Source organism: Mobula hypostoma, chromosome 4 (genome assembly GCF_963921235.1).
Source record: "Mobula hypostoma chromosome 4, sMobHyp1.1, whole genome shotgun sequence".
NCBI classification, from domain to species: Eukaryota; Metazoa; Chordata; class Chondrichthyes; order Myliobatiformes; family Myliobatidae; genus Mobula; species Mobula hypostoma.
The window spans coordinates 10937357-11190372 of record NC_086100.1 but is presented as its reverse complement, the minus strand read 5'-3'; the positions used below and the strand labels follow the sequence as shown (position 1 = coordinate 11190372).

The window sequence follows — 253016 nt, the reverse complement described above, 5'->3', positions numbered from 1 at the left end:
GGCCTAGAGCCATCAAATGCTCTTCGTAGGACAAACTATTCAATCCTGGAATCATTTTCGTGAATCTCCTTTGAACATTCTTCAGTTTTAGCACATCCTTTTTAGATAAGGGGCCCAAGCCTGTTCACAATTCTCCATGTGAGGCCTCACCAGTGCCTAATTAAGGTTCAACATTACATCCTTGCTTTTATATTCTAGTCCTTTTGAAATGAATGCCAACATTGCATTTACTTTTCCCAACACAGACTCAACCTGCAAATTAATCTTTAGGGAATACTGCAAAAGGACTCCAAAGTCCTTTTGCACCTCAGTTTTTTTTTTGTATTTTCTCTCCATTTGGAAAATAGTTAGCACTTTTATTTCTTCTACAAAGTGCATGACCATACACTTCCCAACACTCTATTCCATCTCTTTGTCCGTTCTCCGAATCTGTCTAAGTCCTTCTGTAGCCTCTCTACTTCCTCAAACCTACCTGCCCCTCTGCCTATCTTCATAGATTTGTCAGGCAAGATTTTCCCTTGAGGAAGCCATGCTGACTGTGGTCTATTTATTTTATCATGTGCCTCCAAGTACCCTGAGACCTCCATCCTTAATCAACTCCAACATCTTCCCAACCACTGAGGTCAGACTAACTGGCCTATAGTTTCCTTTCTTCTAGCTCTCTCCCTTCTTGATGAGTGGAGTAACATTTGCAATTTTTCAGTCCTCCAGAACCATTCCAGAATCCAGTGATTCTTGAAAGATCATTACTAATGCCTCCATGATCTCTTCAGCCACCTCTTTCAGAACTCTGGGGTGAACCCCATTTAGTGTAGGTGACTTCTCTACCTTCAGACCTTTCTGTTTCCCAAGGAACTTCTCTCTAGTTATTGTATCTTCACACACTTCATGCCCCCTGACACCTGGAACTTCCATCACACTGCTAGTGTCTTCTGCAATGAAGTCAGATGCAAAATACTTATTCAATTCATTCGCCATTTTGTTGTCCCCCCATTAATACCTCTCCAGCATCTTTTTCCAGCAATTCGCTATCCACTCTTGCCTCTTTTTCACATTTTATGTATCCAAAGAAGTGTTTGGTATCCTCCTTAATATTATTGGCTAGTTTACTTCTGTATTCCATCTCTACCTTCTTTGTGACTTCTGTTGGTTTTTAGAAGTTTCCCAATCCTCTAAATTCCCACTAATTTTTTGCTCTATTATATGCCCTCTCTTTGGCTTTTATGTTGGTTTTGACTTCTCTTGTTAGCCATGATTATGTCATCTTTCAGGCTGTTGAACAAAAGGGGATAACTGCACTCATTTAAGGATTCTTTTATTTTGTGCTCATTATTTATTGCGATTTATTTATATATGTACTTGCATAGTTTGTCATCCATTGATCCTGTTTACAGTCACTGTTCTATAGATTTGCTAAATATGCCCATGGAGGTCCCAATGATCCTGAAATCTGAAACCCTGCCCCCTACACCAGTTCCTCAGCCACGTGTTCATCCGCCAGAGCATCCTATTCTTACCCTCACTGGCATGTAGCACAGGTAGCAATCCTGAGATTACCACCCTCGAGGTTCTGCTTTCTAACTTCCTACTAAGCTCTCTATACTCACTCTCCAGGACCTCCTCACTCTTTCTTCCTACATCATTGGCACCGAAGTGTACCATGACATGTATGGGAAACAGGGAGCAAATAAGGTGCTTGAGGAGTATAAAAAGTGCAAAAAAAATACTGAAGAAAGAGATCAGGAGGGCTAAAAGAAGACATAAGGTTGCTTTGGCAGTCAAGGTGAAGGATAATCCAAAGAGCTTCTACAGGTATATTAGGAGCAGAAGGATAGTAAGGGATAAAATTGGTCCTCGTGAAGATCAGAGTGGTCGGCTATGTATGGAACCAAAAGAAATGGGGGAGATCTTAAGTGTTTTTTTTTGCGTCTGTATTTACTAAGGAAATTGGCATGGAGTCAGTGGAAATAAGGCAAACAAGTAGTGAGGTCATGGAACCTATACAGATTGAAGAGGAGGAGGTGCTTGCTATCTAGGGACAAATCAGAGTAGATAAATCCCCAGGACCTGACAGGGTATTCCCTCGGACCTTGAAGGAGACTAGTGTGGAAATTGCAGGGACCCTGGCAGATATATCTAAAATGTCGGTATCTACGGGTGAAGTGCCGGAGGATTGGAGAGTGGCTCAGGTTGTTCCATTGTTTAAAAAAGGCTCTAAAAGTAATCCGGGAAATTACAGGCCAGTAAGTTTGACATCAGTAGTAGGTAAGTTATTGGAGGGAGTACTAAGAGACAGAATCTACAAGTATTTGGATAGACAGGGACTTATTAGGGAGAGTCAACATGGCTTTGTGCGTGGTAGGTCATGTTTGATCAATCTATTAGAGTTTTTCAAGGAGGTTACCGGGAAAGTGGATGAAGGGAAGGCAGTGGATGTTGTCTACATGGACTTCAGTAAGGCTTTTGACAAGGTCCTGCATGGGAGGTTAGTTAGGAATATTCAGTCGCTAGGTATACATGGAGAGGTGGCAAATTGGATTAGACATTGGCTCAATGGAAGAAGCCGAAGAGTGGTAGTAGAGAATTGCTTCTCTGAGTGGAGGCCTGTGACTAGTGGTGTGCCACAGGGATCAGTGCTGGGTCCATTGTTATTTGTCAACTATAGCAATGATCTGGATGATAATGTGGTAAGTTGGATCAGCAAACTTGCTGATGATACAAAGATTGGAGGTGTAGTGGACAGTGAGGAAGGTTTTCAAAGCTTGCAGAGGGATTTGGGCCAGCTGGAAAAATGGTTTGAAAAATGGTAGATGAAGTTTAATACAGACAAGTGTGAGGTATTGCACTTTGGAAGGACAAACCAATGTAGAACATACAAGGTAAATGGTAAGGCACTGAGGAGCGCAGTAAAACAGAGGGATCTGGGAATACAGATACAAAATTCCTTAAAAGTGGTGTCACAGGTAGATAGGATCGTAAAGAGAGCTTTTGGTACATTGGCCTTTATAAATCAAAGTATAGAGTATCAGAGTTGGAATGTTATGAAGTTGTATAAGGCATTGGTGAGGCCGAATTTGGAGTATTGTGTTCAGTTTTAGTCACCAAGTTACAGGAAGGATATTATTAAGGTGGAAAGAGTGCAGAGAAGGTTTACAAGGATGTTGCCTGGACTTGAGAAAGTGAGTTACAGAGAAAGGTTGAATAGGTTAGGACTTTATTCCCTGGAGCATAGAAGAATTAGGGGAGATTTGATAGAGGTATATAAAATTATGATGGGTATAGATAGAGTGAATGTAAGCAGGCTTTTTCCACTGAGGCAAGGGGAGAAAAAAACCAGAGGACATGGATTAAGGGTGAAGGGGGAAAAGTTTAAAGGGAACATTAGTGGGGGCTCCTTCACACAGAGAGTGGTGGGAGTGTGGGATGAGCTGCCAGATGAAGTGGTAAATACGGGCTCACTTAATATTTAAGAAAATCTTGGACAGGTACATGGATGAGAGGTGCATGGAAGCCCAGGTGCAGGTCAGTGGGAATAGGCAGAAAAATGATTTGGCACAGCCAAGAAGGCCTGTTTCTGTGCTGTAATGTTCTATGGTTCTATGGTTCTATAAAAGGAATCTGAGGGTTGGATGTGGTGACATGCATGAGCTTTGATAATAAATTTTACTTTGAACTTTGAAATTTTTATTTTCCCTTGAGGTTACTACTAGAAGTTGGCAGTTATTACTCACACGTGAGCATCATTTGAAAACTGGCAGGGACCTAGAGCATAGAAATGTCGTGGTGAAATCTGCAGACCAGTACTTCCTGTAGTGATTACTGGATATGGAATTGGCAACTGCAGTTAAATTTTATCTTCGCCATTCCACTGGTCCCACAGAGATTAAAGCAGAATGGAGATTAGAATTTGCTGTTGTCTTGTCTAATCAGTAAGTCACTAAACTGCCAATGGGCATAAATTCCTACCTTCATATTATAAAGTTGTATTTTGCTGATAAACAATCTCTCAAAAACTCATTGCCAAAGACATCTCAAATTCTTGTACAGTACATAACAGGTACTCTTATAGAAGTACAGGTAACCAACTCACAATATGAAAGAATTGCTCAGAACCTGGGGTACTTCAGACTTCAGCAATTGTACACTTAGTGGTCACTTTATTAGGTACACCTGTACACCTGTACACCTACACTAATCACATGGCAGCAACTCAATACATAAAAGCATGCAGACATGGTCAAGAAGTTCAGTTGTTGTTCAGACCAAACATCAGAATGGGGAAGAAATGTGATCGAAGTAACTTTGACTATGGAATGATTGTTGGTGCCAGATGAAGTGGTTTGAGTATCTCAGAAACTGCAGATCTCCTTGGATTTTCATGCACAACAGTCTCTAAAAAGTTTATAGCAAATGGTGCGAAAAAACAAAAAAAAATCCAGCGAACAGTAAGTCTGTGGGTGAAAAAGCCTTGAGTTTTCAACAAATGAGAGAGGTCAGAGAAGAATGGCCAGACTGGTTCACACTGACAGGAAAGTGACAGTAATCCAAAACCCATGCATTACAACAGTGGTGTAATAACATCTGTGAACGCATAACACACTGAAACTTGCAAGTGACACTCACAACAAGCTGGAGCAACTCAGCAGGTCGGGCAGCATCCGTGGAAGCGATGAGTCTACGTTTCGGGCCGGAACCCTTCGTCAGGACTGATTGAACAGGTTCCGGCCCGAAACGTCGACTCATCATTTCCACGGATGCTGCCTGACCTGCTGAGTTCCTCCAGCGTGTTGTGAGTATTGCTTTGACCCCAGCATCTGCAGATTATTTTGTGTTTACGAAACTTGCAAGTGTATGGGCTACAACAGCAGAAAGTAATGAACATACAGGAGTTACCTAATAAAATTACCACTGAGTGTATTTTATGATTGGCAAGATAGATATGTATATGGAGCTATTGCAGGGGACAGGGGTTCAGATTTCTGGATCATTGGGATCTCTTCTGGGGTGAGGTATGACTTGTACAAAAGGGACGGTTTGCACCTGAACCCAAGGGGGACAAAATCGAAAAGGGTGATGAATGCAGGACTGAAGGTGTTACATCTGAATTTTCACAGTGTACGAAATAAGGTAGATGAACTTGAAGTACAGTTACAGATTGGCATGTGTGATGTTGTGGGCATCACCGAATCACATCTGCAAGAAGATTATAGCAGGGAACTTAACGTCCAAGGATAAACATTGTATTGAAAGGACAGGCAGATAGGCAGAGGGGTTGGGGTGGCTGTGTTGGTAAAAAATGAAATCAAATCATTACAAAGAAGTGACGTAGAATTGGAAGGTGCAGAACCATTATGGGTCAAGCTAAGATACAACAAAGGTAAAAAGATTCTGATGGGAGCTATATATAGACCTCCAAACAGTAGTAAAGATGTGGTTTACAAATTACAATGGGATATAAAAAATGCATGTCAAAGGGGCAATGTTACGATAGTCATGTGGAATTTCAATATGCAGGTAGATAATCAGGTTGGTGCTGGCTCCCAAGTGGGGGAATTTGTAGAAGCCTACGAGATGGCTTTTTAGAGCAGCTCATGTCTGAGCCCACTAGGGGATCAGATATTCTGGATTGGGTGTTATACAATTAGAGAGCTTAAGGTAAAGGAACCCTTCGGGACCAGTGATCATAATATGGTTGAATTCACCCTGCAATTTGAGAAGGAGAAGCTAAAGTCAGGTGTATCAGTATTACATGGAGTAAAGGGAATTACAGAGATGTGACAGAGGAGCAGGCCAAAATTGATTGCAAGGGAACCTAGCAGGGATGACAGCAGAGCAGCAATGACTGGGGTGTCTGGGAGTAATTAGAAAGGTGCAGGGTAGATACATCCCAAAGAAAAGGTATTCTAAGGGAATGATGATGCAACTGTGACTAATAAAAGAAGTCAAAGCTATGATAAAAGCCAAAGTGAGGGAATATAATAGAGCAAATATTAGCAGTATCACAGTGGTGGGGCATTGGGAGCAAGGGTGGACCCAAGTGCAAGACTCATCTTGTGAGGTTAATTAAATTGAGTTTATTGTTTGATACCAGGAGAGCAAAGCAGAAGCAGGAATAGCGAACCGGAGAAGGACTCAGGACTACGGCTAGGCTGGGACTAGAGGTCTGGGCTTGGACTCGGAATCGGATCCCAGAACTAGAGGAGACATGAAGAGGCTACGGTATGGACTCTGAGCCAGAGACTTGGCAAGGACCCAGTACCTGGGTCTTGCCTCAGGCTCGGACCCCAGAACCAGGCATGGACATGACATGGGCTAGGGAGAGGAGGAACATGGGAACACAGAGCCTCGGTCTCGGGAGAGCAGGTACATGGAACCATGGACACATACACAGAACACAATGCCAGGATCCCTCCTTGGGTACAGGACATAGGGCCGGGACTCACACACAGAACAGAGCCGGGACCCCTCCTTGGGTACAGGACATAGGGCTGGGACTCATGACCCCCCCTGCGGGGCAACGGCGAGACGGCCTGACTTACCCCACGGAGGTGAGGACAAGACTAGACAAGACATAACCCCCCGCGGGGCAATGGCAAGACGGCCAGACTTACCCCATGGAGGCGAGGACAAGACAAGACCAACACGAGTGAACACCAGACAGTACCTATCTAGCTCCGGCGATAGAACTAGACCAAAGTGCAGGCGAGGGCTGCAGATGAGGGCTAGAGGCGAGAGGGGCAGAGAAGAGATTCAGATGGGGGGTATGACAGGAATCATGGACCGCCAGGGCCGGGACTTTACTTGGATGCCCCCGGAGCCGGGACTTGACTCGGTACTTGGACGCCCCCGGAGCCAGGACTTGACTTGGAGTCTCCGGGTAGTGGCGAGCTCTCAACTCGGCCTGGGAACAGTAGACAGCGGTTCTTGATTCCCTCCGGCAGGTTAACCAATGGACCCACCTCGGTGAGGAAACTTTGCAGGCTCGCTTTGCCGAGGTAACTTGACAGGGTTGCTCCGGTAAGGAAAGGCGAATTACCGGCACTCGCTTCGGGCGGAGACAAGGCTTGCTCCGGCCAGGTGACATTGGCACGCAGTACCTCTGGTGACTTTGCAGACGCTCTCGTGCCGAACGGCTGAAAGCCGGAGACTATAAACTACCGTTTCAGCCGAGAGTAAATTGCCTCTAAACACCAAGGCCGAGGGACACGGGAAAACAGGGAACCAAAGGGAAACAGGGAGTCCACGGTCCGGATCGTAACATAAACAAAGTAAATTTAAAGAGACCCCGATCCGGACCATGACAAGCAGGGAGTTAGAGGATTGGGGAGCTTTTAAAAACCAACAGAAGGCAACTAAAAAAGTCATAAAGAGAGAAAAGTTGAATACGAAGGTAAGCTAGCCAATAATATTAAAGAGAATACCAAAAGTTGCTTCGGGCATATAAAGTGTAAAAGAGAGATGAGAGTAGATGTTGGATTGCTAGAAAATGATGCTGGAGAGGTTATAATGGGGGACAAGGAAATGACGGACAAACTGAATAAGTATTTTACATTAGTCCTCACTAGCTGTATGTCAGCAGTTCGAGAGTGTCGGGGCAGAAGTGAATTGGTGGATAAGTCACTTGGACTAAATGGTGTACACCTCAGGGTTCTGAATGGGGTGGCTGAAGAGATTGGGATGGCAAACTATCAATGAATTCTGGCATGATTCCAGAGGAATGGAAAATTTCAAATGACATTCCACTCATCAAGAAGGCAGAGAGGCAGATTGAAGGAAATTATAGGCCAGTTAGTCTGACCTCAGTGGTTGGGAAGATGTTGGAGTCGATTGTTAAGGATGTGGATTCAGGGTACTTGGAGGTATATGTTAAAATAGGCCGAGGTCAGCATGGTTTCCTAAAGGGAAAATCTCGCCTGACAAGTCTGTTGGAATTCTTTATAGAAATGATAAGCAAAATAGACAAAGGAGAATCAGTGGATGTTGTGTACTTGGATTTTCAGAAGGCACTTGGCAAGATGCCATACATAAGGCCGCTAAAAAAATTAAGAGCCCATAGTATTACAGGAATGGTACCAACGTGGATAGAGCATTAGCTGACTGGCAGGAAGCAAAGACTGGAAATAAAGGGAGCCTTTTCTGGTTGGCGCAATAGACTGGCGTCCTATCCGGTGGGGGGGGGGGAGGTGAGGGAGTCTTGTACTCTTAGTTGCTTCACGCCACGGAAACCGGCATAAGCACTGGCCTGATGAGCTCGGGACCAGCGGTGTTCCACAGGAGTCTGCGCTGGGACCTCTTCTTTCTATATTATATGTCAATTATTTGGATGAATGAATTGATGGTCAAATTGCAGACAATACAAAGATAGGTGGAGGGGCAGGTAGTTTTGAGGAAGCAGAGAGGCTACAGAAGGTCTTAGTCAGATTAGGAGAATGAGCAAAGAAGTGGCAGATGGAATACAGTGTTGGGGTGGCGGTGTATGGCCATGCACTTTGCAAAAGAAAGAAAAGCATGGACTATTTTCTAAATGGAGCAAAATCTGAGTTGTATTGAAAGGACAGGCAGGTAGGCAAAGGGGTTGGGGTGGCTGTGTTCGGAAGAAATGAAATCACTTCATTACAAAGAAGTGATGTAAGATGGGAAGGGCAGAACCGTTATGGGTTGGACTAAGAAATGTAAAAAGACCCTGATGGGAGCTATATCTGAGTTGCAAGGTGATTTGGAACTCTTCGTACAGGATTCCCTAAATGTTAATTTGCAGGTTGTGTTGGTAGTGAGGAAGACAAATGCAATGTTATCATTCATTTCAAGAGGATTAGCATATCAACGCAAGGATGTAATGTTAAATCTTTATAAGGTGCCGATTATATCTAATTTGGAGTATTATCAGTAATTTTGTGTCCCTTAGAAAAGATGAGTTGACATTGGAGAGAACATAGGAGCATAGAAAACCGGCACAATACAGGCCCTTCGGCCCACAAAGCTGTGCCGAACATGTCCTTACCTCAGAACTACCTAGGCTTACCCATAACCCTCTATTTTTCCAAGCTGCATGTATCCATCCAGGAGTCTCTTAAAAGACTCTATCATTTCTGCCTCCTCCACCGCCGCTGGCAGCCCATTCCACACACTCACCACTCTCTGCGTAAAAAACTTACTCCTGACATCTCCTCTGTACCTACTTCCAAGCACCTTAAAACTATGCCCTCTCGTGCTAGCCATTTCAACCATGGGGAAAAGCCTCTGACTATCCACATGATCGATGCCTCTCATCATCTTGTACACCGCTATCAGGTCACCTCTCATCCTCCGTTGCACCAAGGAGAAAAGGCCGAGTTCACTCAACCTATTCTCGTAAGGCGTGCTCCCCAATCCAGGCAACATCCTTGTAGATCTCCTCTGTACCCTTTCTATGGTTTCCACGTCCTTCCTATAGTGAGGTGACCAGAACTGAGCACAGTACTCCAAGTAGGGTCTGACCAGGGTCCTATATAGCTGCAACATTATCACTGTCAGATTTCTGAACAGTGCATGAACATTATCTCATTATTTCTTTTTCTAAGCACTATTTATTTTACAATTTATAGTCATTTTTGACTTTGTACTGTACTGCTACAGCAAAAGAATAAATTTTACATCATATTTGTTAGAGATAATAATCCTGGTCCTTATTCTTAAAGACAAATAGAACTTGCAGAACAAGTATTTGAAAATAATTCCATAACCATCCATTTATTTTGTTTTTTTTAAATTTTTACATGGCATGGAACTGGCCCTTCCAGCCTAACGAGCAACCACCTATTTACCCTTAGCCTAGTCAGAGGACAATTTACAATGACCAGTTAACCTATGAACCAATACATCTTTGGAATGTGGGAGGAAACTGGAGTACCTGTAACAAACACACACAGTCACAGGGAGAACGTACAAATCCTTACAGACAGCACCAGAACTGAACTCTGAACTCTGACACCTCAAGCTGTATTAGCGTCATGTTAACTGCAATGCTACAGTTGTGCCAGCAATTTTGTTAGCTACTGGAGACAGAAGAAGGAAACCAAAAGTACAATTAATTCAAAATCATTTTAGATTTATTTCGATGTACAATCTCCCAGCTAGGCTTTCATTAGCTGGATGATATTTTGATGATCAGCCAGACATTCTTCTGTCAATTGATTGCAATTTAATTGAGGATTAGTGTCTTACTCATTGTTTGATTCAGTAACACATACCTTAAATCAGAAAAACATCGATGCATAACTCAGCAAGAACGTGAGGTATTTACTTCACAGCAGGCAAGTATGTAATAGTTTAAAGGATGACTTATCTCAGACTCTTGCTAACTTCCATTCCAACAAGGCGTCCTGCCAGCCCCAGTTAAAATCCTAATAGAGATGCAATAATTTCATTGCTCATGTTTTTGAATGCAGTTCTTTAATGGAAAAAGAATGGAGGAGATTGGAAACAAAAGGTTCAGACATGAAACAGGCACCAACTGCAGGGCAAGGAGCTCTTTGTGGGAGTGATGCTTTCAAAATTCACTTAATTTGCCATTCTCCATCCCCCAATCCCTATCCTGACTTCGCACAGGCATTTCACAATAGGAGTTAATCTGGAAGTTGCTGCCTGTTGCAGTCTGTCTGCTAACCCAGATCTCTGAAGGCAAAAATAATCTATTTTGTGTTGTAACATCAAGTTACTTCAGTAAGATTCAATGCTTAGCTTTGCAAAGAGTAAAAAACGTCACTGATTCAAATGAATGTTTTAAAACTTGTTTTTGGGGAACAATGAAAATTAATCTTAGCATATTATATGTTGATTTATATGAACTTTGATAGTAACTTTACATTGAATTTTAAACTTTGTAAGGACTGACAGCAGAATCTGAAGCAGAATCAGGTTCATTATCACTGACATATGTTGTGAAATATGTTGCTTTATGACAGCAGTATAGTGCAATGACTAAAATTATTTTAATTTACAATAAGAAATACATTTAAAAACTGAAATAGTACAAACATAGCCAAGTAGTGCAGTAGTGCTCATGGGTTCAAGGACTGCTCAGAAGTCTGATGGTAGAGAATGTCAAGTGTTGGTCTTCCTCGCTGGTGGTAGCAATGAGAAGAAGGCGTGTGCTGGATGGCAAGTGTCCTTAATGATGCATGCCGCCTTCTGGAAGTAGTATTGCCTTTTATAGAAGTCCTCGATCGTGGGGAGGTTAGTGTCCACGACGGAACTAGCTGAATCTACAACCCTCACCAGCTTTTTCTAATTCTGTGGATTGGCGCCTCCATACCAGATGGTGATGCAGTCAATCAGAATGCTTTCCACAGTACATCTGTAGAAATTTGCTGGAATCTTTGGTGATGTACTAAATCTCCTCAAATTCCTAATGAAGTGTAGTCACTGGTGCCTTCCTCATGATTGCATCAATATCTTGGATCCAGGATAGATCCAATGAGATGTTAATGCCCAGGAACTTGAAGTTGCTCATCCTTTCCACTGCTGATCCCTCCATAAGGAATGGTGCGTGTTTTCTCAGTTTTCCCTTCCTGAATTCCACAATCAGTTCCTTAGTCTTATGGATATTCGGTGTAAGGTTGTTGTTACAACACCATTCAACCAGCTGATCTATCTCATTCCTGTACAGCCCTCGTTACCATCGGATAAAAATTGAGATGATATTTTAGCTGGTTAAATATTAACTAATATTTTAATTAATAGTTCATTGCCACTCATAAATAGTTACTTTAGTTAATGGTTAATTGCCAAAAAATGCCTTCTCCAACTGTTTGACATTCATTTAGCCCACACACAATAAAAGTTATTTGACCAACCTTTGTATACACACGGTAAAATTATCTTATCAATCTTTATATACAAAGATTTTTGACAGGTACACCAAGGTTTATGTGATGCTGCATTTAACATCACTGGATAATTTAATATTAACTACCCAACATGATTTAAGAATACTCAATATCCAAATGTTTTTAAAATACATAAATTTGAAAGAACAAGCTAACTCCCTCTAAATTAGGGTGTATGAACTATAGTGCCTTACTTAATTCAGAAGTTCTTTTGCAAATATCTAATTAGCTAATCATGTGGCAGCAACTCAATCCAGACATGACCAAGAGGTTCAGTTGTTGTTCAGACCAAACATCAGAATGGGAAGAAATGTGAGCTAAGTGACTTTTGTCACGTACCCCGTGACGGGTTAAAGAACCAGCAGAAATGGAAAACACTTTGAAGTCCAGTATTGCTATTAACTAAAGGTATTTATTAGTAACTACGCAATACAGTAATATAAATGCAGTATATCAAACAGGTTAGCAATGACTACATATAAATATGTGTGGAAATATGTGAAAACCAAGCTTCTTCATGCCTAGGGGTAAATAGATAGTCTTACGATGATGAGTAAATTTCAGTTCAGTTCGTGGTATTTAGTTGAGCAGTGATGGAGAGAGAGAGAGGAAGAGACTTGAGTCTTCAGGTGAGCTGACGCCGTCAATCTTCCCGTTGTCCTCCGAAATCCTCAAAATTTTTCAGAAGTCACCGACTGTGACCATAGCAAAGGGGAATGTTCTTCTATGGTGGAACTATCAACCCAGGTGAGGGTTGGACACACAAAGAACTCCCCACCCATCACACCCTTTTCACACTGCCAGAGCCGCTGATCGATCCTCCAAAACCCATCTTTTCTGTGCACAACAAAACTCATTCAGTGTCCAAAACCATGTGTCCGTCAATCTATCAGCTGACCTTCCATTTATCTCACCGTGCTGAACACCAGCTGTCCATCAAGTAGCTCCTCCCTTCTCTCTCTGTAAGAACACAGAAGCTGCCAGTGTCCTTGCAAAGTGTAAACATGCTGCAGAGAAACCATAACACCATCTCCAAGCAGTCTTTGCCTCTCTCTCTCTCTTTTTAACAAGGTGTCTGTGTTCCACAACTCTCTCTCTCTCTTTTCAAAAGCACAGTTCATAGGGGTACTTCAGGACCCCGTCACACTTTGAGTGTGGAGTAATTGTTGGTGACAGACTGAGAGGTTTGAGTATCTCAGAAGCTGCTGATATCCTAGGATTTCCATGCACAACAGTCTCTAGAATTTACAAAGAATTGTGCATAATAAACAAAAAAAAAATCCAGTGTTAATGAGTGAGATCAGAGGAGAATGGCCAGACTGGTTCAAGCTGACATGAAGGCCATATTTCAACACTGGTGTGCAGAACAGCATGCCTGAATGCCGAAACTTGAACTGGATGGCCTGCAATAGCATAAGAGCATACTAGATTCCATTCCTGTACTTAATAAAGTGGCCACTCTGTGTATAGTATATGTAGCATGACCCATTCATTGATTAGAGTTTAAAACACTACAGGCACAAAAAGATGTCCGGACATAGGAGGGGGTGCATAGGAGGCTCACGAGAATTATTCTGGGAACGAAAGGGTTAACATATGAGGATCATTTGATGGATCTGGGCTTGTGCTTGCTGGAGTTTAGAAGAATAAGGGGGGATCTCATTGAAACCTATTTAATATTGAAAGACCGAGACAAAGGACGTCCCTTAAGAACCGAGATGAGAATGATTTTTTTTAACCAGAGAGTAGTGAAGCTGTGGAATTCATTGCTGCAGATCTCTGTGCAGGCCAAGTCATTAGGTATAGTTAAAGTGGAGGTTGATAGATTCTTGATTATTAGGGGTGTCGAAGATTACAGAGAGAAGGGAGGGGAATTGGATTTAATTGATAGTGTCATGGCTGCAGAAAAGGAGGATGTCATGGAGGAACTGTCTACAGAGTCTCTGTGGGTGGAGGTTAGATACAGGAAGGGGTCAATAACTCTACTGGGTGTTTTTTATAGATCACCCAATAGTAATGGACATCGAGGAGACAGATCCTGGAAAGGTGTAATAATAAGAGAGTTGTCGTGGTGGGAGATTTCAATTTCACAAATATTGATAGGCATCTCCCTAGAGCAAGGGGTTTAGATGGGGTGGCAGGACACCTTGTTGGAATGGGGTGGGTCGCCTGGGCAAGGGTGTATGACGTTGAAAGACCCGAAACACCCGACGACCCCAGGTTACATCGCTGATGATGTGTCCCAGCACATCCGCAGGGTGTATCTCAGAATTATGTAAGCTGGCTGAGCCAGTGACTCCCAGGAACAGGCTGGGGCACCACCAAGAACAGATTGGCGATGACTGGAGAGATGGTTGACAGCTCGGAAAGACGGCAAGCGGGGCAGGGAGGGGTAGCAGCCCAACCTGTATCTTCTGTGAAGAAGAACCCAAGAAAGATACAGATAAACCCAATGAAAGACACCCCCAGGGGAGCCCGGGGGGGGGGGGGAGAATGAGCAGCCCAGAAGCATGGCCTAAAGATCCATCAGGCTAGAATGAAGTGCTTGGAGCAGGAGAATGCTGCGTAGCACACAGGATTTACACCTGGTAAGACGCAGGAGGAGCCCGGCCTGGAGTCACCCCACAGAGCCCAGAACCTCCAAGCGCCAGAAGCTTCTGTGCCAAGCAACATAGTTCAACAGCGCCGGATCAAGTGGCCCCCAGCCAGCAACAAGAAAGAGTGGCTCCGGTTCGATGGCGATGTAGCAAGGATCATCCAGTTGACAGCCAACGGAGATGTTGACAGACGGCTTCAGACAATGGCCACCATCATTGTCAGCTTTGCCACAGAGAGGTTTGGAATGGAGGAGGGAAAGACCACCAGATCCCAGTACATGATGAACTACAGGGTAGCCCAGATCCACCAACTGCACCAAGAGTTCCGGTCCCTGGCATGGCAGTTCAGGGTAGCAACGGAGGAGGAGAAACCTCCCCCGGTTGAGCTCCGGAACATCTGCAGGAAGAAGCTAATGACCCTGCGCAGAGCAGAATAGCACAGGAGGCGAGGGAGAGAAAGAGCCAGGAAGCACACTGCCTTCATAGCCAACCCGTTTGATTTTACGAAACAGCTCCTAGGGCAGAAACGTAGCGGCAACCATGTGTGCTCTAAAGAAGAGGTAGACCATTTCCTTCATAACATCCTGAGCGACCCTGCAAGGGAGCAAGAGCTGGGCCTCCACAGAGCCCTTACAAACCAACCACTCCCCATAGTGGAGTTCGATGTGAGGGTGCCCAGCTGGAAGGAAGTCCAGGAGCCAGAGCCAGTTCTGCGCCAGGACCCAGCAGAGTACCCTACAAGGTGTACAAGCACTGCCCGGAGCTCCTTAAGATTCTTTGGAAGATCCTGCGTGTGATCTGGCGCAAGGGGACAGTGGCAGACCAGTGGATGTACGCAACAGGGGTCTGAATCCCCAAGGAGGAAAATTCATCGAACCTGGAGCAGTTCAGATCCATCTCGCTGCTTAGTGTGGAAGGGAAAATCTTCTTTAGTGTCTTGTCCCGCTGGATGACAGACTTTCTCCTCAAAAATGTTTACATCGACACTTCAGTGCAGAAGGGTGGAATTCAGGGAGCGCCTGGGTGCCTGGGACACAGTGGAGTAGTCACCCAGCTGATCAGGGAGGCGCACATGGGGAAGGGAGTCCTGGTCGTGCTTCGGCTAGATCCTACCAATGCGTATGGGTCAATACCCCACAAACTGGTGGAGTTTATACTGGACCAACACCATGTTCTCAGAAAGATCAAGGACCTCCTCATGAACTACGACAGGAACTTCAGATTGAGAGACACTTCTGGAACTATGACATCAGACTGGCATAGGCTGGAGAAGGGGGTTATAACTGGGTGCACAATCTCCGTTATTCTCTTTGCCCTTTGCCATGAATATGATGGTCAAGGCAGCTGAGGCAGAGTGTAGAGGCTCACTGACCAAGTCTGGTGTTCGGCAGCCCCCGATCAGAGCCTTTATGGATGACCTCACTGTCACAACAACATCAGTTCCTGGATCGCTCCCTATGCGACTCCTTGTCCATTCGTCCCCCCCATCCCTCCCCACTGATCTCCCTCCTGGCACTTATCCTTGTAAGCAGAACAAATGCTACACATGCCCTTACACCATAGAAAGGATGCAGAGGAGATTTACAAGGATGTTGCCTGGATGTTGCATGCCTTATGAGAATAGTTTGAGTGAACCCAGCCTATTCTCCTTAGAGCTATGGAGGATGAGAAGTCACTTGATAGAGGTGTACAAAATGATGAGCGGCATTGATCGTGTGGATAGTCAGAGGCTTTATCCCAGGGCTGAAATGGCTAGCACGAGAGGGCACAGTTTTAAGGTGCTTAGAAGTAGGTACAGAGGAGATGTCAGGGGTACGTTTTTACGCAGATAGTGGTGAGCGCGTGGAATAGGCTGCCGGTGATGGTGGTGGAAGTGGATACAATAGGGTCTCTTAAGAGACTCCTGGATGGATACATGATCGTAAGATCTTACATCTACGGACTCCAGAGCCTGCCGGCCCCGACGCTAGCAGGCATGAACTTTCAATTGCGGCCCCTGCCATTGATCTCGGCGGCTCCAACACCTCAGGACATATTCAAAACCCGGACTCCAGCAACGACCATGGACACATTCGAAGTGATTACGCAACCACCAACTGCAACTCCAGCCTTGAACACCAGGCCGGGTCTTTATGTGCTGCTGTTGTGACTCCCGTCTCCCCTTCCCCCACCACCACTCCGCAGCCCCGTCTTCCTCAGATCCCACTGTCAGCTCCTGGGCCCTCAGAGGCTCCATCTTCCTCTCACCCCAACCCTCCCCTCTCCATTGACACCCACAGCCTCCCCCCTCCCCCCTCTGATCCCAGCTGTCATCCGTGCCGGGTCTTTACCATCCCCTCCGACCTTCAACTGTCGGAGGCAGAACGCTCTGTTCTCAGTAAGTGCTTCACGTTTGTCCCCCTTCGCCCACACCTCAGCGAGTTCCGTGTTCGCCACGATGCGGAACTTTTCTTCCGCCGTCTCCGTCTCCGAGCCTACTTCTTCGGCAAGGACTCTTCCACCCCCACCGATGACCCCTTCTCCCATCTTCAACCGTCCTCTTCTTCATGGACACCCCGCTCTGGTCTTCTGCCTGCTCTGGATCTCTTTATTGCCAACTGCCGACGGGACATCAACCGTCTCGACTTCACCGCACCTTGTCCCCATTCCAACCTCACTCCTTCGGAACGCTCTGCTCTCCACTCCCTCCGCACTAATCCTAACATTATTATTAAACCCGCCGATAAGGGGGGTGCTGTTGTAGTCTGGCGTACTGACCTCTACCTTGCCGAGGCACAGCGACAACTCGCGGATACCTCCTCTTATTTACCCCTCGATCGTGACCCCACTAAGGAGCACCAGGCCATTGTCTCCCACACTATCAACGACTTTATCCGCTCAGGGGATCTCCCATCCACTGCTACCAACCTTATAGTTCCCACACCCCGCACTTCCCGTTTCTACCTCCTACCCAAGATCCACAAACCTGCTTGTCCTGGCCGACCTATTGTCTCAGCTTGCTTCTGCCCCACCGAACTCGTTTCTGCATACCTCGACACTGTTTTATCACCCCTTGTTCAATCCCTTCCGACCTATGTTCGTGACACTGCTCACGCTCTTAAACTTTTCGATGATTTTAAGTTCCCTGGCCCCCACCGCTTTATTTTCACCATGGATGTCCAGTCCTTATATACTTCCATCTCCCATCAGGAAGGTCTCAAAGCTCTACGCTTCTTTTTGGATTCCAGACCTAATCAGTTCCCCTCTACCACCACTCTGCTCCGTCTAGCGGAATTAGTCCTTACTCTTAATAATTTCTCCTTTTGCTCCTCCCACTTCCTCCAAACTAAAGGTGTAGCTATGGGCACCCGTATGGGTCCTAGCTATGCCTGCCTTTTTGTTGGATTTGTGGAACAATCTATGTTCCGTGCCTATTCTGGTATCTGTCCCCCACTTTTCCTTCGCTACACCGACGACTGCATTGGCGCTGCTTCCTGCACGCATGCAGAACTCGTTGACTTTATTAACTTTGCCTCCAACTTTCACCCTGCCCTCAAGTTTACATGGTCCATTTCCGACACCTCCCTCCCCTTTCTAGATCTTTCTGTCTCTGTCTCTGGAGACAGCTTATCCACTGATGTCTACTATAAGCCTACTGACTCTCACAGCTATCTGGACTATTCCTCTTCTCACCCTGTCTCTTGCAAAAATGCCATCCCCTTCTCGCAATTCCTCCGTCTCCGCCGCATCTGCTCTCAGGATGAGGCTTTTCATTCTAGGACGAGGGAGATGTCTTCATTTTTTAAAGAAAGGGGCTTCCCTTCCTCCAGTATCAACTCTGCTCTTAAACGCATCTCCCCCATTTCACGTACATCTGCTCTCACTCCATCCACCCACCACCCCACTAGGAATAGGGTTCCCCTGGTCCTCACCCACCACCCCACCAGCCTCCGGGTCCAACATATTATTCTCCGTAACTTCCGCCACCTCCAACGGGATCCCACCACTAAGCACATCTTTCCCTCCCCCCCTCTCTCTGCATTCCGCAGGGATCGCTCCCTACACAACTCCCTTGTCCATTCGTCCCCCCCATCCCTCCCCACTGATCTCCCTTCTGGCACTTATCCGTGTAAGCGGAACAAGTGCTACACATGCCCTTACACTTCCTCCCTCACCACCATTCAGGGCCCCAAACAGTCCTTCCAGGTGAGGCATCACTTCACCTGTGAGTCGACTGGGGTGAGATACTGCGTCCGGTGCTCCCGATGTGGCCTTTTATATATTGGTGAGACCCGACGCAGACTGGGAGACCGCTTTGCTGAACATCTACGCTCTGTCCGCCAGAGAAAGCAGGATCTCCCAGTGGCCACACATTTTAATTCCACATCCCATTCCCATTCTGACATGTCTATCCACGGCCTCCTCTACTGTAAAGATGAAGCCACACTCAGGTTGGAGGAACAACACCTTATATTCCGTCTGGGTAGCCTCCAACCTGATGGCATGAATATTGACTTCTCTAACTTCCGCTAGGCCCCACCTCCCCCTCGTACCCCATCTGTTACTCATTTTTATGCACACATTCTTTCTCTCACTCTCCTTTTTCTCCCTCTGTAACTCTGAATATACCTCTTGCCCATCCTCTGGGTCACCCCCACCCCCGTCTTTCTTCCCGGACCTCCTGTCCCATGATCCTCTCGTATCCCCTTTTGCCAATCACCTGTCCAGCTCTTGGCTCTATCCCTCCCCCTCCTGTCTTCTCCTATCATTTTGCATCTCCCCCTCCCCCTCCAGCTTTCAAATCCCTTACTCACTCTTCCTTCAGTTAGTCCTGACGAAGGGTCTCGGCCTGAAACGTCGACTGCGCCTCTTCCTATAGATGCTGCTTGGCCTGCTGCGTTCACCAGCAACTTTGATGTGTGTTGCTTCTAAATTAAGTACATGTTTGGCACAGCATTGTGGCCCGAAGGGCCTGGATTGTGCTGTAGTTTTTCAATCTTTCTATGTAACTCCTTTCCTCCCACAGATGGCGCTTGATCCCCTGAGTTCCTCCAGCAGATAGTTACCCCAGATTCCAGCATCTGTGATCAATCGTGTCTCCATTTTGCTACATTTCAGAAATAGATGTAAAAGTTCATTTGTTGAACAGTTCCTGAATAATATGTTGTTGAAAGAGATTGTCTACTTGTTATCATACTCTTCATTTTTGAGAATGTTCTGAACAAAATTCCCTGTCACATTCCTTGTCGTCACAGTGATTACCTTCAAAACATGTTGCTTCTCCGCTTTCAGTTAATCCTTTTTGAAATGACAAGGTTTACGGAGGATGCATATTGTTTTAAAGATTTTCATTTACACTGTAATTTCCACTATGTCAGCGAGTTCTATGACACTTTACAGCCAATTAATTGATTTAAAAGTTATGTCACAATGGGGTGGCGTGGGAGCATAGCGGTTAGCGCAACACTTTTACAACAGCAGCTGGATGATTGTGGGATTACTGTCAGGAAGTAGTTCCTACGTTCTCCACGTGATCATGTGGGTTTCCTCTGGGTGCTCCAGTTTCCTGCCATATTCCAAAGATGTTCTGTACTGCAGGGGTTAGTAAGTTGTGTACATGCTACATCAGCATTGGAAGTATGGCAACACTTGGGGTCTGCCCAGCACATCTTGAGCTGTGTTAGTTGTTGACACAAATGACACATTTCACTGTATGTTTCGATGTTCATGTGACAATTAGAACTAATCTCTTTAACTTTGCATTTCATTCATCCACAACCAATGTTCTTCCTTCCCCATGATTTTAAATATGTTGGTAAATGAAACTCACTTCATCATATGTTGTTTCAATGATCAAAAACTATAAAATGCTTTCATTTGATTTCATTTAAAACAAACATTTTATAGTACAAAGAGAGCAGATGATTATATTCTTTCTAAAGAATGCAACGGCAAATTTCTCTGATAATTTTGCAAGCATTCATTTCCAGCATGGAGCATTACCACAATGCACGTCAGGTTGTAAGCACCACAAGGATCAAGAATTTGTTTTCATGGAGAACTGTACATACAAGAGAGATTATGCTTATGTTACAACAAAAGGTTCTTGGAGTCAGCTAGTTCAGGCAGAAAGACATAAACTCAAATTACCTACTAAAAACTACAAAGCTTTGTTTATTAGGGCACTACAGCAAGCAGGAGAACACTTATCTAGGCGTGCAAGAGCCCCTTTCACTGCAGCAATCAGCAGTGTGTCGCTGAGGCCTCGAAGAACTACCCCCAAGCTCTCTAAATGCTCTATTTTTATCTCTATTCATTCCACTGTTATGAAGACCAATACATAGCACCAGCTCAACCCACCAGATTCAGAACTAATCGTCATTTGTCACCCCTCTTCATGAGTTCCATCCCAGGTTCAACTTTCATGTTCCCTTGGTTGTTTCCATAGTCTTTCATTCTCACACAAAGCTACAGTGGTGAGACATTCAAAAAGCACAAAGATGTGGAGGATAATAGGTTCTTGATTAGTAAGGGCATCAAAGGATACATGGAGAAGGCAGAAGGGAGGAATAATGGGTCGGCCATGATGATATGGCAGAGCAAACTCAATGGGCCAAATGGCCTAATTCTGCACCTTTGTCTTATGGTCTAACAATGTAAGGTATGCAGGACAGAATGAGAAATGGAATTAGATAAACCACTGACATTACTCTTGTGCCAACAGATTATGGAATTTTAATCATTTTCTGGAACGTACTGTGAGCAGATTCCTTTCTCAAAGGCTTGTGATTAGGGAGCTTTTTTAACCCTCAACCTGATGTGTTCAGTCATAATCTGCACCACACTATCATTTCAAAAGAACAGTTTTTACTTTTATTTGATATAATAATTATTTGTATTAATAATCAAAGTATTTACAGTATAATGTGCATATTACAAAATTCATTAGTTTTACAAATGTTTAAAACTGGTTTCTACAGTGAAACTATAGGAAGTGCCATCTTGATATTTTCTCCATAATGTTTACTGTTCACCTTAAAATGTGTTCCTTATTACTTCTCCTCTACATTGTACCCTGCTTCTGAGATCAGGAACTCAGGTCTTGTAGGAATGCAGTAAAAATATTTTTATTTAATCTACACAGAAAAAAAGTAAAAAACCCAAAGCCCCCTGCCCCCTTCCCACGCACAAGCAACAGCAAGCCGGATCAACCCTCCCCCCACTTCGTAGTGGGTAGAAAGCATCAGCATTCCCACCACCCACCATGCAAGCAACAGCAAAGCCCCCAAAGAGAAATCATGGTCTGCAGAACATCAAAAACTAACTGTTCATTCCAACATTTTCAATATCCCACAGGCACTCTCTCTCTCACTAACAAGGGAGAGACAGATATCATTCCGACCAGAGCTAGAATTAATTATAAGATCATAAGACCATAATACATATAGTCTGCTCCACCATTATCAAGGCCAATCTCTTGTCTTCTTCCCATAATACTTGACAAGATCCTCCATGATGGGCTGGTCCAGAAGATTAAAGTTTGAGATTCATGCTGAGTTGGTAAGCCTGATCCTGCATTGGCTTGGTCATCGCAGGCAGAAAGTGGTGGTTGAGGGGTGATTTTTTGACTGGGGGTCTGTAACCAGTGCTGTTCCACAAGGGTCATGATTTGAATGAAAAATGTAGGTGGTCAGATGACACAAGAATTGGTGAAGCAAGGAAGGTTATCAAAGGAAAAGGAGAAGAAACACTCCTTAGGTACCAAATAAAGTAGCCATGGAGCGAATGTATAAATTCTTCTTGGGCTTCCAGCCGGGTACAAATATCAATTTTAACCAACATTTCAATGACAAACTCTGCCATCTACATCAGGAGTGATGCCTGGGCACATCTAGTCCAGTGGTATTTATACCCCAGTTGTCAGTCCATCCTGATGGGTTAGTTCTTATCCAATCAGGTTTCCGCTGTCCCACCTTGTTTACAATCGAATTCCAGCTCTTGCTTAGAGCGAGACCTTCATCTTTGATAAAATTGTTTTTCCCTAGTTTTATTTCAATGGCTTTCTTTACCAAGCAGTCCCAAAAGCCATTGGCGCGGCAGAGTAGTTTTGTGCAGCCTAAGTTAGTCCTATATCCGTTGCAAATTTCAGACATTTTCAGATATTTGATGAGAAATCCTTGTGCTCCATTTATAGCATGAAGGACAATGAGGTCTCGGTCTGTAATTAAATGCTGTTTGGCTCCACTGTTTCAAAATGTTACTGGATTGAGTTCTGAGAGTATTCTTCCTACCAAAGCTTTGGCATGTTTATTTGAGCTGGCCAATTGGCTCTGACTTAATAACATTACTGCTGGACTTGGACTCAATTTACATTATCTAATTGGGAAAACTGAACAAGCAAGAGGAGTTGAGAACAAGTATGCAGACATCTCCAATTATACACTTGTCCTTTTGTGAAACAGCAACTGGAATATTGTGCAGGTCTAGCCACTCTCCTTATGGAAGGAGATACACTCAGTGGCCACTTTATTAGTGTTACATACCTCAAGGAGATCTGTGATTTTTTTGTGAGAATGATGTAATGGTCTTTTGGAGGTCACCTGATGTAATTTCCTCGCCGATGTGAGGTCACATGATGACATGTGCACCACAGGTATATAAGGGAAGACCCCAGATGACGCAGTTAGTTTTTAGTTTTTAGATTTCCAGGTAGAACGTACTGTGTCTCCGTTTCTGTTGCGTATTTGTTTTTATGACGCAGTTTCATTTTTTTAAATGGTTGTTACATTCTTTTGCAAGGAATAACATTGCTGGACTGAAACTTTTGCTAGATGTGTTGATGTACCTTATTCTAGCAGTAGTACGGGAGAGTGAAGACTTTATCGAAGTACAGGACCCGAAGGATTAAGAGGTGTCGGTATCATTTGGCAGTTTAACAAAGGATCGACCTTATTGAGTCTTCGTTGAAGTAGTAGCGACCTGCATCAAAGATAACTCTTGTCAAAAGAGCAAAGGGTTCATGCAAAGGTTTGCTCTCTCTAGAATTTAAGGTCAGTTGTTTTAAACTGTTTATTTACTGCATCGTGAATCCTTTGGACAGAACCAGCAGGAAAGTTGCCTCTATGAAGAAACCTTCTCCAGAGAAGCCTCTCCCAATTGAACATATAAATCTGCTGGACTTTCGAATTTACCATTTTAAGAACTATATCTGACTTTAGCGCTTTAAGAACTGTTTTCACATTTAACACTTTAATAATCAGTGCCGAGTGATGATTTGTTGAATGGCTGCATAACAGTTGACTTCTGGTTAAAGTTCTCGTTTGTTTTTTTTATCGTTTATCTGAGTTTAATAAATGTTTGGTTGTTTTTATATAACCTGTCTCGATTGATATTCATTGTTGCTGGTTATGTAACAATTAGATACACCTGTACACCTGCTCATTAATGCAAATATTTTATCAGCCAATCATGTGGCAGCAACACTATGCATGGAAGCATGCTGACATGGTCAAGAAGCTCAGTTGTTGTTCAGACCAAACATCAGAATGGGGAAGAAATGTAATCTAAGTGACTTTGACCAGGGAATGATTATTGACACCAGATGGGGTGGTTTGAGTATCTTGGAAACTGCTTACCTCCTGGGATTTTTGTGCACAACAGTGTCTGGAGTTTACAGAGTGAAGAACAAAAAAAAATCCAGTGCTGGCAATTCTGTGGGTGAAAACACCTTGTTATTGCGAGGTCAGAAGAGAATGGTAGACTGATTCAAGCTGACAGGAAGGCGACAACACACGTTCCAACCGTGGTGTGCCGAAGAGCATTTCTGAACGCATAACTCGTCAAACTTTGAAGTGGATGGGCTACAGAAGCAGAAGACCATGACTTAGTGGCCACTTTATTAGGCAAGGAGGTACCTAATAAAGTGGCCACTGACTGTACATGGCATTGTGTGAAGCAACATTGAGAATATTGTGCGGGTCTGGTCACCCTCCGTAAGCAGGGATATAAAGGGAATGAGGTTGCACCAGACTAATACCAGGGATGGCACATTTGCCATATTGATCTAGAAGAGTACAGCACAGAAACAGACCTTTCCGTCTACTATGTCCATGATGCCAATCTAACTAAGGCATCTGCCTGAACATGGTTTAGACCATAAGACATAGGAGCAGAATTATGCCATTCATCCTATTGAATCATGGCTGATTTACTGCATTATCTTTTGCAACCCCATTCTCTTACCTTCTCCCCATAACCTTTGACACCCTGACTAATCAAGACTTCTGCATATTCAACACACAGAAAATGCTGGAGGAACTCAGCACCTATGGAAAATAGCACAGTCGACGTTTAGGACTGAGAACCTTAAGCAGGGCTGGAGGAGAAGAAGATGAGGAGTAGATTTAAAAGGAGGGAGAGGGGAGGGAGAAACACGTGGTGATAGGTGAAACTGAGAGGAGGAGGGGTGAAGTAAAGAGCTGGGGAGTTGATTGGTGAAAGAGATACAGGGCTGGAGAAGGGGGAATATAATAGGGGAGGACAGAAGACCATGGAAAAAAGAAAAGGTGGGAGGAGTACCAGAGGGAGGAGATAGGCAGGCAAGGAGGTAAGGTAAGAAAAGTAAAGGGGATAGGGGATGGTGAAGGTGGAGGGGAGGGCATTACCAGAGGTTCGAGAAATCAATGTTCATGCTTTCAGGTTGGAGGCTACCCAGATGGAATATAAGGTGTTGTTCCTCCAACCTGACTGTGGCCTCATTGTAACAGTAGAGGAAGCCATGAATTGACACATTGGAGTTGGAATGGGAAAGGAAATTAAAGTGGGTTGGCCACTGGGAGATCCTGCTTCTTCTGGCGGACAAAGCGTAGGTGCTTGGTGTAGTGGTCTCCCAATCTATGCTGGGTGTCACCGATATACAGGAAGTCACACCGGACACAGTATATGACCCCAACAGACTCACAGGTGAAGTGTCGCCTCGCCTGAAGGGACTGTTTGGGGCCCTGAATGGTAGTGAGGGAGGAGGTGTAGGGGCAGGTGTAGCACTTGTTCCACTTGCAAGGTAAATGCCAGGAGGGAGATGAGTGGGGAGGGATGAATGGACAAGAGAGTTGCGTAGGGAGCAATCTCTGTGGAAAGCAGAAAGTAGGGGGGAGGGAAAGATGTCCTTGGTGGTGGGATCCAGTTGGAGATGGCATAAGTTACGGAGAATTATGTGATGGATGCAGAGGCTGGTGGGTGGTAGATGAGGACAAGAGGAACCCTATCCCTGATAGGGTGGCGGGAGGAGGGGGTGAGGCGAGATGTGCGGGAAATGGGTGAGATGCAGTTGAGGGCAGTGTTGATGGTGGAGGAAGGGAAGCCCCTTTCTTTGAAAAAGGAGGACATCTTCTTTATTCTGGAACGAAAAGCCTCACCCTGAGAGCAGATGTGGCAGAGACTGAGGAATTGAGAGAAGGGGATGATGCTTTTACAAGTAACAGTGTGGGAAGAGTTATATTTCAGGTAGGTCTGAGAGTCCGCAGGTTTATAACAGACATCATTATATGAGCTGCCTCCAGCGATAAAGATAGAGAGATTGAGAAAGGGGAGGGAGCTGTTGGAAATGGACTGGGTAAATTTGGGGACAGGGTGGAAGTTGGAGGCAAAGTTGATGAAGTCAATGAGCTCTGCATGGGTGCAGGAAGCAGCACCAATGCAGTCGTTGATGTAGAGTAGGAAAAGTGGGTGAACGTGTAGCTGACAAAAAGGCAGGCATAGCTGGGACCTATGCGAATGCCCGTGGCTACACTTTTTGTTTGAAGGAAGTGGGAAGAGCCAAAGGAGAAATTATGAAGAGGCTGGACAAGTTACACTAGACAGAAGAGAGTGATGGTGGAGGGGAACTGGTTGAGTCTGGTGTCTAGAAAAAAACAGAAAGTTTTGAGGTCTTCCTCATGAGGGTTGGCGGTGTACAGGGTCTGAACATCCATAGTGAAAATAAGATGATGAGGCAAGGCAACTTGAAATCATTGAAAAGACCCAGAGGGTGTGAAGTGTCACAGATGTAGGTAGGAAGAGACTGAATTAGGGGGGATAAAATAGAATCGAGGTATATAGATGGGACAGGAACAAGCTGAAACAATGGGTGCAGGTAGCCTCCAACCTGGTGGCATGCACATCGATTTCTCGAACTTGCAGTAATGCCCCCCCCACCACTTCACCATTTCCTATCCCCCTATCCCTCTCCAATCTGATCTCCTTGCCTGCCCATCCTCTGGTACTCCTCCCCCCCTTTTCTTTCTTCCATGTCCTCTCCTATTAGATCCCCCTTCTCCAGTCCTGTATCTCTGTCACTAATCAACTTCCCAGCTCCTTACTTCACCTCCCCACCTCCCGGTTTCACCTATCACCTTGTGTTTTCCCTCCCCTCCCCCCACCTTTTAAATCTACTCATCTTTTTTCCTCCAGTCCTGCTGAAGGCACTCGGTCCAAAACTTCGACTGTACTCTTTTCCTTAGATGCTGCATGGCCTGCTGAGTTCTTCCAGCATTTTGTGTGAGTTGCTTGGATTTCCAGCATCTGCAGATTTTCTCTTGTTTGTGTTAAAATCTATCAACATCCATTTTAAAAATACTCAGTGACTTGGCCTCCACAGCCATAACTAATTTCACAGATTCACCACTCTCTGGCTGAACAAATCCATCCTCATCTCTGTTTTAAAGGGATGTCCTTCTGATCTGAGGCTGTGCCCTATGGTCAGAGACACTAACTATAGGAAACATCCTCACAACATTTACTCAATCTAGGCCTTTTAATATTCAATAGGTTTTAATGAAATCTCCACCCTCATTCTTCTCTAGAGGGCTTGTATCCCTCTGTTACCTGCCTGTTCAAGTGCCTGTCTAAATCCCTCTTAATCACTACTACCGTGCGTGCTTCTGTCACTGTCCATGATAGCACATTCTAGCACCGAGCAGTCTCTGTATGGAGGTGTAGTGAAGCCTCGGGACCCACATCACCAGGTTCAAGAACAGTTATTACACCTCAACCATCAGGCTCCTGAACCAGAGGGGATAACTTCATTCACCCCATCACTGAACTGTTACCATTACGTAATGACTCACTTTCAAGAACTCTTCATTTCATGTTCTCAAAATTCATTGCTCATTTATCATTGCTTTGTTTTCTTTCATCTTTTTGTATTTGCAGTTTGTTGTCTTTTGCACATTTGTTTTCTGTGTTTTGTGCAGCCCTTCATTGATTCTATTGTGTTTCTTTGTACTTACTGTGAATGCACGTGAGAAAATGAATCTCAGGGTTGTACTGTAAATGGTGACATATATGTCCCTTGATATAAATTCATTTTGAAGTTTTGAACTTGGACATGCACCTATTTTCAAGTTCAGTAGACTGAGAGGTGCTTGCACTGAAATATACAATATTCCTACAGAGTTTGACATGGTGGGTTTGGAGTTAATGCTTTCTCTGGCTCTGATATGTACAATAAGGGGTCACTGTCTCAAAATGAGGGAATGGAATGAATGAAGAAGAAATTTCTTCACCCAGTCGACTGCAAATCTTCGGAGTTGTCTACCTAAGGGGGGTGGGCGGGGGTGGAGACTCAGTTGTCAAATACAATAATGAACACTAAGTAAATCCAGGGATCTAAGGCTTGTATTGAAAAATGGCATGGGGACAAAGGAATTGCACTGAATTGGAGCAATCATGAGCAGCCTATATCTTCCTCTATTTTTATCTTTTAATGAGCCACTAATATGGGGTGGCGGGGTGGAGATGCATCTTTAAAAAGGAGGTGTAAAGTGCTCCTTCCTTCTGCTAGCCTGCAGGTCACTCTTAGGCAAAGTGCTTAGCCCCCCAGCCAGGGTCATGTGAAGCCTGGGGAGCAGCTGGTGCCTATCACGTCCTGGTTATGTGACCACTGACACCAGGCAGACAATCTCTGCAGAGTATTGATAACGGCTGTGGTCACTTGTCTTGTAAAGACGCTGTCCAGAAGAAGGCAATGGCAAACCACTTCTGAACAAAAATTTGTCAAGAACAATCATGGTCACTAAAGGCAGTTGGAAGACCATGATCACCCATGTCATAGAACACGGCACGTAATATGATGATAAATACATTTCAATTTATCTTTTGAAAGTATTGTCTAAAAATGGAGGTTTAGAGGAAGTTTTGGAGCTTAAGAATAAACACAGCTAAGGACATGGGAATCAGTGGTGTAACATAAAGTAGGAAGCTGGAAATTGTAGAGGACCAGAGTGATTGCTGAGATTCAGAGTCCTATGACTGTGGAGAATTTGAGGGTGGATATCATGGAGAGATTTGAATGCGATAGCAAATCAGATATTCGTGGGCTGTACCCAAACCAAAGGGGATTTTTGTTTTAGACTGGGTGAGTGAGTGAGCATCTCCGCTCTTGAATTGTAGTTTAAATTTCTTATGCTTTCTTTGTATTTTTATATAATTACTTATGTATATACAATTGTTCAGTCTGTTTCCTTGTGGTTACAGATCCTTTGCATCTTTCTGGAAGCTTCTTGGGTATCTTTTTTAGATGTGTAGTGGAGAGTACATTGACTGGCTGAATCACAGCCTGGTATGGAAACACCAATGTCTTTAAATGGAAAATCCTACAAAAATTACAAGGTCCCACACGGGAGACTGATCAAGAAGGTTCAGTTGCTTGGCATTCAGGATGAAGTAATAAATTTGATGAGACATTGGCTTTGCAGGAGAAGCCAGAGAGTGGTAGTATAGGGTTGCCTTTCTGACCGGAGGACTGTGACTAGTGGTGTGCCGCATGGATCAATGCTAAGTCCATTGTGGTTTGTCATCTATATCAATGCTCTGGATGATAATGCGGTTAACTGGATCAGCAAATTTGCAGATGACACCATGATTGGGGGTGTAGTGGACAGTGAGGAAGGCCATCATGGCTTGCAGAGGGATCTGCATCAGCTGGAAAAATGGGCAGAAAAATAGTGGATGGAACTTAATGCAGACAAGTGTGATGTTTTGCATTTCAGTAGGATCAACCAGGGTAGATTTTACACAATGAATGGTAGGGCACTGAGGAGTGTTGTAGAACAAAGGGATCTGGAATACAGGTATATAATTAATTGGAAATGGCATCACAGGTAGATAGGGTCGTAAAGAAAGCTTGGCATTCATAGATCAATGTATTGAGTACAGAAGGTGGGATGTTATGTTGAAGTTGTATGAGACATTGGTGAGGCCTAATTTTGGAGTATTGTGTGCAGTTTTGGTCATCTAACTACGGAAAAGATGTATACAAGGTTGAAAGAGTGGAGAGAAAATTCACAAGGATGTTGCTGGGTCTGGAGGACCTGACTTATAAGGAAAGATTGAATAGGTTAGGAATGTATTCTTTAGAACATAGAAGATTGAGAGGAGATTTGATAGTGGTATACAAATTATGAGTGGTACAGATAGGGTAAACACAAGCAGGGATTTTCCACTGAGGTTGGGTGGAACTACCACCAGAGGTCATGGCTTAAGGGTGAAAGATGAGATGTTTAAGGGGAACTTGAGGGAAAACTTCTTCACTCAGAGCGAAGTGAGGGTGTGGAATGAGGTGCCAGCACAAGTGGTCCATGTGAGTTCCATTTTAATGCTTAAGGGAAGCTTGGATTGGTACATGGATAATAGGGATGTGAAGCACTATAGTTCCGCTGCAGGTCATTGGGAGTAGGCTGTTTAAATGGTTTTGACATGGAGTAGATAGGCCAAAAGGCCTGCTTCTGTGCTGTACTTCTCTACGACTCTAAGTAGAGCATATGGCCCAGTCCATCAATGTTTAGGAGGGTAAAGCTCTCCTAAACATCGAGCATATCTACATATATTTACACAGTTTATTGTCTCCTGCACTCTGGTTGAACACACTATTTGGGCAGTCTTTCATTGATTCTGTTATTGTTATTTTTCTGTAGATTTATTGAGTATGCCCACAAGAAAATGAATCTCAGGGTTGTATATGGTGACATATATGTACATTGATAATAATATTTACTTTGAACTTTGAACATTTTGGTTGATTCAAAGAGCAGAATTTGAATGGAATTTATTGCAGCTAAGAAATTAGTCTAAGAAAATTAGACCATGTTGCATCAATCCCTTTTCCACCTTCACCTTCTTTTGCTGCTAGGCTCCGCTTTTGCTACTCTCCCTTCCTAACCCCTTTGTTCTTAGTATTTAATAAATTATCATAAGCAATAATTTTATGCCACATTCTTAATTTCTGAAGAACCTCAAAAGCATCCAACAGTTCTGTATGACAAATAGCATGGTACTTAAGTGCCAATCACAAGTTCCCAGAGTGGGGAAATTGCCAAGATCGTGTATCCCTTCAGTGGTACAGCAAGTAGAACTGCATCCTCAGCACCAATGGCTATCTGATCCTGGGAGCTATCACTGTGAGTCCACACATTCTCCCCGTGGCTATGTGGGCTTCCGTTGGGGACTTTCCATACAATAGTCCTACCTTTGATTCAAAATGAATTGAAACGTGAGGCACAGAATCAGATTAAATGTGAAGTGAATAGACATATCTAAGGGGGGAAAACTGTACATTAGCCTTACTGTTGCAAAGCTGCGGAAATGCGGTCTGTCTCCTACACTGAAATTTTGAATTCTCTCAAAAGATGCCATATTTATTATACCGCATGAGTATTAAATCTTTGTGGATCATTTGCAGCATTAAATAAATTGAGCACTATTATATCCAATAAGTATGCTGTCGAGTTTACTGTCACATGCACAAGCTCACATATGTATAGGTGCAATGTGAAACTTACTTGCAGCAGCATCTCAGCACTTGTCTTCTTACTTGTTACATACACCTGTTAGGGTGCATTCTCCAGATACCTTTGTAGGTAACTGTAGCATTCAGCCAAGAGCAGATGTCATCAGGTGGTTCCCAACCTTCACAGAGTGTTTTGACCCTTAACCACGACACTCTCCAGTTGGTGGGCCGGCAGTGGTGGCCAAATCACTGCCCATCTGCTCCTGGCTTCCAGCTCCCCTCCTCTCGCCTACTCCAAATCCAACAAGAGGCTCGTTCCCCCACCATACGAGCTGCTTGCTTTTTTGCTCCTTTTGTCCAGGCCCAGATCTGACAACAACCGCCATGCTGATTTGGCTGGGAAACCTCTGCAGCCGATCTCCACAGGGAACAACCATGCCTGCCATCCCTTGTCTTTACACTCCTGCACTAAGGGCTGGTACTTCAAGGCCTTTTTCTCGTGGGCCTCTTTCCATCCCTCCTCCCACGGCCCAGTTAGCTCAACCAGAATTATTTTCCCGTCTTCAGTTGACCACAGTACAATGTCTGGGCGTAGGGTTTTGTGCACCGCATCTGGGAACTGCAACCTCCTTCCCACATCAACCCTCATCTCCCAGGACCTGGCCGTTAGCAGCAGATTGGGCTTTGGTTGTTTGGTTACGAAAGGCCTGGCTCCCTCTTTGATGAAGGTGATGGCCTTCCTCAAATCTGTGTCAGCCATCCTCCTCTTGCATCTCTCCCGCTCTTGTGTGTCAGCAAGAGCCAGAAGCACCTTATCATGGCGCCACCTATACCGTCCTTGAGTTAGAGCTGTTTTACACCCGGACAGTATATGAGCCAGTGTCCCCTTTTGACCACAGACTCACAGTTCGGGTCGTCTCTCATCCCCCATGTGTACAGATGTAATGGTGAAGGAAGGGTGTCATACACGGATCGCTAGAGGAAGGAAATACGGAAGGGCTCCAGTCTCCATAATTCTGCCCATGAGATCCTGCACTTAGGCAGATCCCATTTTGTCCAGGCACCCTGGTTCCACTACCTTTGCCATCCACTTGTCTTCCTCACGGATCCGTACTTCTGCCTCTATCATATCTCACCTGTTCCTCATGCTTGCGTTTCCCACTGCTGGAAGTGAACTGAGCTGAAGCCTTGTCACCCGACGCAGGGGTTGTCGATGATATCTCGCATCTTCAGAGAATGCACCGCCTGCTCCACAGCTGCGTTGTCTGCCCACCTGCGTCACATATAGTACATCGCACCAGGAATATTATTGGTGGACAGATAATCTTACTGTAAATATGTTTTACAGGCTTCAGCCCAGTTCTTCCAGATTAAGATGGCACTAATGAAGATGGGCGATAGCTTACTGGCACTGCATAGAGCAAGAAATACAACTAAATACTTTATTAATAACACTTTATCTGTTATGGTAAACTATCAAACAAGCAAAGAAGAGGCAAGTGAAGGCAAGGTTGAGACATGTGGGAACGATGCAGTCAGAGTGAGGTTGAGGTATGTACAAGATGGAGTGAAGGAGTTTCAAAGCCTGTCCACCTCAACCAAGAGTGAGGTTTAATTGACATAAGCGCCGGGCCAATTTGGAAAGGTAGGGTATGGGCCGGAATGTGGCGGTGGGGTCCAGGCCCAGAGAGTATCAATACAGCAGGACCCAGGTCCTAGTGTTGGGGACAACTCAGTGTTTGCACAATTTAAAGTAGGCCAGGTGGACTGGAAAGACGAGGTGTCGTGACCAGAGGTGAGGGTTGGGCAGGTTCCGCACGCTGTTCCACAACATTTATTCCACTCTCCGCGGCTGCTATGGGCTCCACGTCTGCAAGCTTCAGGACGATTTTCCCCGCTGTGTGATGAACTGAGGCTGAGGCTATAGGCCTGCTCCAGCTGTCCCAGGCTTCAGGTCAATGGACTCCGATGACTTCCGGTCAAGATGCCACAAGCAAACAACGATTCCTTGGGCGACATCTTTCAGATAGCAAATCTTTCCAATTATTTCACTCTTTCCATGCCTTAGGCTGATTCTTTTTGTCTTGTTTGTGTTATGGAAACTGTTGGAGGCTATGTTTGAATCTCAGTCGAAGGATCCAGATCTGTGCTGTGTCCAGGGAGCTACCTCATGGAGATCAGAGATGTGTGGGGAGGGGGCCGAAAAGGTCCGAGAACACAAGTTGACTTGTGGAAAAGAGCAAGAGATGAGGCGCGGGGGTCATGAATGACTCCATCTTGAAGTGGCAAGGAAAATCAAGGCATTGAGGTGAATGTGAAGGGTGTCAGCGATGGCTCAGCGCAAGACGGCCAGCAGCCAGATTGGCACGTTCAGCTCCGGATTGACGCTCAGACCCAGTTTGGTACATCTAGCCCCAGATCGGCAGTATTTGGACCCAGGTTGGCAGTCACTCTTTAAGCAAGGACTGAGTTCATGCAGCTGCTCTCCACATATGCAGCAAAAAGAAGATTCCCATATTTTGAGATTTATAATAATGATAATAATAGTAAGTATTTTATTGATCCTGAGTGGGAAATAATTATTAAGTGATTACTGGATTCTACTTTATATTGGTTTCCTTCAGGTTTTCATTGTTTTATTGTGGACGGTTGCAGGTGGGTGATCCATTAATTTTTTGTGTGTGGGGGGGGGGTTGGTGGTCCTCCCTGTGAGTGAGGGGGTCAGGGATTATTATGTGTAGGTCACTGATGGTTATTGTGGCTGTTTTTTTGCTGCGAGTGAGCAGGAGATTTTGGAGTCTGTGAGTTTTGTTTCTTTCTCATGCCAGTTGTGGGTGGGGGGGGGTGGAGTTGATGTCTTTTCTTTCATCAACTCCCATGGTCTCTGTGAATTTAATGGCTATCTGGAGAAGACAAATATCAAAGTTGTATTATACATGCATACTTTGACAATAAAATGAACCTTTGAACTTCAACACAATGGTGGTGTCTGAAAAGAGGATGCTGTCCAAGTTGCATGCCATCTTGGACAATGTCTCCCATCCACTACATAATGTACTGGTTGGGCACAGGAGTACATTCAGCCAGAGACTCATTCCACCGAGATACAACACTGAGCGTCATAGGAAGCCATTCCTGCCTGTGGCCATCAAACTTTACAACTCTTCCCTGGGAGGGTCAGACACCCTGAGCCAATAGGCTGGTCCTGGACTTATTTCATAACACACTGGCATAATTTACATATTACTATTTAACTATTTATGGTTCTATTACTATTTATTATTTATGGTGCAACTGTAACAAAAACCAATTTCCCCCGGGATCAATAAAGTAAGACTATGACTAAATCTGCAGATGCTGGAATTTCAAGCAACAGACATCAAAGTTGCTGGTGAATGCAGCAGGCCAGGCAGCATCTCTAGGAAGAGGTACAGTCAACGTTTTGGTCCGGAACCCTTTGTCAGGACTGTAGGGGGAAGGGGCAGAGGCCCTATAAAGAAGGTGGGGGGAGGGTGGGAAGGAGAAGGCTGGTAGGTTCCAGGTGAAAAACCAGTAAGGGGAAAGATAATGGGGTGGGGGAGGGGAAGCAGGGAGGTGATAGGCAGGAAAGGTGAAGAAGGAATAGGGGAAAACACAATGGGTAGTAGAAGGAGGCGGAACCATAAGGGAGGTAGTAACACACATCAAAGTTGCTGGCGAACGCAGCAGGCCAGGCAGCATCTCAGGGAAGAGGTACAGTCGACGTTTCAGGCCGAGACCCTTCGTCAGGATGAACAGAAAGAAGAGCTAGTAAGAGATTTGAAAGTGGGAGGGGGAGGGGGAGATCTGAAATGATAGGAGAAGACAGGAGGGGGAGGGATGGAGCCAAGAGCTGGACAGGTGATTGGCAAAAGGGATACGAGAGGATCATGGGACAAGAGGCCTAGGGAGAAAGAAAAGGGGGAGGGGGAAAACCCCAGAGGATGGGCAAGGGGTATAGTCAGAGGGACAGAGGGAGAAAAAGAATATGTGTATATAAATAAATAATGGATGGGGTATGAGGGGGAGGTGGGGCATTAGTGGAAGCAGGCAGCTGGGGGAGAGGGCAGAGTGAAATTGGGATAGAGGAAGGGAGGGGCAGGGAATTACCGGAAGTTGGAGAATTCGATGTTCATACCAAGGGGCTGGAGACTACCCAGATGGTATTTGAGGTGTTGCTCCTCCAACCTGAGTTCAGCCTCATCATGGCAGTAGAGGAGGCCATGTATGGACATATCTGAATGGGAATGTGAAGCAGAGTTGAAGTGGGTGGCAACCGGGAGATCCTGTCTGTTGTGGCGGACGGAGCAGAGGTGCTCGACAAAGCGGTCCCCCAATCTGCGTCGGGTTTCACTGATGTAGAGGAGGCCGCACTGGGAGCACCAGATGCAATAGATGACCCCAACAGACTCACAAGTGAAGTGTTGCCTCACCTGGAAGGACTCTTTGGGCAAACACGAGGAAATCTGCAGATGCTGGAATTTCAAGCAACACACATAAAAGTTCCTGGTGAACGCAGCAGGCCAGGCAGCATCTCTAGGAAGAGGTACAGTCGATGTTTCCGGCCACCCCCACCGATGACCCCTTCTCCCGTCTTCAACCCTCCTCCTCTTCATGGACACCCCGCTCTGGTCTTCTGCCTGCTCTGGATCTCTTCATTGCTAACTGCCGACGGGACATCAACCATCTCGACTTCACCGTACCTTGTTCCCATTTCAACCTCACTCCTTCCGAACGCTCTGCTCTCCACTCCCTCCGCACTAATCCTAACCTTACTATAAAACCCGCCGATAAGGGGGGTGCTGTTGTAGTTTGGCATACTGACCTCTACCTTGCCGAGGCACAGCGACAACTCGCGGATACCTCCTCTTATTTACCCCTCGATCGTGACTCCACTAAGGAGCACCAGGCCATTGTCTCCCACACCATCACCGACTTTATCCGCTCAGGGGATCTCCCATCCACTGCTACCAACCTTATAGTTCCCACACCCCGCACTTCCCATTTCTACCTCCTACCCAAGATCCACAAACCTGCCTGTCCTGCTAGACGTATTCTCTCAGCTTGTTCCTGTCCCACCAAACTCATTTCTGCATACCTCGACACTGTTTTATCCCCCCTTGTTCAATCCCTTCCTATCTATGTTCATGACACTTCTCACGCTCTGAAACTTTTCGATGATTTTAAGTTCCCTGGCCCCCACCGCTTTATTTACACCATGGATGTCCAGTCCCTATATACTTCCATCCCCCATCAGGAAGGTCTCTCTCTCCTTTTTCTCCCTCTGTCCCCCTCACTATACCCCTTGCCCATCCTCTGGTTCCCCCCTCCCCCTTTCCTTCTCCCTGGGCCTCCTGTCCCATGATTCTCTCATATCCCTTTTGCCAATCACCTGTCAGCTCTTGGCTCCATCTCTCCTCCTCCTGTCTTCTCCTATCATTTCTGATCTCTCCCTCTCCCTCCCACTTTCAAATCTCTTACTAGCTCTTCTTTCAGTTAGTCCTGACGAAGGGTCTTGGCCCGAAACGTCGACTGTACCTCTTCCTAGAGATGCTGCCTGGCCTGCTGCATTCACCAGCAACTTTTATGTATGTTCTTTGAACTTCAATTCTGATTTCTGTGCTTGCTTTTATTCTTTGCACGAATCTTTCTTTTCCTCTCTATGCACATTGGGTGTTGGTCTTTTTTAATGGGTTCTTTCGGGTTTCTTGTTTTGTGGCTGCCTGTAAGCAGATGAATCTCAAGGTTGTATAATTTATACGTACTTTGATAACACTGGACAACAATTTTTTTCAAAAGTGTTGCTTCCTCAGAATTTTTTTTTGTTTATGATAGACTGCTTAAAGATGAACACATATATAATTTCAGACTACTTGTATCACGTACAAATTTGGAGAAACAACAAATTAACTTTTATTGAATATAATGTGTTTGATTGCATAATGGTGCTGTGACGGACATGGACTGTGCCTTTAAAAGAGAGAGAGAGAATCTGACTACAGTACTGCTGCCTGCTTCTGGGTTGCTATGGTGAGAGACAGGTGGAGTTATGTGATGGACAGTTCAATGTTTACAGTTGCTTCGCAGCGTGTTTATTTAAGCAAGGTCAGATGACTCTCACAGACACAGAGTGGAACACCGGCTAAGGTGACCGGTCAACGAAAGGAAGCCAGTGACAGAAGAGTCACTGGCTGGAACGTTCCAGTGCCCACAAGGGTGAGGCTCGATCAGGAGAATTGATCAGTGGCTATCACGGTGTGTGGAAGGGCTGACCCTGTGGAGGCTACCGGTGTGTCTACCCTTGCCTGAATGGTAGTTTTCTCTCAAAGACAGTCCCCTTTGTGATAAGCTACATTTAGCTAACTTGAGAGTGGATTCGGAGTCCGTTCTCCTATTGTGGATTTCACCTCGGCTTACAAACACATCTCTCTCCCCCACCAACTCCGTGCATTGAACTGAACTTCCTTACATTACCATTGTAAGACTTTAAATCTTGCCACCCAAGCTTGAACGAGTTTGGGAATTACATTTACATATTATATATACACACACACATAACACTGCTAACTTTGGATTTACCTGGTTTAAGTTACTATATTAAGTAGTTACTAATAAATAGTGGCTTTAACAGAAAACCAGACTCCAGGTATGTTCTATTGCTGCTGGTTCATTTAAACTGTTGCATGTACGTAACGGTACTGATGCTTTGCAATAGTTCAACTAAGTTAAAAATATTTTGTTAATGATTTTCATTTGTATTCAGTGTCTGAGGCTTCTCGCTTAAGTGCCCAACAATAATTCGCCAGCATTGATGGATTCCAGTTGCCCTGGTATCTTTTCTCCATGACTGCAATGCTCTGGTGAAACCTTTCACCGTGCTCGTCACTAACAGCACCAAGGTTTGCAGGGAAGTCTAAATTGGAATACAGAAAATGAATCTTTAGTGACATGTTGCATTTCATGGTTTTATATGCTTGAAACATGCTTTCAAACAGCTGCATGTAGTTTGGTGAACTGTAGATGCTGAGAAAAATTTCAACAACTTCCTTGAATGCCTTCCATGTGATTTTCTCTGGTCCCACTAGAAATTCTTCAAATTGCCTGTCATTGATGACTTGGTTGATTTGTGGACCAACAAAAATGCATTCCTTAATCTTGGCATCAGTCATTCTAGGAAGCATCTGTCTCAAATATCAAAATCCTTCATAGAAATTTTTGTGCCTGGTGATAGCAAATTCCATCCTTACAGTCCTGAATTCAATAATTATTACTAAAACCTGTCCTGTCATGCAGCAGCCGTGCAGCCTAAGCATGCCTGGACAAGATAGGAAACTTTCCAGCTTACATAGTAGGCAACATTTTAATTGACTTGAATTATGAATTGAAATAATAAACATAAGTTTATTTTAAAAATAGTGCGTGATAGGGAAATTTCATGGTGATTTTCATGATCAGTAGCCCAAAATTCATCAGATACACCTAGAGGTATTCAGGAAGCAAAATCTTTGTTGTCCAGTGTAATAAATATACTTTGATATCACTTGACCTATCACTACCAAACAATTGGCTCAACAAATTCAATGATACCCATGCATGGTAATCCAGTATAAAGTGATACAGTCAATGCATTCAATGATGTTAATGGACAAACACACTGTTAAAAATCACATGCCATGTATATGCGATCAGAATTTACAGAACACGTTTGACCAAGTGAATCGTTTCATACAGAACACAGAACTGTACAGCACAGTACAAACCCTTCAGCCCACGATGTTTTGCCAATCTTTACAAAGTTCAAAGTAAATTTATTGTCAAAAGTATCTATATGTCACCATATACCATTCTTGCATTCACAGTAAATACAGAGAAACACAACAGAATCAACAGAACCTACTCCAAGATCAATCAAATCCTTTATATCCACATAGTCCTCCGTTTTGTTTCATCCATATGTCTTCGTCTCTTAAATACCCCTAATGTATCTGCCTCCACCCACCTTGGCAGTGTATTCCACTCATTCACCACTCTCCGTGTAAAAAACCTACCTGTGACATCTCCCTCCTATACTTTCCTCTAATCACGTTAAAATTATGCCCTCTCATATTAGCCATTTTCTGGAAGATAGAAGAAACGCTGGGGAGAGAGATTCACCTTTGATCGTGACTGCCTACAGTGAATAATAGGCTGCATATTGTATATCGTTCCACCGAGGTCAACGGGATCAACTATCGGCCAATGAGTACAAGGAGTGGCGCGTACGAAGATGTATTATTCCTACACAATGTACAATCAGTTATTTTGGAATACTTCTATTATCAGCAGTACAACAGAACAAAGGACAAAAAAGAAAGTATCCAAGATAGCACTTGCATTTCTAATAAAATGTAACTCTGGTTAACTCTGGACCTCAACAATAATGAAGTGCTTTGAGCAGCTAGTTGTGGGTCACATTACATCCCACCCTTCTGCTGCACTGCACCCTTTGCAGTTTGTTTATCACTCAAATTGGTCCCCTGATTATGCTATAGCCTCTGCACTCCATCTGCCCTGTCCCACCTGGAAAATGGATCCTTATATGCTAGGTTGCTGGTGGGTAAATTGCCCTCCTTGAGTATCAGCACCTTTCTCTGTAATTGGATCCCGGACTTCTTGACAGAAAGGCCACAGTCAGTACGTATTGGCAGAAACTCCATCTATAACCCCATCGTGCTGAGCGTGCTGAGCAAATGCTTGACTGCACGGCCAGATCCAGGTCAAACCGAATCGTCGGGTTCGCTGATGACACAACAGTGACGAGTCAGGGTACAGAGAGTAGGCAGATTGGCAGAATGGTGCAAGTGCAACAACTTGAGTCTCAACATGAACAAGACCAGAGAGAGGATATTAGATTTTAAGGTGAAGGCTGACCACTCCTCACTGCACATACATGGCACCTCTGCTGAGAAACTCAGGAGCACCAAGTTTCTGGTAGTGCACAAAACAGACAATATCACCCAGTCCCTTTTTGGACAAGAAAGCACAGCAGTGTTATCACGTCCTGAAGAGAATGAGGTGAGTGAGGCTCCCTTCCTCCATAGAAACCAATTTTTACAGGAGCACCAACGAGTATGCCCTGACGAGCTACATCAGCATCAGGTACAAGAATTGCAAGGTATCTGACTGCAAGTCCCTGGAAAGGATTGTAAGGACTGCTGAGAGGATCATCATTAAAGATATTTATCAGGAACGTTGCATACACAGGGCAATTAACCTTGTCGATGATCCCTCCCATTTGGTGCAACAATCTCTTTGATTCCCTGCCATCAGGCAGGAGGTACTGTAGCATTAAGACAAGAACTGTTAACATGGGAAACAGCTTCTTCCCCCAGTCTGTAAGACTACTGAACGCCCTGCCACCAACCTGGTTTCATCACGTATGAAGTGCCAGTAATACGATACTGTTTACTTTTTAACTTGCAGCATATATGCATTATTATTTGTTCATTTATTTGTGGCAATTATGTGTTATTATGTGGCAATTAAATATAACTTTATGTGTTATGTGTCTAAGTTATATGTACTGTGTTGTGCACCTTGCACAAAAGGAATATTGTCTCATTTAGTGTATGTGTACAGTTGAATGACAATAAACTTGAAATTTAATTAGAATTTTTCACTGTTCACTTTAATTTGATCTACTGCTGGTGTGGGTCACTACAAACCTTGGAGGTTGTGTTGCTGAAATGATTTAGCAAATTCTGTGCTCTAGGCTTGGATTATGTTTAGTCTACTTGTCTAGATAAACCACTCAAAGCAGCCATTTGTGAAGCACAAACATAAAGAAAATACATTCAATATTCTTGCAAGAGGAATTTTGGACATTAGTATTCATAATTAAAGCAGTTTCCTCAAGGAGCGTTAACAGAAGTACAGAAACTATTGGTATGTGAAGATATATTGCTGTTTTCTATATGTCAAGGTTTTAAGTATAAACAGTATGAAGAACATAGAACAGTACAGCACAGTACAGGCCCTTCTGCCCACAATGTTGTGATGACCCTATAACCTACTCTGATATCAATCTACCCCTTCCCTCTCACATATTCCTCCATTCTCCTTCATCCATGCACTTATCAAAAAGTCTCTTGGAGGTCCGTAATATATCTGCCTCTATCATTACCCCGGCAGCACATTCCACACACCTAACACTCTTTGTGTAAAAGCCTACCTCTGACATACCCCCATACTTTACTTCAATCACCTTAATGTTATGTTCCCTCGTACTAGCCTTTTCTGTCCTGGGAAAAAAAGTTTCCAGTTGTTCACTCGATCCATGCCTATCATCTTGTACACTTCCTTTTTTTTTGTATTTTCTATTCTCTGAAATTCTGTGAGAGATGGTGAAGGGCAACCAGAGACATTCAATAATGAAAAAAGGAGCATTACCCTAAGATACATCAATGGTTGAGCCTTTATTTTTGAATGGATAGGAGACTCTATTTGCATGCAGTAAGTTATCTTCTTGCTGTTGTAATGCCAGATACGTTGGTTCAGTGCAGGGTTCATTGTCTGTTTTTTGTTGTCTTCATTCAGCCTGTTGAGAACAAGATAATTTCATACTTTAGCAATGCAGTGGAATTACTAAATTGTAAAATTCAAGCTAGCAGGCAAGGCTGGTGGATGAGAAGCTCCACATTTAGCACATTCCTTTCTTGCTTTTGGACGTGGTGGCATTGGAGAGAATCCAGAGGAGGTTCACATGCGAACGATCCCAGGAATGAAAGGGTTAACACATAAGGAGCATTTGATGACTTTAGGCCTGGACTCCCTGGAGTTTAGAAGAATGAAGGGAGATCTCATTGAAATCTATCAAACATTGAAAGTCCGAGAAAGAGCAGATGTGGAGGGGATGTTTCTAAAAGTGGGGGAGTATAGGACCAGAGGGCACAGTCTCAGAATACAAGGACGCCCCTTTAGAACAGAGATTAGGAAGAATTTCTTTAGCCAGAAGGTGATAAATCTGTGGAATTCACTGCCACAGATGGCTGTGGAGGCCAGGTTAAAGCAGAGGTTGATAGGTTCTTGATTAATTATGGCATCAAAGTTTACAGGGAAAAGGCAGGAGAATGGGGTTGAAAGGGATAATAAATCAGCCATGATGGAAAGGCAAAGCAGACTCACTTGGTTGAAGGGCATAATTATGCTCCTGTATCTTACGGTCTTATTTCTTTGCAACCAGCTGCAACTTTGAATTTTTATTCAAGATGTTCCCCTCTAGTTTAACATTAGATATCACCCTGAAGTCAGAATGTGCTCATCTAACAGAAAACTCCAGCTCAATTAACTTAAAACATCCAGCTGCATAGTCCCTCAATTGTGGAAAGATTAGTCTGTCAAAATCAAAAGTCAAAGTAAATATATTATCAAAGTACATATATGTTACCATATACTACCCTGAGATTCATTTTCTTGCAGGTACTTAGAGGAAATTAAAGAAATACAATGGAATTTATGTAAAACTATGCATAAACAAAGACGAACAAACAGCCAATGTGCATAAGAAGACAAACTGGACAAATAAATAATACAGAGAACATGAGTTACAGAAAGTGAGTTTCAAGAAAAAATGGTTTCTGTCCCAGCTGCCTGATGGAGGTAGTGAGAAGAGAGCATGGCCTGGAGGGTGGTGGTCCTTGAAGGCAGACGTCGCTCTCTTGTCGCAGCGCTCCTTGTAGGTGTAAGGGGTTGTGGCTTAGACTACAAATCAGTGGCTACCAAAGAGCAAAATACGAGTGAACGACATGAAACAGTAGTAGCTTTGGTACTATGAGTGCACCGGAATGTAAGAATCTCTTGTAGAGAGTAATACCCAGTACATCAGGGCCATGTCCCTTTCTAAATGAAGTGCTGACTCAGCCACTATCATCCGGCCATGATATAGATTGTTTGTATATATCAAATTATTACACAGTGCATTGAGCTACAATGCAGAATAGTGTGGAAGGTACTGAAAGAGTGCAGGTAGCAATAAAAGTGCGAAATTGTAATGAGGAAGATTGTGATGAGGTCAAGAGTCTATCGTATCATACGAGGTTTGTTCAAAAGTCCAATAACATTGAAATAGACGCTGCCCTTGAGCGTTACATGTGTTTCAGGCTTTTGTTTCATCTGCTTGTTGGGAGAGGACAGAAAATAGAGAGAGTGGGGTCTTTGATTATGATGGCCATTTTACTCTGGCTACAAAAAATATAGAGTCCATTGAACTACAGGCTGCTTCCTGTGATGTGCTGGGCTGTGTCCACAACTCTGCAGTTTCTTGCAGTCAGGTGCAGAGCAGTTGCCACACCAATCTATTATGCATCCAGACAGAATGCTTTCTATTGTGAATTGACAGAAGTTGGTAAGAGACAACAGGGGCACGGTTGAATTTCTTTACATTCTGAGGAAGTAGAGGTGTTGCTGAGTATTCTTGGCCATAACATCAACATGCTTGGACCAGGACAGGCTATCTTTTGATGATGGGCAGACCCAAGAACTTGAATCTCTCCACCCTCTCAAGTACAACATTATTGATGTAAAACAGTGACACGTTCACCTTCTTTCTGAAGTCAAAGGCCTTTTATTTTGCTGACATTGACGGAAAGGTTGTTGTTATTATGACACAGTGTTATGACGCTCTCTATCTCCTTCCTGTACTCCAACTCATCGGTACTTGAGATGCAACCCACTGCAGTGATATCATCCGCAGATTTGTAGATGGTGTTATTCGGAATTTGGCCACACAGTCAATATTATACAGGGAGTAGAGTACTTGTGCATATGACAATGAACTCGACTTTGACTTATAATAATTAGACTTTTTTAAAAACTACTTAAGAGTATTGAAAACAATAAAAGCATTCTGTGCCAACATTCATCTTTCTTCATCTGGGCTGCATCACTGCGGGCCTTCAAATGATTGCCGAATGGGAGAAGATCTTTAGATATAGCACTCAAGTCTTTGATGATAAGCAAGAACAAAGCACAGACAGCAGATTAAAATAGCTTTCTAAACTTCAAATAATCACCCACTGTGTTAAAAATTGACAACTAATCACACAAACACATTTTGCATTCCAAGCATGGTTAAGTGAGAATTCAGATGCATGTTCAGTAAAATGGTTGCTCAACAAACACATCAAAAAAGAGGTTTCTTACAAATGTACACCAGCCTGTGAAATGTATCAAATATAATATGCAAGATGAGGACTGGCAAATGGTTTTCAATCCAGATAAATGTAAGGTATTGCTTTTTGAGAGATGCAGTGAATGGTAGGGCCCTGGGGTGTGTTGTGGACAAAGGAGGGCAAGTACATCGTTCGCTGAAGGGGTGTCATAGGTAGATAGGGTGGTAAATCAAACACACTTGAGATTCTGCAGATGCTGGAAATCTTGAGCAACACACACAAAATGCTGGAGGAACTAAGGCAGCATTTGGCATGTTGGCCTTTATCAGTCAGAACATTGAGCATTGGAGTTGGGAAGTTATGTTGCAATGTTATAAGACATTGGTGAGGCCTAATTTGGAGTATTGTATACAGTAGTTTTGGTCACCATTATAGGAAAGGTGTTATTAAACTCAAAAGAGTGCAGAAAAGATTTACCAAGATGTTGCCATTTTTGGGGGCTTGAGTTACAGGGAGAGATTGCACAGCCTAGGACTTTACTCTCTAGAACATGGGGGATTTGAGGACGGATTCTTATGGAGGTATATAAAATCATGAAGGGTCTAGTCAGGGTGAAAGCACAGGCTCTTTCCCAGGGAGGGTGTTAAAAACAGGAGGACATACTGTACATTTAAAATCAGAAGTGAGAGATTTTAAAGGGACATCAGGGACGGGTTCTGCATGCAAAGACTGATTCATATATGGAATAGGTTGCCAGAAATTGTGGTTGAGGTGGGCACATTAGCAACATTTAAAAGACATCTACTGTACATAATACATGGATAGGAGAGCTTTAGAGGGCTATGGGCCAAATTCAGGCAAACTGTGCAAAACAGTTGGCATGGACGAGTCGGGCCGAAGGGCCTGTTTGCCTGTTGCATGACTCTCATATACAATCCACCTAGAGAGAGAGTGGCGGACTAAAGCACTGAGGCCTGAGAGAAGAAAACAAACGAGTTCAGCCCCACCTCTCCGTGCCAGTCCAGATCCTCACCTGAACCCGCCAAATTTGCCTCATCTCCCTCTCTTCTTGCTACTATTATCGGTTGGGAGGTTCAGCAGGTTCAGGAACAGTTACTGGGTTCCTGGACTGGTGTGGATGGCTTCACTCACCTCAGACCTGAACTGACTCCGTAGCCTGTGAACTCACCTTGGGGGACTGTTGCTCATGTTCTCAGTATTACTTGTTTTTTTTTAACTACTTGCACAATTTGTCCTCTTTTGCACACTGGTTGTTTGTCAGTCTTTATTGTGTGTGGTTTGTTATGGATTCTATTCTATTTCTTTATTTTCCTGTGGGTGCCTACAAGGAAATGGATCTCAGTGTTGTATATGGCAAACATACACTCAGTAGCCACTTTGTTAGGTACCTCCTGTACTGAACAGAGGCCACCGAGAATACGTTCATGGTCTTCTGCTGCTGTAGCCTTTGCACCTCAGAGTTCGACGTATTGTGCATTCAGAGATGCTCTTCTGCACACCACTGTTCTAACATGTGGTTATTTGGGTTATTGTCACCTTCCCGTCAGCTTGAACCAGTCTATCCATTCTCCTCTGCCGTCTTTCATTAACGAGGTATTTTCACCCACAGAACTGGTGCTTACTGGAAGATTTTTGTTTTTCGCACCGTTCTCTAAAAACTCTAGAAACTGTCGTGCATGAAAATCCCAGGAAATCAGAAGTTTCTGAGATACTCAAACCATTTTGTCTGCTTAAACAATTATCTCACGGTCAAGGTCACTTAGATCACGTCTTCCCCATTCTGATGTTTGGTCTGAACAACGACTGTACCTCTTAACCATGTTTGCATCCTTTTACGCATGAAGTTGCTGCCACACTTGGCTGATTAGGTATTTGTACTAATGAGCAGGTGTACAGGTGTAGCTAATAAAGAAGCCACTGACTGTACTTTAATAATAAATTTACTTTGAACTTTGATATTAGAAGATACAGGAGCACATAGGGATGTTGCTCGAGTACTGGTGCTCAAACTGCACCCATTCAGCTGGGGAAATACAATCCGGTTAATTGAATAATCTGGGATTTAAAAGTGAACATCATTAACAGCTATCATATTCACATCTAAATTGCCTTCAGGGACGGAAAGGCTCGTCTTTACTCAGAGCCACAGTTATGAGGCAAAATGGCTCAGCAAAACACCCAATCCAAGGGCAAGTAAATGAGGGAGATAATGCTGGATTTGCCCACCATGCCCACATCCTCTGATGGAAAAAGAAACCACCACGATGTGAGGAAATAGCTACAAGCATTATTCTTCCATTTAGAGAGACAGCCCAACAATCCCGCACCACCTATTTGCATCCATGTGACCAATCTTTGGAATGTGGGAGAAAACCAGAGCACCCAGAGGAAACCTATCTGGTCACAGGGAGAAAGTAAACTTCTTATAGACAATGGCAGGAAATGAACCCAGGTTGCTGGTGCTGCAATAGTGTTATTCTTGACCATTATACTACTCTGAATTTATATTGACTGATTGCATGGATTACTGAGGTGAGTAAACTTGTATTAGCAACATGACAATTTTTCTTAAAATATCCGAATGAAATAACATCCAGTGTGGGGAATGAATGACAGAAAGTGGTTAAATTTACAATGAAATGATCTTTCCAATTGGTAATATTAATTTATTTGGACCAATTATTTGGAAAACCCTGCTGTTATGTTTTGTAACTTCAAACCACAAAACTAATTCAAGGGAAACATGCAGCCAGGAATAACCTGTGTACTCTATTTTTGTTTTTACTTTAAGCGAGGTGTGCATGTATGATACGGTGGCATGTTGACTTATGCCATTCACATATTTTGTACGTATAGCCATAGTGAATTATTTCAACAACTAAGAATGATTAATCAAACTACCTATTTACAATATTGCTCAAATATCTCCGATAAATTAAATACACAACACTTGCTGTCCATAAAGAAGGAAAAAGGCTTGCTGGTGACTGTAGCCTTCCAAAATTCTGATTGGTTTGAAATCCGTGTCAAACCTCCTCCTCCAATCAATTTCTGCTAAAAAAAAATTCTGATAGCAGCTGCAAATGACTATAAACCCCATGTTCAAACTTTTTCGACAGTTCTGTCCCATTTGTTGTATCCTGCAGACGTACAGCTCTCCAAGCCTTTGCTTTTCCACCAAATTCCAGAGGAGTCTTATTATTAATTTGATCAACACGAGCTTCTATAGTGAATTCCTGTGTAATGGGGAATGGGAGGCCTTCACTTGAATACTCACCAACATACAGTGCATATAAAAAGTATTCATCCCCCCCCCAACCCCCTGGAAATTTTCATGTTTTATTGTTTTACACAATTGAATCACAGTAGATTTAATTTGGCTTTCTTTGACACTGATCAACTGAAAAAGACTCTTTGATGTCAAAGTGAAAACAGATCTCTACAGTTATTTAAGTTAATTACAAATATAAAACACAAAATAATTGATTGCATAAGTATTCACCCCCTTTAATATGACACACCAAATCATCACTGGTGCAGCCAATTGGTTTTAGAAGTCACATAATTAGTTAACAGGATGTCTGTTTTCGGAGACCTTTGTGCTGTCGAGGTGTTTCTGTTGATTGTAGTAGAGATACACCTGTATCTGGAAGGTCCAACTTCTGGCAAGTCAGTATCCTGGCAAAAACTACACCATGAAGACAAAAGAACTCTCCAAGCAACTCAGCAAAAAAGTTACTGAAAAGCACAAATCAGGAGACAGATACAAGAAAATTTCCAAGTCATTGAATATCGCTCGGAATAAAGTCAATCACTAAGAAATGGAAAGAATATGACACAGCTGTAAATCTGTGTGGAGCAGGCTGTCCTCAAAAACTGAGTGACTGTGCAAGAAGGGGACTAGTGAGGGAGGCCACCAAGAGACCTATGACAACACTGGAGGCTTCAATGGCTGAGATGGAAGAGTGGCAAAGAGAAAGCCACTGTTGAAAAAAATTCACATGAAATCTCAGCTAGAGTTTTTCAGAAGGCACGTGGAGACTCTGAAGTCAGTTGCAAGTATGTTCTCTGGTCTAATGAAACCAAAATTGAGCTTTTCGTCCATCAGACTAAATGCTATGTTTGGCGTAACACCACACATCATCAAAAACACACCATCCCTACTATGAAGCCTGGTGGTGGCTGCATCATGCTGTGGGGATGCTTCACTGCAGCAGGCCCTGGAAGGCTTGTGAAGGTAGAGGGTAAAACAAATGCAACAAAATACAGCGAAATCCTAGAATCTACAAGAGAAATGCGATTTGGGAGAAGATTTGTTTTCCAGCAAGATAATGACCCCAAAAAGCCAAAGCTACACAGGGATGGCTTAAAAACATTGAAGTTAATGCCCTGGACTAGCCAAGTTAGAGTTCAGACCTAACTTGTGGTTAGTGCCACACTACTACAGCTTGGAGTATTCCAAAGTTCAAATCTGGCGATATTCTGTAAGGAGTCTCTGTACATTCTCCCTGTTGAATGCATGGGTTTTCTCTGGGTGCTCCAGTTTCCTAAAAATGTCATGGTTTTTCATGTAAACATCTAAACAGTTTGTAACCCTGCCTCTGCCACTTGCTCAGGTAGTGCGTCCTAGATCTCAATGATCTCCGGGTGAAAAGGTCTTCCCTCAGATTCCTCCTTCTAACTCAAGTCCTCTGGTTTTCCCTTCTGCTGAGCTTGAGATGTTTACTCTTCAGCATTGGATGCTTACGGGAGAGTTGACAGAGGCATATTAAGATTGTGAGAGGCACAGATCGGTTGACAGCTCGTAGTTTTCTCCAAGGGTTAAGATGTCTAATACCAGAAGGCATGGATTTAAGGTGAGAGGGGGACAATTTCAAAGATGATGTGCAGGGCAGGGCAGGTGATGGATGCTTGGAATGCACTGCCAAGAGTGGTAGAGGGTAGCTGATATGATGGGGGCATTCTAGAGGCTCTTAGAAAGGAACATAAATGTGTTAGAAATAAAAGCATTGAGACATTGTGTTGGCAGAAGTGAATAGTTCAGTTGTGCATTTGATTGACAGCAGTGTCAGATCAGTTAGCATGATTGCACACTTGATCGGCAGCACTGTATCGAAGTGGTTAGCACAATTCTGCTTTTGATGGCAGCACAGTATTGGAGCGGTTCGCGCAGTTGCTTTGCAGCACCAACAATCATCGATCGGGCTTTAGTCACCGCAACTGTCTGTAAGGAGTCTAAGCATTCTCCCAGTGACTGTATGGGTTTCCTCCTACATTACAAAAACATACAGTTAGGGTTAGGTTTAGTGAGTTGTGTGTATTCTATGTTGGCGCCAGAAGCATGACAACATTTGCGAGCTACCCCCAGCACAACCCACAGATTGTGTTGGTCGTTGATGCAAAATGACGCATTTCACTGCATGTACATTCACTGTTCTAAAAGGAATCAGAATTATTTTCCTTTTGGAATTCTCAATTCTAACGACATTTTCTAAGTGAAGCTCAAATGACCTTCCTTCCATTTTATTAAAGATGAGCTTTATCTGTCACTTCAAAACATACAGTGAAATGCATCATTTGCTTCAAATCAGTGAGGATCGTGCTCGGCAGCCTACAATTAGCTATGATTTATTTGCCTCAGGGTTTTCCTAGTTTGTGATTAAACTGGAAAGAGTGCAAAAATGATTTGCAAGAATATTGCCCAGATTCAAAGGACTGATAGAAACATAGAAAACCTACAGCACAATACAAGCCCTTTGGTCCACAAAGCTGTGCCGAACATGTCCTTACCTTAGAACAACCCATAGTTCTCTATTTTTCGAAGCTCCATGTACCCATCCAGGGGTCTCTTAAAAGACCCTAATGTTTCTGCCTCCATCACCGCTGCCAGCAGCCCATTCCACGCACTCACCACTCTCTGCGTAAAAAATTTACACATGACATCTCCTCTGTACCTACTTCCAAGCACCTTAAAACTATGCCTTCTTGTGCTAGCCATTTCAGGGGGAAAAAGCCTCTGACGATCCACACGATCAATGCCTATCGTTATCTTGTACACCTCCATCAGGTCACCTCTCATCCTTCGTCGCTCCAAGGAGAAAAGGCCGAGTTCACTCAACCTATTCTCATAAGGCATGCTCCCCAATTCAGGCAACATCCTCGTAAATCTCCTCTGCACCCTTTCTATAGTTTTCACGTCCTTCCTGTAGTGAGGTGACCAGAATTGAGCACATAACTCCAAGTGGGGTCAGACCAGGGTACTATATAGCTGCAACATTACCTCTCGGCTCTTAAACTCAATCCCACGATTGATGAAGGCCTTCTTAACCAGAGAGTCACCCTGTGTAGCAGCTTTGAGTGTCCGATAGACTTGGACCCCAAGATCCCTTTGATTCTCCACACTGCCAACAGTCTTACCATTAATACTATATTCTACCGTCATATTTGACCTACCAAAATGAACCACCTCACTCTTATCTTGGTTGAACTCCATCTGCCACTTCTCAGCCCAGTTTTGTATCCTATTAATGTCCCACTGTATCCTCTGACAGCCCTCTACATTATCCACATAGTGTCATCAGCAAATTTACTAACCCATCCCTCCACTTCCTCATCCAGGTCATTTATAAAAATCACAAAGAATAGGGGTCCCAGAACAGATCCTTGAGGCACACCACCGGTCACTAGCCTCCATGCAGAATATGACCTGTCTACAACCACTCTTTGCCTTCTGTGGGCAAGCCAGTTCTGGATCCACAAAGCAATGTCCCCTTGGATCCCATGCCTCCTTATTTTCTCAATAAGCCTTGCATGGGGTACCTTATCAAATGCCTTGCTAAAATCCATTATACACTACATCTATGGCTCTACCTTCATCAATGTGTTTAGTCACATCCTCAAAAAATTCAGTCAGGTTCGTAAGGCACGGCCTTTGACAAAGCCATGCTGACTATTCCTAATCATATTATGACTCTCCACATGTTCATAAATCCTGGCTCTCAGGATCTTCTCCATCAACTTACCAACCACTGAAACAAGTCTCACTGGTCTATAATTTCCAGGGCTACCGCTACTCCCTTTCTTGAATAGAGGACAACATCCGCAACCTTCCAGTCCTCCGGAACCTCTCCCGTCCTCATTGATGATGCAAAGATCATGATATAAAAGGAGAGGTTTAAAAAGTTGGGTCTTTATCTCAGAGACATATATAAAATCATAAAGGGGGTAGAGATCGCTGCACTTTTCCGGTGGGATAGAAGCTGATACACCTTCATCTGTAGCAGACAGCGCGAGACAAGCTGGATTGCTTTCATCTGTGGTTGAGTGGTGTGAGATGAAGAACTGCTGTGTGCCTGGCCTTGCAGAAATGTGGCTCTAGGTCAACACTCCATGCACAGTCAATATTCAGGACCTGCCACTATGGAACTTGTGCTAATATTATTTTGTGACTGCATGTGCTATTGTAATTATATGTACTGTGTCTGACTGTATATACTGTGTTTTGTACCTTGACTCCAGAGGAACATTGCTTCATTTAGTCCGTAAGATATAACAGCAGAATTAGACTATTTGGCCTATCAAGTCTGCTCTGCCATTCAATCATGACTGATCCTTTTTTCCCCTCCACAACCCCATTCCCCAGCCTTCTCCCCCATAACCTGTGATGTCATGTCCAACCGAGAACCTATCAATCTCTGCCTTAAATACACCGGATGACCTGGCCTCCACAGCTGTCTGTGGTAACAAATTCCACAAATTCACCATCCTCTGGCTAAGGAAATTTCTTTTTTAAATGGATGGCCCTCTATCCCGATGATGTGTCCTCTTGTCCTAGACTGCCCCACCATGGGAAACATCCTTTCTGTCTAGGCCATTCAATATTTGAAAGGCTTCAATGAGATCACTCATCATCCTTCTAAGTTCCAGTGAGTGTAGACACAGAGCCATCAAATGTTCTCATATTGATAAATTTTTAATGGATTCTCAGATTCCTGTAAATAGTGGTTAAGGTTGAGTCTGTGTATTCTGGTTTGAGAATGGCTTCAGTGTTTGAGCGGCTGCTTTTTTTGAGTGAAGATAAGGATTAAAAGCTCACACAGACCCACAAGAGGATGTCTCCTGATTTTTTACACCTTTTGGTTTCGACAAAGGGTGGAGATAAGGCAGGACCTTCCTTACATTCTTTTCTTAATTTTGGTAGAGTCTCTTATCTAAATTATTAAGTTCTGCTCTATTTGAGTAGCCGGAATGTCTATTGATTCTTTTGTATTGAGTTGTTAAAGGATCAATCTGTCCTGCTAACATGTAAATGCTGAGTGTCCAGACAAGGACATGCAGGATGTGAGAATTAATTATACTCTGTTCTCTGTTTACCTCTGCCGGATGTGATTAAGTATTCTTTGTCAAGTACGTTTACCTCTGTTTTAGGTGATTAAGTGGCCTTTTGTCTCGGACTATCACTGTTGCTAGGCTTTCGTGACAAAGATAGTATAAAAAATTCTGTACCTCTGTGCTTAGACAGAGAGACTTCCGTGGCTGACTCTCTCAGTGCAGATGGAAGGTTCTCTCTCATAGCTTGCTACTTGTAAAGTTGGAAAAGAATCAACTGTGGTACTTGTTTCATTACATCGGGTTGATAACTGTTGACAATATGATAACCCTTTCATTCCTGGAATCATTCTTGTGAACTGCCTAAGGACATGAAGATGAAGAGCCCAAAACTGTTCACAATACTCAAGGTGAGGCCTCACCAGTGCCTTAAAAAGCCTCAGCATCACATCCCTGCTCTTGCATTCAAGCCCTCTTGAAATGAATGCTAAAATTGCATTTGTCTTCCTCACCCATTGACTCAACCTGCAAGTTAATCTTTAAGGTGTTCTGCATAAGGACTCCCAAGTTCCTTTGCATCTCAGATTTTTGGATTTTCTTCCCGTTTAGAAAATAGCCTGCACATTTATTTCTACTACCAAAGTACATGGCCATGCATTTTCCAACATTGTATTTCATCGCCACTTTCTTGCCCATTCTCCTCATCTGTCCAAGTCCTTCTTCAGCCTACCTGTTTCTTCAACACTACCTGCCCCCCCACCAATCTTTGCAACAAAGCCATCTAGTCCAGCGTTTAAATCATTGATATACAGCATAAAAATAAGCGTTCTCAACACCGACCCCTGTGGAACACCACTAATTACTGGCAGCCAACCAGATAAGGATCCTTTTATTCCCACTCACTGCCTCCTACCAATCAGCCAATGCTTTAACCATGTTAGTAACTTTCTTGTAATACCTGGGGTTCTTAACTTGGTAAGCAGCCTCATGTGTGGCACCTTGTCAAAGGCTTTTTGAAAGTCCAAATATACAACATCTACTGTATCCCCTTTATTTATCCTACCAGTAATCTCCTCAAAGAATTACAACAACTTCGTCAGGCAAGATTTTCCCTGAAGGAAACCATGCTGACTTTGTCCTATCTTGTCCTGTGTCACCAAGTATTCCATAACCTCATCCTTAACAATTGACTCCAACATCTTCCCAACCACTGTGGTCAAGCTAACTGGTCTACAATTTCCTTTCTGCTGCCTTCCTCCTTTTTTAAAGAGTGGAGTGACATGTGCAATTTTCCATTCCTCTGGCACCATGCCAAACTCCCAAGATTTTTGAAAGATCTTTGTTAACGCTTCCACAATCTCTAATGCTACCCCTTTTAGAACCCTAGGGTGCAGTTCATCTGATCTGGGTGACTTATGTACCTTTCAACTTTCTGAGCACCTTCTCCCTTGTAATAGTAACTGCACCCACTTCTCTTCCTTCACACACTGCAACATCTGGCACACTGTTAATCTCTTCCGCAGTGAAGACTGATGCAAGGTACTCATTTAGTTCATCTGCCATCTCCTTGTCCTCCATTAATTATTATTTCTCCAGCCTCATTTTCTGGCAGTCCTATATCTACTCTCATCTCACTTTTATTTTTTACATACTTGAAAAAAAAATTAGCTGTATATATGTGCATAGTTGAATGACGATAAACTTGAACTTGATGTGGTATGTAACGAATACATAAATTCTCTTTACCTGCTCTGCTTTAGTTTTATCAAAGGCCAGCTGCTGTTTCTTTCTCACTTCCTCTTGCGTCAGAGTACCCCCTAAAACAATAAATTCCACTTGTAGGTATTTGCTGAGGGTAAACTGAGAGTAGTGTCTCACATCAAAGCACTGACTAATTTCAAAATCCATTTAAAGTTGTTTTAAAAAATTATGAAAAGTATCATATATACTCAGTGGCTATGAAGTGGCTGCTGATTATATGCTCATAGCCTACCTTTGCTGTAACTCATCCACTTCACTGTTGACGTGTTGTGCGTTCAGATGTGTTTTTCTGCACACTTTTGTAGTAATGCGTGGTTATTTGAGTGGCTGTCAACTTTCTGTCAGCTTGAACCAGTCTGGCCCTTCTCCTCTGACCTCTCTCATTAATGCATTTTCGTGCACAGAACTACAGTTCTGATTTGTCTGAAAATCCCAGAAGATGAGCAGCCTGAGATACTCAAACCCATCCCGTCTGGCAGCAACAATTGTTTCACAATCAAAATCACTTAGACTACATTTCTTCCCCATTCTGATGTTTGATCTGAACAACAACTGAACCTCTTGACCATGTCTGCATGCTTTTATGCAATGAGTTGCTGCCACATGATTGGCTGATTAGATATTTGCATGAACAAGCAGGTGTACAGACGGACAAAATAAAGTACTCTCTGAGTGTAAATTTTTCTTTTCCTCAGCATGAGATGTCGAACACCATAAGACATGTCTTTAAGCTTAGATGGGTGAAATATAAAGGTGATGTGAAGGGCAAATAATGTTTTTTACACAGAAAATGTGTAAAGAGATGTCTGGAATGGGATATTGAGTGGTAGTCATGGAAGCAGGTAGTTTTGAGGAGTTTAAGAGGCTTTTAGATAAACATATGAAGGGAATGGAGGGATATGGATATGGATGACACAGGAAGAGGACATTTAGTATAAATTGGCATCAAGAGTGGCACAACATTGTGCGCCAATGGCCTGTCCAATGCTATCATTTTCTTTGCTATTATCAGAAAATATAGGGTAATTTCAACAAATTTTACGACATCTGCCAGTGATATTAAACCTGATTCTGATATCACATGTCCTGATTTAGGTAAAAACTCATCCTAAAATGTCGATTGTTTGTTCATTCATTTCCACGGATGCTACCTGACCTGCTGAGGACCTCCAGTATTTTGTGTGTGTGTGTTGTTTTGCAGAATCTCTTTTCATGTTTGTTCTCTGCTCAAATACTCATGGACATTACTTCAGTTATTTGAATAAATTGCACACATCCTTATGCTTTGTTCCAGCCCACTATTAAACCCAGTGCATTTCATTATGAGTATGGTGCTGACACTACTGGATTTCTGAACCAATGGATTTTTATACTCAGGGATGTAAAGTCATAGTCCCTCTATGAAAGAATGTGAATTTTTGAAAGCTGCAAATTATAAATCAAGGTTTTGTGTTTGTGTTCAGGGAAGCAGTCCATGTTGTAAAATGACAAATTATTTATTTCACTAATGTTTGTATCCTATCTGTTTGGTTCTTGGTGTCCCAAGCAACAAAAGTGATGTTTAACTGCTACAATGAAGTCACACAAGGACCAACGCCATCAAAGGTGGTGGAACAGCTTTCCAACAATCACCATCATCAACCTGTGCCATGTCGTATGACGTAGGCAATCATGGTCCCAGCATCATGATTGTTCTTGCCTTGTTCTGGGCAGTGTCTTTACAAGACGGATGACCCCAACCATTATCAATTACTCTTCAGAGATAGTCGGCCTGCCGTCAATGATCACGTAATCAGGACCTGTGATATACATCAGCTGCTCATACGACCATCTTCCTCCTGCTCCCATGGCTTCTCGTGACCCTGATTGGGGGCGGGGGTAAGAAGGTGTTACACCTTGTCCAAGGGTGACCTGCAGGCTAGCAGATGGAGGACCAGTTTTCACGCTCTTTGGTGGAGACACATCTCCACGCTGCCACCCACTTTCCAACAATACGACACCCAAAGGATTGTATTTTCTCCCTCTCCCTTTCTCTCCCCTTATCCATTCCCTACTCTGGCTCCCCGCTCACCCCTTCTCTTCTCCCCACCTGCCCATGACCTGGTGACCCCCTTACTTCCTTTTCCCCCATGGTCCACTCTTCTATCGGATTCCTTCTTCTTCACTCCTTTACCTTTCCACCTATCACCCCCAACTTCTCACTTCACCCCCCTCCCCCACCCACCCATCTTCCACCTGACCTGATCTCACCAGTCACCGTGTACAGCTTCTCCTCCCCTCCCAACCCCTGTTTATTCCGAATTCCTCCCACTTCCTTTCCAGTCCTGATGAAGGGTCTTAGCCCAAAATATCTACCCTTTGTACCACTTCATAGATGCTGCCTGACCTGATGAGTCCCCCCATTACTTCAATGCTCATCTTGTGCAGGGTGTTAAATTAGCCTTGAAGAAATATTATCTTACTCACCAACACTGCTTGGAATGATAGAAACTTGACTGATATTTCGATGTTTCAGCTTTTCCAAGGCAGCCAACTCTGCAGCTGCTTCTAGGTTGAAGCCACATTAATCACATATTAGATGACAGCATTCATTCTGAACATCTCATTCCACAGCCTGCTTGAAGCATTCCCAGTCACCTGCAGTTTAACCACTTGGCCAAAACTACGCTATAGTTCAAATAATCAGGAGAAAGCAGCTCTGTTCTCTGTGCATTGCTAGCTTGCAACTGTCTGTGGAACGAAGACATCGATGAAATGTACAGATTTTAAGTTTCCTTTTCTTTCTGTTCCAAAGACATACGGTTAGAGTTGTTAAGATGTTGGCATGTTATAGTGGCGCTGGAAACATGGCAACCCACTACAATCATAAAACACAGAGCACTACAGCACAGGAACAGGCCCTTTATCCCACAATGTTGTGCCGAATGAAATAAACTAATAATCTAATGGCCAACTAAACTAATACCTTATGCCTACACAATGTCCATATTTAGACCATACAACATAGGAGTAGAATTAGGCCATCTGGCCCATCGAGTCTCTTCCGGCATTCAATCATGGCTGATACTTTTTTTCTGTCTCCTCCTCAACTCCAGTTCCTGGCCTCCTCCCCATAACCTTTGATGCCATATCCAATCAAGAACCTATCAGTTTCTGCTTTAAATACACCCAACGACTTGGCCTCCACAGCTGCATGCGGCAACAAATTCCACAAATTCACTACCTTTTGGCTAAAGAAATTTCTCCGCATCTCTGTTTTGAAAGGGTGCCCCTCTATCCTGAGGATATGCCCTCTTATCCTAGACTCTCCCACCACAGGATCCATCCTTTCCACATCTACTCTGTCTAGGCCTTTCAACATTCAAAAGGTTTCAATGAGATCCCCTCTCACCCTTCTGAATTCCAGCGAGTACAGACCAAGAGCCATCAAGTGTTCCTCGTATGATAACCCTTTCATTGCTGGGATCATGAAACTTCAAAGTCTCTAGTGTATCTGCCTCCACCACCAACTGCAACTTCGGTCACAGATCAGCCATCAAATAGTGAAACAAGCTGGGAGGGACAGGTTCTCTCTGGGTTATGAACATCCAACTTATGGACAGCTGTACATATGAACGAGTGTTTGAGAAACTATTGGGATGGACTTGCCAGCCGCTGCAGGCACCACGCTGCTTGGAAGCTTTTGAAAGTGTGCAAAGGGCACTGACATTGAAGAGGGTTCAGAGGAGGTTCATGAAAATGATTCTGGGAATGAAAGGGTTACCGTATGAGGAGCAATTGAAGGCACTGGCGCTGTACTCGTTCGAGCTTAGAAAAATGAGGGGGGCGGGGGGTTGGGGGAAGGGGACCTCATTGAAACCTATCAAATGTTGAAAGGTCTAGATAGGATGGATGTAAAGAGGATGTTTCCTATAGTGGGGGATTTTACGACCAGAGGGCACAGCCCCAGAATAGACAGACATCACTTTAGAGCGGAGATGAGGAAGAATTTCTTTAGAGAGAGGGTGGTGGATCTGTGGAATTTGTTGCACATGGAGGCCAGGTCATTGGGTGTATATGAGGAGATTGATAGCGTCTTGATTAGTCAGAGTGTCAAAGGTTATAGGGAGAAGGCAGGGGAATGGAACTAAGAGGGAAATGGATCAGCCATGATGAAACAGTAGAGCAGACTCAATGACCCGAATGGCTTAGTTCTGCTCCTATGTCTTATGGACTCATGGAGGACATTTACCAGAATGCTGTCTAGATTAGACAGCATGTTTTATTAAGATAGGTTGAGCAGGCTGGGGCTTTTCTCTTTGGAGCATAGGACACTGATTTGATAGAGGTGTCCAAGATGATTAGAGACATAGAATAGACAGCCAGAGACTTTATCCCAGGAACAGAACCCTTTTGTCACCTGGGGATTGCTTGTAAATGGTTTCCTCCTATTCTAATGCAGACTTATAGGAGGCTGGGATACAGCCAGCAGCATCACCACCAACTGTGAACAGCAATAGCTCACATACTAGCATTTTCCATTTTGATTTATGCAGCAATCTTGAGATTTTAGTTCATTTACCTTCAGGGCATCACTTTCTGCCAAAGAACCCAAGCCAGACACATCGTATATAGACAGCAACCTAGAGATGGTGAAGCAAGCAACACCCAATTCCAGGTTACCACCAACACAAAAGCACTTTTAAGTCCAAAACTATTCATCAGACTTCTCAAATAATTCTGCACTGAGGCTTCTTTAAAAAGGGAAGCATTTCTTGAAGGGCGGTGCAACAAATTGAGGGCAACGCAGCAAAAATATAACCCTTCACTCCAATAACCAGCAGCCCAGATTTTCAGCCTGGCATACTGGATCCTGGATTTAAACTTTGGATTTCTAAGGGTATTTTCCATCTAGGAGACTTGTTTGATGAAGGAACGATGATGTCTTTTAGTCAAATAGCACAGAAATTCAACATACCCAGCAAGGATCTTTTTCATTTCTTTCAGATAAGAGATTATATACAGAAAAAAAGATCATTGTTAATTGACTTCTATAGTTCTGACATAGAAAAGAGGGTGTTTTGTTCTAAAGGTGAAGTCTCCATCAGTACTTTTTTACAGCATCCTGAGGGAATGTTCTTGTGGAGACGCTGAGCAGCTGGGAAGGGTCTGGGAGGAAGAGCTGGGAGTAGAATTTACAGCTGAAACATGGGAAGACATTTGTGATAATGCAAAGAAAATTTCAGTTTGTAAAAGAACTAAAGCACTGCAACTCAGAATTTTGCATAGAGCCCGTCTGACTCCAGATCGTCTCTCGAAATTTAAGATGGGGGTTTCTCCAAGGTGTTCTAAATGTAAAGGAAATACTGGAACTCTCACCCATTGTTTTTGGACTTGTCCAAACTTCAGGCATACTGGAGTGATATTTTATACTTTATACTTTATTGTCACCAAACAATTGATACTAGAGCTTACAACCATCACAGCGATATTTAATTCTGCTCTTCGTGCTCCCTGGAGTACAAATCGACAGTAAATATTAAAAATTTAAATTATAAATCATAAATAGAAAATAGAAAAGGGAAAGTAAGGTAGTGCAAAAAAACCGAGAGGCAGGTCTGGATATTTGGAGGGTATGGCCCAAATCCGGGTCAGGATCCGTTCAGCAGTCTTATCACAGTTGGAAAGAAGCTGTTCCCAAATCTGGCCATATGAGTCTTCAAGCTCCTGAGCCTTCTTCCAGAGGGAACAGGGACGAAAAGTGTGTTGGCTGGGTGGGTAGTGTCCTTGATTATCCTGGCAGCACTGCTCCGACAGCGTGTGGTGTAAAGTGAGTGCAGGGACGGAAGATTGGATTGTGTGATGTGCTGCGCTGTGTTCACGATCTTCTGCAGCTTCTTCCGGTCTTGGACAGGACAACATACATACCAGGTTGTGATGCACCCTAGAAGAATGCTTTCTACGGAGTATCTATAAAAATTAGTGAGGGTTTTAGGGGAAAGGCCAAATTTCTTTAGCTTTCTCGGGAAGTAAAGGCGCTGGTGGGCCTTCTTGGCAATGGACTCTCTTCTTATGGTATCTCTTCTTTCAGTTAGTCCTGATGAAGGGTCTCAGCCCGAAACATCGACTGTGCTTCTTCCTATGGACGCTGCCTGGCCTGCTGCATTACACCAGCATCTTGTGTGTGTTGCTTGAATTTCCAGCATCTGCAGATTTCCTTGTGTTTGCTATACTAATAAGGGCTTTTGTATAGGATGTGGTGGTGATGTCTATACTTTGATGGAAGTATTCTGATAGCTAATAGCTGTGAGGGGAAGAAATGTAAATGTACCTGGAAATTGAAAGTTTTGTTATGCTAAGCAAAAAAAAAAGAAAAAGGGTAGCATTTAATGACTAACTCTGTATAAGCAAAATTGGTAAATCAAAGTCAAAGTCGAGTTTATCGTCAAAGTGCAAGTACATGTTCAGGATGGTTTAATGTCATTTCCAGTACACAAGTGTAATGACCATAAGACATAGGAGCAGAATTAGGCCACTCAGCCCAACGAGTTTGCCCCACTATTCTATCATGGCTGATTTACTACCCCCTCAACAATGTTCCCTCTGAGGAGTACGTGTGTGCACACGTACTCATCTTTTGCTGCTAGTGCACAAAGGAATTTAAACTACGCACAAAAGGTTGTTACCCTCTACCTCGTTGACATGTTAAGCATATTTCACAATCACATTTCCTTTTCCCGTTTCTGATTCAGATGGTGTTGACAACATGGAATTTGCAATGATTTTTCTGCAGATTTTAGAACTGGTTTATTTATACTGTTTTTATTTAATAAGTTATTGATTCACTCTGTGGAATTCCAAAGAAACAAAGGGCGTGAAACTCAAAAGAACTGCTAGTTCATTTAAAGCAGAATGACTTACTGAAACAGTAGAAACTGCTACAGCAAACAATAAACAACAAACTGGACTTGGCAGTTTATTATCCTAAGAATAACTTCAGGTTTACTTCTACTTAAAAATTCAGTGCTCACATATTGTCATCATTGGGCAAAAAATTGGACAGCACTATTTTTACGCACACTGGTCATTACAAATTAGAGGGAACATTGCCTCCCAACCCCATTCTTCTGCTTTCTCCCTGCAACCTTTGATGCCTTTAGTCAGGGGTCCCCAACCTTTTTTGCACCACGTACCGGTTTAATATTTGCGGACCGGCCGGGGGCGGGGGGGGGGGGGGATGTTCAAGTAGGGTTGCCAACTTTCTCACTCCCAAATAGGGGACAAAAGTAGCAGTCAAATACGGGACACTTGTGTTTACCCCGAGAAACACTACCATGACCATGAAGCCTTGCGCGGGCACCTGATTATTTTCCTCTACAAATTGGTTTTGGCTTAATCTTCCCGATTCTGTTAAGTGAAAGTACACTATACATACATTATTTCTACTTTATATAGGCTGTGTATTTATCATATCATTCCTGCTTTTACTATATGTTAGTGTTATTTTAGGTTTTATGTGTTATTTGGTATGATTTGGTAGGTTATTTCAAATTCAACAGTGCGTGACAGGGAATGAGGAAAGGTGCAGCTGACTCATATCGTTTCATATCGTCAAATCATATCGTTTCCTCGTGGCCCGGTAGCACATGCTTTGCGGCCTGGTGGTTGGGGACCACTGCCCTTAGTAATCAAGAACCAGTCAACATCTGTTTTAAAGATACCCAATGACTTGCCCTTTACAGCTGTCTGGGCAACAAATTCCACAGATTCACCACCCTCTGGCTAAAGGAGAACAGAATTATTGTTATTCCAGATATGATGCAGTACAAAAAGCATTAAGATAAAGAACACAATAATAAAAAAAATTATAAATAGCTTATATACATAGATTGATTGTATGCCCATAAAGTGACTATAAGCACAGAAATGTCTATACAAAAGGTATCTCTGATAAAATAGTGGTGGGGGGAGGTGTGATGGGGTTGGTAAGTGGGTGGATGTGTTGATCCGCCTTACTGCTTGGGAGTGTATGCATCAAGCACATGTAATAAGACCAAATCAGTCGAAATTAAAGCACCTGTGACACTACAGTGTATTTTGGTTTGGTTTTATCAATGCCAGTGGACTATACTAGGAAATCAGCAAGAACGAACAGAATTTCCTTTTAATTTTTCTACAACGTTATAATTTCTATCCATAGTGCCTCTCACAGCCGAGGTATGTTGAAGAATATAATGCAGCCAATGAAAATAAAGGACATTTTAAATGTCACAACTATAATGAAAGAAATGCAGCGATTAATTTCTACAAAAACTCCCACAAATATCAGGATGATAATGAGTATACAATTTTCATGGTCTTTCCACCGTATTTTTTATGATTATAGAAAGCCATGTGCCAGATCTCAGAGCAACGCAATCAACTCACGTTGGGTACCATGGTACTGTAGCGGTTAATGCAAGCGACTGCTTCATTTTCATTGACTGCATTATATTTTACAACATACCTAGGTTGTGAGAGGCACTATAGAAAATAATTCTAACCTTGTAGAAAGACTAAAAGGAAATTCTGTTCATTCTTGCTGATTACAGCTGGGGTCGTTGGACTTTAGAGTTCAATTCCAGCACTGTTTGTAAGGAGTTTGAGTGTTCTCCCCGATTTTACTGTCACCTTACTGCAATGGGTCCAATCCACCATTGTAGAAGTGTAATCTTGAATCACCATGCATAATTTTAAAAGATTGCAATAGTTAAGCAGAAATTTAAGTAAATCTTATGCTTAATTTTTCTTCCAAGGTTTTAGGAACAGCTTTTTCCTCCTCTACCATCAGAGTTTTGAACAGTCCATGACAGCACCTCACTATTTTGCTTGTGTTTTGCACTAATTTTTACATATTTTCATTGTAGTTTACAGTAATTTTATATATTGCACTGTGCTGCTACCTCAAAACAATAAATTTGATGACAGTGATGATAAACCTGATTCTGTGAATTCATAATAGTCCACATGTTATTAATCAAAGAGATAAGAATTAAAGATTGATTAGCTTTATTTATCATATGTACATCAACATACACAGTGAAACATACTGCTTTGTGTCAATGACTAACACAGTCCAAGGATATTCCGGGAACAGACTCCAAGTGTTGCCACACTTCTGTTGCCAACATAGCATGCCCACAACTGGCCAGACCTAACCATGTGTCTCTGCAATGTGGGATGAAACCAGAGCACCTGGAGGAAACTCACACGGTCACAGGGAGAAGATACAAACAAGAGAAAATCTGCAGATGCTGGAAAGCCGAGCAACACACACAAAATGCTGGAGGAACTCAGCAGGCCAGGCAGCATCTATGGAAAAAAAATTACAGTTGATGTTTCGGGCCGAAACCCTTTGCAGGACTGGAGTAGATTTGAAAGGTGGGGGGAGGGGAAGAGAGAAGCACCAGGCGATAGGTGAATCTTGGGAGGGGGAGGGATGGTGGCCGGAGGGTTTTGGCCTGAAACGTCGACTGTACTTTTTTTCCATAGATGCTGCCTGGCCTGCTGAGTTCCTCCAGCATTTTGTGGGAGAAAACACCAACTCCATACAGGCAGTGGCAGGAATCAAACCTCGATTTGTGATTTGTTGGCACTGTAAAAGGATAGTGCCACCCACAAAAAAAACTGTACAATTCAGGAATTCCCCACAGTAATACAGGAACAGAAGGTAACTACTCACTCTTACTTGCCTTTGCATACTTCCTACTGACGATCAGTTGCTCAGCATTCAGAAGCAAGTTGATAACTTGGCCTCAGCCAGGAATTTAACATGAAACTAACCAGGCACAGTAACAAATTCCAAACGCATAAAAGGGAGGAAAAAAACCAGTAAAATCTTCATAGAAATAAAATGCTTACTTTTCTGTAAGTCACTCCTCTTCTTCGGATCTGGTACAGTTACAGAATATGCACCATGACTGCAAAAAAAAGAAAGATTTATTAAAGGCTGTAAAAAAGTAACAGTTTTGACCATCAGAAATCAGTGTCAACTGATTCAAAGGCATCACGATGACTATTGATACCACAAGCATTGTGCTATTGGCATCTCAAAATTTGAATTATACGTTTCGATGTGAAGGGAGAAAGGAAAGGCTAGGTAGGGTGGACATGACAAAAATGTTTCCTGTCGTGGGGCGAGTCTTGGACCTGAGGGCTCAGCCTCAGAACAGAGGCATGTACCTTTAGAACAGAGATAAGGAGGAATTTCTCTAATCAAAGGGTGGTTAATCTGTGGAAATCGCTGCCACAGATGGCTGTGGAGGCCAAGTCATTGAGTACTGTATATCTAAAGAGGAGGTTGATAGGTTCTTGGTTAGTCATGGTGTCAAAGGTTATGGGGTGAAGGCAGGAGAATGGGGTTGAGAAGGATAACCAGCCATGATGGAAAGGCAGAACAGATTCGATGGGCCAAATGGCCTAATCCAGCTCCTGTGTTTTGTGATCTTATGGAAGGAAAGGAAATAGAGTTACAGTTAAAGAGTTTGGATTCAGTTAGTTAAAAGCTTAGATTAATGGTTAGTGTTAGAAACCACCATCAGCAGACTTGTAATTTATTTCCAATTCTCTGATTAAAATTCAACATCACTGAATCTGATGATTTAAGTTACTATCATGCTCCTGTGAGAACTAACTGTACACATTTGGGTGCTCTACTTGCTTAGTCTGGGAAAGCAACATTGCAGAAGACAAAAGACACCTATTAAATTTGATTCTTTATGTGATACAAACTCTACACTGTATATAAAATCCCAAATTCAAGAAGAGATTTGCAGTTCTATAACGCCTCCCCTGATTTGAAGGCATCCTGAAGTCCATCATAGATCAAGTTCAAATTTATTGCCCTTCAACCACACACATACATCCTGCCAAATGCAACAATACTCCTCCGAACCAAGATGCATAAACATAATAACTCACACGCTACACATGAAGTAATATTACCACAAATAACAAATTGCATTTACAACGCAAGTTAAAAAGTAACAGTAAAAAGTGTAACTGGCGTTTCGGATGTGATGAGACCTGGTGGTGGCAGGGTGTTCAGTAGTTTCATGGCCTGGTTGGGGGGGCGGGGGAGAAGCTGTTACCCATCCTAACAAAGAAAGTACTGCAACTAATCTGCTTTGGACACAGTGAAATCTGATAAACAAGAATGAGAAAGTGACCAGATTACCAATTTTAGTTATATTAAAATTATAGTTTAGAGGAAACCCATGATAATTTCTCCCATTTTTCTTTATACTGTGCCATAACACATCTGCATTTATTCAAGAGAATAAATGAAATGCGAGTTTAATGCATCATCTAAAAGGGAACATTTCTGACAAGAAACAAGCTCTTCATTAAGATACTGAGGGGCTGCACACTTAGAGCAATGCTGTTACAGTGCCAGTGACCTGGATTCAATTCTGTCACTGTCTGTATGTTCCTCTAGTGACTGTGAGGGTTCCCATCAGGTGCTCCGGTTTCCTCCCATATGGTAGATACAAGTTATTTGGTCACATGAATGTAATTGGGAACACAGACTCGTTGGGCTAGAAGGGCCAATTGCAATGCTTTATCTCTAAAATCATTGGGCTGTAGCTGGCACAAGTCGCCGTTTGCACCAGATAACTTGTCTTTTTTGCAAATAAATTCAAATACTGTAGGCATCTATTTATAGCTTAACCAATACACCTACACAAATTTTGTGCAAGCCATTATGTTAGTTTTCAGTTTCTTAAGTATTAGAAACTGAAACCATTGTGCTGCATTGCAGGGGCTATGCCATAACAAGTTTGCTTTCTGATTCACACAGGAGCAAGGGACTTATTCCACGGATCTCTTACCAGTAAGTTGTTTTTTGACCAGATTTGGGTGGAGATGCATTTTGATTAGTGGCTCTACGTTTTTGTAGTACCATAGAGTTGTCCTTATTCCCACGCCGGCTTGTGCTTGAAATTTCACCTGAAACTTTTGCTTTACTTGAACTTTTCCCAATACCCGTATCTGTGAGTGAACTTCTACCTAGTCCTGTGCCAGCACCTAAACCTGTACCTGTCTTTGCATCTCTGCCTCTCCGAGGAGCCTTTCCCATCCCATCTCTATTTGTTGTTTCATCCCTACCCCGATCCTCCTGACCCGCCCTCGTAACCGACTTGACTCTGCTCACTACGGAATAAGACATGTCCGGAAAGAAACTGCAAAACCCAATGTAATGTGCGTCTCTCCAATACACCCAGACAACGCCGCTCAGAGCTCTTTGGGAGATGTAGTACATGTCGTCACGTGCCCTTGTCTATCCTCATGCAGAACCAGAGGTTGGAACGACAATACCCAAAATTCCAGTCGTATTTTCCGGTGAGAGGAACCGAGCAGCATGGTAACCATAGCAACAGGATTAGCGCTATTATTAAAGGGCTAATTTACTTTCTTTGAAAACGCCTGAAGGTTAGCCTGAGTGTTTAAGATTCTGTATTTTGGGCAAATCTTGTCTTCATTATCGGTCAGGCAATAATATTTTAATAGATTGTAGAATTATATAAATACTGTGGTTCAAGTTGACCCATCAAGTCCATGTCCAGCCCTTGCAGAGTGGTTTATGCAGTTCTACTCTGCTCAGACGTAATTAGGCAAGAGAGGGTGGAAAAAGAAGATTAATGCGGATGTTGTCGGGACGGAAGGGCTTCAGTTATAAGGAAAGGTTGGGTAGGCTTGTACTTTTTTTCCACTTGAAGTAAAGGAGACTGAAAGGTGACCTAAAAGTGGTTTGGAAAATTATACTGGGCAGTAAATTAGATGGATGCTCACAATTTTTTTTCCTAGAGCAGAGGAGTCAAAATCTAGAGGGTGTAAGTTTAAAGTGAGAGGGAAAAAGTCTTAATGGGGACCCGAGGGATAGATTTTTCACACAGAAGGTGATGGGTATCTCTGAGAGGAAGTGACGGACGTGATATAATTACAACGCTTAAAAGACATTTGGACAAATTTATGGTTAGACAGAGTCTGGAGGGATATGGTCCAACCACAGTCTTGCTCAAATATTCTTCTGTGATGTATAACTCCAGGACTATAAACATTTTTTCTTTATTTGTCCCTGAACTAAGAGTCCCTGAATTTGTCCCTTGCCTAAGAGTCAAGCACATCAATATATCTGGAGTCACATGTGTTCCATCTTAGGAAGTCACTTAGATGGACAATGTCTTACTTCTACTCATGTTCTGTGGGCCTATACTTTTGTGCAAAATCTTTGTCCTTGTTTGAGAATACCTAGAGTTTTGCTAGTCTCTGAGACCTTTGTTTTCCTCCAGTGATGACTTCAGTATATCTGGGATCTAAGGGCACTTCATCATGAAAACTTACAAGTTGCAGGCATACAGGTCAGGAATATACAGTACCAGAAATTGGATCCTTGGGCTCATCAACCTCCAGAAATTTCTGACTGAACCTTTCCATCTTTTTGTTTCACTTTCTATTATCAAGATACTGTACTCAAAACCTACTTCTTTTGCTTACCTAGTCTAATGTCTTCGCATGAGGGCTTCTCCTAAAATGTGGGGATGGTTGCCAAATCTTCTTTTGAATCCACGCCTTCAGATGCCTTTGTGGCAGTTTTATGAGTTTAGAGCTTCCCCATAAATGCAACTTTCTTTGCAACAGGATTAGGGGAGTCAGATTTTTTCTTAAAATGCTCAGGTTCACTTAAAAATGCTTCAGTAGAGACTGAGGTCAATTTTCAGAGCCAAAGGCAAGACAAGAGATTACCTTCACTTAAGACTAGCTTTAGTTTGTCACATGTACATCAAAACATCACAACATACAGTGAAACATGTCATTTCTATCAATGATCAACACATTCTGAGCAAGTGTTGCCATGCTTCCAGCACTGACATAGAATGCCACAACTTATTAACACCAGTCACTATGTCTTTGTAATGCTGGAGGAAAGAGGAACACCGAGAGGAAAACCTCATGGTTATGGGGAGAATGTACAAACTACTAACAGACAGCAGCAGGAATTGCAACCCTATCGTTAGCACTATAAGGTGTTGTGGTAACCACTATGCTACTATTCCTCCCTTTGTGGTTTTGAATTTGTTGGGAGATCAGAAACAAAGATGGGGAATGATGGAAGCTCAGCTGGTCAGGCAGAACATTGCAATGAGAAATAGAATCTGGGATATTTCATCAGGACTGGAAAATAGTCATAGTCATACTTTCAAAGTTGCTGGTGAACGCAGCAGGCCAGGCAGCATCTATAGGAAGAGGCGCAGTCGACGTTTCAGGCCGAGACCCTTCGTCCTGACCTGACGAAGGGTCTCGGCCTGAAACGTCGACTGCGCCTCTTCCTATAGATGCTGCCTGGCCTGCTGCGTTCACCAGCAACTTTGATGTGTGTTGCTTGAATTTCCAGCATCTGCAGAATTCCTGTTGTTTGCATAGTCATACTTTATTGATCCCGGGGGAAACTGGTTTTCGTTACAGTTGCACTATAAATAATATAGTAATAAAACCATAAATAGTTAAATAGTAATATGTAAATTATTTATGCAGGAAATAAGTCCAGGACCAGCCTATTGGCTTAGGGTGTCTGATCCTCCAAGGGAGGAGTTGTAAAGTTTGATGGCCACAGGCAGGAATGACTTTCTATGACGCTCTGTGTTTCATCTCGGTGGAATGAGTCTCTGGCTGAATGTACTCCTGTGCCCACCCAGTACATGATGTAGTGGATGGGAGACATTGTCCAAGATGGCATGCAACTTGGACAGCATCCTCTTTTCAGACACCACCGTCGGAGAGTCCAGTTCCATCCCCACAACATCACTGGCCTTACGAATGAGTTTGTTGATTCTGTTGGTGTCTGCTACCCTCAGCCTGCTGCCCCAGCACACAACAGCAAACATGATCGCACTGGCCACCACAGCGAGAAAGCAATAGAGTTAAGTAGCAGAGAGAAAATGAAGAGGACATAGAGAATATTTGTGGTCTGTCATCTTGTTCCAACATCCAGTTCTTAATGTAATTGTTACCTTGACAACATTGGTCTGCTTCCTATCACAGACTATCTGGCCCCTCTGTTCTCTCCGCTTCCTCCTGTGTATAACTTTAAACACACTTGATTCATCATTTATCCAGTTCCAATGAAGGGTCTGCTGAAGTAAGAAATTCTGCAGATGCCGGAAATCTTGAGTAACACACAAAAATTCTGGGGGAATAAGCAGTCAACATTTTGGACCAAAACCCTGTATCGGGATTGGAAAGGAAGGGGGAAGAAGCCAGAATAAGAGGGTGGAGGGGTGGAGAGAGAATAGGGGAAGGAGTACAAGCTGGCAAGTGGTAGGTGAAGGGAAAACTGGTGAACAGGTGGGGGAGTCGATGTAAGAAGCTGGAAGGTGATTGGTGAAAGAGGTGAATGGCTGATTCGAAAATGGTTATTATTCCATTATGGATTTATTATGCCCCCAAGAAAATGAATCTCAGTGTTGGACATGATGAAACAAACTTTGATCCTTCTAAGTCACCCCTTTAATATCTGATGCTGCCATGTTTTCAGACTCTCAACTCTGCCCCTCGACTTTTAATTATTGTCACTATAGCATTTCACACCCCTCCCATCCATCTTTAATTTTATTTGTGAGCAATACAGCACAGAGTTGGGCCTTCTGGCCCTTTGAGTCACACCCTCCCAGCAACCCCTGAGAAACTGAATTAGTCCTATCTTAATCATGGGACTATTTACAATGGCTAATTAACCTATTAACTGGTACATCTTTTGGACTGTGGGTGGAAACCGGAGCACCCGTGAAAAACCCATGCGTCCCATGGGGAGGACATACAGAGACTCCTTACAAAACGGCACCAGAATTAAAGTCGGAATGCTGGAGCACCCTGAGCTGTTATAACGTTGTGCTAACCACTTACTACCATGGCTCAAAAGTGTTGCAATTGAACCCACATCTATGAGCCGCTGGCAGCTCATTCCACTCTCTCAATACCCTCTGAGTGAAGAGGTTGCAATATTGGAATTGCTATCGTTGGCCACTGGGAAACCCTGCTGTCCTGCACTCATCACCTTGTTTATTGCTATATTTATTTTCACTGTGTACATTGTTGCTGATATGAACAAGGTACTTCATGCACCCTGATGTATATGTCAATAAATTTGAATCTGTATTTCAGATTCCCAGCAGCCACAATACTTTACCTTCATCAAAACAAAATGCTTTAAAAAAAGAGATAATGCATATACCTATATTTCACACCACAGGACCTCTGCCTTTGAAATCTGCTCAAGGCCCAATATGCCACGAGATCTTGGCACTCTACCAATTCCTGCAACCCAATTTTAATCCCTATCCCACTGGGCCACCTTTCATACTCTGGGCCTCTATACTCTGAAATTCCTATCATAAACCTCTGTTCCTTTCCCTCAATGCCAGCAAAATAAAGGAGCTGGTCATTAACTTTAGGACTTCATTGTCTTCTGCTGTTCCAGCCTATCCACTTCACATTTCGATGTGTTGTGTATTCAGAAATGCCCTTCTGCACACCACTGTGGCTATTTGAATTACTGTCATCTTCCTGTCAGCTTGAACCAATCTGGCCATTCTCCTCTAACTTCTCTCGTTAATTAAGCATTTTCACCCACAGAGCTGCTGCTCTCTGGATACTTTCTTTGGTTTTTTTGCACCATTCTCTCTAAATTCTAGAGATTATTGTACATGAAAATCCCAGGAGATCAGTAGTTTCTGGGATACTCAAACCTCCCCATCTGGCACCAGCTATCATTCCATGGTCAAAGTCATTTAGATCATATTTCTTTCCCAGTCTGATATTTGATCTGAACAACAGCTGAACCCCTTGACCATGTCTTCATGACTTTATGCATTGATTTTCTGCTGCATGTTTGGCTGATTTAATATTTGCATTAACAAGCAGATGTACAGGTATGTCTAGTAAAGTCATAGTCATACTCTATTGACCCCGGGGGAAATTGGTTTTCATTACAGTTGCACCATAAATAATTAAATAGTAATATGTAAATTATGCCAGGAAATAAGTCCAGGATCAGCCTATTGGCTCAGGGTGTCTGACCCTCCAAGGGAGGATTTGTAAAGTTTGATGGCCACAGGCAGGAATGACTTCCTATGACGCTCTGTGTTGCATCTCGGTGGAATGAGTCTCTGGCTGAATGTACTCCTGTGCCCAACCAGTACATTATGTAGTAGATGGGAGACATTGTCCAAGATGGCATGCAACTTGGACAGCATCCTGTTTTCAGACACCACCGTCAGAGAGTCCAGTTCCATCCCCACAACATCACTGGCCTTAGGAATGAGTTTGTTGAATATGTGGGTGTCCGCTACCCTCAGCCTGCTGCCCCAGCACACAATAGCAAACATGATCGCACTGGCCACCACAGACTCGTAGAACATCCTCAGCATCATCCAACAGATGTTAAAGGACCTCAGTCTCCTCAGGAAATATAGACGGCTCTAACCCTTCTTGTAGACAGCCTCAGTGTTCTTTGACCAGTCCAGTTTATTGTCAATTCGTAACCCTCAGTGGCCTCAGAGTGTATATGTCATGGCCATAGAAAGCACACCAATCCCTGTACTTCCTCAGAAGGGAAGGAATTTCAACATGTCACCAGTGACTCTTACTTCATGTTTACCCTCTCTTTTCAGAGAGCATCTTATTTGGATGCATCACAGCTTGGTACAGCAACTGCTCTGCCGAAGACAGTGTGAAATTGCAGCAAAATGTGAGCACAGCCCAGTCCATCACACAAAGCAACCTCCTTCTCCATTGACTCTGTCTACACTTCCTGATGCCTCAGAAAAGCAGCCAATGTAACAATGGACCCCTTCCACCTTGGTCATTCTCTCCTCTCTCCCAGAAGATACAAAATCCAGAAAGTGCGGACCACCTGGGCTCAAGAACAGCTTCTATCCAACTGTTATAAGACTCTTGAACAGAAGTCTCATAGGTATATAGGTATACTCTCTCAATCTACCTTGTCGTCGCATCTTGTTTGTTTACCTACGCTGCAGTTTGTAACTGCAACACTATATTCTGATAAAGTCCTGATGAAAATTTTCAGCCCAAAACGACGACTGTTTATTTAGTTCCACAAAGGCTTCCTGACCTGCTGAGTTCCTCCAGAATCTTGTGTGTGTTGCTCTGGTTTTCCAACATTTGCAGAATCTCTTGTATTTACTATATTCTATATTCTGTTTTCTTCTTACTACCTCGATGTATTTAGGTATGGCGTGATCTGACTGAGTGGCATGGAAATATTTTTCTTTGTGTCTTGGTACATGTGATGATAATAATTAGCCAATAGTAAATCAGTACCAAGGCACAGGTTGATATTTATTGACCTGGAGACTCAACTTTTATTTACCTGCTCTGATACCTTGATCAGAATCAGAATTATTATCACTGACAGATTTGTTATCAACTTCAGGAGGAAGAAATCAGTTGTCCATGAATCAATGTTCACTAGGGGGTCGGAGGTGGAGAGGGTCAGTAACTTTAACTGATCAAATCAGAGGATCTATCCTGGAGATTATCCTGACTGGTAGTGTCACAGCCTGGTATGGAAACACCGATGCCCAAGAACAGAAAAGCCTACAAAAAAGTGGTGGATACAGCTCAATCACAAACAGGAGAAAATCTGCAGATGCTGGAAATCCGAGCAACATGTACACGATGCTGGAGGAACTCAGCAGGCCAGACAGCATCCATGGAGAAGGGTACAGTCGACGTTTTGAGCCAAGACTCTTTGGCAGTCCTGCTCAGTTTTCCAGCACTGGCAGATTTTCTCTTGTTTGTACAGGATAAGCCCTCCCACCATTGAGCACATTTACAAAGAGCGCTGCCACAAGAAAACAGCATCCATCATCAAAGACCCCCATGACCCAGGCCATGCTCCCTTCTCGCTTCTACCATCAGGAAGGAGGTACAGGAGCCCCGACATCCACACTACCAGATTCAGGAACAGTTAGGCTCCTGAATCAGCATGGATGTCACTCACCACGACACTGAACAGATCACCGAACACAACCTATGGACGCCCTTTCAAGGACTTTACAACTCATGTTCCTAATATTACTACCTACCTATTTACTTACTTACTTATTAATCTATTTATTATGTATTTGCAGTTTGTCTTCTTTTGAACATTGCCTGCCAGTTTTTGTTTGAGTGTAGTTTTTCTTGTTTCTGTTGTATTTCTTTGTTCCATGCTGAATACCTGCAAGAAAATGATTCCCAGGTTGGTACATGGTGACACAAACATACTTTGATAATAAGCTTACTTTGAACTTTGATATGTCATATGGCTGTCATACGGTGCAATACCTAAAACTTACTATAGGTTACAATGAGAAATTTATGTAAAAAATAAAGAGCGCAAACTGAGACCAAAATAGCGAGGTAGTGTTCATGGGTTCATGGACTGTTCAGAAAACTGTCAGTGGAGGGGAAGAAGCTCTTTCCAAACTTGATTCCTATGTGACTTGGTGTCAGTTTTTTGTTGATCCACTCCTGTTAAGTTGTTGAGGATATTACTGGTTTGAGAGGCACTCAGTGGTCACTTTATTAGGTGCTGCACACCCACTCGATAATGCAAATATCTAACCAGCCAGTCATGTGGCAGCAACTCAATTAATAAAAGCACACAGACGTGGTTGAGGTTCAGTTGTTGTTCAGACCTAAGATAAAAATGGGTTAGAACTGTGTTCTAAGTGACTTTGACCGTGGAATGATTGTTGGTGGCAGACAGGGTGGTTTGAGTGTCTCAGAAACTGCTGATCTCCTGGGATTTTCACCCACAACAATCTCTAGTGTGCAGAGAATGGTGCAAAAAAAAAATCCAATGAACATCAGTTCTGTGGGCGAAAACACCTCGTTAATGAGAGAGGTCAGAGAATAATGGCAAGACTGTTTCAAGCTGACAGGAAGACGGCAGTAACTGAAATAACCACAATTTCAATGTTCATAGTTCAAAGTAATTTTATTATCCAAGTACATTGTTGTCACAATATACAACCCTGAGGTTTGTCTTCTTGTGGGCATACCCAGTAAGTGCAAGAATCGTAATAGAATCAATGAAAGTGTGCCCTGAATAGGGCAGACAAACAACCAATGTGCAAGAGACAACAACTGTGCAAATACAAAGGATAAATGAAATAATGATAACAACAAATAAGCAATAAATATCGAGAACATGAAATGAAGAGTCCTTGAAAGTGAGTCCCTAGGTTGTGGGAACAGTTCAGTGATGGGGCAAGTGAAATTGAGTGAAGTTATCCACATTGGTTCAAGAACCTGATGGTTGAGGGGTAATAAGTGTTCCCGAACCTGGTGGTGTGAGTCCTGAGGCTACTGTGTCTTCTTCTTGATGGCAACAGTGAGAAGAGAGCATATCCTGGATGGTGGGGATCCTTGATGATAGATGTTGCTTTCCTGTGACAACACTCCATCTAGATGTGCTCAATGGTGGGGAGGGCTTTACCAGTGATGGACTGGGACGTATCCACTACTTATTCTAGGATTTTCTATTCAAGGACCTTGGTACTTCCATACCAGGCTGTGATGCAACTAGTCAATAAACACTCCGCCAGACATCTATAGAACGTTGTCAAAGTTTTACATGTCACGACAAATCTTTGAAAACTTTTAAGGAAGTGGAGTCGTGTCGAGCTTTCTTCCTGATCATGCTTACAGGACCCAGGACAGGTCCTTAAATTTAAGTTGCTGACCCTCTCCAACTTTACAACAGTGGTGTGCTGAAGAGCATCTCTGAACTCATTACACATAGAACCTTGAAGTGGATGGGTGAGCTTCGGCAGCGGAAGCCCACGAAACTACACAGTGGCCACTTTATTAGGTATAGGAGTTACGTAATGAAGTGGCCACCGAGTGTGTGAGTGTGTGTGTGTGTGTGTTAGTAGTTACTGTTGTCGGACTTGTTCTACTTCCTCCTGTGCTCTGCGTGGTGCTGTGCGTTAACATTTCAAAACCCAACTTTCTTGTTAATGTGTAGATCACCAAACTCCGACCCCTCCCCTTCCCAGTGCTCGCTTCAGACTCTGCGCACTGCAATACGTGACTGCGCTTCGGATAATGTATTCGGAACCTTCGTCTGCTCTCATTAAATAGAGGGGAAAGAGACAGAGAGAGAGAGAGAGAGAGATATGCAAGAACCGTAACACCGGTCCGATGCAGGTAAGCCCATGCACTCTAATCGCAATGCAATGCATGAAGTCATTTTCATCTTTGCCACGCTTCATGTATCAAGCAATCTATTGCGAGTAATTATTATATTAACTAATTAAGCTGGTGCATATTCTTGCTTATAATTGCAGCCGATTCTTCATCCCGAAGAAATTCCAGGTAACTTCTGCCTGATAATCTGTCAAGAAAAAAATAATGGTATGAACTCAAATTGTTTTAAATAATTGGATTTTCGATTCACTGATGCAGTAGTTTGTGTATGTGTCTCTGTCGGGGCTGGCTCCCGTCTTAAGATCTTTCCCGTGGAAAATTCGGCCGTGGGATGAACATAATAAAAATATACATTAAGACGTCTGGAATATTGATGAGGGTTTCACTAATAGGATTGTTCCGAATTGGAGACACCCCCGCGAGTAGCGGAAGCTGCAGGCTTGAGTTGTGATTCACGAATGCGAATCGCACAATGCAGTCAGAAAAAAATGCATTTTAATTGCACATTTTTAATAATCGTTTTAGCACACAGCCTGTCAGAGCTGTGGTGCAAGAGCCCACCTCTTATTGGTCAGCTTTGTTTAGCGGACTTAACGCTGATCCTTTGGTGGTATTAGCACCTTGGTGAAACGGGGAAGGGGGTGGATGGATTAGGGTAGAGGGCTGTAGCAATGTATGAGGAGCGATATTGATTCCACGCATCTCAATTATTCCGCAAATGCACGACTACGTTTAAGGTTTTAATGATGCATTTTATGTCACGCGAGGAAAAATACCATTATTGAATAAATGCAAGATGTGACGTATCTTAATATCGACAGGAGAAACTGAGATTGCGCGCCGCGTGCAGTGTTTGCCGGGATTTGTAGTTCTTTTTTAAAATATATTCTTGAAGAGTAGTTTTAGTGTTGCAGTTTTCATTATAATAATGCGTGCTACTATCGGAATTATTTAATTCAATATTTTCTTTTTTTAATTCTTAAATGAATAAAGACGGTTAATGAAAAAGATGTTGGAAATACCTAACAGGTCAGTCAGGAAAGGAAAGGAAATAAAGTTTAGGAATCACGTCGGATGATTCTCAAAACTGGGAATAGTGAGAGATGAAAAACAGATTTAAAGGAGCAGAGAGAGGGGGAGAGGAGAAGCGATAACAGAAGGTCTGTCCAAGGATGTATTGGAAGAGGCATTCAATGAAGGTGGATGGCCCCCCTCATTTCAAACAAGGATTTTCACTGCACTAAAAGGGGTTGAATCTGTTGAATTCATTGCTACAGACAGCTGTAGATGCCAAATCATTGGGCCATCTGGGCCATGCTCTCTTCTCGCCAGGATGCATGAGTGAGCTAACCCAGCTGCAGGAAGTGATGGATACGGCCCAGTCCATCATTGGCAAAGCCCTCCTGACCATTGAGCACATTTACAAGGAGTGCAGGAAAGCAGCATCCATCATTAAAGACTCCCACCATCTTGGAGGCCATGTTCTCATCTTGCAGCTACTGTTGGGAAGGAGGTACAGGAACCTCCGGTTCTACACTACTAGCTTTAGGAACGGTTATTACTCTATAACCATCAGCTTCTTGAACTGGTGTGGATAACGTCACTCACTACAACTTAGAACTGATTGTATGAGTGACAGACTCATATTCAACAACTCTTTACAACTCACGTTCTCAGTGTAACCATCAGGTTCGGTCGGCGGTGTTAGTCTAGGGGAAGACACTCACTCTCCAGCCCGTCAAACTTGTGAAATTCATTTGTGTGGATGCTGCGTGATGTTTTCCCCTGTTACAAATCAGTACCACAAAATAACAAACAGTACACTATATGCAATTAAATGATTGAGCTTTATAATTCTTAATTTGACTAGAGGGTTAGTAAAGAAAACAAAAAGAAAAGGGCCCATTTTAGTGAAACAGTCTAATGCGCGCGTTGGAGCTCACGATTTTCCCGTCCATTCGTTCTCCATCGATTTCTCCTGGGTGTCGTCGACTCCGGATTCCCATTCCACGTCCACGCAGTCCTGCACTCTGCAACCTCTCTGTTCTGGCATCTTCTCTCTTCATCTTCTGCCAAACAAAAGCCCGCGAGTACCTCACTCTCAGGCACACAAGTAAAAACACTCCCCTCATTGGATGCCACACATTCCAGAGCTCCCTTTATCTCCATTCATAACTCAAACACTGCTGCTACAGAACAACCATCACATTAGCAGTGAAACCTTTCCCAGGGCATTACTCTCTTCCCTCCACCTATTTTAGTCATGTCCTCATGACTTTGAGATATCAGATAATTTGCCAACCCTTCCTGCAAAACAAAGTCCAACTCAGGTGTAAAAGGCAGTGACATGGCTCCCCAAAGCGGTAGGGGCCACACTGTGTTCCCCTGGTGTAACATAGGCCAGCCTATCCAGTGGTCTCCTGATTCTGTGAGACGTCCGTACCCCCTCATCTACCTCCTCATGTTCTGACACTACTGGGGATATTTCTGGTCTACCTGGCAAGGCCTCCCCCGGCCTATCACTTGTGCCCACCTGCAACTCAGACCCCTTTGTCCCTTGGCTTGAGCCCCGCTTCATCCCATGTAGGGTCCCACTGCAACCCAGGCCTTCTGCAGATAGCCCCCCCGCCCAATATCACCTGACTCAGCATGAGAAGGGTTGGGAGTCTCTTCCTCAATCAGTGGGGAGTTAGCAAATGCCAGCATGTCCTCATCCTCTGAATCAGTATCGCACTCAGGGGCAGGAGCCGGTCTAATCTCTCCGCTGTTGGTCCTGCAGTCACCCTACGTCACCGCAGAGTCCTCTTACGAGGTGTAGGCTCCAGGTTGGGCTCTGGGTCAACCTGCACCTCTTGTCCCAGAGGCAGAAGGTGGTTCCGATGGAGAATCTTGACAGACCCATTCTTATCCACTGGTTTCACCTGGAAAACTGGTATGTTTGACATCAAACTCTCATCGACATAGGGCATAGCCACCCAGCAGTCAGCCAACTTATGCTCCCAGGTGGCCCCAGATTCCTTATGAGGACTCGGTCTCCTGGCATGAGTTGTGAGAACCTAACCTTTTGATCATACCTCGTTTTATTTCCTTGATTCTGCTTGGCAGCCGCAACCTCAGCTAATTCATAAGCCTTTTTCAGCTCCCTTCTCATATCAGACACACACTTCAGATGAGCCTTCGGTGGTAGGTCGCCCTTGTCAGTCCCAAAAAAATGCTCGATGGGCAACCTCGCCTGGCGCCCAAACGTCAGATAAGATGGTGAGTACCCACTAGCTTCATTTTGGGTGCAGTTGTAGCAATGGACCAGATGTCCAATATGTAGACTTCATCCACTCCTTTTGCTGATCTCCAAGGTTCCGAGCATGTCTAGCAAGGTCCGACTAAACTTTTTGGGCTGAGGATCACCCTGGGGGTGATAAAGATTAGTCCTTGGCATCTCGACTCCGAGCATGCTCAGTAACTCATGGATGAGCCCACTTTCGCAATCCCGTCCCTGATCACGATGTATCCGCTTGGGGAGGCCATAATAAATGAAATCTTCTCCCCTAACACTTTGGCACCATGAACGCCCTCTGGTCCTTGGTAGGGAAAGCCTGAGTATATCTGGTGTAGTGATCCGTGATGACTAGGACATTCGCCATGTTGCTAGCATCTGGCTCTATTGACAGCAAATCCAAACACACCAGGTCCAGAGGCCCCACACTCTGCAAGTGGGACAAGGGAACTGCCCTCGTAGGCAGCGTCTTCCTCCGTATGCATCGAATGCACGACTTGCAGTACTCTTTGACCTTTGGCTTCATTCGGGGCCAGTGAAATTGGCCTCTGAGCATTCCTTAGGTATTTTGAACCCTCAAATGTCCAGAATCATCATGAAATGACTTCAACATAATCCTCTGATACTTCTCAGGCAGAACCAGCTGAGAATGCCTAGGTCGGTCTTGCGGTGACGTGATCCCAGTATAGGATCCGGTTCCTCAACTTCAATCTGGGCCTTTCTCTCAGTAATGGAAGAACCACAGTGTGTTTCGTCCTCTCTGCTTGGGCTGGGTCTCCCTCTTTGACCACTGACCGAATGGTACCGATGCCCGGGTCATCTCGCTGAGCAGCTGTCACTTCCCCAGGATTCAATTCCGTCAGCTGATTTGTCTTCAGAGCAGTCAGGTTACAGTAAACTTGTGGAATGGCGTCATCAGAAGCTCCCAATTGATCTACTGCTCGATCCTGCCCTTGCCTTCCATCCGCCTTCACCATGATGGCAAACTGACACATGGCTTTCACCCCTGAGGCAGGAATGCTCTCCTACTCTTCGTCCCTGTCCAGCCCTTCGTGCGCACGTCAGGACAAAGCATCAGCATCAATGTTCCTACTTCCCGGCCAATACTTCAGGCTGAAATCATAGGCAGGCAACACCGCCAACCACCTGTGCCTGTGGCATCCAATTTCACCAAGGTCAGGATATAAGTTAGGGGATTGCTGTCCGTCCTCACCTCAAACTTGGCGCCATAGAGGTAGTCACGCAACTTATCCACACAACCCATTTCAACGCCAGAAGCTCCAACTTGTGTGTGTGATAGTTTTTCTCAGGGTGACAGTCTCGGGCTGATAATCGCAACAGTTCTCAACCTAGTGCCCTGATCCTGATGTACGGCACCCGCTAAGTCCTCTCTGTTGGCATCCATATGCAGTACGTACAGCAATCGGGGGGTCTGCAAAAGCCGGCGCAGGTGCCTGGGTCAGCATCTCCTTCAGCGACTGAAAGGCCTCTTCACATTTCGCATTGGGGTTTAGATGTTTCAGAAAGGACAGGGAGGGAGGCAAAAGAGGTGGGGTTGTGGCAGAGATAGTGTCATGGCTGCAGAAAAGGTGGACGTCATGGAGGGAGTGTCTACGGAGTCTCTGTGGGTGGAGGTTAGGAACAGGAAGTGGTCAATAACTCTACTGGGTGTTTTTGTCAGGCTGCCCAGTAGTAACAGGGATATCAAGGAGCAGATAGGTAAGCAGATCCTGGAAAGGTGTAACAATAACAGAGTTGTCATGGTGGGAGATTTTAATTTCCCAAATATCGATTGGCATCTCCCTAGAGCAAGGGGTTTAGATGGGGTGGAGTTTGTTAGGTGTGTTCAGGAAGATTTCTTGACACAATACATAGATAAGCCTATAAGAGGAGAGACTGTACTTGATTTGGTATTGGGAAATGAACCTGGTCAGGTGTCAGATCTCAGTGGGAGAGCATTTTGGAGATAGTGATCATAATTCTATCTCCTTTACAATAACATTGGAGAGAGATAGGAACAGACAAGTTAGAAAGGCGTTTAATTGGAGTAAGGGGAATTATGAGGCTATCAGGCAGGAACTTGGAAGCTTAAATTGGGAACAGATGTTCTCAGGGAGAGGTACGGAAGAAATGTGGCAAATGTTCAGGGGATATTTGTGTGGAGTTCTGCATAGGTACGTTCTAATGAAACAGGGAAGTTATGGTAGGGTACAGGAACCGTGGTGTACAAAGGCTGTAGCAAATCTAGTCAAGAAGAAAAGAAAAGCTTATCTAAGGTTCAGAGAGCTAGATAATGTTAGAGATCTAGAAGATTACAAGGCTAACAGGAAGGAGCTTAAGAAGGAAATTAGGAGAGCCAGAAGGGGCCATGAGAAGGCCTTGGTGGGCAGGATTAAGGAAAACCCCAAGGCATTCTACAAGTCTGTGAAGAGCAAGAGGATAAGACGTAAAAGAATAGGACCTATCAAGTGTGACAGTGGGAAAGTGTGTATGGAACCAGAGGAAATAGCAGAGGTTCTTAATGAATACTTTACTTCAGTATTCACTGTGGAAAAGGATCTTGGTGATTGTAGGGATGACTTGCAACAGACTGAAAAGCTTGAGCATGTAGATATTAAGAAAGAGGATGTGCTGGAGCTCTTGGAAACCATCAAGTTGGATAAGTCGCCGGAACTGGATGAGATGTAACCCAGGCTACTGTGGGAGGCGAGGGAGGAGATTGCTGAGCCTCTGGTGATGATCTTTGCTTCATCAATGGGGACGGGAGAGGTTCCGGAGGATTGGAGGGTTGTGGATGTTGTTCCCTTATACAAGAAAGGGAGTAGAGATAGCCCAGGAAATTATAGACCAGTGAGTCTTACTTTAGTGGTTGGTAAGGTGATGGAGAAGACCCTGAGAGGCAGGATTTATGAACTTTTGGACAGGTATAATATGATTAGGAATAGTCAGCATGGCTTTGTCAAGAGTAGGTTGTGCCTTATGAGCCTGATTGAATTTTTTGAGGATGTAACTAAACACATTGATGAAGGAACAGCAGTGGATGTAGTGTATATAGATTCCAGCAAGGCATTTGATAAGGTACCCCATTGCAAGGCTTATTGAGAAAGTAAGGAGGCATGGGATCCAAGGGGATATTGCTTTGTGGATCCAGAACTGGCTTGTCCACAGAAGGCAAAGAGTGGTTGTAGATGGGTCATATTCTGCACGGAGGTCGATAACCGGTGGTGTGCCTGAGGGAACTGTTCTGGGACCCTTACTCTTTGTGATTTTTATAAATGACCTGGATGAGGAAGTGGAGGGATGGGTTAATAAATTTGCTGATGACACAAAGGTTGGGGGTGTTGTGGACAGTGTGGAGGGCTTTCAGAGGTTACAGCAGGACATTGAAAGATGCAAAACTGGGCTGAGAAGTGGCAGATGGAGTTCAACCCAGATAAGTGTGAAGTGGTTCATTTTGGTATGTCAAATATGATGGCAGAATATAGTATTAATGGTAAGACTCTTGGCAGTGTGGAGGATAAGATGGATCTTGGGGTCTGAGTCCATAGGACGCTCAAAGCAGCTGCGCAGTTTGACTCTGGTTAAGAAGGCGTACATTGTATTTGCCTTCATCAATCGTGGAATTGAAGTTAGGAGCCGAGAGGTAATGTTGCAGCTATATAGGACCCTGGTCAGACCCCACATGGAGTACTGTGCTCACTTCTGGTCACCTCACTACAGGAAGGATGTGGAAACCATAGAAAGGGTGCAGAGGAGATTTACAAGAATGTTGCCTGGATTGGGGAGCATGCCTTATGAAAACAGGTTGAGTGAACTCAGCCTTTTCTCCTTGGAGCAATGGAGGATGAGAGGTGACCTGATAGAAGTGTATAAGATCATGAGAGGCATTGATGGCGTGGATAGTCAGAGGCTTTTTCCCAGGGCTGAAATGGCTGCCACAAGAGGGCATAGGTTTATGGTGCTTGGAAGTAGGTACAGAGGAGATGTCAGGGGTAGGTTTTTTACACAGAGAATGGTGAGTGCATGGAATGGGCTGCTGGCAGCGTGGTGGAGGTGGAAATGATAGGATCTTTTAAGAGACTCCTGGATGGCTACATGAAGCTTAGAAAAATAGAGGGCTATGGGTAAAGCCTGGGTAGTTCTGAGGTATGGGCATGTTTGCCACAGCTTTGTGGGCCGAAAGGCCTGTATTGTGCTGTATGTTTCTGTGTTTTTTCTATCCCACCTCAGTCCAAAAGACTCCGAAGTGCTCAGATACTCTTTACCCTTCTCTCCGTTTGTCCTCCCTTTGTTCCCCAAGGGAGGTTAACCGCACAGAAGCTGATTTAAAGGGTGACTCACTTTTTTTAATATTAGATTATGAGGGTACTCAGTCCTCATTTATTGTCATTTAGAAATGCATGCATGCATTAAGAAATGATGCAATGTTTCTCCAGAGTGATATCACAAAAAAAACAGGACAAACCAAAGACTAACACTGATAAGACCACATAATTATAACATATAGTTACAGCAGTGCAAAGCAATACCATAATTTGATAAAGAGCAGTCTCAAAGTTCCAATCGACTCCCGATAGTCCCCGATAGCAGGCGGCAGAAGGGAGAAACTCTCCCTGCCATAAAGCTCCAGACGCCGACAACTGTCGATGCATTGCAAGCACCCGACCACAGCTGGGTGAGTCCGTCTGAAAACTTCGAGCCTCTGACCAGCCCTTCGACACCGAGCACCGAGCACCATCTCTGCCGAGCGCTTTGACCCCGCCCCGGCTGCCGAGCAACAAGCAAAGCCGAGGAATTGGGGCCTTCCCCTCCAGAGATTCTGGATCACACAGTAGCAGCGGCAGTGAAAAAGGCATTTCAGAAGTTTCTCCAGATGTTCCTCTGTTCTCTCACGTCTGTTTCCATCAAATCAGGATTGTGCACGGCACCCTACTTGACAGATTACAGATATCATTCACCGGAGTGGCCGCGCAAGCTGCATCGCGCCGCCATCTTCTCCTCCTCACGAATCTCCTATAGTAACCACAGAACCCAAGGAATGAGCGCAAAGCACTCACAGTCTGGGACCTTGGCCAGGTGGTCACAGTCTCTGTCTAAGCCGGATCCATAGCTACTCCGTCCTGTGAGACTGTGCCCAACATAGCTGACAGATGTCTTGCAGAACTGGCACTTGTCCAGTGAAAGTTTTAACCCTTCAGCTTTCAGGTGGCCCAGCACTTTCAGTAGCCTCTCTTCATGCTCTTCCAAGGTGGACCCAAACACTATGAGGTCGTCCAGATACACCACTACCTCAAGCAAGTTCATACCCCCCACCATTTTCTCCATGACACGCTAGAAGGTTGTAAGGGCTCCTGATATACCCTGGGGCATCCTTTCGAACTGGAAGAATCCCAGTGGACATATAAATGCCGTCTTCTCTTTGCCAGCCTCACTGATGGGGATCTGGTAATATCCACTCCTCAGACAGGGCAGCATGTCTTCGATCCTTGGGACCGTATACTGGTCGGGGACGGTACGCCTGTTCAAAGTCTTATAGTCCACACACATCCGTACCTTCCCATTCTTCTTTCTGGCACTGCTATTGGGGTCACATAGGGGCTTCAGGTTTCCGTAATGATCCCAGCTTCATTCAATTTACACAAATGCTGCTGAATGTCTTCCGCCTCTGCAGAGGCCAGTTGCTGCACCTCCCTCTGAACGGGATGTCCTCAGTCACCTGGCTGCTCCTGGAACAACTGGAAAAGACACCTTCCAGCTTCAACATCTTCTCTAGCAACCTTCTCTTCCAAACTACAGGAACCGGGGGGTCCCCGAAGTTGAATGACTCAGCAGTCAACTCTCTCTCTTTTTCCAATAGTTTCTCCCCGGCTTGTCTCACAGGGACACTAGACATTACCGTCACCGGGAAAAGATGCGCCAGGGGCATCCCCGGCTTAAAGGTGACCTCCCTCTTCATAGTTTTCCTGACAATCACTGCCATCCTCTTTACCTGTACAACCGAGGGTTTCTGCAGTTTGAGTTTCACCAGTATCCCAGCAGGTAATCCAGATTCCTCCTTGTGGTCTTCCGGAGCATCCACTAAGATGGCTTCGTCGTTGGGCCATCTCGGGAAATTTGGGGTTTCCCATTACAGGTGGCCCCTGTTTTCCGAACATTCGCTTTCTGAAACCTTGCTGTTATGAAAGACCTACATTAGTTACCTGTTTTTGCTAACAGAATGTGCTTTCACTGTTATGAGAAAAGGCAGCGTATGAAAAAAAGGCAGCGCACGAGAAAAGCAGCGCGCGCCGGAACAGCCAAGCTCCTCCCCCGGAACTACATTCTAGCCGGCATTGCTTAAACACGTGCTTTATATCGATTTATTTTGTGCATCCGTTAGCAAGATGAGTTCTAAGGTACCGAAAAGCCTAAAAGAGCTCGTAAGTGTGTTACTCTTAGCGTAAAACTAGTCATAATTAAGCGTTTGGATCATGGTGAATGAAGTAAGGACATTGTCCGCGTGTTGAACTTGCCTGCGTCCACCATTCGCACTATTTATACGCAGAGAGAAAGAATTTTGAAAGCTGCCGATATTACTGTTGGTTCTGCTCGTAGCAAAGTGGTCTCTCTTAGTCGGCATTCAATAATGGATAAAATGGAAAGTCTATTGCTTGAGTGGATTAATGGGTGTACAAAGCGTGGTGTTCCATTAAGTTTTCTTATATTTAAGGAGAAATCAGTCAGTCTTTTTAACAAGCTGAAACAGAAAGCACTGGACGATGGTGATGAAAGTGGAATTTAAAGGTAGTCATGGGTGGTTTGATTGGTTTCTGAGACGAGGGCAGCTTCATCGTTTAAACAGTGGTCCCCAACCTCCAGGCCACTGACCGATACATTGCCGCGAAGAATGCAGTGGTGCAGCGGTAGTTGGGATGCACACAGCACATCTTTAAGAAAAAAGCCAAAATAAACAAGCTAATTAATTAGGTGCCGCCCGGCACGTAAATGTCGGCCCAGGTCAGAGGCGATTGCCGATTGCGTCAGGTGCTTATTCGTATAAGCAAGTGTTTAACTGTGATGAAACTGCAATTTATTGGAGTCTTCCCGATTCTGGTAAGTGAAACTTCACTGTACATACATTATTTCTACTTTACATAGGCTGGGTATTTTTTTAAGTGATATTTGGTATGATTTGGCAGCTTCACAGCTTTAAGGTTACTGGAGAGAGTGTTTCTGCTGAGAGCGTTTGCGCCGTGTTTTTGCCGAGAGCGCTTCCGCGGGATTTTCGCTGCACTAGACAGTGCTGCAGGAAAGTATTTCTACTTTATATAGGCTGTGTATTTATCGTATCATTCCTGCTTTTACTATATGTTACTGTTGTTTTAGGTTTTATGTGTTATTTGGCATGATTTTGTAGGTTATTTTTTGGGTCTGGGAACGCTCAAAAATTTTTCCCATGTTAATAAATGGTAATTGCTTATTCACTTTACAACATTCCGGCTTACGAACCGTTTCATAGGAACACTCTACCTTCGGATAGCGAGGGAAACCTGTACTCTCGCTACTTCCCTGGGTCATAACACAATTGGCTTGGACTGGGTGAACCACACAGTCCCTCCTCTGAACTTGTTATCTGGCCCAATGCAGCCATGCACTTCCTCAAAAGCAGTTCGAAACACCGGGTGAACGGACAATGTTCTCAGGAAGCTCTCTCCAGCTTTCTCCTTGCAGGCTCCCATGAGCCCCCTCACAGTAGGAGTGTTGGTCCCCACAGGAATTGAAATGCCGCCCCTCTCGGGGTCTGGACAGACTAGCACTAATGTATCAAGGACCTTAGCCACTCCCACAGCAGCCTCTGAAAGCTCCAGCTTATGAAAAGTAACCATCATATGGATAATCACCCGCACTAAGACCTCAGATCTCTAGTGCACTGAATGGCGTCAATGGTAAATGTGTCAAATACTGGTTGTAAAATGAACAGTACAGCAAGTGACCTGCGATCCTGTGTCAAGTATGGCTCTAGCATAAGTACCCTCTATCTGTAGTGATACGCTGGAGCTTGGCCCCACTAAGCCTTCAGGAATATGGTTCTTTGCTTTAAGGTGTTCCTTGATATATGGCTGGGAATGTGTCCCCCCACCCCCGATATGCCAGGCCGACCCCTCACTGGATCTCTTTTAAGTTTTCCCCATGACTCTCTCTGCTTAGATACCTGGGGACTCACTCTCCAAAGGGTTTCCCATCATTCACACTCCCACCTGAAGTGTTTCTCTTCACCACAGTTATAACAGATGATACCGGCCGCTCCCCTTCTCATGTAACACTGGCTGCTAGCAGCCCTCCGCATAGTCCGTCGTCTTAGAGGATCCGCCTCCCTATCAGCTCTATCATATGGGGGAGTGGGTTACACCTGTTGATAACAAGTTGGACACCTCAGTTCTCAACTCTGCCACAATCTCCTCTACTAATCCCAGGGATAGGTTATCTGTGGTCACCTCACTGCAGGTGACTACTACTGAGGACTGTACCCTGCTGACGGAGGCCTCCCGTGCTTCCAACGCATTCTCCTCCTCTCGTACTTCTCTGATTAGCTCAACAAATGAGGGAAGGGGATGTGTCTTACGAGACATTCGGAGACCCTAAGTGATCAGGTCCTGGGACTGGGCGCCTTTTGCTATCTGGTCCGTTCTTAACTGATCCACCTCAACCACCTGAATGGGCCCTCTGCGCCAAAAGTAATTTAGCTGCCTCTCTAGCCAAAAGATTTTGGCAGAAAGCTTCTCCCCGTTCTCCTGACGCATGTTCTGAAACCCTGCCATGAGCTCCATTGGGCTCCCTGTCGTGCCAAATGCATTTTCCAGTGCTCCCATGCAATCACCAGCCTTGGCTAAGGGGTACCAGAATTTCACGGCTCTCACCTCATCAAACACGCCCACTCAAACTTTCAGCCAATCTTTACATCATCAGAGCACTGCCACTCATCTGACAACTGAGAGGTCTTCTCCACCCAAGTCTCATACTCCTCTTCCCCCTTAGGGGTGGGCCTTATTGCAGAGAATAGGCAGAGCCTACTACAGCTGGGACTTTGGACCTAGGCATTTTTTCATTTATTCACCGGAGTGGTAAGGACGGATACTAACTCAGAATTCTCAATCTTCCCTGGGGGATAGGGACTAATTAGACATTCCAAATCCGACCACTCTTTCCCCTCACTCCTCAGAAATGATAGAACCCTGCCTTTGAAGTCTCCGCCCCCAACTATGGGAAATTCGACTTGTGATTTGACCCGCTCTGCTGCCTTTACATCAGCACTAGTCTGCAGTAAAACGAGGTCCGTTCTCGTCATTTTGTCAAACCTCTGCCCCACAATTGTAACTTTGCTGACAACTTTAACAGTACTTAACAGGTGAATTAACAATTCATCTAGAGTATGACTACCTACCCCACTCAACACGCACGCATTAGTCACTAGTAACTCTCGTGGATGAACACCACCTCTCCACTCTGGCAGAATCCATACTAGCACAGACTTAAAACACACAACCCACCGGTTCAGTACTCAGGACAATCACACAGCATCCAACGAAATCAATCAATCCCGGATGAGCCCCCACAATTGTAACCCTCAGGTTCGGTCGGCAGCATTATTCTAGGGTAAGACACTCTCAGGCCCACCAAACTTGTGAAATCTCATTTGTGTGGATGCTGTGTGATGTTTTCCCCTGTTACAAATCAGTACCACAAAATAACAAACAGTACACCATATGCAATTAAACAATTTAGCACTATAATTCTTAATTCGACTAGAGGGTTAGTAAAAAAAAATCAAAAAGAAAAGGGCCTATTTTAATGAAACAGTCTAATATGCACGTTGGAGCTCACGATCTTCCCGTCCATTCGTTCTCCATCGATTTCTCCCGGGCGTCGTCGACTCCCAACCCCATTCTATGTCCACTCAGTCCTACAGTCTATGACCTCTCTGTTCTGGCATCTTCTCTCTCCATCTTCTGCCGAATGAAAGCCCACAAGTACCTTGCTGTCAGGCACACAAGAAAGAAAAACACTCCCCTCATTGGATGCCGCATATTCCAAAGCCCTCGTTATCTCTACTCATAACCCAAACACTGCTGGTACAGAGAAACCATTACATTAGCAGTGAAACCTTTCCCAGGGCGTTACATCAGTATTATTTTTATTTCCACAGTTTGGCTTCTTTTGCACACTAGTTGTTTGTCAGTCTTTGTTTATATATTTTTGTAAAATTCTGTTGTATTTATCTTGTAAATGCCTGCAGGAAAATAAATGTAATATATGGTAACATATACGTATTCTGATGATAAATATACTTTGGGCTTTGAACAAGTAAACCATGTGAACTTACACATGCTGCTGAGGATAGATGGGGAGTTGATTGAACACTTTGTCAGAAAGAAGGTCACACTTTCTCAATGTACTTTGAAGTGTTTTCCTGGATAGTACACTCATGAGAGTGCAGAGCCATGGTGACTAAACCTCTGAACTGGTATCAGAGGAGTTGGACCATTAATCTAGAGTGGTTGAATTCCACTATGACAGGTTGTGGTTAAATTCCAGTACTGAAATAAATGGAAGTTATGTACTGTCTTTATATAATCAAGCATGGCCAGGTATGGAGTATTGCATTTGTTTCTGATAGCCACCTTATAGGAAGGCTATGGAGGCTCTGGCTAAGATTAGATTGATTCGAAACTTTGAAACATTTTGAGAAATACTTTGTTTGCATCAGGTTAAATCAGCGAGGGTTGTGCTAGGAAACCTGCAAGTGTTGCCATTTTTCTGGTGCCAACATATCAGGCCCATAACTCACTAACCAATGGAATGTGGGAGTATACTGGAGCATCCACAGGAAACACACACAGTCACTGGGAGAATGTACAAACTCCTTGTGAAAGCAGCAGGGGTTAAATCCCGATCAGTGATCACTGGCGTTGTTATAGTGTTATGCTACCTTGCCAACTTTACGCTACCATGCTAGAAGTGGTTGGACAAATGGGTTGCTTTCTCTGGAGTGGCAGAGGGGAGTACTGATTAGAAATTAATAATATTATGAGAGACAGAGATAGAATAGATAGTCCGAATCTTTTTTCCCGAATAGAGAGATGTCAAATGCTACTGGGCATACATTTGAGGTGAGAGGGCATAAGTTTAAAGGAGGTAACCTGGGCACGTTTTGTTTACGTAGTTGTCGGTGCGTAAATGCTGTGCCAGGATTGGTGGTAGAGGCAGATATGATAGAAGTACTTAAGAGGCTTTTAGACAGGCACCTGAATGTGCAGAGAATAGAGGGGTATGGACCACATGCCTGCGGAATCAATGAAGCATTATTTTTATTTTAGATTAGATTAGATTATTTATTAGTTTAATTAGTTTGGCACAACAAGGCCATACTGCTGAATATTCTCTATGTTCTAAATCTGAAATTTTTAGGAAAAGCTGCCATCTGTAATTGTGAGCATTATGTATCTGGTTCCTAATGTCCTTCAGACAGGAATTTTGCCTTCTTACCCAATGTTCTTCATCTGTGAATCCAGCCTACCAAGTAAAACTTACATTCAGTGGTACTGCTCATTAATGCAATTATCTGATCATCCAATCATACGACAGCAACTCAATGTGTAATAGCAACAGGCTCAGTTGTTGTTCAGACCAGATATCAGAAAGGGGAAGAAATTTGATCTAAGTGACTTAAACTGTGTTATGATTGTTGGTGCCAGACAGGGTGGTTTGAGTATCTCAGAAACTGCTGATCTCCTGCGATTTTCATGCACAACAATCTGTAGAGTTTTACAGGAAATGGTGCTAAAAAAACAAATAAAAATCCATTGAGAGGCAGTCCTGTGGGTGAAAAGGCCTTGTTAATGAGAGAGGTCCGAGGAGTATGGTCAGACCAGTTTGAGCTGACAGGAGGATGACAGTAACTCAAATAACCATGTGTTACAACAGTGGTGGAGAAGAGCATCTCTGAATATACAGCATGTTGAATCGTGAAGTGGATGGGCTATAGCAGCAGAAGACCACGAACATACACTTAGTGGCTACTTTATGAGGCATAGGAGATATATAATAAAGTGGGCACTGAATGTATTTTACCTTCTGTTCAAGGGGTGATCAGAGTTGGATACTGAGTGATGTGAGCGTCTAAATCCCATGAATGAATAAAAGATCTCTTTGTAGTGGCACATTGATTGCTGTAGCTTTTATGCAGGCAAGAATTCATTGAACAGATTCTTACTTAGAGGCTGGTCGCCTCATTATAAGCAGGATGTGGAAGCTTTAGAGAGGGTGTAGAAGAGATCACCGGGCTACTGGTTGGATTAGAGAACATCTCTGAATGCACAATATGTCAAACCTTGATGTGGATGGACAGAAAATTGGGAAAACTTTCTTATGAGGAAAGTTTGAGCTGTCTAGGGATTTATATCTTGCAGCAAAAGAGGATGAGAGGCAACTTGATAGAGGTGTACAAGATGATAAGAGGCATAGAGTGGACAGCCAGCTCCTTTTTCCCAGAGTAGAAATGACTAATGCAAGAAGGCATAATTTAAAGATTGGAAGAATGTATTGGGGGGTGTCAGAGATGGGTTTTTTTATGGAGAGTGGTGGGCGCATGGATTGCATAGCCAGTGTTGGTGTAGAGGCAGGTACATTAGAGACATTTAAGTAACTTTCAGATAGGCATATGGATGTTAGGAAAATGAGGGGTTATATGGGAGGGAAGAGTTACAGCTCGAAAGTTTGTGAACTCTGCAGAATTTTCTCTGTTTCCGCATAAATATGACCTAAAATGTGATCAGATCTTCACCTAATTCCTAAAACTAGATAAAAAGAACTCAATTTAAAAAAAACACAAAAACATTATACTTGTTCATTTATTTACTGAGAAAAATGATCCAATATTACATGTATTTGTTAGAAAAAGTATGTGAACCTTTGCTTTCAGTAACTGGTGTGACCCCTAGTACAGCAATAACTTCAACCTAACGTTTCCAGTAACTGTAAATCAGTCTTGCACATTGGCTTGGAGGAATTTTAGGCCATTCCTCCTTACAAAACTGCTTCAACTCTGGGATGTCGGTGGGCTTCCTTGCATGAACTGCTTGCTTCAGGTTCTTCCACAATATTTCTAAAGGATTAAGGTCAGGACTTTGAGTCTGTCATTCCAAAACACAAAGTTTTTTTCTTTTTAGACCATTCTGTTGTTGATTTACTTTTGTCTTTCGGATCATTGTTGCATTATCCAACTTCTATTAAGCTTCAGGTGATGGACTGCTACCCTGACATTCTCCTGTAAAATGTCTTGATACAATTTTGAATTCATTGTTCCCTCAACAATTGCAAGCTGTCCAGGCCCTGAGGCAGCAAAGCAGCCCCAAACCATGATGCTCCTTCCACCATGCTTCACAGATGGGATGAGGTATTGGTGTTAGTGTGCAGTGCCCATTTTCCTCCAAATATAGCAATGTGCATTTCTGCCAAAAAGTTTAACTTTTGTCTCACCTATCCACAGAACATTGTCACAGAAGTGTTGTAGAACATCCTGGTGGTCTTTTGCAAATTTAGATGTCCAGCAATTTTTTCTTTTGGAGAGCAGTGGTTTCCTCTGTGGTGTCCTTCCATGAACACCATTCTTGTTCAGTGCTTTTCTTAAAGTGGACACATGAACAGAGACTTTAGCATGTTCTAGAGATTTCTGCAGGTCTTTGGCTGTTACCCTTAGGTTCCGTTTGACCTCCTTCAGCATTTCACATTGTGTTCTTGGTGTGATCTTTGCAGGATGTCCACTGCTAAGGAGAATAGCAACAGTACCGAGTTTCCTCCATTTGTAAATAATTTCTCTTACTGTGGATTGATGAAGACTCAGGTCTTTAGAAATACTTTTGTAGCCTTTTCCAGCCTCATGCATCTCTACAATTCTTCTTCTAAGCGTTTCTGGAAGTTGTTTAGATCAAGGCATGATGCACATAAACAGATATTTCTTGAGAAGAGCAGGCTTTGTCAGGAAACTGACTTTGTGTGTCTTTATAGAGCAGGGCATCTCTACAACCCCCACCTCCAATCTCATCCTATTGACTGGAACACCTAACTCTAAATAGCTTTTGTAGAAGGTATTACCCCAGGGGTTCACATACTTTTTCTGACAAGTACACATAATATTGGATCATTTTTCTCAATAAATAAATGAATAAGTGTAATGTTTTTTGTGTAATGTATTTAATTGGGATCTCTTTATCTAATTTTAAGACTTGCGTGAAGATCCGATCACATTTTTGGTCATATTTATGCAGAAATAGAGAAAATTCTATATCATATAAATTGTATTGCTTTGTGGCAGCAGTACAGTTCGAGGACATAAAATTACTATAAATTACAGAACAAACGGTGCAACAAATGGAATAATGCAGTAGTCCATGGATTTGTGGACTGTTCAAAAATCTAGAGGGGAAGAAGCTGTTTGTGAATCATTGAGTGTTGGTACCTCCTCCTCTCTGGAGTATGTAATGAGAAGTGGACATGTTTGTTATGGTGAGGGTCCTTAATAATGGACGCCGCTTCCTTGAGGCACTGCCTCTTGAGGATTCAAAACTGCCATTGAAGGGAAATTGAGACCCAAATCAAATCAGACATCTTCTTATTGAATGGCAGAGCAGGTTTGAGAGGCCATTTTGGGGACTCCTGTTTCAATTTCATATATTCTTAAGTTTGTGCAACTAAAATCCATCAATCTCATTTTGGCATTTTTATTTGTGGCGTCGAATATTGCAGGAGAGCTCCTGTGACCTTTTTTCCCCCTGATTTCTGTCCAATTTTAAATGAGTGGTCCCGTGGAAATAGAATTGGTTTATTATGGTCAGGTGCTGGGGTACAGTGAAAAACTTGTCTGGTTTACCATCCATGTAGATCAATTTATTACAACAGTGCATTGAGATAATGCAAGGTAAAACAATAACAGAATGCAGAATAAAGTACACAGAGGAAATATAGTGCAGGCGGACACAAAGGTTCATGGACTATTTGTCCCACTCCCATCAGGGAGGAAACTATGTAGCATCCACATCAGGACCAAAAACAGTTACTTTCCCCAAGCAGTAAGACTGATCAACACCTCTACTCACTAACACACCTCACCAGCACTACTTTAGCATTTCCTCTCAGAGTCACCTAACGTACGATAATACTGAGCCTAACATCATTTTATGGACAAACAGTAAATCTATGTATATAAGCTATCTTATGTATTTATATTTATTGTGCTCTTTATCTTATTGTGTGTTTTTTTTGTGCTGCATTGGATTCGGAGTAACAATTACTACAGTCTCCTTTATGCTTGTGTACTGGAAATGACATGAAGCAATCTTAAAGACCATAATGAGGTATATTGTGTCCTGGTAGGCACCACCTCATTCATTGATGTGGTTTCATGGTAGGAGAATGAGGGTGAAAAATTTTTGTGTGTGTGTGTGTGAGCGAGAGGGAGATACAGAATAAACTGTAAAGAAATGAGTAGGGATAGACTTAATGGGGTCAAGTGGCCTGATTCTGCTCCTATGTCTTGTGGTCTAATGTAATGGGACTGATGAGATTGTGCTGACAGCAAGAGGAGCGGAATTAGGCCTGTTGTGTCTGATCTACCATTCAATTATTACAATGTTATAAGGAAAGATTGAATAGTTAAGACTTTATTCCTTAGAACGTAGAAGATTGAGGGGAGATTTGACAGAAGTATACAAAAATATGAGAGGTATAGATAAATGCAAGCAGGCTTTTTCCACTGAGGCTTGGTGGAACCACGGCTAAGGGTGCAAGGTGAAAGTTTAAGGGGAACACAAGTCTCACCCAGAGAGTCGTGAGAGTGTGGAACAAGCTGCCAACGCAAGTGGTGCATGCGAACTCAATTTCAAAGTATAAGAGAAGTTTGGATAGCTATCCTGAATGGCAGGGTATGGAGAGCTATCGTCCAGGTGCAGGTCAATGGGACTGGACAATTTAAATGGTTCGGCACAGACTAGATGAGCTGAAGGGCCTGTTTCTGTACTGTACTTTCCAATGACTCTGTTTTTCCTTTATCCAGTTCTCCCGCCTTCTCCCTATAACTCTTAAACCTATACCAGTCAAGAACCTATCAGTTGACGACTTAATACAGCCAATTCCAATTTTTTACACCTTATCAGGCAATCTATCATGCCCATCTATAATTTTAAGTATTTCAGTTATATCCAGCACCATCATTTTATTGAACTCCAGGGAACATAAACCACGCAATCTGCATTGGACTCCGTGCAATCTGGGAAGTAGACTTTGGAGTTTACTGGATTGCATTCTGCTTTGCAAGAGGTAAGGCATTTTGCAGTTTGGAGAGAAGGAGAAATTAGTGACAAACAGTTGAAAGAGAGGGTTTTGTGTCCATATGAGTAAGGTTATGATCAATCACTGCTTAGCTTAGCACAGTGTCCAGAATTGCCTTTTTGTACTGTGATGTCAAGATTTGACACTGGGAAATGCACTGGCACATGGCCAGAGATTTCTTTGTACAAGGTGCTTTGCAAACTCTAAAGTTAAAGTAACAGATAACTTCCACGTTCCTTTTCTGAGCACTGAGGCAATAGGTTTATGGTGAGAAGCAGCAGAACGGTGTTGAAAGGGATAATAAATCAGCAATGGTAATGAGAGAGCAGCTAGATGGACTGGATTTCTTAATACTCATCCTCTATCTTATGGTTTTGTGGTAATACTTCAACATGGCTTGTCCAGTGAGTTGTTTTCATCACTGGATTCTCTGAGACAATAAGACATAAGAGCACAATTAGATCATTTGGCATTCCCTCGCCTTCGCCCTTACTAATCAAGAACCTATCAACCTCCACTTTAAATATACCCAATGACTTGGCCCGCATAGCCATGTGGCAATGAATTTCACAATTTTACCAACCTCTAGCTAAAGAAATTCCTCTTCATCTTTGTTTTAAAGGGGCATCTTTGTATTCTGAGGCTGTGCCCTCTGGTCCTAGACTCCCCTACTATGGGAGGCATCTTTTTGCGTCCACTCCATAATGGCCTTTCAGTAGGTTTCAGTAAGATCTCCCATTAAAAATGGGATTGACAATGATATCCCATTCCATCCCTCCATAAGTTTCATTCCCTGCCTCGCGCACGTTAGCATTGCAGTTAGCATGATGCTTTACATGGTTAATTCTTGCCACTGTCTGTAAGAAGTCTTTATGTTCTCCGCATCACCACATGGATTTTCTCTGGGTGCTTCGGTTTCCTGTTTGGTTAGTAAGTTGTGGGCATGCTTTGTTGGTGCCAGAAGCACGGCAATACTTGCAGGCATGATCTGTACATCCTTGGGCAGTGTTGGTCTTTGAAGCAAACAACACATTTCACTTTTTGTTTTGATGTATATGTGACAAATAAAGTTAATCTTTAATCTTTTAAGTTCTCTACATTGCCTAGCTTACCCACTGCTTCTTACACTGAGTTGAATCTGTAGTTTGGTTCTTGATAGGAAGTAGCATTCCACAGGAGGAATTGAGTAAGATTGGTACAGAGCAGAAGTTTGAGTGAAGCCTTCATCGATCAGGGTCAACCGTGGATGTTGTGTCCTAGCTGTTTAGGTACACAAGCCTGGATAGTCTAATATGGAGGGCAAGCTATTGCCCATGTAGCAAGCTCCCCTCTCCACACACCTGATGAACCCAAAGGTTCAGACGAGACAGATATAATTTGGCACCAGTAGCGTCGCAGGAGTTGCCAGCCAGTGTTGAACTCAACATAGGACTGCCTTTGGAGTTCCAGCTCCAGATTCTTCCTAGGCGTTAACTCACAAAGCCATCCCCATGTGTGGGTGTAGTTGCAAGGCAGCAGAGGTTTGAGATCAGAGTTTTCCTTTTCCTAGATGAGCTGCAAACCATGGCTGATGAGCCTCATCTGCCCAAAGTGATTGGTTTTAATGCGCCAGTAAACTGCCTTTGTCAGTAGAAACAGTTCCGCCGGGTTTAATAGCTAAGCCAGACGTGAATGCCAGAAGTTGGACTTGGTTGTCAGAGGTTATTTCAGACACTTGCCATTGGGAGCTTATCCCCAACACCACCCCTGGCTATAATAACCTTAAGGGACAAAAAAAAGATGAGAATTGCACATATTAGAAGGAGAGGTGTATCTTGCTGATACAAGACCATTGAATGGTTCCCCAGTAAAATAAGATGGATTCTGTACTGAACGATCTACCTTGTAATGACTTCCCAGTAAATCATCCTGAGTGAAGGATCATGGAAATGAGGGAGATAGGGAACTGGCACAGAAGAAGAATTGAGGCATTTTAAACAGTAGGACAGGCTTGAGGGACTCAGTGACCTAATGACTATGATCTGAGTCATTGGAAAGACACTGAAACTGGTGATATAAAGGTCTTCATACTCCATGATAAGTAGACCCTCTTGGTAGAGTCTCTCAAACTTAAAAGTACATGACATTTTATACCCTTAAGATCAAAGGTAACCGCAGAATATTCAATACAATTTCCATTGTTACAATGACGTTATTTACTTCAATATTCTGAGTCTGACAATATTTCCTTTGAACAAAATACACAAAATGCTGGAGGAACTCAGCAAGTCAGGTAGCATCTATAGAGAGGAATGAACAGTTGACATATTGGGCCTCAGTCCTATTCCCCTCTCCATAGATACTGTGTGACTTGCTGAGTTCCTCCAGCATTTTGTCAGAATCAGAATCGGGTTAATATCACCAGCATTATGTTATGAAATTTGTTAAATAGGCAGCAGTAGTACAATGCAGTACCAGAAGTCTATACGACATAGGAGCAGAATTAGGCCATTCAGCCTATCGAGTCTGCTCTGCCATTCCATCATGACTGATCCCGGATCCCACTCAACTACCTTCACCTGCCTTTTCACCATATCCTTTGATGTCCTGACTGATCAGGAAATGATCAACTTCTGCCTTAAATATACGCACGGAGTTGGCAGAGCATTCCGCAGATTTACTGCTCTCTGGCTAAAAGAAAAAAAATCCTCCTTACTTGTTCTAAAAGGTCGCCCCTCAATTTTGAGACTGTGCCCTCCAGTTCTGGATACTCCCACCATAGGAAACATCCTGAAAAACTTCCATCCTAGTCTTCAAAATTCAGTAGGTTTCAGTAAGCTCCCCCCACCCCCCCGCATTCTTCTAAATTCCAGAGAGTACAGGCCCAAAGCTGCCAAATGCTCCTCATATGTTAACCCCTTCAGTCCCAGAAGCAACCATGTGAACCTCCTCTGGACTGTCTCCAATGATAACACATCCTCTCTGAAATATGGGGCCCAAAACTGTTGACAATGCTCCAAGTGTAACCTGACTGGTGTCTTACAAAGGCTCAGCATTATCTCCTTGCTTTTTTATTCTGTTCCCCTTGAAATAAATGCTAAAATTGTATTTGCCTTCTTTACCACAGACTTAACCTGCAAATTAGCCTTCTGGGAGTCTTGCACAAAGACTCCTAAGTCCCTCTGCAGCACTGATATTTGAATTTTCTCCCCATTTTGATACTAGTCTGCACTATTGTTCCTTTCACCAAAGTGGATTATCATACATTTCCTAACACTGAATTCTATCTGCCACTTGCACTTGCAATTTTTTAACTCCACTCAGAAAGATTCAGCATTCTTTGACACTATGTCACTTCTTTCTAAAGATGTAATTCCATCTCTTACCAACAGAACCACACCACTGCCTATGCCTTCCTGCTTGTATTTTCAGTACAAAGTATATCCTTTGATGTTAAGCTCCTAGCTTTGGCTGTCCTTCAGTCACGACTTAGTAATGCCCACACTATCATACCTACCAATCTCTAATTGCGCCACGAGTTTGTCCACCTTATTCTGAATGCTACGCACATTTAAATACAGCACCACATTCTACACTATTTTGAATTTTGCCTCTGTGGTACAATTTAACTCTTTGCGCTGTCTGCGTTTGTCTCCAGTCTTTGGATTGTCCTTTCTTACATCCAGGGTAAACCTATCATCTACTTGTAAACTTGGTGGCTCATCCTCAGCTCTATCATCCGGGTTCCCATCACCCTGCCATCTTAGTTTAAACCACTCCCAACAGCTCTAGGGAATCTGCCCACAAGAATATTGGTCCCCCTCAGATTCAAGTGCAGCCCTTCCCTTTTGTACAGGTCCCGCCTGCCCCAGAAGAGGTCCAATTATCCAGAAATCTGAATCCCTGCCCCCTACTCCAACTCTCTAGCCATGCATTTATCCCCCACCTCATTCTATTCCTATACTCATTGTTGTGTGGTACAATCTTGAGATCCTGCTTCTCAGCTTCCGTCCTAACTCCCTATATTAATTTTTCAAGATCTCCTCACTTTTTCTTCCTATGTCATTGGTACCAATATGTACCATGACTTTTGGCTGCTCACACTCCCTTTCAGGATATCGTGGATGCATTGAGAAACATCTAGGACCCTGGCACCTGGGGGGCAAACTACTGTCCATGGAATCAGCTGTCCATCCCCCCAACTATAGAATCCCCTATTACTGCTGCCACCCTCTTCAGTTCTCTACCCCTCTGAGCCACAGTGCCAGACGATACGTGATAATATAGAAAAAAAAGTCAATAATTTACAGAGTATATATATATATAATATATATAATATTTAAATTAAAATAGTGCAAAACAGAAATAATATTAAAGGAGTGTGTGTGTTGCTCAAGGTTTCCAGCATCTGCAGAATCTCACTGTGTTTATGAATGCTTTTTTGAGTTGCATATCTAAATGGGAAACACTTCCAAATGTTCAAACACCCTGTAGTGGAAGGGGTTCAGATGATGTGGGGAGCTCTGATTGAAATGTAATCGGTACCAGCTATTTGTACTGCAGCCACAAGGACAACAATATGCTGGTGATTCCTGATTCTGATTCTGATTCTGAAAGGTCTGGATAGAGTGGATGGAGATGATGTTTCCATTAATGGGAGAGTCTAGTATCCGACAGCGCAGTCTCAGGATTTAGGAAAATCCCTTTAAAACTGAGGAGGAGGAATTTCTTTTGCCAGAGGGTGGTGAATCTGTGGAATTAGTTGCTATTGGCCTTTACACCGCACGCTATCGGAGCAATGCTGCCAGGATAATCAAGGACACGACCCACCCAGCCAACACACTTTTCCTCCCTCTTCCCTCTGGGAGAAGGCTCAGGAGCTTGAAGACTTGTACGGCCAGATTTGGAAACAGCTTCTTTCCAACTGTGATAAGACTGCTGAACAGATCCTGACCTGGATCTGGGCCGTACCCTCCAAATATCCGGACCTGCCTCTCCGTTTCTTTGCATTACCTTACTTTCCATTTTTCTATTTTCTATTTATGATTTATAATTTAAATTTTTAATATTTACTATCAATTTGTAATCCAGGGAGCAAGAAGCGCAGAATCAAATATCGCTGTGATGATTGTACGTTCTAGTATCAATTGTTTGGCGACAATAAAGTACAAAGTATAGAGGGCTGTGGAGGCCAAGTCATTAGGTGTATTAACGGAAAGACATGCAAAATGGTAGTGGAACTCAGCAGGCCAGGCAACATCTGTGGAAAGGAATAAACAGTCAATGTGTCTGTCTGAGACCCTTCACCAGTCTTGATGAAGGGTCTCAGCACAAAACATTGACTGTTCATTTCTTTCTATAGATACTACCTGGCCTGCTGCATCCTCCATTATTTTGTGTGTGTTGCCTTGGATTTCCAGCATCTGCAGGTTTTGTATTATTTGTGGGTGTATTTAAGGCAAAGATTGATAGGTTACTGATGGTTAAGGGTTATGGGGTATGACAGGTGAATGGTATCCAAGATAGGATGGTATCAAAGACGATGGTGGGATAATGGTTAAGTTACTGGACTGGCAACCAAAGTCCTGGACAATTTATCAAATGAATTCAAATCCCATCATAGCAAGTAATCAACCAAGTTCAAATTCCCCTGTGGTTTCAAGTAACAAAGTAAATCTTGCATTGAAAGGTTAAGCTGTGAAACCACAGAATTGTTATAAAAACCCCATCTGGTTCACTTTAGTGAAAGAAATCTGTCATCCCATCTCATGTATATGGGACTCCGCAGGCAAACCGGCGCTTAGAGGTATTTAGGAACGGACAAAAAAGTACTAGCATTTCCAATGATGCCCAGTCTTGTGAACAGACTGGTATGCACATTAAACCAGAAATGAGACTTGTTTTTACAAGCTGTGACTGAATCAATTAATTAAGTGTGAAAGACGAAATACTTAAGGGGAACCTGAGGGGGAATTTCTTCACTCAGAGGATGATGAGAGTGTGGGACGAGCTGCCAGAGTAAGTGGTGGATGTGGGTTCGATTTCAACAGTTAAGGGAAATTGGGTGAGTACATGGATGGTAGGGATATGGAAGGCTGGAGTCTGGGTGTGGGTGGATGGAACCAGGCAGGTTAAGACCTACCTGGACTAAATGGGCTGAAGGGCAAACTTCTGTGCTGTAGTGCTTTATGACTCTAACTTCAGAGGAGCAAGGAATTTCATTGCTCCCTATGACAATAATCTAATCTAATCTGAATCTGAGTCAGGTTCAATAGGACCTTTATAAATTAGGAAGGTTAGAGTATGCAGATCACAGTGATGGGATCACTCACCGACTACAGTGGTTCCAAAAACAGGCTTAATCAGGTGCCTGATGATAAACGGTGTCCAGTAACAACATCACAAGATCACAATGCTAAATTGGCTGGAGCAAATGTATTTACAGAACAGAGTTTATGTGCAGTGTGAATATGTGAGTTATAAATCAGGTTTGCTTCATGTGTCAGTGCAAGCGAACGTCAAACAGAAATCCCAACAATATTTTAGCATTAAAACACGCAGACCTTTCATCCACAATGATGAAGTATTCTGAAAACTTGGTGATGAAACATACCAACTCCTGCCTGAGAAGTGACTTAGATCCACTCCATTTTGCCTACTGGAACAACAGGTTCACAGTAGATGCCATCTCATTGGCTCTTCATTCAATCATGGAACATCAGGACAGAAAAGATGCATACATCAGGATGCTCCTTATCAACTACAGCTCAGCATTCAATACTTTTATCCCCTCAAAATTAATAAACTCCAAAACCTTGTCCTCAATATCACTTTGTGCAGTTAGATCTAGATTTCCTTACTACAAGTGACTACCAGTCAGTTTGGGATGGCAATAACATCTCCTCCACGATCTCCATTAGTACAGGTGCACCACAAGGCCATGTGCTTATCCCCAGCTCTGCTCGCTTTATACTTAAGACTGTGAGGCTAAGCACAGCTCCAATACTACATTTAATTTTGCTGATGACACCACTGTTGTGTGGTGAAGAACCAGCGTAGAGGAGGGAGATTGAAAATCTGGCTGAGTGGTTCTATAACAGCAATGTCAGCAAGACCAAGGAGTCAGCAACTTTAAACTCCTTTGTGTTATTATTTTGGATGACCTGTCCTGGCCCAACATGTAAGTGCAATTACAAAGGAAGCGTGGTACTGCCTCTACTTCCTTAGGAGATTGCGGAGATTTGGCATGACATCTAATACTTTGACAAACTTCTGTAGGTGTGTGGTGGAGAATATATTGACTGGTTGCATCACGGCCTGGTATGGAAACACCAATGCCCTTGAATGGAAAATCGTACCAAAAGTCATGGCTGTGGCCCAGTCCATCATGGTAAAGGGCCCTGGTGAGACCACACCTGGAGTATTGTGTACAGTTTTGGTCTCCAAATTTGAGGAAGGACAGTCTAGCTATTGAGGGAGTGCAGCTTAGGTTCACGAGGTTAATTCCCGGGATGGTGGGACTGTCATATGTTGAAAGATTGGAGCGACTGGGCTTGTATACACTGGAATTTAGAAGGATGAGAGGGGATCTGATTGAAATATATATGATTATTAAGGAATTTTTTTAGATTATGAGAACGCTCAGTCCTTTTAAAGCACTGAAATCCAGGAATGTTGAGAATCTATTCCTGCCCTGGTGCCAGCCAAGTCTCTGTAATGGCCACTACATCCTAATTCCATGTATGTATCCAAGCTCTCAGTTCATCACTTTTGTTCCTGATGCTTCTTGCATTGAAGTACACACACTTTAGCCCTTCTGCCTTATTACCTTTACACCCTTTATTCTGTTTCTCTTTCCTCAAAGCCTCTCTGTATGTTAGATCTGGCTTTACTCCATGCACTTCTTTCACTGCTCTATCACTCTGGGTCCCATCCCCCTTGCAAATTAGTTTAATCCCTCCCGAACCATGCTAGCAAACCTACCTGCAAGGATATTGCTCCCCCTCAAGTTCAGGTGCAACCCATCCAATCTGTACAGGTCCCACCTTCCCCAGAAGAGATCCCAATGATCCAAAAATCTAAAACCCTGCCCCCTGCACCAACTCCTCAGCCACGCATTCAACTGCCATCTCCTCCAATTCTTACCATCTCTGTCACGTAGCACTAGCAGCAATCCTGAGAACGCCACCCTTGAGGTCCTGTTCTTCAGCCTTCTGCCTAGTTCCCGAAACTCACACTTCAGGACCTCATCCCTCTTCCTGCCTATGTCATTGGTACCAACATGTATCACGACTTCTGGTTGCTTTCCCTCTCGTACCAAGATGTCATGCACCCGGTCAGAGACATCCCGGACCCTGGCACCTGGGAAGCAACAAACCACATGGGTGTCCTTCTCATGTCCACAAAATCTCCTGTCTGCTCCCCTGACTATAGAGGTACAGGAGCCTCAGGACACACGCCACCACGATCGGGAACAGTTACTACCCCTCGTCCATTGGCTCTTGAACCAAAGGGGATAACTTCACTCAACTTCACTTGCCCATCACTGAAATGTTCCCACTTGAATTCACTGTCAAGGACTGTTCATCTCATGTTCTCAATAGTTATTGCTTACTTATTTATTATATCTATTTCTTTCTTTTTGTATTTGCACAGTTTGTTGTCTTCTGCACTCTGCTGAACACCCAAGTTGGTGGGTCTTTCAATGGTTCTGTTATGATTATTCTATACATGTATTGGGTATGCCCACAAGAAAATGCATCTCAGGCTTGCCTGTGGTGACTTATGTATTTTGATAATGAATTTACTTTGAACTTTGAACTTTGAAGCCCCTGTTCAGTGTTAAATCACAAGTTCAGAAGACATTGGAGCAGGACTAGGCCATTCAGCCCATGGAGTCTGCTCTGACATTCTACCAGGGCTGATGAATTACCCCCCTCAACCTTATTCTCCTTCCATCTCACTAATCAAGAGCCATCAACCTCTGCTTTAAGTATACCTAATGACTTGGCTTCTACAGCCATCTGTGGCAATGAATTCCACAGATTCACCACCGTTTGGCTAAAGAAATTCCTCTTTATCTCTGTTCTAAATTGTTCTAAATCTCTCTTTATCTCTGTTCTAAATCTCTCTATTCTGAGGTTGTGTCTTCCGCTCCTAGACTCCCCCGCTATAGGAAACATCCCCTGCACGTCCATTCAATCTAGGCCTTCCCTATTCTGCTGTTTTATCTGAACAATAACTGGACCTCTTGACCATGTATGCCTTCCTTTATGCATTGAGTTGCTGCCACATGATAGGCTGTTTAGATATTTGCATTACTGAGCAGGTGTACAGGTGTATCTAATGAAGTGGCCACTAGGTGTCAGTCAGTCAGTCAGTGGGTGCCGTTCTGAATCCGGGGTTGGCGGCTATGCACCTCCATCTTCTTCCATCTTGCGACAGCACCGAGTACAGCCTCTCCTCCAGTTTGTTCTCACTGGCTGCCTTGGCACCGCCCACTGCCGCCCCTGCCGAACTCGAGTCCGGGGCCGTGTCGGCCTCCAGCTGCGGCCGCTTCTTCGAGCTCGGCCCTTCCTTAGGCGGAGGCCTCAGGCAGGTCCAGGCACACGGTGCAGCGCCCAAGTTCATCATATCTCTTCTAACTAGGTGCATAGCGTACGATTAGTAGATGCATGGTGAGGCTTTAATCTCTTCCACGGAAGATGGCCATTGGCTCACAAGGAGCTCATTCGCCCTTTGTCAGGTCTTGTTTTTCTCAGTCCTGCTGGGTGTCCTCACACCCTCCTCACCAGACTAAGTCTGGTGGGGGACCCCACCCAACTCGCCCCCCGGCCGAATCTCTCTGAGCGTCTGGCGCCCGACCGAAAACCATGGTTGAGCGGCTGGCGACCAAACTGGAAGTTACCAAATACTACCCTGAGGTTCATTCCCATGCAGTCATTCATGGAATTGTATTTGGTGACTTGTACTGTAGGTCATAGTGAGGGAGCTGCTGGAAAAGGTAGAGTTCACTCCCACATGGATGGAAGTAGAGATATACAGAAATTCATAAAATTATATAGCACAGAAACAGGCCCTTCAGACCAATTTGCTCATGTCGACCAAGTTGCCTAATCTCGCTAGTCCTGTTTGCCTGTATTTGGCCCATGTCCCTTCCTTATCCATTTATCTGTCCAAATGCCTTTTAATTGTACCCATTTCTAACATCTCCTCTGGCAAGTCATTCTGTTTACCCACCACCCTCTCTGTGAAAATGTTCAAAGTAAATTTATTATTAAAGTACATGGCAGCATAGTGGTTAGGACAATGCTTTATAGTCCCAGTGACCCGGGTTCAATTTCTGCCATTGCCTGTAGGGGGTTTGAATGTTCTCCCCGTGACTGCATGGGTTTCCTCCAGGTTCTTTGCTTTCCTGCCACAGTCCAAAGACGTACCAGGTTGGTAGGTTAATTGGTCATTGTAATTTGTCCCATGATTCGGCTAGGATTAAATCTCAGGATCGCTGGACCAGAATGGCCATTTTTGTGCTGTATCTCACCATATATAGTACCCTGAAATTCATTTTCATGTGTGGGCACTCAGAGTAGAACAAAAAAATACAATCGAATCAATGAATATCTACACACAAATAAAAGACTGATAAGCAACCAATGTTAGAAGAGAAACTGTGCAAATACAAACAAAAACAAATAGCAACAAAAATAATAATTAAATAAACAATACTCAAAATATAAGCTGTAGAGTCCTTGAAAGTGAGTCCATAGGTTGTGTTAAGTGATCAGTTCAGCAGACATCCCACCCTGCAAAAACTCATTTCAGGGAGGTAGCCCCCCCGCCCCCCCCCAGTCGACCTCCAAGGGTGCATGTATACGGGACATGTAATTATGAAAGAACACAACAATTCATTTGACACATATTGAAACTATTTACACTCTCTCTCTCTCTCTCTCATTCACACACACACACGCACACACACACACACACATACATGTGTGTGTGTATATATATATATATATATATATATATATATATTCCTTGTTGAGTATTTTGTTGGCAATCTCAATGCTAACGCAAATAGCTTTTCTATCTCTTTTGCAAACTTCCCTTGTACTGTGATGTGGCTCTGCTGAAAAGAACTGTGAAATCCTTGAGCAGCTTTCCCTGCGATTAGCCTCTCTAATATGCTGTGGTCCCTAAAAGAAATAAAAGCATAAGGTATATGCAGAAAATGCATATGAAGAAAAAGCATATGCAGAAAATGTGACATTAAAATATGTACTTATATATTAACATGGAGTCATTTTTAATTCGATTACAACTTTAAGCTCGTCTACAGGGAGTTTGGCCTTATCACGTAGGACATCAATAGAGTAGCTCCTTAGCAGCTAGCCAGCTAGTTTAAATAACGTTAGCTATCCTAATGAATGATGACACATGTTAAACTCACCTCAACATGTCTTTTACAGTCTCAGCCCACCATGGGCAATAGAAAAGTCACTGTTGCAAACAGTGCAGCGAGCAACACTGTCATTATTTTTGACTCCTATTAGGCAGGGGTACACTTTAGTGTAGTCTGGGGTGAAGTGTGTTTTATATTTTCTATTTTTGAAACACTTTGCCATGGCGGTGCAGGACACAAAACTGAACTGATGGGGAGGCAGAGGCCGATTGTAAAGCCCGCCCACAGGGAAAACTGATAGGTCTACTGGGCATAAAGAGAGACCAATCAGGATGCTCACTCCCGCTCCCGCTCTCCCTCTCCCTTTCCCGCTCATTTCCGGGATATTGTATATAATTTGCGGGCGTTAGAGAGCTGCTATTAATATGCGGGAGACTCCCGGAACTTGCGGGAGAGGTGGGATGTCTGGTTCAGTGTTGAGGTGAGTGAAGTTATCCACACTGGATCAGGAGCCTGATGGTGGAAGGGTAGTAAGTGTTTCTAAACCTGGTGGTGTGGGGGCCTAAGGCCCCTTTATTAACCCTTTCAAATTTTTCTCCACTCACTTTAAGCTTAGGCCTTCCAATTTAAAAAATCCCTACCCTGAAGAAATGAGTGTGGCTACTCACCTTATCTACACCCTTCATGATTGTATAAACCTCTGTATCATCAAACCTCAGCTTCCTGACCTCCAGAGAAAACAACTCCCTGCTAAGCCAACTTCTCTTTATAACTTAAACCCTCCAGTTCTGGTAACATCCTCATAAATCATTTTTGCACCCTTTATTGCCATCCTTCCTACAGCAGGGTGACCAGAACTGTACATAGTGCTTCATTTGTGGCCTTAGCAACATCTTGGAGAGGGCATCACAGTATTGTAGCTGTTAGCAGGACACTATTATAGCTTGGGGCATCAAAGTTCGCGAGTTCAGTTCCAGCATCGTCTGCAAGGAGTTTATACATCCTCCATGTGATTGTGTGGGTTTCCTCCTGGTGTCCTGGTGTAACGCTCAGGGCTATCGGCTCGTGTTTATCTAGGGAAACCCTGTCTGCCCACCAAACCATGTCTCATGTTTGCATAGTTGCTGTGTAATGCCACCTGGTACAAACTCACACATCAAGTATCAGACAGCACACGATGTATGATTTACAAATTACACTTTATAGATCTTACTGGAATTATGTAATTAATAGAGATGCAATATAAAAGGAAAGTAAAAGGCGCCAAACTCCTCAGAGTTCAACCACTTCGTGCACAACCATTGGAGCTCAATTAACGGGGTCCTCTTTCCACCATTGGATCTCCTCTGACCTCCTCAACCTGCCACCTGGGACCAACCACGGTGGTCGACCAGAGTGCGTCCAGCACGTCCTTCCTCTTCGGTTCTCCTCCCGAAAATCCCGCACACTCACCCAGATTCCCACACATACAGATAGAATAACATAGCTTCCATTGGTTAGTTCCTCCGTTATATCACCATATAACCATATAACTATTACAGCTCGGAAACAGGCCATCTTGGCCCTTCTAGTCCGTGCCAAACTCTTAATCTCACCTAGTCCAACCGACCTGCACTCAGTCCATAACCCTCCATTCCTTTCCTGTCCATACAGCTATCCAATTTAACTTCAAATGACAACATCGAACCTGCCTCAACCACTTCTGCTGGAAGCTCGTTCCACACAGCTACCACTCTCTGAGTAAAGAAGTTTACCCTCATATTACCCCTAAACTTTTGCCCTTTAACTCTCAACTCATGTCCTCTTGTTTGAATCTCCCCCAATCTCAATGGAAAAAGCCTATCCACGTCAACTCTATCTATCCCCCTCATAATTTTAAATACCTCTATCAAGTCCCCCCCTCAACCTTCTACGCTCCAAAAGATAAAGACCCAACTTGTTCAACCTTTCTCTGTAACTTAGGTGCTGAAACCCAGGTGACATTCTAGTAAATCTCCTCTGTACTCTCTCTGTTTTGTTGACATCTTTCCTATAATTCGGTGACCAGAACTGTACACAATACTCCAAATTTGGCCCTACCAATGCCTTGTACAATTCCAACATTACATCCCAATTCCTATACTCAATGCTCTGATTTATAAAGGCCAGCATACCAAAAGCTTTCTTCACCACCCTATCCACATGAGATTCTACCTTCAGGGAACTCTGCACCATTATTCCTAGATCCCTCTGTTCTACTGCATTCTTCAATGCCCTAACATTTACCACGAATGTCCTATTTTGATTAGTCCTACCAAAATGTAGCACCTCACATTAAACTCCATCTGCCATCTTTCAGCCCACTCTTCTAACTGGCCTAAATCTCTCTGCAAGCCTTGAAAACCTACTTCATTATCCACAACTCCACCTATCTTAGTATCATCTGCGTACTTACTAATCCAATTTACCACCCCATCATCCAGATCGTTAATGTATATGACAAACAGCATTGGACCCAGTACAGATCCCTGAGGCACACCACTAGTCACCAGCCTCCAATCTGACAAACAGCTATCCACCACTACTCTCTGGCGTCTTCATCCAGCCACTGCTGAATCCATTTTACTACTTCAATATTAATACCTAATGATTGAACCTTCCTAACTAACCTTCCGTGTGGAACCTTATCAAAGGCCTTACTGAAGTCCATATAGACAACATCCACCGCTTTACCCTCGTCAATTTTCCTAGTATTCTCTTCAAAAAATTCAATAAGATTTGTCAAACATGACCTTCCATGCACAAGTCCATGTTGATTGTTCCTAATCAGACCCTGTCTATCCAGATAATTATATATACCATCTCTAAGAATACTTTCCATCAATTTACCCACCACTGACGTCAAACTCACGGGCTGATAATTGCTAGGTTTACTCTTAGAACCCTTTTTAAGCAATGGAACAACATGAGCAATATGCCAATCCTCCCGCACCATCCCTGTTTCTAATGACATTTGAAATCTTTCTGTCAGAACCCCTGCTATTTCCACACTAACTTCCCTCAAGGTCCTAGGGAATATCCTGTCAGGACCCGGAGACTTATCCACTTTTATGTTCCTTAAAAGCGCCAGTACTTCCTCTACTTCAGTCATCATAGTTTCCATATCTTCCCTACCTGTTTCTCTTATCTTATACAATTCAATATCCTTCTCCTTAGTGAATACCAAAGAAAAGAAATTGTTCAAAATCTCCCCCATCGCTTTTGGCTCTACACATAGCTGTCTACTCTGATTCTCTAAGGGACCAATTTTATCCCTCACTATCCTTTTGCTATTAATATAACTGTAGAAACCCTTGGGATTTATTTTCACCTTACTTGCCAAAGCAACCTCATATCTTCTTTTAGCTTTTCTAATTTATTTCTTAAGATTCTTTTTACATCCTTTATATTCCTCGAGCACCTCATTTACTCCATGCTGCCTATATTTATTGTCGGTATCTCTCTTTTTCCGAACGAAGTTTCCAATATCCCTTGAAAACCATGGCTCTCTCAAACTTTTAATCTTTCCTTTCAACCTAACAGGAACATAAAGATTCTGTACCCACAAAATTTCACCTTTAAATTACCTCCATTTCTCTATTACCTCCTTCCCATAAAACAAATTGTCTCAATCCACTCCTTCTAAATCCTTTTCTATCTCCTCAAAGTTAGCCTTTCTCCAATGAAAAATCTCAACCCTGGGTCCAGTCTTATTCTTCTCCATAATTACACTGAAACTAATAGCATTGTGATCGCTGGACCCGAAGTGCTCCCCAACACAAACCTCCATCACCTGACCTATCTCATTCCCTAACAGGAGATCCAACACTGCCCCTTCTCTGGTTGGTACCTCTATGTATTGCTGCAAAAAACTATCTTGCACACATTTGACAAACTCCAAACCACCCAGCCCTTTTACAGTATGGGCTTCCCAGTCTATGTGTGGAAAATTAAAATCTCCCACAATCACAACCTTGTGCTTACTACAAATATCTGTTATCTCCTTGCAAATTTGCTCAATTCTCGCTCCCCATTTGGTGGTCTATAATACACCCCCATAAGTGTTACTACACCTTTTTCATTCCTCAATTCCACCCAAACAGCCTCCCTAGACGAGACCTCTAATCTATCCTGCCAGAGCACTGCTGTAATATTTTCTCTGACAAGCAATGCAACACCTCCCCCTCTTGTCCCTCCGATTCTATCACACCTGAAGCAATTAAATCCAGGAATATTTAGTTGCCAATCACACCCTCCTGTAACCATGTTTCACTAATAGCTACCACATCATACTTCCAGGTATCAATCCATGCTTTAAGCTCATCCACCTTTCTTATAATGCTCCTAGCATTAAAATAAATGCATTTAAGAAATTTTCCACCTCTTACTCTCTGTTTATCACTAATGGTGCAAATAACTTTACTATTTTTCTTCCTTCTCCCCTACATCTGTTCCTACACTCTGGTTCCCCTCCCCCCTTGTACCTAGTTTAAATCCACTGGAGCCTCTCTTGCAAACCTACCTGCAAGAATATCTATAACTATAACCCAAACATTTCAGCTACAGCGAACATTGCCTCATAGTTAACATTGCAAAGAAGCCATTTCATTATTACACTAAAGAGGAGCCATTTTATAATTAGCAGTTAACAGTTAACATTGCAGTTAATATTACTGAGAACCCTACACTTGCATATTTCAAAGATGTATGGTTAGTAGGTTAATTGTTTATTATAAATTGTTCTGGGCCTAGGCTAAGGTTAAATGGGGCATTGATCATGTGGATAGTCAGAGGCTTTTTCCCAGGACTGAAATGGCTAACACGAGAGGGCACAGTTGTAAGGTGCTTGGAAGTATGTACAGAGGAGATGTCAAGGGTAAGTTTTTTACGCAGAGTGGTGAGTGCGTGGAATGGGCTGCGGGGAAAATGGTGGTGGAAGCAGATACGATAGGGTCTTTTAAGATGCTCCTGGATAGGTACATGGAGCTTAGAAAAAAAGAGGGCTGTGGGTTAAAAAAAAAGTTAAAGTCTGTCCCGAGCCTTGTGGCCCATCAGGCTGGTGCTTATACCGGTTTCTGTGGCGTGAAGCGACTGAGAGTACGAGACTCCCCCCCCCCCCCCCGGATAGGATGCCAGTCTATCGTGAAGTTAACCCCCAGCATTTGCCGGTGCCCATTTTCAGCTGGGTGGACTGGAGCAGTGTGTGGTTAAGTGCCTTGCTCAAAGACACAATACGCTGCCTTGGCCAAGACTCGAACCCACGACCTTCAGATCGTGAGCCCAAGGTAATTTCTAAAGTGGGCTGAAGGGCCTGTATTGTGCTGTAGGTTTTCTATGTTTCTGTGTAAATCAGTGGTTTGCTGGACGGTGAGGCTTGTTGGGCTAGAAGGGCTTGTTCCCCACTGCATCTCTAAATAAAAAATAAAATAAAATCTTGTACAGATGTACTGTGCGGAAAATGTATGTTTTTGTATAACATGTCACAGTTTATGTTGGTCTTTCAATAAATATTGTTTGGAGCCTCTGACAGGAGAAGATACAGGCTCTGAACCTGAGAATGTGGCTGAACCGGTCATAATTGGGAATGATACATGTTTCTGAGCAAATTTGGCAGCAGTTCCCTATTCTTCCATTGTTCATTGAAGAAGTGTTCTCCATAGATCTGGGGCAAAGAGCAACTGTAAGCTTGTGATAGGGGTGAGCTACAGGTAAAACAGGAACAATTAACGATTACATTTATTGTCACATGTACAGTACATCGAAATATACAGTGAAGTTTGTTGTCTGCTTGCATTAACGACCAACACAGTCCAACAATTTACTGGGGGGTGCGGGGAGCCTGACAGTACCACCAGACACAAAAATAGTTATTTTCTCCAAGCAGTGAGGCTGATCAATATCTTCACCACTGCTTTATCTTGTCCTGTCAGGGTCACCTTATGTACAGACACTCCTGTACCTTGTGTCACTTTAATCAATCTATGTATATAAGCTACCTATGTATTTATTTTTGTTGTAATTTTTTATTACTTTTTTTTGAGCTACATTTGATCTGGAGTAACAATTATTACGTTCTCCTTTACACTTGTTTACTGGAAATGACGATCCTCAATCTTGAATCTTGAATCATGCTTCCTATGCTGACATAGCTTGACCTGAACTTGCTGGCCCTAACCTGTACATCTTTGGAATGTGGGAGTAAATGGGAGCACCAGGAGGAAATGGGGATCACGGGGAGAACATATAAACTCCTTACAGACAGTGGTGGGAATTGAACTGTAATACACTTGCACTGTAATAACACTATGCTACCGTGCTGCAGGAAGGTACAGGAACATGCCCTTCGGCCCACAATATTGTGCTGAACGTAATTAAGCTAATTACATAGAAATATGGTACATGGAACTTAGAAAAATAGAGGATTATGGGTAACCCTCAGTAATTTCTAAAGTAAGTACATGTTCGGCACAGCATGGTGGGCTGAAGGGCCTGTATTGTGCTGTATGTTTTCTATTATTAGATTATGAGAGCACTCAGTCTTCCTTTATTGTCATTTAGAAATGCATGCATGCATTATGCAATGATACAATGTTCCTCCGGAGTGATATCACAGAAAACAGGACAAACCAAAGACTAACACTGACAGAACCACATAATTATAACATATAGTTACAGCAGTGCAAAGCAATACCATAATTTGATAAAGAACAGACTATTGGCACAGTAAAAAAAAAGTCTCGAAGTCCCAATTGACTCCTGAGTCCCCGACAGCAGGCGGCAAAGGGAGAAACTCCCTGCCATAAACCTCCAGGCACCTACAACTGCCGATGTATTGGAAGCACCTGACCACAGCCGACACTGAGTCCGTCTGTCTGAAAACTTTGAGCCTCCGACCAGCCCCTCCGATACAGCCTCCCGAGCGCCATCCTGTGCCGAGCATCTTTGACCTCGCCCTGGCCGCCGAAACAAGCAAAGCCGAGGATTCGGGGCCTTCTCCTCTGGAGATTCCGGTTACCACACAGTAGCAGTGGCAGCGAAGCGGGCATTTCAGAAGTTTTCCAGATGTTCCTCCGTACTCTCACGTCTGTCTGCATCAAGTCAGAATTGTGCACGGTACCTACTTGACAAATAACAGACATCACCACCGTGCTGCGTTGCGTCGCAATCTTTTCCTCCTCCTCCTCCTCCATAAAAAAAATACGTTTTTAAATAGAAGAGTCCTAGAAAAATCAGTATTTAAACAGGCTATTTGGCCTATATAGTCTGTGCCAAGCCATTTATACTGCGTAATATTGACCTACACTGGGACTATAGCTCTCTATGACGGTTAGGACACCAAATTACTTCTGTCACCCATGGTAGTAAGGTCAAAGGGGAGGACTCAGACAAAGAGTGATCTAACCGAGACCTCAGCGGTGGAGCTGGCGATTGATAATGACACATCATAACGGCAGTGAATGCAGAAAAAGGCTGCAACAAGGAAGGGTCCCCGGTCGTCTTGCATTCCATGCCACTGGACTCTGACCCCAATCTGACAAGGACTCTGCGGTGGCTGCCCATGCATCGGCCTCCCCATATTAAACAAAGTCACGCACAGGCATTCTCTATTAAGGAAATAACTCCCTCTAACTATTACCCGTCACTGTACTGCACTGTAAACATTTTTTATAATACTGTTTACATTATAACACATGCTGGTCTAGTCTTAATTGTAAATTGGTTTATTATTGTCATATGTAGCAATGTACATTCTTTGGAAGCTATCCATATAGATAATTTCATTAGTTGGTACATCAAGGCAACCGAAGGGAAAAATCAATGAAAAAATGCAGAATAAAGTGTTACAGCTGCAGAGAAAGAGCAATGCAGGCAGCCAGTAAGGTCCAAGTGTGTGGCAAGGTAGATTACAAGGTCAGGACTATAAGGGCAGGAGTCCAACTGATCGTACAAGAGATTGATTCAATGGGGTAGAAGCTGTTTTTGAGCCTGGCGATATGGGATTTCAGACTTTGGTATCTTTTGCCTGATGGGCGAGGGAGGAGTGAGAATGTCCTGGATGGAGGTCATCATCTGATTACACATACAAAAGCTTTTCACGGCATCTTATGTATGTCACATTAATAAACTAACACCAATACAATAGTGAGGACACAATGATGACGAGGAAGCATACAGGAGCGAGATAAATCAGCTGGTTGAGTGGTGCCACAACAGCGATCATACACTCAGTGTCAGTAAGACCAAGGTGTTGATGTGGACTTCAGGAAGGAGAAGCCAAGGGAACACACAGCAGTTTTCAGTGATGGATTAGCAATGGAAAGAGTGAACAGTTTCAGGTTGCTGGGTGTCAACATCTCTGAAGCTCTATCCTGGGTCCAATATGTTGAAGCAATCACAAAGAAGGCATACCAGCAGCTGTGTTTCATTAGGAGTTTGAAGAGGTTTGGTATGTCACCAAGGATTCTAGCGAAAATAGCATGGAGAGCATTCTAACTGGCTGTATCACCACCTGGCATGGAGGGGCCACTGCACAAGATCGGAAAAGCTGCAGAAAGTTGCAACTCGGCCAGCTCCATCAGGGACAGTAGTCTCCCCAGTATCAGAATCAGGTTTATTATCACCGGCATGTGACGTGAAATCTGTTAACTTAGCAGCAGCAGTTCAATGCAATATATAAACTAGCAGAGAGAGAAAATAATAATAATAATAAATAAAATAAAATGAATAATAAATAAACAAGTAAACCAATTATGTATATAGAATAGGTTTTAAAAATGTGCAACCAGAAATACTGTATTTTTTAAAAAAAAGTAAGGTAGTGTCTAAAGCTTCAATGTCCATTTAGGAATCAGGTGGCAGAGGGGAAGAAGCTGTTCCTGAATCGCTGAGTGTGTGCCTTCAGGCTTCTGTGCCTCCTACCTGATGGTAACAGTGAGAAAAGGGCATGCCCTGGGTGCTGGAGGTCCTTAATAATGGACGCTGCCTTTCTGAGACACCGCTCTCTAAAGATGTCCTGGGTACTCTGTAGGCTAGTGCCCAAGATGGGGCTGACTAGATTTACAACCTTCTGCAGCTTCTTGCTGTCCTGTGCAGTAGCCCCTCCATACCAGACAGTGATGCAGCCTGTCAGAATGCTCTCCACGGTACAACTATAGAAGTTTTTGAGTGTATTTGTTGACGTGCCAAATCTCTTCAAACTCCGAATAACGTATAGTGGCTGTCTTGCCTTCTTTATAACTACATCGATATGTTGGGACCGGGTTAGATCCTCAGGGATCTTGACACTGAGGAACTTGAAGCTGCTCACTCTCATCACTTCTCATCCCTCTGTGAGGATTGGTATGTGTCCCTTCATCTTACCCTTCCTGAAGTTCACAATCAGCTCTTTCGTATTACTGACGTTGAGTGCCAGGTTGTTGCTGTGGCATCACTCCACTAGTTGGCATATCTCACTCCTGTACGCCCGCTCGTCACCACCTGAGATTCTATCAACAATGGTTGTATCATCAGCAAATTTATAGGTGGTATTTGAGCTATGCCTAGCCACACAGTCATGTGTATACAGAGAGTCGAGCAGTGGGCTGAACACACACTCCTGAGGTGCACCAGTGTCAAGAACATATTGGAAAGGCAATGCATCAAAAAGGCAGCATCCATGATTAAGGACTCACCATCAGTCAGGACACACCCTCTTCTCATTGCTGCCATAAAGCAGGAGGTGTAGAACCCTGAAGACATACACTCAACATTTTAGGAACAGTTTTTTCCCCACTGCCATCGTATTTCTGAATCTCACCATTCAACCCTTGGGTTGGACAATGAACTATTTTTGCCCTCTTTATGCCCTATTTATTTTATTTAATGTTTAATTACATTACTGTTCAGACCTCCTAGGCACATATACTGTATATAGCTAGGGTCCCTCAGACTTTTGCACAGTACTGGATTTGTCAATGCAGAGTGGAGGCTGAGTTTGTAAATCTGGCAGGTGCAAAGGATTTTGCGAATGCTGAGTGTGGACTGCTGCGGGAAGGGTGTGGGCCAGGTGGCAGAGGAGGGGTGCCAGGGGTGGGGGATGGCGTGTGTGCAGACACACCCAGCCCTGATACACCAGGCAAGGTAATTTATTGGTTTATTGATCATTACAGAATGTCTTCATGGTGCTGCCTGCTCCCTCCCCTCTCCCTTCTGCTTACCCAACCATGATGCCCATCTTCTTGCCTCCTTCCCACTCTCAGTCCACAATAGGGACCCATATCAGAATTAGGTTTATCATCACTCACATGTATAATGAAATTTGACTTTTTATGGCGGTAGTACAGTGCAATACTTTAAAGTACTACAGTACTGCGCAAAAGTCATAGGTATCCTTGCTATATACAGTATATGTGCCCAAGACTTTTGCAGAATATTATATCTATTTATTATTGTATTTTATAGTTCTTTTTGTGTATTGTACTGACCTGCTGCCACAAAACAACAATGTCAGTGATAATAGACATGTTTCTGATTCTGATTCTATCAGTAACCGGAACAGTAAGTGGAGCATTTGTGGAAACATCTCCACCCACTTATCATCAACAACTCTACAGTTAGCTCTGTTACAACATTCAGGTCCCTGGGCATCGTTATTTCATAAGACTTCATGGGAAATTCATATCTCTTTCATTAACAAAAAGATTTGGCAGAGGAAATACGCCTTGTGACATTTGGTATAATTTCACCTTCTCTAGAACGTACTACTACAATTCTATTCTGCCTTTCTGGAGAGCATCCTCACACCAGCTGTTATGTCTGGTTTGGTGCAGCATCCTCCCACAATATACAAAATCTACAGAGAACTGTCAGGTCAGCAGAAAGATCATTGCCTGCAGTCTACCATCACTGTAGCACTTGTATGTGTCCAGGACAGCAAAGCGGTTATGAAAAATCATTGTGGACACCACCCACCCTGCAAACCGTCTTTTCCAAATGTTTCCCTTCTGAAAAACGATATAGGGCTGTTAAAGCAAAAAAACTTCACACCATCTTAAACATCTCTTTCCCTAGACATTTAATCTGATCAACCTTTCTAGTTGCTCCCAACCCATTCCCCTCTATCTATAAACACTGTCACTGCACTGTAAACACTTCAAAACACCTTTTATGATGTTTCCATTGTAAAGACATGTAGATATTTATGTATTTATGTACATTTTTTCCATATCCATACTTTAACCTCTAGCTTCATTTTTTTAATATAATTCTTAATTCTTTATAATTGTTGAATGTTTTTGTTTCTTGATGCATATTATACCCTGACCAACACACCACAGCAAATTCCTAATAGAGTGGAAACCGATTAATTGGGACACGTCGGGATCAGGCCCAATTAAGCTGCTGTCCCAATTTGCTGAAGTAATTAAAATAACTTAAAATGTTAAAAAAAACAAACTGAGTAGCTAATTACATATTTAAATGAAATATGGAACAAAGTAGAACACCACCAATAATACCACAGTAATATAAAACTCTATATTAGTTCCTAATAATTATCAAGGCCGGGAACTGGGGTTGAGGAGGAGATAGAAAAAAAAAGGATCAGCCATGATTGAATGGTGGAGCAGACTCGATGGACCAGATGGCCTAGTTATGCCTCTATGTCTTAAGATCTTATGGTCTTATCAGCCGGGGAGTTCATGTAGTGCTGACTGCTATGTTCTTTTGATTGACTGCAAGTGACCAAAATCAACATGGATCCTTAGTGTAGATAATGGACTGCCTTTGTACAATGTTTTCGAGGATTGTATCCTCCAAATCTTCATTTTCATTGTAACATTCAAGATGATTCTTGATGCTTTCAAAATCTTCATAGCTCCTAACTTGTTGAAGTAGTGAATCATTCCATTTTCACTCCCAGCTGTTTCTGGCATCTCAATGCCTGAATGTTTGAAACTGTGGTGAGCAAAACAGTTGTGAATTGTCTTACCGCTTATTTCTCACCAGCTCTCAGTGACAAAAATCACTGCATTTTGAATACGAACCCACGCAATGAACACTATTTAAAAATCAGTTGTTCAAAGCACGTTGTAGTGTCTTAATGCCCAGACAAGTGCATGTGACTGACGCCATTTAGAAACTGTTCAGCAACAGTCTCCTACCCCAATTAAGTGGCATATTGTCCAAAGAAGTGAAGGGAATCCTGACAATTTTCTCAATTAGGTTTTGGTCTTTAAGAGTTATCCCAAATAAGCTCTCATTAACTGATGGCCCAATAAACTGGAATCCACAATGTATGTTCGTGCTGTTTGGCTGCTGTAGTCCATCCACTTCAAGGTTTGGCACATTGTGTGTTTATAGATGCTCTTTTGCACACCACAGTTGTAATGTGTGTTTAGTTGAGTCACCTTCCCGTCAGCTTGAACCAATCTGGCCATTTCACTCTGACCTCTCTTATCAGCAAGGCATTTTTGCCTATAAAACTGCTGCTCACTGGATGTTTTTTTTTGTTTTTAGCATCATTCTTTATAAACTCTTGAGATTGTTGTATGTGAAAATTCAGGGAGATCAGCAGTTTCTGCGATACTCGAACTATCCTATCTGGCACCAACAATCATTCCATGGTCAAGGTCACTTAGATCAGATTTCTATCCTATTCTGGTATTTGGTCTGAACAACTGAATCGTTTGACCATGTCTGCATGATTTTATGCATTAAAATATTAGATATTTGCATTAATGGGCAGGTGTACCTTATAAAGTCATGTCTAAATGTATGCAGGTTGCACACCCCCAACTGAAATTCCATAATCCAAAAACCAATGAATTCCAAAATGTTTTTGAGTGCAGACATGGTGTCACAAAAATTCCACAATACGCTGGGAAGGTTCCTGGGCAATGTTCAAAGTAAGGTCATTATCAAAGTATATATAATTGTCACCATATACAACCCTGAGGTTTATTTTCTTGCAGGCATGCTCAATAGACTCATAATAGAATAATAACCATAATAGAATCAATGAAAGACTGCACCAATTTGGGTGTTCAGCCAGCGTGCAAAAGACAACAAACTCTGCAAATTGCAAAAAGAAAGAAAAAATAAATAAGTAAACAATAAATATCAAGAACATGAAATGAAAAGTCCTTTAAAGTGAGTCCGTAGGTTGCGTGGGAACATTTTAATGATGAAATGTTGAATGAAGTTATTCCCTTTGGTTCAAGAGTTTGATGGTTGGGGGGTAATATCTGTTCCTGAACCTGGTGGTGTGAGTCCTGAGGCACCAGTACCTTCTTGCTGATAGCAGCAGCAAGAAGAGAGCATGACCAGGGTGTTGGGGATTCCTAATGATTGATGCTGCCTTCCTGTGACAATGCTTCATGTAGATGTGCTCAGTAGTGGAGAGTGCTTTACCTGTGATGGACTAGGCTGTATCCACTCCTTCTGTCTGTCTGTGGTGTGCAGGTCTCTGTGCACAACAGACAAGTTTGATAAGTGACCTCACATATGTAAGGCGTAAAAATAAAGTTCTTGATTTTGTATTAAAAAAATGGACTTGTCAGCAAGTAAACATGTGCCACTCAACAGTAAGCTGATCGTGAAACAAGCAAAGATCTATCCCAACGGACTGAAAATTGAAGGTGGTAAACATTCAGCAAGCTGGTGGCGGAGTATTAAGAAAAGGCATGGCATTAAATTTTTAAAGATTTGTGGTGATAAGTATCTTTAGTCACGAAGCACAAGAGAAATTCATCGAGTTTGCCAAGATTGTTGCTGTTGAAAATCTAACATTCTGAACGGCTGCTTTAGTACATGTGTGATGAACAAGAGTAGGACAAAGACTGATTACTGGTAGCACTTAAGTTCCGAGTTGGAAATGATGACAATGCCAAATAGCCACTGACTGTCCACCTGGGTGGCCAAGGTAGTAATAGCTTACCTTTCTGATTGTTTAATATACACATTGTTTCATGCACAAAATTATTAAAAATTCTACATAAATACCTTCAGGGTATACAGTATATATAAACTGTATATGTAATGTAAATGGATTTCATGTTTAGACCAGTCCCATCCCCAAGGTATCTCATTATATGGACATTTATGGACTGGCTGTGTTGCCTGAGGTCAATGCATGACACGGCGCTAAACCGAACTGAACACTCCTGGACTGTTCCAAGGGCTCTGTGGTTTGATGTTTAATATTCTGTGTGTTATTCGCTTGCTTTTTGTTGTTTACATGATTTGTTCTTTTTTTCACACATTGGGTGTTTGATGTATTCTTTGAACGGTGTTTCTTTGTTTCGTGGCTGCCTGTGGGAGGACGAATCGCAGGCTTGTATACCGTATACATACATTGATAATAAGTATACTTTGAACCTTTGAATCTACATGTGGATGCAAATATTCCAAAATCCAAATAAATTTGAAATCTGAAACACTTCCAGTCACAAGCATTTCAGATAAGGGGTGATCAACCTGTATAGTAAATAAAGTGGATCCTTGATCCTTGAAGAGAAAGAGTTCTTACTTCAGGAAAATGAAGCCCCACTGAAATATGAGGAGCTTTGTTTAGAACCATAAAGAGTCTCAGACCTGAAACATTAACTTTCCACTTATTCTACTTTGCCTGCTGGGTGTTCCCAGCATTTTCTGGTTTTAGCACACTATTTAATAAGGCTGTCAATTGGCACTGTGGCACAGAAACTCTGGCCTTTCTATTTAATTCAACTCAGCCAATCTTCGCAGTCCATTATTGATCAGAGCCTGAGGAGCTTATTCACACTCAGAACTGCGGTTATCTCCTCTGGCTGGTAAATAAACATACTTCAGCAATTGTGGTGCCTGAAATCTGAGCTTCTGTTTGTGTACAGATGACATCAGAGATCAGAGCAGCCCTGGCTAGCTTTTTGGCAGGGATTAAATTAATACAGCCAACGTAGTGCAGTTGCACACTTGGAATCTTACTCGCTGAGATCATGACTACATTTGTATCCTGAGCAAGAACAGATTCTAACATAGAAACATAGAAAACTTACAGCACAATACAGGCCCTTCGGCCCACAATGCTGTACTGAACATGTATCTACTTTAGAAATTACCTTTGGTTACCCATAGCCCTCTATTTTTCTAAGCTTCATGTACCTATCCAGGAGTTTCTTAAAAGACCCTATCGTATCTGCCTCCACCACCGTCGCCAGCAGCTCATTCCACGCACTCACCACCCTCTGCGTTTAAAAAAAACTTACCCCTGACATCTCCTCTGTACCTACTTCCAAGCACCTTAAAACTGTGCCCTCTCGTGTCAGCCATTTCAGCCCTGGGAAAAAGCCTCTGACTATCCACACGATCAATGCCTCTCATCATCTTATACACCTCTATCAGGTCACCTCTCATTCTGAAGAGCAACACACATCAAAGTTGCTGGTGAACGCAGCAGGCCAGGCAGCATCTCTAGGAAGAGGTACAGTTGACGTTTCGGGCCGAGACCCTTTGTCAGGACTAACTGAAGGAAGAGCTAATAAGAGATTTGAAAGTAGGAGGAGGAGGGGGAGATCCAAAATGATAGGAGAAGACAGGAGGAGGAGGGATGGCGTCAAGAGCTGGACAGGTGATTGGCAAAAGGGATATGAGAGAATCATAGGACAGGAGGTCCGGGGAGAAGGAAACGGGGGAGGGGGCCAAAAAACCCAGAGGATGAGCAAGGGGTATAGTCAGAGGGACAGAGGGAGAAAAAGGAGAGAGAGAGAAAGAATGTGTGTATATAAATAAATAACGGATGGGGTACGAGGGGGAGGTGGGGCATTAGCGGAAGTTAGAGAAGTCAATGTTCGTGCCATCAGGTTGGAGGCTACCCAGACGGAATATAAGGTGTTGTTCCCCGAAACGTCGACTGTACCTCTTCCTAGAGATGCTGCCTGGCCTGCTGCGTTCACCAGCAACTTTGATGTGTGTTGCTTGAATTTCCAGCATCTGCAGAATTCCTCGTGTTCTCATTCTGAAACATGGTTTAGCAGACGATGCTTTTGTGAGGGCAGTTTTATTTTGTTCTTATCACTGCACATCTGTATTCCAGCAATTCTGACCTCTGCATATCTTGGATTTTCATCACCGGCAGCCACACCCTGATCTTCAGAAATTTGGATACTTCTTTAGCCTTCTCCATTCCTTGCTTTCACTAAGATCTTGCTTCTCAGTCTTAATATACTTACAAGTATCTTGATAGTCAGATTATGCTTGTGTAGCCTTTGTGTTGCTCTTAATATGGCAAAAATGCAACATAAATTTGGTCTCGTCCTAACAGAGATACTCCCTCTGTTCTACCCATTACTCTCCCTGCCATCTCTGCTACTGAGAACGATCTGGTTTCTTCTTGTTTCTCAGTTCTGACGTAGGATCCTTGCCGTTAATCTATAAACGTTTAACTCTTCGCTTTTCTGTGAATGTCTTGACCCGCTGATCACTGTCTGGTACGGGAATTGCAAGGCATCTGCCCGTACAACCCTATAAAAGACTGTGAGGACTCCTTCAGCACATTTGAGATGTTTATCAGGAGTACTGCATACGCAGGGCCCTTAGTGTTAAGAGTCCATCTGTCAGGCAGGAGTAATGTAGTTTTAGGACAAGAACTGTTAGGATGGGAAATGGCTTCTTTCCCCAAACTGTGAGACTACTGAACGCACTGCCACCACCCAGGTCTCACCACGTATGAAGTGCCACTAGCATTATACTGTTTACTTTAAACTTGTGTTGTAAATGCACCTTGTGCTAAATGTCAATCTTCCAGAATATAGTATTTTAATATTTGTTAATTTATTTGTCATTGTAATACTTTATGTATTGTGTTCAGTACTTTGGTCCGGATGAATGTTGTTTTATTTGGCAGTGCAAATGCGTACAGTTGGATGACAATAAACTTGAACTTCTACAGGTGCTGCCTATTGCGTTGAGTTTCTCCAGCAGTGTTTTTATTTTGGATCTCTAGAATCTACAGCATGTCAATTTTCATATAAATGCAGGATTTCATACCGGAAATGATGTGAAGCCAGTTATCATTGTTCCAACAGCTCTTATGATTGAAAACTGTTATTAGCCACATTTCGCTAACTCCTATTGAAGAGTTGATGGGAATATTAGAAGAATAACCTGGGGTTTGTGTAAATGTGTGGCTGCCTGATCTGAATACATTTTTGCTACCTTATTCGTGATTTATTCTTTTGAGATCAATCAGAATTTTAACCTCTTCATTAAGTTCTGGTTCAAGTTTAATTATCAGTCAATCACACACATGTATACAGCTAAAGGAGGCCAGGGTGCAAACCACACAACACACGGTACACAGCATATATGGTAACGATAGCACGTACAGTCACAAATAATATTAGCACAAGTCCTTGAGTGTCATGGCCTGAAGATTGATGGTGCATGGGATGTTGTCCTGGAGCTACGCTTCGGCAAGAACAAGCACACAGCAGTTACTCATCCCATGCTGGGTCAGTCACAGATGAAGGCAATCCAAATTGTCTTCCAGGGATTGAACACTGGAGAGCAGCACTGATGGGAAAGCTGGTCTGCATGGGCCCAGGCCCCAACCCAGCACGCCTCCACACATCTGTTCTCTCCCACACCACCTCTCGCACCTCCTCCCTTGGGTGGTGTAACAGGCGACCCTGCGGCATGGGGTCCTGGTTGGTGCAACAGCTGTCTCAGCCCAGAGGAATGCAAACCTAGGCTTTCTAAAACTCTGACCCACCGGACGTCCTTCAGTAAAGCATAAGAGGACTAATCAGTGGCACAGCTAGCAGAGGGATGAGCCACGGATCAGCCATGATTGAATTGGGGAGCAGATTCGATGGCCCAAATGACCTAATTCTGCTTGTATGTCTTATTGTCTAATGATCATTTGCACTGTAGTGCATTACGCCAACAGCTACACTATCATGCCACCCTGTTGAATTTTGCTGTCGTCCTGTCAGTTTTATTGATACTTATTTAGAGCATAATGTACTGAGTTCCATAAGAGCTGTTAAAGTGGGGAGGGTGGGGTGGGTGGGGAGGCAGGGTGGAAGGGGAAAGTCCCCACTACATAATAAATGTTCCAAATGGTGTGGGTCTGAAATAGCCTCTGACAAACATGTCCAGCTCCACATGTGGTTTAGCTACTAACCCGGTGGAACAGTTCCTACTGACAGGAAAAGGGTCAAAGGTGGGTTACTGGTGCCTTTAAACCAGTCACCTCAGGCAGATGGGGCTCATCAGCCGTGGTTGGCAACTTATCTAGGAGAAAAAAAAACTCTGATCTCAAACTTCCGCTGTCTTGCGGCTATACCCACTCATAGGGAAGGCTTCAAGAGTAAACCCGAAGAAAAAATCTGGAGCTGGAGATGCTAAAGCAATCCTACATTGGGTTCAATGCTGACTGGCAACTCCTGCAATGCCACCAGTGCCAAACTGTAGGAGTCTCTGCCATTCCTTTGGATCCATGAGCTGCATGGAGAGCGGGGAGCCTGCTGCATGGGCATCAACTTGCCCTTCATATCCTACTGCAGGGACTTGCATATCACGTAGACAGCTAGGAAGCAACTTCCACGGGCAACCCTGACCAACGGAGGGCTGGGTAAGAATATATTACCAAATTTCTTTCCCGTCAGATAATCTGCGCATGCAGGAGTTTCTCCTTCTCACAACTAAAGTGGCTTCAGCAACACATTAGCAATGATGCTGTGGTGCTGTGTGTCAGCTTATAAATATGTTCTGATGGATCGTGATTGCTAACTGCATCACTAATCATCATTATTTTTCTCATTGAACTTAATTATCACAGTCTGGGCACATTGCAATCCGCAGAGAATAGTTTCCAATCCCTGAGTTGTTCCTGATTTTGGTCCAAGTCCTCAGTGCTTCAGCTGGTTGGCTGTATTGAGTTGTCAGCCAGTGTTGCTGCTGGTTGAATATGTTTGGAACCCATTTGCCAAAGGAAATTTCTGGAACCCTTTCGACACGGTGAGGAAATTCCAGTTAGGCCATGAATCATGCCAGGCAGGTCTTACAAACCTTCAGAGTGACATCATATTACATGTATGGAATGGCATTATGGTGAATTTTAACATTATGTGACAGTGCAAATGGTGTAAGTGAAGTAGAACCTCATTTTTCTTGATATTTATTTCAATAGGTCAGTGCAGTGCCTAAGATATCCAATGTGCTTTATATAAGCAACTCTCATTAGAACTGACTTGGCAAGTAGTCAGTAATGTGTGCCCAATATAGAGACTGCCACAGTAACCCTCGATGACAGCGTTAAGGATGTGAATGCTAAGTTCATTCCTGCTTGTTGATCTTGCAGCTTTGAAGCCTCACATCACCAATTGTTGCCTCTGACGTGTTGATTGTCAAGAAGTGCGCAGCCATGGAGAACGATCAAAGCGTAACTACGTCAACCACAACCACTACCGTCAGTACATCTCCTAGGTCACAGGCGCCACAAATCTCTGTCTACAGCAGCTCGGACCGACAAGCTGTTCAGGTATGTAGCTGTGATACAGCTTAGCTTCTCCTGCCCTCTTTCAAAGATCCTGAATTACATATTGTGGCATTATGTCTGAAGGTGCTACCTGGCTTGGAGAATCTAGCATTAGATACCCAGAGGTAGAACATAGTACAGCATAGGCCCTGCAGCCCACAATGTTATATTGACCCTTTAACCTACTCCAAGATCAATCTAACTCTTCCTTCCCACGTATCACATAACCCTACATGTTTTCTTTCATTCATGTGCTTATCTAAGAGTCTATTAAATGTCTGTAATGTATCTGCCTTTACTCCCAGCCTTGGTAGTATGTTCCACACACTCACTACTCTCTGTGTAAAAAAAAAAAAAATTGATTCTGACATCCCCCTTATAATTTCCATCAAGCACCTTAAAGTTATGCCCCCTTGTATTAGCCACTTCCACTTTGAGAAAAAGTCTCTGGCTGCCCATTCTATCTATGCATTTTATCATTTTGTGTACCTCTATTAAGTCATCTTTCATCCTTCTCCTCCTCTCCAAAGAGAAAAGCCCTATCCTGCTTAACCTGTCCAACAAAGACATACTCTTTAATCCAGGCAGCATTCTGGTAAATCTTCTCTGCATCCTGTCTAAACCTTCCACATCATTCCTGTACTGAGGTGACCAGAAATGAATATGGTCCTCCAAGTGTGCTGGATCCAGAGCTTTATAGAGCTGCAGCATTACCTCGTGGCTTATGAACTCAACCCCCTGACAAATGAAGGCCAACACACCATATGCCATCTTAACCACCCTACCAACTTGCACAGAGAATCTGAGGCATCCATGTTTTCTTTTTATTATCTTGAATGACCCAAAGATTCTGCTTTTCTTCTTCACCACCCCAAACATTTCTCCTTGCCCAACCCTGCCACCCTGTGACCCAACGAACTAGACACAGCAATATTAGCTCCATCAGCTTCTTCTGGTCCCATTTCTCAAATTGACTAACCTACATAAGATAGAACCGTGCAGCACAAAAACAGGCTGTGTGGAACATATTTTGCCAAATTAAACTAAATCTCTTCTGCCTGCACATGATCCATATCCCTTCCTTCCCTGAACTCATATGCCTTTTCAAAAATCTTCTACGCATCTGTCTCCAATCCTGCAGGTACCATTCCAGGCACCATCCAGGCTCTGTGTAAAAAAAGAACTTGTCTTACACTTCTCCCGTTAGTTTTCCCCTCTTACTTTCAGCACAAGAAATTTTTCCATTGCTTATTTAATTGTGTAAGATTTCTTATTATCCAATTTCAGAGTCAGATTCATAATCAGGTTTAATATCATTGGAATTTGTCATGAAATTTGTTTTACAGCTGAATGCAGTGCAATATACAGTAATAAAAATAACAATAAATTACAATAATATATATAAAATTAAGTGAATAGTGCGAAAAGAAAGTAAAAAGTAAAAGAAATACTGAGGTAGTGTACATGGGTTCATTATGCATTCAGAAATCTGATGGCAGAGGGGAAAAATACTGAAAACAAGAGAAAATCTGCAGATGCTGGAAATCTAAGTAACACACACACAATGCTGGAGGAACTCAGCAGGCCAGGCAATATCTATGGATAAGTCCCTGATGAAGGGACTCATCCTGAAACGTTGACTATACTCTTTTCCATAGGTGCTGCCTGGCCTACTGAGTTCGTACAGCATTTCATGCGTGTATGTTTTCCTGAATGTTTGTCTTTAGGCACCTGTATCTCCCTGGTAGCAATGAGATGACAGCATGACCTGGGTGATGGGGGTCCTTAATGATGGTTGCTGCCTTTTTGAGGCATCGCCTTTTGAAGATGTCCTTGATTGTGTGTGTTTGGGGGGTGGTGTGTTGGTGGCTGGGGCCCATGATGGAGCTGGCTGAGTTTACAACTTTCTGCAGCTTTTTCTGAACCCGTACAGTGGCCCCTCCGTACCACATGGTGATGCAACCAGTTAGAATGCTTTGCATGGTATATTTGTACCAATTTGCAAGAGTCTTTGGTGACATAACACCCAGAAGACCAAGGAGATTATTGTGGACTTCAGGCATGCTAGGAGCCACACTTATGTCCCCATCTACATCAACAGAGCTGTAGAGGAGCGTGTATCAAGCTTCAAATTCCTTGGTGTCCACATTTCGGATGATCTCACTTGGTCCCTGAACTCCTACAACCTGATCAAAAAGGTGCAACAGCACCTTTATTTCCTGCGGAGCATCAAGAAAACTCACCTCTGTCCCAGGATACTGACAGACTTTTACCGCTGTACCATTGAGAGCATACTCACCAAATGCATCTCAGTGTGGTATGGAAATTATCCCGTATCAGACCACAAAGCACTCCAGTGTGTAGTGAAAACTGCCCATTGGATTATCGGCACCCAATTGCCCACCATTGAGAACATCTACCATAAATGCTGCCTGGGCAGGGTGAAAAGCATTATCAAGGATGCATCTCACCCTAACCATGGACTTTTTACTCTCCTCCCATCCGGTAGGCGCTACAGGAGCCTCCGCTCCCGCACCAGCAGGCACAGGAAGAGCTTCTTCCCTGAGGCTGTGATCCTGCTGAACCTCACATCACAGCGCTAAGCAGTATTGCACCCATATTGGACTGTCTCAGTACTTTTATATTTGTATGCTGTAGCACTTTTTATTCGCAGTTATTTTGTAAATAGCACTATTCTTTTGCACTTCTGGTCAGATGCTAATTGCATTTTATTGGCTTTGTATCTGTACTCGGCACAATGACAATAAAGTTGAATGTAATCAATAGACAATAGACAATAGGTGTAAGAGTAGGCCATTCAGCCCTTCGAGCCAACATCGCCATTCACTGTGATCATAGCTGATCATCCACAATCAGTACCCTGTTCTTGCCTTCTCCCCATATCCCTTGACTCCACTACCTTTAAGCGCTCTATCTAACTCTTTCTTGAAAGCATCCAGAGAATTGGCCTCCACTGCCTTCTGAGGCAGAGCATTCCACAGATCCACAACTCTCTGGGTGAAAAAATTTCTCCTCAACTCCATTCTAAATGGCCTACCCCTTATTCTTAAACTGTGGCCTCTGGTTCTGGACTCCCCCAACATTGGGAACATGTTTCCTGCCTCTAGCGTGTCCAATCCCTTAATAATCTTATATGTTTCAATCAGATCCCCTCTCATCCTTCTAAATTCCAGTGTATACAAGCCCAGTTGCTCCAATCTTTCAACATATGACAGTCCCGCCATCCCGGGAATTAACCTTGTGAACCTATGCTGCACTCCCTCAATTGCAAGAATGCCCTTCCTCAAATTTGGAGACCAAAACTGCACGCAATACTCCAGGTGTAGTCTCACCAGGGCCCTGTACAACTACAGAAGGACCTCTTTGCTCCTATACTGAACTCCCCTTATTATGAAGGCCAACATGCCATTAGCTTTCTTTACTGCCTGCTGTACCTGCATGCTTGCTTTCAGTGACTGATGAACAAGGACACCTAGGTCTCGTTGTACTTCCCCTTTTCCTAACTTGACACCATTCAGATAGTCATCTGGCTTCCTGTTCTTGCCACCAAAGTGGATAACCTCACATTTATCCACATTAAACTGCATCTGCCATGCATCTGCCCACTCACCTAACCTGTCTAAGTCACCCTATGTTCTCATAACATCTTCCTCACATTTAACACTGCCACCCAGCTTTGTGTCATCTAAAAATTTGTTAATGTTACTTTTAATCCCTTCATCTAAATCATTAATGTATATTGTAAATAGCTGCGGTCCCAGCACCGAGCCTTGCGGTACCCCACTAGTCACTGCCTGCCATTCTGAAAGGGACCCGTTAATCCCTACTCTCTGTTTCCTGTCTGACAACCAATTTTCTATCCATGTCAGCACCCTACCCCCAATACCATGTGCTCCATTTTGCCCACTGATCTCCTATGTGGAACTTTATCAAAGGCTTTCTGAAAGTCCAGGTACACTACATCCACTGGCTCTCCCTTGTCCATTTTCATAGTTACATTCTCAAAAAATTCCAGAAGATTAGTCAAGCATGATTTTCCCTTCGTAAATCCATGCTGACTCGGACCGATCCTGTTTCTGCTAACCAAATGTGCCGCTATTTCATCTTTTATAATTGACTCCAGCATCTTCCCCACCACTGATGTCAGGCTAGCTGGTTTATAATTCCCTGTTTTCTCTCTGCCTCCTTTCTTAAAAGGTGGGATAACATTAGCTACCCTCCAATCCACAGGAACTGATCCTGAATCTATAAAACATTGGAAAATGACTACCAATGCGTCCACGATTTCTAAATCCACCTCTTTAAGTACCCTGGAATGCAGACCATCAGGCCCTGGGGATTTATCAGCCTTCAGTCCCATCAGTCTATCCAACACCATTTTCTGCCTATTGTGAATTTCCTTCAGTTCCTCCGTTACCCTAGGTCCTCTGGCCACTATTACATCTGGGAGATTGTTTGTGTCTTCCCTAGTGAAGACAGATCCAAAGTACCTGTTCAAGTTGTCTGCCATTTTTTTGTTCCCATAATAAATTCACCCGTTTCTGTCTTCAAGGGCCCAACTTTAGTCTTAACTAATTTTTTCCTCTTCACATACCTAAAGAAGCTTTTACTATCCTCCTTTATATTCTTGGCTTACCTTCGTACCTCATCTTTTCTCCCCGTATTGCCTTTTTTGTTACCTTCTGTTGCTGTTTAAAAGTTTCCCAATCCTCTGGCTTCCCGCTCATCTTTGCTATGTTATACTTCTTCTCTTTTATTTTTATACTGTCCTTGACTTCCCTTGTCAGCCACGGTCACCCCTTACTCCCCTTAGAATCTTTCTTCCTCTTTGGAATGAACTGATCCTACACCTTCTGTATTATTCCCAGAAATACCTGCCATTGTTGTTCCACTGTCATCCCTGCTAGGGTATCTTTCCAGTCAACTTTGGCCAGCTCCTCCCTCATGGCTCCATTGTCCCCTTTGTTCAACTGACAAAGGGGACACTTTGTCAGTTGAACAATACTGACTCTTCCGATTTTCCCTTCTCCCTCTCAAATTGTAGATTAAAACTTATCATATTATGGTCACTACCTCCTAATGGCTCCTTTACCTCGAGTTCCCTTATCAAACTCGGTTCATTACACGACTCTAGATCCAGAATTGCCTTCTCCCTGGTAGGCTCCAGTACAAGCTGCTCTAAGAATCCATCTGGAATCACTCCACAAACTCCCTTTCTTGGAGTCCAGTACCAACCTGATTTTCCCAGTCTACCTGCATGTTGAAATCCCCCATAACAACCGTAGCAGTACCTTTGCGACATGCCAATTTTAACTCTTGATTCAACTTGCACCCTATATCCAGGCTACTGTTTAGGGGCCTGTAGATAACTCTCATTAGGGTCTTTTTGCCCTTACATTTTCTCAGTTCTATCCATACTGACTCGACATCTCCTGATTCTATGTCACCCCTCGCAAGGGACTGAATTTCATTCCTCACCAGCAGAGCCACCCCACCCCCTCTGCACACCTGTCTGTCCTTTCGATAGGACGTATACCTTGAATATTCATTTCCCAGCCCTGGTCCTCTTGCAGCCATGTCTCTGTTATTCCTACAACATCATACTTGCCAATTTCCAACTGAGCCTCAAGCTCATCCACTTTATTTCTTATACTTCGTGCATTGGTATATAATACTTTTAATCCGGTATTCTCCTCACCTTTCACATCGGTTCCTATTGCACTTGGCCATACTCTCCGATCCCTTCCTGAGCTTTCTGCCCCATTAATTCTGTTGTCTTTCTTAACTTTTCTTATTCTCTCTTTTCCTTTAACTCCATCCTTATATTTCCAGTTCTTCTCCTCGGCCCCCCGCCCCCACTACTCAGTTTAAACACACCCCTGTAGCAGTGGCAAACCTGCCTGCCAGAATGTTGGTCCCCCGCCTGTAATTAGATCTAATCTAATCTAATGCCTAGTCTCCTCAAACTCCTAATGAAATATAGCTGCAGTTATGCCTTTTTTGTAATTGCATCAATATGTTGGACCAGGATAGTCTTCAGAGAGGTCAACATAGGATTAGCCTATTTGACCTATTGGATTCTTGGTGCAGAGGAGGTTTACCAGAATGCTGCCTGGATTAGAGAGGATAGATTGAGTGAACTAGGACTTTTTCCTTTGAAACAGAGTATGATGAGAGATGACTTGATAGATGTGTATAAGAAGATAAGAGGCATAGACAGAGTGGACAGCCAGTGGTTTTACTCCTAGGGCAGCAGTGGCAGATAGGAGAAGGCAGAATTTTAAGCTGATAGGAGGAAAGTAGAGGGAGGAGGTCAGAGGTCAGTTTCCTACACTGACAGGGGTGGTGGTAGAAGCAGATCCATTAGGGAAATTTAATAGAGTAGATAGGCACGTGGACGGAAGAAAAAATGGAGGGTTATGGGGAGGGAAGTGTTAGATTGTAGGTTAAATTGTCATCACAACACTGCAGGCCAAAGCACCTGTACTGTGCTGTACTGTTCTATGTTCTCTGTTCTCCATCTCGGGCAATAATCTGGTGAATCTCCCTTGGACCTCTCCAGTGCAATTGCAGTGTGGTGACCAGAGCTGCACACAAAACTCCAGTTGTGGTGTAACTGAGGTCCTTATTGTTGTATGATAAGACCATAAGATATAAGAGCAGAATTAAGCCATTCAGCCTAATTCTGCTCCGCCATTCCATCCTGGCTGATCCTGGAGCCCACACAATCCCATACACTTGCCTTCTCACAATATCCTTTGATGCCCTGACCGATCAGGAAACTATCAACTTCTCCCTTAAACATACCCACAGACTTGGCCTCCACTTCAGTCTGTGGCGGAGCATTCCACAGATTCACTATTCTCTGGCTACACCCTGCCCTTACTTCCTATCCTGTGGTCAATGGAGATGAGCACTGTGTATGCCTTTTAACTGCATTATCTACCTGTGCTGCTGCCTTCAGAGGTCCTTGGACATGTATACCGAGTTCCATTTGTAACAGGATTACCAAGCACCATCCATACCAAAGTTGAGTTTATTGTAAAATGCCAATTGCATGTAAGTGCAAGTGCAATGCAGAGCAAACTTGCAGCAGCATTGTAGGCACATAGCATTAGTCACACACTTGAGACCCTGCCCCTGCTGGTCATGATCGACCATGGATGTTGTGTCCAAAATCAAGGCAACATGTCTGAACGACTGGCGTCCTGTTGCACTCACCTCAATAATAAGCAAATGCTTTGAGAGGCTCCAGCATGCTACCACCCAGACTGGATCCCCTGCAAATCGCCTACCGACGCAACTGATCGATAGATGACGCAATAGCCACAGCTCTACACACCATCCTTACACATCTGGAGAAGAAGGATGCTTATGTGAGAATGCTGTTCTTGGAATACAGTTCAGCATTCAACACCATAATTCCCTCCAGGCTTGACAAGAAGTTCGGACACCTCGGCCTTGACCCTGCCTCGTGCAGCTGGATCCTGGACTTCCTGTCAGATTGCCAGCAGGTGCTAAGAGTGGGCTCCCTCACCTCTGCCCCTCTGCCCCTCAACACAGGAGCCCCTCAGGGCTGTCCTAAGCCCCCTCCTTTACTCTCTGTATAGCAATGACTTTGTTACTACTTACAGCCCCAATCTGCTAATTAAATTTGCTGACGATACTACATTGATTGGCTTAATCTCAAATAAAAATGAAGCAGCCTACAGGGAAGAAGTCATCTCTCTGACACAGTGGTGTCAAGAAAACAACCTCTCCCTCAATGTCACAAAAACAAAGGAGCTGGTTGTGGACTACAGGAGGAACGGAGACAGGCTAACCCCTATTGACATCAATGGATCTACGGTTGAGAGGGGGAACAACTTTAAGTTCTGTGGCATATACATGGTCTTACGTTGTCTGTACATACCGGTTGTACGGTGAAAAAAGCACAGCAGTGCTTCTTTTACCTCAGACGGTTGAAAAAGTTTGGCATGAGTCCCCAAATCCCAAGCACTCTCTACAGGTGCACAATTGAGAGCATCTTGACTGGCTGCATCACTGCCTGGTATGGGAAGTGTATTTCCCTCAATCGCAGCACTCTGCAGAGAGTGGTGCGGACAGCCCAGCCTATCTGTAGATGTGAACTTCCCACTATTCAGGACGTTCACAGAGACAGGTGTGTAAAAAGGGCCCAAAGGATCATTGGGGACCTGAGTCACCCCAACCACAAACTGTTCTAGCTGTTACCATCTGGGAAATGGTACCGCAGCATTAAAGCCAGGACCAACAGGCTCTGGGACAGCTTCTTCCACCAGGCCATCAGACTGATTAATTTACACTGATACAATTGTATTTCTATGCTATGTTGTCTGTCCTGTGTACATACTATTTATTACCAATTACTACAAATTGCACATTGCACATTTAGACGGAGACGTAATGTAAAGATTTTTACTCCTCATGTATGTGAAGGATGTAAGAAATAAAGTCAGATCAATTCAATTCCTAGCTGCCTATGTGATATGCTACCAAGTATGCAAGCCAGGGCATTGGAAAATAGAGAACATGCTGTTGCCCATGCAACAGGCTCCCCCTCTCTATGTAGCCGATGAATCCAAAGGAACGGCAGAGACAACATTTTGCACCAGGGGCATCGCAGGAATTGCCAGTCAGCATTGAACTCAGTGTCAGAATCAGAATCAGGTTTATTATCACTGGCATATGACGTGAAATTTGTTAACTTAGCAGCAGCAGCTCAATGTAATACATAGTACAAAAGAGAAAAAAATAAATAAAATTTAAAAGATAATAATAAATAAGTAAATTGAATAAATTAAAAAAGTGCAAAAAAACAGAAATACTATATATTAAAAAAAGTGAGGTAGTGTCCAAAGCTTCAAAGTCCATTTAGGAATCGGATGACAGAGGGGAAGAAGCTGTTCCTGAATTGCTGAGTGTGTGCCTTCAGGCTTCTGTGCCTCCTACCTGATGGTAACAGTGAGAAAAGGGCATGCCCTGGGTGCTGGAGGTCCTTAATAATGGGCGCTGCCTTTCCGAGACACCACTCCCTGAAGATGTCCTGGGTACTTTGTAGGCTGGTACCCAAGATGGAGCTGACTAGATTTACAACCTTCTGCAGCTTCTTTTGGTCCTGTGCAGTAGCCCCCACCCCCACCCCCATACCAGAGAGTGATGCTGTCCACGGTACATCTATAGAAGTTTTTGAGTGTATTTCTTGACATGCCAAATCTCTTCACACTCCTAATGAAGTATAGCCACTGTCTTGCCTTCTTTATAACTACATCGGTATGTTGGGACCAGGTTAGATCCTCAGAGATCTTGACACCCAGGAACTTGAAACTGTTCACTCTCTCCACTTCTGATCCCTCTACGAGGATTGGTTTGTGTTCCTTCGTCTTACCCTTCCTGAAGTCCACCATCAGCTCTTTAGTATTACAGACGTTGAGTGCCAGGTTGTTGCTGTGGCACCACTCCACTAGTTGGCATACTTCACTCCTGTATGCCCTCTCGTCACCACCTGAGGTTTTACCAACAATTGTTGTATCATCAGCAAATTTATAGATGGTATTTGAGCTGTGCCTAGCCACACAGTCATGTGTATATAGAGAGTAGAGCAGTGGGCTAAGCACACACCCCTGAGGTGTGCCAGTGTTGATCGTCAGCAAGGAGGATATGTTATCACCAATTCGCACAGATTATGATCTTCTGGTTAGGAAGTCAAGGATCCAATTGCAGAGGGAGGTACAGAGGCCAGGTTCTGCAACTTCTCAATCAGGATTGTGGGAATGATGGTATTAAATGCTGATCTATAGTCAAACAGCATCCTGACATAGTTGTTTGTGTTGTGCAGGTGGGATAAAGCCGTGTGGAGAGCCGTTGAGATTGCATCTGCCGTTGACCTATTGTGGCAATAGGCACATTGTAAGGTCCTTGCTGAGGCAGGAGTTCAGTCTAGTCATGACCAGCCTCTCAAAGCATTTCATCACTGTAGCTGTGAGTGCTGCTGGGCGACAGTCATTAAGGCATCTCACATTATTCCTCTTAGGCATTGGTATAGCTGTTGACTTTTTGAAGCAAGTGGGAACATCTGCCCGTAGCAGTAAGAGGTTGAAAATGTCCTTGAATACTCCCGCTAATTAGTTGGCACAGGTTTTCAGAGCCTTACCGTGTACTCCATCGGGACCTTCTGCCTTGCAAGGGTTCACTCTCTTTAAAGACAGCCTAACATCGGCCTCTGAGACAGAGATCACAAGGTCATCAGGTGCAGCAGGGATCTTCACAGCTGTAGTTGTGTTCTCCCTTTTGAAGCACGCATAGAAAGCGTTGAGTTCATCTGGTAGTGAAGCATCACTGCCATTCATGCTATTGAGTTTTGCTTTGTAGGAAGTAATGTCTTGTAAACCCTGCCAGAGTTACCGTGCATCTGATGTCACCTTCCAACTCGTCTGAAATTGTCTCTTCGCCCTTGAAAGAACCTTCTGCAAATCATTCCTCGTTATTTGGTACAGGCCTGGACTGTGGGACTACAGCTCCAAATTTTTCCCGGGCTGGACTCCTGAAGCCTTCCCCATCAATATAGCCACAAGGCAGCAGAGGTTTAAGATCAGAGTTTCACTTCTCCTAAATGAGCTACCAACCACAGCTGATGAGCCCTGTCTACCCAAAGTAACTCATTTTAAGGCACCAGTAATCTGCCTTTTCCCCTTCTACTGTCAGTAGAAATATTTACACCAGGCTTAGTAGCTAAGACACATGGGAAGGCCAGGAACTGTTCTTGGTTGTCAGAGGCTAGTTGAGATGCACACCACTAGGAACATTAAAAAGGCAGTGGGAGCTTATCATCACCACTTCCCCTGGCTATGACAGCCTTAAGGAACCATTAGGTAAACAACATTCAGAAGAAAACCATAAATTAATATAAATTATATAGAAAAGAATAAACTTCTGCAAATGCACAGTGGAGAGTATTCTAACCGGTTGCATCACTGCCTAGTATGGGAACATTAATACACACAAATGGGAAAGGCTACAGTAAGTGGTGGATACAGCTTAGTCGTCACAGGCAAAGCCCTCTCCACCATTGAGTACACCTACAAGGAAGCAGCATCTATCATAAAGGATCCCCACCATCCAGGCCATGCTAACTTCGCTACTGCCTTTAGACAGTACAGACAGGAGCCTTAGGTTCCACACCACTATATTCATAAGACCATAAGGTATAAGAGCAGAATTAGGCCATTTGGCCCATCGAGTCTGCTCCACCATTTAGGAACAGTTCTCACCCTACAACCGTAAGGCTTCTGAACCAGTGTAGGTAACCTTACTCACTTTAACAATCAACTGATTCCACAACCTTTGAACTCACTTTCAAGTTCTCTACAACTCATGTTCTCAGTTTTAGTTATTTTTACTTTAATTGCACACTTTGTCTTCTTTTCCACATTGGTTGTTTGTCAGTCATTATTCAGTGGCCACCTAATAAAGTTTGGTTATGGTTTTCTGCTGCTGTAGCTTATCCACTTCAAGGTTGTAATGCATGGTTATTTGAGTTTTTTGTTGCTTTCCTATCAGCTTTAATCGGTCTGGCCATTTTCCTCTGACCTCCCTCAATAACAAGGCATTTTCACCCACAGAACTGTCACTCGCAGGATGTATTATGCGTTTTTTCGCTGTCCTCTGTAAACTCTAGAGACTGTTGTGCGTGAAAATCCCAGAAGCTCAGCAGTTTCTGAGATATTAAAACCACCCCGTCTGGCACCAACAATCATTCCATGGTCAAATCACATTTCCTCCCCATTGTGATGTTTGGTCTGAACAGCAACTGAACCTCTTGGCTGTATCTGCATGGTTTTGTGCACTGAGTTGCTGCCATGTGATTGGCTGATTAGATATTTGCATCAACAAGCAGGTGTACAAGTGTATCTAATAAAGTGGCCACTGAGTGTATATGTACTTTCATCATAAATTTACTTTGACTCTGACTTGAAATTAGATCAAAATTACTAAGCCCATTGTAGTGCAAAGCTTCAATACTAAGCTTACTGCATTGATATGTTTTAAGGGAAAGGAAAGGGTGCAGGAAAAATGTAAAATAATAAACAGTTTCAGGCAGCAAATGGGGAAATAATCCTACTTTGTTCTGGAGTGGAAGTTAAATGTTCTCCTGAAAGGAAAATAGAAAAAGGTAAATTAATATCTAGGTCATTGGGCTTGGCTTGCAATGAAAGAATTGCAGTACCTGTTTCCATGACAGTGTCTCCGTCATTACGCTGCTGCCACTGTTAATGGGGCTGGTTTCTGTCTTACCTCTCAGAAGCAGTTGCTCACTCCCCCTGTGGGAAATGAACAGTGTCTTGAAAGTACTTCATCTTCCGTGGCACCTCTACAGTGGAAATGGTGTCTGTGGGGGTGGGTGGGGGGAGTGATGAATCCAACTGGAGGAAATCGTTGTAAAACCATTGGACGTGATGGTAGTATAGCGGTTAATGTGATGCTATTAGAGCTTGGGGCAACAGAGTTGATGTTCAGTTCCAGTGTTATCTGTGAGGAGTTTGTATGTCCTCCATGACTGTGTGGGTTTTCTCTGCATGCTCCTGTTTCCTCCCACAGTCCACAGACGTACTGCTTCACAGGTTAATGGGTCATTGTGAATTATCCTGTGATTTGGCTCACGTTAAATAGGTGGGTTGCTGGGCTGCATGGCTCGTTGGGCCAGAAAGGCCTCTTCTGCACTGTATCTCTAAACAAAGAAAATAAAATTTGAATTCTCACCATTTTGAGCCTTTAGGTTCTTGTCTTTTCTGTTCCTCCCTGCTGTAGAAGCACAGTTGCTTCTGTTCTCTGATGTACGAGAGAAAAAAAAGAGTTCAGGAACAGTTATTACCCCTTAACCATCAGGCTGCTGAATATTATTTGTTTTTCTTTTGTATTCTTTTGCACATTTGTTGCTTGTCCGTCTTTGTGTGTAGTTTATCATTGATTCTACTGTGTTTCTCAACATACACTGTGATTGTTTTCAAGAAAATAAATCCTAGGGTGATATCTGGTGACATACATATATATAGTGTGTATATATATATATGGTTGACTCTGGTTAATTGGGCCAATGGTTAATCAGGACAGCCACTTATTTGGGACAGCTCTTAAAGAACAAAAACTAATTGAGAAAATGGACAGAGTTCCCTTTATTTATTTGGGTCACTATGCTGCTTAATTGGGAAAAGAAACTTGTCAAACAGTTTCTAAGTAGCATCAGTCACATGAATTTATGCGGCTGTTAGACGCTACACTATGCTTACAGTGAAAGGTTTTCAAATAGGGTCATTTACATGTATTCCTGCTTAAAAGGCAGTGATTTTTGTCACTGATAGTTGACTAGAAATAAGCAAGAAGATGGTTCAGAACCGTTTTGCTCACCGTGGTTTCAAACATTCAGGCTTGGAGATGCCAGAAATGGCCAGAGGTTCAACAAGTTGGGAACTATGAAGAATATTAAGGCATCACTAATCATCTTATCATCTTCAATGTTACAATGAACATGAAGATTTGGAGGACGCAGTCATCAAAAGTATTGTACAGAGACAGTCTGTCATCTACACTAGGTGTCTGCACTGATTTTGTTCATTTACGGTCAATAAAAAGAAAACAGTAGCATACACTAGGTGAATTCTTCTGTCAATAACTATTAGGCACTAATACATAGTGTACTGTAGTAGTATTGATGGTGTTCTAATTTGTTCTGTTTTTCTTTCAAATATATAATTTGTCTTAAGTAGGTTAAAAGGTTGGCACAACTTCGTGGGCTATAGGTCCTGTATTGTTTTATTGCCTATTGAGCTGAAACGTCGACTATCGATTTCTCTCCATAGATGCTGACTGATGAGCTAACTTTCTACACCATAAGACTACAAGAGATAGGATCAGAATTAGGTCATTCTGCCCTTTGAGTCTGCTCTGCCTATTCGTCATGGCTGATCCAGTTGTCATCTCAACCCCATTCTCCTGCCTTCTCTCTATAACCTGGCCAGTCAAGAACCTGTCAACCTCTGCTTTAAATACACCCAAGGATCTGGCCTCCACAGCTGCCTATGGAAATCTTGTAATACCATCTTCTGTGTTGCACCAATTTCCATAGGACTATAAGACATGTTATTGTTCAGTCGTTAAGTCGAGTCCAATTCTTCGTGACCTCATGGACCATAAGGTCCATAGGGTTTTCATGGCAAGATATGGAAGTAGATTGCCAGGCCTTACTTCCATGCGGATACTGCTGCTGCCCAGTTTGGGACCTGGCTGGGTTTGAACTCAGGATCATCTGCCTTGAAGTTCAGTGCTGATGCCACTACACCACCACCAGCCAGCCCGCTATAAGACATAGGAGCAGAATTTGGCCATTTGGCCCATTAAGTCTGCTGCAGCATCCAGCGATGTTACCAAATCCACTCCTATGAACCTAAAAACACAACTATGTCTGAGCTACAACCCCGAAGGAGAATGCAGCTCGGTACCATCTTGACCGACCTGCTCAACCCATACAACTATAGACATATTTTAAACACGAGATTCTGCAGATGCTGGAAATCCAAAACAATACACACAAAATGATGGAGGAATTCAGCATGTCAGGCAGCATCCAAGGAAATAAATAAACAGACAACATTTCAGGCTGATACCCTTCTTCAGGACTGGAAAGGGGGAAGACACTGGAATAAAAAGGTGGGGTGAGGGGAAGGGGGACTAGTTAGAAGCTGATAGGTGAAGCCAGGTGGATGGGAAAGGGCTGGAGAGGAAGGAATCTGATTGGAGAGGAATGTGGACCATAGGAGAAAGGGATGGTGGATGTTGTGTCTGCACAACTACATATCAATTAAATAAAAGTATGCACGCAGGAGATGGCTTTAACTGGTGTATTCACATTGCAGCGAGAGAGAGAGAGAGAGAGAGAGCGAGAACACTGTACATGCATAGACAACAGATCAATATGTAGTGCTGGGGGGGGTCATTGCCCTAAAAGAAATAGATCCATACATTACATTCCCCACCCCCCGATTAATGCAACATAAAACTGTACATGTACAAAACATTCAATTTCCCTTTCATAAACCCATATTCCAAATAAACATACTTTCACAATAACAGTCCGTAGCTAACTTACCAGTTCTGAAGGTTCAGTCTTTTGGGTGGCACTCTGTTTCTTCCAGGCACCTCTGGACCTGTGGAGTGGCATCAGGTTTGGCAGGTGTCTTGTCAACGATAACATTCTCGTCGTGCATCTGGACCTTTGGAGTGGCTTTGGGTTTGATAGGTGTCTTGTCTAAGACAACATTCTCGGTTTCCCATGTCACATTGCTGTCAGTGAGATGATCATGACTGAGAGGCAGGTCCGGTGACTGTGCGTCCGTCTTGTTGGATGCGATTGCCTCAGCTGTGTTCTTCGGTTGAGCATTCAATATCTGGTCCACATGATGTCTCCATGTCTGATCTCCAACATCCACTGCGTACATCAGTGGTCCAGTTCTTATAGCTATCCAGCTGGGTGCTCTCGGTAATCACATGCTAGACTTTCTGTTGAATCTTGAATCTCCTTGCTGCTTCACTTGGCAACTGGCTGGAATGTTTATTCTGTACTTCCTTCCGGATATCTGATTCCAGAAGGTCTCTGGGAGATCTTATAAACAACATTTCAGGTGTTTGATTTGTCATCGCTTGAACAGAGTTCTGAGACACAAAAAGGAAGTTGTCTGCCTTGTGCTGTAGAGAAATGTCCTGCTTGTCCATCACTTCAATGGACTTCTTGAAGGCTTGAATAAATCTTTCAGCTACCCCATTCATTGCTGGGTGGTGAGGAGCTGACTTGAAATGTCTGATGCTATTTTTCTTCATGAACAGTCGGAATTCTTCTGACATGTATTGTGGTCCATTGTCACTCATAATTTGTTCTGCTAAGTCGTTTGTGATGAAGATTGTTCTCAGAGCAGAGGCAGTCTTCACTGAGGTGGTTGACTTCATTGGTAAACCTCCGTTCACTTCAAATAAGTACCTACAACAATCAGAAACATGGAGTCCATAAATGGCCCAGCAAAGTCAATCTATACTCTTTGCCATGGTGATGACAGCCACTCCCGTGGGTGTAACAGTGCCCATGGGGTGCACTTTGAATTTTTTGGCAACCTGAACAGCTTTTGGTCAAGCCTCAATCTGTTTATCTCTTCCCGGCTACCACATGTAGCCCTGGTTGAAACTCTTCATCTTGACGGTACCTAAGTGTCCTTCATGCAGATTTTCTGACACTGTAATGTGCAATTTGGAGGAAACCACAACATGAGATCCACACATCAGTGTTCTTTGACATATCGACAGTTGGTCTTGTCTCACTGAGAACTCTGGAAACATAGGGTTACCATGAGCTAGCCATCCTTGCATGGTGATTTCATAGACTTTTGACAATGTTGGATCATTCCTTGTTTCCCTTTGTATTTCGAAATTTGTTACTTGCAACTGGTCCACCAATGTGGGGTGGAACACAGTATGAAGACTTTTCTTCTTCAGTTGCCAAAAATGGAAGATGTGTCAAGCCACAGAGTTGCTGTGTTGTTTTGTACCCTTAAACTCTATGTCATAAGAGTGGGCTCCTAGGAATAGTGCCCACTGGTGTAACCGGGTTGCAGTCATCACTAGAATTCCCTTCCAGGGATTGAAAATGGACACAAGAGGCAGGTGATCTGTCACTAGTATAAACATTTATCCACAGAGATAGTGGTGGAACTTCTTTCTTCCCCATACTAGACTAAGGGCCTCTCAGTTGATTTGTGCATAGTTGCGTTCTGCGCTCATCAATGATCTCAAAGCAAACGCAACTGGGCACTCAGATCTATCTTTCATAGTGTGTGACAAAACAGCTCCAATGCCATAAGGGGATGCATTGCACGCCAGTCTGATGGGCAGGGATGGGTCATAATGGGTGAGCCTTCATCGGATGTTATTAGTGTCTTTGTTTCCTTGAATGCTTTTTCACATCTTTCTGTCCATTCCCACTTTGCTCCTGTCTGTAACAATGCTTTCGTTGGATGCAGCACTGAAACAATGTTTGGGAGAAACTGGTGGTAGTAGTTTACAAGGCCCAAGTATGATCTGAATTGTAACACATTTTCCGGTTTGGGTGCCTGTAGCACTGCTTCAATCTTCTCTTGTGACTTATATAAGCCATGCTTGTCAGTGACATGTCCACAATTTGAGATTTCATTCTTGAAAAGCTCACATTTCTCTCTCTTTGCACGCAGACCGTACTCACTCAGCCTGGTAAACACTTTACCAAGGTTCTGGAGGTACTCTTCATCATTTCTGCCAGTCACGATGATGTCATCAAAATAATATTGTGTTCCTGGGCTACCTTGGAGCACTTGGTCCATTGGTCTTTGCTAAATTGCTGGAGCTGATGCGATGCGGAAGAAGAGATGATAATACTGGAGCAGTTCTTTGTGAGTGTTGACTATGAGGAACTTCCCGCTTGACTTCTCAAACTCCATTTGCAGATAGGCTTGTGACAAATCAATCTTTGAAAACCTTTTCCCGCCTGACAAAGACGCAAAAATGTCATCTATTCGTGGCAGGGGATACTGCACAGTACATAGCACTGGGTTGATGCTCACCTTGTAATCCCCACATTTGCAAACGGCTCTGGCCTTCCCTTTCTTGATCACTGGGACAACGGGTGTGGCCCAATCGCTCTGCTCAACTTTGGAGAGAATTTCACGTGTCTCTGAGCTCTGAAGCTCAGCACCCACTTTAGGACTTAGTGCGTAAAGCACTGGATGTGCTTTATGCAATTTTGGTGTTGCTGCCTTTGAGTTTTCTAGTCCCCTCTGGAACACCTTCTCATTAGCATTAAAGCAGCTGTGACAGTCTCTGGTTAGTGCTTCCATTTGGGCTGTCGTTAACCTGTTGATGTCACACTGAGAGCTTTGGTTGAGTGCTGAGCTAGTTGGATTTTTCTCAACAATCCACGTCTGAAAGGTGCAGGTCCTCCACTTTAAATATATAAAGCTGTAACTACTGAGTTTGTACTCCAAGCATCACATTTACCTTCAGTTTGCCCTTGGGAGACACTTCTTATCTGTATAGGTCTTTAGCATCATTGAGGTCTTCTGTAATGAAAACAGAGTAATTGTAGTCAGCCGCTGAAATTATAGATAAAGTTGACTCTGTGCCCAGTTGCATTCAGTTTATACCAGCCACATCTATTCTGAGCCATACAATTTTGTGATTTTCTTCAGTAATACTATGCAATTCAAGGCATGACTGTTCACCTTTGTCAGACCTATGTTGTCTGATTCTGTTGTACATTTGGTAACCTTATGCACTTGCTTAGTTTTGTATTTGAGATTTCAGTGGGCTGTGCTTTTTGTCTGCCTTGCCCATTCTCTCTGTGACCTTGTCTGTGACACTTTCTGCAGACTTTTTTTTGAACTTACAGTCATTTGCATTATGGGAGGATTTCCCACATTGATCACATTTTTGGCTTTTTGCACTATTCAGGGACATTTTGTGTATTTCACATTCTAACCTCTTTTTCTGTAGTTCTGCTGCATCCTTTGCTGCATTCTCATGCCACAAGCTAAGAAGTGTAGGGGTTTTCTTTTGCTCCTCCACATTGTTCACATCATAATACAGTTCAACCCTCTCAGTACACGATTCCCAGCCTTCATTAGCGCTGTCAAATTTGTCAACTTTCCCGACTGAAGCCAGTGCCACGTTTTCACATTATATTCAGGTATCTTTTACTATTACTATACACTGTACTCACGCCTTTGTTAGCGTCTATGAAGGCCTTCTCTGTACTGCTTAACTCTCACCGTTTCATGCCATAACTGTTGGTGCAGTTTGTGGTATTTTCTGCATTCAGGTTTTTACTTGTCACCAATTTGTTGCGTCTCTGCACAACGACAATCAATCCTTTGCCTCCATAGATGCTGCCTGCCCTGTGGTTTGTTTCTAGCCCATTTCACATGTGTTGGCCAAATAAAAAGGACCTACAATCTCACTCTCACACTCTGGGTCCATTGCCTAGAGGGTTTGGACACTTTCAGTGCACTGAATGTTTGACTCAGTTGGCTAGTGTGTTCTTCATCTATCTCACCTTCACGTCAAACATTCATCATCTCCTTGATTGGAACGACCTGAGTGGGCACCATTTTTGGCATGGAATGGAGGGGCCAAAGAGCCTGCATTAATGCTATATTGCTCTATGACTCTGACTCTAATCTTTTTACCATTACATAGAACAAAATAAATGAAGATTTTGTTAAGACTTTGAAATTACTACAGACCTCTGGCTTGGTTCTTGCACTTTCTGTTAGGGAAAATAGATCAGTATTGTTAAGCACCCCCCCCCCCCCCACATAGCATATGTTACCAAAGATTCTTGCAAATTTCTGTACATGTAAGGTGGCATTTTGCATCTCTGCCCTGATATGGAAGCTCCTGATGAGGTGGCATGGTAGTGTAGTGGTTAGCACCAGCAACCCGGGTTCAATTCCTGCTGTTGCCTGTAAGGAGTTTGTACGTTCTCCCATTGACCATGTGGGTTTCCACTGGGTGCTGTAGTTCCATCCACAGTTCAAAGATGTACCAGTTGATAGGTTAATTAGTCATTATAAATAGTCCTGTGATTTGGCTAGGATTAAATCAGGGGATTGCTGGGCTGTGTGGAACAAAGGGCTGGAAGGGCCTATTCCACACTGTATCCGAATAAATAAATAAATAAACAAACAAACAGCATTGCAAGAGACTAAATAGGGTTGTAGATACAGCCAGCTCCATCGCACATACAACCCTCCCCACCATGGAGGATATCTTTAAGATAATGTGATCTAGGATGGAGCTTTCCATTTGAAGTCTGACTGTGTCTCACCCACTGCAGGTGATCCAGCAAGCTCTGCATCGACAGCCCAGCACTGCAGCGCAGTACTTACAGCAGATGTACGCAGCACAGCAGCAGCACCTAATGCTTCAGACGGCAGCATTGCAGCAGCAGCACCTCAGCAGCACCCAGCTCCAGAGCCTGGCAGCCGTCCAGCAGGTGAGGCACCCCCAGATCAGGGGCCAACATAGTCGAAGGGATGGTGGGAGAGGGGACTCTCCTTCTGGGGGTGGAGGATATGGTCAGATGTCTTGGGCAGACAGCAGTTAGACAGCCCCTGTGCAAGCATATTCATTGAGACGTATGTAACACCCAGGTTAAGATATTTACTGCCGTGCTCTAGGTATTTCATTTTAGCAGTTCTGTAAGAGCAGTCTGTCCTGCTTTTGGCATCTTTGGCTTTGAGCTATAGATAAGGGACTATGTTGTTCAACTTAGGAATGTTGTGTCAGCTAATCAGGATGGTGGAATTGGGAGAAGGTTCTAGAGAATGCTGGGCGGAGAGGTTTTGGTGACGGACACTGTTGTGGGACGAAGTCCTTTTGGTGGGAGCTGGGAGAAGACAGGATGGAAGATGGCTGAAGATGCTGTCCCTGTTACACAAGGTGCTTTGTGCAGATGAATGGCTTCAAGGAGGAAGGACCAGTACTCCTGTGGGGGAGTCTGTTTGTTCAAGATGGATTTCAAGCGACACTTGGAAGCTGGTATATGCTTTTATGCAGACTGTGGACCCAGCGGATGAGTTAAAAACAACTTCAAGATGAGCTCCAGCTTATGTGTACTTTTGGGCTGGGTTAACTGTAATGGGCCCTTTTTATATTTTTTCCTTTCTTTTTCCTACTAACTGTTTGATAAAGCTGAAATTTGCAATGTTCAATCTGTTATTTCTTATCGAAGATTAATTGCAAGTGGGCAGCATTTACACAGTATTCGCTCAGGTTGGAGTGCAGGTGGTCGAGACATTATGGCTCACTTAGTCTGGTGGGACCCAAGTCATATCGATCCTAGATGCCCGGAGTTCGGGAAAGGTGGTTTTCTCACCACTGATACCATTGGCTTGTTAGCGAGGGGCTAAACAGTCTTGTTTTTAGAGATGACTAGTAAAAATGGGTTTAATATACATTAGTCCATAAGGCACAGGAGCAGAATTAGGCTATAGTGCCCGTTGAGTCTGCTCTACCCTTCAATCATGGCTGGTTCTCATCCTCGTAACCCTTTAAACCCCCCCACCCCACTTTACCAATTCAGAGCTTAAATGTCTCTACCTTAAATGACTTGGCCTCCAGAGCCCTCCATGACAATGGATTCCACAGATCCACCACTCTCTGGTTAAACAAATTCCTCCTCATCTCTATTATAAGGACATCCCCTCTATTCTGAGGCTGTGTCCTCTGGTTCGAGATTCTCCCACGATAGGAAACATCTTTTGCACATCCACTCTATCAAGGCCTGTCAGTAATTGGTAGCTTTTGACAAGACCCCCTCTTCCTTCTGAGATCCATCGAGTATCGGTCCAGAGATGTCAAATGTTCTGGAGGTATGAAATATTTTTAAAAGGGAATTCAAAGGATGAATTTGTTACAGAGAAGCATAGGAAGGAGGAATGGGAATAGACTTTTCAGTGAATAGTCTTCTCTGCTCTGCCATTCAATACAATCCTGGCCAATCCTCCTTTTTAATAACTTACTCTTCCCCTCTACACTGGCAAGGATAGAATTTATCATCTATCCCTAATTGTCCTTGGGATGACCAATGTTTTGAGAGTGTTAAGGGAGCAATCTGTTGAGACATCCAAGCAGAGGAATGCTTCACTTTGAAAAATATACTTACATCGGTAGGAAGACTATGGGTGGCATGGTAGCATAGCGGTTAGTGTAACAATAATACATGCTGGCGACCTGGTTTCAATCCTGCTGCTGTCTGTAAGGAGTTTGTACATTCTCCCAGTGATCACATGGGTTTCCTCTAGGGCTCTGGTTTCCTCTCACATTCCAAAGACGCATAGGTTAGTAGACTTATTGGTCACATGGTTGTAATTAGATTGTGTGGCCTCATTGGGCTGGAAGGGCCTGTTATCATGATGTATCTCTAAATAAGTAAAATTATTGCCCATCCCTCAGAGCATCTGGTGGGAAGGGAATTCCAGGATTAGACCATGAGATACTTAATTAGGCCATTTGGTCCATTGAGTCTGCTCCATCATTTCATCTTGACTGATTTAAGACCATAAGACGGAGGGGCACTATTAGGCCATTTGGCCCATCGAGTCTGCTCCACCATTCCATCATGGAATTATCCCTCTCAATCCTATTCTCCTGCCTTCTCCCCATTACCTTTGATGTCCTGGTTAATCAAGAACCTGTCAATCTCTGCTTTAAATATACCCAATGGGTTGGCCTCCTCTGCTCTCTATAGCAATAAATCCTACAGTTTCACCACCCACTGGCTAAATAAATTCCTCCTCATCTTTGTTTAAAAGGGGCACCCTTCTATTCTGAGGCTGTACCATCTGCTTCTGGACTCCCCCACTATAAGAAATATCCTCAGCCCATCCACCCTGGATTAGATTTCCAGCAGCAAGGAAGGATCTGTTTCTAATTCAGGACTGTGTTGGAATTGGCAGAGAGATGGTAGTCAGTGTCATTCCCTTGCACGTGATTGTCTTGCTTGCTCTTTGACACAGCTTGGGTATGGGGTTTGTGAGGTGATGACTGGGAAATCTTGGTGATGTTGCTGTAGTGGTTTTGTAGGGTCATAGAGGAGCAGACCTTTCAGCCTACTGAATCCACACCAACCATCAAGAACCCACTTACTTGTATTTCATTTTATTCCCCCCCCACCGCCAGAGTCATGTTGGGCACTGGTGTGGAGGGAGGGATTGATTAAGATGCTTGGGTGCAGGTCGATGGGAGTAGGCAGTTTAACTAGCTCGGCATGGGCTAGCTGGGGCGAAGGGCCTGTTTTTGTGCTGTACTTTTCTATGACACTGTGTCTGTCGATGTTGTACCAATTAAGATAATAACAGTGATATAGTAATGTGAAGAAAGGAGATGGATGGTCACAGAGAACAGAAACGTGACCTTTGAGCCAAACTAATCCGTGCCAACCAAGATGCCCATCTAAGTGAGACCCATTTGCCCGTGTTTGTCCAATATCCTTTTTTGAATCTTTCCTATCCAGGTATATGCCTTTCAAAAGTTTTTAATATTTATTTAATGAGATCTGTGTGGAATAGGCCCTTCCAGCTCCTCGATCCATGCCATCCAGCAATCCCATCATTTAATCCCAGCCCAATCATGGGAAAATTTACAATCACTAATTAACCTACCAACCAGGATGTCCTTGGACTGTGGAAGCGTTGTGCTACTCTGCCACTCCACAGCAGCGTAGTTGTAGAGGCAAGTACAGGGTGTTGTTGTACCTGGCTCTACTACTTCCGCTGGCAGCTTATTCCATGTAGGTACCACCCTCTATTAATAAAGAAAGATGTCCTACAAGTTCCCTTTCAATCTTTCCCATCTCGCCTTAAACCTATATCCTCTAGTTCTTGACTCCCCAATCTTGGAGAATGATTGTCTGCATTCACCCTATCTATTCCCCTCACAATTTTGTACACCTCCTTAAGACCACTGCTCGGTCTTCCATGCTCCCAGGAGAAATGTCCTAGCCTGTCCAATCTCTTTCTCTAGCTCAAACCCTCTCATCCCGGCAGTATCCTTGTAAATCTTTTCTGCACCCTTTCTAGTTTACCTTCTTATTGCAGGGTGACCAAGACCAAACATAATACTTCCAAGTATATTGCAGAACTGAAACATAACTTCCCAACTTCTATAGCCAGTGCCCTGTCTCATGAAGGCCAGCATGCCAAAAGCCTCCCTCACCACCCTGTCAGTCTGTTTCAACTTTCAGAGAACCATGTACCTGAACACCAAGGGCCCTACTGTTCACTGTGAACATCCTATCTTGAATTGACTTGAAAGTATGCAATGCTGAGGCTTTATAAGGCATTGGTCAGACCACACCAAGTATTGTGAGCAGTTTTGGGCCCCTTTCCTAAGAAAATATGTGCTAGCATTGGAGGGGGTTCCAGAAGAGGTTTACAAGAAAGATCCCAGGAATAAAAAGGTTAACGTATGAGGAGTTTGATGTCTCTGCACTTGTGCTTATATGGATGTCTCTTCTCCATATGGAGGGGAAGTCTAGGACCAGAGGGCACAGTGGTCATAATATAGAGATGTTCCTTTTAGAACACAGATGTGGAAGAGTGTGTTTAGCCAGAGGGTGATGTATCTGTGGAATTCTTAGCCACAGACAACTGTGGAGGCCAAGTTATTGGGTATATTTAAAGTGGAGATTGATAGGTTCTTGATTAGTAAGGGCGTCAAAGGTTATGGGGAGAAGGCAGGAGAATGGGGTTGAGGGGGATAATAAATCAGCCATGATGGAATGGCGGAGCAGACTCAAATGGCCTAATTCTGCTCCTATGTTTCATGGTCTTATGGCCTTTCCAAAACGCAGCACCTCGCACTAATCTGTATTAAACTCCATTTGCTAATATTCATCCAACTTTCTCAGCTGGTCAAGATAATTAAATTGTGTTCAGTCTTGTTGGTTATACAGTGTATATTCCAGCTGAACTTTGAAAATGTATTCATAATGAAGTCTTGGATGTCAGATGCAACGCTCTCATAACCAGTGTAAGCTACCAGAGAGCTTTCCCCTCTCTTGTCTGTTTCTAATGATTCTTTATACTGTGTTTTTAGGCCACCGGACGCCAGTCGTCTTCTCCTACAGGGAGCCAGCAATCAAGTGTGTCACAGACTTCTGTAAGTTACAGAGAATCCTCTCGATGTGATAGTATGGATACTGGCACTTTTCATCCTCACCTGCACTCTTTGAGGACACTGTAGCTGGTTGGAACTTGGTTACCTTGACGCTCTGACCCTTATCGAGTGCTGATGCAAATCTGTGTGGAAAGCCGGGCTCGAAGAAGGTCTGTTGCCTTGGCAACCAGAGCATTTTAAAAAATCAGTCACTCCCTTGGCAAACAGTTTTCATCCTGAAACATTGACAATTCCTTTCAAAGTTCAAAGTAAATTTATTACCAAAGTACACATATGTTGACATATACTGCCATGGGATTAATTTTCATGTGGGTATTCATAGTAACCACAAAGAAACACAATAAAATCAATGGAGAGCTGCACACGAGACAGACAAACAGCCAATGTGCAAAAGACAACAAACTGCAAATACAAAAAGAGAGAAAAAACACAAAATAACAATAATAAATAGACAAATAAATAAATAAGCAATAAATATTGAGAACGTGAGTTGTAGAGTCTTTGAAAGTAAGTCCATAGGTTGTGGAATCAGTTCGGTGTTGGGGTGAGTAAAGTTGAGGGAAGTTATTCCTTTGGCTCAAGAGGCAAAACCTGGTGGCGTGAGTCCGGAGGCTGCTTTACCTTCTTCCTGATGGTAACAGCGAGAAAAGAGCGTGTCCAAGGTGGTAGGGGTCCCTGATGATGGATACTGTACTCCTGTGACAACGCTCCATGTAAATCAAGTCAAGTCAAGTCACTTTTTATTGTCATTTCGACCATAACTGCTGGTACAGTACACAGTAAAAACGAGACAACATTTTTCAGGATCTTGGTGCTACATGAAACAATACAAAAACTACACTAGACTACAGACCTACCCAGGACTGCATAAAGTGCACAAAACAGTGCAGGCATTACAATAAATTATAAACAATAGGCACAGTAGAGGGCAGTAGGTTGGTGTCAGTCCAGGCTCTGGGTATTGAGGAGTCTGATAGCTTGGGGGAAGAAACTGTTACATAGTCTGGTCGTGAGAGCCCGAATCCTTCGGTGCCTTTTGCCAGATGGCTGGAGGGAGAAGAGTTTGTATGAGGGGTGCGTGGGATCCTTCATATTGCACAGTGAGGGGAGAGTTTTACCTGTGATGGAGAAACAGTTAAAGCTTTATGTCCAAGACCTTCCAAGAACTCTAATGAACTTTCACTCCTAGGGCCTCTTACAGTGCCTATAAAAAAATATTTACCTCCCTTGGAAGTTTTCATGTTTTACAACATTGAATCACAGTGGATTTAGTGTGGCTTTTTTGACACTGATCTACAGAAAAAGTCTCTTTCGTGAAAACAGATCTCTACAAAGTGATCTAAATTAATTACAAATATAAAACACAAAATAATTGTTTGCATAAGTATTCACCCACTTCATGGTAGTATTTAGTAGATGCACCTCTGGCAGCAATTACAGCCTTGAGTCTGTGTTGATAGGTCTCTATCAGTTTTACACATCTGGACACTGCAATTTTTCCTCTTTGCAAAACTGCTCAGATTGCATGGGGACCGAGAGTGAACAACCCTTTTCAAGTTCAGTCTCGAATTCTGGATTGGATTGAGGTCTGGACTCTGACTTAGCCTCTCCAGGACATTAACTTTGTTGTTTGTAAGCCATTCCTGTGTCGCTTTGGCTTTATGGTTAGGTCACTGTCTTGCTGGAAAACAGTTCTTCTCCCAAGTCGCAGTTCTCCTGCAGACTGCATCAGGTTTCTTTCTACCTTCACAAGCTTCCCAGGGCCTGCTGCAGTGAAGCCTCCCCACAGCATGATGCAGCCACCACCATGCTTCACAGTAGGAATAGTGTGTTTTTGATGATGTGCAGTGTTTGGCTTATGCCGAACATAGCGTTAAGTCTAATGAACAAAAAGTTCAATTTTGTTTTCATCAAACCATAGAATCTTCTTCCAGCTGACTTGAGCATCTCCAAAATGCCTTTTGGCAAATTCTAACTGAGATTTCATGTAGGTTTTGCCACTCTCCCATAAAGCTGTGACTATTGAAGCACCCAAGCAACAGTTATTATATCTGCAGTCTCTCCCATCTCAGCCACTGAAGCTTGTAACTCCTCCAGAATTGTCATAGGTCTCTGAGTGGCTTCCCTCGCTAGTCCTCTTGCACTGTCACTCAGATTTTGAGGACGGTCTGCTCTTGGCAGATTTATAGCTGTGCCATATTCTTTTGATTTCTTGATGATTGACTTAATACAAACCTGACATTCATTTTCTTGCAGGCATTCACAGTAAATAGAAAGAAACACAATAGAATCAATGAAAAACACAAAGGCAGACAATCAACCAATATTCAGAAGACAAGAAATTGTGCAAAATACAAAGAAAAAAAATACAATAATAATAAATAAGTAAATAAAACATATTGAGAACATGAGTTGTAAAGTCCTTGAAAGTGATCACAGGTTATAGAATCAGTTCAGAAGTTTGTCAAAGTTTTAGATGATGTTCCAAACCTCCACAAGCTTCAAAGAAAGTAGCTGTGCTGCAGTACCTTATTTGTGATGGAATTTACATGCTGGGCCATGGACAATTAAGGCATCAGTTAGTCTTGCGAGACCATGGATCTGCGCCTGGAAAGTCTTCACTCTCCAGGGCGCAGGCCTGGGCAAGGTTTTATGGAAGACCGGCAGTTGCCCATGCTTCAAGTCTCCCCTCTCCACGACACTGATGTTGTCCAAGGGAAGGGCAAAGGTCAATACAGCTTGGCACAGGTGTTGTCTCAGAGCACTGTGTGGTTAAGTGCCTTGCTCAAAGACATAACACGCTGTCTCGGCTGGGGCTTGAACTCACGACCTTCAGATTGCTAGTCCAATGCCTTAACCACTTGGCCATGGACAGAGCCTCAAATGATTACACTGAGGAATTTAAGGTTACTGATCCTCTCCACCTCTGGTCTCCTATATCATGGACCTCTGGTTTCCTACTCCTATAGTTAATAAATAGCTCTTTGATTTTGATGTCATTGAGTTGTTGGAGCACCATTCAGCCAAATTTTCAATCTTCCTCCAATGTGCTGATTCATCGCCACCTTTGATTTGGCCCATGACAGTGGTGTCGTCAGCAAACTTAAACATGGCATTGGACCTGTGCTTAGTACAACTAAGGATTTTATAGGAGCAGTATTTCTGGAGTGAAATGGACAGGAGATGTTTGCCACCAAATTGAACGGTTCATAGGAAGTGACCTTGCCTGTGGTTTTAACATAATCAAAGTTCATGTTCAAGGTATATTTATTATCAAAGTATGTATACCATATACAACCTTGAGATTCACCTTCTTGCAGGCAGCCAGAAAACAAAATAAACACAATGGAACCCACTAAAAAACACGCACAACAAAGACCGTCAAACACCCAAAGTGTGAAAAAAGAACAAATCATGCAAACCATTAAAAAAAACAAATAACGCACAGATCATGAACTGCAAAGTCCCCAGCCACAGTGAGTTCACAGCCACAGAGCCAGTTCAGCGCTGCAGCCAGTCCGGGAGCCTGATGGCAACAGGCCACAGCCAGAGAGCCAGTCCGGCGCTGAGGTGAGTGAAGCCAGTCCACAAACCTGATGGATGCAGGCCACAGCCACACAGCCAGTTCAACACTGAGGTGAATGAGGCCACTCTGGGATCCCAGTGACTGCAAGCCACAGCCACGTGGCCAGTTCATTGTTTCCTCGTATACTAATGTGATTGCCTTTTCATGGGAAATCTTTAAGTGGCTGCTCCAAACTCTTGTGCTGCCATCTGATGGAAAATTGCGTTAATCACTTCGTGAGGACAGGTGGATCACAGAATCACTGGTTAGGTTGGATACTGAAATGTCCTGGTACAGCTTCTGGGACTCAAATAAAGATGCTGCTCAGGGCAACTTTATCCTGAACTCTCAGTAGCTGCTGCTTCCCTGCAGGTCTCCTAACTCTCTGCTCCACAAATAAACTTTACCTCTTATTTATATATTTATTTTAAAATTTATGTTATTTAGTTTAGAGAATCAGCACAGTAAGAGGCCCTTTCGGCTTAACAAGCTCACGCTGCCCATATATGATCAATTAACCTACTAGCCCTTATGTCTTTGGACTGTGGGAGAAAACCGGAGCACCTGGAGGAAACCCATGTGGTCACGGGGAGAAAGTACAAACTCCTTACGGACAGCGGCAGGAATTGAACCGGGATCACTGATGCTGTAAAGGTGTTACACTAACCACTTTGCTACCATGCCACCCGGTCTATTCCTCTTATAATCATATACACTATTATCTGCTTCTTATCCTCCTTTGTTCCAAAGAGAAAAGCCCTAGCTCACTCAAATAGTAGGAACTTGATGGGCCAAAGGATCTGTTTCCCTTTGGAGCACTGCTACACTACTGTGCCCGCCCCCCGTACTTCACAGGAAAGCCGCACTGCGTTCTTAAATATATTGCCATATATTATTCCCATTTACAGGAGGATTTCTTTGTTTTTAAAGGTTATTACTTATCATTTAGTTTTTTTTTCTCCTTGTCTGTTTATCAGATGAAAAGCTTCTATTTGTAGAGTGTCCCTCAGAAACTTGCTGCATTGAGTTCAACATAGTATTCCTACCCTGCAGACATTTAACGGAGTGTGGGAAAGCTGTACAGTTCGGAGTTCTGGTAATACATAGCAAACCCAGCCATAGTGGACAGTGCACTACAGCACCAGGGACCTTGGGTTTGATCATTCATTGCTGTCTATGTGGAGTTTGCACCTTCTCCCTGACACCATGTGTGTATTATTTGAATGCTCTGGTTCCTTCTGACACCTCAAAGACTTGCTGCTTTGGGTAGGCCCAAAGACTGAAACGCTTTAGGTTCCTAGTTAGGGAGCACTGTCACAAGAAAGCAGCATCCATCATCAAGGACCCCCACCATCCAGGCATGGTCTCTTCTCGCTGCTGCCATCAGGAAGGAGATACAGGAGCTTCAGGACCCACACCATCTTCAGGAAGAGCAGAGAGATCGCAGACTATTACAAGAAACATAAGTTTGTTATGGTAACGCAGCAGGCCAAGCAGCATCTGTAGGAAGAGGTGCAGTCGACGTTTCAGGCCGACGAAGGGTCTCGGCCTGAAACGTCGACTGCACCTCTTCCTACAGATGCTGCTTGGCCTGCTGCGTTCACCAGCAACTTTGATGTATGTTGCTTGAATTTCCAGCATCTGCAGGATTCCTGTAGTTTGTTATGGTAGGTGATTTTGACTTTCTTAGTAAAAGGACTAGATAGGATAGAGTTTGTCAAATATGTTCTGGAAAGTTCCAACCAGAAGTCCCAATGAGAACGCCTGTGATGCTGGATCTGCTATTAGAGAATGAGACAGGGCAGGTTTGTGTAGGTGAATACTTTGCATCTAGTGATCACAATGCCATTAGCTTCAAAGGAAATATATACACAGAAATATAGGTCCGGCCCGAAAGTTGAGGTTCTACATTGGAGAATGGTCAATTTTAATGGTTCCAGAAAGGATCTGGCAAGTGTGGATTGGGACAGGCTGTTTTCTGGCAAAGGTGTACTTGGTAAATGGAAGGACAAAAAATTTGACAGTACAAAGCTTGTATGTGCGTGTCAGAATAAAAAGTAAAGATAATAGTTGTAGGGAACCTTGGTTTTCAAGCAGTATTGGGGCCCTGGTTAAGAAATAAAAGGAGGTGCATTGAGGGATAAGGCCATAAGATGTAGGAGCGGAACTAGGCCATTCAGCCCATCAAGTTTACTCCACCATTTCATCATGGCTGATCCATTTTCCCTCTCAGCCCCAATCTCCTGACTTCTCCACTATTCCATCATGCCCTGACTAATCAAGAATCTATCACCCTCTGCCTTAAATATACCCAATGACATGGCACCCACAGCCGCCTGAGCAACAGATTTCAGAGATTCGTCACTCTCTGGCTAAAGAAGTTCCTTCTAATCTCCGTTCTACAAGGATGCCCCTCAATTCTGAGGCTGAGTCCTCTGGTCTTGGACTCCCCCACCGTAGGAAACAACCTTTCCACATGCACTCTATCAAGGCCTTTCGACACTCGATAGGTTTCAATGAAGTAATCCCTCATTCTTCTGAACTCCAGTACAGACCTAGAGCCATCAAATGCTGTTTGTATAACAAGCCTTTCAACCCCAGAGTCATTTTCATTAACCTCCTTTGAACCCTGTCCAATGTTAGCACATCCATACTTAAATAAGGGGCCCAAAACTGCTCACAATACTCCAAGCAAGGCCTCACCAGTGCTTTATAAAGCCTGGACATTACATCCTTGCTTTTATAGTCTAATTCTCTTGAAATGAATGCAAACATCGTTATTTGTCTTCCTCACCACTGACTCAACCTGCAAATTAACCCTTAGTGAATCCTGCAGAAAGCCTCCCAAGACACATTGCACCTCAGATTTTTGAATTTTCTCTCCATTTAAAATGTAGTCTATCCTGTATAAGATGTTGCAGAGTCCTAATTTGGAGTAGTGTGTGCAGTTTTGGTCATCTACCTGCAGCAAGGTTGAAAGAGTGCAGAGAAAATTAAGAAAGATGCTGTCGGGACTGGAGGACCTGAGTTATAAGGAAAAATTCAATAGGTTAGGACTTCATTCCTTGGAACATTGAAGGTTGAGAGGAGATTTGATGGAGATATACAAAATTATGAGGGGTATAGATATAGTAAATGCAAGCAGCTTTGTGCACTGAGATTGGGTGGGACTACAAGTGGAGGTCATGTGTTAAGGGTGAAAGTTGAAAAATTTAAGGGAAACAGGAGAGGAAACGTATTCCCCGGAGGGTTGAGAGAGCGATGAAATAGCTGCCAGTGTGAGTGGTGCATGTGAGCTGGATGAGGCCATGGAAGTGAAGGGGGAGGAGCACCAGAGAGAGCATCTGTAGATTTCCTCATGTTTGACAATACTCATCAGTGCCTTATAAAGTCTCAGCATTACATCCTTACTTTTATATTCTAGTCCTCTTGAAATGCACATTGACATCGCATTTGCCTTCCTTACCACTGACTCAACCTGCAAATTAACCTTTAGAGAATCCTGCATGAGGTCACCCAGGTCCTTTTACACCTCTGATTTTTGAATTTTCTTCCCATTTATAAAATAGTTTACGCCTTTATTCTTTCCACCAAAGTGCATGACCATACAGTCCCCTACATTGTTTTCCATCTGCTACATCTCTACCAAAGGAGGTGTAAGGTGCTACTTCCCTCCGCTAGCTTGCAGGTCACCGTTGGGCAAGGTACAGCACCTGCTCAGCAACCCCCCCCCCCCCCGATCAGGGTCACGTGAAGGCATTGGTGCGGATGGTGGATGGTCGTATGAGCAGCAGGTACATGTCACAGGTCCTGATTATGAGACCACTCATGTCATGCGGACAATCTCTGAAGAGGATTAATAATGGCTGGCATCAACTGTCCAGAGGAAGGCAATAGTAAACCACTTCTGTAGAATTTGCCAAGAACAATCATGGTCATGAGACCATGATCACCCATGACACATGATGACGATGATGAATGAACTGTATGAACAGTAGGCAAGACAAGCTTTTCACTATATCTCGTACATTGATAATAGTAAACCAATTCCAATAGCATGGACTGTGACCATCAAGATTGCTGTAAGTCAGTATGTGGCATGACTAAGTTCTAACCTGTGGTACATTCAGGAACCATACATTTTGGTCAGCATGGTGGCATAGCAGTTAATAGAGCACTTTTACAGCACCAGCGACCCAAGTTTAAATCTGCTGCTGTCTGTAAGGACATTGTACATTCACCCTGCCACCCCCATGGATTTTATTTGTCTCAAGTCTCTTTTCACGTTCCAAAGACATACAGGTTAGTAGGTTAATTGGTCACATGGATGCAATTGCTTGATGGCTCTGGGTCTGTACTCTCTGGAGATTAGAAGAATGAGGGGGGGATCTCATTGAAACTTACTGAATATTGAAAGGCCTAGATAGAGTGGATGTGGAGAGGATATTTCCTCTGGTGGGGGAGTCTAGGACCAGAGGGCAGAGCTTCAGATAGAGGGACATCCATTCAGAGCAGAGATGAGGAGGAATTTCTTTAGTCAGAGAGTAGTGAATCTGTGGAATTCATATATATAAAGCAGAGATTAATTCATCAGGATGTCAAAGTTTATGTGGAGAAGGCAGGAGAAGGGGGTTGAGGGGGATAATAAGTCTGCCATGATGGAATGGCGGGGCAGACTCGGTGGGCTGAATGGCTATTTCTGCTCCTATGTCTTATGGTCTAATTTGGCAACTTATGCTCATTGAGCTGGAAGAGCCTGTTACCATGCTGTACCTCCAAATAAATTAAAAAATAAATTTGATGTTCTTTACTGGTTCAGTGAGATGCTCGATTCTAATGCATTTCTCGGGGTTCTTTCACGCAGATTAATCTCTCTCCCTCCTCCGCCGCTCCTCAGCTGATGAGCCGCAGCCAGAGCGCCAACACCTCGGCCAGTGGGATTACCCAGCAGGCCATGTTGCTTGGCAACACCACCCCAACCTTGACAGCGAGCCAGGCCCAGATGTACCTCCGGGCCCAGATGGTGAGTGGCATGTGACAACGCAGACGCCCGTGAAAACCACCCATCTGCAAAAAGAAGTGGCAAGAGTTCGTAGCCTTTTTAATCCTTGATCTCCATTGGTCTAGCAACCCAGAGTCAAAATCAGGTTTATTACCCCTGACATAGGTTGTGAAATCTGTTGTTTTGTGGCAGTAGTACAGTGTGAGCCGTTAAAATTACTTTAAATTACCATAATATATCAAAAATAGATGCTACTACAAAAAGAGAGGTTGGAATCTGGAATATACTGCCTGAGGAGGTGGTGGAGAGAGATGCTGTCGTAGAACACTACAGCACAGAAACAGGCCCTTCAGCCCATCTCATCCAACTACTATTCTGACCAGTCCCGTTGTCTTGCATCCAGACCTTAGGCCTCCATATCCCTCCTATTCATGTACCTATCCAAATTTCTTTTAATGTTAAAATTGATCTCACATCTGCTGGCAGCATGTTCCATGCTCTAAATTTCCTCTGAGTGAAGAAGTTCCCCTTCATGTTCTCCTTAAACATTTCACTTTTCACCCTTAGACCGTGATCTTCAGTTGTAGTCTCCCTCAACCTCAGTGGAAAAAGCCTGTTTGCATAAACCCTGTCCATACTCCTCATAATTTTGTATACTTCTATCAAATCTCCCCTCATTCTCCCATGCCTTGAGGAATATAATCCTAACCTATTTAACCTTTCCGAGTAACTCAGGTCCTCAAGACGTGGCAGCGTCCTTGTATGTTTCTTCTGCACTCTTTCAATCTTATTGACATTTTTCCTGTAGGTTGGTGACCAGAACTGCACACAATACTCCAAATTAGGCCTCACCAACATCTTCAACTTCAACATAACATCCCAACTCCTGTATTCAATACATTTATTTATGAAGGCCAATGTGCCAAAACCTTTCTTTGTGACTGTAAGCAACACACACAAAATGCTGGAGGAACTCAGCAAGCCAGGCAGCTTCTCTAAAAAAGAACATAGTCGATGTTGTGGGCTGAGACCCTTTATCAGGACTGGAGAAAAAAAAGATGAGGTGATAGTCTTTATGATTCCATCTACCTGTGACATCACTTACAAGGAATTACGGATCTGTGTTCCCAGATCCCTCTGTCACTATATTTAAACATCAAATGTTGCACTTGAGTTACCAAGGCAAAGGAGTGCTGGTAGATAGAACAGTAAAGTACAGGTCCTTTAGCCACAATGTTTGGGTCAAAGACAATGCCAAATTAAACTAAATCTCTACACATGACCTACATCCTTTCATTTCTTGCAACTGAATGTGCCCTAAATGCTTCTATTTTATCTGCCACTACCGTCTCTCCTGCCAACACATACCAGGCACCCACCGCTCTCTGTGCCAAAAACCTTGTCCTGCACATTCCCTTTAAAAGGATGGTAAACCTGTGCAATTAATTGCCACAAGCTGCTGTGGAGGTCAATTCACTGGGTATACTTTAAAGTGGAGCATGATAGGTTCTTGATTTGTAAGAATTTCAAAGGTTACATGGAGAGGACAGGAAAATGGGGTTGTGGGGGATAAATTTTAGCCATGAAAGAATGGCAGAGCAGAATTAATGGAGCAAATGGCCTAAATCTGTTTCTATGTCTATGGTCTTGTGGTCTAAACTTGGCCCCCTCTCACCTTAAATGCATCTGCTGATCTGGACTAGTTTGAAGGTCAGCATGAACACAACGCCTGAAGAACCTGTTTCTGCGCTGCACAGCTCTAAGACTGTATGGCTAAGTCCTGTCCGCCCTCACTGTCTGACTGAGTGCTAACCCGGTCTCTCAGTTTTGTTGCTTGTCGCTGCTGTTCGGGCTTTAGAAGTATCTATGTGGCTGTCATATTCAGAGATTCAAGGGGTTGCAGCAAAAATGTAAAAGATTAATAAGAATTTTAAATATTTATAAAAAATGACACTGAAACACAAGGAAGTAGAACAGATGAACACACAGCAGGTGGCTGCTTTATTAGTTATCTCCTGTTCCTAATAAAGTGGCCACAGTGTACTGTATGCTCATGGTCTTATGCTGCTCTAGCCCATCCACTCCAAGGTTCGACACGTGCGTTCAGAAATGTTCTTCTGCACACCAGTATAGTAACATGTGATTATTTGAATTACTGTTGCCCTCCTGTCAGCTTGAACCAGTATTGCCATTCCCCTCTGATCTCTCTCATTAATAAGTCACTTTCACCCACAGAACTGCCGCTATCTGGATGTTTTTTTTTGTTGTTTCTCGCACTATTCTCATGAAAATCCTGGGAGACCAGCAGATTCTGAGACACTCAAATCACCCCAGTCATTCCACAGTCAAAGTCACTTAGGTCGCATTTCTTCCCCATTCTGATATTCGGTCTGAGCAACACCTGAACCTCGTCCGAGTCCGCAGGCTTTTGTGCATTGAGTTACTGCCACACCAGATATTTGTATAGATGAGCAGGTGTAAAGTTGCCACAGAATGTATAAGAAACTAAGAAAATTGTGCAGGGATAGGCCACTTGGCCCCTCAAGGCTGCCACACATTTTAGTAAATTATAGTTGATTTGCCCAGTCCTCATCTCCTCTTTTGTGACAGTTCCCCATTGCCTTCAGTTCCCTGATCTTTCAAAAATGTCTTCTTCCTCTAGTGATCCAGTCTTCTCAACCTTCTGGGCCAAGAATTCCTCACCCTCTATGATTAAATAACTAAGAATATTAAAGGAAATTTAGTAAGAAATAAATGTTTCCTTTTTCTTCATAATCTTCTCGATTATGTAGAAAAAGAAAATTAAAGGCCTAGATAGAGTGGATGTGGAGAATGTTTTCTATAGCGGGCAAGTTTGGGACCAGAGAGCACATCCTCAAAATAAAGGATCGTCCCATTAGAACAGAGATGAGGAGGAATTTCTTTATCCAGAGGCTGGTGAGTCTGTGGAATTCATTGCCAAAAGCAGCTGTGGAGGCCAACTTACTGGGTATATTTAAGGTGGAGGCAGGTAGATTCTTGATAAGTCAGGGCATGAAAGGTTATGGGAAGCAGGCAAGACAATGGGGTTGAGAAGGAAATAAGGAAATTGATCAGCCATCATCAAGTGTCAGATAAGACTTGGACTAATTCTGCTCCAATGTCTGATGGTCTCCTGGAATCCACTTTGAAGTGAATGGAGACTCCTGCTGTACATTGGTGTTGGATTGGAGGTGGAGGGAGACACTGCACACTGTAATAGAGTGACTTTCCAGTAGTACCAGGGCATTGGAACATCCTTCTCAAAGATAGCACCTCCATCAGAACCATGCTTTTTGCAATACTGAATTTTTTGTGCTCGTGTCTCTTGCGTGGGATTCAAACCATGAGCTGACCTCAGTGATAGGGGCCCAAAAGGCATCTGCGCTGCCTGACCGACCATTCAAAGAAAGTTAGCCTGTAGGAAGCAGCATATTCTGCTTGTTTCTGACACTCATATTTGTTCCTGCTCTTTCCCGATTTTCTCTCTATCTCTACAGCTGATTTTCACCCCCACTGCTACTGTAGCCACTGTCCAGCCCGATATTCCTGTTGCTTCTTCTTCTTCCTCGGTGTCTGCACCCTCTCAGGTAAACTAAATTGGTTTATTATCGTCTCATGTAAGCCATGGACAAGTCATTGGGTATATTTAAAGCTGAGGTTGATAGGTTCTTGATTAGTTATGGAGTGTTTAAAGATTACAGTGAGAAAGCTGGAGAATGGGGCTTGAGAGAGAAAATAAATCAGTTGTGATGGAATGGTGGAGCATACTCAATGGGCCGAATGGCCTAATTCTGCTCTTTCTCCTGTGGTCTGCTGGACCAAGTTAGAATCAAAATCAGAATTTATTGTCACTGACATTGGTTGTGAAATCTGGTATTTTGAGGCAGCAGTAAAAGTGTAGACATAACAAATTCCTAAAAGTTATGATAAAATCATTTAAAAAGTGTGAAAGGGGAATAATGAGGTACAGTGACAAACCTTACACTGTGTACCGTCCATACTGATCATTTCATCACATCAGTGCATTGAGGTAGTGCAATCAAAAGCCACAACAGAGTCCAAAGTAAAATGTGGGCCCCACGGTAACGTAGTTGTTAGCACAGCACTATTACAGTTTGGGGCATCAGAATTCAGAGTTCAATTCTGGCATCCTCTGGAAGGACTAACTGTGAGCACGTGTGTTTCCTTTGGCTGCTCGGGTTTCTGCCCACAGTCCAAAAAAGTACACATTAGTAGGTTAATTGGTCATTGTAAATGGTTCCATTTTTAGGCTAGGGTTAAGCATGTGGGTTGCTGGGCTGCGCAGCTTGTGGGGCTGGAAGGGCCTGTTCCACACTGTATCTCTGAGTAAATAAAAAATTAAGTGACAGAGAAAGTGCAGCGGAGGGAGATAATAAGGTGCAAGGCCACGACAATGTATATTCTGAGGACAAATATACTATGTAAAGAACAATCTCCAATGTTTTCATAGTCGGTGTTAGTGTTGATAGCTTTGGAATTGAAATTTGTTATTCCAAACAAGAGAAAATCTGCAGATGCTGATAATCTGAGCAACACACAAAATGCTGGAGGAACTCAGCAGGCTGGGCAGCATCTACGGGAAAAAGTACAGCCGATGTTTTGGCCCAAAATGTCAACTGTACTTAGTTATTCCAATTCCATTTGTACTGACATACAGAGAAAGATATGTCTTGCATGCTGTTCATAATGATCTGATAATTAAACAGTACATTAAGGTTTTTTTCACTGTCCATTACACTGCTGGCGTTTAGGACAGCAGTAATGGTCCTTCATCTCTGGTGGTGTTCGGGGCTCCCTTCATCATACCAGTAGCTTCCTCTTGGACTACCGTCAGTCATAAAAGGCCTGGTGGAGACTCAGGACTACAGTCGCACTCAGTTGTAGAAGGATTCTTTATTGTTGTTTCTTCAATAGTTTTGTTTGATCAGTCACGGTTGTTAACCTGTACTGAACCCCTGAACCTGGAGGACTGGTGGACCACTCTGAGTCTGGCCTTTGACCTTTGACCTGTTTGGCATGGGTGATCCTACCAAGAGCGAAAGCTTAAAGCCCTGACTCCAGCCAGCAGAGCTCCCAGGGTCATTGAGTCACGGAAGTCTCCAAACCACAACAAGGTTGTGGTCTTCTTGGAGGAGGTGCATTAAGGTATAATGAGGTAAAACAATAACAATGCAGAATAGACTGAAACAGGTACGGAGAAAGACAATACACCTTATTGTTTACTTGTACCACGCTTTCTCTGGTGTAATGAGCTCAAAAGTCCATCTTATTGTATTAGAGAGTCGTCTAAGAATGTCACTTTTAAAAGCACATACTTGGTCTAATGTGATTTATTTATTCGAACTGATCGTGCACTTATTTCTACATACAACAAGGTAGTCTAAAGAGAACCGAATGCAGAACAGTGTGTTGCAGTTACAGAGAAAATGCAGTGCACGTAGACAAATAAAGTACAAAGGTCATGACGAGGTAGAACAGGAGATCAAGAGATCTTCTCTAATTCAACTTAATAACATTTATAGACCACTCTTTGTACAGACTCCAATGACCCCAAGCTGTGTGTCTCCGCAGTTACTCGGCTGCCGATACAGACGGGCACGCAGTAGCTCACAGCTCTGTTAAGAAGTAGTGCAGTGCAAGAAGTGAAGACTGGGCTGTGACAACTTGTTGCAGAGATCCCCACACCAACTTTCAACTGAGGACCTTTTGCCAACCTGGATATTAAACAACCTGCTTTGATAGTATAGTTCAAAGTGTTTTTCAATAGGATAAAGTGCAAACATGAAAATAAAAAATAAAAATAAACATAAAAATAAATGACAGTATAGTTAAGAGCAAGGTTAAATAAATAGGTTTTCATGTAGCAGTTAAAAGTGGCAACTGAGTCTGCATCCTTAATAGTTTTAGATACTGGATTCCACAGTTTAGTAGCATAGTTCAAAAGAGCTGAACTGCCAAGTATCTTTCAAGGATTGTTTAGATTAACCCTTAGCACATGAAAGGTCTATTCCAGAGTGTGATAGCAGCAAGTTAGAAGCTGTCCTTGAACCTAGTGCAATGTGCTGTCAAGCTTTTGAGTTTTCTGCTGACAGGAGGGGGTAAAGGAGAGAACGAACAGGCCAGTAGGAGCCCGTGAGCATGTTGGCTGCTTTCCCAAAGTGATGGGAAGTGTAGACAGAGTCATAGAGAGCAGGCTGGTCTGCATGATGTGTGTGGCTGTGTCCACAACTGCAGTTTCATGTGGTCTTAGGCAGAGATGGAGATGTAGGGTCCATAGCAACTATAAAGAGCGACTGGATAATTTTAAGGGTGGGGATAAAAATTGCAAGAGTAGAACTACACACACAAAAAAGTGGAGTAACTCAGCAGATCAGGTAGTATCTATGGAGGGAAATAGTTGACATTTTGGGCCAAGACCTTTCAGCAGGGTTTAGAAAGAAGGGTGCAGAATAAGAAGATTGGGGGGGAAGGATAAAGGGTACAAGCTGGTAGGTGATAGCGGGTGGGGGAGGGGACATGAAATAAGAAGGTGGGAAGTGATAGGCTGGAAGACCAAAGAATCTGATAGGAAAGGAGAGTGGACCATGGGAGAATGGAAAGGAGGAGGGGAACAATTAGGTGAGTAGGGATGGATACAGAATGAATTGGATAGTTCCACTAAAAAGCTAACACTGGCTTGTTGCAAAGAAGGTCTCATTTACTGTTTTGTTATTCTGCAGATGTTAAGACGTGACTTCCCATTGAATCTGTATCCACTGCCCTTCACAGCAACTCAAAGACTAGTAGAAGATCTTCCTAATCTTTGGTCTGCTGTCATATTAGTAGCCATCAATCTTAAACCCTCTTCTAACGAGGATCTAGTTTCTTATTTGTTGTATTGAAAACCCTCACGCTAATAAAGTACAAGATGCTGATTCGATTTAATGATAAAAATTAAAGATTAGCTTTATTTGTCACATGTGTATACATCAAAACATACAGTGAAATGCGTTGTTTGCCTCAACGACCAACACTGTCCGAGGATTGGGGCAGTATGGTAGTGTACTGGTTAGCTCAGCACTTTATAGTACCGGTGACTTGGGTTCAATGCCCACTGCTGACTGTAAGGAGTTTGCACATTCTCCCTGTGACTTTGTAGGTTTGCTCCGTGTGCCCTGGTTTCCTCCCACAGTACAAAGACACACCGATTGGTTGGTTAATTGGTCATTGTAAATTGTTCCGTGATTAGGCTAGGATTAAATCAGGGGATTGCTGGGTGGCCTATGCCAAGCTGCATCTCAGTAAATTGATGAATAAATGAATAAATAAATAAATGTGCTGTGCAGCCCACAGGTATTGCCATGCCTCTGGTGCTAACATTACATGCCCACAATCATAATTAATTTTTGAAATGTGGTGGGAAACCAGAGCACTCACAGGAAACCCATGCAGTCACATGGAGAGCATACAAACTCTTTACAGACAGTGGTGGGAATTGAACCCGGATTGCTAGATCATTACGCTAGCCATTATGCTACATTCTATTGCATTAGTAAAGTGATTCAATTTCTTAATTTAAAATCCAGCTCATTGCCTCCTCTGACCTAGTGGCTCTTTGTCTTCTCTCTCCTGGATGCTAGGTTCAGAATCTAGCAGTTCGGAGCCAGCAGATGGGTGCATTGCCCACTGTGTCTCCCCAGAGCGTCCCACTGAAGAGCACCTGCCAGACCCAGCCGCTCCCAATGAGTCATCCAAAAACAGCGGGGCAGGGCGCCTCGTCCAAGGCCAGCGTGACCGACTCGGGCTCCGAGAGCTCCAAGAAAGGGGAGAGCGTGACTCCGAGCAGCCCTGAGCTACGTGTCTCTGCGGTCACCCGGCTGCCGATACCAGCAAGCACACAGCAGCTCATAGCTCCTGGTAAGCAGCAGCGGGGTGTAAGAGGGGAAAACTGGGCTGAGACATCTTGTGGCGCAGATCGCAACACCACCCTTCAAGTGAGGTTCCCTTTTGCCAGCCTGGATACCAAACAATCTGCTTCAACAGTGGTAATGAACGGCTTCTTAAAACACTGGTGAAGGTTGGGGCCTTCCAGGTCAAAGACTTATTAGATTATATTTATTTTCAACAAAGTATCTCTTACTAATGTGTTGATATAATCTGGTTTGTACTGCGTGAATGCAGCAGTTTCAATTGTGACTTCCTAAAGGAGAAGTGAATTTACATTTAAATTAAAAATGCTACAGTAGTGGGAAGGAAAAAATCTTTCAAATGGCTAGCACAGGAATGAATGGCCTAATTGCCTCTCATTTCTTTTGACGATAACATTATGTTTCAAATTCCTCACACCGCTGGAAGGAGGGTGGGCTTGAGAGAGGAGGGAGGGGTGAAGGTAGTCGGAGAACATGCAGGTGACACCTGAACAGTAAGCAATCACAAAATTCCTGGGAAATGCACAAAAAACATGGGAGAAACTCATCAGGTCAGGGAACACCCATGGAGAGGAATAAACAGTTGAGGTTTCGGACTGAAACTCTTCAACAGGGCTGGAAAGGAAGTGGGAATTTGCCAGAATAAGAAGGCATGGGGAGAAGGAGGACAAGCTTGGAGGTGATAAGTGAATCCAGGTGGGTGGGGGAGGGGGAGGATGAAGAAAGAAGCTGGAAGGTGATGGGTGTAAAATGTAAAGAGATGAAGAAGAAGGAGCTTGATAAGAGAGGAGAGTTGACCATTGGAGAAGGGGCACCAAGAGGACATGATAGGCAGGTGAGGAGAAAAAGGTAAGAAGGGGGCCAGAGTGGGGAATTGTAAAAGAGGGTTTAAGCCATTAGATTAGAGGCTACTTTGACTTCTCCACCTTGAGAGTGGCCTCATCATGGCAGAAGAGGAGGCCATGGACTGACATGTCGGAATGGGAATGGGTATCGGAATTAAAATACTTGGCCACCGGGAAATCCTGCTTTCTCCCCGAGTGGTTCAGACTAGTGATGGGGAAAGTACTAACGCATGTTCATTAACCTAAGACACCGGCAAAGTTTATTACAGGGGAGGGGGTAGATAATCTCTCAACACAATGAATGATCAAGCCTTAAGAGGCTGTGGAACTGCAGGAAATACTCAGTAGTCTGGGCAGAATCTGTTTAAGTAGAAACAGTTGATATGTCAGGCCTGAGACAGAGGGTCCTCTCTGCACGGATGCTGCCTGATAAAGCTGAGTGTTTCCAGTAGTTTTTAATTTTGTTTCATTTTTTTCACCATCTGTGGTTATTTTTGATCTTTACAGATGGCTACAGGCCAAGTGTTGGTGAACGGGCTTACAGGTTGACCTCAGGTTACTGTGGGGTTTGGTTCACATGAGCGTAACTTACAGAGTGCTTCTCTCAGCTCCAGTGAATCTGGGTCCGACCTTGACCTCTGACACTTGTCTGCAGGTAGAGTTTGCACGCGCTCCCTGCATTTAAGACCATAAGACACAGAAGCAGATTTATGCCATTTAGCCCACAGAATCTGCTCCATTATTCCATTATGGCTGATTTTTTATCTCTTTCAATCCCATTCTCCTGCCTTCTCCCTGTAATCTTTGATGCCCTTGCTAATCAGGAACCTATCCACCTTGGCTTTAAATATACCCAGACTTGGCCTCCACAGCCACCCGTGGCAATGAATTTCACAGATTCGCCACCATCTGGCTAAAGAAATTCCTCCTCATCTTTGTTCTAAAGGTATTTCCCTCTATTCTGAGGCTGTTCTCTCTTGTCCTAGACTCCCCCACTATAGGAAACATTCTCTCCACATCCACACTATCTAGGTCTTTCAATATTTGATAGGTTTCAATGTGATTCCCCCCTCATTCTTCTAAACTCGAAGAGGTACAGGCCCAGAGCCATCAAATGCTCCTCATATGTTAACTCTTTCATTCCCAAAATCATTCTCATGAACCTCCTCTGGACAAAGGATCTGGTGCTTTCCTGGCCTATATGACAAATAAATTCTTCTTGGGCTTGTAGCCTGGTACAGGTATCGATTATAACCGACGTTTCGATGACAAACTCTGCCACCTTCATCAAGGATGATGCCTGCGCATGTCTAGTCCAGTCGTATTTATATCCCTGTAGTCTCTCCCTCCCGACTGGTTAGTTCTCATCCAGCAGGTTTCCACTCTCCCACGTTACTTACAATTGAATTCCAGCTTTTACTTAGAGCGAGACCTTCGCCTTTGTTAAAATTATTTTCAGTTTATTTCAATGGCTTCCTTTGCCAAGCGGTCCGAAAAGCCATTGGCACATCACAGTAGTTTTGTGCTGTTGAAGTCAATCCTGTGGCCATTGTGAATGCAATGTTTTGCTATCGCTGATTTCTCTGGGTAACCCAAACAGATACACCTCTTGTGCTCCTTGATGCGGGTTTCCACCATGTGTTCCATCTGACTGATATGCGCTGCTCTGAATTCACAGGGTATCCTGTAAACGCCAGTCGACCTGAGTCCCAGGTCATCTTTGACCCAGAGAAGCTGAGATTTGAACTTCCTTACGGGTTTGTGAATGGTATTTCTTCAGGATCCTGGCATTCCTTCCAGAAACCGTGGAAATATAGGGAAGATATGCGGTGGTGACAGGTTTCTCCTCGTTGTTAGGTTTCCTGGTTTTTCAGTCAGCCCTTTTAAGGGCCTGATTGATTTCCTTCACCTTGTAGCCATTCAAAGGTTCAAAGGTACAATTTAATGTCAGAGAAATGTTTTCAATATACATCCTGAAATGCTGTTTCTTTGCAACCATCCACGAAAACAGAGGAATGCCCCAAGAATGAACGACAGTTAAATGTTAGAGCCCCAAAGTCACCCCCCCCCCCAGCTTCCCTGCCTCCCGCATGTGAGCGGCAGCGTACGACAATCCTCCTCCCCCACTGGCAAAAATAAAGTGCACCCGCTACCGACACTCAAGTGTGAGCAAAGCAATAACAAAGACACAGACGCGCAGTTACCCCAAAGACTACATTGTTCGCCCAATAATTCAACATGCTCTCTCTCCTAATAAGGGGGAAAAGAGGTGACTTCATTTTCCAATGGAGGAATTCTGCAGGAATGTCATACGTATTCGTCTTATTTTCTCGGGGAGAGACTCTGGGTCCAAAATAGTTTTCGCATGGTTAGTCAAAGTGGAGAGAACCACTCTACATGGGGAGGCATGATGCGGGCTGTTATTGTTGAGGTATAAGTCCATGTGATTAGGTTTCTGATAGATGCCATGTCTGAGGCTATCATCCAGTTTCCATCGTATTAGAATGTACAAGAATGGGAGGCAACGTTCTTCTCCAAACATTGAATGTTTGGATGTATACTGTTCAGATAGTCATGGAACTATTGGAGTACCTGGAGTCTATGAGGCCTCACTACAAGTATGTCATCAACGTATCTGAAGAAGAATTTGAGGCGTAAGGGCAATAAAATCAGAGCCCTCTCCTCATAGTCCCATGTGGAAACCAGCAATAGCTGGTGACAAGGGCAATCCCACGGCCACTCTGTCCATTTGTTCATAGTAGCTCCCCTTATAGAGGAAGTACGTCGATGTAAGGGTGTGTTCAAGCAGGTTAATGGAACCCTTATCAAACCTTGACCGCAGGAGGACCAAGCTGACCTTAACGGGAACGCTCGTGAAAAGGGACACCAAGTCGAAACTGACCATTATGTCCTTTGGATTCAGCTGGATGTTGGTTATTGTTTTAATGAAGTTTTTGAATTCGTGATGTGAGGCTCGCAGCCCCAACACAGCTCCTCTGGATGCTCTCGAATGCAATCATATTTTTTCTTAGATAAGGGGCCCAAAACTGCTCACAATACTTCAAGTGCGGTCTGAGCAATGCTTCATAAGGCCTCAGCATTCCATACTTCCAGGTCAATTCAAGGTAGGATATTTACAGTGTACAGTAGGGCCCTGGGAAGTGTTGTGGAACAGAGGGCTGACTGCGGTCTGACCAATGCCTTTCAAAACCTCAGCATTACATCCTTTCTTTCAGGTTTCAGCATTTCCTCCAGGGGCTACAGCTTTGAAAGTCACACAGCCTCATGCCTTCCGAGTCCACGTCCTACTACTACTACTACTACGTCGACTCAGGCCTAGGGGGCCGGCGTCAGGCATGTCCACCTGCACTGAATAGAGGGGCATCCATTTAAATAACGATGCAGAGAAATTTCTTTAGCCAGAGGATGGTGAATTTGTGGAATTTGTTACCACCGGCAGCTGTGGAGGCCAGGTCGTTGGATGTATTTAAGGCAGAGATTGATTGGTTCTTGATTGGACACGGCATTAAAGGTTATGGGCAGTGGGACTGAGGAGGAGAAGATAGGATCAGCCATGATTGAATGGCTGAGCAGACTTGATAGGCCAAATGGCCTAATTCTGCTCCTATGTCTTGTTGTCTTGCTCATTTTATTCTCCCAACATTTCCATCAACTCATTAAGGACCTCCATCACCAAAGGCATGCCCTCTTCTCATTGCTACCATCAGGAATGAGGTACTGAAGCGTGAAGGCACACACTTAGTGATTCAGGAACAGCTTCTTCCCCTCTGCCATCTGATTTCTGAATGGGCATTGAACCCATGGACACTACCTCACTACTTTTTTGATTTAACTATTTTTATACACACACACAGATATACGAGGGGTGATTGATAAGTTCATGGCCTAAGGTTGAAGGAGTCAATTTTAGAAAACCAAGCACATTTACTTTTCAACATAGCACCCTCATACATGTAAACACTTAGTCCAGCGGTCGTGGAGCATACGGATCCCTTCTTTGTAGAAGTGGTCCACAGCAGGGGTGATTGATAAGTTCATGGCCCAAGGTAAACGGAATGAGTTATTAACTTCAAACTTTCTGCATTATCACTCAGAGTTGAACTGCACGTGCATGTAACGAAAGTGTCTTGGACCTCCAGGTGGTCCACAGCAGGGGTAATTGATAAGCTCATGGCTTAAGGTAGAAGGAGATGAGTTATACAGCTCTCGTTACATGCATGTGCAGTTCAACTCTGAATAAAAATTCAGAAAGTTTGAAGTTTCTCCTCCTCTCCTTCTACTTTAGGCCACAAATTTACCAATCACCCTTGCTGTGAACCACTTCTGGAGGTCCAAGATGCTGACTTCTACAAAGAAGGGATCTGTATACTCCACGACCATGGACTAAGTGTGTGAATATAGGAAAAATAAATGTGCTAGGTTTTCTAAAATTGACTCCTCCCACCTTAGGCCACGAACTTATCAATCACCCCGTGTGTGTGTGTGTGTGTGTGTGTGTTACACACACACTAGGTCGCTAGTTGGGGCCTCAGCTGAGGCAGCGGGTTGTGTCCTTGAGCAAGGCACTTAACCACACATTGCTCTGCGACGACACCAGTGCCAAGCTGTATTGGCCCTAGTGCCCTTCCCTTGGGCAACATCGGTGAATATATATACACAGTTTTTCCCATTATTATGTTTTGCATTGTACTGCTGCTGCAAAGCCAGAGCACCTGGAGAAAATGCCCTCTCAAGGGGAACATGCCAATCCCAAACAAGCTAACAGCACCACAGATCAGGATTGAACTTGGGTCTCCAGACCAGTGTGGCAGCAGCTCTACTCTCTGCACTAGTTAATGTTTACGGGTTTGTTTTGGCTTTGCTTGATTTACAGTCTTTATGATAATATGGAACAACTATGCCACCTGGATTCAGACTTGCCTTGCTCAATGAGGCTTGTTCTGGCTGGAAGTCTGTGACTAGTGGTGTTCCGCAGGGATCAATACTGAGACCTCTTCAGTTTCTGGTGTATATAAATCACTTCGATGAAAATGTGGATATGTTTCAAATGACAGAGTTTGGTGGTGGTGTGGATAGTGTAGAAGGCTGCCAATGGACACCAGCAGGATATAGATCATTTGCAGATATGATCAGAGAACTGGTAGTTGGAGTTTAATCCAGGCAAATGTGAGTTATTGCACTTTAGCAGGTCAAATGTAAAGGGAAAGTACACAGTTAATTATTTACTTACTCACTGCCAGTGATGCTGCTGACGTTTAGGACAGCAGTGAAGGTTCTCCGTCTCTGGCAGTGTTCAGGGCTTCCTTCATCGTGTCTGTAACTTCCTCTTGGTTTTCACTACTGTCAGTCATGCAAGTCCTGCGTAGAGACTCAGGAATAGCATCGCACTCTGATGTAGAAGGATTCTTTATTGCTGTTTCTGTAACAGTTTGTTTTACCAGTCAGGGTTGTTAGCCCTGAGCAGAACCTCCCAAACCTGGAGGACTGGTGGATCACTCTTAGTCTGGCCTCTACCCTTTGACCTGGTTGGCATGGGTAACCCTACTAAGAACCAAAGCATAAAGTTTTGACACCAGTCAGCATAGCTCTCATTGAGGCATGCGAACCTCCAAACCACGACAAGGTTGTGGGCTTCTTGGAAGATACAGTTAATAGCAGGACCTTTAACAACACTGACGTACAGAGAGATCTTGGGGACTAAGCCCTTAGCTTGTTGAAGGTGGCTACACAGTCAGTAGAGTGGTTAAGAAGTCATATGGGATGCTTGCTTTATTAGTCAAGGCATTGAGTTAAAGGGTCAGGAAGTTATGTTGCAGCTTTATAAAACTCCAGTCACCCTATTGTAGGAAGTATGTTGAGGCTTTGGAGAAGATGCAGGAGAGGTTCACCAGGATGCTGCTTGGATTAGAGGGCACGTGCTATACAGAGTGTTTGGGCAAACTAGGGTTGTTTCCTCTGGAGGCTGAAGGGAGTCTTAATAGAGATTATAACCTTCAGTTTGATAAACTGTAAGACCAGACAGCCGGTGTGTTTTTCCAAAGCCTAAAATATCTAATACTAGAGGGCATGCATTGACGGTGAGAGGAGTAAATTTAATGGAGATGTGTGAGGCAGGTAGTTTTATGTGGGGAGCTGTGGATGCCTAGAATGTGCTGCCAGGACCAGTTGGCTCTTAGACGGGCACATGAATATACAGAGAATGGAGGGACGAGGATATTGAAAGGTCTGGATAGAGTGGATGTCCAGACGATGTTTTCGTTAGTCGGCAAGTCTAGGGTCATGATCGAGAGCAGGGGTTCCCAATCTTTTTTATGCCATGGACCCCTACCATTAACCTAGGGGCCCATGGACAGCAGGTTGGGAATCCATCACCAAGAGCCTGACAATGGGGAAGTTCCTTCAAAACTGAGATTAAGAGGAATTTCTTCAGCTAGAAGACCATAAGACATTGGAGCAGAATTAGGTCATTCAGCCCATCGAGTCTGCTCTGCCATTCCATCATGGCTGATTTATTATCCCTCTCAACTCCATTCTCCTGCCTTTTCTCTGTAACATTTGATGCCCTGACTAATCAAGAACTTATCAAATTCCACTTTAAATATACTCAGTGACTTGGCCCCAACAGCTGTCTGTAGCAATGAATTCCACTGATTCACCACCCTCTAGCTAAAGAAATTTCTCCTCATCTTGGTTGTAAGTTAATGTTCTTCTATTCTGAGACTTTGCCCTCTGGTCCAAGACTCCTCCACTACTTCAAACGTCCTCCCCACTGCTACTCTATCTAGGCCTTTTAATATTAAATAGATTTCAATGAGAACCCCTTCATTCTTCTAAACTCCAGTGAGTACAGGCCCAGAACCATCAAATGCTCCTCATACATTAACCCTTACATTCTTAGAATCGTTCTCAGGAACGTCCTCTGGACCCTTTCCAAAGGACTGTGTAGGTCATGACATTGGGTCTATTTAGAAACATAGAAACATAGAAAACCTACAGCACAATGCAGGCCCTTTGGCCCGCAAAGTTGTGCCGAACTTGTCCCTACCTTAGAAATTACTAGGCTTACCTATAGCCCTCTATTTTACTAAGATCCATGTACCTATCCAAAAGTCTCTTAAAAGACCCTATCATATCCGCCTCCACCACCGTCTGCCGGCAGCCCATTTCACGCACTCACCACTCTCTGAGTGAAAAACTTACTCCTGACATCTCCTCTGTACCTACACCCCAGCACCTTAAACCTGTGTCCTCTTGTGGCAACCATTTCAGCCCTGGGAAAAAGCCTCTAACTATCCACACGGTCAATGCCTGTCATCATCTTGTACACCTCTATCAGGTCACCTCTCATCCTTCGTCACTCCAAGGAGAAAAGGCCAAGTTCACTCAACCTATTCTCATAAGGCATGCTCCCCAATCCAGGCAACATCCTTGTAAATATCCTCTGCCCCCTTTCTATGGCTTCCACATCCTTCCTGTAATGAGGCAACCAGAACTGAGCACAGTACTCCAAGTGGGGTCTGACCAGAGTCCTATATAGCTGCAACATTACCTCTTGGCTCCTAAATTCAATCCCACGACTGATGAAGGCCAATACACTGTACACCGCCTTAACCACAGAGTCAACCTGCGCAGCTGCTTTGAGCGTCCTCTGGACTCGGACCCCAAGATCCCTCTGATCCTCCACACTGCCAAGTGTCTTACCAGTAATACTATATTCTGCCATCATATTTGACCTACCAAAATGAACCACTTCACACTTAACTGGGTTGAACTCCATCTGCCACTTCTCAGCCCAGTTTTGCATCCTATCAATGTCCTGCTGTAACCTCTGACAGCCCTCCACACTATCCACAACACCTCCAACCATTGTGTTATTTAAGGCAGAGATTGAGAAGTTCTTGATTGGTGAGGGATGAGGAATTACAGGGACACAAAAGAGTAAAGTCGCTGGAAATATGGATCAACAGACAAAGGAGCTGGAGATTCTCAGTGAATGGGACAGCATCTCTAGAGAGAAATGAACATTTGAAGTTTCAGGCTGAAACTATTCATCTTGCTGAGACTGTCCATCTCTCTCCAGAGGTGCTGACTGACTAGCTGAGTTCCTCCAGCTCCTGGTTACAGGGACAAGACGGGAGATAGGGACTGAAAATTTTTTAAAAAACAACCCCAATTGAAAGGTGGAGCAGACTTGATGGGCCAATTGACCTCACTCTACTCCTGTACCTAACATGCAGGCTGAGAGGATTCAGTGCTGTGAACTTAAAATATTCCAGTACAGACGTCATAGGCCAACTAACCTGTTCCTGTACCGTACCATTCTGTGTTCTGTGTTCTGTGTTCTGTTTGGATACAAAGTGAGTAGCTTATGGTGGCATAAATGTGCGTTTGTAGTTTGATAATAAATTTATTTTGAACTCTGAACTCTGTTCTGTATGGAGGGAGGGATGGAGTGAGCCATGTACTAATTTGGTGTGTTTATCCTCCACAGCCCCGTATACCCCGATGCAGCCTCACCAGCTGATCAAGCAGCCACCGTTGACACAGCAGCAGCCCTCCCCGCCCAAGGCACCTCACCGTCTGCCCCCAGCGCTCCAGGTGCAGGCTTCCGAGGCCGACCCCGTTCAGCCATGCCCACCGCAGGCTCCTGTCCAGCCGCCTCACTGTGTTTCCACCCAGGCGCACAGTCAGCCACTGAGCTCCCACCCCCAGGGCCAGCAGCACACGGTGGTGGTATCGCCAGCGCTGCCTCGCTCTCCCCCACCCCCTCCTCCTCCCCCCGTCCCAGCCCAGGCTGGCATCATCGTGCAGCCTCCTGCCCACCGCTCGCCCGTGGCCCAGATTGGACCCCTGAGGCAGACCCGGCCCCCCACCCCCCTCCAGCGCCTCCCGCTGCAGCCTGTGCGTGCGCTGGCTGTGGCCCCCGAGATCGTCTCGCCCACCCAGGTCCTGCCACAGACGGTGCTGCACTGCAGGGAGCAGATGCCCGCTGCCCAGGCCCTGGTCCAGATGCCCTTCCAGGCCCTACCTCCACCTCAGACCATCGCCGTCAACCTACAGGTCCATGCATCGCCGCCGGTGGACGTACCCCTGGTAGGAATCGTTCAGCCTCTCTCCGTGTCATGTGAAAAACTCAAGCGGTGATGTTGTTGCTAATAAAGTATGGGAATGGCACAGCAGCGTAGTGGTTCGCATAACACTATCACAGCACTGGAAACCCAGGTTCAATTCCTGCCGCTACCTGTCAGCAGTTTATATATTCTCCTGTGACCACATGGGTTTCATTTGGATGCTGCAGTTTCTTTCCACATTACAAGGGCATACAGGTTCATAGATTAATTGAGTGGTCCAGGCTCGATGGGGCAAGGGGCCTGTTGCCATGCTGTATCTCTAAATAAGTAAACATTAAATAAAATAGAGGCATATGTGGCATCTGAGAGCCGTCACCTCTATTACTGCAGCATTCACGCAGCCTCTCCTATGTCCTCGAGTCTCTGGAGTATGATAAGACATGAGACATACTGTAGGAGCAGAGTTAAGCCATTCATCCCATCAAGTCTGCTGCACCATTCCATCATGGCTGATTTAAGATTATAAGGCATAGGAGCAGAGTTAGGCCATTTGCCCCATCGAGCCTACCTGGGTTCAGTTCCCACCACTGTATGTAAGGAGTTTGTACATTCTCCCTGTGATCGCATGTGTTTACTCCGGGTGTTCCGGTTTCCTCCCACAGTCCAAAGGCGTATCGGTTGGTAGGCTAATTGGTCATTGTAAATTGTCCCTTGATTAGGCTAGGGTTAAATTGGGGGTTGCAGGGCCTGTTCCACATGTATCTCAATAAATAAAGGCCATAATACCGTAGGAGCAGAATTAGACCATTTGGCCCTTTGAGTCTGCTCTGCCTTTCAATTTCAAGTTCAAATTTAGTTATCATTCAACCATACATGAATACCTGTGAATACATCCAAATGAAACAGCATTACTCTGGGGCCAAGGCACAAAACGCAGTAACAACAGTCATACACGGCACATGGTACATATAGCACATATAGATAGCGGGCATATATAAGATAGCAAGCAAATATAAGCTAGGAGTAAAATACAGTCACACGAGAAAATGTAGTCCAAGCCCCTGAGTCCATCAATGTTTCAGCAGTCTGCAGTCAAACACAATACAGCTTATCTTCTGTTGAGTGAACCATTAAAATAAAATAACCATTAGGAACCAGTGATCACAATATGATTGAGTTCAGCTTGAAATTTGATAGGGAGAAAGTAAAGTCTGACATTGCAGTATTTCAGTGGAGTAAGGAAAATTACAGTAGTATGAGAGAGGAGTTTCCCTTCTTGCTTTTTAACTGTTTTTAATGGAGGTCAGGTTTGAGGACGTGATTGTTTTAAGTTGTTTAACTCTACTTGATTTCTAGTTAGCCCATTGCTTTGCTTTGCTTTTTAGATTAGTTGCACGGTGGGTTTTTTTGGGGGTTTTTTTTGGGTTTTTTTTTCCTTATTGATATATATAAAAATTAGTATATTATTATACTACCTTGTTATTTTAAGTTTAAACTGCACTGTTTGTATTAATTTTTTCTGTATTAATATTTCCTGTAATATATTCTAACAGTGTATTAGTGCCTATGTGGTTTACCTTTTGTGTACTAATTCAATAAAAAGATTTAAAAAGAAAGAAAGAGAGAGGAGTTGGCCACAGTAAATTGGAAGGAGCTCCTGGCAGGGATGTCAGCAGAGCAGCAATGGCGTGTGTTTCTGAGAAATATGAGGAAGGTGCAGGACATGTGTATTCCAAAAACGAAGAAATACTCCAATGGCAAAATAGTACAACTGTGGCTGACAAGGGAAGTCAAAACTAATGTGAAAACAGAAGTGAGGGCATACAACAAAGCAAAAGTTAGTGGGAAGGTAAAGGATTGGGAAGTTTTCAAAACCTACAGAGAGCAACTAAAAGAATCATTAGAAGGGAAAAGATGAAATATGATAGCAAGCTAGCAAATAATATCAAAGTGGATAGTAAAAGCTTTTACAAGTATAAAAAAAAGAGAGACGACGCAGGAGAAATAATAACGAGGGACAAGGAGCTAGCAGGTGAACTAGATGAGTATTTTGCATCGTTTTTCACTGTGGCAGACACTAGCAGTGTGCCAGATGTTGTAGTGTGTGAAGGAAGAGAAGTGGGTGCAGTTACAATTACAAGGGAGAAGGTGCTCAACAAGCTGAAAGACCTAAAAGTACATAAGTCACCTGGACCAGATGAACTGCACCCTAGGGTTCTGAAAGAGATGGCATTCGAGATTGTGGCGGCATTAGAAATTATCTTTCAAACATCATTGGACTCTGGCATGGTGCAGAGGACTGGAAAATTGCAAATATCACTCCACTCTTTAAGAAAGGAGGAAGGCAGCGGAAAAGAAATTATAGACCAGTTAGCTTGACCTCAGTGGTTGGGAAGATGTTAGAATCAATTGTTAAAGAGGTGATGGAGTAGTTGGTGACACAGAACAAGATGGGACAAAGCCAACATGGTTTCCTTCAGGGAAAATCCTACCTAACGAACCTGGTGGAATTCTTTGAGGAGATTACAAGTAGGGTAGATAAAAGGGGATGCAGTGGATGTTGTATATTTGGACTTCGGAAGGCCTTTGACAAGATGCCACACATGAGGCTGCTCACCAAGTTAAGAGCCCATGTTATTACAGGAAAGTTACGAACATGGTTAGAGCATTGGCTGATTGGAAGTAGGCAACGAGTGGGAATAAAAGGATCCTTGTCTAGTTGGCTGCCAGTGACTAGTGGTGTTCCGAATGGGTTGGTTTTGGGACCACTTCTTTTTATGCTGTATATCAATGATTTAGATGATGAAATAGATGACTTTGTTGCCAAGTTTGCAGATGATACGAAGATTGGTGGAGGGGCCGGAAGTGTTGAGGAAACAGGTAGGATGCAGAAGGACAGACAGATTAGGAGAATGGACAAGAAATTTGAAAATGAAATCTAATGTTGGAAAATGCATGATCATGCACTTTTGGTAGAAGAACTAGAGGGGCACCCTTTCAAAACAGAGATACGGAGAAATTTCTTTAGCCAAAGGGTAGTGAATTTGTGGAATTTGTTGCTTCGTGCATCTGTGGAGGCCAGGTCATTGGGTGTATTTAAGGCAGAGCTTGATAGGTTCTTGAATGGAAGCAGCATCAAAGGTTACAGGGAGAAGGCTGGGAAATGGGGTTGAAGAGGAGAAAAAAAGGATCAGCCATGATTAAATGATGGAGTAGACTCGATGGGCCAAATAGCCTAATTCTGCTCCTCTGTCTTATGGTCTTATGCACTTATAAAATTGGTGCACCTTTGATCCAATTATTTGCATATTTAGCATATTTATCATAAATAGTCAGAGTTACTCCTTTTATTCTAGGGTGGAAATGATCATTTGAGAGGGCGGATGGTGGGTCATGGTTCTTCAACGTTGTTACAGCAGGGGGTGGTAGTGGGGATAAGTTCCCACAGGCAATTAAATGCTCCTCATGCCGTGCATCTCAAATAATCTTTGACAACCAAGTCTAGCACCTGACCTTCACTTGTTGCTAAGCTTCAGCCCGGCGGAACCATTTCTACTGACAGAAGAAGGGGTTAAGACGGGTTACTGGCACCTCACTTGGGTGGATGGGGCTTGTCAGCCGTTGTTGTCAGCTGATCTAGGAGAAGAAGAACTCTGATACCCATGCTGGAGTCCCTAAGGCAGTCTTACATTGAGTTCAACGCTGACTGGCACTGCGACACTGCTGGTGGCTAACTGTATCAGTGTCTGCCATTCCTTTGGATTCATCATTGCATGAAGAGTATGCTACATGGGCAACAGCTTGCTCTCCATTCATACTACCTTGGCTTGCGTATCACATAGACAGCTGGGATGCAACCTCCGTGCTCAATCCCAACCAAAAAAGAGCCACAACTTTGGGCCAAAGGGCCTGTATTGTGCTGTATAGTTCCATCGTATTGTGGGCTGATGGGCCTGTACTGTTTCACATTTTATGTTCTAATACATATTTCAGGTGTTAATAACCAATGAAGTCCACGCATTAAAAGCCACTAATCTTTGAAAATGAGTAGCTCACTGTCCAAATAGCTAGAAAATGCTACAAAGCTTCTGTGAACATCCTATCTGCTGTGGGTGTGTCCGGCGCCCTTGGTTGTCAAGCTTTGAGCAAAGAAGCTGTGCAAAGAGGAACCAGACTCTCAAGGTTTGGGTTTTGCTTGGTAGCCTTGTTCCACTGGAGTCACAACAATTTCTGCACAATGCCTCTGTCAGCTCCTCATCTTAACCCTTACCTTGCTGCAGCTTTCACACAGTCATTAAATGGCATTAGATTTGTTAGGCATCTAATTACTAGTTTAATTAGTTTTGTCACTAGTGGGCTGAAGAGCCTGTTCCTGTGCTGTACTGTCCTGTGTCTCTATGCCAAACATGATACAATTTATCTTGAGCATAGGAGACCGAGAGGTGATTATAGAGGGAAAAAGATGAGCTCACATTCTTTTCCCAGGATTGAGTAATCAAGAACAGTTGGGCATATAGTACTATGCAAATGTCTTGGGCACGTATATATAGCTGGGGTGCCTAAGACTTTTGCACAGTATTACATTTGTCAATGCGAAGTGGACAGCGAGTTTGTACATCCGGCAGGAGCACAGGATGTTGGGAATGGTGAGGGTAGAGTGCCACGGGAGATGTGTGGGACAGGTGACAGAGAAGCAGTGCCAGGGGCGGGGGGTGGGGGAAGGTGGAGTGGGTGCAGACACACCCAGCACTGAGACATCAGCCAATGTCATTGATTCCAAACAATTGGTTTATTGATTATTACAGATTGTCCCTTTGGATTTCCACTCCCTCCCCTGTCTCTTTCCTTCTTCCCAGCCATGATTCCCCTCTCCCTGCCCCTTCCCACTGTCAGTCCACAATAGAGACCCGTATCAGAATCAGGTTTATCATCACTCACATATGTCATGAAATATGTTTTTTCTGTGGCAGCAGTGCAGTGCAATACATAGAAGTCCTGTGCAAAAGTCTTAGGCACTCTAATTATTTATATGTGCCTAAGACTTTTGCATGGTATTGTAGGTTTAACTTAAGAGGGGAAAGATTTAATAAACACTTGAGGGGCAACTTTTTTTACACTGAGGGCGATGCTTATCTGAAACAAACTGCCAAAGGAAGTGGTTGAACCAGGAACTAATAATATAGGACAGGAACAGGCCCTTTGGCCCAATGTTGTGCCGAACTAATTAAAATAGATTAAACGTCCAACTAACCTAATTCTTTCTGCTTACACCATGTCCATATCTCTCCATTCACAACACATCCATGTGCATACCTAAGAGATCCTTAAGCACCTCTATCATATTTGACTTCACCATCACCCCTGGCAGCACGTTCCAGGCACCCATCACTCTGTTTAAGAAAACTTGTCCTGCATCTCACTTTTAAACTTACTCCTCTCATTTAGAATGCATGTCCTCTAGTATTAGACATTACTTGCTGTAGGTACAATAGAAACTTTTAAAATCAGTTGGACAGGTGAATACATTGGAAAGACTAAGAAAGCTGTGGACCGTAAGTGGACAAGTTATTCTTGGTTGGCATGGACCGTTTGGGCCAAAGGGTCTTGTTTTCATGTTGCATAGTTCAATTAGTCCGACTAATCTCATCTATATTTCTCCATCCTGGTCCAGATCTCTCCATCCTAGTCCAGATCTCTCCATCCTGGTCCAGATCTCTCCATCCTAGTCCAGATCTCTCCATCTCTTCCACCACTTCCCCTAGCAGTATGTTCCAGGCTCCCACCACTCTCCAAATTAAAATAACATCAATATTTTAAAAATTTTTTGCTCTGACAGACTACACTCAGTGGCCACTTTATTAGGTATCTCCTGTACCTAATTAAGTGGACACTGAGTGTATTTTCATGGTCTTCTGCTGCCCTAGACCATCTACTTCAAGGTTTGATGTAGTGAGCATTTAGAGATGCTCTTCTGCACACCACTGTTGTAATGTGTGGTTATTTGAGTTACTGTCACATTCCTGACAGCTTGAACCAGTCTGGCCATTCTCCTCTGACCTCCCTCATTAACAAGGCATTTTCAACCATGAAACTTCTGCTTACTGGATGTTTTTTTTTTGTTTTTTGCACCATACTCTGTAAACTCTGGAAACTGTTGTGTGTGAAAATCCCAGGATATCAGCAGTTTTTGAGATACTCAAACCAACTCATCTGGCACCTACTATCATTTCACAGTTAAGGTCACTTAAATCACATTTCTTCCCCATTCTGATGTTCAGTCTGAACAACAACTGAACCTCTTGACCATGTCTGCATGCTTTTATGTATTGAGTTGCTGCCACATGATTGGCTGATTAGATATTTGCACAAATGAGTAGGTGCACAGGTATACCTAATAAAATGGCCTCTGAGAGTAACTAATCTGATCTATATTCCTCCATCACAGTTCATACTCTTCCATCCCCTTCCTGTTCCTGTGCCTATCTAGATGCCTCGTAATCTTTGCTTCTGCATCTGCTTCCACCACTTCCCCTGGCAGCACGTTCCAGGCAACCACACTCTCCAAATAAAAATAACTTTCCTCACCAATCTCTTCTAAATTTTCTGACTCTTCTCACCTTAGACCTAAGCCCTTTTGGTTTTTTTTGATGTTTTCATTTTGGTGAGAAGACTGAACATCTGATTTGTGCATGCCTCTCAATTTTATAAACTATCAGGTCACCAAAGCTCCAGAGAAATCAATCAAATTTGTCCAAACTCTCTTTAATATTCATACCCTCCAATCCAGGTAGCATACTATCACCTCTGAAAAGCTCCCACATCCTTCCTGTAGTGGGGTGACCAGAACTGTACATGATATTCCAGATATAGAATAATGAAACCTTTATACAGTTGCAACATGATTTCTTGACTCTTGTGCTCAATGTCCTAACAGGTTTTAGAGTAGGAGTTCCCAACCTGGGGTCCACAGATCCCTTGCTTAATGGTATTGGTCCATGGCATAAAGAAGATTGGGAACCCTGGTCTAGGGTGGTCATAGAACATAGAAAATAGAACAGTATAGCACAGTAATCAAATGCTTAACTAAACTAGTTCCATATCTCTCCATATCTTATTTCCTGCACATTCATGTGCCCATCTAAGAGCCTCTCATACGCTTGTGTCGTATCTGCCTTCACCACCACCCCTGGCAGTGCCTTCCAGGCATGCGTCACGTTCTGTGTAAAAAATACTTGTCCTGCACATCTCCTTTGAACTTTCCCCCCTCACTTAAGTGCATGTCCTCTAATATAAGTAATTTCAAATCCACGAGAAAGATACCAGCTATCTACTTTACAGTATCTATACCTTTCATAATCTTATAAACTTCTGTCGGATCTCCCCTCAGCCTCAGCTAATCCAGTGAAAACAACCCAAATTTGTCCAACCTCTCCTTGTAGCGTATCTCCTTATAACCACTCTAGATCACCACCGTGCCCAATGGCTCTGAGGAAACCCTCTAATCTAGGCAGCATCCTGGTAAACTTCTTCTGTACAAAGTCTCCATGTTCTTCCTATAATGGGGGTGACTGGAGCTGAATACCGTACTTCAGATATGGCCTGACCTGAGCTTTATAAAGCTTAAAAGTTGAAAGGTAAAATGTGTTAAAGATTAGCTTTATTTCTCACATGTACATTGGAACATACAGTGACATGTGTCATTTGCGTCAACACCAGCACAGTCTGAGAATATGCTGGGGGCAGCACTCAAGTGTTGCCATGCTTCTGGTGCCAACATAGCATGTCCACCACTCACTGGCCCTCGCCTGTATGTCTTTAGGATGTGGGAGGAAACCAGATCATCCCGTGGAAACTCATTTAGATATGGGGAGAATGTACAAAATCTTCACGGGAATAGGCCAATCATTGACCATTGGTGCTGTAAAACAATGTAACCACTACACTACTTAATAAGAATAATAATATTAATAATAACTTGATTTATATAGCACCTTTCATACATTAAGATGCAGGCTCAAAGTGCTTTACATAAATTGTGAAGATAAATCAATATAGTCATAAAAATATGTGACAAAATTAAAAATCATAAGTAAAGACAATATTATATAGAATAAAATGTAATTGAATATATTAAATTATATAAATGTATCAACATCAACAGGCATTAAGTAATTCTATAGGCCAAATTTTAAAAAGTAGGTTTTTAGAAGTGTTTTGAAATGTAATAGTACTTGTCATCAACATTGTTACATACCGTGTTGTATGACATGGGTGATCCTGGTCTCGTGATCATGATCTTTCTTGGCAAATTTTTCTACAGAAGAGGTTTGCCATTGCATTCTTCTGGGCAGTGTCTTTACAAGATCGGTGATCACAGCCATTATCCATAGTGGTAGTCTGAAGTATCTCAATCGGTAGAGAATTCCAGGTTTTTGGTGTATAAGAACAAAGGGGCACCTTACCAGTTCTTTTTTGATTGCCTCTAGGAACACTAAGCAAACTTGTATTCACAGATCTAAGATAATGATGAGGGGTTTAAGGAGTTAGACTCCAAAATGTATGGAGGTGAAGGTCACTTGGAACTGAGAACGGGAACAATAAAAAAAAGTGGAACAGTAATTTTGAGGAGTATGTACTGATGATTAGAGTGTTCTTGATCTTGTTACCTGTCTGCTGACATCTCCTTTCATTGCCTGTCAAAGGGTTAGATTGTACGTGAGACTGTGCATGTGCCATGTGGATCCAGTGAAGTGGTCTGTGATAACTGAACTCTGCCTGTTTCAGGTGTAACTAGAGACAAGACCTTTCCACATTGGGTCCTGTGCTTTAACAGTGAGTTCCTTGTGCCTCCATCAGGTGTGCTCGGTAGAAGACACCTGCGACCAGGAGATGAGGGAGGAGCAGGACGAGTGCTTCGCGGTGCAGAGAGCTTCCTCGCCACCCACCTCCCACTCCGAATCCTCCATCTCGGCGGCTGAAGGGGAAGCGCAGACAGCCGAGGACGTTTGCCAAGGTCAGGCACCTAGTCAAGAGAAGAAATGCAAACATGAGAAAATGGTTTGGCAAGAGAAGCTACTAAATAGCTCACTAGAAACAGGGCTTAGTGCTGCCCTGGATATTGTGTTCTGTTCTGGTCACCTCGTTACAGGAAGGCTATGGAAGCTTTAATGAGGGTGCAGAGGAGATTCACCAAGATGCTACCTGCACTGGAGAGCATCCTTCAAAGTTGCTGTGCAAGTTGATAGGGTTTTTGAGAAGGTGTATGTTGTGCTGGCCCTCTTTAGTTGGGGGATTGAGTTTCAAAGTATCGAGGTAATGTAGCAGCTCTATAATAACTTTGGTTAGACCACTTTGGAATATTGTGTTCAGTTCTGGTCACCTCATTATAGGAAAGGTATGGAAGCTTTAGAGAGGGTGCTGAGGAGATTTACCAGGACACTGCCTGGACAAGAGAGCATGTCTTATGAGGAAAGGTTTAAAGCTAGGATCTGTCTCTTTGGAGTGAAGAAGGATGAGGTGACTTGATAGAGGTGTAAAAGATGATAAGAGGCACAGATAGACTGGACGAGCAGAGACCTATTCCCAAAGAGGAAATGGCTAATACAAGGGGGTATAATTTTAATGTAGGAGAGTATGGGGAGGGGAGAAGTAATCAGAGGTACGCTGTTTACATAGAGAATGGTAGGTGCGTGGAACACACTGCGAGGGGCGGTGGCAGAGGCAGATACATAAGAAACATTAGATAGGCACGTGGATGAAAGAAAAATAGAAGGCTATGTAGGAGAGAAGGGTTAGATTTATCTTGGAGTTGATTAAAAGGTTGGCACATCGTGGGCCTTAAGGCCTGTACTGTTCTGTGTAACAGAAGGTTTACTCTTCCCCAGCTAAGGATCCCAGCATGAAATGACTTTTTGTATTCCTACTGGTGATCCCTCTTCACGTGTGTCAAAACTAGCACAGGATTGGTGATTATTTAAACCAGTCACAGCCTTTGTGGTGGGTGGAAAAAGGGTGGTCAGGGTTAAGTAAGGAAATTGTGTTGAATTGGGGGACTGAGATGAGTTCAGATGACTTGAAGGGTTGTATATCTGTTACTCTTCACACTGTGGGACTGAGGATGCTGAGTGACTGAATATATTCAAGACTCAGTTCAATAGGATTTTGGGTTCTATGGGGATTGGGTGTATCGGAGCACTAATCCCTGCAAACTAACTTTTCCTAAATCTCCCTTCTGGAAAGTTATATGGGGTAATTAAACAAAAATGTCACGCCATATTAGAAATTTCTTCAATCAGTTCAATCATTCTACTCCCCCGCACCCCTCTATCTGTTATCTCAGTTACTGCACTGCACTATAAACACTTTAAACCATTTTTTATAATACCGCTTACATTGTAAATACATGCTGGTATTTATGTATTTGTGCACATTTTAATCCCTATCAATACTTTAACCTTTATTCTTTATAATCATTGAATGTTAAACCATAAGACATAGGAGCAGAATTGGGCCATTTCAATCATTGAGTCTGCTCCACCATTCCAACATGGTTGATTTATTATCCCCCTCTACTCCATTCTCCTGCCTTAGCGCCGTAACTTTTGACACCCTTAATAATCAAGAACCTATCAACCTCCGCTTAAAATATATTGAATGACTTGGCCTCCACAGCTGTTTGCTGTAGTGAATTCCACAGATTCAGCACCCTTTAGATAAAGAAATTTCTCATAACCTCTTTTCTTAAGAGTCGTCCTGGTATTCTGAGGATGTGCTCTCTGGTCCTAGACTCCCCCACTATAGGAAACATCCTCTCCACATCCATTCCATCTGGGTCGTTCAATATTTGTTAGGTTTCAATGAGATTCCCTCTCATTCTTAAAAACTCCAGCGAGTTCAGACCCAGAGCCATCAAACACTCCTCATATGTTAGCCCTATCATTCCTAGCATCATTCTTATGAAACTCCTCTGGACCCTCTCCAATGCCAGCACATTCTTTCTGAAATAAGGGGCCCAGAACTGCTCACAATATTCTGTGCTGTCAGACCGATGCCCTATAAAGCCTCAGTGTTACATCCTTGCTCTTACAGTATGTTCTAGTCTCTGAAAATGAATGCTTTTTGTTGCATGCCACTGGCTGACGAGCACGACACAGCAAATTCCTAATAAATATAAATGTGTATGGTGAATAAGGTTGATCCTTGATTCTGCTGTGAAGTTCAGATACAGGATCTGCCAAATTCTTGCGTTCTTATAAAAGCAAGTGAAAAATTGTCCCCTTGAAAGAACAGGTTGTGTCTATGGAACTCCGAGCCCCAGGATGTACAGAGTGCTATATTATATCTTTGTAGGTTTAGGCACTGCAGGAATGCCGCAACAGCACAGCAAGATCCCACAACAGCCAGATCGTCTGTGTGATAGATCTGCTGGAGGAACTTAATGGCTTGAGCTGCGTCTGTAGGAGGAAAGGATCAAAATCCTGTAAAAGTCTTGATATGTGTTCTCAACCTCAAATGAAATCAATTTCTTCTCTCCCCACAGACACTGCTGGAGCCTCCGAGTTCCTGCAGCAGGTTGTTTGTTTCTCTGCTATCTGCAGCCTCTCATGTCTCAAGGTCATTTCAGAGAGTCACAGAGCACTGCAGCACAGAAACAAGCCCTTCAGCCTATCTAGTCCATGCCGGCCTGGTTTTCTGCCTAGTCCCATTGACCCACACCTGGACCAGAGTTATCCACACCCTTTACATCCATGTACCCATCCAGACACATCTTAAATGTTGAAACCAAACCTGCATCTACCACCTCCACTGGCAGCTCGTTCCACACTCTCACCACCCTTTGAGTAACAAAGTGTCTCTTAAATCAGAGGTTCCCAAACTGGGATCCACAGGCCACTTGCTTAATGGTGTTAGTCAATGGCATAAAAAAGGTTGAGAACTTCTGCTTTAAATATTTCACCTTTCACCCCTAACCCATGACCTCCAGTTCTAATCTCACACATCTTCAGTGGAAAAGGCCTGCTTGCATTTACTTTATCTATATCCCTCATAATTTTGTATACCTCTATAAAATCTTCCCTCATTCTCTTAACACTTCAGGGAATGAAGTCCTAACCTACTTAACCTTTCCTTGTTACTCAGGTCCTCGAGTCCTAACAACATCCTTGTCAATGTCCTTTGTATTCTTTGAACCTTACCAATATCTTTCCCGTGGGTAGGTGACAAGAACTCCACACAATACTCCAAATTAGATCCCACCAACATCTTATTCAACTTCAAAGGTTTCAAAGGTACATTAATGTCAGAGAAATGTATACAATATACATCCTGAAATGCTTTTACTTCATAACCATCCCAAAAACAGAGGAGTGCCCCAAAGAATGAACAACAATTAAATGTTAGAACCTCAAAGTGCCCCCCCCAGCTCCCCTCCCTCCTGTGCATAAGCAGCAGCAAGCAACAATCCTCCCTCTCCCACCAACAAAAAAAAAGCATTGGCACTCAACACTGAGCACTCAAGCATGAGCAAAGCAACGACAGAGACACAAACTTGCAGTTACCCCAAAGACTTAGCGTTTCACCCGGTATTCAACATACCACAGGCTCTCCCTCTCTCCCTAATAAGGGAGAAAGAGATGTCTCTGTTTTCACAGCAAGAGGGGAGACAGAACAAACTGGTTTACGATGTTAAAAGTCCATTACATCGCTTTTTTCGAGCTCTCTGCCCAAAGATCCAGGCACACAGCTGTAGATATTCCAACTCCCCGATGACATATTGGTCTCCTGTCGTGACACTGACCTTTGATCTGCCTGTCTCCAGAGCCCTGAGATCCTAGGCCTCCAAGGCCGAGTCCTTGGTGTGCCGAACAACGGCCAGTTATGAAAGCCCGAGAGCAGGTCCCATTCCTGAAAAGAACCATAGTCAGCAAGTAATTCCAGGTCAGGGTCTTCAAAAGAGCCCTGAAAGAGAAAAATAAAGATATTTAAGATGGAAATAGAGCTGTTTCCAAAGATGCAAGCAAAGGAGTTGCCGTTTAGCGCCATCATCATGTTGCTCTGCTTTCTTTTGCCATAACATCCCAATCCTTGTGCTCAATACTCTTGTTACAAGGATTAACCCTTTAGTAATAATGATCAGAGAGGCACAACGAGTATCTGTTTTTACCTGCAAGTACCTTTATTGTCTCAAATGAAGAGCACGTTAACTTACACAACTAAATACCTGTGTACACACCTACTAGGATTCCCTGACCCTCTGTGAACAGTCAATAAAGACAAAAGCTATTACCTGGGAAAGGAGTCTGTGCTGGCTGTATGTTCCTTGTGGTCCTACTCTGATTTCCATGTGTCCATGGGATCCTCCACATCGTGATGGTTGGTCTCTGGAGAGTTGCATTTGAAGCTCCTAACTCTTACAGTGTTCCTCACCCCTGACCTACCTGGGTCACCTTCTTATTGACTCTGGTCCAGGGCTATGGCCAGGGTTGTTCTACGGTCTCTGCCCTGTCTCGTGCCTTTGTTCTTTTCAACTTTGACTCATTCAAACCAGGTGACCCAGGCACTGAGCCTCCTCCGGCAAGCCTGCCAATTTACATGATACATAACCACTTGCCTGAGAATGGTCTGAAGTTTGGCAGGTCATTATCTGAAACTCCTTCTGTCCACATACAATTGCTCTGATTAAGTTATCCCAGAGCAAGAAATAGTTCATCAAAGCGTTCACAAAATGGACAGCTGTAAAGGTAGATTTATACTTGTGCATCAAATGTACGCTGTAGGTACGGTGTAGCTGCATACCCTACGCTGTACTCTACGCCGAACCCTACGCTGTAGCCTAACGCGCACCTCTCCCGTAATGTAACTACGCGTCGCGGCGACGCAGACCGAAACAACTGTGATTGGTCCACTTGGTAGCATTGCGTTTCCTCCTACGCTGCAATAGCTTCCCACTGGGCAACTGAAGGGCAGAAAAGGAACTCTGGCTGCAATGCTTTCCATAAAGCTTTATAGATCTCCGAAAATATGGAGGACCCTGCGCTTGATGCCAGTTTGTAGTTAGCTGCCACAGCCTGTTGACTTCCAACTGAAGCTGAAACTCGAATGGTGATTGCCAGTCTCTTGAGTATACTGTGTGTACACTGATGCAAAATAAATGATTGGAGATGATGAACCAAATCGTCAAATCTACCTGCCGACATCCGAAAATATTTGAAATGCATTTCCTCGTCCATGTCTCTCAGTGGCCGGACAAGCACAGAAAATTCACCCTCCTTCAGTTTCTAGGCCATTGTTTGAAGTTTGAGTTTCTTCGTGTTGAGCTTCAACATGAAGAAACTCAACACAGTGGCCTAGAAACCCCACTGCCAACTAGTGTTTTGGCAGTGAATTGCAGAGCGACGCAGACACACCAGCGCACAAGTATAAATGCTCACAACAGCGTAGCCCACTTGCATAGGCTACGGCGTAAGCTAGCACGCACAAGTATAAATCAGCCTTAAGGATAGTCCCACAAATCCGCCGCCTCCATCTCCAAGCACAAAGCAAGGATAAAGACAATTGGTTTGACTACTTCCATTGTCCTTGATTCATCCAGTTTCACTGACTTGTAGACTGTAGTTCTTTCTAGCCAACATGCTTTTAGAACGCCATCGTGTCAAAAGCTCTCTTTACAACCCTTGCCACTATCAAGGAATTCTTTATCTTTATTCCCAGATCCCTTTGTTCTACCACACTCCTCAGTGGCCCATCATTCACTGTGTTGTTATCAGTTCAAGGATAAACACCAGGTTGTGAGGGATCTTGAATTTCATGAGGCAGAATTCACCCAGACTGTTAAGGGTTAAGTTCACTGTGTATGTTATGTGTTACGTTGTACGTTATTACATTCCTATAAATATAGACGACGTCGCCATTTGTTGGCGGGGGAATAAACTGTATGTTAGAAGTAATTACACTCGTGTTAATTTTTGTTGGCACTCCTACACTGGTGACCCCAACACTCCTCTGGATGATTCCGGAGTGATTTCACTTGCTTCACAAACATGACTGCAAATGCCATTGCTCTCAAGCTCCCTGAATTCTGGCAGAAACATGCCTCAGTTTGGTTCGCTTAGGTAGAGGCCCAGTTCGCAGTACGGGGAATCTTGCAAGATGACACGAAATATTACTATGTGTTGCAGTGTTAGACAGCTCTACGAGCGTCCAACAGCACCCCCCAGAAGCTGACAGGTACGAGACCCTTAAGCAACTCCTTCTAGAGAGTTTTGAACTTCCGGGTCTGAGCGCACCCGTCGGCTCCTCTCACTGCCCGGCTTAGGCGACTCCAAGCCGTCGGAGTTGATGAACCACATGTTGTCCCTCCTTGGTGGGCATCAGCCGTGTTTCATCTTCAGAGAGCTTTTCCTGCAACAACTACCAGGCGAGGTGCGATCGGCCCTGGCTGGCTCTCCCCTGAAAGACCTCTAGGCTCTACTGGGAGAGGCTGACAAGGTGTATTCCGTCACCAAGAGGGCCTGTGTGACCATGCTGCTGGACGACTTCACCGCCTCGCCGCCACCTAAACATGAGACAGTCATTGCGGCTCAGTGGTAGTCTCCTACCCTGTGTTTCTACCACGTGAGGTTTGGGCTGAGAGCTAAGAAGTGCCGCCCACCCTGTGTGTTCAAGGAGTCAGGAAACGGAATGGCCGGTGCCTGTTAGCTGCTGTGGGCGTTGGCAGGTCAGACAGTTTCTGGGTGCTGTTTCTTCTGTGACATGGATGCTCAGGTGAGCATCCTGCCCGCGTCTAAATTGGACTTAGGAACTGAGGAATATGGACTGTCTCTCGAGGCTGCGCTGGGCAACACCATCCAGACTTTTGGTAAGCGTGAGATGGTGGTGTGCTTTGGCGGGCAGAAGTTCTGCTGGAACGTTGTGTGGGTGGCGGTGTCTACACCCCTGCTGGAGGCCAACTTCCTCTGCACCAACAGCCTTCTCGTTGATGTCCAGAGCCGACGCTTTGTCAATGCAGAGACTTCCCACTCCGTCTCCAGCACACGCAGCGTCAACGGCACTTCAAAGTTGTCCAGTGCCCTTCCCACCTCCAGCAACTTCCTCCGCCTCCGCTCTGAGTTCCCGAACCTGACCGAGCCCACCTTCTCCTCCTCCGTCACCAGACACGGGGTGGAACAGCACATCCTCACCACCAACCTACCCGTTTACTCCCGTGCCAGGCGCCTCAACCCAGAGGAGCTAGCCATCGCTAAGGCTGAGTGTGATGCCATGGAGCACCTGGGCATCGACAGGTGGTCCCACAGTCCATGGGCTTCTGTGCGAAAACCGGGACGGGGGGAAGGGGGGTGGGTGGTGTCCTCATGGCAAGTACCATCACCTCAATGACGCCACAACCCCTGACTGATATCTGATTCCACACATCCAGGACTTTTCTGCCCGCCTGGCAGGGAAAATTATTTTCTCGAAGGTGGACCTCGTTCGCAGTTATCACCACGTCTCTGTCCTCTGTCATTCCTAACACCGCTGTTATTACACCATTTAGTTTGTTTGCGTTCCTTTGGATACCGTTCAGGCTGAAGAACACGGCGCAGACCTTTCAATGCCTCATGGACAGTGTTCTCAGGGATTTACCATACCTGTTTGTTTACCTAGATGACACTTTGCTAGCCAGCTCTTCTAGGGCCGAACATCTCATACACTTGAGAACCCTTTTCAAACGCCTTCGTCAGCACAGTCTTATCGTCAACCAGGTGAAGTGCCAGTTTGGACTGTCCGTGGTCAATTTCCTCGGACACCGTGTCGATACAGCAGGGGCAGTTCTCCTGCCAGCTAAGGTTGAGGAGGCCATTAAGCACTTCCCTCGGACAGTCACTGTTAAGGCCCTGCAGGAGTTTTTGGGCATGATGAACCTTTGTCACCATTTTATCCCCAAAGCAGCTCAGCTCATGCAGCCCTCTATGAGGCCTTTAGGGCAAAGCGGCCAAGCACGTGGACTGGATATAGGAAAGGTCCAGGGCATTCTCAGACATTAAACAGGCAATGTCTAATGCAACGCTGCTGGTGCATTCCCTCCCAGAAGTGCCAATCTCTCTTACCACGGACGTGTTGGATTGCACGGTCAGAGTGGTGCATGAGCAGTTGGTCAATGGCGTTTGGCAGCCTCTCGCCTTTTTTAGCCGTCAGCTTCGCCCCTGCAAGTGCAAGTACAGCACATTCAACTGTGAGCTTCTCAGCCTGTATTTGGCAGTGCGGCATTTTCGTTTTCTCCTGGAGGGCTGTCCTTTCACGGCTAAGGTCTCTGAACTGTGGTCTGCTCGACAGCAGCGCCATCTCTCTTTCATTTGAGAGTTCACCATGGACATCCAGCATGTCACAGGAAAGCATAACCTCGTGGCTGACTGCCTTTCCCAGTCCTTCACTGGTGCTGTCCCTTTGGGTGTGGACTACGCACAAATAGCGGCAGACCAGATTTCGGACCTCAGCATGCAGGCAGACACAGGGTTGAAATTGGCAGACATTACTTTTGGTGTCAGTGGCATTTCACTGCTGTGATGTGTCAGTGGGGTGACCCAGGACAGTTGTGTCAGTGAGCTGGTGGTGGCACGTTTTTGATGCGGTCGCCAGGCTTTCTCACCTGGGCTGGAGGGCATTGCAGAAACTGCGGGCAGAGAAGTTTGTGTGGCATGGGCTTATAAATGATGTCAGGGACTGGGCTCATGCTTGTTTGACGTGCCAATACGTAAAGGTTGGCTCATTTGGCTCCTTTCGCGATCCCTGTGCGGTGTTTCGGCCATGTGACTGTGGATTTGGTTGACACATTGTCCCCGTCAGGCAGGTTTATTCACCTCGTCACCATAGCTGATAGGACCACACGTTGGTTGAAGACAGTGCTGCTGTTGTCCATTCAGCCACCCGAGTGTTAGTTGGCTTGTGGATTGCTCAGTTCGACATCCCATGGGACATGGCTTCAGTCCAAGGGATGCAGTTTACGTCTGAGCTTTGGTGTGCACTTGTCCATGATCTGGGGGTCAAACTGCACTGGACTACGGCTTATCACCCTCAGGCCAATGGTCTGTGCAAGTAGTTCTACCATTCAATGAAAGCCGCTCTCTGTGCTTGTCTCAGTGATGGTTGTTTGGTAGACAGACTGGCTTGGGTCATGCTGATCCTGAGGATGGCCCCTAAGGCAGTCTTCCAGTTCTCTTCTGTGGAGCACGTTTTCAGGAAACCCCTGCAGGTACCAGGAGAGTTTCTCCCAATATCCATGGTCCCAGGGTCCACTTCGCAGCATCGGTCGTCTTTTACGGACAACAACAAAACTTTTGCTCCGGTGCCCACTGCGCAGCACGGCCTGCGGTGGTCACACCTGTTTCCAGGTCTGTGGGAGTCGAAATATGTGTTTGTGCAGCATGATGGACAATGGGATCTCCTGCAGCCACCTTATGATGGCCTGTTTCACGTGTTGAAAGCGTGGGATAAGTTTTTTACGCTGGACTTCAGAGGTATCCTGGATAGTATTTCTGTGGATCATCTCAAGCCTGCCGATTTGGACCTGGACTGTCCAGTGGAAGTGGAACAGCCCCTGTGGAGGGGCCAGCCTCCCACCTCCAGACCTCTGATATTGACTGTTCTTTCTCCCCAGCACCTACTCATGAAGGCAGGAGGAGGTTTGGCGGAGTTTTGTGGGACCCAACTCTTTTAACTTTGCCTGCTAGGTTGAATTCTGGGGGGGAGGGGGGCGCTCCTTAACTTTATTAGGCAGAATTCAGCTAGACTGTTAAGGTTAAATTTGCTGTGTATGTTACATGTTACATTGTACGTTACTATGTTTTGGGGGCAGGGTTTATATATATATATACACACATGTACATACATACACACGCACGCACACACACACACACACACACACACACACACACACACACACGATACCGCCATTTGTTGGTGGGGAACAAAGTGTATATTAGAAGTATTTACACTCGTGTTGATTTTTGTCGACACTCATACCAGGTATGATAACGGACCTTTCCCCTGGGATACATTCTGAGTTGGAAGGCTGTGGGTTCGAACCCCATGTAGAGACTTGGAGACGTCAGCTGCTACAGAGTGCTGCACTTTTAGAGGTGCCACTTCTCAGATTCAACAATGAATCACAGCCTGTACCTACTGAGCTGGATAAACCAGATCTTCTGGCACTGCTTTGAAGTGGGGTGGGGGTTTACAACTCTGAGATTTGTCTTCCCTACAGACTGTCATGAAACAAAGAAGAATCGTGGAACTAACCCATTCAAAAAAAGAACATCAGGTATCAACCCCCTTTCTCCCCCACATGCATTAAAAACAAATAAATTTTAACTTTAAAACTTTCTCTCTTAAGTTTTCATATTAGACTCATATTTCCTCCAGAATATCTGTTCAATGATCAAGATTGTTTATTATTACTCATCAGTACGTGAGTGCATAGAAGGAAATAGCTGCTTCATTGGATGCAATGCAGCATAAAAAACACAATAAACTGAAGGAACACACTAAATACTGTATACGTACATATTACATAGACTGACTACAGTACATAAAGTGATGGTGCAGGAGCTGACTCTGTTCATAAAGTGACTCTGACAAGAAGAGGTAGTAGGCTGGGTTTATGGGTGGAGGAGTTGATCAGCCTGACAGCTTATGGGAAGTAACTGTTTTGGGTTTGGTGGTCCTGGCATGGATGTTGCATGACCCCTTTCCTGATGGAGTGAGACATGCAGTTCCTGGGCAGGATGGGTGGAATCATTCTCTCTCCTGAGATTAAAGACAAGGCAGTTGCTGGAAACCGTAAACATGAGAAGAAAACGTCAGATACACACAGCAGGTCAGGTAGTATCTGTGGAGAGAGAAACGGGGTCAGTGTTTCAGGTCAGTTCTCCGCATGCTTATTGAAGGGTCACTGAGTGCAGAACATGAATTGGTCATCATACTTTCGGTACCTAATAAAGTGGCCACTGAGTGCAGGCTTGTGGTCTTCTGCTGCTGTAGCCCATCCACTTCAGAGTTTGACATGTGTGTTCAGAGATGCTCTTCTTCACACCATTGTTGTAATGCTTGTTTATTTGATTTATTGTCAGCTTGAACCAGTTTGGCCATTCTCCTCTGACCTCTCTCATTAACAAGGCACGTTTCCCCACAGAACTGTTGCTCTCTGGATATTTTTGTTTTGCACCATTCTCTGTAAACGCTAGACAGAGACAGTTGTGTGTGAAAATCCCAGGAGATCAGCAGTTGCTGAAATACTCAAGCCACCCTTTCTGGCACCAGCAATCATTGCACAGTCAAAGTCACTTAGATCATATTTTTTCTCCATTCTAATGTTTGGTTTGAACAACAATTGAACCTCTTAACTATGTCTGCATGTTTTTGCATTGAGTTGCTGCCCAACGATGGACCGATCAGATATTTGCATTAACGAGCAGGTGTACCTAATAGAGTGGCCACTGAGTGTAAATTGCTGGCTGTGGGAACTTGCTGTGTACAAATTCCCCTGCTGTTTTAGGGCTGAGAGGTGCCAAAGGGTGCCACATAAATGCAGTTCCTATTAAAGGAGGACTTCATGGCTGCATCCACCTTTGACTTGCAGAACGAGTGGGGACGCCGGTCATAACTCCGGCGAGTGCCTCAGTCATCAGGTCCTCTGCTGACTCTCTGCAGCTGTCCAGCACCACCTGTCCCGCCAGCCCGCCTGCCAAGCTGAAACCCAGCGGAGCCACTCCCACCCCGACTAGCTTGCCGGGAGCCGACAACAAGCCACCCCAGGCGATCGTCAAACCGCAGATCCTGACACACGTCATCGAGGGATTTGTGATCCAGGAAGGACTGGAGCCATTTCCCGTGAGTAGAGCTTGATCTTTATAAATTATGTCCACCTCATACACTCAGTAGCCACTTCATGAGGTACCTCCTGTGCCAAAAAAAAAGTGGCCACTAAGTGCATGTTCATTGTCTTCTGTTGCTGTAGCCCATCCACTTCAAGGTTCAACATGTTGCATATTCAGAGATGCTCTTCTGCATACTACTGTTGTAATGTGTGGTTATTTGAGTTACTGTCACCTTCCTGTCAGCTTGAACCAGTCTGGCCATTCTCCTCTGACCTCTCTCATTACCAGAACTGCCGCTTGCCAGATGTTTCTTGTTTTTCACACCATTCTCTGTAAACTTTAGAGACTGTGTAAAAATCCCAGGAGATCAGCAGTTTCTGACATACTCAAACCACCCCATCTGGCACCAACAATCATTCTACAGTTAAAGTTGTTTCGAATACATTTCTTTCCCATTCTGATGTTTGGTTTGAACAACCACTGAACCTCTTGACCATGCTTTTATGCATTGAGGTGCAGTCACATGATTGGCTGATTAGATATTTGCATCAAAGAACAGGTGTACTGGTGGACCTAATAAAGTAGCCACTGAGTGTATAACAATTTGGTTGATTTGCAAAGAAGAATGAAAGGGGCTAAGCGAGCTTATTGAATTTTACAGAATGTGAACAGGTTTGGATAGACAGGATAGGAAGGATCCTGCCTTTTACCACTGCAGAAGGCAGGATCTCCAGGTGGCCTGCCATTTCAATCTACTTCCCATTCCCATTCTTATATGTCCATAACCTTCTCTACTGATGAGGCTAAACTCAGGTTGGACGAGGAACACTTCATATTCTGCCAGGGTAGCCTTCAATCTAATGACATTACTATTAGTCTCTCGAGCTGGAAATTTATTCCCCCACATCCTTCTCTCTCTTGCCATTCCCCATTCTGTTTATCATCTCACCCTTTCTCTTCTCCTCATCTTCCTCTGGTACCCAACCTCCTTCCCCTTTTTCTGTGGTTTATTGTCCTGTCCTATCAGATTTCTTCTTCCTCAGCCCTTTACTTCTTCTACTAATCACTTCCCAGATTCTTACTTCATTCCTCCTTCCCCCAGCCACCTTCCCCATCACCTGGTCTCTCCTGGCACCTGCTATTTTGTACTCCCCCTCCTTCCACCTTCATGTTATGGCTTCTTCTCCCTTTTCCATCTTGAAGAAGAGTCTTGACATAAATAGTCAAAGGTCGACTGTTTATTCCCCTCTTTAGATGCTGCCCGACCTGCTGAGTTCCTCCAGCATTTTGTGTGTGTTGTTCAGGATTTCTAAAATCCGCAGCATTTCTTGTGTTTAGGATACATTTGATGCAGGAAGGATGTTCCCAATATTAAGATGTTCAGGACCAGGGATCAGAGAACAAGAGCTAGAGTTGCTCAGGTGGGTTTAAACTAATTTGGCAGGGGAGTGGGACTGGAGTGATAGTGCTGAAGATGAGATACTTGGTTTACAAACTGAGGCGATATGTAGTGAGACTCCTAGCAAGGAGGTTCATGAGAATGATTCCAGGATTTAGTAGCCTGTCATATAAAGACCTTTTGATTGCTCTGGGCCTGTGTTCATTGGATTCAGAAGGATGAGAGGTGACCTAATTGAAACCTATTGAACGGTAAAAGGCCTTGATAGAATGGATGTGGCGAGGGTGTTTCCTATGGTGGGAGTGTCTAAGACCAGAGGACACAGCGTCAGCATAGAGCGGCGTCCTTTTTAGAATGAAGATGAGGAGGAATTTCTTTACCAGAGAGTGGTGAATCTGTTCATAGCCACAGTCAGCTTTAAGGGGCCAAGTCTTTGTGTGTATTTAAGGCAGGGGTTGATAGATTATTGATTGGTCAGGGCATGCAGGGATATGGGGGGGGGGGTTGCGCAGTTGGTGGGGGAAGGCAGGAGTTTGGGGCTGAGAGAAAAAATGGATCAGCCATGATGAAACGGCAGAGCAGACTTAGGGTCTCGGCCCGAAGCGTCGATTGTACCTCTTCCTAGAGATGCTGCCTGGCCTGCTGCGTTCACCAGCAACTTTGATGTGTGTTGCTTGAATTTCCAGCATCTGCAGAATTCCTCATGTTTTCCTGTGGGAGGAAGCTGTTTAGTAGCCTTTTTGGTTTTAGTTTTGATGCTCCTGTTTGCCTGATGGCAGAAGAACAAACAGTTCATGGAGAGGGTGTGAGGGGTCTTTAATGATGTACCATGTCTTCTGGAGGCATCGACTCTGAAAGAGGTCTTGGACAGAAGGTAGGGAGACCCCAATAACCTTCTCAGCTCCCCTAACCACCCTCTGCAAAGCTTTTTTGTCGACAGCACTGCAGCTGGAGTACCAGGTTGTGATACTAAAGGTCAGCACACTCTCAACCACGCCTCTGTAGAATGTAGTTAAGATGTTAGTGGGGAGTGATGCTTGTTTAAGCTTCCTCAGAAAGTGCAATCTCTGCTGGGCCCGTTTCACAATCCCAGTGGTGCTCCTGGACCAGGTGAAATTGTCTGAGATCTGCACCCCAAGGAACTTGATGTTTTCCACTCTCTCCACTGTGGAGCCGCTGATGCTGAGGGGTGTGTGCTCAGGCTGAGACCGTCTGAAATCGACGATCATCTCCTTGGTTTTGGTGACATTAAGCATCAAGTTGTTATCCCTGCACCAGCTCTCTAGGTGTTTGACCTCCTCCCTGTACATAGTTTCATCATTTTTGCTGATGAGCCTCACCACTGTGGTATCATCAGCAAATTTAATGATCAGGTTCTCCTTGAATCTGGCTGCACAGTTAGCAGTGTAAACAGCAGTGGGCTAAGCACACAGCCTTGTGGGGATCCAGTGCTCAGTGTGATGGAGTCAGAGATGTTCCTGCCAACACGGACTGACTGTGGTCTCTCTGTCAAGAAATCCAGAATCCAGCGACACATGGCAGTGCTAAGCAGCGACAGTTTCTCCACTAGTCTCTGCGGGATGATGGTATTGAACGCTGAACTGAAATCAATGTACAGGATTCTGGCATAAGTGTCTTTGTTGTCCAAGTGAGAGAGAACTGTGTGCAGTGTGGTGGATATTGTGTCCTCCGTAGAGTGATTTGGACGATAAGCAAACTGTGGAGGATCCAGCGATGAGGGGAGGCTGGCTGTGATATGAGGCTTGACAAGCCGTTCAAAACATTTCATCACTATGGGGGGTCAGGGCAACGGGACGGTAATCATTCAGACAGGCTACAACTGATTTCTTTGCTACAGGGATGATTGTGGAGGTTTTGAAGCATCTGGGGACAATGGTTTGACTAAGGGAGATGTTGAAAATGTCTGTCAGGACATCTGCTAGTACATCAGCACATTCCTTGAGCACTCGTCCAGGGATGTTGTCAGGACCTCCCGCTTTTCGTGGATTGATTGCAAGGTAGATTGTGAGATTAGGAGTCCAATTTATCATTCCAGGGAACTGGCCAGTAGTTTTATAACAGCTGGTAGAATCTGTCCTTGAGTTGGTGCTTTCAGGCTTTTGTATCTTCCACTTGATGGGAAAGGAGAAAGCGCACTGCAGCTTGACAATAAGATGCAAGAGTCAAGTAAATACAATTATAAAGAAAGCATGGCAGCACCTGCATTTCCTTAAAAGTTTATGAAGGTTCGGCAGGACATCTAAAGCTTTGACAAACGTCTATAGATGTGTAGTGGAGAATATATTGTCCAGTTGTATCTCACCCTGGTATGGTAACACCACTGCCCCCGAACAAGAAATCCTATAAAAAGTAGTGGATCAAAGTCCATCACAGGTAAAGACCTCTCCACCATTGAGCACCTCTACAGGGAGTGTTATCACAGGACAGCAGCATCCATCATCAGGACCCCCACCACCCAGGTCAAGCTTCCTTCTTGCTGCTGCTGTCAGGAAGAAGGTACAGGAGCCTCAGGGTTCCCACCACCAGGTTCAGGAACAGTTAATACGCCTCAGCCACCAGGCTCTTGAATCAGTAAGATAACTTCACTCAACTTCACGTGTTCCATCACTGAATTGTTCCCACAAAATATGGACTCACTTTTAAGGACTCTTCACTGATCTTGTTGATGTTTATTGCTTTTTTATTTATTATTATTATTTCTTTTTTTTCTTTTATGTTTGCATAGTTTGTTGCCTTTTTCACATAGGTTGTTCATCCATTCTGTCGGGTGCAGTCTTTTGTTGATTCTATTATGCTTCTTGGATTTACAGTGAATGTCCGCTAGAAAACAAATCTCAGGGCAGTAGACCATAAGACATGGGAGCAGAATTAGGTCATTCAGCCCATCGAGTCTACTCTGCCATTCCACTGAACCCCATGCACCTGCCTTCTCGCCATATTCTTTCATGCCCTGACTGCTCAGGGAAACTATCAACATCTGCCCTAAATATACCCACAGACTTGGCCTCCATCGCAGTCTGTGGCAGAGCATTCCACAGATTCACTACTGTCTAGCTAAAAAAAAATCCTCCTGTTCTAAGAGGTCACCCCTCAATTTTGAGGCTGTGCCCTTTGGTTCTGGACACTCCCACCATAGGAAACATCCTTTCGACATCCACCCTATCTAGTCCTTTCAACATTTGGTAGGTCTCAATGAGATCCCCCACATTCTTCTAAATTCCAGTGAGTATAGGCCCAGAGCTGCCAAACACTCCTCATGTGTTAACTCCTTCATTACCGGAATCATCCTCGTGAACCTCCTCTAATGACAACACATCCTTTCTGAGATATGGGGCACAAGATTCTTAACAATACTCCATGCCGCCTGACTAATGTCTTATAAAGGCTTAGCATTATCTCCTTGTTTTTATATTCTATTCCCCTTGAAATAAATGCCAACATTGCATTTGCCTTCTTTACCACAGACTCAACCTGTAAATTAACCTTCTGGGACTATTTCACGAGGACTCCTAAGTTCCTCGCATGTCTGATGTTTATAATACATTTCCCAACACTGTATTCCATCTGCCACTTTTTTGCCCATTTTTCCAATTTGTCTAAGTTTTGCTGCAATCGCATTGTTTCCCCAGCACTATCTAGCCTTCCAACTATCTTCGTACCATCCACAAACTTGCCACAAAGCCATCAATTCCATAATCCAAATCATTGACAAACAATGTGAAAAGTAGCGGTCTCAACACTGATCCCTGAGCAACACCACTAGTCACTGGCAGACAACCAGGAAAGGCCCCTTTTATTTCCACTCGCTGCCTCCTGCCTGTCAGACATTCCTCTATTCATGCCAGTATCTTTCCTGTAACATTTTATCCTGTTAAGCAGTCTCATGTCTACTCCTTATCAAATACCTTCAGAAAATCTTAGTAAATTACATCACTACCTCCCTTTGTCCACCCTGCTTGTTACTTCCTTGAAGAACTCCAACAGATTTGTCAGACAAGATTTCCCTTTAAAGAAACCATGCTGACTTTGACTTATTTTATCATTAGTCTCCAAATACCCCAAAGCCTCATTGTTAAGAATAGACTCCAACACTTTCCAACCACTGAGGTTAGGCTAACTGGCCTATAAATTCCTTTCTTTTGTCTTCCTCCTTTCATAAAGAGTGGAGTGACATTTGCAATATTCTAATCCTCCAGGACCATGCCAGAATCAAGGGGTTCTTGAAAGATCATGACTAATGCATCCGTTATCTCTTCAGCAACCTCTCTCAGGACTCTAGGATGTAGTCCATCTGGTCTAGGTGACTTATCCACCTCAAGACCTTTCAGTTTCCCTGGCACTTTTTCCATTGTAATAGCAATGGCACCCACTCCTGCTCCCTGACACTCACGGAGCTCTGGCCCACTGCTACTGTCTTCCATAGTGAAGACAGATGCAAAGTATGGAATAGATAGAGTGGATAGCCAGCGCCGCTTCTCCAGGGCACCACTGCTCAATACAAGAGGACATGGCTTTAAGTTAAGGGGTAGGAAGTTCAAGGGGGATATTAGAGGAAGGTTTTTTACTCAGAGAGTGGTTGGTGTGTGGAATGCACTGCCTGATTCAGTGGTGGAGGCAGATACACTAGCGAAATTTAAGAGACTACTAGACAGGTATATGGAGGAATTTAAGGTGGGGGTTATATGGGAGGCAGGGTTTAAGGGTCGAAGGGCCTGTACTGTGCTGTACTGTTCTATGTTCTAAAGTACCCATTAAGTTCATCTGCTATTTCTTAGTCCCCATTAATACCTCACTAGCATCATTTTCCAGTGGTACAATATAAACTCTCATCTCCACTGTACTCTTTATATAACTTAAAAAATGTTTGGTATCCCTCTTTATATTATTGCCCTCATATTTCATCTTTCCCCTTATAGCTTTCTTAGTTGCCCTTCGTTGGATTTTAAAAGCTTCTCATTCTTCCAACTTCCAATCACTTTTGCTACGTAACATGTCCTTTCCTTGACTTTTATGCAGTCCTTAATTACCATTGTCAGCCACGGTTGCCTACTCTTGCCATTTGAGAACTTCTTCTGTGGGACATATCTCAATAGGTTTCAATAAGTACATTTAATGTCAGAGAGAAATGTATACAATATACATCCTGAAATTCTTTTTCTTTGCAAATATCCACAAAAACAGAGGAGTGCCCCAAAGAATAGACGACAGTTAAATGTTAGAACCCCAAAGCCCCTCAGCTCCCCCTCCCATGCACAAGCAGCAGCAAAGTGACGACCGCCCTCTCCCACCAGCAAAAAAGCATCTGCACCCTCCACCGAGCATTCAACTGTACAGCAAAGCATCAATAAAGACACGGACTTGCAGTACCCCAAAGGCTACCTGGTAATTCAACATAGCACAGGCTCTCCCTCCCTAATAAGGGAAAAAGATGTGTCCCCATTTCACAGCGAGAGGGGAAACATAACAAAACAACTCACTAATTTATGGTGTTAAAAGTCTGTTGAGTCACTTTTTCCAAGCTCTGTGGCCAAAGATCTCGGGTTTCTGGGCACACAGCCAGCAGCCAGCTCGCTGCTTTCGATTTTCCGTGTACTCCCACAACACACCAGGCAGTGGCACCGACCTCGAATCTGCCTGCCTCCAGAGCCACGAAAATCTGGCACCCTGAAGGCACGCTGGTCTTCCAGGCTGCGTCCGAAAAACAGCCGGTTGTGAGGGCCAGAGAGCAGATCCCATTTCCACGAAGAGCCGCAGTCAGTGTGTAACTCCAGCTCAGGATCTTCAACAGAACCCTGAAAAGGAAAAATAGGGATATTAAAGATAGAGATAGAGCTGCTTCCAAAGATGCAAGCAGAGGAGTTGCTGTTAGGCACCATTGTCCTAAGCTCTGCCCTCCATTCTATCCTCTGCCTTAGCTTGGCTTGGAATAGATCTACTTTGATCTTTGACAGTGTAGACTGAAAGATAAAGAGTTCATTGTGCAATCAGAGTCAAAGTTCGAAGTAAATTTCTTGTCAAAGTTGGTGTATAGAAACATAGAAAACCTACAATACAATACAGGCCCTTCGGCCCACAATACTGTGCCAAACATGTACTTACTTTAGAAATTACCTAGGGTTACCCATAGCCCTCTATTTTTCTAGCTCCACGTACCTGTCCAGGAGTCTCTTAAAAGACCCTACTGTATCCGCCTCCATCACAGTCACCGGCAGCCCTTTCCACACAGTCACCGGCAGCCCTTTCCACACACTCACCACTCTCTGCGTAAAGAACTTACCCCTGACATCTCCTCTGTACCTACTCCCAAGCACCTTAAAACTGTATCCTCTCGTGTTAGCCATTTCAGCCCTGGGATAAAGCCTCTGACTATTCACAAATCAATGCTTCTGATCATCTTATACACCTCTATCAGGTCACCTCTCATCCTCTGTCACTCCAAAGAGGAAAGGCCAAGTTCACTCAACCTATTTGAATGAATAACGCATGCTCCCCTATCCAGGCAACATCCTTGTAAATCTCCTCTGCAGCTTTGAGTGTCCTATGGACAGGGACCTCAAGATCCCTCTGATCCTCCACACTGCCAAGAGTCTTAGCATTAATACTATCTTCTGCAATCATATTTGACCTACCAAAATGAACCACTTCACACTTATCTGGGTTGAACTCCATCTGCCACTTCTCAGCCCAATTTAGCATTCTATCGATGTCCCGCTGTAACCTCTGACAGCCCTCCACACTATCCACAACATCTCTAACCTTTGTGTGATCAGCAAATTTACTAACCCATCCCTCCACTTCCTCATCCAGGTAATTTATAAAAATCACGAAGAGAAGGCGTACCAGAACAGATACCTGAGGCACACCACAGGTCACTAACCTCCAGACAGAATATGACCTGTCTACAACCACTCTTTGCCTTCTGTGGGCAAGCCAATGCAAGGTCCCCTTGGATCCCATGCCTGCTTACTTTCTCAATAAGCCTTGCATGGGGTACCTTATCAAATGCCTTGCTGAAATCTATATACACTGCATCTATTGCTGTCCCTTTATCAATGTGTTTAGTCACATCCTCACAAATTACAATCTGGCTCGTAAGACACGCCCTTTTTCTGGCAAAGCCATGCTGACTATTCCTAATCATATTATGCCTCTCTCAATGTTCATAAATCCTGCCTCTCAGGATCTTCTCCATCAACTTACCAACCACTGAGTTAAGACTCAATGGTCTATAATTTCCTGGGCTATCTCTACTCCCTTTCTTGAATAAGGGAACAACATCTGTAACCCTCCAGTCCTCCGGAACCTCTCCTGTTCTCATTGATGATGCAAAGATCATTACCAGAGGCTCAGCAATCTCCTCCCCTCACCTCCCACGGTAGCCTGAGATACATCTCAACTTACCAATTTGATGCTTTCCGAAAGCTCCAGCACATCCTCTTTCTTAATGTCTTTATGCTTAAGCTTTTCAGTTCATTGTAAGTCATCCCTACAATCGCCAAGTCCTTCTCTGTAGTGAATACTGAAGCAAAGTATTCATTAAGTATCTCTACTATCTCTTCCGGTTCCGTAAACACTTTTCCACTGTCACACTTGATTGGTCCTATTCTTGTCTTCTTGTTCTTCACATACTTGTAGAATGCCCTGGATTTTCCTAATCCTGCTTGCCAAGGGGTTCTCATGGCCCCTTCTGGCTCTCCTAATTTTATTCTTTCTTTCCAATAATTTTATGAATTTATATATAAGAATATAGAGTACAGGAAAAAAAAATATATGTCAATACATTAAACTAAATCGCATATAAAGGCTCCTTATCCTATATTCGTACAAATCAATTAGTTCGTACCACTACCAAGACTGAAGCTGATTAATAGAGAAAAAAGAAAAAAGATTGTTAGTCATCATCTGTGCTTTAACAGCAAATCAAAGGTTTTGAAAATAATTCAGAAAAGGTCCCACAATGTTTGAAAGTCTTGATTAGATTCAAAGATTGACATCAAATCTTCTCTAAATTTAAATATGATATCACATCATGTAACTATTGGGCGTGAATAGGAGGGGCCACATCTTTCCATTTAAGCAAAAGCGTCCTTCTGGCCATAAGAAACATAAAAGCCAAAATGTGCAAATCAGGTGGCTCCAAAATAATATCCTTTCCTCCAACAATACCATATAAAGCAGTCAAAGGATTAGGCTTGAAATTTACTTTGAAAAGTATCAAGAAAGTTTGAAATACTTCTTTCCAATATTTTCCAAGACTCGGACATGTCCAAAACATATGAATGAGTGAAGCTTCTCCATTATTACATTTATCACAATACGGAGATATATCTAAATAAAAATGAGACAACTTATCCTTGGTCATATTGGCCCTATGGACCACTTTAAATTGAAGGAGAGAGTGGCGGGCACATAACGATGAAGTGTTGATCAATTTAAAAATTTGATTCCAAGTTGCCTCAGAAATTGAAGTCTGTAAATCTTGTTCCCAAATATTTTTAATTTTATCTAAAGGAACACTTCTCATTCCCAGCAGCATATTATAAGTATTAGATATAGATCCATTATAAAAAGGTTTCAGATTAAAGATTATGTTTAGTAGATTCTTATTAGGACTTTTAGGAAATGTACTTATCTGTGATCGTAAAAAATCTCTTATTTATAGATATCGAAAAAATGAGTTTTGGATAAACTATATTTAGTCGACAATTGTTCAAATGAAAAAGACTTCCCTCTACAAACAAGTCCTGAAAGCACTTAATACCTAATCTATCCCATTATTTAAAAGCCACATTGATCAAAGAGGGTTTGAAAAAATAATTAGAAAAAATGGGACTCAAAAGAGAAAATCTCAATAAGCCAAAATATTTTCGGAATTGTATCCAAATCCTCATAGTGTGTTTAACTACCAGATTATCAGTTAACTTACTCAAAGACAAAGGAAGTGAGGATCCAAGAAGAGAAATAATAGAGAATTTATTAACAGAATTAGCTTCTGTAAAACCCACTTCGGGCAATCTGCCCGATTTATATAATATCACCATAATGTAAGATTTCTTATATTAACTGCCCAATAATAAAATCTAAAGTTTGGTAAGGCTAATCCTCCATTCTTTTTATCTTTCCGAAGATGAATTTTATTTAATCTAGAACGCTTATTCTTCCGATAAGACGATATTATAGAGTCAAGAGAATCAAAAAAGGATTTAGGAATGAAGACCGGCAGTGCCTGAAAAAGATATATAAATTTTGGTAATATATTCATTTTGATAGAGTTAATCCAACCAATTAGCGATAACAAAAGACAGCCTATTTAATAGTATTCTTTTTATATGATTCAATAGAGTAAGAAAATTTTCTTTGCATAGACACTTCTAATTTTTAGTGATCGTTACACCTAAATAGGTAAATTGGTTTCTTACAATTTTAAAAGGAAGGTTAGAATTTGCTGGTATCAAATTGTTCAAAGGGAAAAGTTCACTTTTATGTAGGTTTAATTTATAACCTAAAATCTGACTAAAACAGGAGAGTAAAGAGAGCACATGGGGTAATGAAGTCTCAACATTAGAAATAATAGCAGCAAATTACCAGCATACAATGAGACTTTATGAATAGTGTCTCTCCTTAAAATACCGGTGATATCATTAAATTCTCGAAAAGCAATGGCTAAAGGTTCTAAGGCCAGATCAAAAAGCAAAGAGCTCAGTGGACAACCTTGTCTAGTGCCACATTGAAGCTTAAATGGTTTGGAGTTATGAAAATTAGTGATAACCCTAGCAGAAGTAATTTAATCCATTGAATGAAAACAGGTCCAAAATTAAATTTTTCTAAAGTTTTAAATAAATAATTCCATTCAACTCTGTCGAAAGCTTTCTCAGCATCTAGGGATATCACACATTCCGATACCTTGTTGGAAGGAGAATAAATAACAGTTAATAACTGGCTAATTTCATTCTTAAGCTTCTTCCTGCTAGCCTTATAATTTTCTAAATCTCTATCATTACCTAGTTTTTTGAACCTCTCTAAGCTTTTCTTTTCTTCTTGACCAGATTTTCAACAGCCTTTGTACACCATGGTTCTTGTACCCTACAATCCTTTCCCTGTCTTATCGGAACATACCTATGCAGAACACCACGCAAATATCTCCTGAACATTTGCCACATTTCTGTCATACATTTTCTTGAGAACATCTGTTCCCAATTTATGCCTCGGCAAGTTCCTGCCTGATAGCTTCATATTTCCCCTTACTCCAATTAAATGCTTTCTTAACTTGTCTGTTGCTATCCCTCTCCAATGCTATGGTAAAGAAGATAGAATTGTGATCGTTATCTCTGAAATGCTGTCCCACTGAGAGACCTGACACCTGTCACCATATACCAGCCTGAGATTCATTGTCTTGTACGCATTTACAGTGGATACAAAAAAGCAAATAGAATCAATGAGAACTACATACAAACAAAAATGAGCAAACAGCCAATATGCAAAACCATGCAAATACAATAAGTAGATAGATAGGCAGGTAGGTTGGTTGACAGGTAGATAGAAAATATTAGGAACTTGAGCAGTAGTGTGCTTGTATGTGGGTCCATAGGATGTGGAACCTGTTTAGAATTGAGGTGAGTGAAGTTATCCACACTGGTCAGCAGCCTGATAGTTGAGAGGTAATAACTGTTCCTGAACTCTTTCTTTGATCTCGTGCATCAGGGTACAGCAGTGACTGCTCCTGCAACAGGAAGGGGCTAAAGCTCCTATACTTCCTTCACATAAGGTTCCTGTACCTCCTTCACCCTAGGCCCCTGTACCTCCTTCACCCTAGGCCCCTGTACCTCCTTCACCCTAAGCCCCTGTGCCTCCTACATCCAAGGCCCCTGTATCTCCTTTACCCTCAGTCCCTGTGCCTTCTTCACCCTAGGCCACTGTGCTGTGCCTCCTCATCCAAGGTCCCTGTACCTCCTTCACCCTAGGCCCCTGTACCTCCTTCACCCTAAGCCCCTGTGCCTCCTACATCCAAGGCCCCTGTATCTCCTTTACCCTCAGTCCCTGTGCCTTCTTCACCCTAGGCCACTGTGCTGTGCCTCCTCATCCAAGGTCCCTGTACCTCCTCCACCCTAGGCACCTGCGCCTCCATCACCCTAGGCCCCTATGACCCTGTACCTCCTTCACCTAAGGCTGATGTACCTCCTCCACCCTAGGCACCTGCGCCTCCTTCACCCTAGGCCCCCGTGCCTCCTTCACCCTAGGCCCCTGTGCCTCTTTCACCCTAGGCCACTGTGCCTTCATCACCCTAGGCCACTGTGCCTTCATCACCCTAGGCCCCTATGCCTCCTTCACCCTAGGCCCCTGTACCTCCTTCACCTCAGTCTCCTTTACCACCTTCACCTCAGGCTCCTTTTCAAACTGTTGGTCTCATCAATACTGACGGAGGATGTTCTTGAAATTCCGAGACAAATGTGAGTATCGGCGTGGACCGTAGTTTATTTTGGTCTCTTTCAGTTTTTCTGTGTTTTCTTTCTTGTTGCCGATTGGCAGGTGGGTGATATGTTACTTTTTTGCGTGAGGGAGTGGGTAGGTGTTTGATGTTATTGTCACTTTTTTTTTGCTGGGAGCAGCTTGGGATTAAGGGTTTGATGTTTTAGCTGAGTATCCGGGTCAGCGATCTGAAGTTTTTGTGCAAGGCAGAGGTTGGGGGGATCTGGGGTTTATGAGTTTTTCTTTTTCTTTTTTTGTGCAGGAGGGGACCTTAAGGACTTCCATGGTTTTTCTGTATTTTATGGCTATCTGGAGAAGATGAATTTCAGAGTTGTATTCTGTGTACATACTTTGATAATAAAGTGAAGCTTTGAATCTAAGGCATCTTTACCTTTTTCAGTCTTACTATCACTGACAAATATCATGAAGTTTGTCATTTTGTGGCAGCAGGACAGTGCAATGCATAAAAAATTGCTATAGGTTTTGATAAATAAACAAACTAACAAATAAATAAATAGTGATAAAAAGGAATAGCAAGGTAATGTTCATGGGTTCATGGACCATTTAGAAATCTGATGGTGGAGAGGAAGAAGCTGTACCTGAAGCATTGATCGTGGGTCTTCAGGCTCCTGTACCTCCTTCCTGATGCTAGTAATGAGAAGACGGTATATCACAGATGGTTGGCATCATTTAAGATGGATGCTGCTTTCTTGAGGCACTGTCTCTTGAAGATGCCCTTGATGGTGGGGAGGCTTGTGCCCAAATGGAGTTGGCTGAGTTTACAACCTTTGGCAGACTCTTATGATCATGTGTATTGGAACCTATTTATATTGGAGCCAATTATAACAGTGGGATAGAAGCTTCCCTTGAGCCTGCTGGTACATACTTTCAAACTTTGTATCTTCTGCTCAATGGGAGAGGTTGAAGAGAGAATTTCTGAGGTAGGAGAGGTCTTTGATCACGCAATCAATCTACTGTAGGTATTTGCTCAAAATGCTGGAGGAACTCAGCAGGTCAGGGAACATCAATGGAAAGGAGTAAACAGTTGACATTTCAGGCTGAAACTCTTCATCAGGACTGAAAAGGAAGGGGACGGAGCCAGATCAAGACGGTGGGGGAGGGGAGGAAGATGTACAAGGTGGCAGGTGATAGGTAAAACGGACAGAGTGGGAAGCAGTGAAGTAAAGAGCTAGGAAGTGGATTGGTGAAAGAGATAAAGGGCTGGAGAAGGGGAATCTGATAGGACCATGGAAGAAAGGGAAGGGAGGTGGGAGCACTGGAGGGAGGTAATGAGTGGGTAAGAAGCGAAGGTGTGAGAGGGAAACAGGAATGAGGAATGGTGAAGGAGAGGAGGGTGGGCAATTACCAGAAGTTCAAGAAATCAATGTTCATGTCATCAGGTTGGAGGCTACCCAAATGGAATATAAGGTGAGGCCGGTCTGAGAGTGGCCTCATTGTGGCAGTAGAGGAGGCCATGGATTAATATGTCAGAATGGGAATCAGAAGTAGGATTGAAATGGGTGGCTACCAGGAGATTTCACTTGGTGAAGCAGTCTCCCAATCTAAGTCAGGTCTCACTGATATACAGGAGGCGACGTCAGGAGCACCAGATAGTATAGGTAACCCCAACAGATTCGCAGGTGAAGTGTTGCTTCACCTGGAAGGACTGTTTGGGGCCCTGAATGGTAGTGAGGGAGGAGGTGTAGGGGCAGACAGTTGTTTCACTTACAAGGATAAGTACCAGGAGGGAGATCACTGGGAAGGGACAAGTGGACAAGGGAGTTGTAGAGGGAGCAATCCCTGCGGATGGTGGAAAGTAGGGGAAAGGGAAAGACGTGCTTGGTGGAGGGATCCCGTTGGAGATGGCAGAAGTTACGGAGAATTATGTGCTGGACATGAAGGCTTTTGGGGTGGTAGATGAGGACAAAAGGAACCCTATCCCTGGTGTGGTGACAGGAAGATAGGATGAGGGCAGATGTGTGCAAAATGGAAAAAGTGCGGGTGAAGCCTGCATTGATGTTGGAGGAAGGGAAGCCCCTTGCTTTGAAGAAATAGGACATTACAGTAGTTCTGGAATGAAGATCCTCATCCTTAGAGCACATGCGGTGGAAACTGAGGGGAATGGCGTTTTTACAAATGACAGGGTGGGGAAAGGTATGGTCCAGATAGCTGTGAGGGTCAGTGGGTTTATAGAAGTTATCAGTAGATAGACTGTCTCTGGAGATTGAGACAGATCGAGAAAGGGCAGAGAGGTGTCAAGAACAGACCAAGTAAATTTGAGGGCAGTGTGGAAGTTGGAGGCAAAGTTGATGACAAGCTCAGCATGGGTGCAGGAAGCAGCACCAATACAATCATCGATGTAGCTTCGGAAGAGCTGGGAAGCGATGCTGGTGTAGGCTTGGAGTATAGACTGTTCCACATAGCCAACAAAAAGGCAGGCATAATTTGAAGGAAGTGGAAGGAGCCAAGTGGAAAAATGTTGAGGATGAGAAGTAGTTCCGCCAGACGGAGGAGAGTGGTGGAGGGGAACTGTTTGGTTCTGTTGTCCAGAAAGAAGCAAAGAGCTTTAAGGCCCTCCTGATGGGGGATAGAAATGTATAGGGACTGGACATCCACAGTGATAATGAGATGATTTGAGCCCGGTAACTTAAAAGTCATTGAAAAAATCAAGAGTTTGTGAAGATGTAGGTAGAAACAGACTGAACCAAGGGGATAAAACAGAGTCAAGATATGCAGACACAAGTTCAGTGGGACAGGAGAAGGCAGAAACAATGGATCTACTTGGACAGTCAGGTTTGTGGATCTTGGGTAGTAGAAAAAAACGGAGTTGCAGGGTAGCGAAACTATGAGGTTGGTGGCGGTGGATGGGAGACCCCCAAAGTTGATGAGGTCGGTGATGGTGTGGGAAACAAGGGCCTAGTGTTCCTTAAGTGGGGTCCTATTCAAAGGTAAGTAAGAGGAGGTCTCTGAGAGTTGCTGTCTGACCTCAGCAAGGTAGAGGTCAGTCTGCCAGACTACTACAGCACTCCTCTTAACTGAGGGTTTGATGGTGAGGTTGACATTAGTGCAGAGAGAGTGGAGAGCAGCGCGTTTAGGGGGAGTGAAATTTAACTTGGAGAGAGGAATATGAAAGTTGAGACGGTTGATGTCATGTCGGCAGTTAGCAATAAAAAGATGAAGAGCAGGCAGAAGTCCAGAGTAGTTTGTCCAAGAAGAGGAGAAGGGCTGAAGATGGGAGAAGGGGTCATCAATGTGGGCTGGAGAGTCCTTGTGAAAGAAGTAGGCACAGAGACGGAGATGACAGAGGGAGAGTGGGCGTAATGGTGGGTGCGGAACTCACTGACGTTGATCGCAAGGGGACAAAGGTGTGGCCCTTACTGAGGACAGAACTGTTCTCCAGCATTTTATGATTTTCTTAGATGCTTCCTGGTCTGCTGTGTTCTCCAGCATTTTGCGTGTGTTGGTTTGAATTTCCAGCATCTGCAGATTTTCTCATGCTTGTCCATGGAAAGGAATTGATGTTTCAGTCTGAGACCCTTCATCAGCACTAGAAAGAAAGGGGGAAGAAACCAGAATAAAAAGATGGGGGAGGAGGAGTACAAGTTGGCAGGTGATAGGTGAAGCCAGGTAAGGGGGGAAACATAGAAAACCTACAGCACAATGCAGGCCCTTCGGCCCACAAAGTTGTGCCAAACATGACCCTACCTTAGAAATTACCAGGCTTACCTATAGCCCTCTATTTTCCTAAGCTCCATGTACCTATCCAAAGGTCTCTTAAAAGACCCTATCATATCCGCCTCCACCACCATTGCCAGCAGCCTATTCTACGCACTCACCACTCTCAGAGTAAAAAAATTTACCCTTGACATCTCCTCTGTACCTACTTCTAAGCACCTTAAACCTGTGCCCTCTTGTGGCAGCCATTTCAGCCCAGGGAAGAAGCCTCTGACTATCCACACGATCAATGCACCTCATCATCTTATACACCTTTATCACGTCACCTCTCATCCTCCGTTGCTCCAAGGAGAAAAGGCCGAGTTCACTCAACCTATTCTCATAAGGCATGCTCCCCAATCCCAGCAATATCCTTGTAAATCTTCTCTGCACCCTTTCTATGGCTTCCACATCCTTCCTGTAATGAGGCAACCAGAACTGAGCACAGTACTCCAAGTGGGGTCTGACCAGGGTCCTATATAGCTGCAACATTACCTCTCGGCTCCTAAATTGAATTCCACAATTGATGAAGGCCAAGACACCTTCTTAACCACAGAGTCAACCTGCGCGGCTGCTTTGAGCGTCCTATGGACTCAGACCCAAGATCCTCTGATCCTCCACACTGTCAGGAGTCTTACCATTAATACTATATTCTGCCATCATATTTGACCTACCAAAATGAACCACTTCACACTTATCTGGGTTGAACTCCATCTGCCGCTTCTCAGCCCAGTTTTGCATTCTATCAATGTCCTGCTGTAACCCCTGAAAGCCCTCCACACTATCCACAACACCTCCAACCTTTGTGTCATCAGCAAACTTACTAACCCATCCCTCCACTTCCTCATCCAGGTCATTTATAAAAATCACGAAAAGTACGGGTCCCAGAACAGATCTCTGAGGCACTCCACTGGTGACCAACCTCAATGCAGAATATGACCCGTCTACAACCACTCTTTGTCTTCTGTGGGCAAGCGAGTTCTGGATCCACAAAGCAATGTCCTCTTGGATCCCATGCTTCCTTAATTTCTCAATAAGCCTTGCATGGGATACCTTATCAATGCCTTGCTGAAATCCATATACACTATATTTACTGCTCTTCCTTCAACAATGTGTTTCATCACATCCTCAAAAAATTCAATCAGGCTCGTAAGGCACGACCTGCCCTTGACAAAGCCATGCTGACTATTCCTAATCATATTTTACCTTTCCAAATGTTCATAAATCCTGCCTCTCAGGATCTTCTCCATCAATTTACCAACCACTGAGGTAAGACTCATTGGTCTATAATTTCCTCGGCTATCTCTACGCCCTTTCTTGAATAAAGGAACAACATCCACAACCCTCCAGTCCTCCGGATCCTCTCCCGTCCCCATTGATGATGCAAAGATCATTGCCAGAGGCTCAGCAATCTCCTCCCTCGCCTCCCACAGTAGCCTGGGGTACATCTCATCCGGTCCCGGCGACTTATCCAACTTGATGCTTTCCAAAAGCTCCAGCACATCCTCTTCCTTAATATCTACATGCTCAAGCTTTTCAGTCTGCTGCAAGTTATCACTACAATCACCAAGATCCTTTTCCATAGTGAATACTGATGTAAAGTATTCATTAAGTACCTCTGCTATTTCCTCTGGTTCCATACATACTTTCCCACTGTCACACTTGATAGGTCCTATTCTTTCACGTCTTATCCTCTTGCTCTTCATATACTTGTAGAATGCCTTGGGGTTTTCTTTAATCCTGCCCTCCAAGGTCTTCTCATGGCCCCTTCTGGCTCTCCTAATTTCCTTCTTAAGCTCCTTCCTATGGGTGAAGTTAGGTGAATTTATTCTGATATTGGAGGTATTCAGGAGGCCAAGTAGCATCTGTGGTGGGGAGAAGAAATAATTAACTAATTATTTTTATTTAATCTATTTATTTAGAGGTACAATTTATTTAGAGATACAGTGAGCAGTAGGCCCTTCCGGTCCTTCGAACCATGCCATCCCAGCAACCCCATAACCATGATTAACTTTACCCTAATCACAGAACAAGTTGCGATGACCACTTAATGTACCCAGTACGTCTTTGGTCCTGGACCATCCAGGGAAGACCCACGCGTTCCACGGGGAGAACGTACAGAGACTCTTTTCAGAAAGGTACTGGAATTGAACTCTGATTTCTGGAACAATGCAAGCTGTAATAGCATCGTGCTCACCACTGTGCTACCATGGCGCACAAAATCCAGTGGTACCTGTTACGTACCCCGTAACTGGGTTGCCAAACCAGCAGAAAAGGATCACTCAGTTGGAGTCTGGAGTACTAGAACTAAGAAAGTTTTATTAAGGAAACAAGCAACACAGTAATCGAAAGGATAATAAATGCAACAGTTCAACAATGATAACCACACATGTGCACAGAATTAAGATAACAGCATCAATCAAGCTCTATCGTTGTCTAGGGGTAAATGACCAATTTCAAAATGACTCAAAGTTCAGTCCAGTTTAGTAGTTCAGTTCGCAGTAATCGTTGCCATGGCGGTGGACAACGTGGGGGAAGAGAGAGATAGAATAGGAACAACTCATCATTCAGAACGGCTTCACTCACAGACCAGCAAGATGGCTCACAGACCAGCGAGATGGCTCACAAACAGCTTTTGGGCGGGTCCTTGGTGATGTCACCTGAGGTCACCGACTGTGACCCCTCCTCCAGATGCGGTCGATCCTCTGCAGTGAACCCGGCACCCAGGCAAGGGCGGACACACACCGGGTTCCCGCTGATCGTACCTTTCCACCCTGTGCGTTGTCCGGTACTTCTCACCACTCGTGAGAGGCGCACCGCTTCCAGGGTCTCGTTACCTCGGGTGGCGTGTGTGTCTGTCTTAGCGAACCTGTCCCTTTTTATCCCCCTGCTGGGGTATCGCCTGTCCATCACTTCAAACAGTTCAGGGTTCAAAGGGGGGAGCCGCTCCAGACAGCTCTTCCTCCCACATCCCTTCATTACACATCTCCAGACGCTGCTCCATTGTTCCTTATCTCTCCTTCCCCTGAGGGCAGGTGGCAGACCAACTGCTGATGCCACTGATGCTAGCCCAGGCCAGCAAACATCTTAATTTTATGTGTATTCTCGTAACATACCTCAGTCTGATGATATCCTGTGTTCAAGAGGTTACAGATCAGTGGAGGCGGGTCTCGTGCATTAGCGCTTTCCATGTACAGTCAATGGGCTTGTTTGAGACTCATTGCAATGATGTTGATAACATGATGATGGCTCTCCCTCTCACAGGTGAGCCGTTCTTCACTGCTGACCGATCAGCCCGTCAAACAGAAGGTGCCATGTGAGGATCCAGCCACGCCCCCTGCCCCTGTGCAGCCGGTTGGCGAGCTCCAGAGTAGCGGTAGAAAATCGCTGGAAGAGTCCCTCGACAGCGATGTGGATGACCTCACTGGCGAAGGTTTGTAAATCTTGGGGAGTGGAGGGAGAAAAGATGCAAATGGGCCAGAGTTTTCTCTGGTCCTTTTAACTTTGTTTAATTACATTAAAAGCTGACAAGGGTATGGCTCTGGGACTTAATACCCTAGAGCCTAGGAGAATGAAGGAAGATTTGATAGAAATGTACAAAATTATGAAGGATGTAGATAGGGTAAATGCAAACAGGCCTTTCCCACTGAGGTTGAGTGAGAGTATACTAGAAGTCATGGGTAAAGGGTGAAAGGTAAAATGTTTAAGGGGAACTTCTTCATTCAGAGGGTGTTGCAAGTGTGGAAGAGCCGTTAGTGGAAGTGGTGGATACAGGTTCAATTTCAACATCTGAGAGAAATTTGGATAAGTACATGGATGGGAGGGTTATGGAGGGCTGTGGTCCAGGTGTAGGTTGGTGGGACTAGGCAGATTAATAGTTTGGTACAAACTATTTTGGCTGGAGGACCTGTTTCTCTGCCGCAGCGTTCAATGACTATGAATGACTTTGCGTTATACAGAAGGGCCATTTTATCCATTCTGCAGCTTTTTCCAATCCTCCGCAGAGGTCCCTCCACAAGATTCAGATTCAGATTTGTTTATCACATCAAAGCCTTCCTCATTCATCTAAACTCCAGTAAGTACAGGCCCAGAGTCTTCAAACACTCCTCATGTGTTACCCTTTCATTGCTGGGATCATTCTCATGAACCTCCTGTGGACACTCTCCAGTGGACATCCTGTAAGACCATAAGACATAGGAGCAGAATTAGGCCATTCAGCCCAATGAGCCTGCTCTGTCATTCCATCATGACTGACCCAGATCCCTCTCAAACACATACACCTGACGTCTCACCATATCCTTTGATGCCCTGACCAATCAGGAAACTATCAACTTCAGCCTTAAATATACCCATGGATTTGGCCTCTACCGCAGTCTGTGGCAGATTCACTACTCTCTGGCTAAAAAAATTCCTCCTTTACTCTGTTTTAAAAGGTCGCCGCTCAATTTTGAGGCTGTGCCCTCTAGTTCTGGATGTCCCCACCACAGGAAACATCCTGTCCACATCCTCCCCATCTAATCATTTCAACATTTGGTAGGTTTCAATGAGGTCGCTCCGCATTCTTCTAAATTCCAGTGAGTAGAGGCCCAAAGCTGCCAAATGCTGCTCATACGTTAACTCCTTCATTCTCAGAATCATCCTTGTGAACCTCCTCTGGACTCTCTCCAATGACAACATATCCTTTCTGAGATATGGGGCCCAAACTGTTGACGATGCTCGAAATGTAGCCTGACCAGTATCTTATAAAGCCTCAGTATTATCTCCTTGTTTTCACATTCAATTCCCCTTGAAATAAATGCCAACATTGCATGTGCCTTCTTTACCACAACTCAACCCATAAATTAACCTTCTGGGAGTCTTACACAAGCGCTCCTGTCACTTTGCACCTCTGATGTTTGAATTTTCTCCTCATTTAGATAATGCTATGCACTATTGTTCCTTTTACCAAAATGCACTATCATACGTTTCCCAACACTGCATTCCATCTGCCACTTTTTTGCCCATCCTTCCGATTTGTCTTAAGTCCTGCTGCAATCACATTGCTTCCTCAGCACTACCTACCCCTCCACTTATCTTCATATCATCTGCAAATTTTGCCGCAAAACCATCAACTCCATTATCCAAATCACTGACAAACAATGTGAAAAGTGTGGTCCCAATACTGACCCCTGAGGAACACCACTAGTCATTGGCAGCCGATCAGAAAAATCGCCCCTTTATTCCCACTCGCTGCCTCCTACCTATCAGCCATTCCTCTATCCTTGCCAGTATCTTTTTTGTAACATCATAGAATTTTATCTTGTTAAGCAGTCTCATGTGTACAACTTATCAAATGTCTTCTGAAAATCCAAGTAAATGACATCCACTGCCTCTCCTTTGTCTGCCCTGCTTGTTTCTTTTTCAAAGAACTCTTAACAGATTTGTCAAGCAAGATTTTCTTTTAGAGACTTTGACTTATTTTATCATTAGTCTCCAAGTACCCTGAAACCTCATCCTTAATAATAGACTGGGAAGTCACTTTGTTAGAAAAGAGGCCCAAAACTTCTCAGAATATTCCAAGTACATCAAAGCATACATTGAAATGTGTTGTTTGCGTTAACATCCTATATACCTAAGGATGTGTTGGAGGCTGCCCACAAGTATCTTCAGTCTCCACCCCCACATCCCATCAATATTTTCATCTTTTCATTTTTTCATCCTGTGACCTCCCAGTAAATGAGCCAATAAACAACACGCATTTGAGCCTGTCCTCTGCTGTTGTCTATCTGGAGTTTGCATGTTCTCTTTGTGACCACTTGGGTTTCCTCCGGCTGGTCCAGTTTCCATTAAGATCCCAAAGACTTGCTGTCAGGTTAAGTTTATTATTGGATGCATATTTAGCCTTCAGCTCTGCTCTCTCTACATCCATGTCTGTGTGGTTAGGCACAGCTCAGATGCCATCTATAAATTCGCCGATGACTCATCAGTTGCCAGCAGAATTTCAGATGGTGATGAGGAGGCGTACCGGAGTGAGATTGACTGGCTGGTTGAGTGGTGTCACTACAACAACCTTGCACCCAACATCAGTAAGACCAAGGAGTTGATTGTGAACTTCAGGAAGAGGAAGTCGATGGAACACACACCAGTCCTCATGGAGTGATCAGCAGTGGATAGGCTGAGCAGCTTCAAGTTCCTGGGTGTCAACGTCTCCGAAGGTCTATCCTGGGCGCAACATTTTGATGCAGTAACAAACAAAGGATAAAAGTTCACGTGTGTGTCAGTGATAATAAACCTGAATCTGATTGTCATGTGTTCTGTGATACAGGGAAAAGCTTTTTGTCTGCATGCCACTCAGATATATCATTCCATACATAAATCATCAAGATTGTAAAGAGAATACAGATCAGAGTGTTACAGTTAAAGGGAAGGTGTAGTGCAGTAGACAAGTGAAGTGCAAGGGCCACAATGAGGTAGGTCAGTTGCCCTGAGCAGGGGTTCCCAACCATCTTTAATCCATTGAGCCCTACCATTAACCAAGGGGGCTGTGGACCCCAGTTTGGGAACCCCTGGTCCAGAGTGTTCAGGGGAGCATTAGAGAGTTACTGAAGGTGGAGAGGAGGAGCAAGAGTGGTAGGGTAGGGATGGAGTGCAGATGGAGGATTAGTATCAGCAGTAACGATCAGTTGGACAAACTCAGTGGGTCAAGCAGCATCTGTGGGGAGGGGAAGGAATTGTCAGCGTTTCAAAGTTTTCATTTATTTAGAGATAGGGCACAGAACAGGCCCTTCCAGCCTTTCGAGAGGCCACCCAGAATCTCCTGTCTAATCATGGGAAAATTTGCAATGGCCAATTAACCTACCAATCGGTACATCTCTGGACCCTGGGAGAAAATTGGAGCACCCAGAGGAAACCCATGCGGATGTGGGGAGAGTTAAAGTAAATTTATTATCAAGGTGCATATGAGATTAATTCTCAAGATTCAAGATTCATTTATTATCAAAGAATTATACAACCTTGAGATTTGTTGCTCACAAGTAGCCACAAAGCAAGAAAAGAAAGAATGAAAATAAAAATAAAAATAAAGGACCAAACCTCAATGTGCAAGAGAAAGAATTTTTTTAAGTCATACAAACAATTGAAGCGAACAACAGCAGCATTCCAGTGAAGTCAAGTGAAGCTTACTGTCACTTAACTAAATGCATGTATATAACGTATATAACCATGTAATGGATATAGAAACAGGACAGTGTTTCTCTGAACCAAAGTGTAAAGCACAGTAGTTCACATAACACATGATAACTTATGAACATAACTTCTGAACCAAAATTGAGTTCTCCGATCTACTGAAACTGGAGAGGGTGCAAAGGAGATCATGAAAATGATTGCAGGATTAAATGGCTTGTCAAATGAAGAGCGTTTAATGACTCTGGGTCTGTTTCACTAGATTCAGAAGAAAGAGGAGTGAACTAATTGAAACCTATCGAATGGTGGGTCTCCCCCTCCCCCTCCCACTTTCAAATCTCTTACTAACTCTTCCTTCAGTTAGTCCTGACGAAGGGTCTCGGCCTGAAACGTCGACTGCACCTCTTCCTAGAGATGCTGCCTGGCTTGCTGTGTTCACCAGCAACTTTGATGTGTGTTGGGTGAATGGTGAAAGGTCTTGGATAGAGTGGATGTGGAGAGGATGCTTCCTATGGTGGGGATGGCTAAGACCAGAGGACGCAGCCTCAAAATAGAGGTGGTGTCCTTTTAGAACAGAGATGAGAAGGAATTTCTTTAGCCAGAAGTTGGTGAGTATGTGGGATTCGTAGCCACAGGCAGCTCGGGGCATTGGAGTTTGGAGTTCTCTATGGGTGTCCTCTGTAAGCCAGTGCTCCCTGTGCTCCAGTTTCCCCCCTCAGTCCAAAGACAGTTAGAAGGTTAATTTGCCGTTGTAAAATATCCTGTGATTAGGTTAAATTGGGGTTAATTGGGGATTGCTGGGCTCAAAGGGCCTTTTCTGCACGACTTCTCTAAAATAAATTGAAAGAAATCGGACCTCCCTCTCAGCAGCATGGTGCTGTAAATTTCTCTGTTCTATTTGTTCCAAAAGGCCAAGAACCACAGTTGAAGATGGTGCACAATGCAGAAATTCACCCACGCCAGCAATCGGGTGATCACAGTAGTTCATGCTCAATAGAACATGCCCCAACCTGCAACCGTGAGTCACATCACAGAATGATGGTGTTTTTGTTATTGAAATTTCAGAGGGGATGGAGGGCGGCGACCCACATATGCTAAAGTGCGAATTCTGTGGTAAAATGGATTATGCGCACAAGTTCAGAAGATCAAAGCGATTCTGCTCCATGTCCTGTGCCAAAAGGTACGAGTTTAGTGGTTGTGTATTCAGTGCTGCTCTGTGCTGGTTAAAGTTAATATTTAAGCAAATGAGTAACTGTTTTGATAAATTTCCTGGACATTTGCTAAATCAGATACAGTAAGCATTTGATAATTGGCTACACACACAAAATGGAAGAACTCAGCAGGTCAGGCAGCATCTATGGAAAAGAGTTTTCCAGTGGACGTTTCAGGCCGAGACACTTCTTCAGAACTGAGACGGAAATGGGGAGATGCCTGAATAAAAAGGTGGGGAGGAAAGGAGGCTAGCTAGAAAGTGATAGGTGAAGCCAGTGGGTGGAAAATGTCAAGGCTGGAGAGGAAAGACTCTGAAAGGAGAGGAGAGGAGCGCAGACCATTGAAGGAAGGGAAGTAGGAAGGCCCCCGGGGGAGGTGATGGGCAGGTGAGAAGAAGTGAAAGGTCAGAGTGGGGGGCAGTGGGAATTGGTTTACTGGAAGGAGAAATCCATATTCATGCCATCAGGTTGGAGGGTACCCAAGGTGTTGCTACTCCACCCTGAGATAGGTCTCATCTTGGCACGAGGAGTCCATGGATCAAAACGTCAGAACGGGAATGGGAATGGGAATTAAAATGTTTGGCCACCAGGTAACATGACGACCAGCTATTTGATTGTTCTGTCTTTAGGGATTAATTTAGAACAAAATGAATAGAAATAAATGCAATGATCAAAGTACATTTATGTCACCATATACAACCTTGAGATTCATTTTCTGGTGAGCATTCACAAGGAATACAATAGAATCAATGAAAAAGCTCACACAAACAACGAAGAGGAAACTATTACACGAGGAAATCTGCAGATGCTGGAAATTCAAGCAACACACAGAAAATGCTACAAAATGCTGGTGAACGCAGCAGGCCAGGCAGCATCTATAGGAAGAAGTACAGTCGATGTTTCGGGCCGAGACCCTTCGTCAGGACAACTGAAAGAAGAGATTTGAAAGTGGGAGGGACAGGGGGAGATCCGAAATGATAGGAGAAGACAGGAGGGGAAGGGATGGCGCTAAGAACTGGAAAGTTGATTTGCAAAAGGGATACAAGGCTGGAGAAGGGAGGGATCATGGGACAGGAGGCCTCGGGGGATAGAAAGGGGGAGGGGAGCACCAGAGGAAGATATAGTGAGAGAGACAGAGGGAGAAAAAAGAGAGAGAAAGAGAAGGGGGGTGGGGAGAGAGAGAGAGAACAATAAATAAATAAATAAATAAATAAATAAGGGATGGGGTAAGGAGGGGAGGGGCATTAACGGAAGTTAGAGAAGTCAGTGTTCATGCCATCAGGTTGGAGGCTACCCAGACGAAATATCAGGTATTGTTCCTCCAACCTGAGTGTGGCTTCATCTTGACAATAGAGGAGATCATGGATGGATATATCAGAATGGGAATGGGATGTGGAAATAAAATGTATGGCCACTGGGAGATCCTGCTTTCTCTAGCAGACAGAGCGTAGAGGTTCAGCGAAACAGTCTCCCAGTCTGCGTCGGGTCTTGCCAATATATAGAAGGCTGCACCGGGAGCACCGGATGCAGTATATCACACCAGCCGACTCACAGGTGAAGTGTCGCCTCACCTGGAAGGTCTGTCTGGGGCCCTGAATGGTGGTGAGGGAGGAAATGTGAGGGTAGGTGCAGCACTTGTTCCACTTACAAGGATAAGAGCCGGGAGGGAGATCGCTGGGGAGGGATGAGGGGAACGAATGGACAAGGGAGTCGTGTAGGGAGCGATCCCTGTGGAAAGCAGAAAGGGGGGGGGAGAGAAAGATGTGCTTGGGGGTGAGATCCCGTTGGAGGTGGCGGATGTTACGGAGAATAATATGTTGGACCTGGAGGCTGGTGGGGTGGTAGGTGAGGACAAGGGGAACCTTATCCCTAGTGGGGTGGCGGGCGGATGGAGTGAGAGCAGATGTGTGTGAAATGGGAGAGATGCGTTTGAGAGCAGAGTTGATGGTCCCATTTTTCTTTAAAAAAGGAAGATTCTCATTTCTGCATACCTTGACACTGGTTTATCCCCCCTTGTCCAATCCCTTCCCAGCTGTGTTCGTAACACTTCTCACGCTCTGAATTTTTTCAATGATTTTAAGTTCCCTGGCCCCCACCACTTTATTTTCACCATGGATGTCCAGTCCCTATATACCTCCATCTCCCACCAGGAAGGTTTCAAAGTTCTCTGCTTCTTTTTGGATTCCAGACCTAACCAGTTCCCTTCTACCACCACTCTCCTCCGTCTAGCGGAATTATTCCTTACCCTTAATAATTTCTCCTTTGGCTCCTCCCACTTCCTCCAAACTAAAGGTGTAGCCATGGGCACCCATATGGGTCCCAGCTATGCCTGCCTTTTTGTTGGCTTTGTGGAACAGTCCATGTTCCAAGCCTATTCTGGTATCTGTCCCTCACTTTTTCTTTGCTACATCGACAACTGCATTGGCGCTGCTTCCTGCACACATGCAGAACTCGTTGACTTTATTAACTTTGCCTCCAACTTTCACCTTGCCCTCAAATTTACCTGGTCCATTTCTGACACCTCCCTCCCCTTCCTTGATCTTTCTGTCTTTGTCTCTGGAGACAACTTATCTACTGATGTCTACTATAAGCCTACGGACTCTCACAGCTACCTGGACTATTCCTCTTCCCACCCTGTTTCTTGCAAAAATGCCATCCCCTTCTCGCAATTCCTCCATCTCCGCCGCATCTGCTCTCAGGATGAGGCTTTTCATTTCAGGATGAAGGAGTTGTCTTCCTTCTTTAAAGAAAGGAGCTTCCCTTCCTTGACCATCAACTCTGCTCTCAAATGCATTCCTCCCATTTCAGGCATATCTGCACTCTCCCCATCCTCCCACTACCCCACTAGGGATGCGGTTCCCCTTGTCCTCACCTACCACCCCACCAGCCTCTGGGTCCAACATATAATTCTACGTAACTTCCGCCACCTCCAACAGGATCCCACCACCAAACAGGCAGTGACTAGTGGGGTACTGCAGGGCTCAGTTCTGGGACCGCAGCTATTTACAATATACATTAATGATTTAGATGAAGGGATTAAAAGTAACATTAGCATATTTGCAGATGACACAAAGTTGGGTAGCAGTGTGAAATGTGAGGGGGATGTTATAAGAATGCAGGGTGACTTGGACAGGGGTGAGTGGGCAGATGCATGGCAGATGCAGTTTAATGTGTTCAAATGTGAGATTATCCACTTTGGTGGCAAGAACAGGAAGACAGATTACTATCTGAATGGTGTCAAGTTAGGAAAATGAGAAGTACAACGAGATCTAGGTGTCCTTGTTCATCAGTCACTGAAAGTAAGCATGCAGGTACAGCCAGCAGTGAAGAAAGCTAATGGCATGTTGGCCTTCATAATAAGGGGAGTTGAGTATAGGAGCAAAGAGGTCCTTCTGCAGTTGTACAGGGCCCTGGTGAGACCACACCTGGAGTATTGTGTGCAGTTTTGGTCTCCAAATTTGAGGAAGGACATTCTTGCAATTGAGGGAGTGCAGCGTAGGTTCACAAGGTTAATTCCAGGGATGGCAGGACTGTCATATGTTGAAAGATTGGAGCGACTGGGCTCGTATACACTGGAATTTAGAAGGATGAGAGGGGATCTGATTGAAACATGTAAGATTATTAAGGGATTGGACACGCTAGAGGCAGGAACCATGTTCCCGATGTTGGGGAAGACCAGAACCAGAGGACACAGTTTAAGAATAAGGGGTAGGCCATTTAGAATGGAGTTGAGGAAAAACTTTTTCACCCAGAGAGTTGTGGATCTGTGGAATGCTCTGCCTCAGAAGGCAGTGGAGGCCAGTTCTCTGGATGCTTTCATGAAAGAGTTAGATAAATGTCTTAAAGATAGTGGAGTCAAGGGATATGGAGAGAAGGCAGGAACGGGGTACTGATTGTGGATGATCAGCCATGATCACAGTGAATGGTGGTGCTGGCTCGAAGGGCCAAATGGCCTACTCCTGCACCTATTGTCTATTGTCCCTCCCCCGCCTTTCTGCTTTCCGCAGGGATCGTTCCCTACGCAACTCCCTTGTCCATTCGTCCCCCCCATCCCTTCCCACAAATCTCCCTCCTGGCACTTATCCTTGTAAGCGGAACAAGTGCTACGCATACCCTTACACTTCCTCCCTCACCACCATTCAGGGCCCCAGACAGTCCTTCCAGCTGAGGCGACACTTCACCTGTGAGTCGGCTGGTGTGATATACTGCATCCGGTGCTCCCGATGCGGCCTATATATTGGCGAGACCCAACGCAGACTGGGGGACCGTTTTGCTGAACATCTACGCTCTGTCCACCAGAGAAAGCAGGATCTCCCAGTGGCCACACATTTTAATTCCACGTCCCATTCCCATTCTGATATATCCATCCATGGCCTCCTCTGCTGTCAAGATGAAGCCACACTCAGGTTGGAGGAACAACACCTTATATTCCGACTGGGTAGCCTCCAACCTGATGGCATGAACATCGACCTCTCAAACCTTTGCTAATGCCCCTCCTCCCTTTCTTACCCCATCCCTTATTTATTTATTTATTATTTTAAATCCCCCCCCCTTTCTTTCTCTCTCTTTCTTTTTTCTCCCTCTGTCCCTCTCACTATATGTTCCTCTGGGCTCCCCTCCCCCTTTCTCTCTCCCTAGGCCTCCCGCCCCATGATCCTCTCCCTTCTCCAGCCTCATATCCCTTTTGCCAATCACCTGTCCAACTCTGTTCAACTCCTTCTGCCAGTTCCCCACTACCCTCAATTCCATCCTCCTTCACAAGTGTGTCTGTTTTCCCCTGTGACCCAGCCTCCACACCCCACTGTGGTAGACAATTCCAGAGATTTATTACCCTCGGCAAGACATTCCTGACCACCTCAGTTTTGACTGACTGCCCCCTTCTCTCCAAAATACACCGAGGCTACGTCCACACTAGACCGGATAAATCCATACCCGAAGCTTTTTCTCTTTGATTTGACCCTCCATCCACACTGAAACGGCGTTTTTCTCCCCGGAAAACAGAGATTTTCTAAAACACCCTCTGGAGTGTGTAAATTTGATAACACCGATTGTGCAGAGCAGTGCAGATGGGGTAAAAGGATATTTTTTAAAATGCTGTCATGACGTGTTGGAACAGATGGCAGCAGCGTGACATTTCATTGCTTTTTTGAATGCAACCCCCAACACAGCCGAACAATTTCAGAACAGACGGCAACGAGACTGAAGCCAGAAGAGTCAGAAATGTACTCACCAAATACTTTGACCCATAGCTTACTGAATAAATAAGTATACTCACTTTGCCCTATTTCCTGTCCTTGCTTGTATGAAGGTGGTTTACCTATTTATGCAAGTACTTCTCTGACAATAGATCTGTAGCAGCCTAATATAACATTGTATGGAAATACAAGATAACACTGATGCAGACATGTTTTATGCATTTATCAAGGTGCTTTATTAATGCAACAGAGTTAGTCAGTTTTTCAGTGTTCATTGTCAGCCGGGTCATACTGTCCGTGAACTCCCTGTCGGTTGTCTCCATACGCTCCAGTATTTGTTTTTTTTTGTTTTAAGTCCTCCTGCGTGAGAGCCAACAGCAATTCCTTTTAAGTTTTTCTAGTCTGGAACTGGACAAACGCGCACCAAGTATACCGTTTCCTCTTCGCTTGTTTTCTGTGTGTCCTGCGCATGCCCAGTAGGAGGAGATTCGCCCAAATATCCGTCTAATGTGGACGGAGATATTTTTAAGAATGCCTGTTGTGGACACCTATCGTTTTTACGCGAAACTGGCCTGTTTCAAAATTATCCGGTCTCGTGTGGACGTAGCCTCAGTGACAAGTTTATTTGATACACCTGCACACCTGCTCATTAATGCAAATATCTAATCAGCCAATCATTTGTCAGCAACACAATGCATAAAAGCATGCAGACGTGGTTAAGAGATTCAGTTGTTGTTCAGGCAGACACCAGAATAGGGAAGAAATGTGATCTAAGTGACTTTAACTGTGGACTGATTGTTGGTGATAGACGGGGTGATTTGAGTATTACAGAAACTGCTGAACTGGGTTTTTTTACACACAAGAGTCCCGAAAGTTTACAGAGAATGGAGTGAAAAGCAAAAAAAAAATCCAGTGAGCGGCAGTTCTGTGGGTGAAAACACCTTGTTAATGGGAGAGTTCAGAGGAGAATGGTTCAAGCTGACAGGAGGACGACAGTAACTCAGATAACCACGTTACACATGCAGAAGAGCATCTATAAATGCACAGCACACCAAAATCTGAAATGAATGGGTTACAGCAGCAGAAGACCATGAACATACACTCAGGGGCCACTTTATTAGATACAGGAGGTATATAATAAAGTGGCCACTTAGTGTATAACCCTCCCCGCTCTCTCTCTCTCTCACACACACACACAAGGTGGAGCTGGTGAAGAGCGCAACAGTGTGAGAAAGCCATCATATCGTAGCAGTCGGCTCAGTTAATGAATTGAACTGACTTTATTCTTACATCCTTCACATACATGAGGAGTAAAAATCTTTACGCTACATCTCCATCTAAATGTGCAATGTGCAATCATAGTAATTTATAATAAATAGAACAGTCAATATAATATAGAGTACTGGTACACTCAAATCGGCATGAGTTAATCAGTCTGATGGCCTGGTGGAAGAAACTTCCCGGAGCCTGTTGGTCCTGGCTTTTATGCTGTGGTACCGTTTCCCGGATGATAGCAGCTGTGATAGATTGTGGTTTGGGTGACTCGGGTCCCCAGTGTTGCCAAAAGATGTGATGAAAGCAATCTCTATCAGATTGGCAGATCTACCAAGCTTTCTAACATGCCCAGAACCTTTTTATACATCTGTCCGTGTAAATGTGCTGAATCTTGGGAAGTGCACCACTACAGATGTGCTGGGCTGTCCGCACCACTCTCTGCAGAGTCCTGTGATTAAGGGAGGTACAGTCCCATACCAGACAGTGATGCGGCCGGTCAGGATGCTCCCAATTGTGCCCCTATAGAAAGTTCCTGGGATTTGGGGGCCCATACCAAACTTCCTCAACCACCTGGTGTGAAAGAGGCACTGTTGGGCCTTTTTCACCACACAGCTGGTGTGTACAGACCACGTGAGGTCCTCGGTGATGTGGATGCCGAGGAATTTAAAGCTGTTTACCCTCTCAACCCCAGATCCATTGATGTCAATAGGGATTAACCCATCTCCATTCCTCCTGTAATCCACAACCAGCTCCTTTGTTCTTGCGACATTGGGAGAGAGGTTGTTTTCATGACACCACTGTGTCAGAGGTGACTTCTTCCCTGTAGGCCACCTCGTTATTGTTTGAGATCAGGCCAATCAATTTATTTAGCAGATTGGAGCTGTGGGTGGCGATACAGTCATGGGTATACATGGAGTAAAGAAGGGGACTCAGTACACAGCCCTGAGGGGCTCCTGTTTTGAGAGACAGAGGGGTGGAGGTGAGGGACCCCACTCTTACCACCTGCTGACGATCTGACAGGAAGTTCAGGATCCAGCTGCACAAGGCAGGGTCAAGGCCAAGGTCTCTGTGTTTCTTGTCGAGCCTGGAAGGAACTATGGTGTTGAATGCTGAACTGTAGTCCAAGAACAGCATTCTCACATAAGAATTCTTCTTCTCTAGATGTTTAAAGATGGTATGTAGAGCAGTGGCTATTGCGTTGTCTGTTGATTGGTTGTGTCGGTAGGTGAATTGTAGGGGGTGGAATTGTAGTGGGCAGATTTTCAAAAGTTTAACTACATGAACTTTCAGAGTGAGTTATCAGCTTGCTTTATGTGCGCTGGCTTCTTTTCAGTTAGTTGATTTATAGTGTTGTAGAGGTAGAGGATAATTATTCCTTCATAAGAGCACATACAGCCACAGAAAAGACATCGTTATTCCTGTCTCCGAGTCCAAGCTGCCTATTGCACATTTTTAACTTTGTGCTTCAACACGAGAATATAGTTGTGAGGCAGACTGCAGGAGTGGAACAGATTTTTGTTTTAAATACATGGATTATTGAACAGACTAAAAGGAAAATAATTTCCTCACTTGGCAATGGTGACTACATAAAACAGGCATAGCTTGTTTTCAAACTTGTGCTTAATATCTGCAGGCTGACCTATATGTGTCAGTCTCAATCATTCTGAGTCCAAAATGTTGCCAAAAGATGTGATGAAAGCAATCTCTATCAGATTGGCAGATCTACCAAGCTTTCTAACATGCCCAGAACCTTGAAAATCATCCAGCATTTCTTTTGAAGCTCTGTGGGGAGAAAATAAATCGAGTGCAAAGTTAATTATGATGGAGTTCTTTCCACTTGGCGTCTCTGCACAGAATATACAGTCAGACAGAGGGAGCGGTTCTGGTGTAGATATTACAGGTTCCCTTTTATTGATTCATTGCCAAGACAAACTATATTACCCTGTATAAATCCCATCACAAACTGAACTAAACCAAACATTATGATCTGAAATATGATCAGGCACAAACACGGAAATATGCAGTGGAATTCCGGAATCATTGCAAGGCTGTTTAGTGGTCAGAAAACAAAAGTTATACTTTCAATAAAGTTTCTTGGAACTTGCTAACTCCTGACATCTGGAGTGCTATGTTATATCAAAAGCTTCGCCTCTAATTTATTTTTGATTGTTCCATCTGTGATGAATGAACAAAATTCTCCAAAAGTCTTAGTCTGCCCTGAGAGGAGGTGGAGCTAGAAAGCAGCATAAACTCATGTATGGATCAGTATCAGTACCTCATGGAAAATTGGAATCACGTTGGAATGTGCAAGTGCTTCAGGAAGATATGAAGTACACTCAGTGACCATTTTACTAAGTACCTCCTGTACCTAATAAAGTGGCCACTGTGAGATAAAAGTAAATTATTAATTGATTGACATAGACGTACATTATGATGGGAGATTTGATTGATTTGCATCGAATAACGAAAGGGGATTTCTGTGGAAGTCTGCAAGAAAATGAATCTCAAGGTAGTATTTGCTGGCATATACATATTTTGACAATAAATTTTCATTGAACTTTGAACTTGAACAGTGCTCAACCTGCTGAGTTCCTCAGCAGATCATGTGTTGCTCCGGATGCCAGCATCTGCAGTCTCTTGTGTCTCCAAAAGCAACTTGAGCGCCACTTACATCTCAAGTACTTTTTATTTATAATTATTCTTCTGAATTTCTCTCTACTTTGCATCTTCAACGTCAATTTTGTTTGTCTCTCTGCAGCTGCCGACTGTTCCCAAGAAACCCCCCCGACTCTATGTCCAAGTATTTCGGTGAAGCAGCCTAAATCATTCTCAAACATTGGAAATGCTGAAAAGTTCAAGTTTATTATCATTCAGCTGTACAAATGTATACCGCCAAATGAGACAACATTCCTTCAGTCCAAGGTGCACAACACAGTACATGCTGTATAACTCACACACAACAGATAAAGTAGTATTACTACAAATTAACAGATAACAAGATGCGGTTACGATACAGCTTAAAAAGTAAACAGTACAATGCTACAAAGGATCCACAGGCAGAATGCTCAACAGTGGGGTGCAGAAGAGCATCTCTGAATGTGCAACATGTTGAACTATGAAATAGATGAGCTACAGCAGCAGACTAAACACTCACTCAGTGGCCACTTTATTAGCTACCTCCTGTATCTAGTAAAGTGGCCACTGAGTGTAAATTAAAAACTATTAAAATATTTAAGTATACTCAACCAATTAAAAGTAAACTATTTTGTTAAATTTACTGTACACCTGGACTCCTTTCAATGTTCATAGAATATTGAGCCAGTCATTGAACCTAATACAAATTCAATTGAATCCTTCCTTCCACTTTACTTTCATCTACATGCCTATCCAAGAATTTGTTAAGTCTTCCTACGTCTGCCTCCACCCCCAGCTGTCAGTGTTTCTCATTCGACTTCAGCTTGTGCAGCAATTTATAAAAGTGGTTTCTGTGTCCTCTCTTTGACTTCTCACCATGTTCTACAGGGATTTCTCTGCACTTTCCTGTTCTTCTGCCCCTTATGAAGTAATGTGTTGCCTTCTCTGTTTGAAGGAGTTCTCACCAGTCGTTTCCCACCTCCCCCTCTCCTCCAGGTATAATGTAGGCTGCAGCAGGCGGATGGGGCTTTTTAAGTCTGACAAGAGCTCACGGTGGAGTAGAAAGCCGGAGCCTCATGTGTTCAGTCGACGGGGGCGGAGAGCCAGCATCCTTGAAGGAGCATCAGGAGATCACTTTATGAGACAGGTACAGGGGATGTGAGACACACAAGTGCCGACTCAATGCTTTGTTACACTTCTGGGTTAATTTTAATGTTGCTTGAGTACAAAGCCGAGTGGGGATCAATAATATCCATGCCCAGTTGTAAGGGAACATATTGCAATATGGTTTTACTTATAACACCATAAGAGGTAGGAGCAGAATTAGGCCATTTGGCCCATTAAGTATGCTCTGTTATTCCATCGTGGCTGATTATTATCCCCATTGACCCTCATTCTCCTGCCTTTTTCCCCTAACCTTTGAAGCCCTTACTAATCAGGAAACTATCAACCTCCACTATACCTAGTGACTCCACAGCCATCTGTGGCAATGAATTCCACAGATTCACTGTCTTCCGTCTGAAGAAATTCCTCATCTCTATTCTAAAGGGACATTTTTATATAACAAAGCTTGTGCCCTCTGGTCCTAGACTCCCCACCACAGGAAGCATCCTCTCCACGTCCACCCTATATAGGCCTTTCAATATTCAATAGGTTTCAATGAAATCTCTCCTCATTCTTCTAAACTCCAGGGAGTACAGGCCCAGAGCATCAAACACTTCTTGGAATCATTCTCGTGAACTTCCTCTGGCCCCTCTCCAACGCCAGCATATCTGTGCTTAGATAGGGGGTGCAAAACTGCTCATAATAAGTCATTCATGACAGTCTGGAACCAGAATAGAGGAACGTCCATTTAGAACAGAGATGAGGAGGAATTTCTTTAGCTGGAGGGTGGTGAATCTGGAATTCATTGCCACAGACACTGTGGAGGTCAAGCTGTTGGGTATAATTAAAGTGGATTTTGATCATTTTTTGATGAGTAAGAGCGTCAAGGGTTATGGGAAAAAGATGGGAGAATGGGGCTGAGGGGGATAATAAATCAGCTATGATCAAATGGTGGAGCAGACTCAATGGGCTGAATGGCCTAATTCTGCTCTTATGGTCTTGTGAGATTACCAGCAATAACAACATAAAGGATAATTTTGTCCTGAAAAGGTTGTTATAACTTTATAGATCACAAAGTCATACATGCATAAATACACTCAGTCTTTGCCCAGGGAGAGAGAATCAAAAAATAGATGGTGTAGGTTTGAGGCAAGAGGGAAATAATTTCAAAGGGACCTGAGGGGCAACTTCTTCACACAGAAGGTGGTAGGTACATGGAATGAGCCACCAGAGGAGGTGCTCAAGGCAAGTACAACAATGGATAGGAAAGGATTATTGGGACACGGACCAACCGTGGTTAATGAGACTAGTGTGAAACATCGACATAGAAACATAGAAAACCTGCAGCGTAATACAGGCCCTTCGGCCTACAATGCTGTGCTGAACATGTACTTACTTTAGAAATTACCTTGGGATACCCATAGCCCTCTATTTTTCACAACTCCATGTACCTATCTAGGAGTCTCTTAAAAGACCCTATGGTATCTGCCTCCGCCACCGTTGTCGGCAGCCCATTCCATGCACTCACCACTCTGCGTAAAAAAACTTAAGCCCTGACATCTCTGTACCTACTTGCAAGCACCTTAAAAACGTGCCCTCTTGTGTTAGCCATTTCAGCCCTGAGAAAAAGCCTCTGACTATCCACATGATCAATGCCTCTCATCAACTTGTACACCTCTGTCAGGTCACCTCATCCTCCGTTGCTCCAAGGAGAAAAGGCCGAGTTCACTCAACCTATTCTCATAAGGCATATTCCCCAATCCAGGCAACATCCTTGTCAATCTCCTCTGCACCCTTTCTATAGTTTCCACATCCTTCTTGTAGTGAGGTGACCAGAACTGAGCATAGTACTCCAAGTGGGGTCTGACCAGTGTCCGATACAGCTGTAACATTACCTCTCGGCTCTTGAACTCAATCCCATGGTTGATGAAGGCCGATGTACCGTACGCCTTCTTAACCACACAGTCAACCTGTGCAGTGGCTTTGAGTATCCTATGGACTCGGACCTCAAGATCCCTCTGATCCTCCATACTGTAGAGAGTCTTACCATTAATACTATATTGTGACATCATATTTGACCTACCAAAATGAACCACCTCACACTTCTCTGGGTTGAACTCTATCTGCCTCTTCTCAGCCCAGTTTTGCACCTAATCGATATCCTGCTGTATCCTCTGACAGCCCTCCACAATATCCACAACGCCCCCAACCTTTGTGTCATCAGCAAATTTACTAACCCATCCCTCCACTTCCTCATCCATGTCATTTATAAAAATCATGAAGAGAAGGGTACCAGAATAGATCTCTGAGGCACACTACTGGTCACAGACCTCCATGCAGAATATGACCCATCCACAATCACCCTTGGCCTTCTCTGTGCAAGCGAGTTCTGGATCCACAAAGCAAGGTCCCTTTGGATCTCATCCCTACTTACTTTCTCAATTAGCCTTGCATGCGGTACCTTATCAAATGCCTTGCTGAAATCCATATACACCTCATCTACTGCTCTACCTTCATCAATGTGTTTAGTCACATCCTCAAAAAATTCGATCAGGCTTGTAAGGCACGACCTGCCTTTGACAAAGTCATGCTGACTATTCCTAATCATATTATGTCTCTCCAAACATTCATAAATCCTGCATCTCAGGATCTTCTCCATCAATTTACCAGCCACTGAACTAAGACTGGTCTATAATTTCCTGGGCTATGTCTACTCCCTTTCTTGAATAAGGGAACAACATTTGTAACGCTCCAATCCTCCAGAACCTCTCCTGTCCCCATGGATGATGCAAAGATCATTGCCAGAGGCTCAGCAATCTCCTCGCTCGCTTCCCACAGTAGCCTAGGGTATATCTCGTCCGGTCCCGGTGATTTTTCCAACTTGATGCTTTCCAAAAGTTCCAGCACATCTCTTTCTTAATGTCTACATGCTCAAGCTTTCAGTCTGCTGTAAGTCATCCCTACAATCGCCAAGGTCCTTTTCTGTAATGAATACTGAAGCAAAGTATTCATTTAGTACCTCCGCTACCTCCTCTAGTTCCATAAACACTTTTCCACTGTCGTGCTTGATTGCTCTTATCCTCTCACATCTTTTCCTCTTGCTCTTCATATACGTGCAGAATGCCTTGGGGTTTTCCTTAATCCTGCTCGCCATGGCCTTCTGGCTCTCCTAATTACATTCTTAAGCTCATTCCTGCTAGCCTTATAATTTTCTAGATCTCTATCATTACCTAGTTTTTTGAACCCTTCGAAAGCTTTTCTTTTCTTCTTGACTAGATTTTTAACTGCCTTTGTACACCACGGTTCCTGTAGCCTACCATCCTTTCCCTGTCTCATTGGAACATACCTACGCAAAACGCCATGCAAATATCCCCTGAATATTTGCCACATTTCTGGCGTACATTTCCCTGAGAACATCTGCTCCCAATTTATGCTTCCAAGTTCCTGCCTGATAGCTTTATAATTTTATACTTTATACTTTATTGTCGCCAAACAATTGATACTAGAGCGTACAATCATCACAGTGATATTTGATTCTGCTCTTCGTGCTCCCTGGAGTACAAATCTATAGTAAATATTAAAAATTTAAATTATAAATCATAAATAGAAAATAGAAAAGGGAAAGTAAGGTAGTGCAAAAAAAAACTGAGAGGCAGTTCGGGATATTTGGAGGGTACGGCCCAGATCCGGGTCAGGATCCGTTCAGCTGTCTTATCACAGTTGGAAAGAAGCTGTTCCCAAATCTGCCCGTATGAGTCTTCAAGCTCCTGAGCCTTCTCCCGGAGGGAAGAGGGACGAAAAGTGTGTTGGCTGGGTGGGTCATGTCCTTGATTATCCTGGCAGCACTGCTCCGACTTCATATTTCCCCTGAGAACATAGAACATAGAGTAGTACAGCACAGTACAGGCCCTTTGGCCCACAATATTGTGCCGACCCTCAAACCCTGCCTCCCATATAACCCCCCACCTTAAATTCCTCCATATACCTGTCTAGTAGTCTCTTAAATTTCACTAGTGTATCTGCCTCCACCACTGACTCACGCAGTGCATTCCATGCACCAACCACTCTCTGAGAAAAAAACTTTCCTCTAATATCCCCATTGAACTTCCCACCCCTTATCTTAAAGCCATGTCCTCTTGTATTGAGCAGTGCTGCCCTGGGGAAGAGGTGCTGGCTATCCACTCTATCTATTCCTCTTAATATCATGTATACCTCTATCATGTCTCCTCTCATCCTCCTTCTCTCCAAAGAGAAAAGCCCTAGCTCCCTTAATCTCTGATCATAATCCATACTCTGTAAACCAGGCAGCATCCTGGTAAATCTCCTCTGTACCCTTTCCAATGCTTCCACATCCTTCCTATAGTGAGGCAACCAGAACTGGACACAGTACTCCAAGTGTGGCCTAACCAGGGTTTTATAGAGCTGCATCATTATCTCATGGCTCTTAAACTCTATCCCTCGACTTATGAAAGCCAACACAACATAAGCTTTCTTAACTACATTATCTACCTGTGAAGCAACTTTCAGGGATCTTTGGACATGTACCCCCAGATCCCTCTGCTCCTCCACACTACCAAGTATCCTGCCATTTACTTTGTACTCTGCCTTGGAGTTTGTCCTTCCAAAGTGTACCACTTCACACTTCTCTGGGTTGAACTCTATCTGCCACCTCTCAGCCCAATTCTGCAACCTATCAATGTCTCTCTGCAATCTTCGACAATCCTCTACACTATCTACAACACCACTAACCTTTGTGTCGTCTGCAAACTTGCCAACTCACCCTTCTACCCCACATCCAGGTCGTTAATAAAAATCACGAAAAGTAGAGGTCCCAGAACCGATCCTTGTGGGACACCACTAGTCACAATCCTCCAATCTGAATGTACTCCCTCCACCACCACCCTCTGCCTTCTGCAGGCAAGCCAATTCTGAATCCACCTGGCCAAACCTCCCTGGATCCCATGCCTTCTGACTTTCTGAATAAGCTTACCATGAGGAACCTTGTCAAATGCCTTATGAAAATCTATATAGATCACATCCACTGCACTACCCTCATCTATATGCCTGGTCACCTCCTCGAAGAACTCTATCAGGTTTGTTAGACATGATCTGCCCTTCACAAAGCCACGCTGACTGTCCCTGATCAGACCATGATTCTCTAAATGCCCATAGATCCTATCTCTAAGAATCTTTTCCAACGGCTTTCCCACCACAGACGTAAGGCTCACCGGTCTATAATTACCCGGACTTCCCCTACTACCTTTTTTGAACAAGGGGACAATATTAGCCTCCCTCCAATCCTCCAGTACCATTCCCGTGGACAACGAGGACATAAAGATCCTAGCCAGAGGCTCAGCAATCTCTTCCCTCGCCTCACGGAGCAGCCTGGGGAATATTTCGTCAGGCCCCGAGGACTCATCCATCCTAATGTACTTTAACAACTCCAACACCTCCTCTCCCTTAATATCAACATGCGCCAGAACATCTACTTCATTCATATTGTCCTCACCATCATCAAGTTCTCTCTCATTGGTATATACTGAAGAGAAGTATTCATTAAGGACCTCGCTCACTTCCACAGCCTCCAGGCACATCTTCCCACCTTTATCTCTAATCGGTCCTACCTTCACTCCTGTCATCCTCTTGTTCTTCACATACTTGAAGAATGCCTTGGGGTTTTCCTTTACCCTACTTGCTAAGGCCTTCTCATGCCCCCTTCTTGCTCTCCTCAGCCCTTCTTAAGCTCCTTTCTTGCTACCCTATATTCCTCAATAGACCCATCTGATCCTTGCTTCCTAAACCTCATGTATGCTGCCTTCTTCCACCTGACTAGATTTTCCACCTCACTTGTCACCCATGTTTCCTTCACTCTACCATTCTTTATCTTCCTCACCCGGACAAATTTATCCCTAACATCCTGCAAGAGATCCCCAAACATCGATCACATGTCCATTGTACATTTCCCTGCAAAAACATCATCCCAATTCACACCCACAAGTTCTAGCCTTATAGCCTCATAATTTGCCCTTCCCCAATTAAAAATTTTCCTGTCCTCTCTGATTCTGTCCTTTTCCATGATAATGATAAAGGTCAGGGAGCGGTGGTCACTGTCCCCCAGATGCTCACCCACTGAGAGTTCTGTGACCTGACCCCGTTCGTTACCTAATACTAGATCTAGTATGGCATTCCCCCTAGTCAGCCTGTCAACATACTGTGACAGGAATCCATCCTGGACACACTTAACAAACTCTACCCCATCTAAACCCCTGGAACTAATCAAGTGCCAATCAATATTAGGGAAGTTAAAGTCACCCATGATAACAACCCTGTTATTTTTGCACCTTTCCAAAAATCTGCCTCCCAGTCTGCTCCTTGGTATCTCTGCTGCTACCGGGGGCCTATAGAATACTCACAGTAGAGTAACTGCTCCCTTCCTGTTCCTGACTTCCACCCATACTGACTCAAAAGAGGATCCTGCTACATTACCCACCCTTTCTGCAGCTGTAATAGTATCCCTGACCAGTAATGCCACCCCTCCTCCCCTCCCCCCCCCATCTCTTTTAAAGCACTGAAATCCAGGAATATTGAGAATCCATTCCTGCCCTGGTGCCAGCCAAGTCTCTGTAATGGCCACTACATCATAATTCCATGCATGTATCCAAGCTCTCAGTTCATCACCTTTGTTCCTGATGCTTCTTGCATTGAAGTACACACACTTTAGCCCTTCTTTCTTACTACCTTTACACCCTTTAATCTGATACTCTTTCCTCAAAGCCTCTCTGTATGTTAGATCTGGCTTTACTCCATGCACTTCTTTCACTGCTCTATTGCTCTGGGTCCCATCCCCCTTGAAATTAGTTTAAACCCTCCCGAACCATTAGTTTAAACCCTTACTCCAATTAAATGGTTTCCTAACTTGTCTGTTCCTGTCCCTCTCCAATGCTATGGTAAAGGAGATAGAATTGTGATCACTATCTCCAATATGCCTCTTCCACTGAGAGACCTGACACCTGACCAGGTTCATTTCCCAATACCAGATCAAGTACAGCCTCTCCTCTTGTAGGCTTATCTACATACTGTGTCAGGAAGCCTTCCTAAACACATCTAACAAACTTAACCCCATTTAAATCCCTTGCTCTAGGGAGATGTCAATCAATATCAGGGAGATGTCAATCAATATCTGGGAAATTAAAATCCCCCATCATGACAACCCTGTTATTACTACACCATTACAAAATCTGTCTCCCTATCTGCTCCTCGATGTCCCTGTTACTATTGGGTGGTCTATAACAACACCCAGTAGAGTTATTGCCCCCTTCCTGTTTCTAATTTGTATGCACAGAGACTCAGTAGACAATTGCTCTATGACTTCCTCCTTTACTGCAGCTGTGACATGATCTCTGATCAGCAGTGCCATGCATCCACCTCTTTTGCCTCCCTCCCTGTTTTTTCTGAAATATCTAAAGCCTGGTACTCTAAGTAGCCATTCCTGTCCTTGAGCCATCCAAGTCTCTGTAATGGCCACAACATGATAGCTCTAAGTACTAATCCACGCTCTAAGCTCATCCACCTTGTCCATGGTACTCCTTGCATTAAAATAGACACATCTCAAACCATCAGTCTGAGCGCATCCCTTCTCTATCACCTGCCCATTCTCCCTCTCCCACTGCCTTCAAGCTTTCTCTATTCATGAGCCAACCGCCCCTTCCTCCGTCTCTTCAGTTCAGTTCCCACCCCTCATCAATTCTCGTTTGAACTCTCCCCAACAGCCTTCGCAAAACTCCCTGCCAGAATATTGGTCTCCTTGGGATTCGAGTGCAACCCGTCCTTTTTGTAATCCAAAAGAGGTCCCAATGATCCAGAAATCTGAATCCCTGCCCCCTGCTCCAATCCCTCAGCCATGCATTATTCCTCCACCTCACTCTATTCCTATACTAACTGTTGCGTGGCATAGGCAGTAAGCCCGAGATTACTACCTCTGACGTCCTGCTTCTCAGCTTCTTTCCCAACTCCCTGTCGTCTGTTTTCAGGACCTCCTCCCTTTCCTACCTATGTCATTGGTACCAATATGTACCACAGCCTCTGGCTGTTCACCTTCCCACTTCAGGATATCGTGGACGCGATCAGAAACATCCCGGACCCTGGCACCTGGGAGGCAAATTACCATCTGTGTTTCTTTCCTACATCCACAGAATCGCCTGTCTGACCCCCTAACTATAGAGTCCCCTATCACTGCTGCCATCCTCTTCCTTTCCCTGCCCATCTGAGCCACAGGGCCAGACTCAATGTCAGAGGCATGGCCACTGTTGCTTCCCCCAAGTAGGTCGTTCCCCCCCCCAACAGTACTCAAACAGGAGTACTTTTTGTTAAGTGGGACAGCCACAGGGGAACTTTCTAGTATCTGACTCTTGCCCTTCCCTCTCCTGACTGTTACCCTCTTATCTGTCTCCTGAGGCCCCGGTGTGACTACATGCCTGTAGCTCCTCTCTATCACCTCCTCACTCTCCCTGACCAGACGGAGGTCATCAAGCTGCATCTCCAGTTCCCTATTCTGGTCCCTAAGGAGCTGCAGCTTGACACTCCTGGTGCAGATGTGGCCATCTGGGAGGCTGGGAGTCTCTTGGACATCCCACATCTGACACCCAGTACAGAACACCGGCCTCGCAGACATACTTCCTATTCCTATTCTTCACGGGTAACTTACCTCACTTCAACCCGTTATCGCCAAAGCCCTCCGACTCTGACTCCCTCTTCCAACGGCCGTTCTATAATGCTGTCATCTTTTAAAATTCTTCTGCCGGTCTAACTTGCTGACGTCCATGCGCCTGCGCAGTTGTGCCTGGTATGGTGGGCATCTTAGTCAGCATAGGTGAGTTGGGCTGAAGTGCCTCTTCCCTGCTGTACAACTCTTTGGGCTCCATCATTGTTGGATGGGCTTATGGAGTGAAATTGGAATTGGATTTTTTGAATGGGTTCAGGACAAATCTTTAGAGCCACTTGTTGGTAGAGCCACCTGAGAAGGTCTACCACTGCCTGTGAGGAGTTTGTACTTTCTCCCTGTGATCATGTGGGTTTCCTCCAGGTGCTCCGGCTTCCTCCCACAGTCCAAAGGCGTACAGGTTACTAGGTTAATTGGCCACCTAGGTGTAATTGGGAAGCATGGGCTTGTTGGGCCAGCAAGGTCTGTTACCGTGCTGTATCTAAATAAAAATTAAAAAATAAAGACTCACAACGATCGTGCTGGCTTTGGGGGGCTTGAGTTTAAAGGAGAGATAGACAAGGCTATTTTCCTGGAAGCAAAGGAGACTGAGGAGGGTCCTTAGATGGGTTAATAAAAATAGATATTATTGTTTATTTTTTATTATTATTGCTTTATTTTTATATTTGCACAGCTGGTTGAACACCAAAGTTGGTGCAGTCTTTCATTGATTCTATTATGAATTTATTATGGCCTCAAATAAATGAATCTCAGGGTTGTCTATGGTAACATTTACAGAATGTACTTTGATAATAGATTTTCTTTGAACTTTGAGATCATGAGGGGTATAATAAGGTGGATTCTTCTTCTTCTTGAACTTTTATCTCCCAGTGGAGCATAGGCCATGGATGACCTGTTGGCGTTATCAATGTTTCTGTAATCCAGTGTATCCACTGTACAGGGGATTGACCTGCACAGTTTCACCAGAGCCCTTTTCCACTTCTCATAGCGGGGACTATGAGTGATAGATCAGGTGGATTGTCACAGTCCTTTTTCCCCAGGGTAAGGTAGTCCAGAACTATAAGTCATAGGTTTATGATGAGGGTGGTAAGGTTCAAAGAGGACCTGAGGGGCAAGTTTTTCGCATTGGGTGGTCAGAATGTGGAATGAGCTACCACAGGAAGTGGTCAAGGCAGGTGTAATTTTAAAAGCATTTGGACTGGCAGATGGATAGGAAAGGTTTAGAGGAGTGTGGCGTGAGATCAGAAGGAAGGATGAGAGGATTTGAATCATCAGATTTCATTGTAAACTAACCATACAGTTGTAAAGTTCTGCTCTGTGATTTTATTAGTCAACTTACCAACGATTTCTTTTTTTCACTTCTCCCAGACACCAGTTGTTTTCCCTCCTGCAGAAGAGGCCTCGGCCACATCCAACCCACCACTGCCTGAGGAGGCTGTGAGTGTCGCTATGACGACTCGTCGGCGCCAGAATGAGCGGGAGCGGGAGATGCGTGAGCTTAGGATGAGGGAGGCTTCAGAATATGGTGATGTGCTGCACGCCGACCCGACGACCTGGACTGTCGATCATGTGTGGGAGTTCATACACTCGCTGCCAGGTGTGTGCCCTCACCCGCAGGCTTGGCCTGGCCCTGAGGGAGGGGCTGATGACGGACACACAAAGGATTGGGAGGAGCTCAGAGGGTCAGGCAGCATCTGTAGAGGAAAATGGACAGTCAACAATTTGGATTGAGATCCTTGGCAGAACTGGAAAGAAAGAAAGAAAGAACGAAACAAAGGAAAAGAGGAAGAAAGGAAGGGAGGGATGAAAAATGGGAGGAAGGGAGAAAGGAAAGACAGGAGGAAGGGAGGAGGGAAGAGAGGGAGAGAGGAGGGAAGCCCAGTATAGAAAGGTGAGGGGATGGCATGTAGCAAGAACCGATGGGTGAGAGGTGGATTCAGGTGAGGAGTGACGACAGGCAGATGAGGGAGGAGGGACAAAGGGCTCCAGAAAGTTACAAGGTAACCAGGAAAAAGCTAAATAATGGATTTAGGAGAGTTAGAAAAAGGTATGAGAAGGTCTTGGCAAGTAGGATTATGGAAAACACCAAAGTGCTCTACATTTATGTGAAGAACAGGAGGATGACTGGACTGAGGGTAGGACCGATCAGGGATAGCAGAGGAAATGTACCTGTGGTTGAAGGAGGTCCTTAATGAATACTTTGCTTCAGTATTCACCAGTGGGAAGGACTTTGACAATTGTGAGGACAGCGTAAAGCAGGCTGATGTGCTAGAACATGTTGACATTAAGAAAGAGAAAAGCATTAGGATTGATGGGTCCCCAGGGCCAGACATGGTATACCCTAGGTTACCACGTGAAGTGAGGGGAGATATTGCTGCGCCCTTGGCAGTGATCTTTGTATCCTCACTGACCACAGGAATGGCACCATGATTGAAGGGTGGCAAAGTTATTCATTTGTTCAAGACAAGGGGTAGGGATAGCCCTGGGAATTATAGACCAGCGAGACTCACTTCAGAGGTGGTGAAATTATTGGAGAGGTTTCTTAGAGACAAACTTAAAAGCATTTGGGGAAGCATATAATTAGGGATAGTCAATATTCCTTTGTAAGAGGCAGGTCATGCCTTAAAAGCCTGACTGATTTTTTTTTGAGGATATGGCGAAGTATATTGATGAAGATACAGCAGTGGATGTGGTGTATATGGATTTTAATAAGGCATTTAACAAGGTTCCCCATGGTAGGCACCGTCAGAAAGTTTGGAGGCATAGGATCCAGGGAGACTTGGCTGCGTAGATTCAGAATTGTTTTGCCCATAGAAGGCAGATGGAGCCTATTCTGCCTGGAGGTGGGTGACCAGTGGTGTTCTGCAGGGATCTCTTTTGTGACCCCCTGCATTTTGTGATCTTTACAACTGACTCGGATAAGGAAGTGGAAGGATGGGTCAGTAAGTTTGCAGATGACACAGAGGTTGGGGGAGTTTTGGGTAGTGTGGAAGGTTGGTGGAGTTGTGGATAGCGTAGAAGGTTGTCGTACAGACATTGACAGAGCTGGGCTGAGAAGTGGCAGATGGAGTTCAACCCAGAGAAGTGTGAAGTGATTCACCTTCAAATTTGAAGGCAGAATATAGGGTTACTGGCATGATTCTTGACAGTGTGGAGGAACGGGGATCTTGAGGCCAACGTCCCAAGATCCCTGAAAGTTGCCTTGCAAGTTGATTGGTTAAGAAGACATATAGTGTGTTGGCCTTCGTTAGTCGGGAGATTGAGTTCAAGAACCTCTATAAAACCCTGGTTAGACCTAGTTAGGTATTGTGTTGAGTTCTAGTCATCTCATTATAGGAAGGATGTGGAAGCTTTAATGAGGAGTGGAGATTTACCAGAATGTTGCCTGGATTTGAGAGCTTGTCTTATGAGGATAGGTTGAGCAAGCGAGGGTTTTTCTCTTTGGAGCAAAGAAGGGTGAGAGAGGTTACTTGATACAGGTGTACAAGATAATAAGTGGCATAGATTCAGTAGAAAGCCAGAGACTTTTTCCCAGGACAGAAATAGCTAATACCAAGGGGCATAATTTTAAGGTGATTGGAGGAAAGTATAGCAGGGGGGGGAGTCAGAGGTAGTTTTTTTTTACACTGAGTGGCGGGTACGTGCAATATGAGTGGGTATTTGGGATCCAAATATCTATTTATTCCTTTATTAGCACAGGTCTTGTGCTGACTATGAGGAAAATCACCAAGGATTTCTTGAGTAGCTGGTGGGGGTCCGAGTTACAAAGCAGAGCTCTGGTGTGTAACCTGTTGCCATCAAGCTGAGATGAATGTCCCTTTATCTTTAGGATTGTATAGCTGTTGAAGTCTGTGAGGAATATTGCTGGGTGTTCGATTTTTGGTAACAGTGGATTTTGCCAATCCTCATTTGGAGGTTTATGGACATTTACTAGAGTTAGATTTTGACCTGTTTGAATAGTAGTGTTGTGGATATTACTATGTGGCGCCAGTAATGGAAATTGAAGTAAATGAGCTTTTAGCATAAATAGCTGTCCCGTATTTCTTGTGGAATACAGCTGTCACTCTATTATATCCCGATATTGTGTCTCCAGATGGGGCAGAGTTCTCGGTAACATGAGGTTCTTGAAGGGCAACTACATCAATGTCATTATCTGTCAGAATTTTAGAGAGGTATTCATATTTCAGCATTGACATGCCTTCAACATTGAGTGACAATATTTTGATCTGAGTTTCCAGTGATCTTCATGCTGGTTTGTTGTTAGAAAAGTTATCTTTGGGTGTTGAGCTTGTAGAGTCTAGTATACTTTTCAAACACAGCAGACTCTGGGCACTGTGAACGTGAACCTTTCCATTCTGGGTGACGACTGAGCCAGTATAGATTGAAAAGTTGGCTCGATTCATGATAAAATGTGGCCTGGGAGGGGCAGACATGAGTCTGTCCATTTGGGGCTGGGATTGGATCAATATTCGTCTGGCATCTCATCCAAAGCTCTTCCAACAGCGGTAACCCTGAGTTGGCATCCCCGATGGGGTCTTTAAAGCACGCAAGCCTCCACACAACGTCAACATGTTGATCACTTCTCTAAATACCTGAAACTGAAAGAAAGGAATAAATAGGCATTTGGAAACTAAAATTCTCAATTTTATTGGTGTTAATTCACCTGGTACACTGGCTTTTCACTGCAGATACAATTTGTGTGCTTGAATATATTTAATACACAGACTTGGAAAAAAGAACTATTATTGTCAACATAACAATCTCTGCGTTATCTCTTTGCTGCTACTGTGGTACAAATTTAACCTTACACCATTCAGATTCAATATAGTGTGACGCTGTCGTGTGGATGTTGGTGTGATATATAATTACCCATTTTATTTTGAGTGACCCCCTCATAGCTACCTAACCCCTCCCCTGGCTTCACCTGTCATCTGCCAGCTTGTTTTCCTTCCCCTCCTCACACCTTATTCTGGCTTATTGCCCCTTCCTTTCCAACCCTGATGAAGGGTCTCAGCCCGAAATATTGACTGTTTATTCAATTCCATCGATGATGCCTGACTTCCTGTGTTCCTCCAGAATTTTATGTGTGTTGCTCTGACCTTTGATTGCTGTTTTCACTGAGGATATTTGTGTGTGGTTTCCACATGCAGGTTGTAAGGACATTGCGGAAGAATTCCGATCGCAGGAGATTGATGGGCAGGCTCTGCTCCTGCTGAAGGAGGACCATCTCATGAGTGCCATGAACATCAAGTTGGGTCCAGCACTGAAGATCTGTGCGCGCATCAACATGCTGAAAGAGTCCTAATCTTCCCTGTCTCCAGTGTAAAAGCTGCTAAACCCTTTCATTTTGCTGATTTCTAAGAGGACACACATTAAGATCTGGGCAACGAATTTGGTACGATTGTATACCATATATTCCTGCAAGGACCTTGTTTTGGATTCCTAGGATATTACCTCAGGATTCCTTGTCTTCACAAACTCATCATGACTCTTCAAGGGAAGTTACCCTTGACAGGCCTTTGCCAAATGCTAAAACCCAGCAATTCAGTTCTTACCCACGTTTTGCCAAAGCAGCTTTAGTTACCCAGTTGTGATGTCATCCCAACCAACAGGACCCTCCTCCTCCAGCCATTGCTGTTCATCAGCTTTTTATTGACTGGAATCAGAAGGCATTCTGGTTCAACTTCTTGGTTCGCAACCTCCTGTTGTTTTCCTCCATTTCATTTGGTGACAAGTAACATGGTTGTCCCTTGAGTTGGTGAGCCATCATGTCAGTACCACCCTTGGAAGAAGTACAGTTAGATAACTTGTTCTGTCTTCACTGGGCTCTAAAAAATCTGTCTGAACACCAAGACCTCCCCAGGCCTGAACCCAGTCCATACAAATTACCAAGTCTTTGAGGCTTGCTTCAAAGTTGGTCTGTGCCCATCCAAGTTCAGGAGGGTAGATTTTTAGATCAGGAGGGCATGCTAGATTTATTTATTCTCAACCAACAGTGGCTCCCACCAAAATCACCAAAGTGTGTGAGTGTATGTGTGTATGCATGTACATGCATGCTTGTGGGTACATGGGCGCACATGTTTGTGTGTGCGTTTCGCATTGTTCTGTTGTAGTTTCAGAGGCACGTGAAAGGGAAACTCCACTCAGACAGGGAGAAGTGGTTTACATAGAGATTTCAGACTCCTTCCTTGCTGACTGTGGTGAACTCATTGACGATTTGAGCCTAGTAACGAAACAGCCCGCCAGCATGTGACGCTAGGTCCCACAGTCTGGACTTCCTCCGTTCCTTTTCCTCTTACAATTTTCGGGTGTTTGGAACCCAACCCTGGCCAACTCTACTGATGTATCTTGGCGACATCCCTTTCAGAGATGAGGATGAATTCCTTTAGCCAAAGAGTAGTGTATGTAGTGGAATTCATTGCTACAGTTGGATGTGGAGGCCAAGTCATTGGGTATATTTAAAGCTGAGGTTTATAGTTTCTTGGTTAGTAAGGGTGTCAAAGGTTACAGGAAGAAAGCAGGAGATTGGGGTTGAGGGGGATAATACATCAGACATGAGGGAGCAGACTTGATGGGATGAATGGCCTAATTCTGCTCTTTTGATCTAGCTGTGGCATGTCAGGTTGCCTGGCTTAGAGAACAGTAGTGTCCAACAACACAGAATGGGACGTTAATCCTCTCGAGGAGTTTCCAAACCCTTTCCCAAGGCTCAGCGTTATTTTTTCCTAAGTGCCAAAGATTTTGGTGATGCTCCTGGGAAGTGTTGGAGAGTGCTGCACTGGTGGAAGGGATACAGTTCAGGAGGAGACTTCAGGCTTGGCTCTGTCTGCTCTCTGAGTGGGTGTAAAAGATCCCACAGCCATTGTTTCAGGCCAAGGTATCTGCCTGTATTTATCCCCATCTTAACATTGTTAAATCTAGGTGGCCAAGTCTTTACTGATAATCCAAAAAACAAACTTTAGCTTCTGAAAATCTAAAATAAAGCCTAAAAATGCTGGCAATACATGGTGACAAATGGGAGGTGGCATGATAGCATAGTGGTTAGTGTAACACCATTACAGCACCAGCGACTTGGGTTCAGTTCTGCCTATAAGGATTTGTATGTTCTCCCTACGACTGCGAGGACTCCCTGTACCTCCAGGTGCTCCAGTTTCCATAAGACATTTGGCCCATCAAGTCTACGCCGCCATTCCATCATGACTGATTTATTATCCCTCTCAACCCCATTTTCCTGCCTTCTCCCCGTGATCTTTGATGCCCTTACTAATCAAGAACCTATCATCTCTGTTTCCTTTCACTTTCCAAAGATGTACGGGTTAGTGGGTTAATTGGTCACGTGTGTAATTGGGTGTTGCAGCTTGTTGGACCGGAAGAGCCTCTTACTGTGCTGTATCTCGAAACTAAACTGAACTCAGCGGGCCAGGCAGCATCCATGGGGAGAGAAACAGGCAACATTTCAGGTCAAGGACTCTTCATCTGAATATTCGGACCTGGCCCTAAAACTGCAACTGATATCCTTTTTGTAGGTGCAGCCTGACCTGGCCAATTCATTATCCGGGGATGTACTGGGTCCAGGATATCTGAAGACTTTCTTCATTGTAAATGACCTCACTTTAAAAAGCTAGTCAGTAGGTTACCATCCTGAAGGGGAGGTGAAAGAAATGTCTTCTTATGTCCTGGGGTTCCTAGGGTTCCTAACTATTTTTCTGCTTCTTCATCAAAGTCAAAGTCTAGTTCATTGTCATAGATAAGTACATGTGTGCACAGGTACAATGAAAAACTTACTTGAAGCAGCATCACAGGCTCATTGCATCAGAAAAACACAAGTTCAGTATAATTTTGACAACTGTTACAAGAAAGTATACTATTTCAAACAGGAGGTACTTTTTTAATGCAGATTGGTCACAGAGGCCATAATGCTGTTAAACTGTGTTGATTAGGGTGGTGCTGGTTGGTTTTAGAACCGAATGTTTGAAGAGAAGTAGCTGTTAATAATTTTAATATATTCTCAATTCATTCCAGAAGCCCATTCCTTCATCGTTAGAGCTTGATGTTTTCAATTATGTGTAAACTTCAGGTGTTTAACTGTGGAATGAAAGTTGGACTCATTTCTATAATAGGTTCTCATTGCGCAGAGCCGGGGTCAGGCAAGTCTGCAATCCATGTTATTTATTTAAATAACGACACTGTGCAGAACAGGCCCTACCTGCCCAGTGAGCCGCACGATCCAGCAACCCATCTGTTTTAAGACTAGCCTAATCATATGAAAGAAAGGCTTATCTTAGGAGGAGTGTTTGATGACTCTGAGCCTGTACACACTGGAATTCAGAAGAATGAGGCAGAGGGGTCACATTGAAACCTATCGAAAATTGAAAGACCTCAGTAGACTGGATGTTTCCTGTGGTGGGGGAGTCTAAGACCAGAGAGCAGAGCCTCAGAATAGAGGGATGGAGGTGAGGAGGAATTTCTTTAGCCAGAGATTGGTGAATCTGCGGAATTTGTTGCCACTGACTGCTGTAGAGGTCAAGTCATTTAAGGCAGAGGTTGATCCGTTCTTGATTAGTCAGGGCATGAAGAGTTATAGGGAGAAGGCAGGAGACTGGGGCCTATCGGGGTCAGCTATGATGAAATGGAGCGGACTCAAGTGGCCAAATGGCCTCATTTTGCTCCCGTATCTTACAGTCTTAATCACAGGACAATTTACAATGACCAATTAACCTATTAATCAGTGCGTCTTTGTAACATGGGAGGAAACTAGAACACCAGAAGAAACTCACAGGAAGGATGTACAAATTTGTTAAAGACGGCGTCGGAATAGAACTCCAAACTCTGATGCTCCGAGCTGTAGTAGTGTTGCACTAACTGATAAGTTCCATGCTTTCTGCTGCTTTGATTTAACCATCACTGCAACATGCACTTCACCTGATCAGCAGCGTTTCCTGGAACATAAAGAGCACGAAGCCCAGTGGGTACACCCAGCAGCTGCTTGTTCTTGGTAGTTTGAGCTGAGAGGGACAGGGATCATTTATCCTTGTTTGAATATGCAGTAGCTTCCCTTTGCCTCCCTGTACCAAGGTCTTGGTTCCTAATCCAAATGGAATGGGAGCCAGCTGCACAGTCAATAATGCCTTTTTCCCACAGTGGAAATGTCATCTAGTAGAAGGCAAAGCTTTAATGTGAGAAGGAGAAAGCTTAATGGAGGTTTGCATGGTAAGATTTTTTCTTACACGGAGAGTTGTGCCTTGAACAGCCATTCCAGGGAAGTGGGGAAGCCATGTTTAAGAAGCATTTAGACAGGCTCATGACAGCCAGGAAATATATTGGGGGAGTCTCGAGCCAGAGGGCACAGCCTCAGAACAGAGATGAGGAGGAATTTCTTTAGCCAGAGGCTGGTGCATTTGTAGAATTCATTGCCATAGATGGCTGTGGAGGTCAAGTCATTGGGTATACTTAAAGGCTGATGGGTTCTTGATTAGTAAGGGCGCAAAAGGCTGTGGGGAGAAGGCAGGAGAACGGGTTTGAGAGGGATAATAAATCGGCTATGATCAGATGTTGAAGTAGACTTGATGGGCCAAATGGCTTAACTGTGCTCCTATGTTGAATGCTCTTACGGAGTAGAGGGATTATATAATATGTGCAAACAGATGTGCAGTTCAAATTGACATCATGGTTGCCATGGAAATTGAGGTTCAAAGGGCCTGTTCCCGTTCTGTACATAGGTGTGGTAGCCGAGCATTTAGCATAATGCTTTACAGCGCTAGCGATCCGGGTTCAATTCCCCACCACTGTCTGCAAGGTTTTGGCTTGTTCTCCCCATGACCGCGTAGGTTTCATCTGGGTGCTCCAGATTCCTCCCACGTTATAAAGACATTGGTAAGTTATGGGCATGCTATGTTGGCGCCAGTAGTGTGGTGACTCGAGAAAGCTGCCCCCTGCACAATTTTGGATTGTGTTCATTGTTGACACAAATGACACATTTCACTGTGTGTTTCAATGTACATGTGACAATTGAGAGCTAATCTTTAACCTTTATCTGATCAAGTTGGGTATATATTTTGACAGGACATGCAAAGGCTGTATTGTGCTGGTTCTGTCAACTCAGGATGGTGTGCTCAGTATCACTGGCTCATGCCATCTGTCCTCTATCAACACTGGGCATCACAATCAGTGTGATTCCCTACAAATGGTTCAGGATTGGCTCGAATGAGTAATAGGAAAGATTAGTAGTGAGTTACAAATGCCATGGCTGGGTTAGGTTTTAGTTTTATCCTAGAGCAGAGGTTCTCAACCTAGGGTCCACGGATCCCACAGTTAATGGTCGGGGTCCATGGCATGAAAATGTTTGGGAACCCCTGCCTGAGAGAAAATCGGTTCACTGAACTGAAAACAGAACCTTGAGAAGGAGGATTAGAGGTGACATGATAGAGGTGTTTATGGTGATAAGAGGCATAGATTGAGTGGATAACCAGAGACTTTTTCCCAGGGCGGAAATGGCAAATAAAGTAAACACAAAATAATCTGCAGATGCTGGGGTCAAAGCAACAATAACAACACACTGGAGGAACTCAGCAGGTCGGGCAGCATCCGTGGAAGCGAGTCGACGTGTCCACAGATGCTGCCCGACCTGCTGAGTTCCTCCAGCGTGTTGTGAGTATGGCGAATAAAGTGATTGGAGGAAAGTATAGGAGAGATGTCAGAGGTAGGTTTTTTACACAGTGGTGGATGCATGGAACACACTGCTAGGGGTGGTGGTAGAGGCAGATATATTAGGGACATTTA

At 43.9% G+C, this 253016-nt stretch overlaps 2 protein-coding genes across 5 annotated transcripts; one reads left to right on the top strand and one right to left on the bottom strand.

Annotated features, from left to right (window-relative positions):
* Positions 1–38099: 38099 nt before the first annotated feature.
* Positions 38100–66740, bottom strand: zgc:194621 (uncharacterized protein LOC795037 homolog). Of its 4 annotated transcripts, XM_063044796.1 has the most exons (6): positions 66331–66740; positions 64361–64419; positions 56948–57028; positions 54467–54537; positions 41652–41799; positions 38100–38136 (listed from the first exon to the last, which is right to left on the bottom strand). In XM_063044796.1, the coding sequence occupies exons 1-5, from the start codon at positions 66666–66668 to the stop codon at positions 41791–41793; spliced, it is 558 nt and encodes a 185-aa protein (XP_062900866.1). In that variant the 5' UTR covers positions 66669–66740; the 3' UTR covers positions 38100–38136; positions 41652–41790. The 4 variants fall into 4 exon arrangements, 3 of the variants coding, with proteins under 3 accessions (XP_062900866.1, XP_062900867.1, XP_062900865.1); XM_063044797.1 differs by lacking the exon at positions 54467–54537; XR_010017494.1 differs by lacking the exons at positions 54467–54537; positions 56948–57028.
* Positions 66741–75661: 8921 nt separating this feature from the next.
* phc3 (polyhomeotic homolog 3 (Drosophila)) lies at positions 75662–252790 on the top strand. The gene is made up of 17 exons (XM_063045305.1): positions 75662–75715; positions 75856–75883; positions 126071–126250; positions 146193–146351; positions 150956–151018; positions 159466–159624; positions 163122–163211; positions 167265–167541; positions 176910–177511; positions 186346–186502; positions 196727–196783; positions 198101–198351; positions 218203–218371; positions 223165–223279; positions 233411–233561; positions 243606–243834; positions 247388–252790. The coding sequence occupies exons 3-17, from the start codon at positions 126134–126136 to the stop codon at positions 247540–247542; spliced, it is 2751 nt and encodes a 916-aa protein (XP_062901375.1). The 5' UTR covers positions 75662–75715; positions 75856–75883; positions 126071–126133; the 3' UTR covers positions 247543–252790.
* Positions 252791–253016: the final 226 nt, after the last annotated feature.

Bases quoted from the DNA above. Each gene is read 5' to 3' on its own strand.
- phc3 (XM_063045305.1), top strand. From the start codon at position 126,134: ATGGAGAACGATCAAAGCGTAACTACGTCAACCACAACCACTACCGTC. The intron at 177,512-186,345 runs GTAGGAATCGTT...TGCCTCCATCAG, and splicing joins CGCCGGTGGACGTACCCCTG to GTGTGCTCGGTAGAAGACAC. The intron at 243,835-247,387 runs GTGTGTGCCCTC...TTCCACATGCAG, and splicing joins GTTCATACACTCGCTGCCAG to GTTGTAAGGACATTGCGGAA.
- zgc:194621 (XM_063044795.1), bottom strand. From the start codon at position 66,668: ATGTCTTATTCCGTAGTGAGCAGAGTCAAGTCGGTTACGAGGGCGGGT. The intron at 57,029-64,360 runs GTAAGCATTTTA...GCTTCAACCTAG, and splicing joins GAGGAGTGACTTACAGAAAA to AAGCAGCTGCAGAGTTGGCT. The intron at 56,344-56,947 runs GTGAGTAAGATA...GCCCCCAATCAG, and splicing joins TATCATTCCAAGCAGTGTTG to GGTCACGAGAAGCCATGGGA.